The 264,255-nt window shown below is 47.4% G+C and overlaps 3 protein-coding genes, 1 long non-coding RNA gene, 1 other non-coding gene and 1 pseudogene across 10 annotated transcripts; 3 read left to right on the top strand and 3 right to left on the bottom strand.

The window, feature by feature from the left end:
• The first annotated feature begins 68,027 nt into the window (after window positions 1-68,027).
• On the top strand, window positions 68,028-69,012 carry LOC125117781 (40S ribosomal protein S6-like; annotated as a pseudogene).
• Window positions 69,013-69,050: 38 nt separating this feature from the next.
• On the bottom strand, window positions 69,051-74,722 carry LOC125117390 (uncharacterized). Its single transcript, XR_007132608.1, has 2 exons — window positions 74,040-74,722; window positions 69,051-69,672 (listed from the first exon to the last, which is right to left on the bottom strand). It is a non-coding gene; the product is annotated as an uncharacterized LOC125117390 (long non-coding RNA).
• A 15,274-nt stretch (window positions 74,723-89,996) lies between these two features.
• SLC37A3 (solute carrier family 37 member 3) lies at window positions 89,997-193,460 on the bottom strand. Of its 4 annotated transcripts, none has more exons than XM_047762964.1 (20): window positions 193,351-193,460; window positions 183,861-184,021; window positions 181,454-181,562; window positions 174,280-174,372; window positions 170,367-170,450; window positions 168,179-168,324; window positions 160,806-160,902; window positions 156,836-156,920; window positions 155,931-156,109; window positions 153,274-153,415; window positions 151,023-151,124; window positions 150,378-150,425; window positions 148,627-148,778; window positions 144,360-144,425; window positions 136,315-136,421; window positions 129,939-130,032; window positions 128,233-128,339; window positions 128,117-128,153; window positions 90,458-90,699; window positions 89,997-90,053 (listed from the first exon to the last, which is right to left on the bottom strand). In XM_047762964.1, the coding sequence occupies exons 2-17, from the start codon at window positions 183,947-183,949 to the stop codon at window positions 128,325-128,327; spliced, it is 1,608 nt and encodes a 535-aa protein (XP_047618920.1). In that variant the 5' UTR covers window positions 183,950-184,021; window positions 193,351-193,460; the 3' UTR covers window positions 89,997-90,053; window positions 90,458-90,699; window positions 128,117-128,153; window positions 128,233-128,324. The 4 variants fall into 4 exon arrangements, with proteins under 4 accessions (XP_047618920.1, XP_047618921.1, XP_047618922.1 ...); XM_047762965.1 differs by lacking the exon at window positions 193,351-193,460 and adding an exon at window positions 193,206-193,223; XM_047762966.1 differs by having other exon boundaries at window positions 90,008-90,053; window positions 128,233-128,336.
• Window positions 193,461-200,296: 6,836 nt separating this feature from the next.
• Window positions 200,297-217,526, top strand: RAB19 (RAB19, member RAS oncogene family). 3 transcript variants are annotated; one of them, XM_047763704.1, is made up of 4 exons: window positions 200,297-200,431; window positions 202,491-202,703; window positions 205,796-205,979; window positions 216,277-217,526. In XM_047763704.1, exons 2-4 carry the CDS (start codon window positions 202,503-202,505, stop codon window positions 216,540-216,542), a joined length of 651 nt encoding a protein of 216 aa, XP_047619660.1. In that variant the 5' UTR covers window positions 200,297-200,431; window positions 202,491-202,502; the 3' UTR covers window positions 216,543-217,526. The 3 variants fall into 3 exon arrangements, with proteins under 3 accessions (XP_047619660.1, XP_047619662.1, XP_047619661.1); XM_047763706.1 differs by having other exon boundaries at window positions 200,297-200,403; window positions 216,277-216,964; XM_047763705.1 differs by having other exon boundaries at window positions 200,297-200,420; window positions 216,277-216,964.
• LOC125117834 (U6 spliceosomal RNA) lies at window positions 214,711-214,817 on the top strand. Its single transcript, XR_007132741.1, has one exon. It is a non-coding gene; the product is annotated as a U6 spliceosomal RNA (small nuclear RNA).
• Window positions 217,527-225,684: 8,158 nt separating the features above from the next.
• On the bottom strand, window positions 225,685-250,333 carry MKRN1 (makorin ring finger protein 1). Its single transcript, XM_047763292.1, has 8 exons — window positions 249,944-250,333; window positions 241,060-241,188; window positions 232,790-233,019; window positions 231,859-232,085; window positions 229,275-229,489; window positions 228,400-228,510; window positions 227,705-227,843; window positions 225,685-227,350 (listed from the first exon to the last, which is right to left on the bottom strand). The coding sequence occupies exons 1-8, from the start codon at window positions 250,126-250,128 to the stop codon at window positions 227,138-227,140; spliced, it is 1,449 nt and encodes a 482-aa protein (XP_047619248.1). The 5' UTR covers window positions 250,129-250,333; the 3' UTR covers window positions 225,685-227,137.
• Window positions 250,334-264,255: the final 13,922 nt, after the last annotated feature.

The following is a 264,255-nucleotide window of genomic DNA, read 5'->3' as shown; positions in this document are numbered from 1 at the left end:
TTTCGCAGGCGTTTCTATCAATAGTAAAATCCCAATAGCTCCAGGTCTCACTCAGCCCCAGGCAGAAAATCACTGATTTATTCTAATATTTTTATAATTGAGGAAAGCAATTAAGTTGCCTCAAGTGTCAGATATGAGCTTAAGCTAAAGTTTTTAAGTTCGATTCTGTATCCAGTCCTCTCTCTACCGCTCTATTGCTTGTCACATATGTTTTGGGAAAAGAAAAACCTGGAAATCAGAGTTAATCGCAGAATGAATGAGTTTGAAACATTTCTACTAGTGAAAAGAGAATAGTTACTGTGATTTTGGCATATGTTTAGAGGCATCCTGGCTTGGTGGAGCGAAAAAAAAAGCCTTACATTCAGACCCTGTTTTATGGAAGCTGAGTGACCTTGGGCAAGTCACTCCCTTTCTCTTGAATTAAATCCTTGAGCATCTGTTCAAAGAAAAATTGTGGATAATATCTTCCTTAACTACTTCACAGAGGCTTTATAACAAGCAAGGGGATCATGTATCTTTTTTTGTGTGTCTTTTTTTTTTTTTTTTTTTAGGGCCGTACCTGTGGCATATGGAAGTTCCCAGGCTAGGGGTCCAACTGGAGCTGGAGCCGCCGGCCTACACAGCAGCCACAGCAACACCAGATGCAAGATGCTTATGCGAACTGGCACCACAGCTCATGGCAACGCTACATCCTTAACCCACTGATGGAGGCCAGGGATCGAACCCACAACGTCATGATTCCCAGTCGGATTCATTTCCACTGCACCACCACGGGAACTCCAGGATCGTGTACCTTTAAAAGTACACTGTAGAGATGGATAAACAAGGTCCTGTATAGCACAGGAAATTATATTCAATATCTTATAATAGACTGTAATGAAAAGACTATATATATATACATGCATATATGAATCACTGCAGAAATTAACATTGGAAATCAACTATACCTCAATAAGATGAATTTAAAAAAAAATTACACTGTAGAGGAGGTGTGTTGTTAGGGAAGGGGGCGCAGCCACAGCTCTCATGTTGGAGTGGGGGTGAGGAAGGCATCCACACAGGGATGTGGCCTGGTAAGGTGTGTTCTCGGTGCTGGCAGGGCCCCTTGGTTCTGCGATGTCAGCATGGATAGAATGAAGAGGGTAGCCAAGCAAAGGAGGGGGCAGCAGCGGTGCCAGGAGATGGGTTATGTACAAGAGGATCCAAAAGTTAATATAGTCAGGAAAATGGGAGCCAATTTCTCACTGCTGAAGAAGAGAGCTGCAAATATGGAAACAAAACTAGAATGAACCTTTTGGTAGTGGACTGATAATGGAGGTATCAATCTGTTTCTATTTATGGAGATGAATAGACATATTGTAGCTATGCTGTGAGCCACACGGGAAGCCCAACATATTGTAAATTCATGCACCTCTGTCCACTGAGAGCGAGGGTCTGGGACACAATATGATGAGAACATGTAACCCAGCTCTTGGCATCTAAATGGTATCCTCCTCTTCATATTTCTTCTTGGAAAAATGGCTAATTCCAGTCATGGAGAAGTACAGGATGAGGCTGGAGCCTCCAATTGTGCCAGGAAAAAAGGATACATTCAACGAATAGTGGGGCATGTCAAAACTTGTATCCCCAATCTGGTATGAAACAAAAGCTGATGATAATGTATTAATGTATTAAATACCCACTGTATAAAGAGGAAACCATACAGAAGTAAATAAACATAAATTGAAAGTTTGAAAAGGATTGGAATATTTACGTAGTATCAAAGTATCAAACTGAGAGAACATTGTCAATCAACTCTAATAAATAAATTTTAGGGAGTTCCCTTCGTGGCTCAGTGGTTAACAAACCCATGAGGATGTGGATTTGATCCCTGGCCTCACTGAGTGGGTTAAGGATCCGGTGTTGCTGCAAGCTTTGGTGTAGGACACAGGTGCAGCTCGGATCTGGCATTGCCTTGGCTGCAGCTGGCAGCTGCAGCTCTGATTCTACCCCTAGCCTGGGAACTTCCACATGCCAAGGGTGCAGCCCCAAAAAGACAAGTAATAATAATAATAATAATAGGACCAAAGAGCATCTACAAAGTTAGGAGGGAAGACTAGAAGTGTATTGCCCCAAAAACAAGGGGGAAGAGAATTTCAGAAAGAAAGTGTCCTGCGGAAAGACACCCAGCTCCATGCCAGCCTTGGATGGCAATGTCTGTGGGGTCCCTCTACTTTCCTCCTTTGTAGGTACTCTAGTACATCTTACTTAATGTTTTTTGTTTGTTTGTTTGTTTGTTTGTTTGTTTTTGGGTTTTTTTTGGCCTGCAGCATGTGGAGGTTCCCAGGCCAGGGACTGAACGTGTGCCACAGCAGTGACTGGAGCCACAGCCATGAAAACACCGGATCCTTAACCTGCTACGCCACCACGGAACTTCCTTAAGTCACTCTGTGGATTCTTTTTAACGTTCCACTTGTCCATAAACCCTCATTTCTCAAAAAAAAAAAAAAAAAAAAAAGTTTGCTCCAATCTAACAACTTGGCTTGCAGCTAGTACTGATACTGAGCTATCTCCATGGCTGTATCTGCTAATCTCGTCCTTACTGTCCACTCTCCTTCCTTTTTCTTCAAAACATGGTTCAAACCCCACCTGCCCAGGAGTTTCCATCATGGCGCAGCAGAAACGAATCCGATTAGGAACCATGAGGTTGCGGGTTCCTCAGTGGGTTAAGGATCCGGCGTTGCCGTGAGCTGTGTTGTAGGTCCAGATGTAGCTTGGATCTGCTGTTCCTGTGGCTATGGTGTAGGCCGGCAGCTGTAGCTGTGATTAGACCCCTAGCCTGGGAACCTCCATATGCCATGGGAGCAGCTCAAGAAATGGCAAAAAAAAAAAAAAAAGCCAAAAAAAAGGCAAAAACAGACAAAAAGACGAAACCCACCTGCCCCGTCCTCTGGCTCTACTGTGTCTTTTCTGTCCATAAATTTTAATTTGCATATTACTTGTGTGTTACTCAGGCTTTTTCAGTCAGTCCCTAGATTATTTTCCCCTAGAGGACGTTTACTTTTCTTCCCACTGATTCAGAAACTGAAGGAGCTTGTTTCCAAAAGGCTACAGAGGAGTTCCAAAGTGACTCAGGGGGTTAAGGATTTGGCCTTGTCACTGCTGTGGCTCAGGTCACTGCAATGGTGCAGGTTCAACCCCTGGCCCAGGAACTTCCATGTGCTGCTGGCAAAGCACCCCCCTCCCCCCGCCCCCCCCAAAAAAAGAGAGAGAACAAAAAGCTATCCATACTTGAAGGAAAAACAATACTTAGAAAAAATTTTAACGAAAGAAATGATAGAATATTTAGCATTCGTTCTGGGCATTTCTTTGTAGAAGAAGATTCTAGACTTTTAGCCCATGTAATGCAACTTGGGGATCCTGAAAGACACTACGCACTTCCAGTGGTTTTCTTCATCAGCCAGCCAGGGCGCATAATATTCCCCTTAGCGTGGGTTAGGTAGGGTTCCCTTGTCCTCCGAAGGCTCCTGAACAACTACAGATAGACCAAGTGCGCGCGGTAGCCCAGTGGTGGTGATTCTGCGGAACACTAAAGTGTGTTCTGAGGACTGGAGGGTTTTCATAGTCAAGTAAGTCCAGACAAGGCCACACACTGTTCCCTCTGCAGTTCAAACGCAAAAACAAATCTGGAGCCTGTGTGATTTCCTCTCGGCATCTCCCAAAGTCATTCAACCTCTCAACGTGTTGTAGTTTTCTTTTTCATACAAGCTATGAATGCCCCACGGAACCAACATATTCCAGAAACTCTACAGTGAACCATTGCCATGTATGAATGAGTGACTTGTCTTGCAGAGCACTTTACACAACTTGAGCCTCTCAATAGCCTGTTCATCGGATTACCGAGAGTTAGCAGGGAACAGATCACTCCAAGGTGTAAGGGAAGAGAGCGAACTTAATTTGACAGAACAGAGCTGAAGGGAAGAGGAAATAGATGGAAAACATCACCCAGGTAGCGTAGATCTTGGGGAGGGAGGGCAGGGCTGCTGCTGGGAAGACAGAGAGCAGGGCCCCAAGGAAAGAAGTCAGGGTCCCAACACGCAAAGGGGGACAACTGTTGATAGTCAGCCTGATTTTCTTTGCTTCTGCTCCAGGAGCTGAGGAAACGAATCCGACTAGGAACCATGAGGTTGCAGGTTCAATCCCTGGCCTTGCTCAGTGGGTTAAGGATCAGGCGTTGCCGTGAGCTGTGGTGTAGGTCGAAGACTCGGCTCAGGTCTCGTGCTGCTGTGCCTCTGGCGTAGGCCGGCGGCTACAGCTCTGATTAGATCCCTAGCCTGGAACCTCCAGGGAGCAGCCCTAGAAAAGGCAAAAAAAAGACCAAAAAAAAAAAAAGTGGCCTTTCCTGAGTCTGTTCAGAAGTTAAATGATATTTACGTAGTGGATAATATCTTCTAGAATTACACCTGTCTTTCAGAGATCAAAGTGCTATGGGACTATTATTTTATTTAAGCTTCACAACCCAAAGGGTTATGAAACAAGGAAGTAAAATTTGACAATTTGACCCTTCTTACCAGGAATAGGGAGTAGCTTTTTTCGTTGTTGTTTTCAGGCCACACCTGCAGCATAGGGAGCTTCCCAGGCTAGGGGTCAAATCGGAGCTACAGCTGCCAGCCTACGCCAGAGCCACAGCAATGTGAGATCTGAGCCGAGTCTGCGACCTACAACACAGCTCATGGCAACGCCGGATCCTTAACCCTCCGAGCGAGGCTAGGAATTGAACCTGCATCTTCATGGGTACTAGTCAGGTTCGTTAACCGCTGAGCCTCAAAGGGAACCCTGGAAGGGGCATTTTTGAAGGACGCTGTTTCCCAAACGCCCCTAGTGTTGTGCCCACACCCTCCGTTCCTTATCTAACAGGAGACGATGGTACTCAGGGGCGTGTGTGCCACACATGCGGGCAACGTGGAAGGAGAAAACAGTTGATAACCACCTCGTTAGACTATGTCTCTCTCCTTACAAAAAACTCCACCTGTGCCCCTGTCTAACCATGATAAAAACATCAGAGTCCAATGGAGTGGCATTCTACAAAGTCCCTGGCCAGGACTCCCCCAAACTGTCAAGGTCATGAAAAACAAAAAAAAAAAGCTTGAGAAACTGTCACAGCCAAGAGAAGTCTAAGGAGCCATGACAATTAAATGTAATGCCGTGTCCTAGATGGGATCCTGGAAAAGAAAAAGGACTTCGGGTTAAAATTAAGGAAACATGAATAAACCATGAGCTTTAGTTAATTCTGCTGTATCAATATCAGTGTGTTAATTCTAGCAAATGTATCAGGAATATGGCAGGTGTGAAGAACAGAGGAAGTCTGGCCCCTGCATTTGGGAACTCTATGCTGCCTTCTCAGTTTTTCTGTACATTTAAAACTGTCCTTTCAGAGGCCTAGAGCTTAGAGCTATCCCATAATCACAAAGCCTTTAGGTTTGTGTATTGCTTTGGTTTAAGGAAAAACTCTTGTGTCCATTACCTACAAACGCTCCAAGTTTCAAATACCAACCCATTTACGAAAAATATTGCTATGTAGGACACTCGATAGTGGCTTCCCATTCTGAGTTCTGCAGTACTTCGATCTGAGAAGCTAGGCCTGGTGAGGTGACAACATTTTATTAGTAATGATTAAGTCTGGAAAATTACACATGTCTGTGTGTGTGTGTACCTGTTATTATCCTGAAGTGTTGACAGCATTTAAAAGTACTTATTTGGGGTTCCCGTCATGGTTCAGCAGTCAAGAAGCTGACTAGTATCCATGAGGATGCAGGTTTGATCCCTGGCCTTGCTCAGTGGGTTAAAGATCCGGCGTTGCCAAGAGCTGGGCTGTAGGTCGCCGATGTGGCTCAGAGCCCGAGTTGCTGTGGCTGTGGTGCAGGCCGGCAGCTGTACCTCTGATTTGACCCCTAGCCTGGGACCTTCCATATGCCATGAAGGCAGGCCTAAAAAATAAATAAATGAATCAACAAACAAAGGAATAAGTCAATGTACTTGTTCATCCATTCCTTCATTATTGAGTGTCTCCTCCGTACATCTGGTGGTTGCTAAGAGCCCAAGGGTTAAAGGTACGTTGGCTGCCCTCAGGGGGCTCTCACCATAAAAGAGATAAATGAGTCCGTAGAAGACTGTAACACAACAGGCTGAGTGTTGCGATGGAGAAAGACGCAAAGAACTGTGGCGGCACATGGGAGAGACACCTCCTCCAGACTGGGGTGGATCAGGGAATGTTTAGTCCTAAAGAACAAACACTGAAAGAAATTCTATGTCCGTCACCATCCCTATTTGTGAAATAGTAAAAAATTTTACTTTCCCAGCAGGATAAAGAAGTTTTACTCCCTCCTCAAGTAGAGTTGCAATAGATAGACAGATAGACAGATAGAAATAGAGATTTGAGGTTTTTCAGGTTATAAAAAGTAAACCCGGAGTTCCCGTCGTGGAGCAGTGGTTGGCGAATCCGACTAGGAACCATGAGGTTGCGGGTTCGGTCCCTGCCCTTGCTCAGTGGGTTAGGATTCGGCGTTGCCGTGAGCTGTGGTGTAGGTTGCAGATGCAGCTCGGATCCCACGTTGCTGTGGCTCTGGCATAGGCCGGTGGCTGCAGCTCCGATTCAACCCCTAGCCTGGGAACCTCCATATGCCGCGGGAGCCGCCCAAGAAAGGGCAAAAAGACAAAAAAAAAAGTAAACCCAGTCATCAAGATAGTACTTACTAGTAACAAGGCTGGAGTGTATATTTTAAAGGGGACTGAATGGGAGGCAGTGGCAAAAATCTCTTGTGTAACAACAACAAACATTTATTATGCACTCGAGGTGGTGTGTTCAGCAATAACATAGGCGTATAGAAAAATGTGATAAACACTGTAAGAGAAAATTTTGGACAAGTTCTTAATTTTGTTTGCATTCTTATTTCAGGTGCGATACCTCCTTGTTTCTGACTGACAGCAATCAGTAATGACTTGTAATGACTGACCAAATTTTTTTTTTTTAGGGCCACACCTGCAGCATATGGAGGTTCCCAGGCTAGGGGTTGAATTGGAGCTACAGCTGTTGGCCTACACCACAGCCAAAGCAACACAGCATCTGAGCTGTGTCTGCAAGCTACACCACAGCTCACAGCAGTGCCGGATCCTTAACCCACTGAGTGAGGCTGGGGATTGAACCTACAAACTCATGATTCCTAGTCGGATTCGTTTCCACTGTGCCACAATGGGAACTCCCGTGACAGATCAATATTTTTAAAACACAAAGAATCTCTTTCAAATTGAACCCAAATGATAAGTAATTCTTTTATAACCTGAAAATAGCAGCATTGATATACATGTAATAAGTTGAGAGTTCCCAGTGGCCTAACTGTTAAGGACTCAGCCTTGTCACTTCAGGTTTGACTCCCTGGCCTGGGAATTTCCATATGCCCTGGGTGAAGCCAAAAAAAAAAAAACAACTTTGGATGTTGTTCAGTGTCTTTGAATTCCTTATATATGACTTATAAACCTTTTGTCTATGCAAAAATAACTTAAAACCTATCAGGACTGTAGATTTAATTGTGAGCCTTGCCTCTGAATTTTATTGCCTCACAGATTTATTCCTTTATAGGTCCTCATTAGAAATTAATATTAGAGGGAGGTCCCATCATGGCTCAGCAGAAACGAATCTGACTAGCATCCATGAGGTTCCAGGTTCGATCCCTGGCCACACTCAGTGGGTTAAGGATCCAGCATTGCCGTGAGCTACGTTGCGGTGTGGGTCGCAGATGTGGTTCAGATCTGGTGTTGCTGTGGCTGTGGCATAGGCTGGCAGCTGTAGTTCCGATGCAACCCCTAGCCTGGCACCTCCCTATGCTGTAGGTGCAGCCCTAAAAAGCAAATAAATAAGTAAATAAATAAACAAACAATCAAACAAACAAACTTTAATTACAGGAGTTAAAACACAGTGAGCAAAGAGTTAATCATGTGGTACACGGGGAGCCCTGAAAACCCAAGATCTTCCAAGGACTTGGAGAAAAGAACATTCAGTCAAGAACAAATCAGAATTGCAGCACAGATTTGTATAGAAGGTGTGAGGAAGACCAAAGTCTAGGATGAGCTGGGCCCTGCCAAAATAAATTAAGGACAACTAAAAGGACTCTTTAATCTATAATTAGAGTGAGAAAAAGAACAAGGAAGGTGTAGGCATGATGGTAGGGGCGGATGGTGTAATACTGACAGATGATAAAGCAAAATTCTTAACATCTATTTAGTTTTCATCTCTTATCAGAAGATGTCTTTTGAGCTAGAAAATTCTCTCTGCCAAAAAAAAATGATGGTATAGGAGAATAAGTATGGATTTGACACCGCCGCCCCCCCCCCCCTTTGTCTTTTTAAGGCCAAACCCTTGGTATATGGAAATTCCCAGGCTAGGGGTCGAAATGGAGCTGTCGCTGCCGGCCTGCACCACAGCCACAGCAGTGCTAGAACTGAGGCTTGTCTGTGACCTACACCACAGCTCACAGCAACACCGGATCCTTAACCCACTGAGCGAGGCCAGGGATAGAACCCGAGTCCTAATGGATACTAGTCATGTTTGTTACCACTGAGCTGTAATGGGAACTCATGACCCACTTATTTATAACAGCATTAGGAGGACTAGAAAGGTTCTCTGTTTGAAACAAGACTTAGGTTCTGGAGTGGACCAAAGGAAACCACAAGCAGGGGAGAGACAGGTCCAGGTACAGATGCACGAAGAATCAGTTTATCCAGCGAGTTCCCACTGAGGCTTAGCAGAAACAAATCTGGCCAGGATCCATGAAGATGCCGGTTCGATCGCTGGCCTCACTCAGTGGGTTAAGGATCCAGTGTTGCCATGAGCTGTGGTGTACTTCCAAGACGCAGCTCGGATCTGAAGTTGCTGTGGCTATGGCGTAGACCAGTGGCTACAGCTCTGATTCGACTCCTAGCCTGGGAACCTCCATATGCCTCAGGTGTGGCCCTAAAAAGACCAAAAAAAAAAAAAATCAGTTTATCCAAAGGAAAAAGTACAATCAGATGACAATGCAAAGAAAGCTGTTGGTGGTAGGGCCAGAGACACGGTAGTAGAGAATGGAAAATAGAGCTAGTGCATTGCAGGAACTCTCCTAGATGTTTGATGTATATCATCTCATTTAATACCTTTAACAATCTTAATAAGAGTAGTTTTTTGTTTTTCTTCGCCACAGTTGACCCTGCAGCATATGGAAGTCCCCAGGCCAGGGATCGAACCTACGTCCTCATAGAGACAATGGCGTGTCCTTAACCTGCTGAGCCACAATAGGAATGTTGAGAGTAGTGTTTTTATCCTCTGGCTTTTCTTTCTTTTCTTTCTTTCTTTCTTTTTGCTTTTTTAAGAGCTGCACCTGCAGCATGTGGAGGTTCCTGGGCTAGGGGTCGAATTGGAGCCACAGCTGCTGGCCTATACCACAGCCACAGCAACGCAGGATCCCAGCCACACCTGCCACCTACACTAGATCTCATGGCAATGCCGGATCCTTAACCCACTGAGCGAGGCCAGGGATCAAACCTGCATCCTCGTGGATACTAGTTGGAGTCGTTTCCACTGCTCTTTGGGCTTTTCTAAAGTGGAAGATGACTAAGGTTTCGCAGCCAGGAAGAGGGGCAGGTGAGATTTGACTCCAGGGCCGTATGACGTCCCGGTCTCTTTTGTCTGTATGCAGAAGACGGCTCAATAACATGGAGCGTAAAGGATCACAAATTCGAGGATCGGAGTCACCCGTTGGCACCAAGGAAGTCTGAACAGCTGTGGGGACTCCCATCTTGCAACTCAAATAAAGGGGTTGGGTGACCCCTGGGCAAAGGGCCTGGCAGGAATGAAGTTAGGAACTAGGCCTAAGGGGTCTTGGATATATCAAAAGAATGACCTGTCCCAGGGACTAGGACAGAGGCCAGGAATTAGAAGTACAATTCAAGGAAGGATGACATGATGCTGAGCCGCTTAAATACTTCCTGCTTAGATTCATGCAACCCAAGAGAATGGTAAAGGGGAATCCCGGGGTTGTAACTGAGCAGAAAGCCTGGAGAGCAATCTGTCAGATGCGAGAGGACGACAGAAGGACAGGAGGACAAGAGGGCGGTCTCCTTCTTAAAAAACAGCGCTACTGGGAGTTCCCGTCTTGGCACAAGGACAAAAACGAATCCGACTAGGAACCATGATGTTGTGGGTTCGATCCCTGGCCTTGCTCAGTGGGTTAAGGATCCAGTGTTGCTGTGAGCTGTGGTGAGGCAGACACGGCTCGGATCTGGCATGGCTGTGGCTGTGGTGTAGACTGGCAGCAACAGCTCTGATGAAACCCTTAGCCTAGGAACCTCCATATGCCTCCGGTGCGGCCCTAAAAAGACAAAAGACAAATAATAATAATATAATAATGAAACTGATAGATTGCTTGAAATGATATTTTTAACATTAGGAAAAAAAAACCCGATGACAGATATATTGGCATATGAGGGAAATTTTAATAAGCACTGAGAAAAATAAGCACATTTTTTAAAAAGTTGATTTTAACTTGAAGACAAACCAAAGTTGTAAGAGAAAAAAAACAATCAGAATACACTACAGGGCTCTATAGTGAATCCGATTTAAACACTAATGATTTTTTTATTGTAATATAATTACTTAGAAGATGGAAAGAGTAGATGGGTCGAAAGAACTAAATCCTCAGCAACAGTAACAGGAAGTCAATAGGCAATGTCCAAAATCAAGAAATAGTATTTTATTTAGAAACATGGAGTTCGGAGTTCCCATCGAGGCTCAGCTGCAAGGAACCCAAGTAGTATCGGTGAGAATGCTGGTGCTGATTCGATCCCTGGCCTTGCTCAGTGGGTTAAGGATCCGGCGTTGCTGTGAGCTGTGTGCAGTTGCAGACGCGGCTCACATCCCAATTTGCTGTGGCTGTGGTGTAGGCTGGCAGCTACAGTTCTGATTTAACCCCTAGCCTGGGAACCTCCATATGCCACAGGTGCAGCTCTAAAAAAGACCACACACACACACACACACACACACACACACACACACACACACACGTATCAGGTTATTAACAGAAAAATGGCTAAAAGGGTTTAAGGTAGTTGCCTGCAGACAATGGGTTTGGGTAGCATGGGGGGAGTGGGGGTGGGGGGAACAAAGGTGTAATGATGACAGCAGAAGACTCGTTTTTCATTGTAAGTAATTTCATACTATTTGATTTATTATTTAAATCCTTGTATTATTATGACAAAATTGCAAACTTTTTTTTTTGGCCACACCCAAGGCATGTGAAAGTTCCCAGGCCAGGGATCAAACCTCACCACAGCAGTAACCCTCGGAGCCTCTGCAGAGACAACACCAGATCCTTAACCGGCAGCACCACAAGAAAAACTCCAAAATTGCTAACTTTTTCAAAGCAGATGAGATTTGACTGATTGAGAAAGGGAGATCACACCAAAAGTAACTCTGGAATTCCCCAGGAGAGCTTCAGAGAAGCTTCAAGCGCCCGCGAATACATTTAAAGACAAGGAGCAAGGAGTTCCTATCATGGCTCAGCAGGTTAAGAACCTGACTGGTATCCATGAGGACGCAGGTTTGATCCCTGGCCCCGCTCAGTGGGTTAAGGATCTGGCATTGCTGTGACCCGTGGTGTAGGTGACAGATTCAGTTCAGACCCCAAGTTTCTGCGGCTGTGGTGTTGGCTGGCAGTTGCAGTTCCAATTTGACTCCCAGCCTGGAAACTTCCAGGTGCCTTGGGTGTGGCCCTAAAAAGACAAAAATAAATAAATTAATTAGAGACAGGGAGCCAGCCAGGAGACAGTCATCAGGGTAACTCATTAAAGAGCTTTGACCCACCCAGAACAGGTGTACCCTCCCCTCCTCAGAAAGAGTGGCTGGCAACAGCGGCTTTGCCCTATGCCAACAGTAATCAAACGAATGGCTTTGTTTTCTTTGGCTTGTTAAAACCCAGTTTGCTGAGCCCCACCCCAGAGGTTCAGCAGGTCCAGGGTGGGGCAGAAGATTTGCATTTCTAACAAGTTCCCAGGTGATGCTTAGGCTGCCGCTCGTCTGGGACCACACCGAGAGCCACTGATCTAGGAGGAAGCTCCAACTGCTTTCTGCAGAAAGTGGGCAGCATGCCTAAGAAGGGCTCCTAATAAGGATACTGCAAGCTGGGAGGAATATGCAGCAGAGTTTAAGGTCTCTTAAGTCCAGGGCTCTACAGCAGACATCAGGAAAAAGAAGGAAGAGAAGGAGCAAAAGGAAAGGGTCAAAATACACTGAGCAGAGTTCCCTTTGTGGCTCAGCAGGTTAAGAACCTGACCTAGTCTCCATGAAGATGAGGGTGTTGCCAAAAGCTGCGGTGTAGGTCCCAGATGCGGCTCAGATCTGGTGTTGCTGTGGCCGTGATGCAGGCCTGCAGCTGCAGCTCCAATTCGACGCTTAGCCTGGGAATTTCCATATGTGCAGGGGCAGCCATAAAGAGAAAAAAAAAATTCTAAATAAAAATAAACCTAGGCAGGCAGACTCTCGAATTTTTACCCTTATCCACCCTGCAAACTCTCCCAGCTGCTGGTCTTCAGGTGGCAAGTCAGACAGACAAGCCCCTCCAGGCGGAAGCCAGAAGAGTCCAGACTCCTAGGCTGGGAAACTCCATATGCTGCAGGGGCAGCCCTAACAAGAAAAACAAAACACCAAGCTGCTATTTTTCCAGAATAAAGCCTTCTTGTTTTGATAATTGAGAAATTAATTCCCCAGCCTGCTGACCTGCGACTCACCTACCTGACCGGAGAAATACCTGAAAACACTCCTTACTCATCGACCTAAAACTCAGAATGAGAACCCCGACTCAGGGGAGAACTGCAGAAAAAACCCACACCAGCGGCATACTAAAAAGAGAAGTGTATATTATAAATGAGAAAGGACAGAAAGGCATATGAGGAAAATCAGCCGCATAAAAGAGAAGGACTAATATACAAAACAAACACACAAAGAAACAACTCACCCTAGAAACAGCAAATCCAGGTACATAAGAGAAATACACCTTTTTCTTAGCTCTAATAAGTAGCCTCAGAGAAATTAGAGGGGAAATTTCCAGCCACAAGAGCAAGCTGCTATGAAAAGGGAGCCTGCACAGCTCTTTCAGAGTCCTTCACAGAGTCTGAGGAACCTAAAAAATACGGCTACTGGAGTTCCCGTTGTGGCGCAGCAGAAACAAATCCAACTAGGAACCAGGAGGTTGCAGGTTCGATCTCTGGCATTGCTCAGTGGGTTAAGGATTAGGCATTGCCATGAGCCGTGGTGTAAGTCACAGACGTGGCTTGGATCTGGCATTGCTGTGGCTGTGGTGTAGGCTGGCAGCTGTAGCTCTGATTAGACCCCTAGCCTGGGAACCTCCATATGCCACATATGTGGCCCTAAAAAGACAAAAAACTATATATATATTATATATACATATATAACCACTAAAGTAAAAGGAAAAAAAAGTGAATGAGTGAAACAATGAATGAACACAGCTAAAGGTCAAATTAGTGATTTGGAAGATAAACCTAAGGACAACTCCAGAACACAATATAAAAAGGCAAGGAAATAGAGGGTATATGAGGGAAAGTGAGACGTAGAAGATGAAGAAAGTCCAACATTTATCGAATGGAAGTTCTACAAGGAAAGAAACAGAAAAGGGGGAAAAATCAGATTAATAATAAAGAGAAAATTCCCGAGCTCAAAAAATGAAATGAATGATTTCAGCATAAAAGGGCCCACTGCATACCAAAGCAGAGCAGGATAATGAGACCCACAGGAAGGTGCATCATGGTGAAAATCCAGAATAAAATTCAGATTAAAACAAACATGCATATGCATATTGAAGGGTTCAGGAAAGAGGAGGGTCCATCTTTATTTGGCAAGTCAAGAATCGGACATGGTATCCTTGAGAATGTGGGTTTGATCCCTGGCCTTGCTCAGTGGGGTTAAGGATCTGGTTTTGTCGCAAGCTGCCTCACAGGTTGCAGATGGGGCTTGGATCCCGAGTTGCTGTGGCTGTGGTGTAGACAGGCAGCTGCCGCGCCAATTCAACCTGCAGCCTGGGAACTTCCACACGCTGCAGGTGCTGCCATAAAAAAGAAAAAAAGGAAAAGGAAAGAAGGAAGAAAAGAAGGGAAGGGAGGGAGGGAGGAAGGGAGGAAGTTAGTTTCCAGTAAGAGAAAGCGTGTTACCCGACAAAGAATAAAAATCAGTCTGACGTTAGACTTCACACAAAAACGTTAGATGCTTGAATGTTCTCTAAGTGGGGCCAACTCCATAATTTGCGGGGCTCAGGGAAAATGAAAATGTAGGACTCCATTAAAAATTATTAAGACTTTAAAGATGGGGAGTTCCCGTTGTAGCTCAGCAGAAACAAGTCCGACTAGTACCCATCATGATGTAGGTTTGATAGCTGCTTCCGCTCAGTAGGTTAAAGATCCGGCATTGCTATGAGCTGTGGTGTAGATCACAGAAGCAGCTCGGATCTGGCATTGCTGTGGCTCTGGCGTAGGCCAGCAGCTATAGCTCTGATAAGACCCCTAGCCTTGGAACCTCCATATGCCGCTAGTGTGGCCCTAAAAAGAAAAAAAAAAGAGAGGGAGAGAGAGAGAATTTCAAGACGGTGACAGCAGAAACTTAAACAAAATGAGGGTGCTTCCAAGCACCGGTCCTCATTAATCTGTACTTCCTTTATTTCCAGGAAAAGAAAGGCTGCTTCAGCTACCACTGCTTGAGTTTTGTTTTCCACGCCACATTCTTTCTTGGAGTGCAAGATCTCATGACAATAAAGGCAGCCCTCCTTCCAAGTTCTGAGAAGCAAAGACTTTGTACCTAAAATTCTTTTTTTTTTTTTGTCTTTTTGTCTTTTTGTCTTTGTAGGGCTGCACCTGCGGCATATGGAGGTTCCCAGGCTAGGAGTCCAATCGGAGCTATGGCTGCCGGCCTACACCACAGGCATAGCAACGCGGGATCCGAGCCTCGTCTGCGAACGACACCACAGCTCATGGCAACGCCGGATCCTTAACCCACTGAGCAAGGCCAGGGATCAAACCTGTAACCTCATGTGAACCTAAAATTCTGTACTCAGCCAAACTGTCAATTAACTAGAAGTGCAAACATATATTTTTGGACTTATAAGAATTTAGAAAATTTGTTTGACACCAACCCTACGTGAAAAAAGGATCTGAGTAGTTTTGAAAATCAAAATTAAAAAAAACCCTCCAGAGGAGTTTCCATTGTGGCTCAACAGGTTAAGAACCCTGCTAGTACCCATTAGGATGTGGGTTCAATCCCTGGCCTCACTCAGTGGATTAAGGATCTGGCGTTGCCACAAGCTGCGGCATAGGTCACAGATGGCACTCAAATTTGGCATTGCTGTGGCTCTGGCGTAGGCCAGAAGCTACAGCTCTGATCCAACCCCTAGCCTGGAAACTTCCATACACTGCAGGTAATGCCCCAAAAATAAAAAGAAAAAAAAAATCCAGAGCTTCTAGAAAAAAAAAAAAAAATCAAGGATTTTGAGAAATAAAGTAGCTTGAAATACCAGAAACAATTGTAGTTGAGAATGACCCAGAAGTAAAGGAAGATTTAAAAAAAAAAAAAAAAAAGGAATTGGGGGACAGAGTTTCCACCATGGTGAGGCAGGTTAAGGATCCAGCATTACCACAGTTGTGGCATAGGTTGAAGCTGTGGCTTGGATTCAAACCCTGGTTCAGGAACTTCCATCTGCTGCAGGTACAGCCAAAAAGGGGGGGGGGGATTAAAGGATACATTAGGTGTTGATGCATAAATGATTTTTCTTTAACTTTCAAATATTTAATGGCCTTGGATTACATGCCTTCCCTGTAGAACCAATCATTGTTGGCTCATTGGTGAATATTTAAATAATTACAATATTGTACTGGCATTTTAAATGATTTTAATTCTTAGAATCAAAACTCAGAAAATTCTACTTTGGGGAGTTCCCGTCGTGGCTCTGCAGAAATGAATCTGACCAGCATCCATAAGGACACAGGTTCGATCCCTGGCCTTGCTCAGTGGATTAAGGATCTGGTGTTGCTTTGAGCTGTGGTGTAGGTCACAGATGTGGCTCGGATCCCGCATTGCTGTGGCTGTGGCGTAGGCTGGTGGCTACAGCTCTGATTAGACCCCTAGCCTGGGAACCTCCATATGCCGCAGGTGCAGCCCTAAAAGAGACCAAAAAGAAAAAAGAAAATGAAAATTCTACTTGTGGTTACAGAGGAGCATGTGAATATTGTAAATCTTGATCATGTAAAAGATAAAAATGTCTAATAAAGAAGTGAGAGAGAGATGAGAAAAGAAAGTGTCATCTATCACTTTGAAGTGACACTCATCTATCAGCAGAGTCCACAGGCTCCCCCAAGTTCAAAATAATAAAGAAATACAGGTTTTAGGATTTCATGTGAAGTTGTGAAATATCCCATAGAAGAACTAAAGGACTAAAACAAGATGTCTAATAAAAACTGATTAGAGAAAGCAAGCGGCATTACAGATGGGTTAAATTCCTCCTTCACATAACCAGGAATTAGCAGATACTTCACACATGGATAAATCCAGAAACAAAGCCATAAACAAAGCATTTCAGGTTCTATAATAACCACCATAAAACTTAAAACAGAAAATCTTGACAATGATGTCTTCTGAGGAGTAAGACTGAGGGAGCAGTTTGGGAAAGGGAATGTGATGCTTATTTTCCATGTTATACTTTTATCCTTTCCTGTATCATTTTTATTTTTCTATGTGCACTCATGATTTCCACAATTAAACATCAGTTAAGAAGAAAGGAAGTGAGAGAGATGGGAATCAGTGAGAGCTATTATGACTTGATGAACTTGACTGTCCTGGTAACTAGACAAGGAGAACTTATTACCACCATGTCCAAAACCCTATTCTAGGAGCCAGGGGTGTGGCAATGAACTTCAAAAAGTAAAATAAGACAAGACACTGTCCCCGTGGTACTTGCATCCTAGTGTAGGCAGCTGATATCCTGGGTGATTATATCTAAAGAAACTTCAGTTAAGGAAAGGTTAAGGGGATACTGGGTGTAAGGGGTGATGGGTGGTAGTTTTAGATTGAGGGGAGCCTTCAAAAACATGCCAGCTGGAGTTCTCTAGTGGCACAGAGGGTTAAGGATCCAGTGTTGTCACTGCAGTATCTTGGGTCGACCCCTGGCCTGGGAACTTCCTTATACCATGGGGACGGCAAAACAAAAAAAAAAAAACCCCAAGACTGAGGAGTTCCTGACGTGGCTCTGCAGCAACGAATCTGACTAGCATCCATGAGAACACAGATTCGATCCCTGGCCTTGCTCAGTGGGTTAAGAATCCAACATTGCTTTGGCTGTGCTGTAGGCCGGCAGCTGTACCTCTGATTTGACCCCTAGCCTGGGAACTTCCATATGCCACAGGTGCGGCCCTAAAAAGACAAAAAAAAAAAAAAAAGAGAGAGAGAGAGAGAAAGAGATATTGAAGGAAGACCTCATGAGAAAGTAAGGAAATGACCGAGACATGAAAGTGGCAAGGGACTGGTCATATAACTACCTGGAGAAAGTATTCCAGACAGGAGAGCTTGTGCAAAGGCCCTGGGGCAGGAATGTACCCTGCAAATTCCAGAAGCAACAAGGAGGCCAAAGTGGCTGGAGTGGAGAAAGCAAAAGGGAGGGTTGTGGGGGCAGATATGAGAGAGGTAAGGGGGTGGAGCTAATATATCATCCAAATTTCCTTTTAACTTCATGGGGCCTTTATAATTCTGTGCACCGCATGATCACGTACATCCTCGATAACCAAGAACTACCATTTCAACTAGGCATTGATGAGAACCAAATCGTCTGTGGACAAATGTATATACCTGACGACTGAAAGAATTTTCTAGACTAGCTTCTGGCTCCCTACATTTAAAAACCTAGTTTCAAAAAAATTAATTAATTAATACATCTAGTTTCTCCTCCCTTATTCACGTTCCATATCAAATTACTAATTACTTCATGACATAAAACAGGGTGAATCAACAAAGTGTCCCTGGCGTACAACCATGTGGGGAAGCTGGCCCCTTCTGGCTCACAGGAGTCCACTGTTAGGTTTTCAGGAATTTGGAGATTCAATGCTTAAACACAGACATTATCAAAAATTAAATAATATAGGGGAGTTCCTGTCGTGGCGCAGTGGTTAACGAATCCGACTAGGAACCATGAGGTTGCGGGTTCGGTGCCTGCCCTTGCTCAGTGGGTTAACAATCCGGCATTGCTGTGAGCTGTGGTGTAGGTCGCAGACGCGGCTCAGGTCCTGCGTTGCTGTGGCTCTGGCGTAGGCTGGTGGCTACAGCTCCGATTCGACCCCTAGCCTGGGAACCTCCATATGCCGCGGGAGCCGCCCAGAAACGGCAAAAAGACAAAAAAAAATTAAATAATATAAAATTATATATCATTAAAGAAATAATACTAAAAGCAAAGATAATAAATACTCAACATTCATCATTTCCCAGGAGATCACTACATTTTGCACTTACTGTGCTCTTGAGGTTATTGACAGCCATTGAATCCACAGGATACAAATACCACATCACAGTCTAGACTCTTCCCACCTCTGCTGACAGTGATTTCACACTGACAGCTTGAAATGGACCAACATGGAAGTATTTACACCATAGAAATCGGCAAACACGACAAATCCAGTTGCTAAACATTTACTAAGATACTCCTACCTGGTAGCCATTCCTAGCCTTGGAGAGCAAGCCATAGCATGACCGTACATAGATCTAACTCTGACCCCTGTGACTATGTTCCCCCACAAACAAACAGAATGGACCCCTTAGCTGTGGACACTCTCCCGTCATTCAGCAGGAAGATACGTGTGATGGAGAAGCAGTTGGAGTGGGAAGAGGCAGCAGTTGTAACCAGTTGCAGTTAAAATACCTTTTGCACATTTTTACAAACAAGGTCACATGAACACTTTCCTAGGGCACCTCCTCAGACCTTAGAAGAAGTTCCAGCGAGTTGGGAATCCTGACACTCAAGCTTCATTAGCTTTGTGGTAAGTCTACCTTTGTTCCAGAACTTTTTTTTTTTTTTTTTTTAGGGCCACACCTGCAGCCTATGGAGGTTTCCAGGCTAGGGGTCCAATCGGAGCTACAGTTGCCGGCCTACACCACAGCCACAGCAACTCGGGATCCGAGCTGCGTCTGTGACCTACACCACAGCTCACAGCAACGCCAGACCCTTAACCCACTGAGTGAGGCCAGGGATCCAACCTGCATCCTCATGGATACTAGTCAAATTCGTTTCCGCTGAGCTATGATGGGAACTCTCCAGAACTTTCTACATGTTTCTACTGCCCCTCAATGGCTCCCACCCAGGGTTGACTCCAGTGTTGCGTGGGGATATGGGCATGGGAACAGCGAGAGCAGTGGCATCAGACCTGTTTCTCCATTCTCTGCTCTAGTGCTGGCCAGTGCCTCTCATGCAAATACTCTGGGAGGGCATTGCTTTCCTGAAAGCAACTGCCCCGGTGACGTTGCTTTCTTATTCTTAGTGGCAAAAACTATATTCACTTACTAGGACTGCTATGACAAAGCGACATGGGCTGGGAATCATAAACAACAGAAACCCATTTTCTCATGGTTCTGGAGGCTGGAAGTCCAAGATCAAGGTGCTGGCAGGATGGTTTTCTTCTGAGGAAGATAACCATTCTCTGGCAGCCTCTTCACGGGGCTGTCTCTCTGCACCCTCGTGCTCCTTGGATCTCTCTGTGTGACCAAAATCTCCTCTTATAAGGACACCAGTAAGAAAGCCCACTCTCAAGACCTCATTTTCACTTAATCATCTCTTTAAAGATCTTTTTTTTTTTAGGCTCACACCTGCGATATATGGAGGTTCCCAGGCTAGGGGTCCAATCGGAGCTACAGTTGCCGGCCTACACCACAGCCACAGCAACACAGGATCGGAGCCGTTTCTGTGACCTACACCACAGCTCAAGGCAACGCCGGATCCTTAACCCCATGAGCAAGGCCAGGGATGGAACCCTCAACCTCGTGGTTCCTAGTCGGATTCATTTCCACTGCGCCACCATGGGAACTCCATCTTTAAAGATCTTATTTTTTAAATACAGTCACATTCTGAGGTATTAGGGGCTAGGACTTCAACTTATGAATTAGGGCAGCGGGGGGGGGGGGGGCGCGTGCACGGGGAGGGGGGGTGTGCATCCCAGACACTATCCTCCCCAGAGACACGAAGCCTCACACTCTTATTCTGGCTTTAATAATAAAAAGATCAGGAATCCCCCTTTTGGCTCAGCAGTCATGAACTTGACCAGTGATCATGAGAACACAGGGTCGATCCCTATCCTCGCTCAGTGGGTTAAGGATCTGGCGTCGCCATGAACTGTGGTGTAGGTCGCAGACGTGGCTCAGATCCCATGTTGCTGTGGCTGTGGTGTAGGCCTGTGGTGTAGGCCGGCAGCTGCAACTCTGGTTTGACCCCTGGCCTGGGAACTTCCATGGGCCCACAGGTATGGCCGTAAAAAGAGAAATAAAATTCAGTTGTCAGGGAGTGGTACCCACGGAGAGGCTAGAAAACTGCCCTGAGGGTATTCACATGCCAGAAAAGGCTCTGAATTGGATGAGCTTCAACAATCTACTAACCCCAAGACGGCAAGCACATGACCGGATGTAGAAAAATCTTTTATTTTATAAATGTAGAATATTTATAATTTACTATGTACCTCATAACGTACAACCACGGCTAAGGAATGTTCCGTCATTTTCCTTTAACATCGTTTCTGAAAACGCTCTGAAATGATGGAAAAGCAAAACAAAAACAAAAATTTCCCAAGCTCCAAGATTTGAAATTCAAGAAAAGTGTTCCAGATCGCAGCATGACATGATCCAAAATAGGCAATATCATGTTCACATCGCTTGGAAAAATACTGACTCATATTGCCCACCCACATCTTACAAAAATAACAGAAAGCCAATGATTCAAGCAAGATACACGCTGCCATTGTCTGAAGCAAACATTTGAGTCATTCAGGAAAATGAGGAGCAAAGTCTCATTAGTGATAAAAGTTTTAAATTCCATGTCCCAGGGAAAACTTTGCAGGGAGGAATCCTTTCCCGTTTCCAACGTGTCTTTTCCTCACTCGGGGACACTTGTGGGCCAGGAACCGCCTTCTGCCATGGGAACAACACAGAGCACTTGCCAGTCAGGCAGGGCATGGCCAAGCGTCCAGGGAGCGGTGACTAGGACTCGATGAGTCCCCAGGGAGGAGGGCAAACATCCTGGAAGAAGGGGCAACAGGCTTGCTGGAGACCCTGACAACCCACAGGGCAGATGGAGGCCACGCCCCCTCCGGGCTCCCCCCTTCTCCCAGCCGGTCTCTGTCTTTTTCTAGACGCAGAAGCAGCAGCCTCACCCTCCACCCATGATTATGTAACCCCTGGCCTCCCTCTTGCCAAGCCTGTCTGTGCCTCATCCCCCTTCCTTGCTCGTGCGTCCTTTCTCTTCCTTAAGCCCGGTTTCTGTGCTCACGGCCCAGCAGAGGGTCTGATGGCAGTAACAGCTCGAGAAGGATCTGACCCAGAGAAAAGGACAACAAAGCCAGAAGGAACTCTAAACAAGCTGCTCCCAGGCCTGTCACTCCTCCAGGAACTGATTTAGTCATCCTTTTCTTCCACGAGGAGCTTGGGTACCACCATTTCCTCATTATCCATCACTCTTCCAACCCCTGGAATGCAGTTTGCACCACTGGGACTTTACTGAAATGCCTCCCTCACCCCCAGTCAAATGAATAAGAAAGAGTCTTTACCAGACCCTATAAATTCTTTCTTTAAAATTGGTTTTCTGCCGTTCCCATCGTGACTCAGCTGTAATGAATCCGACTAGTATCCATGAGGATGCAGGTTCGATCCCTGGCCTCGCTCAGTGGGGTAAGGATCCAGCATCGCCATGAGCTGTAGTGTAGGTCACAGACTCGGCTCGGATCTGGCATTGCTGTGGCTCTGACGTAGGCCAGCAGCTGGAGCCCCGATTTGACTCCTAGCCTGGGAACTTCCATATGCCAAGGGTGCAGCCCTAAAAAAAAGAAGCCCCCCAAAATTATTTTTCTTGTTGACCCCTTTCTTCCATTCCTTCCTGCCACACACCTGGATTCTTACAATCCTCAGTACCAGAATTTCTCCAAAGCTTTAGACTCTCATTCCTCCAGTTCAGCTCAGAGCATCTTCCTAAAACAACTCACTGATCCGCACTGACCTGCTCATGAAACTTTAGGGGGTCCCCATCATCCCCTGAATTGTGTGTGTGTGTGTGTGTGTGTGTGTGTGTGTGTGTGTATTTGGCTTTTGACAAAGCCAAAAATCTGCAAGGTAGGCTGATAGGCTGGAGACCCAGGGAAGAGTTGCTGTTGCAGCTCGAGCCTGAAGGCAGTCTGCTGGCAGATTTCCCTCTTCCTCAAAAGTGATTGGTCTTTTTCTTAAGGCCATCAACTGATTGTGTCAGGCCCACCCATATTATGGAGGGCAATCTGCTTTCTTAAAGTCCACCCTTTTTTTTCTTTTGCTTAGGGCTGCACACGCAGCATATGGAAGTTCCCAGTGTAGGGGTCAATCAGAGCTGCAGCTGCCAGCCTATGCCACAGCTCATAGCAATGCTGCATTTTTAACCCACCGAGTGAGGCCAGGAATTGAACCCACATCCTCATGGATACTAGCTGGGTTCACTACTGCTGAGCCACAACAGGAACTCCCAAGGTCCACCCATTTAAACATTTATCCCATCCAAATAATATTGCTTTGGTCAGCTTGTGCTGCTGTATCAAATGCTATAGACTGGGTGGATTATTTTTTTATTTTACTTTTTGTCTTTTTGCCTTTTCTAGGGCCACTTCTCGAGGCATATGGAGGTTCCCAGGCTAGGGGTCTAATCGGAGCTGTAGCCACCGGCTTATGTCACAGACACAGCAACACAGGATCTGAGCTTCGTCTGTGACCTACACCACAGCTCAGGGCGATGCGGGATCCTTAACTCACTGAGCAAGGCCAGAGATCAAACCCGCAACCTCATGGTTCCTAGTCGGATTCGTTAACCACTGCGCCACAACGGGAATTCCTAGACTGGGTGGATTAAACAACAGGTGTTCACTTGTCACAGTTCTGGAGGCTGGGAAGTCCAAGATCAAGGTTCTGACCAATTCAGTTTCCAGTGAAAGCCCACGTTCTGGTTTGCGGATGGATGCCTTACGGCTCCATGCTCATACGGCAGAGGGAAAGAAATCATCTCCCTTGTGTCTCTTCTTCTAAGGGCACTAACCGCATCATGAAGGTCCACCTTCGTGACTTAATTCCCTCCCAAAGGCTCCACCTCCAAGTACCAGCCCATATGAATCTGGAGGGACACACATATTCAATGCATAGCAAATGCCTTCATAGAGGCATTTACAAACATCTAGGTGTGGTGGCCTAGCAAAGTGGATACATAAAATTAACCATCATTAATCCTCTCCAAACTCTAGGTTGGCTCCCTCAACTCAGGACACCACTGGGCTCCAGGTGGGTCCTCCTCCCTTTACCGCAGATGGAGACTCTCCAGGTAGTGACTGGGGGGAATTTCGTGGTATCCCGCGTTGGTTTCTACCTTTCAGGTTGCATTGTCTTGCATTGCCTTTTGTACTCTGTCTGAAAAATATTCTTTCGTGTGTTTCATCTGGTTTCTAAATTGTTTCAGGTGGGAGGGGAAATCTGATCCCTGCTGCTCCATCACAGCTAGAAGCAGAAATCTCTCTCTGAGCCACACGATGAAACAATGCTTTGTTCTTCTACATGATCGATAATGGTACAAAACAGCACTCTTGTTTCCCGATTTTAAAGTTAATCTGTTTAGCACAGAAAACGCTGTCATGACAGAAAAATACAAAGAATAAAACCAGTTCTCAATAACCTCCCACCTTTCGCTGTATAACCCTCCTGCTTTTATGCATACGTTTTAATATTATTATTGCTGTGATTAACTTGGTAAACACTTTTTTTTTTCTTTTTATAGCCACACCTGAAGCACATGGAAGTTCCCAGGCTAGAGGTCAAACTGGAGCTGCAGGTGCCTGCCTACAACACACCCATTGCAATGCCAGATCCGAGGCACATCTTTAACCATCTTTAACGCTGGATCCTTAACCCATGGAGCAAGGACGGGGACTGAACCTGCATTTTCACAGAGACAGCATCTAGTCCTTAATCCGCTAAGCCACAAAGGGAACTCCTGGTAAACACTTTTTTTTTTTTCAAGATAATTTTTTCTTTTTTTGTCTTTTTGCCATTTCTTGGGCCGCTCACTCGGCATATGGAGGTTCCCAGGCTAGGGGTCGAATCGGAGCTGTAGCCACCACACCACAGCCAAAGCAATGTGGGATCCAAGCCGCGTCTGCAACCTACGCCACAGATCACGGCCACACCGGATCCTTAACCCGCTGAGCAAGGCCAGGGATCGAACCCGCAACCTCACGGTTCTTAGTCAGATTCGTTAACCACTGTGCCACGACGGGAACTCCTGGTAAACAGTGAATGGGCGCTAAAGGTCAGGGACCACACACACAAACCCTCAGAGAACCCTCTGACTCCTCAGTGGGAAGCAAAGCGCTGAAAGCAGGTGTTTGCAGCTGCTGAATGAGGAAGTCCCTTCTCCTGGAGGATACGAAAGGAGTTTGGATGACAAGGGTCTGAATATAGAGCTCAAACCCCATCTGCGTTTGAAGTGTGAATTGAAAGCAGAGAGGTTGGAGTTTCTGTTGTGGCACAGTGGAAACAAATTCGACTAGGAACCATGAGGTTGTGGGTTCAATCCCTGCCCTTGCTCAGTGGGTTAAGGATCCAGCGTTGCCGTGAGCTGTGGTGTAGGTCGCAGACACAGCTCAGATCCCATGTTGCTGTGGCTGTGGCACAGGCCAGCAGCTGGAGCTCCAATTCGACTTCTAGCCTAAGAACCTCCATATGCGTGGGTGTGCCCCCCTCAAAAAAAGCGAAATATGCACAAATGCCCTTTTAAAGGTTGAAACATTTTGATATTTGAGAACATTAAAATGCACTATGTATAACTTGCTCAGAGAATGCTTTCTATACTCACTGTAAGAGCATAGCTTCCCTAAGCATTAATTTGTAAATTTATCAGTTGACTTTCTTGCTCTATGTTTTGAATTCTTGTTATGAATGGAGCTACAAGATGTCAAAGGAAACAGACTTCTCAGTTTTTGCCTATTTACGAAAATCAGACAAAATCTAAGAACTGGGGGGTTGGGGATGGGGGGGCAGGGGGGGTCAGCCTTGCAGTAAAAACAAAGAAACTCATTATGTTCTCTGTACTTAGTGTCCCCCACTGTGTCCGAAAGATCCAGAAAGCCCTGGATTCCAGAAAAGGCGCTGAGAATAAAATGATCCCAGAGTCACAGAGAATATTGTTTTCTGTTTTCTCCCCACTGCTCTAATCAGTCCTGTTTTCTGTGTGGCCACGAATGTGAATTTCTGCTTTTTCTTAATGTTTCCTTTTTATCGCCTTCAAGGATTCAGAAAGAAGACAGTTTCATCCAAATTAAAATTAACTGCCTTGTCTTTCCCATGCTAGATTATTTCTGGAACAAATATATGTAGTTTGGTTGTTCCCGCAAGAAGTGTTTGTGAAGCACCCCCCTCCCCAGGGTGCCAGGCGCTGTGGTCATGGGTGTAAAGTCTGCATGTGGCTGCTGCCTGCGAGGCGCTCACAGGCTGGGTGGGAGAGAGGCTTGTCCAGAAGCGCATGAGGGGCAGAGTGACAGGAGCAGTGCCTGAGGCTCATAGGGGGCCTGGGGCATGGTGCCCAGGGGGAGAGGAGGCTGGGTCTGCCCACAGGTGGGAGGGGTAGAAAAGCTTTGAGGGGGGAATGCACTTGAGGACTTTTCAGATACACGTTCCACTTGGACTTCCTCTTTCACATCCTGTAGGACTGCTGGGGGTGGGGGATGGTCTCTGGAGCCTTTAGGAGCCACGACTTGCAAAGGTCTCCTGGAAGCTGGTGGGACTATTTTTTAGCGTCTCAACATTAGCAGATAGCAGTGTTGCCCGCCAAGGCACAATGACAGAGAGCTCAGCCCAGCCGATCATGTCCTCATCACTTGGTGCTTGCTGAAAGTCTGCTCTGTGCCGGGAGGTGAGTTTCCTGACTGTCTTTTCGGAGCTCCCCCAGCTGAACATAGAAGTCTTTTTTTTTTTTTTTAGAGCCGCACCCGAGGCATAGGAAAGTTCCCAGGCTAGGGGTCGAACTGGAGCTGCAGCGGCCAGCCATAGCCACAGCCACACAGGATCCAAGCCATGTCTGTGACCGACACCACAGCTCAGGGCAACGTTGGATCCTTAACCCACTGAGCGAGGCCAGAGATCAAACCCGCTTCCTCATGGATACTAGTCAGTTTCATTACCACTGAGCCACAACAGGAATTCCTACAAATCATCCTTATCAAGAACAGTGATCTTTATATCTATAAGTCCTTTGGACACCTCATGTTTAAACTTAAAGAGCTTCTTTGCTTTTTATTTTTTTGAATTTAATTTAATTTTTTTTTTAATTTTTAGGGCTGTACCTACAGCGTATGGAAATTCCCAGGCTAGTGGTTGAATCAGAGCTGTAGCTGCAGCCTACACCACAGCCATAGCAACACCAGATCTGAGTGGCATCTGCAACCTACACCACAGCTCACGGCAATGCCAGATCCTTAACACACTGAGTGAGGTCAGGGATCAAACCCCCATCCTTAGAGAGACAGTATTGGGTTCTTAACCCACTCAGCCACTATGGGAATTCCATTCTTTGCTTTTTTTTTTTTTTGGCTTTTTAGGGCCACACCTGCAGCATATGGAGGTTCCCAGGCTAGGGGTCGAATCAGAGCTGTAGCCACCAGCCTACGGCCAGAGCCACAACAACACTAGATCTGAGCCTTGTCTGCAACCTACACCACAGCTCACAGCAGCACCGGATCCTTAACCCACTGAGCGAGGCCAGGGATGGAACCCACAACCTCATGGGTCCTAGTCGGATTCGTTTCTGCTGCACCATAATGGGAACTCCATGCTTTGCTTTTTATAATGCTCACAGCACCTTCTCAGAGGACCCTTCCAAGATTCCCTGCAGAGTCTCAGTGTTGTTGCTTTTCTTCCAGATGTTCTTTTCTTTGTATCTCTTCTGGAAGACAGCATCTGCCTGAGTGGCCTTGGTAGGGATGACAAAAGGTTGTGGCTGAGAGAGGAGCATCTTCTCAGCAGTGGTATCTGAGGAGTTAGGAGAAGGGAGGGTGTGATGGGAACAGAAGTCCCGGTGGAAGAGGGCGAGCAGGTGGGCTGAGTCGAAGTCACAATGAGAGCGAGCTACAAACCTCATGGTGGGCTCCCAGGGTCTCAGAAGCAAGGCGCCCATGCAGAGAGGGTGGGGTAAGGCCACCAGGCCCCCTCACTGCCCACCTGCTGCCCCCTCCGTGTGAACACCAGGTCCTGAAGACAGCGCCCTCCTCTGGCTTCTAGAAGCATTCATCCTCTGGGCTACCTCCCCAGATTTAGGAACAAATAGATGTCTCAGCTTCCCAGGCCTGTAGACTCTGGGACAGACCCCGGCACACTGGGTCACCGTCCAGACCCTCAGGTTCCACGATGGGCAGGGAGTGAAGGAAGCGGGGGCTTAGGCAGAGGGAGGCGCTGAGCTGGGATGGGGTCACAGGGGAGGCCTCGGCTCCTCCAGGGAGCTCTGGAATCGGGATGGCCCTTCAGAGTGTCCAGAACCGGAGCATGGGGGCTGTACCCCAGCATCGACCACTCAGCAGATGTGGGCCACCCTGAGGGAGGAGGCGGCTTTGCACAAGGAGGACAATTCCTGGAAAGGGACTCGAAAGCCGTCAGCCACGGCTCTCAGCGGCAGCCGCAGAACCCGCTGCGGAGGGGTATGATTACGTAACGAGTGACCGAGTGACCGATCATTACCCATACTTCTCAGTTTGCGTCTACTCTGGAGAATGAGCACACTGGGCGAGACTGGCCCTTCTACCTCTCAGGGTCCCTCACCACACCATGTCCCCAAAGGCGCCCCCGGATGGGATTACCAGGTGGACCTGGAGCCACCACCCCTCAATCCTTTATGCTACAGGGATGCCAGGCACAGTAACAGGCACGCAGAGAACTGCCATCCAGGCTCAGGACCCTTCTGATCAGGAAGCTGAGGGTCAAGAGTGCCGCTCAGGGAGTTTCTGTCGTGGCTCAGTGGATCACAAACCTGACTAGTATGCATGAGGACACAGGTTCGATCCCTGGCCTGGCTCAGTGGGTTAAGGATCTGGCGTTGCCATGAGCTGTGGTGTAGGTCGCAGACACGGCTCAGATCCCACGTTGCTGTGGCTGTGGGGTAGGCCAGTAGCTGCAGCTCTTATCTGACCCCTAGTCTGGGAACCTCTATATGCCTCGTGTGCAGCCCTAAAAAGACCAAAAAAAAAAAGAGTGCCTCTCAGTTGTGATGGAACATGATGGAGGGTAATGTGAGAAAAAGAATGTATATATACAGATGTAACTGGATCACTTTGCCGTACAGCAGAAATAGACAAAACATTGTAAAACAATGATAATTTTAAAATTATTTAAAAATGATTGCATCCTATAAAAAATAAAATAAGAATGCCTCTCAGAAGCTCCACCTCCTAACACTGTAAACCAGCTACAGTGGAAAAAATTAAAATCATCCAAATGCAAAAAAAAAAAAAAAAAAAGCTCAACCTCCTGCCACCCAGTGGGTCTCAGAGCGCAGCCCTAGGCCACAGACTTAGCGTCACCTGGGAACTTGATAGAAATGCAATTTCTTGGCCCAGCGCTGACTTACGAATCTGAAATGCCAGGGGTGGGGCTGGCGACAAGTGTTCTAACAAGCCCTTGCGTGACTCAGGAGGGCCACTACGTGCGAGCAAGGCTTTAGTAACGCGGCCGGTGAACCGTGCCTCTACTAGGACACACTCTGGGACAGGAAAGACAAAGACAAGCACAGGAAGGACAAAAAATCGAGGGCGGGGTGTCCCTCCAAGGACTCGCCCTGGCCCAGGGAGCAGAGGAAGTAGCGGGGCGGGGGACCTGAGGCCACCTGAGATGAGGTGTGACAAAAGCGGATGAGCATCTTTGCTGCTGTCCCACCTCCCGTTGTTCTGAGGGTCTCCAGGCTGGGCTGTTGTTTCCTTATTGCAGCTGAAGGGAGGCGCCCTGCCCAGGGCACCACTTCCTCGACTGAGAACGCAAACTTCTGCCCACGCCCCTCCCCTCGGTGGGAACAAGAAGTGAAACGAGGCTGCAGATGGGAGGAAGGGGGCCAACGGGGGTCCTCTGGAGACACCCAGACTTTCTGGTTCACTCTGACGGCACAGCCCCAGCTGTTCCAGGAAAACAGAAGTGGTGCCCTCAGGAAGCTGGGTGAGTTTCTTTTTTTTTTTTGTCCTTTTGTCCTTTTAGGGCCACACCCCAGGCATGTGGAGATTCCCAGGCTAGAGTCTAATTGGAGCTGTAGTTGCCGGCCTACACCAGAGCCACAGCAACACCAGATCCAAGCCGCGTCTGCAACCTACACCACAGCTCATGGCAATGCTGGATCCTTAACCCACCGAGTGAGGCCAGGGACTGAACCCGAAACCTCATGGTTCCTGGTTGGAATCGTTTCCACTGTGCCATGACAAGAACTCCAGGAAGCTGGGTGCATTTCTGTAACCGTTCACAGAGCAAGAATTACCGAAACGTGTTCCAGGGGGAGAAGACAGCTCGGTCTGAGTGGTTCATGGAGCCCAGAGAACAGAAAGCAGAGTCACTCGCCTGAAAGAGCAGCAGATGGACTGGCCTGGATTAGCAGGAAGAACACATGTCAAGACCCCAGAGGAGGCTGGAAGGAAGGAAAGGCTGAAGGCTAGGAGGCCAGGAGGCCAGGAGCGGGTCAGGGCCATGAAAATGAAGGACCAGAAGCCAGGAAGCTGGGGGGCCAGGGAAGAAGCAAAAGCCCCACCAGAGCAGAGAGTCCTGCCAACCAAACTGGCCAAGGGGTCGAGTCAGCCTGGGAGCCTCCTCAATAGGGCTGCCAGGAAATATACAGGATGTTTGGTTCCATTTGACTTTCAGAGAAACAAAGAATAATTTTTAGTATACGTATGTCCCAAATACTGCAAGACCATTTTTTTTGGCCATGTCCCGGGGCAAGTAGAAGTTCCCTGTGTGCAGTTTCGCCCTGTACCACAGCTGCAGCAACGTCGGATCCTTAACCCACTGGGTCACAAGGGAACTTCCTCGTAAAACTTTTTGCTCTAAAATATCCTCCGTTATTGAGAGTTCCCATCGTGGTTCAGTGGTAATGAATCCGAGTAGGATCCATGAGGACACGTGTTCGATCCCTGGCCTTGCTCAGTGGGTTAAGGACCCGGCATTGCCCTGAGCTGTGGTGTAGGTCCCAAATGCAGCTCAAATCCCATGTTGCTGTGGCTGTGGTGTAAGCTGGCTGCTGCAGCTCCGATGCAACCCTTAGCCTGGGAAATTCCATATGTAGTGCTTCCCTAAAAAGCAAAAAAAACAAAAAAACAAAAAAAAAAGCCCAAAAAAAGTTTCTCCATAATTTAGGTCATATTTTATAGTTCCTCACTTGTTCCTCCGTAGGACCTTAGGAGGTAGTTCTAGAATCATCATCATTCCCATTTTACGGAGGACAAAACTGAATCACAGAGTCGCCCTTGGCCACACAACTAGCAAGCCTGTCTCCAGAGTCTATACTCCTAACTTCTAGGCTCCCTTACAGAGCTTGGAGTCCATCAGATTTTGGTGCAAAGACTCGCTCTGCTACTTAGTAGGTAAGGACCTAGGAACGCGGATCTCTGGCAAGTCCTGGAACCTCCCTGAGCCTCAGGCTCCTCCAACAGTCCCTGCCTCACAGTGTTTGGTGAGAATTAAGTGGGGTAAGTGCCCAAAAGGGAAGTGGTCAATAAATGGCACTTTGAGGAGGAGGAGGAGGAGGAGGATAAAGACGATGGTGGTGAGACTTAAAACCCACAAAGAGGGAGTTCCCATCACGGCGCAGTGGTTGACGAATCTGACCGGGAACCATGAGGTTGCAGGTTCAATCCCTGGCCTTGCTCAGTGGGTTAAGGATCTGGCATTGCCGTGAGCTGTAGGTTGCAGACGCGGCTCAGATCCAGCGTTGCTGTGGCTCTGGTGTAGGCTGGCGGCTGCAGCTCCGATTCGACCCCTAGCTTGGGAACCTCCATATGCCTCGGGAGCGGCCCAAGAAATGGCAAAAAGACTGAAAAAAACAACCCACAAAGAGGAGTCACTTAGGACACTACAGAAAATGAGGGACGGCAGCTCGGCGGTGGTAACACAACCTGCCATTTCTCCCACCGCATCCTCTCTGATACCCGGTCTGCTCGGTTCTCTCACTTGCGTCCCTGCTTCCAACCTATAGGCACTGAGCTGCCCCATCCACGTGTGTCAGAGGCTCCCTGCCCAGAGTTCCCAGGAGCCTCGGAGTCCAAAGTCCCTCGTTGCTGGTGACGAGGGTTCCCTGCCTGTGCTTCCAGCGCGCGATCCCGACGGCAAACGGCGCAGGCCTTTCCCGTTTGTTAGCTCCTCAAGTCTCTGTCCAGATGTGCCTCCATCCCAGCTCTTGCTGCCATCGGGGTGGGGGGTGGGGGGGAGTCCAACAGATGGAGCATTTTGCGCCCATCACCGACCGCCTCTGGCCAACGGTTTCCCCTCTCGGTTATGTAACGCCGCCGGCTTCCCACGGCCAGTGCGCATGCTCGGAACTTCTGGCCATCTCAACTGAGTCAGATGCAGATAGAAAATATCTGGTGATTAGGTTCAGTTTTAGTCATTTCCTGCCTTCTCAGGGCAAGTCAGGTCTAGAATTTTGCTCCTGGCCCCTCAGCTTCCCACGGAGGCCGCCTCCCTCCTCCAGGTCTGCTTAGCCATGGGGCTCCCCTGACAGGCTGCCCGGCCTTCTGACACCGCGGCCAGGCGTTGGAGCCACACCCCAGCCAAGGCTGCCTTCTGCCTGGGACCCTCACTGTTTCCGTGTTTATTCCTCATCCTTTTTTTTTTTTTTTTTTAACCGCCCGTGTTTCATGTAAGTATTAATCCTGGTAAATAAACTGGGGGGAAAAAAAAAGACCAGCCAGTTCTCTCGTTGGAACGCTCTGTCTCCCAGGACTGAAAAAGCCACAATCAGCCCTGTCCTTCAATAGCCCTGTCTGGCTCTCGGGCTGATCTGTGAGACTCTTTTGTTCCAGGTTGTTTTAGGCAGCGGCAGATGACAGCCCAGAAAAAGAGAGACAAAATTCTCTCTCTCATGGGGTCCATCCTGTTTTTGACCCAGATTCCAATCATGTGGCCCCTCTCCATCTCTGCTTAATTCATTTTCTTATCTTGACTTTTAGGACCAGGAGCCGCTGACTCCAGACTGCCCACCAGGCTCTGGGTCTGCATGCGCTTAACTGCCAGCTGGGACGGACAGCTCCAGTCCCCGTGTCCCTCACCCGCGTGGCCTTCATCAGACCTTCGCAGCCCTAGCACCAAGTTCTACCCCAAACCCTCAGCCGCCCACCCTGCAACACTGACCAAACCCTGAGTCCAGCCATCTGGCCCTCAGAAACTGTCCCCGGCTCCAGGCCAAGCTGCCTTACAGATGGGCCCTGGGTTCCCTAGGAAACTGCAGGCTGAACTGGCTGTCAGTGGAGGGTTTCGGCCGTGTGGTTGGCCACCTGGGCAGAAGCCTTGCAAACTGCCTTCTTACCTGGTACTTCCCCTTCCTGAGCTCCAAACTCAACCCTTTCTGAGTCACCTGGGCCTTGGACACCTGTCCCTTTGGAGTCATTTACATCTTAGAAACCCAAATCGCAGTCACCTTGGATATCAGATGAGTGCCCTGCCTCACTTCAGTCTTCTGGACTCTCAAATATTTCAGCTGGTTCTTGGTGTTCCTCCTGCATATCCTAGGCCTGTGAGGGCTGGACTCCAAGAACTGGCCACGCCGTTCCTAAAACCAAGTCTCTGAGTCGCCAGAGCCTTGGTTACTTGCCCAGATCAACAAAACCCAGAAGCAGGGTCAGCGTCCGGCCTTCACTCACCCCTCCGCTCATGCATCCACTTCTCCCGTCAACGAGGGTTCACGGAGCAGGTGCTTTGGAGCCACAGCACGTGCCAGTCGCCCAGCAAGGAATGGCAAAACATGCTTCCCGGACTGCAGATGCTCACAGCCCAGGGGAAGGTGTCCAAGGCGATCTAACCCATTTCAGCCCCGCTGAACCGTGTCACAGTGAGTTGGGCAAGTTCCACGTACCAGGTGAGCACTTGGGAAAGGCATCTAATGCGTGCAAGGACTGTCTTCCTCAGACAGTGAGTGATATGGAGTCTAGGCTGAATTCTGAATGCAGCAAGAGCGGGGGAAGGGGTTCCAGTGGGGACGGCACTCCGGATGTCCCGTGTAAAAACCCACAGAGAGCGTGACTCAGAAGGGGGAATGGAAAACATCGCTTGACGGGTGTCACGGGAGAGGGCTGCAGGGCCTGACCGTATCGAAGTTGGTTGCTACCCTGAGGGCGATGGGAAGCCACAGAGGGAGTCTGAGTGGCACCCACCCCACCTGCTCTGCTCTTCACGACCAAGAGCTTCACTTTGAGAATCTCACTTTGCCATCTGATGGAGGATGAGTTAGAGGGAAGGCGAGGTCTCGGGCAGGAAGAGGCGACTGTGGCAGGATTCCAAGAATGTGGTAAGGGCCTGCACCAAGGGACTGGTAAAAAGCACTGGGGATGTAACAGCCGTGGGACTTGGTGGTTGACTGGGCATGAAGAGGGTGCAGAAGGGAGGGGTCTCGAGTGATGCCCAGGTCACCAGGATGATGGATGCTGGATGATGGGAACGTGGTGCCGTGAAGTGTCATCAGCGGATAAAGGAGGAACGGGAGACAAGGTCCTCAACAGCAAGAGTAGTGCTGACTTCAAGGTGACCGCGGAACTTCATGTGTGGAGCTGCGTCGCCAGGAGCCGCCTTGGCCAAAGGCAGAGGTCTGAGAATGAGCAGCACGAGGAGGAAGTGAAGCCACGCGCACTGTCGAGTGAGAAGAGCAGAGGGCCGACGATGGAGCATGAAGAGGTGGACGTGTACATAGTCTCCAAGTGTCTTCCGTACCTGACACTTTTCCTACTTGTGACAGACAAGTAACTTTACAACGGAGAGACCTGCCAGATACCAGCCTAACCCAATGATCAAAATTAACATCTCCAGGAATGGGCGAAAGACCTCCTGATATGATGCCCTGAGAAGGACACCACCTCCCTTCTGTAATATTCCTCCCCCAGTGCATAATCTGAGTCTAATCAAGGGAACAGCAGACAAATGCGTGTTGAAGAACATCGTACAAAACAACGGGCCTGTGCTCTTCAAAACTGTTAAAGTTAAAAAAAAACAAAAAACAAAAAAAAAACAAAACCGAAAGGCTAAGAAACCATTCTAGATTAAGGGAGACGAAGGAACAAATACAATAACTAAAGAATTCACTGCATGATCCTAGATTAGATCCTGTAGCCAGATCTAAAAAATGGGAGGGGGCTTGCTTTCTTTTGCTTCAGTTGCTTTGTGGCAATTAGCGAAATTTGAAATAAAATTTATAGTGATTATAGACATTAGTCCTGCTTTTGTAATTTTGATCTGACTTTTAGCACCATGCTGTATAAGAGAAGGCCCTTTTTTGGAGTTCCTGTCATGGTGCAGTGGTTAACGAATCCAACTAGGAACCATGAGGTTGCAGGTTCGATCCCTGGCCTCGCTCAGTGGGTTAAGGATCCGGTGTTGCTGTGAGGTGTGGTATAGGTCACAGATACTCCTCAGATCCTGAGTTGCTGTGGCTCTGATGTAGGCCGGTGGCTACAGCTCCAGTTCAACTCCTAGCCTGGGAACCTCCATATGCCTCAGGAAGTGGCCCTAGAAAAGACAAAAAGAAAAAAAAAAAAGAGAGAGAAGAGAAGTCCCTTTTCAGGAAAGACCAACAGAACCATTCAGTGGTAAAGGAGAGTTATGTCCACAACTTTCTCTGTTTTGGGAAAAAAGCCATGTGGGTGGGGAAGGGGGGAGGAGGGCTGGAGGAAGGAAGGAAGGGAGAGAGAGAGAGAGAGAATGGAGAGATGACAGGTAGATAATGCGAAAGGGAATGTGATAAAATGTTAACATTTGGGGAACATGGGTATAGATATACTAGAATTCTTTGTGGCATTGTTTTTAACATTTCTGTATGTCTAAAATTATTTTGTGGTGGGTATTAAACGTGAAAGATTAAGTAGAATGGAAACTGACTTATGAATTGTTTCTCTAAAAATTTCCACTCCCATCTCTACCCTTTCCCTTCCTTTGTAACCATGCCTCCAAATAGCATTCCTTAAAAAAAAAAAAAAAATTGTGGTAGAGAAATATATAACATTAAATTTACCATCTTAACCATGTTTAAAGTAGTGTACAAGTCAGCAGTGTTATGTTTTATCTGTTTGTTTTTTGCTTTTTAGGGCCATACCTGAGGCATATGGAGGTTCCCAGGCTAGGGGTCGAATCGGAGCTGCAGCTGACCCACACTGCAGCTCACGGCAACACCAGATCCTTAACCTGCTGAGTGAGGCCGGGGATCGAACCTGCATCCTCATGGATCCTACTCGGGTTTGTTACTGCTGAGGTACAACCAGAACTCCTCTTGTGTTTATTTACACTGTATTTATGTTGTTATGCAACAGTTTTCTGTATGTCTGAAATTATTTTAAAATAAAAGTTAAAAAAGAAAGAAAGAAAAGAAAAGAAAAAGGCAGAAGAAGAGGAACCAAAGAAGACAGAACAGGGGGGTGATCGGGAAACAGGCGACTGTGACAGGGAATGACAGCCCTGGAGGAGAGCCGGGATTTGTGGCCTGAGGGGTCATCTCTGCAGAAAGACCACATAAATGGAAGGGGAGACAAGACAGATGAACCACAGCCCTGAGAGTCTGCTCTAGAAAAGGTCTCCAACTCTCCTTCCACAGGCGCTCCTGGTGGGAAGGGAAGCCTAGAAATACTCTTTGAAACCAGCGACTTCATGAGAGAAGAGGCGGCTTCAGAATTTCTGACAATGTTTCGTGCGGCTGAAGGTGGAGACCCCAGGGTGGACTGTGTTTGGGTCTGGAAGTTGTCTCGAAGACCTGGTAGATAAATCGAGGGGGGCTCACCTCCAGGTACCCACCCGCACCCTTGCTGGAAAGGGAACATCAACTCAAAAAGGAACTGAAATTGCCCAGCACGGAGAGTAAGAGTTATTTTCACGGGACTTTGGTGACCTCAGAGGCAGAATGCTGGGATGGGTCTTGTGACTAAAAGAAGCTAAACTGTGGGAGGAAGTTTCACGTGGGGAGCAAGGAGCCTCCACAACAATGTAGGAGAGAGTGGCCAAGAGGAGAGAGGCTGCTGCGGAGTTCCTGTCATGGCTCAGCAGTCACAAACCCGACTGGTATCCATGAGGATGTGGGTTCGGGTTCGATCCCCGGCCTTACTCAGCAGGTTAAGGATCTGGCGTTGCCGTGAGCTGCCGTGTGGGTCAGCTGCAGCTCCGATTCGATCGGGTTAAGGATCCGCTTAAGCTCACAGCATTGCCATGAGCTGTGGTGTAGGTCACAGACGTGGCTCCGTTCCTGAGTTGCTATGGCTGTGGCATAGGCCGGCAGCTACAGCTCCGAATGGACCCCTAGCCTAGGAACCTCCATATGCTGCAAGTGCAGCCCTAAAAAGACCAAAAAGAAAAAGAAAAAGAAAATTATGTCTGATAACCTACAGGGTCATAAGAACATGACCAGGGTATTTTTTTTCTCTGAGGCCTCCCTGGATTTTCAGAATTAGGGAACCATTTCCCTCTAAATCCTGAAACCCCCATAACCCGTCAGGCTTGCTCCTCATTGGACCCAGAGACCTTGCGCACCACACCTAAGTGGTCCCCCCGCCCGCCCTTAACAAAGCAGGTAAGCTAGGAGGTCACCGGCTCAGGCTCCTTTCTTGTCTCTGCTCTGCCCCGTTCCTGCCGAGGTGCCTCCGAGAAACCACAGGACTTCGTGGAACAGTTTGACAACCGTGGTGATTGGTCATAAGGTCTCACTTTTAAAATAAATAAATAAATAAAGATTCAGCAGCTTAAAGAAGTAAGGTGAACTGCCTAGGGTCACACAGAGAGCTACGGGAATTATCAATCCGCATAAGCAGTTTATTTCACAGCTTCGAAAGCCAGCTTTCTCTGACAGAGACATCTAGCTGCCTATTCAACCCAAGATCGGTGCTCTGTCTCCTCCTTGGGATAGCACAACCCCAAATTTATTCTGAGTAGCACGGCACCCCGCTAAAGGATGAATTTTCCCCATCTCCCTTCAACTTGGTTTGGCTGTTAAGTTCTTGCCAATGAGTTGCAAGAAAAAAATATAGTATGGTTCTCCTAGGAAGGCTCTATGGCCTGCTGCTTGGAAGGCAGATGTGGTGGCTGGAGCTCTTGCAGTCAATTTGGACCATGAAGATGAGACATACCATCTACAGAGGGCAGTTAGTGCTGGAAAGAGTCAGGGCCCCTGAAGATGGTGAAGCTGAAATAATGCAACTGGACTATGTACTGACGTATTAGTACATACTTCTGATGAAGTCATTTAATATATCTTAGGTAAGTTGCTTTTGTTGCAGCTAAATCTAAACTAATTGATACAAGAATTCTTACTCCGGTTCAGTGGGTTAAGAACAGGAGTAGTATCCATGAGGCTGCTGTTTCGATCCCGGGCCTCACTCAGTGGGTTAAGGATCCTGTGTTGCCGTGAGTTGTGGTGTAGTTCGAAGATGTGGCTCGGGTCTAGCTGTGGCTGTGGTGTAGGCTGGCAGCCACAGCTCTGATTCGACCCCTAGCCCGGGAACTTCCATAAGCTGTGAGTGCAGCCCTAAAAGGACAAAAACAAACAAGAGCAACAACAACAAACACCTAATTGATACAAATCAGGAACAGATTGAATGGTGTTCCCTAAGCCCTAACGACAATGCTCAACACTTTGGCCCGAATGCATATCTGGGGACCAATAAAGTATAACCAGCAGCTTTCTATTCACACTCAAAGGCCCTGTGTGCTGTGTTTCCCGAGGCAAGGGGCCAGCCTCACTGCATTACTCAGTCCTTGGAGGACCAGGTCATCTTAGCCACCAATACAGGCTCATCAAGAATTTTTAAGTCTACATCTGGGCTCTATTTCCAGAACTCCCAAAGCCCAACCACTTCCTGAGCCTTCAAGCTGCTGTTTTCCCTTAACCTCAGAAAACCCATGAGGTTGTGTGATTATGAAACCCAAACAGGAGTCAATGAAAATGACAAGAAGTCAGGAAAAGAGACGACTTAACCTTGTTCATAGCAACTTGGTAAAAATACACGTAGTAGCTGTGAGTCAGGCAAAATAAAACTGTAAGCATAAAGAGGTTAGAAGCCCACAGTGATAGAAATAGCTATAATGGGATCCTTGAGACTTCAGTAAAGTTTTCCATTAAACAAATTCCACCTTGTCTGAAGGGACCAGAACGTAGGAAATTTCCACCCACTTCCCACTGACGAGAAGCATCTTAGGAAACGCAGCCCTGAGTTTAGCAATCCCTCAGTCATTCATCCTTGGCGTTCTGGCCCCAGTACCCACGGGTGAAGTAGGGACTCACCCGCAGGGAGATACCTGCCAGGGATACACAGGAGCTGGGTGGTGCCTTAGCCCAGCTGTCAGGCAAGCCGGTCAGGGTGGGGGTCGGGGTGACTGTATTGGTCTCCATATTTAGGCAAATGAGGCCAAAGGAAAGTTATTTCCTGACAAGGGTGAAATAATCATGACATTTGCCGAGTTCCCATTGTGGCTCCGTAGTAATGAACCTGACTAGTATCCACGAGGACATGGGTTCAATTCCTGGCCTCGCTCACTGGGTTAAGGATCCGGCGTTGCTCTGAGCTGTGATAAAGGTCACAGACACGGCTTGGATCCTGCATTGCTGGGGCTGTGGTGTAGACCGGTGGCAGCAGCTCTGATGTGACCCCTAACCGGCAAACCTCCGTAGGCTGCATGTGCAGCCCTAAAAAGAAAAAATCATGACTTTTGCAATCATCTCATTGTTAAAAGCTGCAGCAGGAGGGTGGTACCTGCTGGTGGTGGAGACTGGCCACATGGAAAGTGGTCCAGAAGCAGGTGAGAGGCTCACTATGGTGGAACCCTCAGGTGGAGGATCTGGACAGGACTCTGCCTCCTGGTGCTGTGAGCGCTGATGGGAGAGGCCCCGAGAGACGCTGACTCCGTGGATGGATGGGACCTTGTGCTTCACACCTTCTTTCCACTCCAGCTCTTACTGCCTAAACCAGCTGCCTGGGAGCGTCGTGTAGCTCTTGCTTTCCGGCCCAGGTTTTCTCTGCCACTGTGTGCGGAATTACTAGCCTGCCAGATCCCACTCACTGTGGGAGGACGGCGACTCTCAGGAAACAAGACCCCGTGGACATCCTGCTCTCCCTCCCCTTGGGCAAGCGATCCTTCGGCAGAGTCTACACAGCCCCCAGTGGGACAGGGGTTTTAGGGCCGCACCCGAGGCATATGGAAGTTCCCAGGCTAGAGGTCAAATTGGAGCTATAGCCACCGGCCTACATCAGCAGCACAGCAACGCAGGATTCCCTGACCCACTGAGCGAGGCCAGGGTTCGAACCCGTATCCTCATGGATACTAGTCAGATTCGTTTCTGCCGAGCCACAACAGGAACTCCTTTTTAATTTTTTTATTGTAGTTGATATATCATGTTCTGTCAATTTCTGCTGTATAGCAAAGTGATCCAGTTATATATTTATATACATTCTTTTTAAAAAGATTTTTATTTTTTCTATTATAGTTGCTTTACAATGTTCTGTCAATTTCTGCTGTACAGCAAAGTGACCCAGTTACACATTCATATCCATGCTTTTTTCACACTATTCTCCATCATGTTCCATCACAAATGACTAGATAGAGTTCCCTGTGCTGTACAGCAGGACCTCACTGCTTATCCACTCCAAATGCAATAGTTTGCCTCTACTAACCCCAAACTCCGGTCCATCTCACTCCCTCTCCGTCCCCCTTGGCAACCACATGCAGTCAGATGCTGCGACACAGCGGGAACTCCAATAACATAGATTTTTTTCTTTTTTATGGCCACACCTGTAGTACAGGGAAGTTCCCAGGCCGGGGCGAGGTGGGGGGGCGGGAGGGGTGCACATCAGAGCTATAGCTGGGACCTACACCACAGCCATGGCAACACTGGATCCCTAACCCACCGAGCGAGGCCAGGGATCAAACTCACATCATCACGGAAACAACACTGAGTCTACGAGCTACAACTCGAACTCCCAATATATATTTTTTAAAAAGGGATGCACATTTTTTTAGACATCATGCTATTGCACACACAGTGAATTACAGCGTAGTGTAAACGACTTGAGGTGCACTGGGAAACCAAAGCGTTTTTGCAACTTGCCTTATTGCGATAGTCCCTTTACTCTCGTGGCCTCAAACTGAACCTGCAATATCCCTGAGGTCTGCCTGCAACTTGCATGCCAGTCCTCTTCCAGGCTCTGCTTTCAGGGAGAATCAGGTCAGGAAGATATGCACTAGCACAGGTGTTTCCTTTGGAAATGACCAGCCTCACGAGGTGAGAATGGAACAGCCGTCGCACGTAAGAAAATCCCTAAGGGCAAACTAGCAACTGAGAACACGCCCTGAAGCTGGAAGCCAGGGCCCCTGAGCTCTGGGTCTGTGTGGTTCTCCAGCTGCTCTTTGACTTCATGCTCTTTCTTCAGCTCTTTCCCTCAGAACTCACTGTCCACAACATTTCACCTTCCCACTTTACACTGAGGAGTTCCTGATGCTGCATCGATTCACAGCCGCACCCTCTCATCTGCCCTCTGGGCTCATTTCAAGGCCTTTCACCATCGGTGTCTCACTGACAACCTGCCTGCATCACGAACGTCTCTCCTTCCCAATTTCTTCTCTGGATGTACAACTCCCAGGCTTGAATTTCCCATTCAGGATTAGTTCGGCCTCCTGTCCTTCTCCCCCCACATCCAGTCAGCAGCAAGTCCGGTGCTTCCGCTGGAGACATGCGAAATGTCATCACTCCTTCTCCCACCCCCCCGGGCCTGGGGCTGGGGCCCCCTCCCCCCCCTCCCTCTTGGTTCCTGACAAGGCAGGTTCACTAGGCCATGGTCTTCAGCACCTTCCTCCGCTAACCTGTCCCTCAGACAATGGTTGGGGACCACTTACACAGCTGTTATTTCATCACTGGCCCTTTGCAGTAAGGACAGGCTCAGGGAGGGGGGGTCAAAGAGCCTCCATTCCTCCTGGGGGCAGACAGACAGAAGGGCCCACGCTGGCCACAGCAGCCCGTCTCCCAGGAGCGAGTGGGGAGATGGGCCCCTGTGCTCTCGGCACCAACTGGCTGTGCTGCTTCCTCCGTAGACTTGGCCTCGGGGCCACGACTCAACCTCCTCACCGCTGCGCCTTCACTCTTACAAAATGCCAGGGTCAATAGTCATTTGAAAGCATTCCTTTTTTTTTTTTTTTTGGTCTTTTTGTCTTTTTAGGGCCACACCTGTGGCATATGGAAGTTCCCAGGCTAGGGGTCCAATCGGAGCTACAGCTGCCAGCCTACACCACAGCCGTAGCCACAGCCACGCTGGACTCAAACCACGTCTGCAACCCATGCCACAGCTCACGGCAACACCAGATCCTTAACCCACTGAGCGAGGCCAGGGATCAAACCCGTGTCCTCATGGATGCTAGTCTGGTTCGCTAAACACTGAGCTGCGACAGGAACTGAACTTCTACGTTTTTGACAGTTTCGATTGTTGCAAAATTCTTTTGTTATTTTGAGCCCACATTGCTCTGACTCTAACTTTTGCCACCTGGCTCTTGTCCTGCCCCTGGGCTGTCTCTGCTTCGCTCTGGAGTTCCCCAAATCCAACGTCTCCTGCTTTCCCACTGTGGCTGTTCATACTTGAAGACCCTGCTCCTGTGCTTCCCTCCTGCCTCAGCGCCTTCAGCTCCTGCAGCTGCCTCCTAAAGGACTTGGTTTCTGGGTCTTTCATCACCTCCCAAATTCATTCATTTCTCTGATAAATAATTATCAGGCACCTACTTTGTGCCAGGTCTTGTTGGGTGATGGGAAATAACATTGAAAAGGACAGGCTTGATTTGTTTTCATGCAGCTGATTTCACTCCAGGGCGTGCTTGAGTTTATTCTTGTTCCTCTTAAAATATGATACCCATACTGAATGTCATAAATCCTTTGTTCTTAGGGCCAGTACCATGTACAATGGGGCTGTTATAGTCCGTGTTACCGTCCCACAACTTGAATTTCATATTCAATGGAAGTAGAAATGCACCGGACTTGGGGTCCAATTCCATCCCCGTCACTGAAGGATATGAGCCTTTTTGAAACTTTGATTTTTCCACCCATAAAACAGGGGTTAAAAAATAACCTGCCTATCTCCTTGTGTCATTCTGAAGAAAACATCCACATACAGCCCAGTTTTCAGCAGCCTGGAGTAGATGCCAGATTGCTTTTTTTTTTTTTTTGCCTCTTAGGGCCACACTCGTGGCATACGGAAGTTCCCAGGCTAGAGGTCGAATCGGAGCTGCAGCTGCCAGTCTACACCACAGCCATAGCAACGCCAGATCAGAGCTGAGTCTGCGACCTCCAGCACAGCTCATGGCAACACCAGATCCTTAACCCACTGAGTGAGGTCAGCGATCCAACCTGCCTCTTCATGGATCCTAGCTGGGATCATTATCCACTGAGCACGAAGGGAACTCCCCACCAGATCCCTGTTACTCCAGATCATCACAATTCTGAGGCCCCAGTGAATGCAGACCCTCAACCCCGCCCCTGCAAAGTCTCCCCTGGTTCTTTTAGGGAGTCCTCAAAAGGGTGCCCCAATGAGTCCCTGTCATTAGCATGTCCTTATTCTGCCCTGGTTTCTCTGGCTGAGGTTCACAGCCCCCAAACCACCAGTAGGAGCCTTGGGGCCACTAGTGCTAATGGCACAGCGCCCAGCGGGAGGCTACCAGGCTCCGGGGCGGGGGGGAGGGGGGAGACATTGCTGCCATGCCCTATTGCCTTGAGGACCCAGCAGTGCTGATTCTAGTCACAGGCTGGGAAAAAGCACCTTATGCTCATCCACTCCACATCTGCAGGTAACTTTCAGCAAATATACCCTCCCCCCCCCACAAAAATCCCAATTAACAAAAACACCAATTTCCATAGGAGTGGGTTGAGGAATCTCCAGTCATCTGCACCCCTGGCTTCAGATCTGGCCCAGCTTGATGAATGATTAACAGGCTCAAACGGATGTGTGCACCTCTGTATGCAGGTGACGTGAACGCTAGCTTGCCGGCTTTCCTCTAAGACAGCGAGGTGCACCTGCCCATCCAGGTGGCCTTCGTGAAACGAAAAGTGACCCTGCCCCAACGGTGCATTGAAACAACCACCTCAAAAGATCCAGAAAACTGCCAACCACTTTTCAAAGACAACGCCTCCTCCCTCACAGCACCTGGGCTGCCCTGCGGCCAAAACCACCTGTCCACACAGGAGCTGCAGGCCAGAGGCCACCACTGGGGAAAATGTGCAGGGCAGAGGGCCTGGAAAGGAATGTTGACAGCAGTGTGCCCCAAAGTGGCAGAGCATGTGGGGAGCATAGGGGTCCCCCAAAAATCAGGCAAATGAGAAAAACAAACCTGTAAGCAAGTCCAGAGGAAAACAAGAGTTGCAAGAGAAGGGGCATATAATCCAACAGCACTGCCTGGCTCAGAGGACAGCAGTCTCTGTCTGGCCCTAACCACGCGAATGCTGACCATTTCCTCAACTGTTGTGACGTAGGGACCTGGTGGGGGTGGATGACTCCTCAGCCAACCACAGCTGGAAGTCAACAGGTACTGTCCAAAGCTGAAACATCAAACAATAGGAGTTCCCGCTGTGGCTCAGCAGGTTAAGAACCTGATGCTGTCTCTCTGAGAATGTGGGTTTGATCCCTGGCCCCGCTCAGTGGGTTAAGGATTGCCGTGAGCCGTGCTGTAGGTCGCAGATACGGCTCGGATCCCACCTGGCTATGGCTATGGTGTAGGCCAGCAGGTGCAGCTCCGAGTCCACCCCCCTAGCCTGGGAACCTCCACGTGCTGCACGTACATGCGACCATAAAAAGAAAAAAAAATCAAGCAATAATAATAGAAGCATATTATTCAGAAGAATAGGGGTAAACACCAGGAAAGAGGCCATAGAGAGTGGCTGCCTCTACAGAGAACCTAGGGGCAAAGCATGAGGGTGGCTACTAGTTTTCATCACAATGTTAATATGTTAATGTATTTATTCCATTTCACCTTTTTTTTTTTTAAGCTGTGCCCACAGTAGTGGAAGTGCACGGGCCAGGGATCAAACCCATGCCATAGCAATGACAGTGCCAGATCCTTAACTACTAGCCCACCAGGGAACTCCTTTGCTTTTTAGACCAAGTATTTGTATCACTCTGTTAGAGGAAGAGATCGTTTAATATAAGACAGAGCCTCCCGGCTGCTACAAAGCCAGGTTTCAAAAATTTCAGGGCTCTATTGCAACTGGGCAGCCATCAGTTATGCAGCCGTGTGTACTACTTACCACGCTGCAGCAACAAAGTACCACAAACCAGCAACTTAACCAGCAGACACTTATGGTCTCACAGTCCTGGAGACCAGAGGGCGAGATCAAGGTGTCAGCAGGATTAGCTCCTTTTCTTTCTTTCTTTTTTTTTTTTTTTTTTTTTTCGGTTTTCTAGGGCCATACCTGCAGCATATGGAAGTTCCCAGGCTAGGGGCTGAATCAGAGCTATAGCGGCCGCCCATAGCCACATCTCCGACCGACACCACAGCTCATGGCAATGCTGGATCCCCGACTCACTGGGTGGGGTCAGGGATCGAGCCCACATCCTCATGGATACTAATTGGTTTGCTTCTGCTGAGCCACCATAGGAACTCGCAGGGTTGGCTCCTTCTGAGGCTGGGAGGGAGTATCTGCTCCTGGCCTGTCTCTCAGCTCTGGTGATTTGCTGGCTGTCTTTCCTAGACACAACCCGCCCATCTCTGTCTTCACAAGGCACACGTCCTCACATTCATGCCTGCGTGCGTATCTGTGTCCAGCTCTCCCCTTTTGTAAGGACACCAGTCATACTGGCTTGGGGCCTACCCTCCTCCAACATGACCTCATTCTAATTTAGCAAATTACACCTGCTATGAACCTATTCAATTTTTTTTTTTGCTTTTTTTAGGGCCTCACCCACCACATATGGAGGTTCGTAGGCTAGAGGTCTAATCAGAGCTACAGCTGCTGGCCTACACCATAGCTCATGGCAACACCGGATCCTTAGCCCACTGAGCAAGGCCAGGGATTGGACCTGCAACCCTATGGTTCCTAGTCGGATTCATTTCCTCTGTGCCACAACAGGAACTACTGAAAATTTTTTTATTATAGTTGATTTACAATGTTCTGTCAATTTCTGCTGTACAACAGAGTGACCAAGCTGTACATCCAGATACGCCCTTTTTCTCACGTTATCCTCCATGGCTCTGCATCACAGGTGACTAGATATAGTTCCCTGTGCTGTACAGCGGGATCTCATTGCGTCTTCACTCCAAAGGCAGGAGTTTGCATCTACTCACCCCAAACTCCCGGTCCACCCCTCCCTTCTCCATGTCCAAGAATGTGTTTCCTTTCTGTAGACAGGTTCCTTTGTGCCACATATGAGATTCCAGATAGAAGTGATATCATGTGGGATTTGTCTTTCTCTTTCCACCTTACTTCACTTTGTCTGAGAGTCTCAAGTTCCATCCTATTTGCAAATCGGGTTACTTTCTGCGGTAGTAGGGGTTAGGGTCTCATCATATGAAGGGGGGAGCCCAATTCACACCACAATTTTGGGTTAAAACTGAGAGGTATAATTGCAACACTTTGACATAAATTGGCCACCGTGCAGGCACATGACAAGCACCTTCTGTGGCACCTCTCTGCCTGCCATCCATTGCTCCTGACTCGACATTCCAAAGGCCTGTCCCTCTTCATTTCTCCCTGAACACGCACCTCTTCAAGGCACTCGTGCTTCCTGCCAACAATGACACCTATCAGCACGTTGTCCCACTGTGCCATCTGTCCCAATTTCCGTCACCCACCCCTGCTTAGCCACCGGATCCTCACCTGTTCTCCCCTCCCTCTACTCAGCCAGCTTCCTTTCTCCTCCCATGGACTCAGGCCACGAGGGCCCTAACTTCCCACAACAAGAACGTGTCAGCTGAATCCTCAGAACAAAAGGACGAAGTTTCCATCACCCAGTGTCGGAGTCACAGAGCCATGAGCAGGAGTCCTGACTGGCCACTTACTAGTTGGGTAACCGCTCCCTAGTCGGATAATGCTGGGCAACTGAACCTCCCTGCAGCTGCATCCATGTCAGCAAAACAGGAAAAATAATAGTAACCTACTTCCTAAGGTTCAATGATATAAAGCATGGAAAGCTGCTAGCAGAGGGTCTACAGCATAGGAGGTATTCAATAAATATCACGTCATTTTTTTAATTGCAACAGAGCTGATTTACAATGTTGTGGGTTTTTTGTTTTGTTTTGTTTTTTGTCTTTTCTAGGGCCGCTCCCACGGCACATGAAGGTTCTCAGGCTAGGGGTCGAATCAGAGCTGTAGCTGCGGGCCTACACCACAGCCACAGCAACATGGGATCCGAGCCTCGTCTGCGACCTACACCACAGGTCACGGCAAAGCCAGATCCTTAACCCACTGAGCAAGGTCAGGGATCGAACCCGCAACCTCAGGGTTCCTAGTCAGATTCATTAACCACTGCGCCACGACGGCAACTCCTACAATGCTATGTTAATTCTTGCTGTAGAGCAAAGTGATTCTGTTATACATACATATACATTCTTTTTTTCATATTCTTTTCCGTTATGGTTTATCACAGGATACTGACTCTAGTTCCCTGTGCTCTACAGTAGGACCCTGCTGTTTATTCTTTCTTTATATAACAGTTTGCATCTGCTGACTCCAAACCCCCACCCCATCCCTCCTTTAATATTTTCACTGTTACCACTTGTTACTCCTTTACACCTTCTTCCATCTTACCCCCTTAAGAGCAAAGCCCGGCTCCACCTCCCGCCAGCCTTTGATTAAAGAGAGGCCCTCACCGGCTCAGCCCCAGTTAGCAGTGCTTCGGCAGCTCCTTCCCCCTCCCCATCCTGTCCGGCAGACACCCAAGCGGGCATCTCAGCCTGACTGCTGTCCTCCTGGTGGCCCGGAGGCCCACTTGTTTGAAGGACAGCCCCTGCACGCTCTGCCTCGGGTTATTCCAAGGATCACTATTAACTCAGGGGCCTTCAAGGACACTCCCCAGCCCAAAGGCAGCACTTCTAAAACATTTAAAAAGCAAATGATTCCGGAGTGCCCATCGTGGCACAGCAGAAATGAATCCGACTAGGTGGCGGGTTCGATCCCCGGCCCCTCCCAGTGGGTTAAGGATCCGGCGTTGCTGTGAGCTGTGGTGTAGGTTGCAGACGCAGCTCGGATCTGGCGTTGGTGTGGCTCTGTCTTGGGCCGGCATCTGTAGCTCTGATTGGACCCCTAACCGGGGAACCTCCATATGCTGCAGGTGTGGCCCTAAAAAGGCAAGAGACAAAAAAAAAAAGCAAATGATTCTGTAAATAATAGTAAACAGTAAGTAATATTAAAACTCAGTAAATAGGAGTTCCCATTGTGGCGCAGTGGTTAACGAATCCGACTAGGAACCATGAGGTGCGGGTTCGGTCCCTGCCCTTGCTCAGTGGGTTAACGATCCGGTGTTGCCGTGAGCTGTGGTGTAGGTTGCAACCGCGGTTCGGATCCCACGTTGCTGTGGCTCTGGTGTAGGCCGGTGGCTACAGCTCCGATTCAACCCCTAGCCTGGGAAGCTCCCTATGCCGCGGGAGCGGCCCAAGAAATAGGTAAAAAGACAAAACAAACAACAAAACTCAGTAAATAATTTAAAGACAAAGGCAAATTATGTTATCATTAATGCACACACATTCCTTTTGCTTCTAAACTCAGGCATCAAAGCACCCAGCCGAGGGCTGGAGGGCACGTTTTGAGACCCTTCCCCAGTGGGGAAGGAAGGACAGGTAAGTCTGGGAGCAAATCTCTCTGCTCAGTTTGTCACGGAGCATCTTGCCCAAGAATTCCACCCCCAATACCATTTGGAGATGGCTTGAATCAGAAGACAGCCGAACCCTAAACATTTCTAAAAGAAGGCATCGAGGTCTGCTGCCTGTGACTCTTGTAGAACTTGCCACCGCAATAGAGGGAACGCCTACGTTTCTTATTTGCAATCACAACAGGGATGAGACCATCGGCTAACCTTCCAGGGGGTGCTGACTGTAATCCAGGCACTGTTGTGTTTGAGGTGGTTTGATTCATCGGACTCGCCCAATTAACTCTTAGTGAGGAGGTGATCAGGAAAGGGGGCACAGTCCCACCGTCCCTGAACTTCACGTTCTCCTTCTAAAGTGAGGACAATACCTATGCTGTCAGGATGAGGGAATGAAGGAATCTAGGGAGAGCACTTTAGCCCAGTTTTCCGTTGGTATTTCATAGATACAGAGAACTGAATGATACATTTGAAAACTATGTACTGCATTAATTAGACAGGAGCAGGAAATGGAACGTTTTGCGATCATTCTAGAGTATTTCAATCAGCCTGTCCTGGCGGAGGTGAACTTGGAGGGCTGTTTGATCTCTTGATCCCAGGAGCCAGTCTCTGCTAAGCCTGGCGTCACCCCCACATCAAAGGAGACAACGCGAAGTCAGAGGAGCCGAAATGCTGCCCACACTTCAAAGGGAGTTCCTCTTCCGGAAGTTGTTAGAGCCTTTCAAGGAGGGTAAACAGTAATAGACCTCGGGGGACTCCCAACGCAGTGGCTACATCCAACTGGCTTCCTCCCTGGGACTCAGACCTTTCCAGGACCAAGCAGTGCACCCGAGAAAGAAGGCGCCGCTCTGCACAGAGGATGTTGGCCCCACGCCTTCCTAGCTTCCCTGTACATCTACAAGCGGCCAGGCAATCCCACCAGAGTGGACCATCAGTAATGTTTGTTCCCGCGCCGGCCGCGCCCGGTTTTCCTTTCTGCCCGCTGTCGTGTCCACGCCGACGGCTCTGACTCCCGGGGCTTCCGTCCTTCGGCTTACACATTGGATGGTTCTGTGTTTAAACATCACAACCTAAAACACTTCTCTTTTGGCCCATGGTGGGTAGGCTACGGGGGATAGTGGTGGAGGAAGTGCCTAAAACCTTCTGCTTTCTCCTCAACAGGTACCCTGGATGCAGCATTTGAAGCCCCCCTCTCCGCCCTTCCCGCCCTGGGCCCCCGGCTAAGCCGGCAGGAGATACACACGCGGGACATCACACCAGTCCCCACCTGTCTGCGGCCAGGGGCAGACAGAGGCAGGCTGAGGCCGACTGGGGAGTGTCCTGGCGCTCCCTTTTACAACTAGGAAGGCGGCTGAGCGGCGGCGGCGGCGGCGGATACCCCAGTGGGCCCCTGGGTATGAGCTTAGCGCGCTTGCGCTCCTCCGGCCCTCTGCAAGACCCTGAGGCATCCCTTTTGACCCCTGCGCGTTCACACCCTCTTCACATCCTGTTCACCGCCACCCCCCACCGCCCGCCTGCCCGCACCCTCCAGACCCCTTAAGAACCTGCCATCCCCGCACACTCCCATCCCCCAGACTCCTGCAGAGCCCCTCAATCCCGCGCGTGCACACCCTCCTCGGCCCCTGCGCACAGCCGGGACCCCCAGCGCGCTCGCATCCCTAGACCCTGAGCCCACCCAGGACCCCCGGACCGTCACACCTCCCACCCCGCCGCACCTCCAGCGGGCGCACCCCCAGCCCAGCGGGCGCCGGAGCGGGGGGAGGGATGCGGAGACGTGCCGCACGTGCGCCGCACGGTGATTGGCAGCGCCGGCCCCGCCCGCGCCCCTGCCGAGTGCTCCGCGGAGCTGAGGATGGGGTGGCCGGGCCTGGCAGCTGCAGCTGGTCCGGAGGGCCGGGGCTGCCGAGGCGCGCAGGCCGGGCTGCGGGGTTTGCTGCCCGGGAAGGCCGGGAACAATGCACCCTGATGGGAAGTGCGTGGGGGTGGGGGGAGGCGCTAGAAAGCGCCGGTGACTGCACCCGTGTTCTTTAGCTTGGTAGTGCTAAAATAAGCGTGCTCTAGGATGCTGTTCCGGCCGGGTGAAAATACTTTCTGTAAGCGATGAAAAAATTTTCCACTTTATTCGGTTGTTGACTAGGGCCCCGTGCATTTAAACCCCAGCTCTCTTCAGTCCACTGAAGAAGGAAGGGGTTAGAAAGGAGCCTGGGCATTTTAATGCAGCCGGTGCGGGCCTGAGAAAGCGACAAAGGCCCAGCTCGCGTGGCCCTGAGAGTGATGCTCCGCCTATGAGTGGAGGACCAGAAAGAAGTCCTTTAAGGGACCAGCGATGGCTGGATTCAGCTGGGGAACGTTTCCCAAAGGAGGTGATTTGAGCGGAGGCTGTAGGTTCTGAGCCAAGGACTAGAATTGTGGCCTGGGACAGACAGAGCGCGCCGAAGAGGAGGGCGCTCCCAGGGACTGATGGGGACAGGGGGTGGCGAAGGCGCTAGCGGCCCTAAGTGGTGAGCCGCAGAGAAGCCGTCCCTCATCCCGGCAGCAGCCAGCCAATGAGAGAGAAGCGCAAAGGGGTCCCGAACCAATGGAAACCTGCGGCCGGAGGACGACTTGCCATTGGAAACATTTATGGAGATCTGGCCAAGCGCTTTCTTTGCGGGGCTACTGCCCCAGAAGCCCAGGACAGGTGTGTGTCAAGGGCCAAAACACCAGGAGCAAGTTCATTTATTCTTTCATTTGGATTAGAGCGCCTGCTGTTTGTAAGGGGCCGGTGGAGCGGACAGAGGAGGAAAGGGAGGAGAGCAGAGGGGCGGAAATGCGCTTCCGGACCTGAGCAGCTCAGAAGCGGATGAAGGGTTTCTCCTTTCTCTGTCCCGCGTCATTTTCCCTCCTGTAAACGTTAGCACCTTGCGTTTGTGTCGTGCTTTACGATTTCCAAATTGCTTTCAAATGCGTGATCTTTATTCAGTAATCACCATAACCTAACAGAAAGGTATTATTATTATTCATATTTTACCAGTGAGAGAAGGGAGGCTCAGATAAATTAAATCACATACCCGAAGTGACATAGCTGTTAGTGAGAGCGTGGAGACTAGAACTCAGGTGTCCGGACTGCGAATCCAGGGCTCTTTAAATTTTTCAGAGGCAGAAACCCAGGCCTGCTTCCTGATCCTGGTGCCTAGGGCACACCCAGCAGTTAAAATAAAATCCAGCAGGACGGGGTTAATTCTTTTTTTTTTTTTTTTTTTTTCCCTTAGTCATTGCTCTCTCAAATTGCCCCTTGAAACACAGGCTCGCTCTGCTATTATACCCCTTTGTGTGTACATGAGGTTCTGTTGACTCGCTGCCAAGAAAGGCAGTACCACAGGTAAAAGCAGAATGAGGGGGGAGGATGGGTTACCAGCTGTGGGCTTCCCCTTCACCCACACCCCTCAGGCCAACTGGAGACCCGGGGCCCTCTCTGTCTTCTCTCATGTTGGTCCCCAGTGGAGAAACTGCATCCTGCCCTGTGTGCTAGGCTCTGCCTGCCTAAAATAAGCTACACCCCTGGGGACCTCTGAGGCCTCCACCTCAGCCATTGCCATCAGGCCATCACAAAAACATCCCACCCCTCCTGTGGCCACAGTGACATGGTTAAAAGGAATTTTACTCCCAGAGGATCTGTCACTCCAGGACTCACTAAGTCTCTGCCACGGTGCCAGATGAGGTCTCTGGCCTGTTCAGCAAAGTGTATAAGCCTCCCTGGTGCCCAAGGCTGAATGCCCACCACAGGCATCTGCTGAGTTTTTTTTTTTTTTTTTTTTAGGGCCGCACATGCAGCATATGGAAGTTCCCAGGCTAGGGGTCGAATCAGTTACCGCTGCCAGCCTACACCACAGCCATAGCAATGCCAGATCTGAGGTGCATCTGTGACCTACACCATAGCTCATGGCAACGCCGGATCCTTAACCCACTGAGTGAGGCCAGGGATCGAAACAGCATCCTCATGGATACATGTCAAGTTCATTACCGCTGAGCCACCATGGGAACTCCTGCTGAGACTTTTAAAAAGGCACATCACTGAGCACACCTCTGGATTGTGATTCAGGAGGTCCTGGAAGGATGACATTTGTTTTAAATACTCAAGTGATTCAGATGACTAGCCGGATTGGGAACCCACAGATATAGAAAGACTTGTGTCAGAAAGTTTGGGTTAACTCAGGGGTGAAGTCGGCAGATTGTTGATCATATGAGGAACTTGTTACTCAGACGTTCACACTGCCTCAGAGTGTGCTGAATGGCAACTCCATTCATGAGCGAGCCCCAAGGGGAAGTAAAAGCCCTCAAGGTAGGAAACTTCTGTCTTGAGTCATCTAAGACCTTAGAGGAAGACAGGGTAGGGAACTGAAATTGGGAGGTAACTTACTTGTACCAAAATAAAAATTTCAAGTCAGTACTCTAGAGATTAGGTCAGTGACTCACATCTTAAATACCTTCTCTTCTGATCAATGGACACTGTTCGCTTTTTGTCCATGTATCACGCCTTCCCCTCTAGATGGGAGCTGTCCAAGACAGCAGCCACCCGTCACATGTGGCTGTGGAGCACTTGGCACTTGGACTATCAAACTGAGATGTGTAGTCAGCGCAAAATTCCCATTGGATTTCAAAGACTTCGTAAAGGGAAAAATGTAATAGCTCAGGAATACCTTCAACACTGGTTACATAGTATAATATTTTGGATCTGTTGAGTTAAATCAAATACATTATTAAAATTAATTGCACCTGGATTTTTTTGACCTTGTTTTAATGTGGCTACTAGAAAACTGTTAATTACAAATATGGCTTGTGGAGGCTGAAAACATTTTCTTTTCTTTCTTTCTTTTTTTTTTAAGGGCCACATCTCCAGCATATGGATGTTCTCAGGCAAGGGGCTGAATCAGAGCTGCAGCTGCACAGCCAAGCCAGATCCGAGCCACATCTGCAACATATGCCACCCCTTACAGCAACACTAGATCCTTAACCTACTGAGCAAGGCCAGAGATCGAATCCACCACCTCATGGATACTAGTCAGGTTATTAACTGAGCCACAACAGGAACTCCTGAACCACAACAGGAACTCCTGAACCACAACAGGAACTCCTGAAAACATTCTTGATCTAGGTGATAGAGACAGATGTATATGTATGTGAGTATTGAAATTCATCAGACTGTGCACTGACCTGCTATAGAGAAATAAAAATCAATTTAAAAAGTTGAAAAACAGGAGTTCCTGTCGTGGCGCAGTGGTTAACAAATCCGGCTAGGAATCGTGAGATTGCGGGTTCGGTCCCTGCCCTTGCTCAGTGGGTTAACGATCCGGCGTTGCCGTGAGCTGTGGTGTAGGTTGCAGACCCAGCTCAGACCCCAAGTTGCTGTGGCTCTGGCATAGGCCGGTGGCTGCAGCTCCGATTGGACCCCTAGCCTGGGAACCTCCATATGCCGTGGGAGCGGCCCAAGAAATAGCAAAAAGACAAAAAAAAAAAAAGTTGAAAAACAAACAAACAATGGCTTCCTGTTGTATTTAGAACAATATCTAAGCTCCTCCCCTTGGCCATCAAGAGGCACCTCATCGGCTATGATTCTCCCCGGGACTCAGTGACCATCCTGCTGTTCGCATGTGCCTGACTTATGGCGACTTCTCGGCATTGGTGTTTGCTTTTTCCTCTGCTTAGAAGATGCTCCCTCCAGATCTTTACAGTTATTCATGTCTCAGCTCAAACATCTCCTTTTTCCTTGAGCAGCTATATCAGCTGGAATGTTTTTGGTCAAAAGAAACAAGAAACCCAAATTCATTTAAACATCGAAGGGCATGTACTGGCTTGTGGAACCAAACAAGACCAGAAGCCAATCCGGCTGCGGTCAGGGCCCTGGATCCTCATCACCATGACCCTCTGGGTGCTCCCCTCTTCAGTGGGCCAGCTCTGTCCTCATGCTAACCTCCCATATGTTAACAAAATGGCTGCAGCCACCCCTGCCCTCACAGTTGTATCCCATCTCATCCAGAGACCTTCGTGGCCTTCAGCACTCAAAGTAAAGTACTAGGTTTCACCTAACCCATCACTTAGCCCAGGAGACTCCCACATGCTGATTGGCGTACCCCTGAATCCCTCACTGCTGAAAGAACCCTGATTAGACTTAGGCAGCGAAGGCCCCACCCCATCCAAATCTCCAGATGCCATGTACTCAGAAGATGCTGATGGGTACTGGGAGGCAGCCAGAAGTGTCCACTAGACCACCTCAGGCCCGGGCAAACTTTATCTACAAAGGGCCATACGGTAGAGAATTAGGTTTTATGTGCTTCCTACGTGTTTGTTTTGTTTTATGATCTTTGCAAAATATAAATCGTTCTTGGAGTTCCCATCACGGCTCGGCAGAAACAAATCTGACTAGCATCCATAAGGCCCCAGGTTCGATCCCTGGCCTCGCTCAGTGGGTTAAGGGTCTGGCATTGCTGTGAGCTGTGGTGTAGGTCGCAAAGGTGGCTCGGATCCCGAGTTGCTGAGGCTGTGATGTAGGCCGGCAGCTGCAGCTTTGACTGGACCCCTAGCCTGGGAACCTTCCTATGCCTCAAGTGTGGCCCTCAAAAGACAAAAAATGCATCTCATTCTTAGCTCATGGGTCTTAGAAAAACAGGCCAAGGGCTGGATTTCACCCAAGGCTTGTAGTTTGCCAACCCCCGCTCTAAAGCATCGTGATGCTTGTGGTGTCTTGATTTACCGTGGCAGTGTGCTTCCCCCTGACGAAACCACAGCTCTGTGAGAGCAGGGCTGTGTCTGTCTGCCTTACCACCCTCTTCTCGACACCTGACACCGTGCCGGGCGCAGAGCGGGCAGGTGCTCCGTGAATGTTCACTGGATGAATAATGAAGAAAACTTCATGGACAAGTATATCAGGACCCAGTGTCTAGTTCTGCTCTGGATTGGGTTTGTTTGTTTTTGGGGGCCTTCCCTGCCTTGGGGACGCAGCTGCCCCCATTCAGACCAAGGCAGGAATGATCAGGATGTTACTGGCTTACAAGGTGTCTTTATGCACATGAGGAAGAGGTAACCCCCCTTTGGGTGGCGCAGCCCCTCACCCAGGGTGAGTGGGTGAGGACTGACTCCAGCCCTACCTGCCCCCTTGCGGGGCGCCCTTGGGGAAGACACCTCTTGCACAGTTGTGTGAAGCGACTCTGGAGAGGAGTTTTGCGTCAGAGTTCTAAGATCTCACCTTTTGTGTGTGTGTGTCTTTTTGTCTTTTTAGGGCTGTACCTGCAGCATATGGAGGTTCCCAGGCTAGGGGTCGAATTGGAGCTACAGCTGCCGGCCACAGCCACAGCCACTAGGGCTCCAATCCAAGTTTGTGACCCACACCACAGCTCAGGGCAACGCCAGATCCTCATCCCACTGAGTGAGGCCAGGGATCAAACCAGTGTCCTCAAAGATACTAGTCAGGTTCATTAACCACTGAGCCACGACAGGAACTCACTTTTTTTTTTTTTTTTTGGCCACACCCACGGCACACAAAAGTTCCCAAGCCAGGGATCAACCCCACACCTCTGCAGCCACCCAAGCCACTGCAGAAAAAATGCCAGATCCTTAACCCCCTGCACCACAGGGGGAACTCCCTCACCTTTTATTGTTCTCACACCTTGACGGCAACACCTGTTGCTGGGCCTCTCTCTACTTTTCTTTCGCCAGCTCCCTAGCCTCTCTTTTTCCAGTTTTCTTCAACAAAATAACCACAGTTTGCATGTGTGGAATCACAATTCTCACTTGGTGCTTGGAAGCGTATCTGAGTGTAAGAGGATGTGGCGTGGGGGGCGGGGGGCGGGGGGGGAGGGATTTCTGTCCTCAGGAAAGACAGTGGGAAATGAGGAAAAGGACCAACCGAAGTTGCCAAGGAAACAGGGAAGCTGCCGTAAAAATGCAGAGTGATACCTTCAGGGTTCTTCCATCTGGAAACAGAAAGGCGAAGAAGAAATAATACCTCCTCGATGGTGGCACTTACAATTGGGGTGGCCATGAACTCATTCCCCCAATCCTGACCCTCAACCAGGGGGCTCTGCTCAAAGGTTGAGAGAATGACGTTTACGAAATGATAAAGACATTCCGACTTCACTCGGTGGCTGGTAAGCTCATGGATCTCACCCCAAGCAGGAGTCAGGCTGGAAATTAAAACGCCCAGTGTGCTGTGACTGACTCTGTTGCTGACAGACTGTAAGGACTCAGAAGGGGGATGAGGGAGTTCCCGCTGTGGCTGGAGTTCCTGTCGTGGCTCAGTGGTTAATGAACCTGACTAGCATCCACAAGGACTCGGAAGGATCCCCGGCCTCTTGCAGTGGCTTAAGGATCCTGAGTGGCTGTGGCTCTGGCATAGGCTGGCAGCTACAGCTCCGATTCAACCCCCAGCCTGGGAACCTCCATATGCGGCAAGCGCGGCTCTAAAAAGACAAGAAGAAGAAGAAGAAGAAAGGGAATGAGGGCACCTTAGGACCTTAGGACACTGGAATGTGCCCTTGGGGGTTGCAGACAGGGCTCATAACCGGCTGTGCACAGTGTCATGCCCTCGGCATGCCCACGCCCTGGGCAGTCTTGAAGACGGTCGTGCTGAAGGGAGGGAACCTTGTGGATGAAAGAGTGACCGTCCCCACTTGGGTTTCATCAGGCCATCTACAGTCTATTGCTGAGAAGCCGGGGGTCGCTGAGCCAATCAAGTGATGTTTGTGGACACTTCAACGTCTACTCCACCCGCTGAGAACTCAGCCACTGTTACTGTGAGAGCTCACACGCACGTGCTATGGGCTGTTACCAGGATGTAATCACTTAATCCTTATAACACCCCAGTAAGATGGGTACCATCCTGTCATCATCCTGTTTGACAGATGGGAAAACTGAGGCACAGGGAAGTAACTTTTCCAAAGTCTCATAGCTAAGAAGAGATCTGGGATTCAAACTCGGGCTGACGGACCCTGGGTGCATAAATACAACTTCCCCACTAAATGGGGTTAAGGCTGCTCCTACGCTTTTGCTGGGGAGGCACCTCTTAGCTCCCGTTAGGTGTTGCCGTGAAGCAATACAGACCTACTGTATCCATTTTTTTCCTAAGACAAGTCATGAGCGTCAGTACTGGGTTCTAGATCAAACAGATCCAGCTAAGTTCCCCTGAACTCACCTGGTTCCTGACTTCTACTCAACTCACGCCACCTCTTCGACAACATGTCTTAGGGATACGATGCTGTGGTCCACGTCCACGGACACAAGTCACGGCACATGGGCTCTGAGCAGAGCCGGGAAGACTGGCAGGACATGGATGTGGAAGACGCTCAGTGGGGGCAAGGCCACCAGGCTGGGATGCCTCTGTGTCGGGGGTCTGTCCCCAAGGGAACAGGCTTGCTGAGCCTCTCACCCAGCAGGGATCTCTCAGTCCCTTGCGGTTCCAGGACTCAATGAATGTCATCACAGACAGCAACATCTAAGGCCCTAAGGCAGAGAGAACTGTTTGATGTGTGGGAAGATAGACCCTGTGGCATATAAACTAATGGTCCGTCCTAAGCCTACAAACCACACAAGATGTGCAGAACCCCAGGCTGCAACTGTGCAGTGCGGGCTGAGAGAAGCGGCAGGCCAGAGGCAGGGCAGGGAGCCTATGGCGCTGCGGGGAGCTTTCCTACAGGGTTAACCCTGCAGGGTTGGGCAGGCTGTGCACTGCACCCTGAGTGCACAGGGAGGACCGGGGGCCTTGATCTAGTTGGCACAAAGGCACTGGTTCCTAAGCTGAGCACTCTGGGGGGGCGGGTGCCCGTCGCCAGAGGAGGGAACTTTTCTTTTCTTTCTTTTTTTTCTTTTTTTTTTGCCTTTTCTAGGGCCGCTCCCGTGGCACATGGAGGTTCCCAGGCTAGGGGTCTAATCAGAGTTGTAGCCACCAGCTTACGCCGGAGCCATAGCAACGTGGGATCCGAGCCACGTCTGTGACCTACACCACAGCTCACGGCAACGCCGGATCCTTAACCCACTGAGCAAAGCTAGGGATCAAACCCGCAACCTCATGGTTCCTAGTTGGATTCGTTAACCACTGAGCCACAACGGGAACTCCGAGGAGGGACCTTTTCTAATTCACATTGAGTCCCCGTGTACAGCAGGGAGATCCTGAAGAAATTTGGGGGTGCTGCTCTACTCTTCCACATGCCCCGTGATCCATCTTTTCTACTGTGGCGAGAGCGGGTGGGGTTTGGAGGACCCGGGAAGGCCGGGATTCTGCCCTGGTTCATCCACTCCTTCATTCCCGTGGGGCCCAGGGGATGGGTGCACACGCACGGGACTGGAGCATACAGCACAGAGCCAGACACACATCTCGAGGCAGGGACCCCAGGATCCAGTGCCCCTCCTGCACCCCTGCCCCCCAACCACCAGTTCTCGGGGGAGGAAGACGAGGGTGGGCCAGGCAACCAGGCTGCGAGGGACCTTGGTGGTTTGCTCATTCTGTCCCAAGTCGGAAAAGCCAGTGAGGAAAGCAAGGTCCCCCAGGCGCTGGGAGCAGGAAGTGGGAGAAGCCCTTCAGCTCGGGAGCCCCACCCCCTCATGAGTGCAGCCGAGCCTGCGCCCTGGATCCTGACCAAACAGATTACAGCAGCTCCCTGGAGGGGAGCCAGTCAGGCGGAGGCTCCCCGCTCTGCAGGAACAAGGTCTCCTAGAGCCCTTGCTGTTTCCCTTTTCACAGATGAGGAAACTGAAACACTTGCTAAATAAGGCTAAGGAATGTGGTCAAGGTCACATAACCAGTAAGCTGCAGAGCTGAGCTCTGAACCGAGGTGGATGCTGTGGCCTCTTGCCCAGGTTCCCCTCGGGGGGCCTGATGACAGCTCACAGCCAGTCCCCAGGGTGACCCTGTCTGAAGGGAGCTGCCTCGTCCAACGTCCAACAGGGGCCCCTTGCTGGGGGCAGCTCCAGTCCGGCTCACCTGTTTGGGAGTGGGGTACAAGAGCCTGGCCCCTGCCTGAGTTTGGGGTGACTCTGGGATGGAAGACGGAGCTTTTGATGCAGCCGCATGGCATGTGCCTGGTCCTTCTTCCCTTGCCCGCTCACGGCTGCTGCTGCTGCAAACACTCCCCAGGAAACGCTCTGCACGCAAGCCTCCCTCTTAGAGCGGGTTGTGGGGGTGCCCCAGCTAAGATGCCTCCACCCCCACCTCTCTGAAATGCTGCCTCCCCATCTCACGCTTTCCAGGATGGAAAAACCAGGACCCCAAATAGAGGAGGGGGAGGCAACCAGAGATGAACAATGAGAGGAAGCTGCCACCCCCTCAAGGCTGGAGGGACAGAAGTGGACCCTGCGCCCAAGGATCACCCAGAAGCTGGAAACAGAGGGTCCCAGTGGGTCTGTCTGGGAGAAAGGGAAGCCCCTACAGGAGGCAGCCCTGAAGGTGGGAGTGGATGGTTAAGACCCTGGCTCCTCCCTTCCCGCTTGACTTGTGTGAGTAGAGATTACCTAAGCACGGATGGAATTCATACCTAGGTTGAAATTCACACATATTTGGGTAATACAAAAAATTTAAAATTTTCAGTCTGTCCAGGGTCCATGGTAATTTTTTCTTTTCTTTTTAGGGCTGCACCCACAGCATATAGAAGTTCCCAGGTTAAGGGTTCAGTCAGAGCTACGGCTGCTGGCCTACGCCACAGCTACAGCAACTCAGGATCCAAGCTGTGGCTTCGACCTACACTACAGTTCATGGCAACGCCGGATCCTTCACCCACCGAGCGAGGCCCAGGATCGAACCCACATCCTCGTAGATACTAATCAGGTTCATTAGGGCTGAGTGGGGACATCTTTTAAATCTAGAGGAGTCACTGCACTGGGACTAGATTGTGACTAGATTTGATTGGTATTCTGATGGAGGGAAAGCTCCTCTGGCCTGTCCCCCAGGAAGGGAAACACGATCCCGTGGAGAGATGAGGATGGAGGAGCCAGGCCCGGCCCTGGAGACAGCTCTTATCAGTTGGCTGGGGACCTGGGCTAAAGGCACATCTGCTTCTGTTTGTTCTTCCTCTTTATCTTAATGGGTCCCCCACTATCGCTCCTGGAATATCCCTCCCCACCACTTGGATATTCCCTGCCTGCCCCCCTCCCCCGCCCCCCACCGCCCCAGCAGAGACCCAGGGATGGAGGCCGTGGAGGGGAGACGGGCCCGAGACTTGGTGTCCCCATTAAGGCTCCTCACTGAACACTGCCTCAGGCTTAACTGGACACTAAGGTCAAGGTTGAAACGGGGAGAAAGTGCAAAAGGCCAAAGACCTTCCTCTTGGGAAGGAAACGGGCAGGTTGCTAGGGGCAACCTTAGCTCTAAGAAAAACATAATTACATTTACATTTGGGGTTACACCTAAGCTAATAACTGCAACTGGAAATTCCTGTTGGGAGCAGGAAGTTTTCTCTCATCAAGAGATAATAGAGTCACTCGCCCTTGAACCCAGAACCGTCAGTTTCAAGCCGGCAGGACTGTACTCAGGTAGGGCCTCCACTAGCCAACAGGGTACCTTTGTGCAGATTAGAAAAAGGGGCCCTTTCCTTCAGGCCTCAGAGCCCTTGGCTGGGCAAGTCCTGCCATCCTCCCAGCAGCCGGGGACAATGAGAACCAGGCCACAGTTACACAATCACAGCAGCTCTCCCTTCCACGCCCAGCTATCCCTTTCATTAACCTGGACAGTTAAGGCTCTGAACACTCCAGAAACAGAGAAAAATGCTGTAGGTGTGAGAGGCTCGGAAAGCTTTAACACTACTTTGATCCAAAAGTCCAAAGTCCCTGCTCCAATTTATTCCACGACAAGCTCATCACATTCCAGGCCTGACCCCGGTGATCCTATACTGTGATTATTGGCAATTTAGAATTAATGAGAAAGTCACCAAATTTCTCAAGGATTTCTTTCTTTAAATTTTACATGACGCCTGACATCTTAAAGCAGGAGGTTTTTGTTTTGCTAAATTTTAGATATTATCAAGCTCTGTTCATTTAAGGTAGTTTCCTTTTTATTTATGTATGTATTTTTTCTGTAGCAAAATTAGCAATATTGCATGGTGGTCCCAAGGGGGTTTTGGAGTCAGAACGATCTGAGTTCCTCCACTTGCTAACTGCATGGCCCGAGGCACTGCACTTAACTTCTCCACACCCAGCTTTCCTCATCTGTAAAATGGGGACACGTAAGAGTAGCTACCACAAAGAATTAGTATGTCAATTAAATGAGATGATGCATAGAAAACACTTGCAGCGTGTCTGGCACATATTACCTGATAAATATTGGCTACCATTCAGCTTGAATTAAAAGGCAAGGAAAATGACGTCTTACTCGTGGGCAGCTGAGAAGGATGGTCATGGCTTCTGCCCCTTGAACAAATGGCCACCCAAGTCTCAGGCAGGAACAGTGAGCCTAAGGCATCAAGTGGCACCAGAAGACAAGAAAGAGTCAAAGACAATGGGAGTTAGCTGGAAAGGATTCTTACTTGCTAAATTTGAGACGACCGGAGCATCAGAATGAATGTGGCTACAACTGGTAACACAATGAATAAAACAAAATCCACGTGTTCACAGTGATATTCAAAACAAGAGGGAAAGGAAGGGAAATACCAGCCAATAAAAACGGAAAAAATGATAGAATTGGAAATCACTGTTTTGCAGTCCCCACTAAAATAAGTGATTTAGGCAAAGATTATCAGGGGAACCACTGGATGTGAGAGTAAGATACTCACATTGGGTTAAAGTAACACCCGCAGATGACTTAAAAATTACTGAGGGGAAATTTTCTCTTTACGAGAGAGAGATGTGGCCGTCACTACAAGCAATCGAAAAGAGCATCACTTATGGTGCAACAATTATGCACCTTCTGATGTGATATAGTCCAAAATAAACACCACCACCTACGAATCACTCCTGCCAGAGTGATTAACATACATCTAACCAAGGTTCGGGACCTCTATTCCAATTTGCAGGACTATGGGGATGGAGGAACAGTTATCCCAAGAGAAACCAAAACAGCAAACGCACAGTGTGGAACATACACTGACCTATGACAAAGGCTCTCTCCTTGACCAGACTCCAGTCAGGTTCCTTTGAACCCTCTTTCAACTGGGCCTTGACCTTGGTCCTCACTCTATCTTGGGCCTGCCCAACCCAATCTTAGCAGAGTGCTTCTTCTCTCTCTCTTTTTTTTTTCTTCCCATTTTTGGCTGCTCCACAGCATAAGAAGTTCTTGGGTCAGAGATCAGATCCTAGCAGTAATTGTGACTTAAGCCCCAGCTGCAGCAACACTGGATCCTTAACCCACCCTGCTGGGCCAGGGATTGAACTTTGGACCCAGTGCTCCCAAGATGCTGCCAATCCCACTGTGCCACAGCAGGAACTCCCAGGGTGCTTCGAAATCATCTCTCCACCCTTGCTATCTGATCACCCTTAATATCCGATCAAGTTCCTCATCTCCTACCCATAACCTCTCTTTATCGAGAATCCGGTTAGGTCAGTTTAGCAAGATTCCCCCTCCCCCCATGTCTCCTGAGTAGATTTCCATCCACTGACACCCTCACCTGGTGTCTGGCTGTAAATATCCACCTGTCCTTGCTGTACTTGGAGTGGAGCTCCCTCTCTCTCCTTTGTTACAATAACCTTGCATAAAGTCTTTCTTATGGTTTCAAAATATTTTTTTAACACTTGGATGCGTTAAAAAATTGATGTCAGTTTTTAAAAGGTGGATTACTTTAGAATAAAAGGAATTAGAGAGATATAACAACCAAAAGAATATAAGATACAGTTGGTTGTGTCCTGACCAAAAAATAAAAAAAAAAAAAAAAAGAAAGAACTGCAGAACGTATTTTGAGGACAATTGGATCCTTTCCTTTTTTTTTTTTTTTGTCTTTTTGCCTTTTCTAGGGCCACACCCGCGGCATATGGAGGTTCCCAGGCTAGGGGTCAAATTGGAGCTGCAGCCGCCGGCCTACACCAGAGCCACAGCAACGCGGGATCCGAGCCGAGACTGCAACCTACACCACAGCTCATGGCAAAGCCGGATTGCTAACCCACTGATCAAGGGCAGTTATCGAACCCGCAACCCCATGGTTCCTAGTCGGATTCGTTAACCACTGCGCCACGACGGGAACTCCCAATTGGATCCTTTTGATTATGGACTGGAAATTATAAAATTATTCTTAATTTTCTTAAGTGTCATAGTAGTATTGATCACGAGGAGAAGGTCCCTACTCCATGAAATACCTGCATTTGCAGCCCTAAAAAGACAAAAAAAAAAAAAAAAGGAGTTCCCTAGTGGCTCAGCTGGTTAAGGATCTGGCATTATCACTGCTGTGGCTCTGGTTCCCGACCTGGGAACTTCTGCATGCCAAGAGTGTGGCCAGGGGGAAAAAAAAAAAAAAAGTTCCTAGCAATTCCCCCCACCCACAATCCTGTTCTGTGTCATATATCTGGGTCAGGGCCCTGGAATATGAATTTTTAATAAGGATTTCCATTTTTAATAAGCACTTGAAGGTGATTCTAATGCACTGCTAGGGTTGAAAAGTCCTAGTTGCTGTTTTAAACTCACATGAATATATTTAAATCCCCTACCACCTTCTTTCTGCCAATATATTTTAAGACGTATTCTTTTGAGAACATAAATTTATGTAAAATTAAATCGACCAAGACAGCATACACATCCATTCCCACAAAGATGGTATTTCGGTGAGCACCAATCAATGTAACCATGCCTAACAATTTATTATTAGAAATACATCTCACAATAGGGAAATACAGCCAATGTAAATTTATTTCTCTTGAACATCAATAGGCATTAGCCAGGATTTTTTTTTTTTAATCCCTCTGTCTGCTCCTATCTCTCTTATGGATGTATGCCTTTTGGTTTAAGTCTCTCTACTCATATTTTAGTGGGGTTTGGGGAGGAAGCTAAAGCTTATGCACAAGTTCAATCTGCTGTAGGTAATGGGGAATCCTCAAAAGCCACTGTTTTCAAGCCCAGTTTTATGGATGTAGGTTTCCTCATGTTAACTCATCTCAGTCTCAAAATGGAAGTCAAGGAGACTTGCGACTTGATTCACAGAGTCTGAAGATCACTTTCCAAACATGGTCTTGGCCTGTGTGGTTAAGTCTGAAGGATCAGCGTGAGTATCACTGTCTGACCGTCATGTGTGGACTCTGCACACACAGCTCAAACCCAGAGCCCCAGCCTCGGCCCTTCTGATGAAACACCAGTGCCCACAAACAGAAGGTTCCTCTTCTCTCACTCTGGAATAAACAGGAAGGTCTCTTGGGACTGTGGTCTTGGGACTACAGCTCTGCCCCTAATTTATTCAGCTCCGCCCCTATCCTAAGAACTGAGTCATCGCAACATCACGCTCCGCCAGCTGTTTCAGCACAAGAAAAGCTTTGCTGTGGTATGAGGTTTTGTGGGCTGTAAACTCCATCTAGGTCAGCAAATTAAACTCCACGGTGTGGTTACCCAGTCCAGCTTCATCTAGCTAAAGGGCTGTCTGATTTTACCCTCTGGGCGTTGGCTCTTCTGTTGCCTGGGATACGAGGCCCCTCTGCGGGTCTTTAAGGTACCTCGCTACAGGCCTAAACACATGCCTGAACTCAGAATCTGATCTTCTCCACCAGGGCTCCGGGGTATGTGAGCATAACAATACTCCATCCCGGCAGATACTGAGATTTGTATTTGTGTGTGTGTGTGTGTGTGTATTTTGGGGACAAAGCAGGGACGTGGAGACTTTTTTTTTGTTCCTCAGTTTCTTTCCTGTCATGTTGACCCAAACATGAGCTTTTTTCCCCCCGGTTCCCTTTCAGATACTGAGATTTGTATTTGTGTGTGTGTGTGTGTGTGTGTGTGTGTGTGTGTGTGTGTGTGTGTGTGTGTGTGTGTGTGTGTGTATTTTGGGGACAAAGCAGGGACGTGGAGACTTTTTTTTTGTTCCTCAGTTTCTTTCCTGTCATGTTGACCCAAACATGAGTTTTTTCCCCCCCGGTTCCCTTTCATGGAAATTTTTCAGAATGATTTCACAAGAGATGGCCAACTGGTCTACCTAGATAGGGCTTTACAAAGAGCGCCGTCTCAACAGGGTGGGAGGGTCACCCTGGTTCAGGAACTGGGCCTCAGATTTATGGTGGATAAAGTCCTCAGAGATTAAATCATGTTAAAAATTCAAAGCAACTCAACAAATACTTATCTGAAGGCCTGACGCTGTCTGGGGCTCTGAAATGCAAACGAGAAAACCAGAGCTGCTGTTTTCCAGGAGCTCTTTAACTGCAGAGACCAACATTCCAGTGGAGGCTACACGTTTTACTACCTAGCACCCATTCTTGCTTTTCCTGGGACCAGCACCCCAAGTTCACTCTGGGGAGAACATCTCCTTCATCCTTAGTCTGTGTGCTTTCAATGCCTGATTCTAGAGCTGAAGTTAAATAGACTCCGGCCTGGCCACGATGACCCATTTAGACCGGGGCTTGTAGCCTAATCAAAGCCAATGATTATGCATGAGATGTTTGCTACTACTGTTCGGGAAGAGGTCTGAAATACTCTCTGCTGGGATTACTACCCACAAGGTGGATACTTTTTGCTGGGATTACTGGCGTTGCCAAAAGCCCCGTGATGGAACCTAAAAATGAGACCAACACAGCAAAAGACAGAACCGAATGAAAATGAGACACTGAGCTCCTTGGCCAAGCCATTTTTTTGTTTTGTTTTGTTTTGTTTTTAGGGCTACCCATGCCATACCCATGGCATATGGAGGTTCCCAGGCTAGGAGGCCAGTTGGAGCTGTAGCCTCTGGCCTACACCACAGCCATAGCAATGCAGGATCCGAGCCTCATCTCTGACCTACACCACAGTTCATGGCAACGCTGGATCCTTAACCCGCAGAGCGAGGCCAGGGATGGAGCCCATATCCTCCTGGATACATGTCAGATTCTTTACCTCTGAGCCACAACGGGAACTCCAGTCAAGCCATTTTTGATGCTGCATATATTCCTAGACTTTTCTGCAAATTGTCCCAGTAGATATTTTTTTGTCTTTTTTGTCTTTTTTGCCATTTCTTGGGCCGCTCCCGCAGCATGTGGAGGTTCCCAGGCTAGGGGTCGAATTGGAGCTGCAGCCACCAGCCTACACCAGAACCACACCAACGCAGGATCCGAGCCACGTCTGCAACCCACACCACAGCTCACAGCAACGCCAGATCCTCAACCCACTGAGCAAGGCCAGGGATTGAACCCGCAACCCCATGGTTCCTACTCGGATTCGTTAACCACTGAGCCATGATGGGAACTCCCAGTAGATATTTTTATTTGTTTAAGCTGCTTAATGGGGTTTCCTGTAAATCAAGGCTAAAAAAAACTGTGTTGTGACTAAACGTTTCAATAGTGTCCCCCCTTCCAATTCACATCCACCCAGAACAAATGTGACCTTATTTGAAAATAGGGTCATTGAAGATGCACTTAATTCAAGAGATTAAGGTGAAATCATCCTGGACATAAGAGGCTCCCCAAATCTAGTGACTGTGTCCTTATGGGGCAGGGACCAACAAACACCTAGAGGCACAGAGAAGAAAGCCACGTGAGGAGAGAAGCAGAGATGGGGGTTATGCCACCAAAAGCCAGGGAGAGGCGAAGAAGTGTCCCCCCACAGAGCATTCAGAGGGAGGCTGGTCCTTCTGGCTCCTTGACCTCCAACTCCTAGCCTCTAGAACTATAACATTTTCTGTTGTTTTAAGCCAAAATGGCAGCCCTAGGAAACAAAACATTTTAATACGTGAAATCGTTCAATAAAGGTTTGTTGGTACCTAATATGTATCCAAAGGGGTTTCATAAAATTCAGAGAAAGGGGACTGGAGAATGTAGAAAGAGGTTTTCTGGGACATTATGAAGCCTGAAGAACCGCCGGCCCCACCAACCTGCCCGCCCCTGGGTGCCTCTGGAAGACCCTGGGGAACCGATAGAGCTCACATTCTCTGGACACCGCCTTTCTGGACCTGTGACAGGCCATTCGCCTGGGCTTCTTTCTTCAGCAAGGAAATGAGCTGTTTGATATCACTGAAAATATTTTGCCTAGTTGGCTCTTTGTCTTTTGTCTTGGTTTGGAGTGATTTTTGCCCTGTAGACTTTTCATTTTTTACATAGTGAAATTTAGTAATTTCTTTATGGTGGTTATTTTTTTTTTTTCACATTTCCCTTGTTTTTAGCAGTGTGCTGTGCTATGGAGTAAGGTATGATTTTTTTCCAATTTTTTTCTTCTTATGGTAAAATACACATAACACACAATTTACTATCTTAATCATTTTAAAATATATAGTTCAGTGGTATTAAGTACATTCATACTGTTATGCATCCATTTCTAGAAGTCCTTTTTTTTTTTTTTTCTGCTCTTTAGGGCCGCACCCGAGGCCTATGGATGTTCCCAGGCTAGGGGTAGGATTGGAGCCACAGCCGCTGGCCTACACCACACCCATAGCCACGTGGGATCTGAGCCGCAGCTATGATCTACACCACAGCTCACGGCAATGCCAGATCCTTAACCCACTGAGCGAGGCCAGGGATTGAACCCATGTCTTCATGGATCCTGGTCAGATTCCTTAACCGCTGAGCCATGATGGGAACTCCCTGAAAAAAATATTTTTATCGCTCTTTTTCGTGGCACCTTGGAGGCAGTTGGCTGCTTCAGGATGAAGCTGAACATCTCTTTGCTGGCCACTGGCTGCCGGAGACTCATTGAAGTGGATCACGAACAAAAACTTGGTACCTTTCACGAGAAACGTGTGGCCACAGAAGTTGCTGCTGATGCTCTGGGTGAAGAATGGGAGGGTGACGGGGTCCGAATCGGGGGTGGGAACAACACACAAGGTTTCCCCATGAAGCAGGGTGTCTGGACCCATGGCCAAGTCCCCCTGCTACTGAGTTAGGGGTATTCCTGCTACGGACCAAGGAGAACTGAAGAATGAAAGCACACATCAGTGCGGGGTGGCATTGTGGATGCCCGTCTGAGCGTTCTCCACTTGGTCATCGTCCCAAGGGGGAGAAGGACATTCCCGGACTCACCGATACGACTGCGCCTCGCCACCTGGGGCCTAAAAGAGCGAGCGGAATCTGCAACCTTTCCAGTCTCTCAGGAAGATGAAGTCCTTCCGTATGTAGTAAGAAAGCCCCTAAACAAAGGAGTAAAGGTGTTCCCGTCGTGGTGCAGCGGAAACGAATCTGACTAGGAACCATGAGGCTGAGGGTTCGATCCCTGGCCTCGCTCAGTGGGTCAAGGACCTGGCGTTGCTGTGAGCTGTGGTGTAGATCGCAGATGCAGCTCGGATCTGGCGTTGCTGTGGCTGTGGTGTAGGCCAGAGGCTAGAGCTCCTATTCAACCCCTAGCCTGGGAACCTCCGTATGCAGCAGGTGCAGCCCTAAAAAGACAAAAAACAACAAACAACTAAGAAACCTAGAAACAAAGCACCCAAGATTCAGCGTCTTGTTCCTTCACATGTCCTGCGACACAGACGCCAGCGTGTGGCTCTGAAGAAACAACATACTAAGAAAAATAAGGAAGAGGCTGCTGAATATGCTAAACTTTTGGCCAAGAGAATGAAGGAGGCCGAAGAACAGTGTCAGGAACAGAGGCTGTCCTTTCGGAAAGCTTCTACCTCTAAGGCTGGGTCCCGTTGAAAATGAGATGTTTTAAGAGTAACAAAGAGCATGGAATCTTCAAAACAAATGCTTTTTATTATGGTTGATTTACAGTGTGTCCGTTTGTGCTGTCCCCGCTCTACGTGCGGCCCTCTCTCAGGCAGGTGGCCTCCAGCCACCACCCGGTCTCGTCTTAACCACCAGAAATCCCAGAAGAGGTGGAACTTTGCCCCACTTGAACCCTGCTTCCTGCCCGAGAGCAGCGCTTCATTTAAAGGAAGTGTGAACAATGGTGAATGATCCTCGCATGCTTGCCGGGGCCGCCCGAATGATGTGGCTTAAATGACACACTTTTGGAGACATGTAAGGTGAAGCTGTGAGCGGGCTGAGGCCTCTCTCCTTGGCTTGCAGGTAGCCGTCTTCGCCTGGTGGCTTCGTAGGAGTGTGTGCCTGCCGGAGGCTCCCCTAACAAAAGACCGGAGACCAGGCGGCTTCAACGAGAGAAACTTGTCTTCTCGCAGCTCTGGAGGCTGGTGTCCAAGATCAGGGTGCGGGCCTGGTCCGCGGGGCTGAAAGCGCCCTTCGTGGCTCAGAGGTGGCTGCCTTCCACTGTCCCCTCCCATGGGGAGAGGGTTCTGGCTCTGTTCCTCTTCTCATAAAAAGGTGCTAATCCATGAGGACCTGTCTCAGCTCGGTCTGCTATAACGAAATACCAACCACGGGGTGGCTTATAAACAACAGAAGTGTATTTCTCATCACTCTAGAGGCTGGAAGCCCAAGCTCAGGGGGCCAGCGTGGACCACGTTCTGTTAAATTCTTCCAAATTGCAGACTGCTGACTTCGTGCATCCCTATGCGGCGGAGAGCAGAGCCAAGGAAGCAAGCTCTCTAGTGACCCTTGTGAGGGCACTAATCTCATTTATGAGAGCTCCACCCTCATGACCTCATCCAATGCTAATCAACGCCCAGAAGCCCCACCTCCTAGTGCCATCGCACTGAGGGCTATGCAGTTTCAACAAACATATTTTGGAGGACACATCATTCAGTCCCTAAGAGGGCTCCACACTTATAACCTCATTTAAACCTCATCTCCCAAAGTCTCCATTTCTTTGACTGTTTTTCTTTTTTTCCTCTTTTTAGGGCGGCACCCGCAGCATATGGAGGTTCTCCGGCTAGGGGTCTAACTGGAGCTACAGCTGCCAGTCTACGCCAGAGCCTCAGCAACACCAGATCCGAGCTGTGTCTGCAATCTACTCCACAGCTCACGGCAATGCCGGATCCTTAACCCACCGAGCAGGGCCAGGGATGGAACGCTCAACCTCATGGTTCCTAGTTGGATTCGTTTCTGCTGTGCCACGACAGGAACCCCCAAAGTCTCCATTTCTAAATACCATCACCATTGGCGGGTTAGGGCTTCAACATACGACTCTGGGATGGAGGTGGGGACACAAACATTTAGGCCAGAGCACACCGTCTTTTCTAGCAGTCTGTGTCCAAATTTCCAGCTCTTACAAGGACACTGCTCCAACGAACTCATTTAACCTTAGTTACCTCGGAGGTCCCATTGTGGGCACAGCGAAAACGAATCCGACTAGGAACCATGAGGTTGGGGGTTCGATCCCTGGCCTCACTCAGTGGGTTAAGGATCCGACGTTGCCGTGAGCTATGATGTACATTGCAGACAAGGCAAGGATCTGGAGTGGCTGTGGTGGCTGTGGTGTAGGCTGGCAGTTGTAGCTCTGATTCAGCCTCTAGCCTTGGAACCTCCATATGCCGCGGGTGCAGCCCTAAAAAGACTAAAAGACAAATAATAACAACCACCTTAGGTACCTCTACAAAGGCCCTAGCTCTGAAGACAGTCACGTTCTGCAGTTTTGGAAGTCAGGACTCCTCTGATGACTCTTTGAGTCTATAGAAGAGACTTCTTCCAAGTCTGGCTTTAGTAAGCCCTCCCATGTCTATGGTTTACTCAAGGACTCTCAGACTCACCAGCTGTCCACTACCCCTACCTCACTCCCTTCAACTGATTATTACAGAAGTGTTCAAATATATAGAAAAGTTGAAAGAATAGCACAATGATCACCCATAGACCCACCACCCAGATTTTAAAATTGTTGGCATTATGCTATTTTTGCTTTATCTCTATGTGTGTGTCTATATGTATATTTTTTGCCGAATGCTTGAAAGTAAGTTTTGGAAATCATATTTCACCCCTAAATTCTTCCGTATGCACCCCCTAAAAATCAACGAAGGGCCATTATCATGCCTCAGAACATTTATAGTAATCTCCTAGTATCATCTAATATTCAGTTCATATTTAGATTTTCCCCATGGTCCCCCAAATATATGACATAGTGTTGTTGGTTTTTTTTAACAGAATCAGAAGCCAAACAAAGTACACAAGTTATATTCCAGAATAAAATGGTCTCTCTCACCATTTTTTTTTTTACATTGACTTTTTAAAGAAAACCAGGTTAGTTGTTTTGTAGAATAACTCACGTTCTGGATTTTCTCTCTTTGTAGTGCCATTTAACTCATCCCTCCATCCCTTTATTTTCTCTAAGTTGAGTTTTTCAACTGAGGTCCTTCATCTGAACCACAGAACATGGAAATATTGAATGACTAAAACCATTTTAGATTCATGGGTAAGAAGTTAATTCATTATATAACAAGGATGCCATGATGGTTAGTTTTTTGTTTTGTTTTATCTTTTGTCTTTTTTAGGGCTGCACCCATGGCATATGGAGGTGCCCAGGCTAGGGGTCTAATCAGAACTACAGCTGCTGACCTACACCACAGCCACAGCCACAGCCACAGCCACAGAGGATCCAAGCCACATCTGCGACCTACACCACAGCCACAGCAGCGCCAGATCCTTAATCCACTGAGCAAGGCCAGGGATCGAACCTGCAGCTTCATGGATCCTAGTCAGATTCGTTTCCACTGCGCCATAACAGGAACTCCAGTTTTTTGTTTGGGTTTTCTGCTTTTTTGTTTTTTCCTTGTCTTTTTAGGGCTGTGCCTGCAGCATATGGAAGTTCCCAAGCTAGAGGTCGAATTGGAGCTTCAGCTGCTGGCCTACACCATAGCCACAGCAACCCAGGATCCGAGTTGCGTCTGCAACCTACACAGCAGCTCACAGCAACGCGGGACCCTTAACCCACTGATGGAGGCCAGAGATGGAACCTGTGCCCTCATGGATACTGGCCGGGTTCATCACCCCTGAGCCATGACGGGAACTCTGTGATGGTTAAATTAATGTGTCACCTTGACTGGGCCACAGATTGCCCAGACATTTGGCCCAACGTTATTCTAGGTGTGTCTGTGAGAGAGTTTCTGGAGAGATTAACATTTGAATCTGTAGACTGAGGAAAGCAGACTGCCTCCCTAACCAGGCGGGCTTCACCCAATATTGTCAGGGAACCATTGACTGAAACCGCCCACCTTGGCCAGGCACGATAATGGCCACTGCCCGAGTTGTCCTACAACAGGAGCCCCTAATAAGGAACGGGGTGTTGCCCCAAGGACTAACCAGGAGGGTTTGGGAGGGGCCGATGAGGAGGAGACAACCAGCCTCCCAGGATCCTTGTTGCAGGAATCGCTCCTGGCTGAGAGGTGTGCACGCACACCACCGCCAAGAGGGGCCCCGAACCAGATCGAGTAGGGGCCGAGCAAGAAGATTGGCCAGAGACAAGCTGGAAGCGAATCCCGTTCCCATAAAACCGGAGATGGCCAGCCATGTGGGAGAGCTGTTCTCCCGGGTTCCCTCGCCCCGCTGCTCCTGCCAGGCGCCACTTCCCAAGAGTCTTTTGCTTTGTCAGCACGTGCGTCTCCTCAGACAATTCATTCCCAAGTGTCAGACAAGAGCCTGAGCTCGGGCACTGGAAGGGGCCCCCCTTCCTGCATGATGGGGGTCCCTTATCATGAAGGCCTGAATAGAACAAAGCAGCTGACCTTCAGGTCACACAGTGAACTTCTGTTCTCAGATCAGACACACCATCGGCTCTCCCAGCCTTCAGCGGTCCAACTGCAGGTCTTGGGAGGAATCCGCCTCCATAACTGCATGAGTCCATTCGTGATAGTAAATATCTCCCCTATGGGTTCTGTGTGTCTGGAAAATTCTCATACAGATGCCTTAGGTCATTAGGGCTTATTTCCCTCCCAGAATCCTGGTTGAGAAATTAAGGTGAATGGATTAAAGTTAACCATTTGGAATGGGAACATTTCCCATTGCATGACAGCAGGAGCCACACGATGTGTTGAGGCCCTCTATCAATGATGCTAAATCTGGTTGCTTGATCATAGATTTTTATTTTATAAAGTTATTTTTTCCCTTGTGATTAGCAAGTAATTCTCTGGGTGATTTTTTTTTTCTTTTTTCTTTTCTTTTTTTCTTTCTTTCTTTTTTTTTCTTTTTTTTTTTGCTATGTAGGGCCGCAGGTGCGGCATATGGAAATTCCCAGGCTAGAGGTCAAATAGGAGCGGCATCTATTGGCCTACACCACAGCCACAGCAACACAGGATCCCTAACCCACTGAGCGACACCAGGGATAGAACCCAAATCCTCATGGATAAAAGTTGGTTTCGTTACCACTGAGCCACTATGGGAACTCCCTATTCAGTGATGTTTTGACACCATGCAAAGATCCTGTTTCTAAACTATTTTCCCCTAATGGCTTTGGAATCAGTTATTTCATTGGTTGCCTTCCCAACAATTTAAACCTGAGAGGGTTTAAAAGAGCTCAAAAGGCCACAGTTTAACAGCCAATAATTAACACAGGTCGAAATATGAGGTGCAATCTCTTCCCCCTGCGAGCCTTTCTCTCTCCTGTGACTCCTCTAACTTAACTCCTCAGTCTGTGCTGACCAGACCTGCTGGCTGGTTCCCTGGTGCCCAGAAATGCACCCCCAGAAGAGCATTTTGTTACCTTTGGTTGTGGTTGCGGTGCCTAAAAACAAGAATCAGAACCATTTGTGGAGGTGGGGAGAGGGAGGGGACGTGCCAAGGGGAAATAAGACAAACCAAAGGTATCTGAAACTATGAGCAGGAAAAGCCAAAGACAGTACCTGATGCCGAGTGAAGACTGCAGCAGGGATGAGGAATTCTGGGAACACCGGGTGTCCAAAGCGTGTAGCGAAGGATTCTGGGAAGGCTTCCTGTGTAGGCCGGGGAGAAGGACCTGCCCCAGAGGCTCCCAGGTGGCTGGGGGAGCCTCGCTCTTCTGTCCCACCTCGCCCCCACCACCCACACCAACACCGGGAGCTGCCGGAGCTCCCAGAAGCGTTTGCGGAGCTCCTGAGAACTCAGGGCAGCAGGGCCTGGCTCTGCTTCTCCCCAGACTCCACGTTCTTCCTGCCCCCCACCAGTAAGTGCCTAGAAGCTTCCTGCTGTGTTTCCCTGTTACCTTAGAATTGCAGCACCTGGAAGAGATTAGTGTTGCAGGCAAACCTGGAGAGCTCATTGTGTGTTTCCTCCTCAACATGATTTGTAAAAAAGAAAAAAAAAAAAAAAGAACAGAATGAGATCAGTTCCAGAACTCTCCCTTGAGATCCATGCAAAATCTGCAGAGAAGTGTCCATTTATCACTACCCTGGGGTTTCCTGTTTTGAACCTGACCTGTGCTTGGCAGACCCTCCCCCCTGGTTTCATCACATGGAAAGACACGGGCAGACTTTTTTCTTTCGAGGGCCGCGCCCAGGGCACATGTAAATTTCCAGACTAGGGGTTGAATTGGAGCTGTAACCACCTGCCTACGACACAGCCACAGCACGTCTGCGGTCTATACCACAGCTCACGGGCAATGCCAGGTCCCAACCCACTGATCGAGGCCAGGGATCAAACCCGTGTCCTCATGGATGCTAGTCTGGTTCGTTACCGCTAAGCCACAACGAAATTCCCAGACCTGGGCAGACTGAACTCTTTTCTCTGGTCCCTGCCCTGCTCCTGACTCGGGCACTGGGCAGGGCTCTGGCCTCTGGAGGTGGCTAAGCCATTTTCTAGTCACATCCCCTTAGGGCTCTGAGTTACACTCACCCCTTTCTTTCCCAGGTAACATTTCAGGAAAGTTGGGAAACCACTCCCTTCATTTTTGGGGTGCAGAGGAAATGCACCCCATCTGCACAAAACTTCCCCTGATGGCCCCGGAGACAGCAATGCTCGGGGTGGGGTGTGGCTCACAAAGAGCCAACAGGTCAGTTCCAAAAGCAAACACCTGGCTGAGCCTGACTGTTGGGAAAAGCAATGGGCAATATTCGTGATTTGGGGAAGGTGAATGACAGCTCCAGCTAACTGCTACCTTAAGATGGTGGCTAAACCCCATGACTAAGTGGCAGCACCGCTGCTGCATTTTTCTACAGCGCCCCTCTTGTCCCAGACACAGACCCCACCCCTACTGTAGGGTATGCACGTGACCCAGGCCATCCAATCCCATGCCCCCGGCCCCGGCCCCTGCTGCCATGCAGCCCTACTGTGATTAAGTGATTGCAGTTAAAAAGCCAGTACAGGACTTCCCTTTGTGGCGCAGCAGAAATGAATCTGACTAGGAACCATGAGGTTGCAAGTTCGATCCCTGGCCTTGATCAGCAATTTAAGGATCTGGCGTTGTCGTGAGCTGTGGTGTTGGTCGCAGACTTGGCTCAGATCTGAAGTTGCTGTGGCTGTGGTGTAGGCTGGCAGCTGTAGCACTGATTGGACCCTTAGCCTGGGAACCTCCATATGCTGTGAGCAAAACAAAAATTGTGGTAAAATTCACACTTTTAAAGTGTGTAGTTCAGTATTGAGTACATTCGCAAGGCTGTGTAACCATCGCCACGGTCTAGTTCCAGAAGCTTTTCATCATCCATTGAATCTACTCAGGCGCCTGTGCTGTCAGTGCAAAGACTCATTGCTCAACTTCCCTTTCAGCAAGATGCGGCTTTCCGACCAGGTTTTAGCCAATGCAATGTGGGCGGAAGTGTGAGGGCTCCCGGAAGAGCACCTTTCTGTCCTTTCCTGTTCTTTCTCCTGCCGACCTTAACCATCGGCTGGTCAGCTAAGGGCTTGGGGGAGGAGCTGGCCCAGTTGCAGTGTTCACCCTCGCCGTGGTCAGTACAGGCCTTGGGAAAGAGCTCCCACTGCCCCACACCACTGATGAAAGCACGCAGGCCTAGCCCAGATCCCCACAAGGTGTGGACCAGCACCCATGGCTGCCAGCCCTGCCCATGGTCCTGTTTGTCTCGGCTGGGGATCCATCTCTGTTGCACGCCCGTTTGACTTTTCTTTCTCCCTCTCTCCCTTTCTTCCTTTCTCTTTGTCTTTTCTTCCTTTTTTCTTTTCTTTTTTCTGTCTTTCTTGCCATACCCATGCAATGCAGAAGTTCCTAGGCCCTTAAACCTGCATCACAACAGCAGCCTGAGCCATAACAGTGACACCACCAGATCCTCAACCCACTGAGCCACCAGGGAACTCCATGATTTGACTTTTCTGATATAACCTGTTTCCAAGCAGCTTGAACTGTGACGGCCAGAGCCCCTCTCCCACCCCCGATGAACACACACTCCCCCACCTGACATGGGGTACCCTGGACAGTAAGTTTATACAGTGCTGGCTCTATGCCAGGCTCTGATCTAAGCATCTTATGTGGATCAGCTCACATGATCCTCACCGTGACCTTAGGAGGGTGGAATCACCATCTCCTTTTCAGAGATGAGGAAACCAAGGCACAGAACAGATATTTCATGGTACAGCATTTTGTCCTAAGAACATAGGATGAAATGCCATACAGTGAAATAAAGGCAAATCCTCCCAATCCTGTCCGCCCCACAAGCCCACTGCACCTTCGCTTCACAACCCAGAGTGTTGTGTTAAATAAGCAGAAATTTATTTAATCAGTCCCCTATTGGTTGTTTCCAAACTTTTGCTTATATCAACAATATTACAGCAAATATCTTTGTGTGTGTGTATATATAACATATATATATTAGTCGATTTACTTATCAGTTAGATGAATTACTAGAAATGGGATTTCTGAGTCAAAGAGTATGTGCCTTTGCCATTTTGAGGGATATTGCTCTCTGTAGAGATTGAACCCATGTGCCCTCCCATCAACACTATTTGAGACCATCTTTGTTGCCATGGCTTTACCAGCACATCAACAAAATATTACCACATTTTGCCAAATTGATAGGCAAAAAAACCCCACCTTGATTGTACCTTAAATTGTCATTTGTATAGTATGAGGTAGCATCTTTTTGCGTGCTTCCGGGCTATCTATGCCTTCTGTTCTGTGTGGTGCTGCCATTCTCCTTTCATTGGATGTTTACAGCGCTGTCCTTTCTACCTTATAAACATGCTCTAGGAACATCCTTGGGGCGGGCTGCCCTGAGCACACGTGCGAGTGTTTCTCTGAGGATAAAGGCCACGCGTGGGAGTTCCCGTCATGGCTCAGAGGAAACGAATCTGACTGGCATCCATGAGGACCCAGCTTCCTGATCCCTGACCTTAACTCAGTGGGTTAAGGATCTGGCGTTGCCGTGAGCTGTGGTGTGGGTCACTGACGCAGCTCCAAGCTGGTGTTGCTGAGGCTGTGGCGTAGGCCGGCAGCAATAGCTCCAATTGGACCTCTAGCCTGGGAACCTCCATATGCCATGGGTGCAGCCCTCCAAAGACAAAAAAAAAAGAGAAGGCCAAATATGGCAGCTAGATCAGAGGGAGGGTACATGTAAAATTGCATTAGATGCTGCCAAGTGGCTCTTCCAAAAAGGCTGTGCCAATCTATACTTCACTAGCAGAGTTTGAGATTATACACATCTCACCAGCACTTAATAATATATGTCCTTTTAAGGCATCATCATGTTTTCTAATTTATTTTTAATAAATGTATGTATAGTTGTGTGTGTGTGTTTGTACACCTAAGCTGTTAATGAAAATCAGCACTTCCCTGCCCTATGCTTTCTCAACACCAGGATCCACTTGAGGCAGCCAATGGCAATCCGCCCAAGCTGTTTTCTCTGGTATTTATCTCCATATTTAAGACTACTCTGCTTCTACTGCTATTTTCTAGTTGGTCACTTTTAGGCATTCTCCACTGTCTTTGGTAGGCCAGTACCTAACTCTCCCGCAAGTACATCCATAGCTTCCTCTCCCCTATCATGCCAACATAGTTTCAGCACACTTTCTGGATAAACAAATAGTTGGTATTCACATTATAATGATGATTCAAGGAGTTCCTGTCATGGCTCAGCTGTAACGAACCCGACTAGGATCCATGGGGATGTGGGTTCAATCCCCTGCCTTGCTCAGTGGGTTAAGGATCTGGCATGGCTGTGGCTGTGGTGTAGGCCGGCAGCTGTAGCTCTGATTCAGCCCCTAGCCTGGGAACTTTCACATGCCATGAGTTCGGCCCTAAAAAGCAAAAAAAAGAAAGAAAGAAAGAAAAAATGATTCAGGTTCTTTCAATGCTGAGCCTAGTAAGCAATAGTTAGCTCCATTCTTGTACCACCTTCCAGCATTCCTAAAGTTAATGATGGCTTCATTTTTTATTCATTTTACTCGCTGTTACTTGTCATTAGTATTCTCTAAAAGCTTTAACATCTCTGCCAAAGGCCTTTCTATGACGTTTTCCACATGCTCAAGCACACCAGTTCTATTTCTTCTTTCCGGGAGCCCTCCTTCCTCCCGCACTCTGAGCTGACTGCTCTGCTGGTAGGCCTAGGTCCTCCTTTCACATCCCCAGCGTTGGGTACCCTTGTCCCTGTTTTGAGGATCCCACCTCTCTCTTTCTCTTTTTAAAAAATTTTAAGAGTTCCCATTATGGCTCAGCAGTTCTTAAACCCAACTGGTAGCCATGAGGATTCGGGTTTGATCCCTGGCCTCACTCAGTGGGTTGGGGATCTGGCACTGCCATGAGCTGTGGTGTAGGTCGCAGACACGGCTTAGATCCTGAGTTGCTGTGGCTGTGGCCGTCAGCTGTAGCTCCAATTTGTCCCCTAGCCTGAGAACTTCCATAGGTCACTAGTGCGGCAATAAAAAGCAAAAAGCAAAACAAACAAACAACAACAAAAAAAAACACACTGCTTAATCATTTCTTAGAGAAAGAGATTATCTTTGGGGTTAAACATAGCTCTGGTGCTTTTGAAATTAGGGCATGTCGACATCCAAAGTGTTTAAAGGCTGCAAAGTGTTTTGTTTCTTTGCTGGAGCAGGAGAACTTTTTAACTGCCTGTTTATAATTTATCTGAGAGAAGTACTGGTGATTAGGCATCTGATCACTCCTCTGATTCCCTCACTTCTTCCTTTTCCTGTGACAAAAACAGAGAGTCAGGAAAATAAGCACATTGCATCACGATACCAGTGGGCCATATAAAAAGGCCCCGAGATGTTATTTTTCCAATCGTTGGTTTCCTCGGCAGCCAGCGTTTAAATCATTCCAAGTGCCCCTCCCACCGATCTTCAGAAACGACCGTGCGATTGGTCTCCTTGCTAAGCTTTCTACAGCCCAGTTTTACAACTTGGTTTCAGCTGCAAGGGCAGCCCAGCTTTGGAAGGAATTATATCCTGTTCCCAGAATATCCATTAAACAGAACTTAACACAGTTTTAAGAGAGGTATCAAGTGACTTTCTCCCATCTCTCTCCACTTTTCAGACTGCGTTTTTACACTCAGAACCAGCATCTCTGCGTTTGGGACAGTTCCGTAAGGTATTCACCATTCACTTTCTCATCCTTTAACAATTTTTTTTTCCCAGCTAAAATAATATACACTTATGGAGAATTCCTGGGATGGCTGTTATCTCCTGTAATTATGAGGCTGGGAACCAAGCAGAGAAAAAAAAAATCATCAAGAAATCCCACAGCCCTGATACCTCTGGCTGAGCAAAAGGAAGAGGAGCCCTTCAGAGGGCAATTCTCGTGAAGCCAACGAGTGCTGAACGAGGCCTGTCGGAGGATGTTCCGTGACACCAGGGGTGGGTGGGGCTGCTCTCTGCCACCACTGGCTCCTCTATTTCCGTTTCTTGAGGGGGCTCCCTCTGGCCCATGAGGCTTTCCTCCTGGAAGCTCCAAGGGGCCATCAACAGAAAGTCAGGCAAGGCCTTGGGTTGTCATGAGCCTCCTGGAGGTGGTGGGGCTGCTCAGCCGCTCTGAGGTGGGTAGGGCTCAGCTACCTCGTCTACGACCCTCCTGAGTGCGGGCACAGCCTGCTGCTCCCGGGGCGGCGGGGGGGGGGGGTCATTGCATCTTCACGGTCACGTGGCACCCGCTGGGGTGATGTCTGGTCCGTGATCACATGAAATACATTCGCATATAAGATGAGAAGCTTCCACCGCCCCACTGCCTTGCACTGTATCCTATGAGCTATGACGTTCAAGCTCAACCCGAGAGTCCCCTCCTGCACCCCCCCACCACAGATCCGACATGATCCTGGCATGAACAGCAAACCCACGGCCATGTGTGCCCAGCCTGAATGCATCTTCAAGGCCCAGACCCTTGCTAGATGCTCCATTTTTGCTGTTAAATATTTTTATTTTTGTTAAAGTGAAATCACGTATCTACAATCTAAAAACAATACTAAAGCCAACCACTTAGTACCCATAACCAAAGTTAAGAAATATAACATTAAGGAGTTCCCGTTGTGGCTCAGTGGTAACAAACCAGACTAGTATCCACAAGGATGTGGGTTCGATTGATGGGCTCGCTCAGTGGGTTAAGGATTCACCGTTGCCGTGAGCTGTGGTGTAGGATGGTGGCTGCAGCTCTGATTTGACCCCTAGCCTGGGAACTGCCATATGCCACAGGTAGGGCCCCCCAAAAAAAAGAGAGAAAAAAAAGAAATATAACATTAGGGAGGGAGTGGGATAGACTAGGAGTTTGGGGTTGGTAGATGCAAATTTAGAATGGATAAGCAAAGAGGTCCTGCTGTACAGCGCAGGGAACTATATCTGGTCTCTTGGGATAGAACAGGATGGGAGAAAGTACGAGAAAAAGAATGTCCCTTTGCTGTACAGCAGAAAGTGGCACAATAGTGTAAATCAACTAACTTTAATAAAAAATAAAATAAAAAACACTAAAAAAAAGCAAAATATAACATGAATAAGACTTTGGGGCTTTATTAGTTTCCCCTGGCTGCTATAACAGATTAAGTGGTTCGGAATTCCCACTGTGGCTCCGTGGTAACAGCCCCAACTAGTATTCATAAGGACGCGGGTTCGATCCCTGGCCTTGCTCAGTGGGTTAAGGATCCAGCGTTGCCATGAGCTGTGGTGTAGGTCACAAATGCGGCTCGGATCCCGTGTTGCTGTGATTGTGGTGTAGACTGGCACTTGTAGCCCCGATTCAACCCCTAGCCTGGGAACTTCCATATGCTGCCAAAAAAAAAAAAAGCTAACAGATGAAGTGGCTCACACGAGGGAAATGCCTTCTCTCAATGCTGGGGGCTAGAAGTCTGAGATCAAGGTGTCCAAAGGCTCTTGAGCACAGTCTCTCGCCGCCTATTCCCAGCGCCTGGCAGCTCCCAGCAATCCCTGGCCTTCCTTGGCTCCTTGTAGCTGCCTCCCTCCCATCTCTGCTTCTGCGGTCATCGGCCTTCTTCCCTCTTTGTTCTCTTATCACTGGAGTTACCATCATGGCTCAGTGGAAACACATCCAACTAGGAACCAGGAGCTTGCAGGTTCCATCCCTGCCTTGCTCAGCGGGTTAAGGATCCGGCGTTGCCATGAGCTGGGGTGTAGGTCACGGACACGGCTTGGATCCCATATTGCTATCTATGGCTGTGGTGTAGGCTGGCAGCTAATTTAGTTCCGACTAGACCCCTAGGCTGGGAACCTCCATATGCTGCAGATGCAGCCCTAAAAAAAAAGACTGTCACTGGATTTAGGACCCACCCCACCCTAATCCAGTCAGTGTGACCCATCTTAACTTGATCAAGTCTGCAAAGACAGATTTCCAAATAAAGTCACCTTCACGAGCACAGGGGTGAAGACTGAATATTATCTTCTTCTTTTTTTTGTCTTTTTAGGGCCATACTCACGGCATATAACAGTCCACAGGCTAAGGGTTGAACAAGAGCTGTAGCAGCCAGCCTATACCACAGCCACAGAAATACCAGCTCTAAGCCTTGTCTGCGACCTATACCCCAGCTCATAGCAACGCCAGATCCTTAACCCGCTGAGCAAGGCCAGGGATCGAACCTGTGTCTTCGTGGTTACTAGCGGGATTCTTTTCCGCTGCACCGCAATGGGAACTCCAGGACTGAACATATCTTTCGGGGGGCGCACAACTCAACATGTGACCAAGACCTTGATACGTCCCTCCTCCATCATATCCCCTCCCCAAAGATGCTGATTTTTGCATTAATCATTTTTTACATTAATCATTTTTTAAAAATAGTTTACCACCTAAATCTGTATACCCAACAAAAAAAAAAACTGTTGAGTTTTGAAAATCTGGGTTTCAAGTACAGACCTAGCTGAATAAGGGACAGGCAATACTGCCACTTCCAGATGAAGGCTTCCACCATGAGATAGTCCAAACAGGATCTCCAGCTCAGAGGATGCTCGGATCCCCTCTGGAGGACAGTGGCTATGGCTCGGAAGACATGGGGCTCACCTGGATTGGGGCAGTTGTGGGGACCAGAGACTGGACGCCTGTCAGGAAGATGGCTGGGCAAGTGGGCTGCATCCTGAGTGCTTGCAAGCGTACCCAGGAGGGTAGGGAGCCTCTAGGAGGGCCCCCGTGACCCCTCCCGCATCTTCACCCCCACCTCCAGAGGGACTGGTGCTCCCTTTTCCTGTCCCTTCTGGGGATTCCATGCTTCCTCGATTTCCCACCAGCCATCGATGACTCAGTCTCTCAGCTCTGCCACTTCCTAGGGTCCGGCCTCTGGAAATTCCAATAGACTCTTGGCTAAATTTCATCACCAGATGGACTTTACACCCTGCCCCCTGGGTGCTCTGAGCAGGTCCAGGTGGGGGGCGGCATGGTGGGTCAACAGGGTAAGGGGCAGGGATGTAACCTGAGAGGCCCAGTGGACGTGGGACCTCGAGATGGGTCCAGCCACAGCACCTGGCTCTGGGGAGCAGCACAGAAAGATCTAGAGCTTGGTCCAGAGTCGCAGCCTCTAACAGAGTAAAACCATTAGAGCCAATGTGTAGACCCATGATGTGCCAGGCACCCTTCCAAGCCCTTTATATGTGTGCACGAACCCAGTGAGTTCTCACAGCCAACCTGTGAGGTCAGAACCACCATACACCCCACTTTTACTGATGCACAGGGAGGGGGGCTCTCTTTGCGGCCTCTGTTTGGAGCGTGAAAACCATTCTCAGCAATCAGAGAAGCAACAGTCCAGAAAATGGAGACATCGCTCAGAAGGGACACAGGAAGGGCGCCAGAGCAGCCCTGCAGAGGGGCTTCAATCACACCAGTGCAGAGCTCAGTCTCCTTGAAAGAAAAAGAAGAGGCTCTTGGAGTTCCCGCGTGGCGCAGTGGAAACAAATCCAACTAGGAACCATGAGGTTGCGGGTTCAACCCCTGGCCTCGCTCTGTGGGTTAAGGATCTGGCGTTGCTGTGAGCTGTGGTGTAGGCCGGCAGCTACAGCTCCAATTCCATCCCTAGCCTGGGAACCTCCTGCATCCCTTAAATGACAAAAGACAAAAAAAAAAAAAAAAAAAAAAGAAGAAGAAGAAGAAGAAGAAGAGGCTCTGGGTGGACAAATGGTGGCGAAACAGGAAGGAACTGGCTATGGTTTTCACTGTCTGTTGTCACATGTGGAATGTAAGGGAGGGTGTCACCCGGGCATCGGTTACAAGAGAGGTCTGGGTACTCACTTCCCCATCACCACTGCACTTCAGGAGGATGGGTCTCTGGGTGAAATGTGAAATTTCTTGGGTGAGAAATACATCAGCAGTGTTTGAATCCGGCACTGCTTGTTGAGAGCCCAAGCCCAGAAAGGTGAGGTAACTCTTACAAGACCTTGAACTTGTATCAAATTCAGGCTGTGACTTTGATTCTGCAAGCCACCACAGTTCACAGCACACTGGGACACTTTGGGACCATATCTAAGTCTCTGAAAAACGAACAGTTCGGTAGGTTGATGGTGATCTAAGAGTTGTCTGGCTATGGAAAAAACTACACGGCAGATCATTCTTAAGACCTATTTTTTTTTTTTGTCTTTTTGCCATTTTCTTGGGCCGCTCTCGCAGCATATGGAGGTTCCCAGGCTAGGGGTCCAATCAGAGCTGTAGCTGCCAGCCTACACCAGAGCCACAGCAACGCGGGATCCAAGCCACGTCTGCGACCTACACTGCGGCTGATGGCAACACTGGATCCTTAACCCACCAAGCAAGGCCAGGGATCAAACTCACAGCCTCACGGTTCCTAGTCAGATTCAATAACCACTGAGCCATGAAGGGAACTCCTCTAATATTTTAAAGATGCCATAAAGGCCATTGAAGGATTAAAGGACAGGATGATTAAAGTACCTGCCCAAGGTAACCCTGTGAGTGAGTGGCAGAGCCAGAGCTAAACCAGGCAGGCAGGAGTTCCCGTTGTGGCTCAGAGAGTTAAGAACCCGACATAGTCTCTGTGAGGATGAGGGCTTGATCCCAGGCCTCACTCAGTGAGTTAAGATCCAGTGTTGTTGCGGCTATGGCCTAGGCCCAAGCGGCAGCTCTGATTCGACACTTAGCCTGGGAACTTCCATATGCCACAGGTGCAGCCATAAAAACAAAAAGATTTTTTAAAAATAAAACTAAACCTGGGCAGGCAGACTCTCTTACCCACCCGGCAAACTCTCCCAGCTGCTAATCTTCGGGTGGCAAATTAGACAGACAGCCCTTCCATGGAGAAGCCAGAAGAGTCCAGAGCCCGGCTGGGGGGGAGTCATGATTCCAGATGAACCAATGGTGCAGAGCATGGCACGGCCTGCCCATGGATTGGGTTGTGGGTTGAGAGTTCCGAACCCAGAAGGGGCCCGGCTAGAGCTGGGCAGGGCACAGGGCAGGCTGCAGTCCCAGCAAAGGGCACCTGGGGCCCCTTGGCTCTGGGCCATTGCCCTCTTTCCAGGCTGGGGCCCCGACGGGCTGACCTGAGAACTACAAGAGCTGCAACACTAAGGCTATGACACAGACACCCCGAACTGCCCTGGGGCCCCTCATCCTGTCTCAGAGCAGCAACAGGCCACAGAGGCAACCTTGGCACCTGGTTTCAGGGTGGAGATGAGTGACTTAATGACAAGGCCTCATACCTGTGTTAATCCCAACAACCAGCTCCTGCTGTAGAGCACAGGAACTACCTTCGATATCCTGTGATGAACCATACGGAAAAGAAAAGAGAGAAGAATGTATGTATATACGTATAAACTCAATCACTTCGCTGTACAGCACAAACCAACACAACATTGTAAATCAACTATACTTCAATAAAAAATTAAATTAAAATTCTAAAAAATGACAAGGCCTCATGGGTTGATGGAAGTCAAGGAGAAAAAGGCAAGGCTGCTGGTGAGAGCACCACTGGGTCAGGACAGGAAAGCAAGGACACAGGGCCAGCGGGGGCAGAGGCACCAGAAGGGCTGAAGCAAAGGCTCCACCCATTTAAAAGCCTTCAGGCATCTACTGGGTTCCCAGGAGGAGACACTGCTTGAGTCTTCCAAGTGCTGGGCCCACAGCTCTCTTCCTACCGCTCCTCTGTTCCCCACCAAGCCAAGCACACTCCCGCCTCAGGGCCTTTGCACTTGCCATCCTCAGCCTAGAACTCTCTTCCCCAGACATCCTCAGTCCCCTTGAGCCTATGCTCAAAGGTGACCTTATCAGAGAGAACGTCCCTCCAAAGAGCACGTCTCTTTCCTGCTCGCGCATCACTGACTATGCCCTTGTTGCACCGACTGTGTTTTCCAAAGGTACCGCAGCCATCTCTCCGCGCCCAGGTCTACTTCCTCCAGCCCCTGAATGTGGGGTCCCCGGCCCTGCTCTAACCAACAGAGTAGGGCAGGAGGGGTGCTGATCCAGGCCCAGGCACTTAACTGTCCTGGGAGCCTCTGCTGCCTGCTTCTTGGAACACTTCCCCTTGGAGACCTCCTTCCAGAGCCGAGCTGCCAGACCGAGAAGCCCAGGCCATGCGGGGAGACCACAGGGAAGTGCGCTGAACTCCACCTGATATTATATAAGATATTTGCTTTTATTTTTGGTTTGTTTTGTCTTTTTAGGGCCGCACCCATGTCATATGGAAATTCCCAGGCTAGGGGTGGAATCAGAGCTGCAGCTGCCGGCCTACACCACAGCCCACAGCAATGCTGGATCCTTAACCCACTGAGCGAGGCCAGGGATTGAACCTGCCTGCTCACGGATATTGGTCAGGTTCATTACCACCAAGCCACAAAGGGAACTCCCATAAGCTATTTGTTGATTGCCTCTTTTTCCCTCTTGGTTTTGTTTCCTTCTATATTTGTACCACTGAGAGCAGTGCCTGGCATGTAGTAGGTGCTCAATAAATACTCTCTAAATAGATGAATGAGTCTAGACATTCTTTCCCCAAATGCACAAAGCCAGAGTCCAAGTAATTTCATTAGTTCTCAAAAGGCCTAACACCGGCTCGTTCTGAGAGTAGGCCAGGGATCAGAGGTGGTTGTATTTATTATTCACTCAATGGCCATTTGCTGAGCATCTAGTCTGTACTCTGTATAGAGCATGGCCCTAGAGATAAATTAATGAACTAAAGCAAAAATCCCTGTCCTCCTTCTAGTGGCGGGTGGGGGAGGGAAGATGATCAATAAAATAAATAAGAAAATTATACCATATACTAGCAGATAAGTTGCAAAGATGAAAAATAAAGCAACGAAGAGGGACAGAGAGTCCTGGGCTCTGGCTGGAGCGTTAAACAAGGTGGGCAGGTGTACTGGCTTGCTAGCGCTGCCACAGCAAAGTACCACAAACTGGCCGGCTCCACCACTACAAATGTACTGTCTCATGGTGCTGGAGGCTAGAACCCAAGTCAGAGAGACAGATTCTCGGCCAGTGTTTCGCATTTGAGAACAACGCATTGTGGTTTTAATTTAATAAAAGAAAAACTGAAAAATAAGACCATAAGGCAACAGAATGAGCTATTCAGTTAAAAAAAAAAAAACTGAAAACCAAAATACTCTGATTACGAGATATAATAAATAAATTAGGAAAGAAAATAACCAAATAAGCATGGCTGAAAATCAAATTAACATCATGAATTTAAGTGATGAAAGACTTGAGATAACAGATGTAGAGGGAAAAGACAGAGGCAGCAGCAATTAGAAAGAAATGTGACAGACACGGAAGTCAAAGATGCTCCAACTCAAGGACAACTGACGCTCTTGTGGCCAGATCTCAACAAAAGGGACTTAAAATTACACAGAGAGGCAATATAGGAACACTTCTCTGACTTGAATGAAAAACTCAATCTGAAGAATGAAAGTACTGGGTATATGCCAGGAAAAACTGTTTTAGTATAACCAACACTGACATATCCTGTTTAAGATTCTGAGCTTCAAGATTTAAAGAGGAAAAAAAAATATTCAGACATTCTCAGAAAAGGAAAAAAAATAAAAACAGAACACTTAAAGAAGGGGGAAAAATCAAGCTGGTCTCAGACTCTCCTTACAGCAACATTCAACATCAGAGGACAGAGAGGTGATTTAAAATAATACGAAAGGAGGGAGTTCCCTGGTGGCCTAGTGGTTAAGGATCCGGCATTGTCCCTGCTGTAGCTCGGGTTACTACTGTGGCTCAGGTTTGATCCCTGGCCCAGGAACTTCTGCATGCTATGGGTGAAGCAAAAAAAAAAAAAAAAAAAAAGTCTGAGAGGAAAAAGGGTGACCTAAGAATATCACATCCTGTCAAACCAACATAGAAGCAACAGGCAGTCACTTTCATCTCATGAAATAATTCAGAAACTATAGTCACCATAAGCCCTTCTTTAAAAATTAAAAGTGTCTCGGTCACCTTGCTGTACAGTAGAAAACTGATAGAACACTGTAAACCAGCTGTAATGGAAGAAAATTAAAATCACTAAATAAAAATAAGTAAATAAATTAAAATTAAACATGTCAATGATGAAATCTAGCCAAGAGAGAAGTCAAAATGAAGAATCCTAAAAAAGGGATGTCGTAGTGGAATAGATGGTAGGCGCTGATCCACTTAAATAGAGAAAAACCGCTAAAGAAAAACAGTATAGGCAAAAACTGGGGATGAGGAGACAGGGGACGGAAGACAACAAAACAGTATTAATCCCTTCATCTCCTAGAGTTTGGAGTAAATCAATTCTATCTAGAACTGAAGTATGATTTCAAAAACTACAGTGGATTCGTGGAGTTCCCATTGTGGCTCAGCGGGAACAAATCTGACTAGCATCCATGAGGATGCAGGTTCAATCCCTAGCCTCGCTCAGTGGGTTAAGGCTCTGGCGTTGCCATGTAGGTCGCAGCTGCGCAGCTTGGATCCCACACTGCTGTGGCTGTGGTGTAGGCCTGAAGCTCCGATTCGATCCCTAGCCTGAGAACTTCTGTATGCCACAGGTGCAGTCATAAAAAGCAAAAAAACAAAAACAAAAAATAAAAAGCTATACTGAATTAAACTGCTAATGGTCATCACAATTCATAATCTGTTTTTTAGACTTACAAGGATATTTTAGAAACTGATGTTTCTTGTGGTGACGAAATACTTAAGTTCATCAGTGCTTTCAGTTTCGCTTTCTTCTTTAAATTCAAATAAAATTAAATAGAGTATAGATTGAAACGAGTGTATATGGTAGAATGCATTTGTTTTGCTAACTCTTCAGCCCTCCCTGCATGCTGCCCTCTCCCGGTAACTTCAGAGTCCTTCTCAGAGGGGTGCAATATTTTCACCTGCCCTGTGGATGCCTGGGTTGGCCGTGTGTCTCAGGCAAGTTCCAATTAGAGAAGCATTCCTGGTATGAGTGGGGCATGGTGGTGGGGGAGGCAAATTTTCTCCTGTGCCAGATAATAAACACTCTAGACTTTGGGAGCCATATGGTCTCCGTCACCTCTACACAGGTTGGTTATTAAGCAGCCATAGATAACATGCACATGATAAGACCGTCTGTCCCAATTAAACACAAACAGGTGGCAGGCGGGATCTGACCCATGAGCCATAGCTGGCCAACTCCCGGGTTAATATGTAAGTGATTTACGATGGAATTAGACCTTACATTTGGGGAAGTGAAGGTCCCAGAGGGAAGCTGGAAGATCACAGATAAGTCACCAAACCGTCCATCTGAAACCCAAGCACATCCACCCCCCAAAGTGGAAGTGCGAAGGCAAAGTTCATGGGGATGTTATGCGTAGCTGTTGCCTCTCTGAGTCTGCTGCCCTGCAACTAGTGGTTCTTCTGAGGCCAGTACTGGTCAAGAGCAGCAGCAGTTGGGAAGAAGGGCAGAAAGAGGAGTGGAGGAGGCAAGGACAGGATGGAACCTACCAGCGCGTCTGTGTCTGTCATTGATCCAATGGTGAAGACCCTTCAGAGAGCAAGGTCTGCTGCTTCATTCCTGCCTTTCAAACCTCATGGAAATTCCCCTTGGGGCCAGCTCTACAGAGACAGGGATGCTGGGAAATGTAGTTCCAACCGAGCTCACAAACCAAACACCTGGCCCTCTTTCCAAAAGAATACAAGGCACATAGTCTCTTTACTTGTCTTTGGGTGATTTCACTCCTCTTCTAGCTCATTCTCTTTGAGAACGTGTAACTTCAATACTTAAATATACAGTTGCCTTATTTGGAGTTCCTGTTGTGGCTCAGCGGGTTAAGAACCCGATTAGTATCCATGAGGATTCGGGTTTGATCCCTGGCCTTGATCAGTGGGTTAAGGATCCGGCATTGCTGTGAATTGTGGTGCAGGTCGCAGACACAGCTCAGATCCCAGGTTGCTGTGGCTGTGGTGCAGGCCGGCAGCTACAGCTCCGATTCTACCCCTAGCCTGGAAACTTCCATAAGGCATGAGTGTGGCCCTTAAAAAAAAAAAAAGACAAATGACAAAAAAAACACAGAATTGATGCTGTGTGGAATACCTTGATGGTGGATAAGGCGTTCACTCTGTGAGTCCACAGATGGTAGTTTTGGCAGAAGCACTGTAGGCATGAAAGGCAGATCTATCACCCGAGTTAAGTGTCCTTGTAAGAACAAAACTCTGCCCCTTCTTTGGTAGACGTGGCCCAAGGAAATCAACCTATCACCAGGGAACTGTCTGACCACCCTGGGGAACAGTGCCGGATCAGGGCCTTGCTGTTGGTCTCTGGTGCTGGCAGCCTGAGCGCTTGGCCATGGCCACAGCCAGACGAGCCTTGGCAAGTGGAAGCCCATGTGGCTGATCTGTACATAACCTTTATCCCGGACACTGGGCAAGGGCTGGAGTGTCTGGGGAAGGAGGCTGACTGACAACCACAGGATGGTTCACTCTATCCACCTGGTTATTAAAACCCTTCTCTGCTGAGACCACCCTTTTATCTCTATTCAGAGAAATCTACCCGTCTACCCGTTCCCAGACCTCCTTGTCATCAACCTTCCAATCATGGTTCTTCTGAGTCCCTGATCCTCCGGCCAAACCATGAGCCACAGCCCGTGAATTGATGTAAAGCTGTACTGGGAGCCGTCACACCTTCCAGGCAAAATGAACAGCCAGCGGAACTGCTCCAGTTCTGTCCGCTGGGAGGAGACCTCCCCACAGTGGGACCGTAGTTCTGCATCTGTCCACGATGCGTGGGCAGGGCTATCAGCCTGCAAGAAACACAATAGTCAACAAAAAACGGCTTTAATGATAAGAGGCACGTTCTGAGAACAACTTTCAGCGACAGAAAATGCTCTGTTATAAAATGCTTTTTAAGAGTAAGCAAAACCCTGAAGTCCCTGCCGTGGCTCAGCAGTAACAAGCCCAACTAGTACCCATGAGGACACATGTCTGATCCCTTGTCTTGCTCAGTGGGTTAAAGATCTGGCTTTGCATGAGCTGTGGTGTAGGCTGCAGACAAGGCTCAGATCCCATGTGGCTGTGGCTGTGGCTGTGGCCTAGGCTGGCAGCTGTAGCTCCGATTTGTCTCCTAGCCTGGGAACCTTCATATACCATGGGTACAGCCCCAAAAAGACAAAAGAAAAAAAAAGAGAGAAAAAAAGGGCAAGCAAAACCTTCCCCAAAGCAGGGTCCCTTTCCTAAGCACATAGCACTTGGAGAGCCAATTGAAAGACCAAACTGGGTCTCAGCAAAAAAACAAGGTCGGAAGGCCATGAATGGATATGAACAGTGAACAGGGTCTGTTCCAGAAATGAGTTCAGCAGATGAGCTCCTCTTCTTTCTGGCTGGTTTGTTGTTTTCTCCTCTGTAATTGTCTATGTGGCTTGAAGCTCTTGTTTCATTACAGTAAAAAACACACCACATCATATTTACCACTTTAACAAGTTTTAAGTGTATGGTTCACTAGTATTTATGCACATTGTGGTTTAGTAGATCTCTAAAACATCTTTATCTCTCAAAAAGGAAATTCTATGCCCACGGAATGACTCCCTTTCCCCCTCCCCTGGCAGCCACCTTCTGTTTCTAAGAATTTGACTAATTTGGATACCTCGTAAAAGTGGAATCGAGAGTTCCCATTGGGGCACAGAGGAAACGAATCCAACTAGTATCCATGAGATGCAGTTCAATCCCTGGCCTCGCTCAGTGGGTTAAGGATCCGGCATTGCTGTGAGCTGTGGCACAGGTTGCAGATGCAGCTCAGATCCTATGTTGCTGTGGCTGTGGTGTAGGCTGGCAGCTGTAGCTCCAGTTCAACCCCTAGCCTGGAAACTTCACATGCCATGAGTGCAGCCCCAAAAAGACCAAAAAATAATGGAATAATGTGGCATTTGTCCTTTTGGGTCCAGCTATTTCACTTAGCATAAACTGAGGTTTATCCATGTTGTAGTATGTGACAGGATTTTTCTTTTCTTTCTTTCTTTTTCTTTTTTTTCTTTTTTTTGTTTTTAGAGCCATACCCACGGCATACGGAGGTTCCCAGGCTAGGGGTCGAATCCAAGCTACAGCTGCCAGCCTACGCACAGCCACAGCAACGCAGGATCTGAGCTGCATCTGCAACCTACACCACAGTTCACAGCAATGTCGGATCCTTAACCCACTGAGCGAGGCCAGGAATTTAACCTGCAACCTCATGGTTACTAATCAGATTCATCTGCACTGTACCACAATGGGAATTCCAGAGTTTCTTCCCTTTTTAAGGCTGAAGAATATTCCTCTGTGTGTGTGTTTATTAATCACATTCTCTTTATCCACTCATGTGTCAATGAACATTCACGGTTCTTCCACCTCTTGGCAATAGTGAATAATGCTGTAGTAAATTTGGGCGTGCAAATATTTCTTTGAGATCATGTTCTCACTTATGTTGGATATATGCCCGAAAGTAGTATTTCCGGATCATACAGTAATATTTTCAGTTTCCTGAGGCATCTCTATACTGTTTTCCACAGTGGGTGCACCATTCTACACACTTACTAACAGGGCGCCAGGTTACCGATTTTTCCACATCCTTATCAGCACTTGGAGGTTCTTTGGTGGGTTGGTTGGTTTTGATTGTGGCCATCCTAATGGTTGGGAGGTGGTTTGCTTTGCATTCCCCTGATTACGAATGACAGTGAGCATCTTTTCACGTACTTGTTGGCTATTTGCATGTCTTCTTTGGAGAAATGTCTATTCAAGGCCTTTGGCCATCTGTTAATCAGGTTATTTGGGATTTTGGTGGTGGTTGTAGGAGTTCTTTATGTTTTCTTTATCAAATATGTAGTTTGCAAATATTCTCTCCAATTCTGTAGACAGCCTTTTTGCTCTGTTGATTATTTCTTTCAGACTTGAAGTTTTTATAAGTGAATCTATCATACTAAGGGAAGACAAAGAAACTGTCAAAGATCAAAGGGAACGAAGGAGACGAGACAAAGAAAGATTATGTTTTGTCCTGGCTGGGTTCTAGAACAGGAAAAAGACATTAGTGGAAAACTGGTGAAATCAGAGTTCCTGTCGTGGCTCAGCGGAAATGAATCTGACTAGCATCCAGGAGGACGCAGGTTCAATCCCTAGCCTTGCTCAGTGGGTTAAGGATCTGGCATTGCTGTGAGCTGTGGTGTAGGTAGCAGATGCAGTTTGGAACCCATGTTGCTGTGGCTGTGGTGTAAGCCAGCAGCTACAGCTCCAATTTGACCCCTAGCCTGGGAACCTCCATATGCCATGGGTATGGCCCTAAAAAGATTTTTATAAAAGAAGAAGAAAAAATGAAAACTGGTGAAATCCTAATAAAATCTGCAATTGAGTTAACAGTATTAGATCAATATTAAACTCCCAGTTTTGATGAACCCGCCATGTAAACATTAGGGGAAGCTGGATTAAGGGCACATGAGAACTCTCTGTACTATCTTTGCAAATTCTCTATAAATCTAAAATCACCCACCCTAAAGATATATATATTTGTGTAAAATGATAAGTCCTCATATAAAATAAAATAAAACAGGATAAAGGCATAGGGAGCACCACCTTCAGGGCTCTGGTGGCATGGGCATCCATGAGCCTATCCTGGGCTGCCTACTCTAGGCCCACTCTTTCCACAGTCGGGTACAGAAACTGAGTAAACAGGATGCCTCTGAGCCCTTGTCCCTAAAGGGCCTGCCAAGGGCTGCCTGCCATCCTGGCTCCACCGACCCTGCATGACCAAATGATAGTTGGTGGGCTCTGCTACCCAGGCCCTCTGCTATCTCCCACGCTGCCACCTGGCAAGGAATGGGCCCTTTTCTATGAACTGACCTCCTGTGGAAAAGTTAGTGTGACCAATGAGTGTGAAACGTACGCTTAGCAAATCTTAGGTACCACATTTGAACCAATAAATGTGAATCCTTCTGCAAAAATAAAATTAAAAAATAAAATAAAAAGGGCTAAACCCTTACCCTTAAGGGTGGTGAGAGGATTAAATGAGCAGGTGTCAGTAAAGCCTTCACAAAGGGCACATAGTTAAAAGGTCAATAAATGTAGGTTATTATAATAGTTGTTCCTTTCTCCCCAAATTCTCTTCCACCTCTCAGATTCTGTGAACACTACGACGGCTTTAGTTTGAGGGAAAATACAATTACATCAAAGTTCCCCTTGCTGGTTTCCCACTAAATATGACATATAGCTGTTCTGGTTCCCCCACTCATTTCCTTCTTTTACGACCACAAGAAAGAGGGCCAAACCAACACACAAGGTATCTGAGAATGTGAAAAGCTCTTTGAAAAAAACTTTAGAAGGTGCGCCCACCCTTTTCGGCTTCTCCAGACATTATCCCTCCACCCGGGCCGCTTCTTAATTTTTCCTCCTTCCTTCCTCCCTCCCTCCTGTCCTCCCTTCCTTCCTTCTTCCTTCCTTCTTTCTTTCTTTCATTTTCAGACTCCTTAGAGCAATGTCTTCTTTTCCCAAAGAAAGGTTCTCTAAACCTGCAGTTCCCATCTTTTAAATGTCACAGATCAAATTAACTTTTTAAAAAAGGAAGGGGCTGGGGATGATTTACAGCTGTCAATTTGTTATTTAACTTATAAGGGAGATTGTGTTTTGTTTTTTTTTTTTTGTCTTTTGTTGTTGTTATTATTGTTGTTGTTGTTGTTGCTGCTATTTCTTGGGCCGCTCCCGCGGCATATGGAGGTTCCCAGGCTAGGGGTCCAATCGGAGCTGTAGCCACCGGCCTACGCCAGAGCCACAGCAACGCGGGATCCGAGCCGAGTCTGTGACCTACACCACAGCTCATGGCAACGCCGGATCGTTAACCCACTGAGCAAGGGCAGGGACCGAACCCGCAACCTCATGGTTCCTAGTCGGATTCGTTAACCACTGCGCCACGACGGGAACTCCAGGAGATTGTGTTTTTAAATCACTGTTTATACAGTGGTATAGCACAGGAAAATCTACTCAACAGTTTATGGTAATAATTTATATAGAAAAAAAATAATGGATATATTTATATGTGTGACTTATGTGCTTTGCAGTACACCTGAAACTAATACAACCTTGTAAAGTCAACTATACTCCAATAAAATTAAATTTTTAAAAATCACTATCCCATCCTGGCACAGCAAAAACAAATCCAACTAGGAACTGTGCTGTCATGGGTTCGATCCCTGGCCTCGCTCAGTGGATTAAGGATCTGGCGTTGCCGTGAGCTGTGGTGTAGGTCACAGATGCGGCTCAGATCCTGCATTGCTGTGGCTGTGGTGTAGGCTCGCGGTTACAGCTCTGATTCGACCCCTAGCCTGGGAACCTCCATATGCTGCAGATGTGGCCCTAAAAAGACAAAAGAAAAACGAAAAGAAAAGATCCTGAAGATACCAGTCTCTAGCAATGCAGAAGCTCATGCCCCACCCAAGACCAGAAGAATAGGAATTCTGCATCTTAATAAGTTCCTCGGGTGTCTTGTGCGCACATTCAAATGGTCTAGATCCATCATTGTGTGTGTATGTATTATTTTATTTTACTTTTTATTTTTTCTCTTTTTAGGACCCCACTCCTGCACACATGGAAGTTTCCAGGCTAGAGGTTCAAATCAGAGCTACAGCTGCTGGCCTACACCACAGCCACAGCAACACAGGATCTGAGCCGCATCCTGACCTACACCACAGCTCACGGCAATGCCAGATGCTCAACCCACTGAGCGAGGCCAGGGATGGAACCTGCATCCTCATGGATGCTAGTCAGATTCATTTCTGCAGAGCCATGGCGGGAACTCCGGAACCCCAACTTTCCACTGCGTGCTTAACCCATTGTATACTGGTCTCTCCCCAGCTTCCTGCATCTCTCACCTCCAGAAAACTGTAATAATATTAAATAAAGCCCCCTTTAGTTAAATAAATATTTATGAGCACCCAGACTGTGCCAGGGATTGTTTGGGAGGCTGAACCCCAAAGTATGTTGCCAAACTTGGATCTCTGTGTCATCGAGGAATCGTGCCTAAACAGCTTTTGGGGATGAGGAGGATTTACAGTGATGCGTGACTTCCACCTTGGAAAGGAATTGATTATCTGCCCTAAAAAGCTCTACTGCCTGCACTAGAGCTTAGCGCACAGCTACCAAGCAGCAGCAGGGCTTCTCACTTAGGTCTTTTGAATGCATCATAAAATCTATATCCTATACATTTCTGGCTAATTATTTCTATTTTTCTTCAAATGTGACTTGGCAAAATATTGGGATTCTTCCCTACTAAAAGTTCTAACTCTTTCAAAAAAAAAAACTCTTGGAGTTTCCGTCATGGCTTAGTGGGTTAAGAAATTGACTAGTATCCGTGAAGATGTGGATTTGATTCCCGGCCTCACTACATGGGTTAAGAATCGGGAGATGCTATGAGCTGTGGGGCAGGTCACAGACACAGATCAGATCTGGTGTTGCAGTGGCTGTGGTGTAGGCCGGCAGCTGTGGCTCGGATTGGACCCCTAGCCTGAGAGCTTCCGTGTATCTCGTGTGTGGCCCTAAAAAAGCAAACAAACAAACAAACAAACAAACTCTTGGCTTTTGTGCGTCTCGAGACTTCAGAAACAAATGACATACAGGTACTAACCCCTCACGTCCCCATGGACATGTGTGGTACTTAACGTCCTCCGTTTCATTAGCTCACCATCAGCACTGCAATGGGACCAACGGCCCGTCACCTTCTGTCTGGGCCTCAGTTTTCTCACCTACACAAGAAGGATGCGCACTGCATCAGAGGTGTTCCACCTGAAACTCACGGACTTCTAGAGATTTCCAATAACCTTGGGAAATGACACGGAAGATTGCGAAAAAATTTAAACACCATCCCATAGGTGATTCCCAAGCATTGTTTCAGCACTTCGCATTCTGCAATCGCGTGGCTCTTTGTGCCAACGGAAGGGTTTGATTTCTGCTTAGTGTTTGGCTCCAGCTGAATCTTGAAAAGATGGCCTTGCTTTTCAGCGTCTGTACATTTTTCTGCCTTAACAGAAAGGATCCTGTAAAGTCACAGGGCGTCTCGTTCTGATCTCCGCAGGTGCGATAACATCAAGGGCCCGTTCCTTTAAAGGAGCCTGGCCCTGAATCGAGGCCCTTTTTTTAACATGACCTCCATCTGGGTCTCATTGTACTGTCGCTGGTGTGTTTCCTAACTGCTGTACCTATTGTAACCCTCAGAACTCACCGCGGGGGTCTGGCTCTCACGAGCAAATAGACGTGAACCTACCAATATGTGCTGATCAGCTTGACAATCCCGTTTTCTCTACCCAGGGGAAGGGCTCTGCAGCAGCCCCACGTGGAGAAATGCAGCCTTGTTTGCCTAACCAGACTGCGGCTGGCCTGTCACCCGAGCAAGGGGCTGAAACAGAACCCTTCCTATCTCTAAGGCCAGAGCTCATTATTTCACACACAATAAGATGAGGTTACACGTTCCCTCGGTGTGGCTGGCTCCCCTGGCAGTGCCCTAGCGACAACTGGAGCCCAGAGTCTTCATTACAAACTGCCTTGGTCAGTATAAACACCTTGTATTCCTTACATAGAATAAGACCTGCCGGCTTGTAAGCAGTGTTCTTAATAATTATGTCAGTTTCACTGTATATGAAAGAGGTGCGTTTGGAACTCCTCTTCTTTCCACACATATTCTTTTCAGTTCTTTGTTATCTAAAGAAGTAGAGCCACATTTTCTTTCTTTCTTTTTTTTTTTTTTTTTTGTCTTTTTAGGGTCTCACCTGCAGCATATGGAGTTTCCCAGGCTAGGGGTCGAATCGGAGCTGTAGCCGCCGGTCTACACCACAGCCATAGCAATGCCAGATCCGAGCCGCATCTGCGACCTACACCACAGCTCACGGCAACACGGGATCCTTAACCAACTGAGTGATGCCAGGGATCAAATCCATGTCCTCGTGGATGCTAGCCAGGTTACTGCCGAGCCGCGACGGGAACTCTGAGCCACATTTTCAGTCCCTGCTACTCCAACTGTGGGCCACGGACCAGAAGTGTCGGCCTCACCTGAGAGCTTGTTAGACATACAGAAATCTCAGGCCACCCCAGACCTCCTGGACCAGGATCAGCATTTTTTTTTTGTCTTTTTGCTATTTCTTGGGCCGCTCCCGCGGCATATGGAGGTTCCTAGGCTAGGGGTCGAATCGGAGCTGTAGCCATTGGCCTATGCCAGAGCCACAGCAACGCTGGATCCGAGCCACGTCTGCAACCTACACCACAGCTCACGGCAACGCCGGATCGTTAACCCACTGAGCAAGGGCAGGGACCGAACCCACAACCTCATGGTTCCTAGTCGGATTCGTTAACCACTGCGCCACGACGGGAACGCCCAGGATCAGCATTTTTAACCAGCTCTCCAGATGATTCCTAATTACAGGCACATTCAAATGTGAGAAACACCTCATTTATGTCTGCGACCTTCCAGCAAATAACGAATGACCAATAAACATAAACTTTCTTCCTTCTCCCTCTTAAAAACCAGAGGACCACCGTGGGTGCTTTGGGGAAGGGCAGGGAGTAGGAACATGCCCAGAAGAGGAGAAACTCAGAGAGAGAAGAGAGGAGAAGGGGAAAAGAGGCAAAGCAAAGAAAGATGGGGTGAGGTGGGGGTGGCAGGCAGAGCGAGGGCCCAGGGTCCCTGTGCTCTCTCCAAGGGGGACTCCACACCTGAGGCCAGGATCCCACCCTACTGTCCCCTCCACTCGTGCGCTGCCTCCTGTGTTTACCTATTTAAAGTTTGTGGGGCTTTTTGCTTTTTAGGGCCACACCCACAGCATATGGAGGTTCCCAGGCTAGGGGTCTAATCTGAGTTGGAGCCGCTGGCCTACACCACAGCCACAGCAATGCAGGATCCAAGCTGCATCTGTGACCTACACCACAGCTCCTGGCAACGCCAGATCCTTAACCCACTGAGCGAGGCCAGGGATCAAACCCGCAATCTCATGTTTCCTAGTCGGATCCGTTTCCACTGTGCCTTGACAGGAACTCCCATTTAATAGTTTTCAAAGTTGGCTCACTTTTCCACTTCAATTACTTTTGAGAAAAAAGTTCGTATCTTGAGGTTTTTGTGCTTGTTGTATTTTTTTGTAATACATCTTACAATAGATTTGTGGCTATGAACATTCTGTTAAGTGTTGTTGGTAGGCCCTCTGGGAAGCCCTCGTGATGCTCCCTGGTGACAGGGGCCACACCTGGGACCCCTGCCCCAGGGAAAGGATCATCGCAATGGGTACAGGAGGTCGACTAGAGCTGACACAAAATGTCTGATGTTCGTGCTATATCCTCAAGGTTTTTCACCTCCACTGCAGGACACGAGGTGGGTCTAATAGATGTCACTGAGGCTGAAGCAGCAGATCCAACTCTTGCAGAGCCATGCACGTAGAACCTGCTAAAATCCTAAGGTACTGGCAAGAACGTGGGATGAAGACCACAGACAAGTAAATCTTCACTCTGTCCTCCAGGTAACTCAAGTTTCATTAGATTTACTAAACCCTCACGACTGGGCTTAGAACATGGGTCTGAAATAAACCAGAAGTCCTCACCAGCCTGTTGCTCAGATTGAAAAAGTCTGGGGATCTCTGGCCTCTTGTAAGTTATCACCATCCTGCTCCTGCATGCTTGTCTGCACAGAGAGCTCAACAATGCATAAAATTACCCTCTTCCCTGTGTCTTCTGGGGCTTTTGTATGTTTCTTTGTTTTTGGCAACACCCAAGGCATACACAAGTTTCTGGGCCAGGGATTGAACCCTTGCCACAACAGAAACTAGAGCCACAGCAGTGGCAACATTGGATCCTTAACCCACTGAGCCACCAGGGAACGCCTGCCCTGTGTCTTTTGAGAAAAGGGAGATGCAAAATGAGCCAAACAAATTACAGTGTGGGAGTTCCTGTTGTGGCTCAGTGGTTAACGAACCCAACTAGTAACCATGAGGTTGCAGGTTCAATCCCTGGCCTCACTCAGTGGGTTAAGGATCTGGCATTTCCCTGAGCTGTGGTGTAGGTCGCAGACGTGGCTCAGATCCCGTGTTGCTGTGGCTCTGGCATAGGCTGGCAGCTATAGCTCTGATTAGACCCCTAGTGTGGGAACCTCCATATGCTGCTGGAGCTAGAAAAGACAAAAAAAAAAAAAAAGAAAGAAATTACAGTGTGGAGAAACGGGATTAAGATGGTGGAGTAGAAGGCCTGGAGCTCACCTTCTCTCATAAAAGCAACAAAATGACAACCAGCTGCTGAACAACCTTCAAAATAGATTGCAAACCATCAAAAAAAACATCTTACCCAGAAGCCAAAGAGGATGCCACATCAAGATGGTAGGAGAGGTGATTACGTGATATAAGCAACCCATACCCACCAGGTGGGCAGCCCACAGATTGGAAAGTAACTGTATGCAGAGGATCACCCATGGGAGTGAGAATTATGATCCCCACTGGGGATCTGTCATTGGAAGGAGGAGCCCCCAGAGCATTTGGCATTGAGGGCCAGTGGGGCTTGTGCACAGGAGCTCCACAGAACTGGGGGAAATGGAGACTCCATTCTTGAAAGGTGCACACAGGTTTGCACATGCAATGGGTCCCAGGGCAAAGCAGAGACTCCACAGGAATCTGGGTCAGACCTGCCTGAAGTTCCTGGCGGATCTCCTGGGAAAATAGAGGGTGACTGTGGCTTGCTGTGGGGGAAGAACATTGGAGAAAAAGGTCTCGGGAACAATTATCAGTGTATGCTCCTCTAGAGGTGGCCTTTTTGGAAAAATCTGGCAGCACCCATCAGGGCTGAGAAGCCCCAGGCCAAAAAAACAAACTGGGTGGGAACACAGCCCCACCCTAAAGGCTGCCTAAAGAGCCCTGCCCAGGCACACAGCTGCCTATAATCACACCCAGAGACAAAGCCCCCCACACCAGAGGGATAGGAATCAGCCCCACCTACCAGTGGGCAGGCACCAGTCCCTCCCATCAGGAAGCCTGCAGCAAGCCCCTGAACTTCAGCCACAAGGGGGGGAGATATCAGAAGCGAGACAGGCTACAACATTATTATCTGCAGAAAAGGAGACCACACTAAAGATCTCTACAAAATTAAAAAGCAGAGGATTATAACTCAGATAAAGGAACAAGGAAAAAACCCAGAAAAACAGCTAAGTGATTTGGAGATTATCAACCTCCATGAAAAAGACTTTAGATTGGTAATAGTAAAGATGATTCAAGATCTCAGAAATAAACTGGAGGCAAAGACTGATAAGTTACAAAAAACACTGAGCAAAGAAATAGAAGATTTAAGGATTAAGCAAGCAGAGATGGAAAATACAACTGAAATAAAAAATTCTCTAGAAGCAACCAACAGCAGAATACAGGAGGCAGAAGAATGACTAAGTGAAGTGGAGGACAGACTAGTGGAAATCACTGATGTGCAATAAAAAGGGGAAAAAAGATTGAAAAGAAATGAAGACAGTCTAAGAGAACTCTGGGACAAGGTTAAACGCACCTAAATCCATATTATGAGGGGCCAGAAGGAGAAGCAAGAGAGAAAGGGCCAGAAAATATTTGAAGAGATAATAGCTAAAAACTTCCCTAACATGGGAAAGGAATCATTCATTCAAATCCAGGAGCACAAAGAGTACCATATAAAATAAATCCAAGGAGAAACAGCCCAAGACAACATATTCATCAAACTGAACAAAATTAAAGACAAAGAGAAAATACTGGAAGCAGCTACGGGAAAAGAAACAAATAACATACATGGGAACCCCGATAAGGTTATTGGCAGATTTTTCAGGAGAAACTCTGCAGGCCAAAAGGGAGTGCCACAATATACTTAAAGTGATGAAAGGAAAAAACCTCCAGCCAAGATTACTCTACACAGCAAGGTTTTTATTCAGATGTGAAGGAGAAATCAAAAGCTTTACATACAAGCAAAAGCTAAGAGAATTCAGCACCACTAAAGCAGCTTTACAACAAATACTAAACAACATCTCTAGGAAGAAAAGGCCACAACTAGAAACAAAACTATTACAAATGACAGGGCTCACCAGTAAAGGCATACATACAGTAAAGGTAGGAAATCATCCACACACAAATATGCTACCAAAACAAAAATCATGAGAAGAGGAGGCTACAAATGCAGGATACTGGAGATGCACTTGCAATGAAGGGACCAACAATTTCCACTGTGCCACAATGGGAACTCCTATACACACACACACACACACACACACACACACACACACGTACATGTATATTCCTGTATCAAAACTTCATGGTAACTGCAAACCAAAAATCTACAATAGATACACACACAAGCAAGAAAAAGCAATCCCAGAGTTCCTGTTTGGTGCAGCAGAAGCAAATCCAATTAGGAACCATGAAGTTTTGGGTTCAATTCCTGGCCTTGCTCAGTGGGTTAATGATCTGGCATTGCTGTGAGCTGTGGTGTAGGTCACAGATGCAGCTTGGATCCTGCTTTGCCATGGCTGTGGTGTAGGCCTTCAGCTGTATCTCTGATTGGACCCCTAGCTTGGGAACCTCTATATGCCATAGGTGCAGTCCTAAAAAGCAAAAAAAAAAAAAAAAGGCAATCCAAATACAACCGTAAAGATAATCATCAGAGCACAAGAGAAAAAGGGAAGAAAAAGACCAACAAAAACAAAATCCAAAACAGTTAATAAAATGACAATAACTACATACATGTCAATAATTATCTTAAATTTAAATGGACTAAATGCCCCAACCAAAAGACATAGACTGGCTAAAGGAATACAAAAACAAGACCCATATATATGCTGTCTTACATCAGTTCTATGGACACATACAAATTGCAAGTGAGAGCATGGAAGAAAATACTCAATGCAAATGGAAATGAAAAAAAAGCTAGAGTAGCAATACTCATACTAGAAAAAAATAGACCTTAAGATAAAGACTATTATAAGAGGAGTTCCCATCGTGGCTCAGTGGTTAACGAATCCAACTAGGAACCATGAGGCTGTGGGTTCGATCCCTGGCTTTGCTCAGTGGGTTAAGGATCCGGCGTTGCCGTGAGCTGTGGTGTAGGTCACAGACATGGATTGGATCCTGTGTTGCTGTGGCTCTGGCATAGGCCGGTGGCTACAGCTCTGATTAGACCCCTAGCCTGGGAATCTCCATATGCCATGGGAGCGGCCCAAGAAATGTCAAAAAAGACCAAAAAAAAAAAGAATATTATAAGAGACAAAGAATGACATTACATAATGATCAAAGGATCAATCCAAGAAGATATAACAATTGCAAATATATATGCACCCAACATAGGATCACCACAATATATAAAGCAATTGCTTACAACTTTAAAAGGAGAAATCAACAATAACACAATAATAGTGGAAGACTTTAACACCCCACTCACAGCAATGGACAGATCATCCAGACAGAAAATCAACAAGAAAACACAGGTCTTAAATGACGCATTAGACCAGATGGATTTAATAGATATTTATAGAATATTCCATCCAAAAGCAGCAGAATACACATTCATCTCAAGTGCACATGGAACATTCCCTAGGATAGATCACATTCTGGGCCACAAATCAAGCTTCAGTAACTTCAAGAAAACTGAAATTATATCAAGCGTCTTTTCCAACACAACGCTACATGACTGGAAATCAACAAGTAAAAAATAACTGTAAAAAACACCAAATGTGGAGACTAAACAATCAATGGATCACTGAAGAAATCAAAGAGGAAACTAAAAAATACTTAGAAGCAAATGACAACAAAGACACAACAATCCAAAACCTATGGGATGCAGCAAAAGCAATTATAAGAGGGAAGTTTACAGCAATACAATCCTACCTCAGAAAACAAGAAAAGCTCAAATAAACAACCTATCAACTAGAGAGAGAACAGACAAAAGCCAAAGTCAGCAGAGGAAAGAAATAATAAAGATCAGAGCAGAAATCAATAAAATAGAAACAAAGAAAACCGTAGAAAAGATCAATGAAACTAAAAGCTGGTTCTTTGAAAAGATCAACAAAATTGATAAACCCTTAGCCAGACTCATCAAGAAAAAAAAGAGAAAGGACTCAAATCAATGAAATTAGAAATGAAAAAGGAGATGTACAATGGATCACAGAAATACAAAGGATCATAAGACACTACCACAAGCAAATATATAAAATAAAATGGACAACCTAGAAGAAAAGGACAAATTCTTAGAAAACTAAAATCTTCCAAGACTAAACCAAGATGAAATAGAAAAGATGAGTGGACCGATCACAAACACTGAAATTGAAACTGTCATTAAAATACTTCCAACAAACCTAGAAACTATCATGCTAAGTTAAGTCAGCCATACAGTGAGACACCAACATCAAATGCTTTCACTGACATGTGGAATCTGAAAAAAGGACAGACTGAACTTCTTTGCAGATCAGATGCTGACTCACAGACATTGAAAAACTTATGGTCTCAGGAGGAGACAGTTTGGGGGGTGGGGGGATGTGCCTGGGCTGTGGGAAGGAAATCCTGTGAAATCAGATTGTTATGATCATTATACAACTACAGATGTGATAAATTCATTTGAGTAATTTAAAAAAGTATAAAAATATAAAATAAAATAAAGCATGAAACAAACAAACAAAAAAATACTTCCAACAAGCAAAAGTCCAAGACCAGATGGCTTCACAGTCAAATTCTATAATTAGGTATAGAGGGAACCTACCACAACATAATAACGGCCATATATGACAAACTACAGATAGCAACATTCTCAATGGTGAAAAGCTGAAAGAACTGCCACTAAAATCAGGAACAAGACAAGGATGTCCACTCTTACCACTACCATTCAACATAGTTTTGGAATGTTGTCTAGTCATGACAATCAGAGAAGGAAAAGAAATAAAAGGAATCCAAAATGGAAAGGAAGAAGTAAAATGATCACTTTTTGCAGATGACATGATACCATACGTAGAAAATCCTAAAGAGGCTACCAGAAATCTGTTAGAGCTCATCCATGAATTTGGTAAAGTTGCAGGATACAAAATTAATACACAGAAATTAACTGCATTTCTATATACTAACAATGAAAGATCAAAAAGAGAAATCCCACTTACCATTGCATCAAAAAGAAAAAAATGCCTAGGAAAAAAACCTACCTAAAGAGACAAAAGACCTGTACTCTAAAAACTATAAGCCACTGATGAAAGAAATCAAAGATGACATAAACAGATGGAAAGATATACCATGATCTTGTATTGGAAGAATCAATATTGTCAAAATGGCTATACTACCCAAGGCAAGCTATAGATTCAACGCAATACCTATCAAATTATCAATGGCATTTTCCACAGAACTAGAACAAAATATTTTAAAGTTGTTTGGAAACACAAAAGACTCAGAATAGCCAAAGTCATCCTGAGAAAGAGAAAATGGAGGTGGAGGAATTAGGCTCTCTGACTTCAGAAAATGCTACAAAACTACAATCATCAAAGCAGTATGGTAATGGTACAAACACAGAAATATAGATCAGTGAAACAGTGTAGAAAGCCCAGAATTAAACCCACATACCTACAGTCAACACATCTATGACAAAGGAGGCAAGAAAATACAATGGAGAAAAGAGTCCCTTCAATAAGTGGTGCTGGGAAAACTGGACAGCTACATGTAAAATAATGAAATTATAATACTCCCTAGCACCATACAAAAAAATAAATAAATAAACTCAAAATTGATTAAATATCTAAATATAAGATCAGATACCATAAAACTCTTTTTTTTTTTGTCTTTTTGCTATTTCTTGGGCTGCTCCCGCAGCATATGGAGGTTCCCAGGCTAGGGGTCAAATCAGAGCTGTAGCCACTGGCCAACACCAGAGCCACAGCAATGAGGGATCTGAGCCGCATCTGCGACCTACACCACAGCTCACGGCGACACCGGCTCATTAACCCATTGAGCAAGGGCAGGGACCGAACCCGCAACCTCATGGTTCCTAGTCGGATTCATTAACCACTGCGCCATGACGGGAACTCCAAAAACTATTAAACAAAAACATAGCCAGAACACTCTCTGACATAAATCACAGCAATATTTTCTCAGATCCACCTCCTAGAGTAATGACAGTAAAATCAAAAATAAACAAATGGGACCTAAATTAAACTTCAAAGTTTTTGCACAGCAAACAAAACCCTAAACAAGTCGAAAGACAATCCACGGAATGGGAGAAAAATGAAGCAAATGAAGTGACTGACAAGGGATTAATCTCCAAAATATATAAACACCTCCTGCAGCTCAATACCAAAAAAAAAAAAACATCCCCATCAAAAAAATGGGCAGGAGATTTAAACAGACAATTCTCCAAAGACATATAGATGGGCAAAAAACACATGAAAAGATGTTCAACATCACTCATTATTAGAGAAATGCAAATCAAAACTACTATGAAGTACCACCTTACACCAGCCAAAATAGCCATCATCAAAAAATCTACAAACAATCAGAGGTCCTGTCATGGCACAGCAGAAACTTATCTGACTAGGAACTATAAGGTTGAAGGTTCAATCCCCGGCCTCGCTCAGCCAGTTAAGGATCTGGCATTGCTGTGAACTATGGTGTAAGTTGCAGATGTGGCTCAGATCTGGCATTGCTGTGGCTGTGGCATAGGCCAGCAGCTGTAGCTCCAATTCGACCCCTAGCCTGGGAACCTCCATATGCTACAGGTGCAGTCCTAAAAAGCCAAAAAAAAAAAAATCTACAAATAATAAATGCTGGAGAGGGTATGGAGGAAAGGGAACACTCTTACACTGTTGGTAGGAACGTAAATTGGTGCAACATTATGGAAAACAGTACAGAGATGCCTCAAAAAGCTAAAAATAGAACTACCATTTGATCCAGCAATCCCACTCCTGGGCATCTATCCAGAGAAAACCACGACTCAAAAAGACATGTGTACACTGATGTTCATTGCAGCACTATATACAACAGCCAAGACATGGAAGCAACCTAAAAGTCCATTGACAAAGGAGTAGATAAAGAAGACATAGTACACATAAGGAATATTACTCAGCCATAAAGAGGAAAGAAATAATGGCATTTGAAGCAACATGGATGGACCTAGAAATTATCACACTAAGTGAAGTCAGACAATGAGATGCAAATGTCATATGCTGTCACTTACACGTGGAATCTAAAAAAAGGATACAATGGACATCTTTGCAGAACAGATTCCGACTCACAAGCTTTGAAAAATTTATGGTTACCGAAGGAGACGGGTTGTTGGGGGAGGGATGGGCTGGGGGTTTTGGATGGAAGTGTTGTAAAATTGGGTTGTGACGATGGCTGTACAACTACAAATATAATAAAATTCATTGAGTTTTAAAAAAAAAAAGAAATTACAGTGTAAACACACCAAGCTACTACCTTTTAAAAGAAATCTAGAGAAGCCAAAAAATACCAATAGAAAACAATAACCAAGAGGCCAGAAACCCATACTAGGAAAGAAGGTTAGCAATTATTTTAATGAGCAGGTTGGCAGCAGTTCCCAGGAATTTAGCAGGTACCCCTGTACACATCGGAAGGGGACAGTGTCTTTTCCATCTTCACTGAGAACATGACATAAAAGGAACAGACTCAAATCATAGCAAGAGCGCAAAGCAACTTTGACTTGTTGGGACTATTAGACCCTGATCCAAACTAACAAAGGAAATAATGGGCTCGCCTCGGAAGATCTTTTCTAATGAATAGTTAAAAAAAAAAAAATCCCCCGGCTCTATTGTGGATTAGGTGTGCTTCTGACTGGATGTCAGGGGTGAGTTTATGGATCCTTTCAATCCAGTTATAAAAAGCTCCCAGGACCTCAGTCCCAGGCCTTCCTAGCGGTTCAATTAATTCTGGTGCATTAAATATTGCTTGCGATAGGTCAACCATCAATGGACGCTGAGCCTCCCTGTTGTTCATGTTTCTGTGCTTTCAAGGGAAGGGGTCTTCCTACGGAGCCCTTTGTAAACAGACATTCAGCAAATTGTACCCCGTGTATTAATTGTGCCGCAGGAGGAGGGAGAAACCAGCTTTACTGTAAAACTGGGAATCTTTTGTCAATCTGGATTTTGAAAAGCAAGATGGAAGAGACCACCCAAGGTAAAAGGATGAATTAGTTGCATACACGGGACAGAAATTCAGGGCAGTGGGCAGGCACCCAGGGCACGCGAGGCTGGGGGCACTGTGCCTTGCCCAGAGGCCACAGGTGATGTGTGGAAGCTCTTAAAATACCACTGTTGGCTTTGTTTGCACACTGCTATTGGCTTCACTTCCGCTTGTACACTGGGGCCGGGGCAGCAAGGATGACTGTTTTATCCAGGGCTCCCCGCTCTCTTCCTCTCTGCCCAGGGGCCCACAGTAGTTCACACCTAAGTTCTCCAGACTGGAACCCAAGCGCCCTCTGGGTCAGGCCAACCTCCCCATCCTCCTTCTCCAAAAAACTTCAGATCTTTCCTGCCCAGGCCTTTCCCACTCTCCTGAGAGCAATCGGATGAAAACAAATGAGTTGAAAATCATTCCTTATCCATAGGAGCCAAAACATAGGCCAAAGGTGGCTGTGGGGGAAGTGAAAGAGCCCAAAGCCCAGCCCCTTCTCTGCTGCAAAGGAAGCCACAGTCCTTGGCCCAACAGTTCATGAGCACAGAGGAGCTTGCTCTGCCTCCACGAAACTCTTCAACTGAGTATATGAAACTCCACAGCAAGATCAGATATCTGGGTTACTGGCATAAAATTATATACAGAGGAGTTCCCATCGTGGCACAGCGGCAGCAAATCCGACTGGGAACCATGAGGTTGCGAGTTCGATCCCTGGCCTCACTCAGCAGGTTAAGGATCCAGTGTTGCCATGAGCTGTGGTGTAGGTCACAGACGCGGCTCGAATACTGCACTGCTGTGGCTGTGGTGTCGTCTAGCAGCCATAGCTCTGATTAGACCCCAGGCTTCGATTCGACCCCTAGCCTGGGAACCTCCATGTGCCAGGGCCTGAAACACACACACACACACACAAAAAAAAAAAAAAAAAAAAGTATGTATTCTAAGAGCCATTTAACATGGAGGTCTGAGTTCAAAGGCCAGAGTAAGATGACAGAGCCAGGGACAGCACAGTGTAACCCTGAGTCAGAGTTGGAGTGAATACCATTTCAGAGGAAGTTTCAAAGGAGGAATGATTTCTGGGTCAGTTTAGCTAGAGTCTAAAATAACTTCAGCAGCCAGCTCAAAAGATAAACTCGGAAAGTGCGTGCGGGTCTGTGCCAAAGAGGAGGAAATGGACATTTTCTCAAGTGCAGACTGGTGAGAATCCGCCCCAAGCACATTCTGATGAAAGGAGCTGACAGACGGGAAGAGTCTAGATGGGTCACTCATCAGTCAAGGCTGCCGAGTGGGAAATGGATCCCCAGAAAAGGCTTGGGTTTTCAGGTTGGGGAAGGTACAGTCGGCCGGAGAACGATGAGCTTCCCCCAGGTGCAGTCATTGTCAACGGTGTGTCTGCTGCGGCCTGCCCAGGGGGTGATTCAGTATAGATGTGCTTGCTAAGAACCTGTCCTCTTTTTTCTGCTAGTTCTGGGTTGAATCCTATCCCCCAACCCCCAAAAGACACATTGAAGTCCTAATCCCTCTTCCCTGGGACTGTGGCCTTATTTGGAAGTAGGGTCTTTGTGGAGTGCCTGTTGTGGCGCAGTGGAAAGGATGCGGGTTTGATCCCTGGCCTCCCTCAGTGGGTTAAGCATCCGGCGTTGCCATGAGCTGTGCTGTAGGTCACAGGCTCAGATCTGGCATGGCTGTGGCTGTGGTGCAGGCTGGCAGCTGGAGCTCTGATTCAACCCCTAGCCTGGGAACTTCCATATGCTTCAGGTGCAGCCCTAAAAAGCAAGAAAAAAAAAAAAAAGGGTCTTTGCAGCAGGGGTCAGCAAGTAAAGACAAGGTCACAGTCAACGAGGGGGTTGTCCTGCAAGTAGAGGAAGCAGAGCTGGAGACAGACCACAGAGGAAAGACTGTGAGAAGGTGGGGGGAGGGGGAGGCCTCTTGACAGAGGCCGAAACTGGAGTAGGGCGTCTACAAGCCAGGCACCCCAAGGACCGAGGCTAGAAGGGACAAAAAAGGACCTTCTCCCAGAGCCTCAGGGAGCCTGGCCCCTCAGACACCCTGGTTTCAAACTCCTAAGCCTTCCGAAGTGGGAGGCATACATCCTGCGGCTTAACCCCTTGGTCTGCATAACTGTACACAGCAGTCCTGGGAAACTAATACATCCACAAGGTGCTCAGGCCTCTCCTCAGGGAAACCCTCCACCCCCCCCCCCAATCCACACAGGGACACAGGCCTGCAGATGACCCCAACCGAGGCCACAGTCACAGCCCTCCACGGGGAGCTCCCCAAACACACACAGGCGTATTTAGTGCGTAACTACTGAACTGCAGCTGGTTTTGCTTTTTTTTTTTTAAATCATTATGGAAAAAAAAATGGTCACGTTCACAGAAATAGAGCAGTATAATAAACTCCACGTGCCCACCCTCCGGCCTCAACAATTATCCACGTGTTGTCCGTTGTATTTCTTCCATCCCCACCCAAGTTTACTTTGCATGGAAGGGCCTGGAGCATTTTAAAGCAAACTCAGCACATCGTTCCAGGTCATATGTAAATGTTTTAGTCACTTTTTTTTTTTGGTCATCTTTGAGTATTGTGTATTTGATCAGCGACATAAAAAGACTGAATAGCATTTTCAGTCTGGATCCTCTATCTCTTTTCTGTTATTTACAGTTTGGTGGTTTTTAATATAGTCACAGAACAACCATCACTACAATCTCATTCTAGAACATTTTTCCTCACCCCAATTAAGAATCCTTGTACCGGGAGTTCCCGTCGTGGCGCAGTGGTTAACGAATCCGACTAGGAACCATGAGGTTGCGGGTTCGATCCCTACCCTTGCTCAGTGGGTTAAGGATCCGGCGTTGCCGTGAGCTGTGGTGTAGGTTGCAGACGCGGCTCGGATCCCACGTTGCTGTGGCTCTGGCGTAGGCCGATAGCTACAGCTCCGATTCGACCCCTAGCCTGGGAACCTCCATATGCTGCAAGTGCGGCCCCAAAAAGACAAAAAAAAAAAGGAATCTGTACCAATGAGCACTCACTCTTCATACCCTCTCCCACCTCCCAGCCCCAGACAACTGCTAACTGCTACTGTGAACATTTCATATAAATGGAATCATCATATAATACGTAGTCTCTTGTGTCTGACTTATTTCACTTGGCCTAGCGTTTACAAGATAGATCTGTGTTATAGAACATGTACCCATGCTTCATTCCTGTTTCTGGCTGAATAATATTCCATTGCATGGATATACTACATTTTGTTTATCCATTCATTAGTTGATGGAAATTTGGGTTGCTTCCAATTTTTGGCTGTTATGAATAAAGTGCAAAGAACACATGTGTACAAGTTTTTGTGGGGACACGTTTTCTTTCTTTTCTTTTTTTTTTTCTTTTTGAGGCCGCACCTGTAGCGTGTGGAAGTTCCCAGGCTAGGGGATGAATTGGAGCCGCAGCTGCCAGCCTACACCACAGCCACAGCAACACCAGACTGTGTAGAGACCTATGCTGCAGCTTCTAACAATGCCACATCCTTAACCCACTGAGCAAGGCCAGGGATCAAATTTGCATCCTCATAGAAACGGCATTGGGTCCTTAACGTGCTACATATGGAAGTGCCCAGGGTAGGTGTTGAATCAGAGCTGGCTGCCGACCTACACCATAGCCAGAGCAACACCAGATCTGAGCCACATTGGAGACCTACACCACAGCTCACGGCCTTGCCAGATTCTTAACGCACTGAGCGAGGCCAGGGATCAAACCTGCATCCTCATGGATACTAGTTGAGTTTATTACCACTGAACCACAAGGGGAACTCCTCTTTACCTAACCTTTGAGCTATTTGTCTTTTTACTGTCAAGTTGTAAGAGTTCTTTATATATTCTAGGCGCAATTTCCTTATCAGATATGTGATTTGCAAATATGTTCTCCCATTCTGTGAGCGTTTTCATTTTCTTCATGGAATCCTCTGTAATACAAAGGTTTCCAATTTGATGAAGTTCAATTTTTTTTTCTTTTGTTGCTTCTGCTTTAACATTTAGGTGATGATTGGAGTTCCCATTGTGGCTCAGTGGTTAACGAGTCTAACTAGGAATCATGAGGTTGCACGTTCGATCCCTGGCCTTGCTCAGTGGGTTAAGGATCCGGCATGGCCATGAGCTGTGGTGTAGGTCACAGACGTGGCTCAGATCTGGCATTGCTGTGGCTCTGGCGTAGGCCGGTGGCTACAGCTCTGATTAGACCCCTAGCCTGGGAACCCCCATATGGTGTAGGAACAGCCTTAGAAAAGGCAAAAAGACAAATAATCAAAACAACAAAAAATTTAGGTGATGATCTGCTTTTTATCGAAATATAGTTGATTTCCAGTACTGTGTCAGTTTCAGGTGTACATCAAAATGATTCAGTTACATATATATTTTTCACATTATTTTCCACTGTAGGTTATGAAAACATATTGAACATAGTTCACTGCACTATATGGTAAATCCTTGCGGTTTATTTTACGTACATTAGTGTGTATCTGTTAATCCTACACTCCTAATTTATCCCTTCCTCCCTTTCCCCTTTTGGAACCGTAAGTTGTTTTTCTAGGTCGATTAGGGCCATATCACCCTGAACATGCCCAGTCTCATCTGTTTTCTACGTCTGAGTCTGTTTGTCATATAGATTCATTTGTATTATATATTTATATTCCACATATAAATGATATTATATAATATTTGTCTTTCTCTGTCTGACTTCACTTAGTATGATATTCTGTAGGTCCATCCATGTTGCTGCAAATGACATTATTTCATTCTTTTTTAGGGCCGAATAATATTCCATTGTACATATATCCCAGATCTTCTTAAATCAATCACCCTTTCATGGATCCTTGGGTTGTTTCTATGTCTTGGCTATAGTAAATAGTGTGTGCTTCTATGGGAGTTCCCTTGTGACAGAGCAGGTTAAGGATCCAACACTGTCACTGCAGCGACCTAGGTCACTGTTGTGGCGCAAGTTTAATCCCTGGTATGGGAACTTCCACGTGTTGCAGGTGTGTGTGGAGGGGAAAGCGCTGCTTTGAACACAGGGGTGCATGTATTTTTTTGAATTACAGTTTTCACCTTTTCCAGATATATGCCCAGGAGGGGGATTGCTGAATCGTATGGCAACTCTATTTTTAGGTTTTTAAGGAACCTCCAAACTATTTTCCATGGTGAGTGAGCCAATTTATGGTGATTATCTATTTTGGGTTATTTTTCATATAGAGGAGAGGCTGGGCTCCAAATTTATTCTCTTGCATGTGGATACAGATACTACATTTTAATTCTATTTCTTAATAACTTGTTCTATGATATTGTACTTCAGTTTTCCATAAACCATCTTTTAGATGATTTTCATCAGACTGAAGCCTAGAGTGATAAAAAAGAAAACCCTAGGGAAGAAACATCATAAATGAGGAAGTGGTTAGCCCTGTCCTGGTTGCCTGTAATCTATAATTCATTTCCCCAATTTTAGACTTTTCCCCTTTTTAATCCCATGATGCTGTCTAGACCTGCTTGATTCAGTCAGTCATGACCGTACAAATTAGTTCTGCTCTACACCTCAGCTGTTCAATTTAAAAATCCAGGGAGACCCTGTTGTGGCGCAGTGGAAATGAATCCAACTAGTATCCATGAGGATGCGGGTGTGATCCCTGGCCTCACTCGGTGGTTCAGGGATCCGGTGTTGCTGTGGCTGTGGTGTAGGCTGGCAGCTGCAGTTCCAATTTGACCCCTAGCCTAGGAACTTCTACATGCCACAGGTGCAGCCCTAAAACACAAAAAATAAATAAATAAAGACCAGTTCAGGAGTTCCCACAGTAGCTCAGCAGGTTAAGAATCTGACTAGAATCCATGAGGATATGGGTTCAATCCCTGGCCTTGCTCAGTGGGTTAAGGATCTGGTGTTGCCTCAAGCTGCAGTATAGGTTGCAGATGCAGCTCACATGCGGCACTGCTGTGGAGGAAGCCAGCAGCTCCGATTCCATCCCTAGACTGGGAACTTCGATATGCTGTAGGTATGGCCGTAAAAAGAATGAATGAGTGAATAAATAAAATTCGATATAATTAAGACTTTGGGTATAAACAATGTGTTCTGGTAGATCAGAGATAAAAAGACAGGTCCTCTGCTCTCAGACAGGTACAGCCTCAGTGGGAAGAGGAATGTAAGGACACAGATAATAACACAGGGCGAGTAGGAACACAGGAGGGAAACGGCGTCTGTAGGGCGGGGTTGGGAAGGCACAGCAAAGTCTTAGACCTTGGCCCAGGCAGGGAGCGCCCTCATCTGATGCCAGCCAGGTAAGGCCCTTGTGGAGCTGGGGACCAGACACCTCGTCTACAGGGAGTGCTCCCCATTCATCTCCAGAAGGTGGACCCAGGACAGCCAGACTTTCTGATTTTTTTTCAAAAGATGTTGGGAAAAAAAATCTGACTTCATGTGGACCCCTTCATTTTCTATCGTTGTTAAATAATCTGAATTTTAAAAACTCTCCAGGAGTTCCCGTCGTGGCGCAGTGGTTAACGAATCCGACTAGGAACCATGAGGTTGCGGGTTCGGTCCCTGGCCTTGCTCAGTGGGTTAACGATCCGGCGTTGCCGTGAGCTGTGGTGTAGGTTGCAGACGCGGCTCGGATCCTGCGTTGCTGTGGCTCTGGCGTAGGCTGGCGGCTACAGCTCCGATTCGACCCCTAGCCTGGGAATCTCCATATGCCGAGGGAGCAGCCCAAGAAATAGCAACAACAACAGACAAAAGACAAAAAAAAAAAAAACTCTCCAGTAGGTTCCTCAAAAAGCTAAACATAGAATGACCACAGGACTCAGCAATTCTACTACTAGGTGTATACCCAGAAGAACTGAAAACAGGGATTCGCACAGATATTTTTAGGCCAAGGTTCACTGCAGCAGAATTCACAACAGCTAAAAGGTGAAGACAACACAAGTGTCCATCAACAGATGAGGAGATAAATAAAATGTGGTGTAGCCACACCATGGGAGATATATATATATACATTTTTTTTTTTGGCCACACTCATGCCCATGCAGAAGTTCCCAGGCCAGGGATCGAACCCACGCACAGCAATGACCCAAGCCACAGCAATGACAACATCAGATCCTTATCCTGCTGAGCCACAAGGGAACCCCCCCCCCCCCCGCCCCGCTCACACCATGGATTATTACGCAGCCATAAAAAGGAATGAAGTGTTGATATGTACTACAACACGGATGAACCTTGAACATGTTATACTAAGTGAAATAAACCAGACACAAAAGCACAAATATCCTATGATTCCACTTACATGAATTATCCAGAAGAGGCGAATTCACAGACAGTAGGTAAGAGGTTAGCAGGGGCTGAGGAGTTATTGCTTCATGTCTACAGAGTTTCTGTTTGGCGTGATGAAAACCTTTCATAAATAGAGCGGTGACGGTTGCACCACACTGTGACAGTAATTAAGGCCACTTCAGTGTACACGTCCAATGGTTAAAATGACCAGTTGTATATTTTCTGCATTTTACCACCCACACACAACACAACAAACAAGTCACCTCCAGAATGGCTAAACAAAGCGTGTCCTAGATTACTCTGGGAGCTGTGGGTACCAGTTTGGGATCTTGGGTTCAGAGTGGTTATCACTGGACACCTCATGGGCACCAAGAAAGGACTCACTGTAAGGCAAACCTATACTAGACACTGGTGTTGGGGCTGAGCGAATGGGTGAGATTAAAAATACACATTCTTTGTCCTCAAGGATATTAAAGGCTAGAAATAGATCTAAGAGTAGCAATACAGCTGTGCTTTCAGGAGGTTCCAAAAATGTTCTTCAAGAGAGTCAGAGGGGGAAGTTCCTGTTGTGGCTCAGTGGTAGGGAACCTGACTAGTATCCATGAGGACTATGTGGGTTTGATCCATGTGGGTTTGATCCCTGGCCTCGCTCAGTGGGTTAAGGATCCAGCGTTGATGTGTGCTGCAGTGTAGGTGGAAGATGCGGCTCGGATCTGGCGTTGTGGCCCAGCAGCTGCATCTCCAGTTCGACCCTCAGCCTGGGAACTTCCATATGCTGTGAGTGCAGACCTAAAAAGAAAAAAAAAAAAAAAGAGAGAGAGAGAGATTCAGGATTCAGAGTGGGGGAAATCTCTGATGGACGCATGAAGGTGATGGAACTTGAACTGAGATTTGAGGGATAGGGAAGCAGGCGAGGCTACTCCAGACGACGGAGCACAGGTCAAGGTTCAGAGGAAGAACAAGAGAGGGTATATTTTATTTTAGTATGGGGTCCAGTTTGCCTGGGCAAAAATCCAGGCAGCCAGGTAGCTGGAAAGGTAGGAGGGGGCCAGGACCAGGAAGCCAGGCTTGCCAAATCAAGAATTTTCCACTTGATTTTGAGGAGAAGAATGAAGTTCTCAAAGTTGTCCCTGAGACTGATTAGCTAGGCATCCGTGTAGTAAATATATTGAAAAGTGGAGAGAGAGGCTCCTGAACAGCCAGCTGAGATGGGGATGGTCCAGACCCGACCAGTAGCCGTGGGACAGGAATGAAGGGGCAAGTGGGGGCGGGGCGGGGGGGGTGGTGCTCGGAGCAGGTAAGAGATAGAAGCTAATGGCCGCAAGGGGGGAGGAGGAAGGGTCAGAATGGGGCAGGGGGTGGTGGCTATGTTATTTAGGGTACAGACAATCTTTAATTCATTTCATAATGAAGATGAAGGAGTTCCCGTCGTGGCTCAGTGGTTAACGAGTACGACTAGGAACGATGAGGTTGCGGGTTCGGTCCCTGGCCTTGCTCAGAGGGTTAAGGATCTGGCGTTGCTGTGCGTGGGCTGTGGTGTAGGTCGCAGACGTGGCTCGGATCTGGCGTTGCTGTGGCTGTGGTGTAGGCCGGCGGCTACAGCTCCGATTGGACCCCTAGCCTGGGAACCTCCATGTGCCGCAGGAAGCAGCCCTGGAAAAGGCAAAAAGACAAAAAAAATAAAAAATAAATAATAATGAAGATGAAGAGAGAGAGTCGTATGCTGAGGGGAAAGGTTTGGGGGTGTCCTTTTAACTCGTGGTTTTCATCTGTTCTCGGGGTTAGGAGATCATGAAGGAGGAGAAGCACCAAGGCACAGGGGAGCCCAGAGACTGGGGAGAGAAAGGAGGATGAACAGACAGGCCTCAGAAGGCCTGAGAGGGAGCAGAGTGGACTGACCCGGGAACGAAAGCGAAGGGGGAATGGGCGGGAGAAAGCAGAGGCGATTTTCCAGTGGAGATGAAAGATGGCTTCACGTGCATCCCTAAGTTAAGAAATGAAGTCAGCTGCCTCAAAGGACAGGGCCAGGAGTGACTGGTGGCTCAAGAATGGCACGTCGACGGCAAAAGGTGACACACAGAGCCAAGAGGGGACGGATTCATGACTGGGGCCCAGACAAGGCTGGCGAGCAGGCACCACAGCAAATCCACCCCAAGGCCCAGCCATCAGTGCCTGGAACTCTAATGGGGAGACGGGAGAAAGCTACAGGCTTTGGTGGCGGGGGCAGAAGGGGGGTGTTTGCGTAATAAAAACCCAAGGAGTGAGGCATTCTTGGATTATCGAAAGCACATATTTGAACTGGTCAGCGTTCTGGGCTTTGCAGAGAAACAAGAGAGGGTAACTAGAGTGGGAGAATGAGCGCTCCAAGGCCTGAAGGTCATGGTGAGATGGAAGTTGGAAGGACAAAAAGAGGCTGGGGTCCCAAAATGTTTTGTTTTGTTTTTTGTCTTTTTGTCTTTTTGCCTTTTCTAGGGCTGTACCCGTGGCATATGGAGGTTCCCAGGCTAGGGGTCGAATTGGAGCTGTAGCCACTGGCCTACACCACAGCCACAGCAACATGGGATCTGAGCCTCATCTGTGACCTACACCACAGCTCATGGCAATGCCAGATCCTTAACCCACTAAGCAAGGCCAAAGATCGAACCCATAACTTCATGGTTCCTAGTCGGATTTGTTAACCACTGACCCACGACAGGAACTCCCCAAAATGTTTTGAAAATCACTGCAACCCCTTAAGCCAAACATGATAAGATGTAGTGGCTCTAGTGGTTCATGTTGAGAAGGACTTTCAAGCCTGTGTCCAGGCTCAGTTGGAGCAGTGCCCTGGCCATCAGTTGGTGATGTTGGTCAGAGGTGAGGGGAAGGAGAGGAGGCCGTCGATTAGCGACATCTGGCAAAGGCAAAGCCAGAAATGTCGCCTGTTAATCCTGTAAAACAAAAGTCAGATTTCAAGCTGAAGAGGTTGGAGGACAAGAGTCCCATGTGACTGGGAAGTCCAAGCAGCCTCATGCCCTCCTGGGTGACTGCAACATCCTGCCAAAGGGACGCCATAGTTAGGGAGGTCGAGACAGTGAGAAGGGCAGGATGTTTGGATGGTCAGTAGCAGGAACGTTCCATTCCTTGGCAGTGGTGGCCGTAAAGAGGGTAGGACACAAATGGTCTAGCACCAAACTCACTACGCAAAGAGGGAGAACTTGAAGTTGGTAGATGGACACGGTGAGGACAGGTGGAATAATCAGGGAACGCAGCACGGCAGGTGCTCTGTAGTTGTCTGCGGAATGAAGGGAAGCATCGCTAGGGAGCAAAGCGTATACCGGTCCCTTCTGCCACCCACAGGTCAGGGAGATGACAAGAAGGGGAGCCAATTGCTGAGAAGTGGCACCATCGGGAGATTGGCGGGTGGGCGCCAGCAGGAACAGGTCCCAGAAGGTGGGGACAGAGCCCGAGGAGCTGAGTCCTGGAGGCCTGCAGAGGGGAGGCTGCTCCCAGGACTTAGTATAAACTCCAGATGACACTCCAGGGAAGAGCATGTGGGTAACTCAGAGGGACCCATTCCTGCTTTAATGCAACAACTCAGAGCACAGGGAGTCCTCTCATCTCTTATGGGAAAGTGGTTTCCTGAAAAGGGAGCTGTGTGACAGAAATCAAACACAGCTCCGGGGTTGAACTCCAGCCGAGGAAGCATATCTGTGCTCCCGGGAATAAATGCCAAACCCCTTCATTCATTCATTCATTCATTCATTCAGGCACTCGCTGCAACTCAGTTTACCCACAGGCCTACGTCTGGGTCCTACCCACTCATGGCTTTGCTCTGCTGCTAAACACGGAAGCTGCTCCAAAACACTCCACATGTGACTGCCCCAGGTGACCTCACTGCGATGCATTTTAGAGTATCTATCCCTTGTGCTTTCAAATATCGTGTAATGTGTTGGACATACACGGGCGCTCGGCTGGCGCTTAGAAGTGGCTGTGATCCAGAGACCTGGCCACACGCATTCCAAGTGCGGACCCCCATACAAAGGGGAGGTGGTGTTCACACCTGACCACCCCCACTCCTCACACAGGGTATGACCTGTGGCTCCCAGTGCCTCAGCTGCTCCGGCTTTTTTTTTTTAATTACTCAAAAGAATTATCACATCTGTAGTTGTACAATGATCATAACCATCTCATCGCTCCAGCTCTTTTTGGAAACAGACGCACTTGGGTGTTTTGTTACTAAAGCTGCCCTCTCTTCAGATCATGGATGCTGCACAGCCGCAAAGAAGGGAAACAGAAAACCTCTGAGATGGTAAATTGCCATTCTCCTCTGGGCAGGGCTACAGCATGCCAGAGCAGCCACCGAACCGAGCTGTGCCTGGGTTTCCATAAAGTGTCCTGGAACCGATTCTGTTGACAGACACCTGCAGAGCTGGAAACAAGGAGCTCCCGCTGTGAAGGAGGTCCAGGGACACCTCGGCTTCAACCTGAGTGGATCCAAGAAAATCAGTGGTGGGAAAGTGGCGAAGAGGAAGGTGACTTGCTACGAAAGTGAAGTGGGACACGTGGCAAGAGGGGCAAGAGGCTGGCCCTGAGGAGAGGAGAGCTTGGCTGAAGGAGCCCCCCTCGAGACCCGGGTCGACCAGATGAAGAAGGATCCATTTTAAAGCGAAGCATGGCAGTGGAGCGATTTTTGAACTAATGATTTCAGAGCTCCTGTTGTGGCTCAGTGGTAACGAACCCAACTGGTATCCACGAGGATGTAGGCCTGATCCCTGGCCTCGCTCAGTAGGTTAAGGATCCGGCATTGCCGTGAGCTGTGGCATGAGTGGCAAACGCAGCTCGGATCTGGCATTGATGTGACTGGTATAGGCCGGCAGCTGCAGCTCCAGTTGGAACTTCCATATGCCCTGGGTGCAGCCTGAAATAAAATAAAATAATGATTTTGCTGCGGGTCAAAGGGGAACAAATGTGGTGAACTCTCAGCCTGGGTCCACACAGGGGGTCGATTGGTGTGGGGAACACTGGGGGTTGGCTGGTGGGGGGAACACTGGGGGTCGGCTAGTAGGGGAACACTAAGGGGTTGGTCCTGGGAACACTGGGCTGTCCTCTCTGTGAGGCGGGATAGAGGAGGACCAGCCAAGGGATGTGGACGCACCTGGTTGAAAAAACATCCTGAGAAGGAAAAATCCAACAGCCGTGACTTCATACATGCATACAATTCTTGCTGAGCAAGGGGACAGAGAAAAGAATGAAGAGACAAGAGGGGGACAAAGCAAGAGAACAGAACACCTGATTTGAGAGCATCAGGACATTGCAATGAGGCCACTGCAGGGACTGACGCAGGAACACTGTTCATCTCAATGGCTTATGTGACCTCAATTTTACTTTTTTTGTGTGTTTTGGTTCTTATTTTTTTTTATTTTTGGCTGCACTCGCAGCATGTGGAAGTTCCCGGGCCAGGAATCAAAGCCACACCACAGCAGTGACCTGAGCTGCTACAGTGACAATGCCGGATCCTCAGCCCACTTGCAAGTGGCTCCAGTTTTAGACAGGCCCCCAAAACTACCCGGTCTTCCAGATCTTCCTTGTCGGCTCCCAATTTCCCCAGGACTTCGTGCAGATGAGGGCAGGAAACCCTTGAGGAAGGAACGGACCAGAACAGGCGCCCTCTCCTCGCTGCCTGTCCTCCTGCATCGATGGCAGGTCCCCCCGCCCTGCTCCAGCCCAGAAAGCCTGGGGGAGGACATGGCGGGGTGGAGGGCACGGAGGAGGCCGCCGAGTTCTGACTCACCCCGTGCTCAGTGCTTGGCCCCGGGTGGGCAGGCCTGCGCGCGTGGTGAGTCACCGAGAGCCCGAATGCTCTTCTGAGCACCGCCAAGGACACGGATGCTCTTGCTGGCACCCTGGCACCTTCACACATTCTCTCCTTCCCTGTCGAGCTGCCAGGAGACGAAGGCGGTAGGAACTGAGGGTTTTTGGTTTTTTATAGCCCAAGATAGAAACTATCTAATGCTTTCTATTCTTCCTGCATCCCTTCTCAGTTCCTGGAAATCACTGACAGAGAGTAGGACAGAGAGCCCCCTCTGAGGCAGCCTCGCTGAGGAGCCATTCTAGGGAGGGGCAGGGGAGGGCCCGGGACACCTCGTGGAATTTCCCAAATGAATCACCTGGCTCTTTATTTTGACAGAAAATACCCAAGAAGTATGTAACTTTTTTATTTTTACTTTTTGGCTTTTTTAGGGCCACACCTGCAGCATATGGAAGTTCCCAGGCTAGGGGTCGATTTGGAGCTGCAGCTGCCGGCCTACACCACAGCCACAGCCACACGGGATCTGAGCCACATCTGTGACCTACGCTGCAGCTCGTGGCAATGCCGGATCCTTAACCCACTGAGCAAGGCCAGGGATCGAACCTGCATCCTCGGGGACATGATGTCGGGTTCTTAACCCACTGAGCCACAGTGGGAACTCCAGTTGCCAGGAATTTAAAGACGAATGAGCCTTTGTAATATCCTCACACTACTCTGTGTTAACTTACAAGACGGAAGTTAACTGCAGTAACACTACTCTGAATTAACTTCCCACAGGGGAAAGTCAGCTGCCCTTGAGCCTCTACTGTCTGTGCCACAGACCGTGGAGGATGGACATTTGGAAAAGCAAAGCTCCTGCTTTAGGAAGATGAGAAATGCAGTTTATTCCACCACCAAGTACTTATATGAGGAAGAGCACTGGGAAGTTACAGAGATGAGGAAGGCAGCTTCCAGGAGATTAAATCTAGTAGGAAAGATAAGATCCATACCTAAATCATAAGCGCAAAGTAACTAAAAACAGAGCTATCATATGATCCAGCAATCCCACTCCTGGGCATATATTTGGAAAACAGGAAAACCCTAATTCAAAATGATACGTGCACCCCACTGTTCATGGCAGCACTGTTTACAACAGCCAAGACATGGGAACAACCCATGTTTCAGCAACAGAGGAATGGATAAAGAAGATGCAGTACATACACACGGTGGAATACGAGTCACGAAAAGGGAATGAAATGATGCCACTTGCAGCAACACGGAGGGACCTAGAGACGATCATACTAAGTGAAGCCAGCCAGTCAGAGAAAGACAACTATCACCTGCTATCACGTATATGTGGAGTCTTAAAAAAATGATACACATGAACTTATTTACAAAACACAAACAGACTCACAGAGATAGAAAACAAACTTATGGGAGTTCCCACTGCGGCTCAGTGGTAACAAACCCAACTAGGAACCATGAGGTTGCAGGTTCGATCCCTGACCTTGCTCAGTGGGTTAAGGAGCCGGTGTTGCTGTGAGCTGTGGTGTAGGGCACAGACACGGCTCGGATCCCCCATTGCTGTGGCTCTGGCGTAGGCTGGCAGCAGTAGCTCCGACTGGACCCCTAGCCTGGGAACCTCCATATGCCAAGGGTGCAGCCCTAGAAAAAGCAAACCACCCCCCCCAAAAAAAGGAGGAGAGACATCAGCGAACCAGTGTTTCAGTTTAGGTGGGAGTAATGACCTGAAGGAGGGCGGTGACAGCGGGGACAGGAAAGGAGACGTGTGCACAACGTCACTGAGGTGACTAAACAGAGCCGGCATTTGTACTGGATGTGAGGAGGTGACAGAGAGAGAGAGGGACAGGTCAAAATGACTCTGGAAAACTGGGGACCACCAGAGATGGGAGAGTTTTGTCCACCACAGAAGACGGTTTTAAGCCAGAGTGATGGAGGAAATGACTTGGCATTAAACAGCCTATGGAGATGGGGGAGGGAGAGATTTAGCAGACGGCTCCCCTCCTGAAGGTTGAGAGGCCGTGGAGATGCCCAGAATACGGTCACAAATACTACAGGAGAGGTCGGGTGGAGAGAGAGATCTGAGATCAGCCACAGGGGGTGACAGTGGGAACCATGGGACCCAGCAAAGGAGAGCATTTTTTTTTTTTTTAGGGCTGCACCCATGGCACATGGAAGGTCCCAGGCCAGGGGTTGAATCGGAGCTGTAGCTGCCACCCTACACCACAGCCACAGCAGCCAGGGATCTGAGACGTGTCTGCAACCGACACCATAGCTCATGGCAACACCGGAACCTTAGCCCATTGAGCGAGGCCAGGGATCGAACCTATGTCCTCATGATTACTACGGGTTTCGTTACCGCTGAGCCACAACAGGAACTCTGAGGAGAGCATTCTGAAGGTTGGACCAACCAAAGACCTGCATTCAGAGGATGGAAGAAACAGAAACAAAACGGGGCAGAGCAGAAAGGATGAGTGTGGATTGAGTCCCCACCCCACGCTCTGCTCAGAGATTCGCGCACACTGTTATCCGTAAAGCATTTTCCCCATTTTACAGACGAGGAAACTGACTCAGGTTTGTCCACCAAACAACCCGGAGGCCACGTGAGAAACCCAAGATCAGGAGCTGCCACTGTGGTGCAATGCGATCAGCAGCATCTCTGAAGCACGGGGACACAGGTTCGATCCCTGGCCAGGGATCCAAGGATCCGGAGTTGCTGCAGCTGAGGCATAGGTTACAAGTGTGGCTTGGATCTGACCCTTGGCCAGGGAAATCCACATGCCATGGGGCAGCCAAAAAAGAAGAAGGAAAAAAAAAAAAACAAACCTGAGATCATTCGTTCCACATCCATCTCCAGCTCTCCCAGGCAACTGCAACACACCTGGTTCATGACCCCCGCTCATCTTCCTTGACTCTATTCTTCTGGTCCAACCCTCAGTTCTGACGCACTAAGTTCCTGCCTCCAGGCCTCCCTCTTCATGGTCTCTCCCGTCACCAGTCCATCTCTTTCCCTACCGCTCAACTGGTCGAACACACAGATCCAGTCCCCACAAAGCCTGCAAAAGCTTGCAAGGCCCTTGACGACACGGTTCTGCTAATTATAGGAGCACCTCAGGCCCCACCTGCAAGACTCCATCCCCGGCCCTGAAGACCTTCCTGTGGTTCACAGAATCCAGCCATCCTCCCACCTCTCGACACATTCCCTCTCTTCCAAGACTGCCTCCTACTGTTGTTCAAGAGCAATGCAGGCATCATATCCATCATATCCTCAGGGTGTCCTGGTCCTTCTGAGGGCCCATTTTCTGTACTCCTCACTGCCCTGGGCATCCCCCCCACACACAGCTCTTCACAGCACTCATCACACTGCAATATTCAACCCCCGCATACAAAAATGTAACCCACACGACAGTCCCTCTCACTGTATTAGCAGTAGTTTGGGGGCGGGGATTTGCTTTCACACACTGCTGTCTAGCACTCAACATTTCTGGGGAGAATTAATAAAACAATCAATTCAAATCCAAGTCTGATTCTGAGGTTCCCATTCCTTCCATTAAACTATCAAGTCAGAGAACAGAAAGAGAAACAGGATGGCATAGGGTGACAAAAAGGCAGAGGCTCTCTGTGAAAAAGCCACAGCTAACATCATACTTGTGGTGAAAGACTGGATGCTTTCCTCCTACGATTAGAAGCAAGATGAGAATAGCCGCTCTCACCGCTTCTCTGCACCATTGTACCGGATGTTCTAACCAGGGAAATTAGGCAAGAGAAAGAAATAAAAGGCATCCAAGATGAGAAAGGAAAAAGTAAAACTATCTCCATTCCCAGATGAGATCTTGTATATGAAAAATCCTAAAGAATTCACAAAAGATAATTAGAGTAGCAAACAAGTTTAGGTAGGATGGAGGATATACAATCAATATGCAAAAATCAGTTATATCCTGGAGTTCCCATTGTGGCTTAGCGGTTAATGAACCTGACTAGTATCCTTGAGGACTCGGGTTTCATTCCTGGTCTCACTCAGTGGATTAAGGTTTCAGAGTGGCTGTGAGCTGTGGTGTAGGTCAGCTATGCAGCTCAGAACCAGCATTGCTGTGGCTGTGGTGTAGGCTGGAAGCTGCAGCTCTGATCTGACCCCTAGCCTGGGAACCTCCCTATGCCGTAGGTATGGCCCTAAAAAGACAAAAAGACAAGAATAAAATAAAATAATAAAATGAATTTTTTAAAAAATCAATTATATTTCCATACACCAGCAATGAACAATGTGAAATGAAATCAAGCAAATAATTCCATCTATAATAGCACCAAAAATATTTAGGAACAGAAGTTCCTGTCATGGCTCAGCAGTTAATGAACGTGACTGGCATCCACGAGGACATGTGTTTGATCCCTGGCCTCGCTAAGTGGGTTAAGGATCCGGCGTGGCCATGAGCTGTGGTGTAGGTTGCAGATGCGGCTTGGATCCCACATTGCTGTGGCTCTGGCGTAGGCTGGCAGCTACAGCTCCAACTAGACCCCTAGCCTGGGAACCTCCACATGCCGTAGGAGCAGCCCAAGAAATGGCAAAAAGACAAATATATATATATATATATAAGACTTGTACACCGAAAACTATGAAACATCACTGAAAACTAACTAAGGAAGACTTACATAAATGGAAAGGCTTCCATATTCATGGATGGAAAGATTTAACATTATGAAGGTGGAAATACTCTCCAAACTGACCTACAGAGTCAACACAATCCCTTTCAAAATCCTAGCTACCTTTTTTTAAAAGAAATTGACAAATTCAGTGAGATCCTGCCGGGATCTATATCTAGTCACTGGGAACTATGTCTGGTCACTTATGATGGAACGTGATAATGTAAGAAAAAAGAATGTATCCATGTATGTATAACTGGGTCACCTTGCTGTCCAGTATAAAATTGACAGAACACTAAACCAACTATAATGGAAAAAACAAAAATCATTAATAAAAAAAATTAACAAACTAATTCTAAAATTCATGTGGAAATGCAGAATCACCAAATCAATAATGCAAAAGAAAAACAAAGTTGGAGGACTCACACTTTCTGATTTCAAAACTTACTACAGGAGTTGCCATCGTGGTGCAGCAGAAACGAATCTGACTAGGAACCATGAGGTTGCGGGTTCGATCCCTGGCCCCGCTCAGTGGTTAAGGATCCGGCGTTGCCGTGAGCTGTGGTGTAGGCAGGCAGCTGCAGCTCAGATTAAACCCCTAGCCTGGGAACCTCCATATGCCCACGGTGCAGCCCTAAAAAGACGAAAAAATAAACAAACACCTTACTATAGAACTATAATAATCAAGAATATGTGGTATTGGCACAAGGATAGACAGAGAGATCAATGCAGATCCCACAGATCATACAGACAACAGAGACGAATGGAACGGAATCAAGAATTCGGAAATGAACTCTTACGCTTAGTCAACTGATCTTTGACGAGGGTGTCAAGATGGTTCACTGGGGAAAGAAGAGTCTTTACAACAAATGATTCGGCAGCCAGAGATATCCACATGCACAAGAATGAACTTGGACTCTAGCAGATACCACATACAGAAATTGACTCAAAATGGATCATACAGCGAAAGCTAAAATAATAAAACTCTGGAGTTCCTGCTCTGGCACAAAGGGATCGGTGGCATCTCTGGAGTGCTGGGATGCAGGTTCGACCCCTATCCCAGCACAGTGGGCTAAGGATCCAGCTCAGATCTTATCCCTGGCCCGGGAACTCTATATGCTTTGAGGCAGTCAAAAAACAAAAAAAAAGAAATAATAATAATAAATACAATTATAAAAGTCCTAGAAGAAAACTTAGGAGTAAATCTTCATGACCTTGGACTAGGCAAAGGCAGCTATATACAAGACCAAAATCAAAAGCAAAAAAGAAGAAATAGGTAAACTGGACCTCATCAAAATTCTTAAAATTTTGGAGTTCCCTGGTGGCCTAGTGGTCAAGGATCCAGCACTGTCACTGCTGTGGCTCAGGGGCACTACTGTGGTGCAGGTTCAATCCCTGGCCCGGGAGCTTCCATATGCTCCCAAAGTGCGGCCAAAAAAAACCTTTTTTTTTTTTTTTTGTCTTCTTAGGGCCATACCTGCAACATAGGGAAGTTCCCAGGCTAGGGGTCAAATTGGAACTACAGCTGCCAGCCTAAACCACGGCCACAGCAATGCCAGATCCAAGCCAAGTCTGCCACCTACACCACAGCTCATGGCAACACCAGATCCTTAACCCACTGAACAAGGCCAGGGATCAAACCTGCGTCCTCATGGATGCCAGTCAGATTCGCTACCACTGAGACACATGGGAACTGCCCCCCAAAATGTTTTTTTCATTTGTGTTTCTAAGGATACCAGCAAGAATGTGAAAAAACAATCCACAGAATAGGCGAAAAATATTTTAAATCATGTAACTGATAAGGGACTTGTATCCAGAATATATAAAGAATTCTTACAACAATAAAAAACAAACAAAACCCCCAAATACCCCAAGTTTTAATTGGCCAAGGAGACTTTTCTCCAGGAAGATATACAAATGGCCAATACGCACAAGAAAAGAAACTCAATATGATTAGTCATTAGTGAACTGCAAATCAAAACCACAATAAGACACCACTTCAAATCTACTGGGATAACTGAATTTTTAAAAGACATTAACAAGTGCCACTGGGGACACGGAGAAATTAGAACTGCTGCAGTTTGCTGTCAGGACTATAAAATGGTGCAGGCACTTTAGAAAATAGTTTGGCAGTTCTATATGTTAAATGAAGTTACCATATGACCCAGCAATTCCACGCCCAGGTATATACCCGAGAGACCAGAAAATATATATCCATACAAAAACGAGGACAAAAATGCACCTACCAGCACATTCATAACAGCCAAAGAGTAGGAAGAGCCCAAATGTCCATCAACTGATGAATGAATGCACAAAATGTGGCATAGGCATAAAATTCAGTCATAAAAAGAAAGGAAGTACTGATACCTGCCACAGCACGCAGGAGCCTTTGTCTCAGCTGTACCTGTGGGATTTTAATTGATGGAGGTGAGTGCATGGCAAGGAGAGGGCAATGCCATTGAGAGAAGCTGAGTATTACTCACGTTCCTGAAAGGAGGGCACACCATGTGCACGGGGCCACGGGGGGAAGCTCCAGTTCGGGCCAGGAGGCAGGCATCTGGGGCAGCCAGAGCCTTTATTGTGTTTTCTGCTGGAACGGCAAGGCGGGACAGGGTCAACAGTTTAGGATTGCTTAGTCTGAGTAATTCTGGCCGGCTTTGGGGAGGGTCATCCTTAGTGGTCTGGTAGCAGGCCCTCAGTTAACTTAGGGCCAGGGAAATACTGGCTTGGCGTGTGAAAGTTTGATAAAGGGTATGGATGGTTTGGGGCGTGAACCCTGGACTGGGTCGTTGGCATATGAAAAGTGGGCTGCAGGGCGAGCCTATGGCTATCTCAAAGAGCTGGCTAGTCCTGGGAGAGGCGGGCTCTGCCCAGTCAGCAAGGCCACAAATGCCAGAGCATCAAGAATACAGAAAATAAGGAGTTCCCGTCGTGGTGCAGCGGAAACAAATCCGATTAGGAACCATGAGGTTACCGGTTCGATCCCTGGCCTCATTCGGTGGGTTAAGGATCTGGTGTTGCTGTGGCTGTGGTGTAGGCTGGCAGCTGTAGCTCCAGTTTGACCCCTAGCCTGGCCTGGGAGCCTCCATATGTTGAGGGTGTGGCCCTAAAAAGAAAAAAAAAAAAATACAGAAAATAAGAGAATGCAATGAATATAGGTGGCCTTCTGATAGATGGACGCCAAGTAGACAAACACATTGAAAACATTATGCCACGAAGCCAACCACAAAAGACTGAATAACCCGTCTCTATGAAATGTCCAGAACAGGCAAATCCATAGGCACAGAATGTAAATCGCTAGTTGCCAGGAGCTGAGGCGAGGAATGCAGAGTGGCTGCTGAGAGGTGCTGGGTCTTCCTGGGCGGGGGGTGACGACAATGTTCTAAAATTAGTGATAGAGGCAGAGCTCTGTGAACATCCCTAAAATCCACTGCACAGGTTTTTTTTTTCATTTTTTCTTTTTAGAGCCACATCTGTGGCATATGGAAGTTCCCAGGCTAGGGGCTGAATCAGAGCTGCAGCTGCTGGCCTACACCACAGCCACAGCGGTATAGGATCGGAGCCGAAGCACGTCTGTGACATCAGATCCTTAACATACTCAGCAAGGCCAGGGATCAAACCTGCATCCTCATGGATACTAGTCAGGTCTCAATCCGCTGGGCCACAATGGGAACTCCCACTGTACATTTTAAATGGGTGACTTGTATATGTGTAAATTATATCTCAATAAAGCTTTTAATTATGTATTTATTTATTTACTTTGCATTTTAGGGCCGCACCTAAGGCATATGCAAGTTCCCAGGCTAGGGGTCAAATCAGAGCTGTAGCCGCTGGCCTACACCACAGCCACAGCAATGCAGGATCCAAGCTACGTCTGCAACCCACACCACAGCTCAGGACAATGCCAGATCCCTAACCAACTGAGCGAGGCCAGGGATCGAACCCGAATCCTCATTGATCCTAGTTTTTTACTTTAATTCAGGAAGTTCCCGTGTGGAGTGGTGGGTTAATGATCTGGCGTTGCCACAGCTGTGGTGCAGGTTGCAAGTTCGATCCCTGGCCTGGGAACTTCCATATGCCACATGTGCAGCAAAAAAAAAAAAAAAAAAAAAAAGGAAGCGCGATGTTCAGATGTTCAGAACTTTCCCAAACGAGACATCTGTGGAGGGGAGGTGTCACTCCTACTTACCCTCAAGGTCTCTGGTCTCCCAGATTTTCTAGCTAGAGATGACGATTCATACAAGATCTCAACACTGACGCAGGAAACAAGACCCTTTTGATACCTGCGCAGGAGAATAACACAAAAATACTGAGTAACGAGATTATTCTAAGAGCTGAGCATGGAGCAAGCTGGAGCAGGGCTGACTAGACGGGGGAACGCCAAAAATAAGGCCTTTTGAGAGAGGAAAGTGGCTTAGAAAACATTGTGAAAGATGAGTGAGAAAAGTAAGCGAGAAAGAACAGAAGCAATCAGGGAAGCCTGGAGCCTGAAGAAAGGAGAGAGGAAAAGACGTGTCAAGAAGCATCCTTGGGAGTTCCCGTCATGGCTTGGTAGTAATGAACCTGACGAGTATCCATGAGGACGCAGGTTCAGTCCCTGGCCTCACTCAGTGGGTTAAGGAGCCGGCATTGCTGTGAGCTGTAGTGCAGATCCCCGACACAGCTTGGATCCCACGTGGCTGTGGTGGCTGTGGCGGCTGTGGCTGTGGCGTAGGACAGAAGCTGCCCGCTCGGATTCGACCCCTAGCTGGGAACTTCCATGTGCAGTGGGTGTGGGCCTAAAAAAAAAGACAAAAATAAATATCTTTAAGGCTGTGAGTCTGGGGAGGATGAGGTTGCCACTGACGGTTAAAGACAAAGCACAAAATGTGAGAATTAGGACACAGTGGAGACTCCCAGGCCAGTAATCAGAAAGAACCACTTAATGAATAAGGATCAAAATGTGTGCTGATGCCTAAGGTTACTCAGAAATGTTGCAAGCAGTGTATCAAAGAAAGACCACCAGGAAAGCTATGTGGGAAGTGGGTTTGCAGGGACTGGTGAGAAAATGAAATCTATTCCGCTGGGCTGCCAGCAGGGCATCGTGGTGATTGCCAGGCAATTGAAGATTGGAAAATGAGTAACAAATTGGGGCTAGAGAGAAAAATTTAGTAGACATCGGGATGTTTTAGAAACATATGAAAAAATGAACTTTGTAAAAGCAGAACTGGAGGAGTTCCCTGGTGGCTTAGTGCGTTAAGGATCCTGCGTTGTCATTGCTATGGCTCAGGTTCAATCCCTGGCTCTGTAACTTTCACATGCCATGGGTGTGGCCCAAAAATGAAAAAGAAAAAAAGAAGTAATGGAACTAGAACAGAGGAAATGAAACCTTCACTAAGTTCTACCTCCCACTTACCAGGACTTTATGAGAGGATTGTTCAAAATGATGAGAAGGTAGTTCTGACTTTCTTTCTTTTTTTTCCTTCTAGGTAAGAGCATCTTACAACAGTCCTGACTTCCTAGAGCTTCACAGATGGGAGATGACAAAGCTAAAAATAGAGTATGAACCAGAGTGTCTGGAACACAGAAGATGCTGCCTAGAGAGTTTTCTTAGAATTGAGGATTAGGAGGAAAAGGAGACGTCAGAATGGAGAGAAAAGTAGAATTCAAAGAGTAAGAAAGCAGTTAACAGCATCAAAAGTCAAGAATGGAGCCTGCCAGCTTTAATGAGAAAGCAATGGCTGGGAGTTCCCATCATGGCTCAGTGATAATGAGCCTGACTAGTATCCATGAGGACACGGGTTCGATCCCTGGCCTCACTCAGTGGGTTAAGGATCCAGCGTTGCCGTGAGCTGTGGTGTAGGTCACAGACAAGGCTCAGATATGGCATTGCTGTGGCTGTGGCATAGGCTGGCAGCTGCAGCTCTGATTCAACCCCTAGCTGGGAACTCCCATATGCTATGGATAGGGCCCTAAAAAGCAAGAAAGGAAGGAAGCAAGCAACCAATGCCTGGGGGAATAAGAGGAGTTCCTATTGGGGCGCAGCGGAAACGAACACGACTAGGAACCATGAGGTTGCGGGTTCGATCCCTGGCCTCGCTCAATGGGTTAAGAATCTGGCATTGCCATGAGCTGTGGTGTAGGTCACAGACACGGCTCGGATCCTTCATTGCTGTGGCTGTGGTGTAGGCTGGCAGCTGTACCTCTGATTCATTCCCTAGCCTGGAAACCTTAACATGTCACAGGGGCGGCCCTAAAAAAAAAAAAAAAAAAAAAAGGCAAAAAAAGTTAAAAATAAGAGTAAAAATTTAAGATAAGAAGCATAAAAAGCTGAAAATATTTAAAAAGCTAAAAAAAATAAAAAATAAAAGTAAAATTTAAGAAGCATAAAGAGCTGAAAGGGAAGGATGGATGTTGTCTGCAAATACATCAAGCAACAACAGCTGTCTGTGTTGCTCTGGAAGGAAGATTCAGGATCAGTGGCAGCAAGTGCAAGCTCGTCACCCAGGAGGACACATTTGGTAACACTTAGAGCCTCGCCAGGAGAGCACGGCCAGGTGTGCGGGCGTGGGCGCATGCGTGGGCGCGTGCGTGGGTAGACCATACGTTTGCAGACTTGATTACCATCCACTGGAGAAGGGATGGCTGAGGCTCGAAACCGAGAAGCCTGGAGAGAGAGCTGAAAGACCAGAGGGGGCAAAACGGTGGAGAGAAGCTAAAGGAGTGGAATTTATTTATTTTGGTCTTTTTGTCCTTTTAGGGCTGCACCCACGGTGTATGGAGGTTCCCCGGCTAGGGGTCTAATCAGAGCTGTAGCCATTGGCCTACGCCATAGCTCACGGCAATGCCAGATCCTTAACCCAGTGAGCGAGACCAGGGATCGAACCCAAAACCTCACAGATCCTAGTCGGATTCATTTCCACTGCGCCACGACAGGAACTCCCAAAAGGAGTGGAATTTAGAGTGAAGTGAAGGCATCGATTCCCATGCAAAGCAGAGAACGGCCCAGTGGACAAACTCCAGATAATCGTCATCTCTCAGTAAAACAGGTGGGGCCATCACCAGTGGTGACAGCAGCTGGGCAGCGGGGAGGGAGGAGGACGAGAACTTCCAAGGGAAAAACTGGCCAGGAGGTTTCAAGACCAACGGATCTAAAGGAACAACGAACCACAGCTGATGTGGAAGTCGCTGCGGCTGACAAGTGCAGCAGGCAGGGTCCCTGGAACTTTGTCTCCCCCTGCTGAGTCAGGCGCTCTGAGCAGCTAGGATGATGAAAGGGGCCCCACAGGAAAGAACTTGTTTCTTTGAGGGGGGCGAGGGGGTTGGGGGGAGGAGGAGGAAAACATAAACGATATAAAAATTGCCTTAGGAGCTCCCATTGCGGCTCAGCAGAAACGAATCTGACTAGCATCCATGAAGATGCAGGTTCAAGCCCTGACCTAGCTCAGTGGGTTAAGGATCCAGCGTTGCCATGAGCTGGGGTGTAGGTGACAGACGTTGCTCTGATCTGGCGTTGCTGTGGCTGTGGTGGTGCAGGCCGGCAGCTGCAGCTCCGATTCAAACCCTAGCCTGGGAACCTCCATGCACCACGGGGGCAGTCCTAAAATGACAAAATAAATAAATAAATAAATAAATAAATAAATAAATAAAAATTAAAATCGCCTTATAAGATAGATCCTGCAGCACTCAATGAGCTGCTGCGCCAAAGCCAAAGAGCAGCCGGATGTGAGACTGCTCACAGTCTCACAGGGGACAGCACCAGGCCACTCTCGCTAGTCTTTCGTCTGAAAGGCTCGTCTCTTGAGCGACCCACCCCTTTATCCAGGGACTGCTCTGACAGCCTCGGAGGGACTGCAGAGACCAGGAGTGGGGGCTTTGGTCTCTCTTAGGGAACTTACAACCAGGCGGGACACAGGCTTGTTGTGAATTTCAAACTTTCTCTTAAACGGGAGTGTCTGCTGTGGCTCAGCGGGTTCAGAACCCGACTAGTATCCATGAAGATCTGGGTTTGATCCCTGAGCCCACTCAATGGATTAAAGGATCCGGCCACGAGCTGCAGGATAGGTCATAGATGTGGCTTGGATCCCCAGATGCTGTGGCTGTGGTGTAGGCCGGCAGCTGTAGCTCTGATTTGACCCCTAGCCTGGGAACCTCCATATGTGATGGGTGCAGCCCTAAAAAGAAAGAAAAAAAAAAATGTTTTGTTAAACAGCTTATCTTCCCTCCAGAGGCCTGTTCACAGAATCACCTTTACGAGAACCCCTTGGTCTTGCAAACAAGGATGAAACCTACCTCAGGACCATAGGGGCATCTGGGAAAGGGTCTCTGTGCTGCCTCTGCTTTAGTCCCTCGCTGCTCCTGCTTCTCCCAGACCCACCCTCCTGGCTCCAGAACCATCTCTATTTTATAAGCCCCTTCACCTCGTCATTCCCTGCCGCAAAGGCAAGTTATGTATGTTATTCCTATGTTTCAATGGAAATCGACGGCCATAGTTAGGTTCCTGAAACTTTCAATGGTAATCCTAGGAAAACAAACAAAATGCTAAATAAATAAGTAAATGCACACATACACACACAGTCTAGGACTGCGGTGTTCTGATGTCACTCTTCAGGGCATGGGAATAACTATTAAGCAAGGTGAGGGCCTTTGAAGTTCTGAGATGAAAGGCTTTACCTAAATATAATGATCCCATTACAACCCACAGCAACATTCCCAGCCAACAGGCCTTTTTATCAGTATTTCACTGAGGATGAAGTTATGGCGACTTCCTTGCAATAAAGGGGATTTAACACGGTTTCAAATGATTTTGTTACTTTATGTTTTTTTGCTTTTTAGGGCTGCACTGGCAGCATATGGAGGTTCCCAAGCTAGGGGTCAAATCGGAGCTGTAGCCACTGGCCTATGCCACAGCCACAGCAATGCGGGATCTGAGCTGCGTCTGTGACCTACACCACAGCTCACAGCAATGCCAGATCCTTAACCCACTGAGCAAGGCCAGGGATCGAACCTGCATCCTCATGTATGAGTCAGGACAGGAAGTCTGATTTTGCTACTTGTGATGTCATTTCTGAAAGGGCAAAAAGGAAAAATAAGCGATTTCTTTAACCAGAGGGCAAGAACAGGCAATAAAAATCTGACTAGTGGCATTTTAGATGCAAGACGGTCACTCAAAGTTGATTAAACCTTCATTAGAAAGAAGGCTGAGAGCAGGGATATTGGTCAAGAGGAAAGGCGCAGAGCTGGCTCAGGCTGGCACGTGACACCATCACCTCCACTGACCCTCAGGGCCCGGAGGAGGGACAACGTCCCAGTGCAAGAGCCATCAGGGGGCAGATCCTCCCGAGCCTCGGACAGAAGCACCGGGATGGAGGGAAGAGGTGTTCTTTGAAGAGGCAAACCTGGAGCAGTGGGCCTGCAGAGTGGGCTCCGAGGGGCTCCGAGGGGGGCTCGGTCCAGCGGCAGGTGCAAGGCTGGAGGCGCTTTTAAGACAGAGCTTTGCAGCACCTGGGGCTTGCTCACCCGCAGGACTCTGATGCTCAGAAGATGGGGGCGCTTGTACAACTTCTACCTTGGAAGGAAGCCTAGGATAAGACTGAAGTCCAATGAGAAGAGGCGTGGCATGACGAAAGCAAACACAGTCAGAAGACCCGGGTTTTGATTTAACCCTGCTGTCCTTTACTTGATCGGCGACCCTGGACAACCTACTGAGCGTCTGAGCCTCAGTTCTCAAATGTGAGAACCAGAGCCATGGGTCCTCTGACCCCTCACATGCGATGGGGATGAAAGAGGGTAGTGGGGGAGTTCCCGTCGTGGCACAGTGGTTAACGAATCCGACTAGGAACCATGGGGTTGCGGGTTCGGTCCCTGCCCTTGCTCAGTGGGTTAACGATCCGGCGTTGCCGTGAGCTGTGGTGTAGGTTGCAGACGCGGCTCGGATCCTACGTTGCTGTGGCTCTGGCGTAGGCTGGCGGCCACAGCTCCGATTCGACCCCTAGCCTGGGAACCTCCATATGCCGCAGGAGCGGCCCAAGAAATGGCAAAAAAAAAAAAAAGAGGGTAGTGGGAGTTCCTGCTGTGGCTCACTGGCTTAAGAACCCAACTAGTATCCATGAGAATATGGGTTCAATCCGCAGTCTCGTCAGTGAGTTAAGGATCCAGCGTTGCCGTGAGCTGTGATGTAGGTCACAGATGTGGCTCAGATCCTGCACTGCTGTGGCTGTGGTGTAGGCTGGCAACTACAGCTCTGCTTTGACCCCTAGCCTGGGAACCTCCATATGCCACAGAAAGAGCCCTAAGAAGAAGGAGGAAAAAAAAAAAAAAAACAGGTAAGACAGAGGCAGCTAAGCACCAAACAAATAATATTACTATTGGTACAAAAAATAAATACATAAATAAAAAAGATGAGACAGTGGAGGGCTAGTGAGGCTGGCTGGGAAATGGTTTCCTGAACTAGATGGTGCTTGGCCAAGCCTTGAAGGAAAATTAAGATTCGGAAAGCAGAGAGTTAAAAAGGGTATTGCAGACAAGAAGTGTGAATCAACACAGGAAGACAGGAAGATAAGCTCTACAACATGAATATACTTAACATTCTGGAGTTCCCGCTGTGGTGCAGTGGGTTAGGGATCCAGTGTTGTCTCTGCATCGGCTCAGGTCTATGCTGAGGCACGGGTTCGACCAGGGAACTTCCACAGGCCTGCACAGGTGAGGCCAAAAAAACAAAGAAAAAAGAAATACTTAACACTATGTAATCATACACTTAAAATGGTTAGATGGTACATTTTATGTTATGTGTATTTTATCTCAATTAAACATTTTCTTTTTTTGTGTTTTGTCTTTTTAGGGCCGCACCTGCGGCATATGGAGGTTTGGAGGCTAGGAGTTGAATCAGAGCTGTAGCCACCGGCCTATATCAGAGCCACAGCAACGTCAAATCCAAGCCACGTCTGTGACCTACACCACAGCTCACGGCAATGCCAGATCCTTAACCCACTGAGCAAGGCCAGGGATAGAACCCACAACTTCATGGTTCCTAGTCGGATTTGTTTCTGCTGCGCCACAATGGGAACTCCTCAATTAGGCTTTTTTTTTTTTTAATTTAAAAAACAAACAAAAATCCTGGAGTGCCCGTCGTGGCACAGTGGTTAACGAATCCGACGAGGAACCGTGAGGTTGAGGGTTCTATCCCTGGCCTTGCTCAGTGGGTTAACGATCCGGCGTTGCCATGAGCTGTGGTGTAGGTTGCAGACGCGGCTCGGATCCCATGTTGCTGTGGCTCTGATGTAGGCCGGAGACTACAGCTCCAATTCGACCCCTAGCCTGGGAACCTCCATATGCCGCGGGAGCGGCCCAAGAAATAGCAAAAAGACCAAAAAAAAAAAAAAAAATCCTGATTCTTCCAAAAAAAAAAGAAGACAAAAAGATATGACTGCCCCTGGCTGTTTGTAGCAAGTCATCAGCTGACCAGTCTGATTTTGAAGAAGGTCTGTGTAGAGAGACAGTGGAAGATCCAGTAAAGAAACAGACTGAACATTCCCATCATGGCTCAGCAGTTAACGAATCTGACTAGTATCCATGAGGACGTGGGTTCAATCCCTGGCCTTGCTCTGTGAGTTAGGGATCCAGCATTAGTGTAGGTTGGTATAGGTTCAGATCCCACACTCAGATCCCATATTGCCATGGCTGTGGCATAGGCCTCCGGCTACAGCTCCAAACCCTGGCCTAGGAACCTCCATATGCCTCAGGCTTGGCCCTAAAATGATGAAAGACAGACGGAAAAAGAAAGAAAGACAGAGAAAGACAGACAGAAAGACAGAAAAAGACAGAAAGACAGAAAGAAAGACAGAAAGAAAGACAGAAAGAAAGACAGAAAGAAAGACAGAAAGAAAGAAAGAAAGAAAGAAAGAAAGAAAGAAAGAAAGAAAGAAAGAAAGAAAGACAGACAGACAGACAGACAGACAGACAGAAAGACAGAAAGAAACTCGACTGAAGCTGGATTGTAGGAAATCTCAAGCCAATCAGGGGCACTTAAGTCTCTCAACCAAGGTTTCTAACTTTGTGGCCCAAAGGACGGGCTTCAAGTTTGGGCCTCTGAATACCCTGTAGTTAATCTTGAAAGTTTGTTCTCATGTACATTTTGATCTAGGGAGAGGATAAATAGCTTTCAGGTTCTCAAAAAGGTTTTTGACTTGGAAAACTTGAGACGTTCCCATCATGGTTCAGTGGAAACGAATGTGACGAGTATCCATGTAGACGCAGGTTCGATCCCTGGCCTCGCTCAGTAGGTTAAGGATCCGGCGTTGCCATGAGCTGTGGTGTAGGTTGCAGATGCGGCTCAGATCCCGCGTGGCTGTGGCTGTGGTGTAGGCTGGTGGTTCTAGCTCCGATTCGACCCCTAGCCTGGGAACCTCCACATGCCCTTAAAAAAATAGAAAAGAAAACTTGAAAATCACACATGTAGGCTAATCGGCACAGGAGTCTGTGTGGGGAAGGGATGGGAGTTGAGGTTATGTAAGTTGATCTCGTTTCCCTTGAGGCTGCTGTTAACTAAACACCAGACAGTATTATATAAACTGATACCACAGCTCTCTTTAGTACCTAATAGAGCTATTGTTAGATTATAAGAACAGCTCATCTGGGAAGGCTGGTGACACCTATTGTAGAAAGGAAACTAAGAAAGGGTGAGCAAAAAGGAGAACCCAGTAAAAGAGAGGAGGTAAGAAGATTCGAGACATTTAAATGTCACAGAAGCTGACATTTGGCATCAAAGATAAGAGTAGGATTAAGAAAAAATGAGGGGAGTTCCCGTTGTGGTTCAGCAGGTTAAGAACCTGACTAGTATCCATGAGAATGTGGGTTCAATCCCTGGCCTCGCTCAGTGGGTGAAGGGTCTGGCGTTGCAGTGAGCTGTGGTGTAGGTCTCAGATGGAGGCCTGGATTTGGCGTTGCCGTGGTTGTGGTGTAGGCCTCAGCTGTAGCTCCAATTTGACCCCTCGCCTGGGAACTTCCATATGCTGCAGAAGCGGCCCTAAAAAGGAAGAAAAAAAAGATGAGGAGTTCCCTGGTGGCCTAGAAGATTAAGGATGCGGTGTTGTCACTGCTATAGCATGGGCTCAGTCCCTGGCCCAGGAACTTCTGCATTCTTTGGGCCTGCCCGGGGAGTGGGGGGCTGGGGGAGGGGGATAAGGAATGAGAAGAAAAGATCTCTAATTTCTATGACCACCTTCAACTGCAGGTTCCGTAGAGTGATGCAAAACAGGTCAGAAGTTAAGCCAGCCAAACGAGTCACCTGGCGAGCAAAGGGAGGTGCTAGAATTATGATATCAGAACATCAAAAGCATCAACCAGGATGAACAGATAGGCAGTTGGAGTCCTAGCTGAGGAGGAGGTTAGTAGCACGTCCAAGATTTGGTTGTGAAAAGAAAAATAGGACCCACGTCAGAAGGAGGGGGTGAAAATGTCCTATATCCTCCACCCCAGTGAATGTCAAGATGCACAGAGGGGGCCCTCAGACATCTCTTGTGTGACGGCTGACTGTGGGCCCCCAGGAAGCAGCACAGAATAGAGCAAGCAAGGAGTTCCGCTTGCAATGGAAATGAATCCAACTAGGAACCAGGAGGTTGTAGGTTCGATCCCTGGCCTCGCTCAGTGGGTTAAGGATCTGGCATTGCCATGAGCTGTGGTGTAGGTCACAAACGCAGATCTGACTTGCTGTGGCTGTGGTGTAGGCCGGTGGCTGCAGTTCCGATTCGACCCCTAGCCTGAGAACCTCCGTATGCCTTGAGTGTGGCCCCAAAAAGCCAAAAAAAAAAAAAAAAAAGAATAGAGCAAGCAGGAGTAGAGAGTGACCCTTCCCTAAGAAACTATATGGAAGGAGGACAGAAAACATGAGTGGTGAGAAAAGGCAGGCTGGAGCTCTGTATTCCAGCCCAGCAAGGATCAGATGGAGCTGCCGGAGGAGCGCTTTTCCACATTAGCCTTCACCAAGGCCTTTTCTTCGAGACAAGATTAAGAAATGAAGTTAACCCTTAGGAGTTTGGAGTTTTTTTTGGCCTTTTTAGGGCCCACCCGCGGCATGTGAAGGTTCCCAGGCTAGGGGTTGAATCAGAGCTGCAGCTGCCAGTCTACACCACAGTCCCAGCAATGCCAGATTTGAGCGCAGTCTGTGACCTGCACAACAGCTCACAGCAATGCCAGATCCTTAACCCACTGAGCAAGGCTAAGGATCAACGCTGTATCCTCATGGATGCTCGTCGGGTCCACTAATCACTGAGCCACACGACAGGAACGCCAAGCCTTAGGAGTTCTTTAAAGCTAATTTGCAAGGAGACAGTCAGAACCAGGACAATAGGAAATGTATTTTATTTACAATTTCATTTCAGGTCCAGCATGGGGGCTACAGAGAGGTCAGAGGAATACTCTGCCCAGCTAAGTTTAAACTGGACAAGAAAACAATAGCTGGAGTCAGGATATGAAGATGTGACCGTACTGATGACATGGTGGGGACGGAAACTCTCTCAGCCAAATGTCAGCAATAGGCTCAGTCATTAAAATGCGATTCGTTTTGATGATTCTTAAATTACAAGAGGGCAACTCATCCAAACTTAGCACCATCTTCCACAAGGGGAAAGGAAGGCCTTCACAGAATGTCACAGAAAAGGGGCCCTCTCAGCACCTGGAGGGGAAGATCTGCAAAATCTGGTGACACCGCAGGGTCAGTGAAGGGTCACCGGGCGACGCTCAGTAGCGGGAAACCATAAGACGTGAATCATGTTCCACAACGCGGAGCTCAGGGTATACATAAAATAACCAGATGGACAGGCATGTATTATAAAAGTCAGTTTATTTTCCTTTTCTGTGTTTCATATTTTCCCTTTTTGTCTGTAATCAACTGATTGGAAATCTGCTTGATTCAGTAATGAGTTCATAAACACACCGTGTTTCAGGGTATAAACCAAGAGGTTGAAAAATATTCCTGAACCCTTTGCAAATTAGGCAGTCCTCAGGATTGCACATTTTTCGCCTGTTCACTTATATAATTTAACATATATTTACAGAATGACCTTAAAATAATTAGTACAGAATTCACAGCCTTGAAGACATACATTCCACAAACTTCTAAAGAACAGACACCTAGATACCCTCTAGCCCTAGCAATCCATTTGTGGGATGTGGTACCGCATCCTTAATGCCTGAAGGGCCAAAAGGTCTTTCCTTTTTCTCTACTCCTACTCTTCTGCTGAAGTAACTCAAGGAACCCGGTTGGGACAGAGACCGATCCTCTGAAAACAGGGCTAAGCCGAGGCGCTGTCCAAGCACTGGCTCCTGAAGTTCCCCGAGAACAAATGGGAGGTGAGTACTTGGGTGGTCAATTCTGCACTGGCATGTTCCCAGTGATGCACCTTATGGTCCTTGAAAGGAAGACTAAATACTTGCAGGCGTCCAAGATAATTCTCAACGAAGGCGGAGGAGAACAAGTTGACAATCGTGTCAAGATATTTCTGTTTCTGGAGCTGAATGGCTTCAGAACAGATACAGAGGGACTGGGCCAATCCACATGTAGTGTGATTTTTCCCACTGCAGTTCACAGAGGGAGTCTCTGTCCAAGGCAGGCTTATGCTGGATCCAGCTGCACTATTTGATCAGGATCTGATGCTTCAAAGATGAGCCACGCTCTGCAAACTCATTACCGAAGCAAAATGCAATGATGCTCTCTAATCACGGAGCACGTCCTTGATATAAACTGTGCAAGACTGCCTCGTGGTCCCTCAGCTCTCCAGGCTGGAGAACAAGGATCCAGGTCCAGCACAGCATTTAAGGTTAAAGGGATAAACCTCCACAGGCCAACAAAGACCTGGCAGATTCATTTCATAGGCCATTCAGTACGTTCATGAAACACCACCACAAATCATTATCAATAGTTCCTGTAGTGTAGAAAAACAGCCCAGCCTTCCTGCTGGTTAGCATCTCAGGGGGCTGATACTGTTGAAAGAGGCTTGACAATCTGAGGTTATGTTGGAGCTCTTAAGACAACCCCAAAAGAGGGTGAATGAAAAGAAATAATAGTTTCGGATGTGTTTCCTACTATTCTCGTTCTTTTGTGGGCACCGGTCACTCTCTCAATAAGCGAGCTGGTCGTCTTCGCATGAGAGAGCATATTTCCCTCACTATTAATGGTGAAATAAATAGAATTGTACAACTTGTCTGTGAAGAGAAAGAAGGATTAACTATGCAGTGACAATTTAATTAATTCTGTTAGAGCATCATGTTTTGAACAGAATAATGCATTTGGACAATTAACATCCATTTTGACGTTGTATAAGGATAACTCAGTCTTTAATGAATTAGACAATGATTGTGAAAATTAGTTATTATTACAAAATACTTTACAGTCTCTAACAAAGAACTAAGGTACACAAATAATTCGCCAGAGGCAGAGCAGAAAACGGATAGGAACTTGGATTTAAAACAGTGTTTCTGGAGTTCCCGTCGTGGCGCAGTGGTTAACGAATCCGACTAGGAACCATGAGGGAGCGGGTTCGGTCCCTGCCCTTGCTCAGTGGGTTAAGGATCCAGCGTTGCCGTGAGCTGTGGTGTAGGTCACAGACGCGGCTCGGATCCTGCATTGCTGTGGCTCTGGCGTAGGCTGGCAGCTACAGCTCCAATTCGACCCCTAGCCTGAGAACCTCCATATGCCATGGGAGCGGCCCAAGAAATGGCAAAAAGACCAAAAAAAAAACAAAAAACAGTGTTTCTTCTGATAGATTTCAGTTTTCTATTACAATTTCCACTACGATCATACCAGCAGGATCCTCAGGAGACATCTTCCTCTACGTAGCATGGATGCCAGAAGCCGAACACAGAGTTAGAGGGCCCAGGCTTTAGAAGCCAGAAGGCGGTTAGGCAGAAGAAAGCATCCTTTGTGACTGCAGAGACCATAAGCCCTAAGTCAGCTCCAGGGAATTCTAGGTGCTGAGCTAACCCAAGGCTCCTTGGACAAGGCTGAAGGACAGCGTCTGGACTCAGGGTAGGGGTAGGGGTAGGGGTAGGGGTAGGGATGGAGATTGCCTCCAACTAGGATGCCCTAGAATTAGGCACAGGATACTGAATGCATTCCTGGAGGACGAAGCCCTCACCAGACTCTCAAGTAGATCTGTCTTGAGCACTGGCTCCATAATGTGATAAGAGGATGTCAGATGCTTATTCAACAGACAGCAATGGTTTAAAAGCACAAGGCCGTATTCTGTATCGGCTGTTTCCCGGAAAGTACAGAGCTCCAGCCAAGAACGTCTAAGACACAACAGAAAGTTTCTCAAGAGACTTACGGTTCGTTTTACATCTCATACAGCACATCTTGTTAATTATACCAATGCTTCTTTTTTAACCCTATGTGGCCTGGAGTTCACTGTGATTTCCTTCAGAATTCCCAAATTTTATGTGTGTGTGTGTGTGTATTTACATATATTTTTAGGCGTATATTTATACACACACACACACACTTTTTTTTTTTTTGGTCGTTTTAGGGCCGAACCCGCAACATATGGAGGTTCCAAGGCTAGAGGTGGAATCAGAGGGATAGCTGCTGGCCTACGCCACAGCCATGGCAACTCGGGATCTGAGATGCATCTGCAACCTGCACCACAGCTCAAGGCAATGCCAGATCCTTAATCCACTGAGCCAGGCCAGGGATCGGACCTGTGTCCTCATGTATGCTAGCTAAGATTTGTTTCTGCTGAGCCATGACAGGAACTCGCACAAATTATGTCTAGCAGAGTGTGCCCTGGAATAGTACCCTGATTAATGGTTGGGAATCTAAGTTTCTTATCATTTTTTCTGAAATTATAAATGATAATACTCTTTAGACTCAAGCCAAGGACAAACTAACAGGTCTTTTTACCTTTAAAAAAAAAAAAAAAAAAGATGTATCTCTTTTTTTTGGCCGTGCCCACGACGTGCGGAAGTTTCCAGGCCAGGAATCAAACCTGTGCCATAGCCGCGACTCAAGCCACTGCAGTGACAACACCAGATCCTTCACCTGCTGTTGCCACAAGAGAACTCCAAGAATGTGCCTTTTAGAATGACAAAATTTTACTTTTCACAAAAGAATCTTTAAAAACAGTCAGCAATTTTGCTGGTTTAAGAAGTGATTTAACTACAAAAAGAAATGATCTATTGATATGTGCAACAACAGGTATATATCTATTTGAATCTCAAAATAATTACGCCGACTGGAAAGAAACAGGTAAAAATAGGTAGGGTTCGATTCCATTTATACTAAACTCAAGAAAATACCAACTATAGCAACAGAAAATGGATCAGCATTTATTTAGCTGCAGAGCAGCAGTGGTGTGGTAGAGGGAGGCGGGAGACAAGGATGAAACAGTGCCCTGAGGACACTTTTGGGAGGGAGGGATCCGTTTACTGTCCTGATCATGACGAGGTTTCCCAGAAGTGTATGCATATAGGTTAAACCTCGCCGAATTTTACACGGTAAATATGTGCAATTTAAGTCAATTAGTCCTCAACAAAAAAGGACTATTTTGTATGTAAAAAGAAATAGATGATTTAAGTAAATGCTTTGAACGAATTTAATTTTAAAATGACTAGGTTAAAAAAAAAAAAAGCACACACTTACCATAAGAATGAAGAAGTAGAACACCCACATCCATCCCAGGTTGTCCTGGATCAAAGAGACTAAATACTAAGAAGGAGAAAAAGAAATCACAACATAACCCTTTACAAACTAATAACATGAAGTAGCTAAAGCGTAGATTAAACGGGGCTCTTCTAGAAAAGAAGAAGGGAGTTAGGATTTGTATGTTTCGCAGCTTATGGAGCTTTTTCAAATACAGGCTCCTATTCAAGCTTTGTGGACGACCTTCGTTTGGTAAGCTGGTGGAGTCCAAATACGAACACTGCACAGCAAAAGGCATATGCCCAGAAGGTTTACTCTTACTCACTTTGCTTTTAAGAGGAAAATGAATAGCCTGAGCCACTTCAATTTTAATCATTCCTTCTTCCAATAAAGGTACTCTCGGAGTTCCCGCTGTGGCTCCATGAAGACGCAGGTCTGATCCCTGGCCTCGTTCAGTGGATTAAGGATCCCAAGTTGCTATAGCTGTGGTGTAGGCCAGCAGCTACAGCTCTGATTCAACCCCTCGCCTGGGAACTTCCATATGCTGCAGGTGCAGCCCTAAAAGGGCAAAAAATAAAATAAAAAAATAAAGCATACCATTCATTTTCCAATTACGCTGTTTGCGCATAGGATTACTGTTCGACTTTGACACTCTACAGCAAACTCTTTTCCTTCATTTTCAATTACCAAAAAGTATCCAATAGCTTTTACCCCATTTTCTTTTTTTTTAATTACGGTAAAATACGTATAACACAAAACTTGCCATTTAAACCACCTTTCAGTGTGTAACTCAGCATCATCAAATACATTCGCGATATTACACAACTATCACCACTACCAATTTTCAAACAGAAACTCTCTATCCATTAAACCTCTGCAAGAACTCTCCATGGTCCCCTCTCCTCAGCCCCTGACAAACTCTTATCTGCTTGTGGTCTCTATCAAATTGCCTAAAGTTCACGTTAAATGGAATCACACAATATTTGTCCTTTTGCATCTGGCTTATTTCATTGAGCATAAGGTTGCAACATGGATCAGAATTCCATTCCTTTTTTTGTGGCTGAATAATACTCCACTGCAAGATACCACTTTTTGTTTAGCCATTCATCTATCGATGGACACTTGAGTTATTACCACCTTTCAGCTATTATACTGCTACAATGACCATGGACAAACCAATGCCTGAATCTTTGTTTTCAATTCTTCGTGTGCAGCACATGGAGGAGGAGAACTGCGAGGGCACATGGTAATTCTATGTTTAACTTTTTGAGGAACCACCATAGTGTTTTCTGTAACAGCTGCGTAATTTTGCATTCCCACCAGCACTGTGTGGGAATTTTCCCACATCCTCACCAATACTTGTTACTTTTATTTTAATTATAGCCATCCTAATTGGGTGTGAAGTGATGACAGCTCATGTTTTTATTTGCATTTCCCTAACAGACCAAGGAGAATGAGCATCTTTTCAAGTGTTCACTGACCACTGGTATAATCCGTCATGAGGATTTGTGCCTATGTCTTCTTATAAAGGTTTTATTTCTTTATTTTTATTTTTTGCTTTTTAGGGCGGCACCCACAGCATATGGAGGGTCCCCGGCTAGGGATGGAATCGGAGCTATTGCTGCTGGCCTACACCACAGCTCACAGCAACGCCAGATCCTTAACCCACTGAGCAAGGCCAGGGATCGAACCCACAACCTCATGGTTCCTAGTCGGATTCACTTCCACTGCGCCACAATGGGAAGTCCTTTCTAAAGGTTTATAGTTTTAGCTCCTTAGGTATTTGATCCATTTTGAGTGAATATGGAAAAGGTCCAAATTCACTATTTTGCACTGTGTATATCCAGTTTTTCCAGCACTGTTTGTTGGTGAAGAAACCACTTTTTCCCCATTGTATTGGTACCTTTGTCAAAAATCAATTGACCACAGATGTAAGAGTTTAACCCATGTTCACCTTACTAGTCAAAATTTTAAGTGGAAGAAATGAAGGAGCTCCCATTGTGGCTCAGTGGTTAACACACCAATCAATGTGACACACTGTGACAAGGGTTCTACTAGACGGAGGCACCAACCGCTATTGAAACCAGAGGGGAAAAAACAAGTTTTTTGGTGGAAAGTCAAGGAAAGGTTGGGGGAACAATGCTATTCAGTATGAGTTAGGGGAGTGCCTGGGGACAAGGCTGATGGCTTTTTTTTTTTTTTTTTGGTACTTTTAGGGCTGCATGAGCGGCATAAAGAAGTTCCCAGGCTAAGGACTGACTCGGAGCTGCAGCTGCCAGGCTACACCACAACCACAGCAACACGGGATCAGAGCCACATCTGCGAGCTACACCACAGCTCACGGCAACGCCAGATCCTTACCCCACTGGGCAAGGCCAGGGATCGAACCTGTGTCCTCATGAATGCTAGTCAGATTCGTCCAGCACTCTGAATTTTTAATATTAAGTCATGGAGTTTGGGGTTTCATACCTCAAGCAATGGGAAACCATTCAAAAATCAAAACGGCAGGGGGATGAATAAGGCTAACAACGACTTACTCTGGATCCTACTTCCCAAACCATGAACGTCAGTCTACTGCGGACCCGAGTTCAGTTAGGGATCTGAACACCGGCAGGCATTCTCAACAAGAAGAAGGTCCTTGAAGTGCTAATTAAAATCTATGCATTTGATTAGTGAAGACAACATTAGCTAGGAAGGAAAACTTCATACACAGTAATTTCAGAAAGGGATGCCCATATCCATGAGGACACAGGTTCGATCCCTGGCCTTGCTCAGTGGGTTAAGGATCCAGCGTTGCAGCGAGCTGTGGTGTAGGCCGGCAGCTACAGCTCCAGATTGACCCCTAGCCTGGGAACCTCCATATGCCATGGGTATAGCCCTAAAAAAGACAAAAAAAGAAAAGAAAACAAGTTTCTCCCATCTTTACCAAGTTATTTTTTTTTTCCTGTTAATCTCATAATCAAATGTGCTAACGCACTGATGCCATCAAGCGTTCATGCTATAACCATTCGGCAAATATCTGAATGTCTACTGCGTGCCAGGCACCATTCCCGACACTGGGGCTACAGCAGAACATAAAACAAATATAAAGCTGCCCTTGTGAAGCTCACGTTACGGGGAGAGAGACAGACACTGACAAATAAATATACAATATACGGCTCGGGGAGGTTTATCTTCCTCAATACTTGCTCTCGCATTAACCAGACATGCAGTGATCCACCCTCATTAGGCAAGCAAGGCAGCAATCTTCAAGGCCACTAATGATCTGCATGTCAAACCTACGAGCCTTGTTTCCCCCCTTCTTTCTTCTGGCCTCTCACGTCCATGATCTTAGTAACACGCCTCCCCAGGTTCTGACTTTCTGCTTCTTTGACCACTGAGCATTCTCTGCGGTTCTGCCTGTTTCCTTTCCCCACTGAACATCCCATCACTCCACGGCTTCAACTATTTTATCCACGCAGATGATGCTCAAATCCATATTCTGCACGATTAGCACTCAATGACCTAGAGCACCATACCCGAGGAGCGGCAGGACTCACGACCACCCCAGAGAAGAAATACCTTTCTACAGCTGGATTTAAGCAAAAAAAGACCCATAGCAATAGGTCTGACTACCGACAACAGGCCAGTCTCAGCCTCGACGATCTCAAACTTCAGAGCGCCTTAGAGTCACCGGGAGAGCCTGTGGAGGGACGAAGCCCCCGGCTCTCACTCAGCACGTCTCGAGTAAGCTTGGTGTCCTGTACCTGCGTGAAGAGCTCAGATGATTCTGACACAAGACTGCCTTTTGAGACACAGTGGCAGGAAGCAGAGAAAGCGACTCAGGGCAGCTGTGAGGTCCAGGGCATTTTCTGGTGGGGATGCACGTGCAGAACGGGTGTACGCGTGTGGGTTTGGTGGGGGAGAGGAGGCAGGGCCTGCCTGTCAGGTGGGGGATAAGGAGAAGCATGTGTCTCTTGGCCTCCGTGGAGTGCCAAGTTCAGGCTGCAAGAAGGCGGTGGTGGGCTGGGACTGAAGGATCTGATGAGGTGTTAGCATCTTTCTAGACAGGAAGAAAGTAGAGGAAGGAAGGAACTGAAACATGCGGAGGGACCTTCTACATCCGACGTCATCAGGCGGACCTCGGAGGAGACAAAAAACCCCAGGCTCTCGGCCCAGAGCGCTACAGCACAAGAGCGCCACCTACTGTGGTCCCGCGGGTAAACTCTTCACTGATGAATTCAGGACGACAGGACACCCCAAGTCAAGGTGTCAACTGCTCTCTCACCTGGCCCACCGCAGCTCCAATGCTCCCAGTTCCATCAACGATTCCTGTGACGGTCGCCAGAGCCTCATTGCTCCCTTGGATCAGTTCTTGACGACCCAGGTCCGCAGAAATAGCAGAGCTGATCATATTAGAAGGGCCCCCGATGAAAAACCCTGAATTTATAAATAGAATAGGGTCTTACTAAGACACTCTTTGTGACAATGCTAAGAATCTACTGAATAAGGCAAATCCTTATCCCAGCATCTTCATCCGTATGTTGGAGAAAAACAGAAAGAGGGAAAGAAAGAACTGGTAAAAATGGAAACTCCCCCAGAGAGGAGCATCTTCAACCTAGTTAGCATCCACTTTTCTGTAAAAAGAAAATATGGGAGCTCCCATCTTGGCTCAGTGGTGACGAACCCAACTAGCATCCATGCGGATGCAGGTTCGAGCCCAGGCCTCACTCAGTGAGTTAAGGATCTGGCACTGCCGTGAGCTGTGGTGGAGGTCGCAGACGCAGCTCTGATCTGTGGGTGTGGCTGTGGTGTAGGCCGGCAGCGACAGCTCTCACTAGACCCGTAGCCTGGGAACTTTCACATGCTGCAGGTACGGCCCTAAAGATACCAAAAAAAAACTTAAAAATTTAAAAAACATATATAGTGAACACGCACCTTTCTAATCCAGTGAATCGTGCATTCACGGACAACTAACTGCACTAGCTTGTCAAATTCTATGGGAGAGACACGTCACAGGGCGTCAGACTACCCCGATTCAGCCAAACAAACATACTGGAGGAAAAGGGGGAGAAGAGCAAAAGCGATCTAAACGGTGCAGGGCATTCCACCTGCCTCTGCTCTCAGGGAGGCCGTCCAAGGTCTGAGCAGCAGTCGGCCCACGTGACTCTGTCCAGCGCCTCGATCGGCTCCACGTGCCTCAGGCAGCAGGGCCCCCGCCCCGTCTCCCATGGTCTCAGGTTCACAATAAGAACTTGTCTCTAACATGGTCACTAACTGCCCTCAACTGTTTCATCCGGGACTCAAGCAAAAAATACTGACTGGAGATCCCGCTGTGGCTCAGTGCTTAACAAACCCGACCAGCATCCATGAGGACGCAGGTGCGATCCCTGCGTTCTTGTTCAGGGGGTTAAGGATCCAGCGTTGCCGCGAGCTATGGTATAGGTCGCAGATGAGGCTCGGATCCTGTGTTGCTGTGGCTGTGGGGTAGGCCAGTGGCTACAGCTCCGATTTGATCCCTAGCCTGGGAAGCTTCATATGCTGTGAGTGCGGCCCTAAAAAGACCAAAAAAAAAAAAAAAAAGAGAGAGAAAGAAAAGCTGACCAATTCCAGCATAAGGAGGAAGGACTAGCTATACTGGACTTGGGGAAAGCTGGTGAACTGGCATCCCCTGGGGCATCTTCCTAAGCCACTTCTGGAAGTAATTCGGTGGGGCAGGAATCAAAAATCGTAGAAAATCTCTGCTAAGAGGGATGCTTCTCAAGGAGTTTCCTTCTGGCACAGTGGGTTAAGGACAGACGTTGTCGCTGCTGTGGCTCGGGTTCGATCCCTGGCCTGGGAACATCCACATGCCATGGACGTGGCCAAACAAAGGGGGGACTGCGGCTATAACAGCAAGACTGAGGCATCTTTCTTTTAACTGTTTGAGTTCTCCACGATTAAGGTTTTAGCATTACTCAAACTGAGGGAGAAATCAGTTTCCTCCTTTCCTTTTTATTTATAGAGGGAGAAGGCAGTGCAACAGAGCCCTCGGCCTACCTGTGACAGCCATCAGAAGGGCATTGATGGACTTATCGTTTGGAGAACCTGTGAGGGAAGACAAGACACAGGACAAAGCTGTGAGGAGCGCGCATTACACGTGCCTCCACCGAACGGCACACACTGATCCGGCTCGCCGCGGCCTCACCCATCACACCGGCAGACGACAGGCGGATCCACTCCAGCACCGCCTCTCCCAACTTTTATTTGCAATGTCTGCCTCTCACTGGTGCTCAAGCTACTGCGACTTGTAAAAGCTACAGAAAAACTCTACTTCTATCTCAGCAGCATCTTAAGGAACATACACCAAACCTACTAATTACCATCTTTCCTCTTTTGAAACCTTGTCCCTTTTATTGTTTTATTGGCTCTAATGCTGTCCCTCTGGAGCCTACCCACAAACAAAGCATATGCACTCCCCAGCAAGCTTTTAAACAAACCAACAAAGCAGGAGAGATGCCAGTTTCCTCCCCAATACAAATAAAACTATGTGATGATACTCTCACCCGCTTTTACAGGACAACACAAAGTTCCCCTCTTACGCTGTTGCGGCTGCTCTCCCCCGGCTGATCACTGACTCAAGGCAAATAAATGCCTTGGACCCAAGGGATCAGGGAAATAATGTACTGGCAAGGGAATACTCACGGCTGTATCCAACGAGGGACCCGACAGCCAGCAGCAGGCTGAGGGCTAAAACGGGGGCTCTCTTCTGCAGCACATCGGAGACGAAGCCCTGCAGAGTGCCACCTTCAAGCACAAAGAGGGCAGCCCCATCAGAGTCATTTCCAAGTTAGCTCAGTTACCTCACTCTTGCTTACCACGTACCCTCCGCCCGCTATCAGGATCCTAACACGTGTCTCTGCAAAAAGAGAGCTGCCTCCCCTAAAAAGATTCCTCCGAGATTTCCTTTTAGAAAGGCTACCTGACTGTGAACCGCCATGCGGATGATGGGGACAGGACACCGCAATTCAGACACTAAAACAAGGGAAAAATCATCAGAACTACCCCCCATATTCCTTCTTGCTTTTCCTTCTCAAAGCAGCTGTGAAGGCTTTTCCTGATTTTTCTGCTTTTTATTTTAAAAGGTAATTAATCAAGGACTATGCCTCACAGGCTATTAGTAGTCGGGAACATAAATGCTCCCTAAAATTGAATGCAGCGATTATGGCTCAGTAATAACTAACAGGACAGGATGCTTAAAAAGAGGTCGTGTAGATCCTTGAAGCCTCTTAGTCACATTTAGACATAGTCCTGTTTGGAGGTCTGGGGCCACGGGGCACCTGCTACATCCTCATCAGAGACCCAGACGGATGTGCAGGTCTAAAGGCGTCAACCTCACCTTTGGCTCTGGAAGAAGAGCACACGGGTTCAAACACAGTATCGCCTAAGGATACACCACGCTTTCATGAGCTCAGAAAACACTTAGTCTTACCACACTTCTTTTTTTTGTTTTAGCCTTTTGAGGGCCACACTCTCGGCATATGGAGGTTCCCAGGCTGGGGGTCGCATTGGAGCTGTAGCCGCCAGCCTATGCCACAGCCACAGCCACGCCAGATCTGAGCCGCATCTGCGACCTACACCACAGCTCACAGCAATGCCAGATCCTTGACCCACTGAGCAAGGCCAGGGATTGAACCCGCAACCTCACACTTCCTAGTCGGATTCATTTCCACTGCACCACGACAGGAACTCCTCCTCTTACCACACTTCTAAATGTAAACATTATAGAAAGGATATTAGTGTTTCACCACACCCATAGAAGCAATATCCACCAAAATGCAGTCTTGTACATCCGTCTGATTTTAAAGTTTCCGACTTATTTATACTTCCAGCTATAGCAAAAAGTTATATTAAAATCTTCTTGTGTACAGGAGTTCCCACCGTGGCACAGTGGGTTAAGAATCTGACTGCAGGAGTTCCCGTCGTGGCGCAGTGGTTAACGAATCCGACTAGGAACCATGAGGTTGTGGGTTCGATCCCTGGCCTTGCTCAGTGGGTTAAGGATCCAGCATTGCTGTGAGCTGTGGCGTTAGGTCGCAGACGCGGCTTGGATCCTGAGTTGCTGTGCCTGTGTCGTAGGCCAGTGGCTACAGCTCTGATTCAACCCCTAGCCCAGGAACCTCCATATGCCATGAGAGCAGCCCTAGAAAAGCAAAAAGATTAAAAAAAAAAAAAAGAAAAGAACCTGACTGCAGCAGCCTGAGCTGCTACAAAAGTGGGTTCAATCCCTGGCCCAGCGCAGTGGGTAAAAGGATCTGGTGTTGCTGCGCCTGTGGCACAGGTCGCAGCTGTGGCTCAAGGGATTCGATCCCTGGCCAGGAACTTTCATGTCGTGGGTGCGACCATAAAATTAAAAAAAAAAAAAAAAAAAATCTGCTGCATACAGTGAAGTGATCGTAACATAAATCCCTACTATTACTCCCATCTTTATGATCTAACAGCCAATACACGCAACTTCTATCTTTCCCTTCTTTGGCTGCCAGCGGTAGGAAACGCGGGGGGTAAAGTGATCACGTCCACATTCTAACTTGGCTCCCTGGCGGACGATTAGCTTCGCAGCCGAGCTATCACTGAAATCGCACAAAGGGGTTACACTTCACGAGATCAGAGAGCAAAACATCCCTGCGCTTCCTGAGACAAAAGAACTGATCCATCCACACGGGACCGAGAAAAAAAGAGCCCTATAAATCACAAGACTGCCGCAGGCGAGGTCTCCTCTTCTGGCCTTTTTTTTTTTTTTTTTTTTTAAAAGTTTGGCTATTTTCTGGTAGGACAGTTTAGGAAATCTAGCTGTGGAATGAACAAAAAACTTTAAATGATGCCAGATTTCATAGCCCAGGAAAATATGACGAGGGATTAACTTTCGTTATAAAAAAAGATGCACTGCTGGCCTTACCTATAATTCCTCCGACATCGTACCAAATGGACAGCTTGTCGGCTTCGGCCTCCTTCCATCCAAAGTTGTTACTCAGATAAAAGGGCAACCAGAAGAAGAAGGAGTAATTCACTAACTTCAAGCAGGCAAAGGCCAGTGAATACTGTAAGAAAAACATCCAGATGTCAAAAAGGAACAAAGAGCCCAGCAGGACCACCGTTTTTAATGTAATTAAAAAGCAAAACAAGAGAGAGGAGTTGGGGGCAAACAGTACCTGATGTTACAATGAATTTGAAACGTTTCGACAAATTCCCATTTGCCTGACTTAACCTAGTCTCCCTCCTCTCCTCACGCCTGTTCGCATCTAGAAAGGCCTCTGGGATAAAAAGCACACAGGACTCTTCCTCGGTTGTCCCCGCTTTCGTCTCCTTTCAGTTCTCTGGTAGAGGCAAACCAGTGTTTTTAACCTCTGAGGCAGGGCACATACTCAGACTTCTTTATGCAGGTCAAGAGAAAGCCGGTCACGCCACTAACTAGCAGTACCCACCAGCAAGGGAATCCAGGAACCCTCACAGCTTTCACTGCAAGCAGCGAGGCTTTTCTGGCTCTTCTACGACCTGCCAAGTTTCTGTTATGATCAATGCAAAGTAATGGGGCTGGATTACAGTTTCAAGGTCTGAGAGAAGCATCAACGTGGAAAGTGCCTTCGCGTTGCAGTTTCCAAAAGCCTGATGTGCCCGCGTCGACAGGGGGAGTCAGAAAGGAAGGGTTGGGACGGTCATGGGTCCTGCGGCTCCATGCAGAGGCGTGCAAGTTGCAGTGGCCCGGAGATGGCCGTGGGGCTGAGAGGCTCGTGCTCGACACATTCTCACCAGGAAATCCTGACGTTTAGCATCAAAGGCAAAGGGGGGAGGAGCGGGGAGACTGACTTCAAAGGCTGTCTGGCTAGTATATTCGTCTCCCTGGAGCTGCCAGTTATTCCCTAGGTATCACTTGTTCTAAAACAGCCTCCCTGGCAGGGCAGCAGCCACCCCCTAGAGAGCCGAATCCCAATCATGAGGCCGTTTTGTCCAGACAGCCTGCCACCAAGACAAAGGAATTAAGTTAACTAGATTTCCTTTACACTCGGCCCAGGGCAGGGAACAATAGCTTGGGAAATATGAAGGAACAGCATGAGCAGGCCCTGTGGAGTCACGACCCCCCTAAGTTCTGTCTCAGCAATTAAACTACTACCAGCAGAGTGTTTTAATAACTACTTGAAAAAATACTAATTGTGAGCATAAGAACGGGCCCAAAGGAGCCTGCGTTTCCCTTGTATTTGACGTCATCTTCTGGTTGGAGAGTTGTGGGAACGTGCACTGCAAATTCCAGCTCCTGCTTAAACTCTCTGCACAGGTCCGTCCCTTTCGCTTGGGGGCACAGGTAGCAGGGACCTCCTGGGTGTGAAACAGGACAACCTGCGGACTCTGACTCTAACTGAGGGGCGGTGCTCAGGAAGCACCCCGAAACAAGAACGTTAAAAGGGTGCTTATTCACAGCACAATAACCCGATGTTACGACGCCAGGGAGGACTGACGGGTGGACCTCCTATTCCACAGACAGGGGAACTGAGACACAAGGACGGGCTGAGTGACTTAGCCCAGGCCTCACAGAGAGTTAGTGGGTAAGCTGGACACATAACCTAGGCCTCTTCTATCCTGAGCTAGCGCACCCAAAACACCAAGACAGAAAAACCGCAGCAGAAGGGATTCAGTTAAGACGTTAGGAAAAAACCTGACTGTTAAGGTTGTGGAAACACTGGAATGCATTACCAAGAAACACTGTGGAGTATTCTCCTCTGATTTTTTTCTTATTCGAAGGGCAAACTTTTTCCCCCTAGGATGGTAAGAATATAGGCAAAGGCAGACTTAACAATCCATTCAAAACCCCTCTTGGTAGTTCCCGTTCTGGCCTAGCAGAAACGAATCTGACTAGTATCCATGAGGATGCAGGTGTGATCCCTGGCCTTGCTCAGGGGGTCGGGGATCTGGGTTGCCGTGAGCTGTGGTGTAGGTCGCAGACACGGCTCGGATCCCGCGTTGCTGTGGCTGTGGTATAGGCCAACAGCTGCAGCTCTGATTCGACCCCTCACCTGGAAACTTTCATATGCCTTGGGTGTAGCCCTTTAAAAAAAAAAAAAAGAGCAAAACCCCTCTTGGTCTACTTATGATTCTCTTATACTTCACATAGGCCAAAAAGTATACATTTTTAAGATATCAATTTTGCCTTCTCACTCGAACACTAGATCAGGGTCAGTAAACTCGGGCTCACAGGCCAAATCTGGCCAGGTCCATTTGTTCCATACTGTCCGTGGCTTCTTCTGCTCTAGAGTTGAGCAGTTGGGGCAGAGACTGTCCAGCCCCCCCCCCCCCCCCAAAGCTAAAAACATTTACCATCTGGCTCTGCACAGAAAAAAAAAAAAGTCTGCCAACTCCTACATGAGATATCAGATAAAAATTTCAAGTGGTGCCAATTTAGAGACAAGCTGAGGGCCACTATACATATTCCTCTGAACAGACACTCCTAAAAAAAAGTCTCAAAGAGAAGCTAAATACTTCAAGATGCTTTAGCCCAGGCAGGGTTACTGTCCAGCAATAATACCTCAGCAGCTGTGCTGAGGAGACCCGAACAGTCCTTACCGGTATAACGCCAGGCAGGCAACAAGCCTGGTAAAAGCTTATTGCCTTGACATGGGTAACAGGATTGCCTTCTTGGATTGAATAATTAGACTCAGATTCATCTTCATTTTCAGCACCATTCATCAATGGCCTGTGTGAGTCGTCTTCAAACTTTTCTTCTGCCTCAATACCCGGGAGACCTACAAACAACAGTGACAGGCACGTTCAGAGGGCCGTCCAGGTGCCCAGCACTGTGCTAAGTGCTATGCAGACGTCACCACTTATGGGACCCATGTTACGTCTCATCTCCATTTCACAGAAGCAACCAGGACGGTTCAGAATCCAAGGTCAATTAAGGTCACAGAGCTCTTGAGCAACAAACCCAGGACTCTAATGCTCCTTTATCTGGCTTCAAGGCAATGCTTTTTCAACTACATCATACCCTCTTACATACAAAAAAAAAGTTAATTATATACCATTAAACGGACATGTCTCTTTAATAACACTCAAAAGATAGACGAAATGTACATATTTGCTTCTGCGGTTTTGCTTGTACACGTCCTGTATTTAACCACAGACCAGTACACGAGATGATTTCCATGATGGAAAAGAAATCTGTCTCAAGAAGTGAAATTCAAAATACATCCGCGCCCATATCTAGCCAGCGTCTCCATTACAAACCCATTTGCGACGGATGAGTTTTCCCCGAAGCCATAAAAACGTGGGCCTCCCTCCCTCCAACACCGTGGCCAGGCCAGGCAAGGCCTTGGCATCTGCAAGACACAAACAGCAATACTGCTCCTTTCATTCACTGCAAACAGCTCACGGTTCTCCTGGAAAGAAAGGGCTGGGCTGTCCTGGCCACGGATGTCTCTTCGCCCGTAACCATGAGACCTTCTGGACAGATGGGGACAGCTTCTCCTCACCGAGTTCCTCTGGGGACACCAGGAGTCCAAAGAAGATGACGACCCCACCAGCACACTGCACGGCCGCCGTCACCAGGAAGGCGTACTGGAGGGAGAAGCAAGGTGAGCTGACACATCTGGGACACGGGTTCGAGGCAGTCACTGGAGGCAGGGGTGGGGGCGGGAAGGACAGGGTGACCGGGAAGGAAAGGACAGCTGAGGTCCCGGCCTGCACCACGTGCCAGGCCCAGTGTTTTACCTGTGTTTTCTCACGAGTTCTTCCCAATGACTACACGGGCTTCAGAGAGGAAAATTAAGGTCTCTCGGACACTGAGTGCTACTAGGATGATTGTGAAACCAGAACCAGCTCCCCAAGTATCACTCTTTACACCACAAAGCCTCCCACGACAGACAGGAGCTGCCCTCCAAGGTATTGTTTAGCTGGGGGGAGGGACGAAACCATACACAGAAGAATAATAAAAGGCAGCATGCAGCCGAATAAATGAGACAGCCCAATCCCAACAGGAAAACATGCACAGGAATTCGGAAGGCAACAGCTAGGAGTTCCCTAGTGACTCCAAGGGCTAAGGAGCGGCCTTGTTACTGCAGCGGCTCATGTCACTGCTGGGGTGCAGGTTCAATCCCTGGCGCAGGAACTTGAATGTGCCAAAATCAAACAAGTAACAACAACAACAACAATAAAAAAAAAAAAAAAACGGAAGGAAACAGCTAAAGAGGTTGAAGGAGGATTTAGGGAAGAGCCGATAATCAGAGCAAGTGACCATCCTTCCCAGAACGACTACAGCAAAGGCACTGGGTGGGAGGGAGACGGAAAGCCTTCTGCACGGTGAGAGATGAGGGCTTCTGCTGGGGGTAACGGAAGAAAACCGATTTGGAAAGGTGCTATCAAGATGAAGGACTCAAGGGAGTTCCCGTCGTGGCTCACTGGCTAACGAATCCAACTAGGAACCATGAGGTTGCGGGTTCGATCCCTGGCTTCACTCAGTGGGTTGACGATCTGGCATTGCCGTGAGCTGTGGTGTAGGTTGCAGGCACGGCTCGGATCCCGCATTGCCGCGGCTCTGGCATCCGTGGGCCGCAACAGCTCTGATTCAACCCCTAGCCTGGGAACCTCCATATGCCACGAGTGTGGCCCTAAAAGGACAAAAGACAGAAAAAAAAAAAAAAAGATGAAGGACTCAAAAGCCAGGCCGAGTTGTTGAATTTTATTTAAGAGAGAATGGAGCCTGGCGTGGCTAGGCGAGTGACAAAATGAGCGTTTCCAGAAGTCAAATCTCAGAGCAACAGGAAAAGTGAAGCAAAATACCCATCGGAGCCAGTGAGTACATCCAGGTGGGAAGCTAAACCTAAAAACGTGACCCTAAATATAGGAAGGCCTTCCCACTGACCCTAACTAGACCGAAATTCTTCAGGGATCAAATGCTTTGTGAACTGCTTGAAAATTTATCTACTTTTGGAGCTCCCATCGTGGCAGAGCAGAAACGAAACTGACTAGTATCCATGAGGACACAGGTTTGATCCCTGGCCTCTCTCAGAGGGTAAAGGATCCGGTGTTGCCGTGAGCTGTGGGGTAGGTCACAGACACAGCTTGGATCTGGCGTGGCTGTGGCTGTGGCTGTGGCTGTGGTGTAGGCTGGCAGCTACAGCTCCAATTCAATCCCTAACCTGGGAACCTCCATATGCTGCGGGCGTGGCCCTAAAAACAAAACAAACCAAACAAACAAAAAAATTATCTACTTTTTAGAAGAGCTATTTACTTTTAATCATTAGGTTTTTGAACACGCAATACACTGACATGATTCCAATAACAAAACGTAGATGTGTAATTAAACCCTCCCTCCCATCTCTTCTCCCATCTTTCCAACATGTATCCACTGTTGTTTAATGTTCACTCTCCAGAGACTGTTTTGGAAACATATAAGCCAATAGAAATAATCTAATACTTCCTCCATTTCACACAAACAGCAGCATTCAGTGCAGATGGGTATGTAACATGGCCTTTTTTTTTTTTAATTTTTATTTTAAGGCTGCACCCGTAGCACATTAAAGTTCCCAGGCCAGGGACTGAAACCAAGCCACAGCTGCGACCTACACCACAACTTCAGCAACTCAGGATCCTTTAAGGCACTGCGTTGGGTGGGGGATTGAACTTACACCTCTGCAGCGACCCCCGCACCATGGCGGGAACTCCCAGCCTTGCTCTCTTCACTTAACACACCGTTGAGCTCTTTCCCTATCAGGACACGCACAGCTGCCTAACTCTATCTCACAGCTGCACAGAATTCCATTTAAGAGGGGTTCCACAGTTTGGAGTTCTCGTCATGGCTCAGTGGAAATAAATCTGACTAGTATCCCTGAGGACTCAGGTTTGATCCCTGGCCTCGCTCAGTGAGTTAAGGATCTGGTGTTGCCATGAGCTGTGGTGTAGGTCGCAGACAAGGCTTGGCCCTCACATGGCTGTGGCTGTGGTGTAGGCCAGCAGCTACAGCTCTGATATGACCCCTAGCCTGGGAACCTCCATATGCTGCAGGTGCAACCCTAAAAAAAAGGTATTCCACAGTTTATCTCCCTTTTGGGAGACATTTGTTATCAATCTCTTGCTATTACCAACAATGCTGAAGTAAATCACCCTGCAGATGCATCTCTTTGCACACGTTGAAGTATATTAGCCGGTGGGATTAATTCATGCAGGTGGAAGTGCTGGGTTACAGCACTGGTAATTAATTCCACATTGACCCCAAGAGGCCTTTTACTCTCACAGCCACAATGTTTTGTCACATCCTCATAAAAATACTATCAAATTTTGGGGGTTTTTACCAATTTAAGGAGTATACAATGTAGATTTTTCCTGTTTTTTAAAACAGTATAATTTTTGTTTTTTGGGGTTTTTTTTTTTACCACACCCCCAGCATGCAAAAGTTCCCAGGCCAACAACAGAACGACGCCACAGAAGTGACCCGAGCCATGGCGGTGACAACGCTAGATCCTTAACCCCTCTGAGCCACCAGGGAATTCTACAGAGTAGTCTGTTTGTTTGTTTGTCTTTTATTTGGCCATACCTGTGACCTGTGAAAGTTCCCGGGCCAGGGATCGAATCCGCATAACAGCAGCAGCCTAAACTGCTGGTGCAACAACACTGGATCCTTAACCCCGCTGCACCACCAGAGAACTCCTTCTACACAGAGTAGTTTTAATCTGCATTTCTCTGCCCACTAAACTTCATAAGGGCAGCGTTGTCTGGGGGGTTTTCTTTGCCTTTTTAGGGCCACACCTGTGGGATACAGAAGTTCCCAGGCTAGGGGTTGAATCAGAGCTGCAGTTGTCAGACCATACCACACCCATGGCAACGGGGGACCCTTAAGCCACTGAGTGAGGCCAGGAATCAAACCATGTCCTCATGGATACTAGTCAGGTTCGTTACCGCTGAGCCACAACAGGAACTCCAAGGGCAGAGATTTCTGTCTCCTGTGGTCAGGCTCTAATTCTCTACTGCCCAGGGGCACTTAGAGGAGCTTCAAAATACTCACTGAATGAAAAGTCCTGAGTGAAGTGGAGTATCCTGTCCTATGTCTATGGGCCATAACTATTTCCTTTTCACGAACTACACATTCCAGTCCTTTCCTTTCAGTGTGCTCTAGGTCTTTATCAATTCGTGGGCACTCTTTATACACTATTACACACACGGGAAATTAGTTCTTTATCTGTACCTTGAGTTGCACATACTTGTCCTCAATTGATTATAAGTTTTTAGACGTGGGTGTTCTTCCACGAGTAATTTTTTTAGCATGTTTGAATTTACCAAAAATTTGTCCACTCTTAACACAAACTGGCCTCCCCAGACATAGCTCTGGATTGTTCTCAATGGTCATAGGATTACTTCCTAAAAATAAAAATATGCTTACATACTCGAGAAAAAGCTGGAAAGAAATACCCACCTCAAAAAAAAAAAAAAAAAGAAAGAAATACCCACCTCATAACCATACTGTAGAACAGAAGAAGCCAGGCACGCTCCCAGAATATTGCCCACTGAAGCACAGGCACTCCACAGACCAAAAACCACCCCTCGGCTAAGGCGGGGACCGCGTAAAGAGAAGAAAACAGGATCAGAGTCAGTGCAAGCTCACATTACGAAGAAGCAACATTTCATTTGAAGGTTTTGGTTTTTTTTTTTAAATATACCCTAGAAAAGGCAAAAAGTCAAAAAAAATTAAAATTAAAAAAATAATATATTTATACCCAAATGGCACAACGTCAGGCTCCTCTAAGATTTTATACCACTAAAGGTTAATTTGGGGCTCACTGAAAGACACAGTTTTTTTGTTTGTCTGTTTGCTTTTTAGGGCACTTGTAATTAATTCCATATTGACCCCGAGAGGTCTTTTACTCTCACAAGTGCAGCATATGAAGTTCCCAGGCTAAGGGTTGAATAGGAGCTACAGCTGCCAGCCTACACCACAGCTCACAGCAACACCGGATCCTTAACCTACTGATCGAGGCCAGGGATCGAACCCACATCCTCAGGGATACTAGTCAGGTTCATTACAACTGAGCCACAACGGGAACTCCAGAAAGACACTGTTAAGACAATTTAAAAACACAAGACATGGACTGGGAGAAAGTATCTGCAGATCACTTATCTGACAAAAGACGTGAATGAAATAAAAAGAACACTCAAAACTCAATGATGTACAATAAAATGCTAAAGAGTATATAAATTTTAGCAATAAAATGCTAAAGAGTATATAAATCTACAATCATCTCAAATACAAAGTTTCTGAAAAGGGGGCAAAAGATTTTAACAACTACTTCACACACCTGTACACATACACACACAAATAAGATGCAAATAAGCACATGAAAAGCCACTCAACATTATCAGGCAAATAACATTACCAGTGAAATGCAAATCAAAACCACAAGAAGAGCCAAAAGCAACACACACCCAGCACACCAAGCGCTGACAAAGCCCTACAGCAACTAGAACCCAGACACTCTACCGGTGAGGATGTATGTGGTTCAACCCCTGGAAGAAACTGCTGGTTTCTTAAAAAGATAAACGCACACCTGCCATTTGATCCAGCCACTCTACTCCAAGGCTTTTATCCAAGGGAAACGAAAGCGTATGTCCTACAAGGATTCAGACCCCGGCGTTCGCAGCAGCTTTACTAAGAAAAGGCAAAAACTAAAAACAACCCAAATGTTCACCAACAGGGAAACAGATAGGTTGTCATACAACGGGGGACAGCTCAGCTATAAAAAGCAACAAAATACTGGTGCGCACGTGAATGCATGTCATCATTACTGTGCTGAGTGCAAGATGACAGATAAGAACATATACTGCATGGTTTCACTTCCATGAGATTTTAGAGAATTCAGATAACCTCAAATGACAGCAAAGAAAACAATGACTCGAAAAGACAATGCATCCCAATGTTCATTGCAGCACTATATACAACAGCCAAGACGTGGAAGGAACCTAAATGTCCATCAACAGAGGAGTGGATCAAGAAGATGTGGTACATACACACAACAGAATATTACTCAGCCATAAAAAGGAAAGAAATAATGGCAGTGGCAGCAACACGGACGGACCTAGAAATGATCATGCTAAGTGACGGCAGTCAGACAGTGAGACACCAACGTCATACGCTATCACTAACATGCAGAATCTAAAAAAAGGTTACAATGAACTTCTGAGCAGAACAGGTACTGACTCACAGACTTTGAAAAACTTATGGTTTCCAAAGGTTAGGGGGGTAGCAGGGGATGGGCTGGGGGTTTGGGATGGAAATGCTATGAAACTGGGTTGTGATGTTCAATGTACAACTACAAATGTAATAAAATTCACTGAGTTAAAGTTCTTTTTTCAATTTTAAAAAGACTTAAAAAGTAAATAAACTGCACATCTTATTCAAAAAAAACCTCAGACAGCCAATCAGCCGTTGCCTGGAAACGGCAGTGGGAGGGAGAAGGGAGGACGAGGTGGTGGGAACGGGAGAGGGAGGAATTACCAAGAGACACAAGGAATCCTTGCGGGGTGGTGGATTCTGTCATTCTCTTAATTGTGATGATACTTTTACAGGTGTACACATGCTCAGATTCACCAAATTTTACACCCGGAACATGTGTTGCTTATCGTATACCACAATAAAGTCCTTAAAAAAAAATGTTCCCGCTGAGGCACAGTGGGTTAAGAATCTGACTGCAGGGAACAGACACTGACTCACGGACTTTGAAAAACTTACGGTTTCCAAATGAGACGGGTGCGGGGTGGGGGGATACACTGAGGGTTTGGGATGGAAATGCTATAAAATTTGGTTGTGGTGATTGTTGTACAACTATAAATGTAATGAAATTCGGAGTTCCCGTCATGGCGCAGTGGTCGACGAATCCGACTAGGAACCATGGGGTTACGGGTTCGGTCCCTGCCCTTGCTCAGTGGGTTAACGATCCGGCGTTGCCGTGAGCTGTGGTGTAGGTTGCAGACGCGGCTCGGATCCCGAGTTGCTGTGGCTCTGGCGTAGGCTGGCGGCTACAGCTCTGATTCGACCCCTAGCCTGGGAACCTCCATATGCCGTGGGAACAGCCCAAGAAATAGTAAAAAGACAAAAAAATAAATAAAATAAAAATAAATGTAATGAAATTCACTGAGTAATTAAAAAAAGAAAAGAGGGAGTTCCCGTCGTGGCGCAGTGGTTAACGAATCCGACTAGAAATCATGAGGTTGTGGGTTCGGTCCCTGCCCTTGCTCAGTGGGTTAAGGATCCGGCGTTGCCGTGAGCTGGGGTGTAGGTTGCAGACGCGGCTCGGATCCCGCGTTGCTGTGGCTCTGGCGTAGGCCGGAGGCTACAGCTCCGATTGGACCCCTAGCCTGGGAACCCCCATACGCCACGGAAGCAACCCTAGAAAATACAAAAAGACCAAAAAAAAAAAAAAGAAATGAGAAAAAAAAAAGAAAAGAAAAAAGAAGCTGTCTGCAGGGTCTAGGGTAGCTGTGAAGGCAAGGGTTTGATCCCCGGCCTGGTGCAGTGGGCTGAAAAGGATCTGGTGTTGCCACAGCTGTAGTGTAGATTGCAGCTGTGGCTCAGATTCAATCCCTGGCCTGGGAACTTCCATATATTGCACTGCCATGTGGAAGTTCCAAGGCCATTTAAAAAAAAACAACAAAAAACAGATGGGTGAGCCAAGAGTTTGATGGAACGAAAACTAGCTAGTATGATAGTCCAGAAGAAAAGTGAGAAACTCCAGTCATAGGCAATGGCAGTGCAGCTGATGAAAAAAAACCAAAACAAGCAGTTAAGACAAGTTAAATTTTGGGCCACACCCATGGCATATGGATGTTCCCAGGGCCAGGGATCAAACTCATACCACAGCAGTGACAACGCTGGAACCTTAACCTTCGGAGCCACCAGGGAACTCCAAAAAGTTAAATTCTTTCAACACTTAAATTTGTATTTTATTCTACTTTATACATGTTTTAACACAGCGTTAGGTCCAGGTTTTTTAGCCCTTTCAATGTCTTTATAACCTCGGAGACAAAAGGAATCTGAGCCTTGGAACGGGTGAAGTTTCTGTTGTGGCTCAGCAGTAATGAACCCAACTAGTATCCATGATGACTCAGGTTCAATCCCTGGCCTCGATTAGTGGGTTAAGGATCCAGCGTTGCCGTGAGCTGTGGTGTAGGTCGCATATGCAGCTTGGATCCTGAGTTGCTGTGGGTGTGGTGTAGGCTAGCAGCTACAGCTTCAATTTGACCCCTAGCCTGGAAACCTCCATATGCCGTGGGTTCAGCCCTAAAAAGACACACACACACACGACGAAATGAACAGGAAGACAGCAACAGTACAGTGAAAAATAAAGTCTGCTCCAAAGTCCTAGCTTCCAGCCATGTGACCTCCATCAAGTTATGGTCAAGGCTCAGTGCTCTCATCTGGGAAGCACTGTGCCCCTCAAAGAGCTGAGTGCAGTGACACGGATGACAGCCTGGGTTTGCACAAGTGCACTATCACTGCCACTAGTGGATCACTTAATTACCCCCATTTTTTTTCACTTGGAAAACAAATGATGTGAACTAGATAACCTCTGTGTTTTCCATGGTGTGAAGCTGCCCCAAGCCTCTAAAACATACAACCTACCAAGAGGGTCCTGGAGGGAAGAGGGAAGGTCAGGGTCTCTCAATAACGCCGCTGACCAAAGACAGAATTTCACAAGCACCTGCCGAAAACAACTGTGATTTTAAGCTGTCCCACTTCTGCTGGTACTTTGTGCTTCACTGTCACGTTCAGGAAAGTCACTGTCTCCTAAGTGCATCATCAGCTTCACTTACTGGTGCTATCTGCTTAAAAACAAACAGTCTTGGCATTCCCATTGTGGCTCAGTGGGTTAAGAACCTTACTAGCATCCATAAAGATGTGAGTTCAATCCCTGGCCTCACTCAGTGGGTTAAGGATCTGGCGTTGCCGTGAGATGTGGTGTAGGTCGCAGACGCAGCTCGGATCCCACATTGCTGTGGCTGTGGTGTAGGCTGGCAGCTGCAGCTCCAATTCGACCCCTAGCTTGGGAACTTCCATATGCCACAAGTGCTGCCTAAAATGCAAAAAAAAAAAAAAAAAAAGCTTCCTTTCAAAAGTCAACTGTATCAGTGGAACAGGATAGAAAGCCCAGAATTAAACCCACGCACCTACAGCCAACTCAATTATGACAAAGGAGGCAAGAATATACAATGGAGAAAAGACAGCCCCTTCAATAAGTGGTGCTGGGAAAACTGGACAGCCACATGGAAAAGAATGAAATTAGAACACACCCTAACACCATACACAAAAATCAACTCAAAATGGATTAAAGACCTAGATAGAAGACCAGACACTATCAAACTCTTAGAGCAAAACAAAGGCCAATCACTCTCTGACATAAACGACAGCAACATCTTCTCAGATCCACCTCTTAGAGTATTGACAACAAAAACAAAAATAAACAAATGGGGCCTAATGAAACTTAAAAGTTCCTGCACAGCAAAGGAAACCCTAAACAAAACAAAAGGACAATCCACAGGAGAAAATCTTTGCAAATTAATCAACTGACAAGGGATTCATCTCCAAAATTTATAAACACCTTCCACAGCTCCACACCAAAAAAATGAACAACCCCATCAAAAGATGGGCAGAAGATCTAAACAGACAATTCTCCAAAGAAGACATACAAATGCCAAAAAACACATGAAAAGATGTTCAGCGTCACTCATTATTAGAGAAATGCAAATCAAAACCACGATGAGGTACCACCTTACACCAGCCAGAATGGCCAACAACAAAAAGTCTACAAACAATAAGTGCTGGAGAGGGTGTGGAGAAAAAGGAACCCTAGTACACTGTTGGTGGGATTGTAAATTGGTGCAACCACTGTGGAAAGCAGTATGGAGATGCCTCAGAAAACTCAAAATAGAACTACCATTTGATCCAGCAATCCTACTTCTGGGCATCTATCCAGAGAAAACCATGACTCGCAAAGACCCATGCACTCCAGTGTTCATTGCAGCACTATTTTCAATAGCCAAGACATGGAAACAACTTAAATGTCCATCGACTGAGGAGTGGATCAAGAAGATGTGGTACATATACATAATGGAATATTACTCAGCCATTAAAAGGAACGAAATAACAGCATTTTTAGCAACACTGATGGACCTAGAAATTATCATGCTAAGTGAAGTCGGTCAGACAATGAGACACCAACATCAAATGCTTTCACTGACATGTGGAATCTGAAAAAAGGACAAAATGAACTTCTTTGCAGAATAGATACTGACTCACAGACTGTGAAAAACTTATGGTTTCCAAAGGAGACAGTTTGCGGGGTGGGGGGATGCGCTGGGGTTGTGGGTTGGAAATGCTATAAAATTGGGTTGTGATGATCATTGCACAACTGTAAATGCAATAAATACATTGAGTAAAAACAGAAACAAAAACAAAAGTCAACTGTAATGGCTTTCTTGAATTTCGTTTTTGTGACTGAGCCAGAGAAATAATGAAGAGGTCAGCCTGTTCAGTCACTGCTACCAAACACTCAGTGTCATTCAATTTATAGACGTTCTGAGAAGGATTATCTGAAAACGATGCCTGGAAAAGTGATGATCTTTAAGTTACAGGACTTCAGGTGCTTTTGACTTTCTCTAGGTTTATTTATATTATCTGGTTTGTCTACAATAATCTAGTGGCCTTTGCGTAATTTTCAAAAATCATGAGTAGAAAGGTATCACCTTAAAAATCTTGATAAAAACTGGAGTTCCCTGGTGGCACAGCAGGTTAAGGACCTGAAGTTGTCACTACTAGTGGTGCAGGTTCAATTCCTGGCCTGGGAATTTCCGCATGCCGTAGGTATAGCCAAAAAAATTAAAAATAAACAGCATGCAAGAAGACAGCATCCAAAGAAAACTAAAATATCGTAGGGGAATGAGTACCTCCTAAAATCAAAAATTTTTTGTCTTTTCTAGGGCCACACCCACGGCATATGGAGGTTCCCAGGCCAGGGGTCGAGTCAGAGCTGTAGCTCCCAGCCTATGCCACAGCCAAGGCAACACGAGATCCAAGCCGCATCTGCAACCTACACCGCAGCTTATGGCAATACCGGATCCTTAATCTACTGAGTGAGGCCAGGGATGGAACCCGAATCCTCGTGGATACTAGTTGGGTTCTTAACCCCATGAGCCACAAATGAAACTCTAAGTCTGGCATTCTTCTGTGCAGCTTCTTGGAGCCTTTGCTATGGGACCCTAGACAAGTCACATGGCTAACTTTGGCCTTGGTTTCCTTACCTTTAATGTTAAGAAAGTTAAACTGGATCACTGAGTCTCAAAAAGAGGGAGAGTAAAACCCACAGGAAGATACTTCATGAGAGGGCACATGAGATTTCTATTATTTTGTATTAGTTATGTTCTCTAAAGGGAAGATTTTTTTAAAATTTAATTACTATCTTAGTCACACTGAAAATCTGAGCACAGCCAGGAGAGTGTGTCTCACAGGCCAGACCGGCTTTGCGGTCCATATCACCTCCAACGGAGTCGGAGAGGCAGCCTCTCCCTGCGACGCCAGTTTTCTGAAATAGAGGGAAGATGCGCGTGGTGTTGAATGGATCGAGTTAATCGACTCTGACAAGTCTGAACAATCGGATATTGATAAACCATAATGGGAAATAGGAAAAAGAAGGTACGTCTATAATGGAGTCTCTTTGCTATTACCGCAAAAATGAACACTACGTTGTAAATCAACTATACGTCCATAACATTAAAAAAAAAAAAAACCAAAAACTACTTAAATAGGGAAATGAACGAGGAAGGGAGTGGCATACCCAGCTTTCCCAAACCAGTTGCCCATAACAGCAACGACGCAGGGCCATCCCGTGGACTGCAAGAGGCCATTCACAATCCACAGGCAGCAGTACAGCCCCTTGTTGTAGAAATGCAGCCACTCCGTGAGGGTGCCAAACACAAACACCTTGGAGAAGAAGGAAGAAAAAGACACATGTGACATCTGCACGGACTCCCCAGGTGAAGACCCTCCGCGAAGCACCCACTCACAGCGGACTCTTCAGGCGGCCCTGCTCAGGGCAGCTCTTCGTCAGACGACCACCGAGCCGCCCCGAGCAGAGAGGCAGAGCCAGCGAGCAGCAGGAAACGCAGCGAGGGCCATGCCTCTCCCCTGCGTCTTCAACCCTAAGAGGTTCGACCTCGTTTCACGTCTATTTCCGCTTCCCCTGGTTCAGGGAGGACCACTCTGGGGACCGCCTGAGTGTCCGGCTGCAAACTCCGTCCAAACAGCCCGGACAGGCCATGAGCGCTGGGAAGGGCCGCTATGATTATCGCCGAGGCTACCAGGTGCAGCAGCCCAACCTGCAAGTGGCTCAAGAATTTGGTGGCCTTCATCAAGTGACTGCTTTTTTCCTAGGCGTTTCACTTGAGTGGGCGTTTTATTTGCCGTTGGTCTCCTTTGGGAATGTTGGACATGGGTCTAAAAATGGCATGTATAACAGTGTCTCAGTGCAGCTGCATGACATTCTGGAATAAGCAAAACTGTACGAACAGCAAAATGGTCAGTGGTTGCCAAAGGCTGGGGGCAGGAGGGGTGGTAGTTACGTAATGATACTCGTCCGTCAAAATTGAGGACTATACATTAAAAAGGTGACTGTGTACATCAATTTTTCAAAAGATATAAGGAAAAAAAGAATGGATACAGGTTTAAAAATAGCATGTGTATATGTGGGGGTGAGCAGCTTGTGAATAAAGTACTTCAATTCTAAAATAGAAAAAAAAATCCATTTTTCCCCATACACAAATGACAGATATTGAAAAAGTTGAAAAACAGCAATAGAGTCTAACTAAACTCCATGCTACCCATTCAAGTAACATTTTTTTTTTTTTTTGCTTTTTAGGGCTGCACCTGAGGCACATGGAGGGTCCCAGGCTTGGGGTCGAATCAGAGCTACAGCTGCTGGCCTACACCACAGCCACAGCAACACCAGATCCGAGGAGCATCTGTGACCCACACCACAGCTCACGGCAACGCCGGATCCTTAACCCACTGAGCGAGGCAAAGGATGGAATTTGGGTCCTCGTGGATACTAGTCAGGTTCACTTCCGCTGAGCCACAACGGGAACTCCAATCAACAAAAATGTATCACTAGACACTGCTAAGTAAATGAAGATGAAACAAATATAGAGCGTGCCCTCTTCAGCACTTAATGCACCAGGCACTGTTCCAAATGCCCTACACAGAACTCACAGAACCCTCACCACGACGCTGGGGGGAAGGATTCAAAGAGGGAGGCAGAAGCACAGAGAAAGCGCAGCTGGCACCTGCGGGAGAGGGACAGGAACCCGGGCAGCACAGGCCTTGGGAAGTCTGTGACCTTAACCACTATGCTACAGGGTCCTAGGGAAGCAAGACTGATGCAGCGATAAGCAGGCCAAGCAGCGGACCATGTAAGCACCTCCAAAGAAATCCAGGCCCAGGAGGGCAGGACAGGGAACCTCGCCTTCAGGGAGAGGGGTCAGCAGAGCAGGCGTAATGAAAGAAGTGTCATTCGGCCAATGACCTGAAGGACATGCTGAGGCAGACCAGGAAGCGCTGAATAGAAGGCTATTCAAGGCAGGAGCAAGAGCAGCGAGAGAGAGGGGCGCAAGGTGTGCTAGGGCCACAGAAGGCAGTCTGGCTGGGCAGAGCGGAATGGTGAGGCACAGCGACAGACACGACGGTCCAGGCGGGCTGGGACCGGCTCCTCCAGCGGCCGGTGCCAGGTTAGTTACAGACACCTTGACTTGGGTGGTGACTAAGAATCAAGAAAGGGGTGTGATTGAAATTGTAGCTGAAAGACATCCCCAACCAAAAAGGTGCACAACAGATTAAAAAACTGAAGAGTATTTCTACTATTCTACTCTACATACAGAAGGAGGGGGACAGCTTGGATATCTTAGTAAAAGAACAGTAAGAATAATAGCAAGAATAAGTAAAAGTAGTAATAACAACACCTTTCAACTTACCACTAATGCAGAAGAGCACATGCCAAAAGACAGAACCAACCGCAAATTAAGCCGATCCCCAATGATACCGCTGATGAAAAGGCCCTAAAAATAAAGCATTTCATTTTACAGCTCCGGATAACACCACAGCCTGGAAAAAGTAAGATGCGTTACGAAGCAAATGAGGCAAACAAAACAACACAAAACACAAACCAAAAATCTCATTCTCAGGCCTAGACTTGCCGTCCACATCCACTTCGCCAGTGTTTCGTGAAGTGATAACGGGCTTCTGCACACACACTACCATCAACACTTCATGTGCCAACACAGCACAATTCAGTGCAAAATTCTGTTCTACTTGAACCTTAACGGCCTTAAAGAGACCGGGAAAAAAAAGAAAAGAAGAAAAAAAAAATTCCACCCAAGAATAAGTCTAATAAAACAAGCACACAAATATATTTCATCTTCTAGAACAGAATGACTCTTAAACATCAGTTATCCACTTTCCCAAAGGGACTCCTCTTAGCCATGTGCATCCTGAATTAACACATGTTAAAACATGTCCTGCAGGACAGAAGCTTCGGGGCCACACACCCTGCCTATTTCATCTGACCCTTGGGTTCACCACGAGGCAAGGAGAGTAGAGACAACAGTTAGTTGAAGATAGGCACGAATGCCCTGCCTGCTGCCCCCTCCCACTGCGCGGCAGGAACTAGGATGCCGAGATGCTGGCAGCAAGGCTGACCAAAGAGTGACGGTTTCTCCCACAAAGATGTAAACTGATTAAATGCCTTGACTAAATATCTAAATTTGGATAAAGTGTTTCTAATAAATCAACTATATCATAATATACTATAGACGTATAACTAGAGCTCTGTTAGAGAAAATTTCAAGGATAAACATCTTAATATTCCCCCTCATCATCACTGTCAAGCTTTCACTATCTCAAAAGAGGCACCTGCCAGCGTAAGCGGAGATTAGGTTCCACAGCTCCAATTCACCTGGTCTTGGACTAAAAACAATTAAAGGAGTAACAAAAGTCTCTCAATTATGTTTCAGATTAGAGAACCGGTTTATTCTGTGTTGCTCCAAACACCTGCACAATGCCTGGAAGGTACAGAAGGAAATGCAGCTCGATATAAAAAGCTACGATCGGAGTTCCTGTCGTGGCTCAGTGGTTAAGGATCCGACTAGGAACCATGAGGTTGCGGGTTCCATCCCTGGCCTTGCTCAGTGGGTTAAGGATCGGTGTTGCCGTGAGCTGTGGTGTAGGTTGCAGACGCGGCTCGGATCCCGCGTTGCTGTGGCTGTGGGGTAGGCCGGTGGCTACAGCTCCGATTCGACCCCTAGCCTGGGAACCTCCATATGCTGTGGGTGTGGCCCTGGAAAAGACAAAAAGACAAAAAAACAAACAAAAAAAAGCTACGATCGCTGATCTTTCATGGCACTTATTTTTTTATCTCCTAAACCTATTTAATCCCATAGACAGGAATTATCATAACTCTGTATCATCACACCTCTGTAGATAAGGAAACTAAATACCAAAAAAAGGTTAAATCCCTTTTTCAAACCAAGTTTAAAGGAGCTGGCTGATGGCGGTAGATCTCCTCGGGGTGCTAGGCCCCACGGCGTCTTCTAGTCCTTCCTAAAAGGCTCAGAGAAGCATCACGGGAGCACTCCAGCCAAAGCCGAATGATCCTACATTGGGATTTTGTACAGACGATGCTGGGCTGAACAGCTAGGCTAAATCATCCAAGATCTGTTCCAAATGTGTCTCTAAGTTTCCTCTTCAAAGGTTCTCTAATAATTATCCAAATAAGCACTTAGAGATAACATTGGGACTTTCATCCAGTATGTCACATCCCCCACACATTTACACCTAAAAGGCGATTTTTTTTTTATTTTTAGGGCCACACCTGTGGCATATGGAAGTCCCCAGGCTAGGGGTTGAATCAGAGCTACAGCTGCCAGCCTACACCACAGCCACAGCCACGCCAGATCCAAGGAGCGTCTGTGACCTACACCACAGCTCACGGCAACACCGGGATTCACCGAGTGAGGCCAGGGATCAAACCCGCAACCTCATGGATACTAGTCGGATTCGTTTCTGCTGCACCACAGTGGGAACTCCCTAAAAGGCTTTTTTAAAACTGGACACTTTATTTATTTTGCTTATCAGGGCCACACCTGCAGCAAATGGAGGTTCCCAGGCTATGGGTTGAATTAGAGCTACAGCTGCCAGCCTAAGTCACAGCCACAGCCACACCAGATCCAAGCCATGTCTGCAACCTACAGCTCACAGCAATGCCAGATCCCCAACCCACTGAGCAAGGCCAGGGATCGAACTGGCATCCTCATGGATACTAGTCAGATTCACTCCCACTGCGCCACAAAAGGAGCTTCCAGAACTGGACATTTTAAAGGTAGGCAGCAAGACGCTGGGGAGAAAAGATCAGACTGCATACCCTGGTGCACAGCTCAGCTGTTGCCAGCACAGGCCCCACTGCTCTAACTCAGCAGCCACCACAGACATTCCCTAGGACCAGAGAGACTGGCTGCCCGACCCCAGGACACTCCCTCAGAGTTGGCCCGGCCTGGACGGCCTGGCTCGCAGGACGCCATCCTCTCCCCGCTCTGCTGCTCCCTCTCAGCATCCCTGCCCCACCCTCATCTTCCCCACCTCTAACTCCTAGAAGCCCACCCCCTACTCAGTCTTCCCGCCTCTCCTCTGTCCTCACCAACTCTCTGGATGATTTCATCCAGTCTCATAATTTAAAAAATCATCTACAATGCAAAGGGCTCTGAAGCCTGTACCTCCAGCCTGAACCTCTACTGGGAGCTCACTCAGCCACTTTAGGTCTCTGCTCCTGGCCAGGTCCTCCCCAGCCTAATGAAACAAGTCCCCCCAGAGCTACTGGAGCTCCTTTCGCTGAGGGACTCTTTTCCACGGCATTTACCGCCTTGAATACACTTGGCAATTTACTTATTTAGGCATTCCGCTAGTGCTTGTCTCTCCTTCAGCGCCCACTCAAGAGTATAAGCTTTATCAAGGAAGTGATCTTTCCTGTGTGGCTCACTGATCGAGTCTCACTGGCACATCCTAGGTGCTCAAAGAACATCTGACAAATAAGTGCATGGATGGATGGAGGGATGGATGGGAAGGCACAAAATACAGGAAAGTTTCTCCATGCTGCGTGGGTAGGGGTTTGCCAGTGTGGGATTTGAAGGGACAACAACGGACACGCAGAAGGACAGTCAACCCCAAAACAGCAGCCAGTGACATTTATCTGTGGAGAATGTCACACAGAAAACGAAGTAAAATCGAGGGATCCCATCCAATGCAGAGAATGTGGATAAAGAACTACGTACAAGAAAAGGACTAAAAGATGAGAGGTGGGTTTTTTTTTGGCTTTTGTCTTTTTTTTAGGGCTGCACCCGTGGCATATGGAGGCTCCCAGGCTAGGAGTCCAATCGGAGCTACAGCTGCCGGCCTGCACCACAGCCCACGGCAACGCCGGATCCTTAACCCACTGAGCGAGGCCAGGGATCAAACCCGCAACCTCATGGTTCCTAGTCGGAGTCCTTAACCACTGAGCCACGCCGGGAACTCCAAAGATGAGTGGTTTTTGATGCTCCATGAAACATGAAATTCAGCGGAACATCTTCACCTGTATTTGGATTTGCTGTTAATGTTGTACAGCTGTTGATTTGTGTACTTCAGGAATACAGCTATCTATCACGGTTTCATTTTTACAACCATATTGTATTTAGGTATCTATTAATAGTTTATATAAAGATATTTTTGGTTCCAATAAATAAATAAACTCCAGCGACACTGACCTCTTCTCGGCCAGCAAGTTCAAAGCCCTTTACCCACTTTAAAAGGTTTGGCGTCAATGTACGTTTTTGCTCGGCGTAAAAGCCTGGAACTTACCACAGCATACGAGAAGAGGAAGACGGTGTCCAGAGTCCCGAGGAACAGAGTGGCCTCCTCCGCACTGGGAAAAAGACGGTTTCTGCTCCAAATCTACAGCCACGAAAACGAGAACAAGTCAGTGCCCGAGGGTCCTGAGCCCCGTCAAGCACCACCTCCGCCCGTTCTCACAGAAGCCGGGTGACAGTGAAAACAGCAAACTGGCACGCTGTCCGTCAGGAAACACACATGCAAAAAGGTGCACAAGGCCACAACTACCTGTGTGATACGAAAATGCTATCTGCTTTTTCCCTTTAATTTTTCCACTGATGGTGCAAAAACAGCCGTGGGTAAAACTCCCGCGCCTTAGCATGGACCAAAGCAGTTACACCAAAGTGTACGATTAATCATTGTTTGGTTTGTTTGTCTTTTTGCTTTTTAGGGCTGCACCTGCAGCATATGGAAGTTGCCAGGCTAGGAGTCAAACTAGAGTTACAACCACCAGCCTACACCACAGCCACAGCAACCAACCGCCACATCCGAGCCGTCTGCAACCTACACCACAGCTCATGGCAACGCTGGATCCTTAACCCCCTGAGCGAGGCCAGGGATCGAACCCCCGTCCTCATGGATACTAGTTGGGCTCGTTACCACTGCGCCACAACAGGAACGTCCTCATCATTGTATTCTTTACGGCCACACTCAGTTTAAAAAAAAAAAAAAAAAAAGGCGATTTCACTTAAGAATGTCCTTGGCACATATCAGACACTCCATAAATACTTGTTGAACAGCAAAAATTATTAATCTTATTAAATCTGGCTCCTGAGTACACTTTCTTTTTTAAAAATAAGCTGTGATGAAGTAGCAAGTATGCATATGGCACGTAGCACAGCAAAGGAAGATGGCTGCGCTGAGGAAACGTGTGGGAGCCGCAAGCTGGGATGTCATTTTTACTTGAAAGAGTGAATGACAGACGAGCACTCATTATTCAGATTGGGGCATTTGGCAGATATTTCCTCAGAAAAGAATGAAATGAGCCTGTCACTTCAAGATCCATTCAAAGTACAAGACAGACAAATGGATCTGAGAGTAAGTGTATAAAAAAGTTAATTAATACAGTTTCAGATTCCACACCGCAACGAACCTTTAAGAAATTGCCACTTGTCAAAGTCTGGGGTGGAATCAAAGACAAATATCCACAATTAACTGAAAAGGCTATTAAAAGACTTCTCCCCTTTCCACTCCGGGGCTGTGCAAGCCCAGCTCTCTTCATGCACTTCAAAGGATCATGCTGCCATAGACTGAATTCAGAAGCAGCCATGAAAACCCAGTGTCTTCTGTTAAGCCAGACATAAAGAGACGTGCAAAAATGTAGATGAATGACACTCTTCATTAAGTAATTTTTTTTTTGTCTTGAAAAAAGCCTTTTTCGTAAGTTGTTACTTATGTTAATGTGTTATGGGTTGTTTGTTTCATTTAAAAATAAAACCAATGTATTTCTTTCAATTTCTTGGTTTTAATTTCTAATAACATTAAGTATGTATAAATATAAACCCATAGGTCTTTGGGGTTTCCTGAGATGTGCTATTATCAAAAAGAAAATTTGGGGGAGTTTCCATCGTGGCTCAGTGGTTAGTGAACCTGACTAGCATCCATGAGGACACGGGTTCGATCCCTGGCCTCGCTCAGTGGGTTAAGGATCTAGCGTTGCCATGAGATGTGGTGTAGGTCAGAGACGAGTCTCGGATCCCACATGGCAGTGGCTCTGGCGTAGGCCAGCGGCTACAGCTCAGATTGGACCCCTAGCCTGGGAACCTCCATATGCCACAGGTATGGGCCTAAAAAACAAAAAAGAAAAAGAAAATTTGGCACTTCCCACTGTGGCCCAGCAGGTTAAGAACCCGAATAGTAGCCATGAGGATATAGGTTCGATGCTTGGCTTCATTCAGTGGGTTAAGGATCTGGCACTGCTGCAAGCTGTGGCATAGGTCACAGATGCGGCTCGGATCCCGCGTTGCTGTGGCTGTGCTACAGGCCGGCAGCTGCAGCTTTGATTTGATCCCTAGCCTGGAAACCTCCATATGCAGGAGGTGCGGCCCTAAAAAGTAAAAAAAAATAAATTTTAAAAAAATTTAAAAAAAAGAAAATTTGACTTTAGAACATTACAGAGAAAAAAACCACGATCAGCAATTTTAAAAAACACATTATCTTTTACAGAAAGTAAAATCCCCAAATTGTACTGTGACTCATTTCTGTGTTGTTGATGGCATCAGTCTTGTCACTTTAACCCTCACATAACTGCTGTCACGAGTCAAGAAAGCAGCTCTCACGGCCAAGACCGATCAGTACTTCAGTGTGCCAACTCCAATCAGTTATCTCGCCACCTCCCCTTCTAACTACACTCTTTGAACCCTGATGCCATCTAGGCTCAATAGGTCCTGAGATTAAGTCTTGTTGGGCATAAACTAGTGTGAGCCAGAGACGGGTCTCCAAGCAGCTGCTCCAAGTTTCAGGGGCTTTTTCTATTTTCTTTTTTTCTTTTGTTGCTTTTTAGAGCCACACGTGCGGCATATGGAAGTTCCCAGGCTAGGGGTCAAATGGAGCTGTAGCCACCGGCCTGTGCCACAACAACAGCAACAGCAGGTACAGAGCTGCATCGGCGACCTATACCACAGCTCGCGGCAACGTCAGATCCTTAACCCACTGAGCGAGACCAGGGATCAAACCTACAACCTCATGGTTCCTAGTTGGATTTGCTTCTGCTGCACCACAACGGGAACTCCAAGACCTGACAGATTTTAAACAGCTTTTTTCCACCTGTCAGAATTCAGCTGAAATACATTGACTGCTTAGTTAACAAGCATAAATAAAAACCAAAAACTAAAAAAGCAGGACTAACAAAAAGATCCCCAAAAAATAGGATAAAAGAAAAAAGACTAGTGATAGAAGTTCATATCAATAACAGCGCTCCAATCAAGATGACTATTGGGCGGTGAGGAGTGGGCCGAGTATGGCGAAACTTCATTCAATGTTAATGCAAGTCAGAAAGACCTGAAGAGGCTCAAGGCCCACGAGCTGGCCTGCGGGGATGGACAGTTCCCAGGTGAATAACTGGCCTCTGCAGCCAGTGTGGACGGAGGCTTTTCTGTGTTGTGGGGGAGGGACTGCATCAAGCTAACCTGGCTTGCCACACGTTGGGGCAGTTCCTGGAAACGCGAAAGGTCGCGGTGTGGGTTTCCTAAGAAAGGATGTTTATCGCAGAGTTACAGCCGGGCCTGGGGTGGGGGTGGGGGAACTTCTGACACGAAAGAGCTTCCGGAAGTGATGCACCCAGGGGGACCCGAAGCTGACTTGTGTTCAGGGGTCTGTTCTCTGCCTGACTCGAGTGGGTATCGGTTAACGTGAGAACTGAGCAGCTGGGGCTGAGGTTGGGCTGGAATGTTGAGGCCCCTTGAATCCTGCAGCCCTTTCCTGGGGAGAAGGGGAGACTCTTACGCTCTTCTGTGCACTCTGGGAGGACTCTACTGTCTGGAGAGAGACAACTTTATAATTTAATAAATGTTTGTTGGAGTTCCTGTCGTGGCACAGTGGTTAACGAATCCGACTAGGAACCATGAGGTTGCGGGTTCGGTCCCTGCCCTGCTCAGTGGGTTAATGATCCGGCGTTGCCGTGAGCTGTGGTGTAGGTAGCAGACGCGGCTCGGATCCCGCGTTGCTGTGGCTCTGGCGTAGGCTGGGGGCTACAGCTCCAATTCGACCCCTAGCCTGGGAACCTCCATATGCCGCGGGAGTGGCCCAAGAAATAGCAAAGAGACAAAAAAATAAATAAATAAATGTTTGTTGACAATTTTCAGTCAAGTTGTCCTCAAATATTAGACTTAAGCATTTCCTTGCTAGTATCTATAAACATAGATGTTACGTTCTCTCACTCTTTCCAATGTGTGTCCAGGTCAGTGGGATCCACTATAAAGTCTTAAGGGACAGAGACTGTGTCTGCTTAATCATTTTTCTAAAGCACCTAAGCACCTGGCTATGCAATGAAAGCTGGAGGGTATCCCGGTCATGGCTGAGCAGTAACAAACCCAACTAACATCCGAGAGGATGAAGGCTCGATCCCCGGCCTTGCTTAGTGAGTTAAGGATCCTCTACTGCCATGAGCTGTGGTGTAGGTCACGGATGCAGCTAGGAACCCAAGTTGCTGTGGCTATGGCGTAGACCGGCAGCTACAACTCCGATTTGACTCCCAGCCTGGGAACCTCCATTTGCCTCAGGTGCAGCTTTAAAAAGCAAAAAAAAAAAAAAAAAAAAAAGAAAAAAAAAAAAAAAAGTAAAGCTGCGGTTCCTGCTGTGGCACATATGAATCAGAATCAGAGATATCTTGGGAGCACTGGGACGCAGGTTCCATCCCCAGCCTGGCACAATGGGTTAAGGATCCGGCACTACTGCAGCTGCAACCTAAGTGGCAACTGCAGCTTGTATCTGATCCCTGGTCAGGGAACTCCTATGCCAAGGAGCAGTCAAAAAAAAGAAAAAAACAAGCAAACAGAAATGAAAGCTATACATTTGTTTTGAGGATGCGATTTAGGACACTTAAGAAATGTTTAACATTTTATATATGTGTGTGTATGTGTATATATATATATGTATGTATATATAAACAAAACATTCCTTAGAATTCAGACTAATTCTACCTATACTTCTGGTTCTAAGAACCTTTCCACTTTGGACAAGAAAGTAAGTCCCTTACAGTTTCCACTGTGGCACAGTAGAAACGAATCTGACTATTATCCATGAGGATGCAGTTTCAATCCCTGGCCTTGCTCAGTGGGTTAAGGATCCAGCATTGCCATGACCTGTGGTGTAGGTTGCCGACTGGCTTGGATCTAGTGTGGCTGTGGCTGTAGTGTAGGCTGGAAGCTGTAGCTCCAATTCAACCCCAAGCCTGGAAACTTCCATAAGCCTCAGGTATGGCCCTAAAAAGCAAAAAAAGAAAGTTTCCAGAGGAAGCAAGAGTTAAGACAGTTTCAGACCTAGAAGTCCAGGAGAAGTGAAAGGTCCATACTGCCCTAGCCACTCCACTCCCCAGTGCCGGCTTTAGGAAAGAAAAACCTAGACTTTAAAGTCTAAAGATAGGGAATGGAAAGCTGACACTGCTCTCCGTGAGGACAGCTATGGAAACACCATGACCTTCAAGTCAGAACTTGACTTTATACAACCAATGGCTCCAAGCTATTGAACCTGTAGTTCAGAAAAAACAGAATGGCAAAACAACTTTAGCAGCACCTGGCATAAGTAAATAAATAAATATTTTATCAGTAAAGTTAATGCAAATTCAGTATTAGCCAATAAGGTGACATGGTTACTGGCAGCAAAGTTAACATATGGACCTAAGACGCTACCTTTAAAAAGAACTACTTGGGGGAGTTCCTGCTGCGGCCCAGCTGGTTAAGTAAAAGTTGTCTCTGGGCAGCACAGGTTTGATCCCCATCTCAGCGCAGTGGGTTAAGGATCTGGAATTGCCACAGCTGGGGCAGACGTCACAGCTGCAGCTCAGATTCGACCCCTGGCCCAGGAACGTCCACATGCTGTGCAAGCAGCCAAAAGACAAAAAGGAAGACCTACTTGCAAGGACGGTCCCTGGGAACCTGGATCTTGGGAGTGCTCCCGTCATTCCCTGCTAAGAGTGCCTCCCTGTCTGTCCAATGTGGTTTTGTGCTGAGCACCTGCTTTTCTTATGGGAAAGTGGAATTTTCGTTATATGCCAGGCAGAGGGCGCCCATATGACCAGCCCCGATAAAAACCCTGGCACCAAGTCTCTAAGGGGCTTCCCCAGTGGGCTACATCTCACCAGCACTGGCACAACTTGGTGCTGGAAGGATGAAGCACAGCTACATGACTCTACTGGAGTCATGGACTTGTGGGGTCCACGTGGTTTCCTCTAGACCTCACTCCTTCTGTTGATTTTGATCTGTACCGTTTCACCACAATAAACCACAGGTTTGAGTCATATGCTGAGTCCTATGAGTCCTCCTAGTGAATCATCAAACCTGCGGGTGGTCCTGGGGCTCCCCAACCCAGTTACCATAAAAAACAAAGGCAAGGAGTTCCCTTGTGGCACAGCGGGTTAAGGACCCTGCATTGTCACTGCAGTGGTGTGGGCTCCATTCCTGGCCTGGGAACTTCCTCATGCTGCAGGTACAGCGCAAAAAAAAAAAAAAAAAAAAAGGCAATATAACCAGAAACCCAGAAATATATTGCCTAGATCAAATCCTATGGGTCAGCCTGTCCCTGAAAAACCACACTTAGTGCTCAATATCATTATCACAGTCAAAAGAGCCAAGGATGTTCTGCCTAAACAGGAGAAATAGGTTTTCCTCAGCAATTCTCAGGCTATCCTGCAGCAGGAACTGATTAGCGTACATGACTCAGAATAAAACCCAAGATCAAAATTAAACAGCACAACACTCCTACCTCAGTATAAGAAAGAACTTGCCACGAGTTCCTGTTGTGGCTCAGGAGAAACAAACCCAACTAGTATCCATGAGGACTCAGTTTCGATCCCTGGCCTCGCTCAGTGGGTTAAGGATCCGGCATTGCCGTCAGCTGTGATGCAGGTCACAGACATGGCTCAGATCGTGCATGGCTGTGGCTGTGGCTGTGGCACAGGCCAACAGCTGCAGCTCCGATTCAACCCCTAGCCAGGGAACTTCTGTATGTCTCGGGTGCAGGCCTAAAAAGACCAAAGAAAAAAGCTAAGTATATTAATATGTACCTATAATTCCACCTAAGTAGAACTCAAATAACATAGCAAGGGTTGAGAGGTGTGGATCTGTGTACTGAGATGGGCATAGCATTTGTGAAACTCAATGAAAAAGCAGCCTCGCCAGAATTGTGTGATTTCAAAACAGTGAGAAATAAGTGGGCTGAAATGGTATAACAGCCCTGAATCAGGGCAAGCTAAGAAATCAGGCAGATTAGTTTAGATTTTATCCCAGAAAAAAACAGTAAGCCATCCTAAGGATAAAATGACACAAAACAGAACTTAAGAAGAATTTATGGGTAGCCCTGGCAACCCAAGCCACAGCAGCAACCCAAGGCCCAGCAGTGACAACGTCAGATCCTTAACCCACTCGGCACCTGGAGAACTCCCCCACGGTTCCCTCTAAAATCCAGCCCAGCACTTTGTTCTGCTTACCTCTACAGGCAGGTCAACTGACTTGTTAAAAGCACTTGGGGTCCACTGCTTAGAGATACTGACTTTGACGTTGCTAAATGTTTTTCTTGACGCGTGGAGCAACGAGTAACTGTAAGAGAGGAAAAACACTGTTGAAGGAATAGCAAAAAAAACACATTCAATAAAATCAGATATATTCCCATTTGTTCTATCCAATATCAGAATTCTTCTCTTTTAAAAAAGCAAGCAGGAGTTCCCGTTGTGGCTCAGTGGTTAACAAATCTGACTAGGAACCATAAGGTTGTGTGCTGGATCCAGCGTCGTCGTGAGCTGTGGTGTAGGTCGCAGACGCAGCTCAGATCCTGCGTCGCTGTAGCTATGGTGTAGGCCGCCGGCTACAGCTCTGATTTGACCCCTAGTAGCCTGGGAAGCGGAACTTTCATATGCCACAGGCGCAGCCCTAAACAAACAAAACAAAAAAAATTTAAAAAACAAGCAAGAAAAAGCACTGCTTTACAAAGAACTATCCATTCAAACACGACACCGTAAATCAACTATATCCAATAAAAAAATACATTAAAAAAAACTATCCATTCAGTCTCTGTTAAGCAAAAGAAACAACTAACTTGGAATTCCTGCCATGGCAAAGTGGGTTAAGAATCTAACTACAGCAGCTCGGGTTTGATCCGGGGCCCAGAACAGAGGGTTAAAGGATCCAGCGTTGCCCTGAGGCTCGGATTCAATCCCTGGCCCGGGAACTTCTATATACGGTGGGTGCAGCCATAAAGACAAAAATAAATTAAAAACTTAAGAAAGACAAAACTAGGAGTTCCTGCAGTGGCTCTGTGGTAACGAAGCCAACCAGTATCCATGAAGATGCAGGTTTGATCCCTGGCCTCGCTTAGTGGGTTAAGGATCCGACATTGCCATGAGCTGTGGTGTAGGCCAGCACCTGAAGCTCCAGTTCAACCCCTAGCCTGGGAACCTCCATGTGCTGCAGGTGTGGTCATAACACACACACACACACACACACACACACACACGTCTTTTTCAACATGACACACACACACACACACACACGTGTTTTTCAACATGAATCCCTAAGTTAACTCGTAACAGGTCCCTGGATCTAGAAGATGGAGATGTCACTGATCCCAACCCCTTTAAATCATGGCTGCAATTCTGCAAAGGATTTTAAGACTTTTTTTTTTTTGTCTTTTTAGTCACTGAAGTTCCTCCCAGATGTCTCCCATCACCATTACTGCTCAAGGAGGCACAGGGTATTCCCTGAACACGCACATCCTTTGCCCTAAGCTCTGGTTTTAACCATTAAAGGACTTTATATTAGACCAAGGTGTTTTTTTTTTTGTCTTTTGTCTTTTTGTTGTTGTTGTTGTTGTTGCTATTTCTTGGGCCGCTCCGCGGCATATGGAGGTTCCCAGGCTAGGGGTTGAATCGGAGCTGTAGCCATCGGCCTACGCCAGAGCCACAGCAACGCAGGATCCGAGCCGCGTCTGCCACCTACGCCACAGCTCATGGCAACGCCGGATCCTTAACCCACTGAGCAAGGGCAGGGACCGAACCCGCAACCTCATGGTTCCTAGTCGGATTCGTTAACCACTGCGCCACGACGGGAACTCCTAGACCAAGGTTTTTTAATCATGGCAGTACTGACATGTGGGGCCCTTCAAATTCTCTATTGCAGGGGGTTGCCCTGTGTATTGTAAGATGTTGAGCAGCATCCCCGGTCTCTCCCCACTAAATGCAAGTAGCACCCCCTCCCCCAGCATGACAACCAAAAATGTCTCCATGGGCAAAACACCCTCGAAGAACTACTGTATGAGAGCTACTGAAAAGTGGAGCAGGGAGTTCCCACGGGTGGCGCAGCAGAAATGAACCTGACTGGTATCCATGGAGATCTGGGTCCGATCCCTGGCCTCACCCAGTGGGTTAAGGATCCAGAACTGCCATGAGCTGTGGTGTAGGTTGCAGACGTGGCTTGGAACCCGGGTTGCTGTGGCTGTGGCTTAGGCCGGCAACTGCACCTCTGATGGGACCCCCAGCCCGGGAACTTCCATATGTGGCGGGTTCAGCCCTTAAAAAAAAAAAAAAAAACACTCCAATAAAATTTTAAAAAACATAAAAAATTAAAAAACAAAACAAAACAAAAGTAGAGAAGAGGCGTTCTCTTGCGGAACAGGAGGTTAAGGATCTGGCTTGGGGCACTGCTGTGATGCTCCATCCCTAGACAGGGGCCTTCCACATGCTGTGGGCACAGCAAGGAAAAACAAAACAGAGAAGAACAGAAGGACGAGCTAGTCTATTTCATGATAAGCCCACGTCAATCACTGCATTAAGCACATGCCATGCAATAAACAGCTCCTTCAAAAGGACAAGAAGAAGAGAGGGGGTTTAGCGGTCCGCTTACCTGAAGAAGGTGAGCAGGAACACGACCACATGATGGTGGCTGAAGCGGGACAGCAGGGTACCTCTCTGAAGGATATTTGGCCAGGCCATGTTCTTCCTGACCTTCCTTCTCACCTTGACCTTAGAGTCTGGATACTGAATGGGTTACGTCATTTCTTCTTTCTGTAAAGACAAAACACATTACTAAAATTACCCGTAACAGGCAAAGGAGCCAAAAATTGAATTAACTGGACCTATAACCAGGCAGCATAAAATCAAGTCTTGGGAAAAAAAAAACAACAAAAAAAACACATGGTTTAGCTGACACCAGAAAACGAGACTGATAACGATGTTTTATAGTCATTAGCGACTCCTTTAAAAAGAAATCCTCAACAAAAAGACAGCATGCTAATAGGAAAGTACTCTCACACTAACTGATAAGGAAACCACTAAATCTGACCGGAAGATAAGCAAAGGAAACGAAACAGCTATTGAACTTATCAAGGAAAGCTCCCCCATGGCACAGTGGGTTAAAAATCTGGCATTGCCACAGCTGTGACACGGGTCACAATTGCAGAACTGGTTCAACCCTTGGCCCAGGGACTTTCACATGCAGGTGTGGCCAAAAAAACAAACTTATCAAATAAAAGTTACAATCTGGAATTCCCATCGTGGCTCAGTGGTTAACGAACCCAACTAGTATCCATGAGGACGCAGGTTCGATTCCCAGCCTCCATCAGTGGGTTAAGGATCTGGCACTGCCATGAGCTGTGGTGTAGGTCACAGACACGACTCGGATCTGGCTGTGGCTGTCTAGGCCAGCAGCTGCAGCTCCAATTCCACCCCTAGCCTGGGAACCTCCATATGCCATAGGTGCAGCCCTAAAAAGACAAGACTCAGAGACAAAAAAAAAAGTTTCAATCTTACTAGAACATAAAAAATGCTAATTAAGGCAATAAAAAAGTTTGCATAGTTAAAGAAGAATATGCTTGGCAGAGTCTCCTTGCCTGCCCACTTGCATTGCTCACAAACATCCTAATAAATCTATTTCTTGGCTATCACTTGGTCTCTCGCTGAATTCCTTCTACGCTGAGAACCGGAACCTCCAGACACCGGAACTAAAACCCTCAACAAATGGAAGAGCTACTTGATGAAGCATCTTCATTCCAGGAAGAAGGAGGACCATCAGAACCAGTCATGGGGCCACTAAACACCAGCTATGAAAGACAATGCAGGAGTTCCTGTCAGTGGTTAAAGAACCCGACTAGCATCCACGAGGGCACAGGTTCGATCCCCGGCCTCACTCAGTAGGTTGAGGATCCAGCATTGCCCTGAGCTGTGGTGTAGGTCTCAGATGTGGCTCGGATGCAGGGTCGCTGTGGCATAAGCTGGCAGCTATAGCTAGCTAGACTATAGCTAGACTGGGAACCTCCATATGCCATAGATGCGGCCCTAAAAAGACATAAAGACCCCTCCCCGAAAAAAAAGAAAGAAAGCAAGACAATGGAAGCTTGACTCTACCTTGATCCCTATCTGCAGCCCTATTTTCCACTCCCCAAACTATAAAACCACCTCCTAAACCTTCCAAAGGGGGCACAGTCTTCAGGATATTAGCCTGCTGTGGCCCCCTCTGCCAAAGCTATCTTCTGCTCCTTCACCCCTCACCCCAAAAACAGACTATGCTCAATGCAGCTCAAGGTCTAATGATTCCTGAACTCTCATCCACTGCTGATGGAAGTGAAAATAACACAATTTCATAGGAAGACAATCTGGCTATGTTCATCAAGAGCCTTTGACACAAAAATGCAAGGAGTTCCCGTCATGGCTCAATGGTTAACGAATCCGACTAGGAACCATGAGGTTGCGGGTTCGGTCCCTGGCCTTGCTCAGTGGGTTAACGACCCGGCATTGCCGTGAGCCGTGGTGTAGGTTGCAGATGCGGCTCGGATCTTGCGTTGCTGTGGCTCTGATGTAGGCCGGTGGTTACAGCTCCGATTCGACCCCTAGCCTGGGAACCTCCATATGCCGAGGGAGCGGCCCAAGAAATGGCAAAAAGACAAAAAAAAAAAAATCTATTTCCAGGGATTTGTTTCTCAAGAAATACAAGATGCATTCAGTTCTACACACACAGGTAGTTTTCATAAAAAGTTGGGAAAGCTTTCTTGTCTTAAAGCAATGACCTTTGTGTCAGTCATAAGGGAAGAGAGAAAAGAAGGCTGGGCCACTCCTACGTTCTCTCTTTCCACCACCGCCTCTTCTCTGCCCTCTCTGATAGCCGCATCCATCCACGCTCTGACAGCCAAGATTAAGCCTAAAAAAACTAAACTTAATGTCAGCAGCTCTAAGTCTGCAGAAACAATATACAATAAAAGGGGAGGAGTTCCCGTCGTGGCGCAGTGGTTAACGAATTCGACTAGGAACCATGAGGTTGCGGGTTCGGTCCCAGCCCTTGCGCAGTGGGTTGACGATCTGGTGTTGCCGTGAGCTGTGGTGTAGGTCGCAGACGCGGCTCGGATCCCGAGTTGCTGTGGCTGTGGTGTAGGCGGGCGGCTGCAGCTCCGATTGGACCCCTAGCCTGGGAACCTCCATGTGCTGCGGGAGTGGCCCAAGAAATGGCAAAAAGACAAAAAAAAAAAAAAATTCCCCAAAACTGAATAATGAGAATTTCCACAATGCTAGAGGCCCCTAAGTGCCATCCCAATAGATGGAAAAAAAAAAAGGGGGGGGGGATGACTAAATAAATGATGGTGTATCCATGTGGCTGAGTATCTTAGCATTTAACATAATGAATCAAGGCTTTTTAATAAAATGAGAAAATATCAAGTGGAAAAAAGATATGACTTATAATCAACCAAACTCTAGGTTTACATAATATTTACAAATAAATAAGGAATATATAGTTCCCTCTGAGTAGTGGGATTACGGGTAATTTTGGTTTTCTATATACTTTTCTAAAAATTCTACAATAACCGTGAATAGTGCTTTTATAATCAGGAAGGAAAATATCCACAGCACTGGAAAAGTCCTATAGTTTATCTGCATATAAGGAAAAGAAATAAATTTACAAAATACCTTGAATGATAAACAACAACAATCAAGGTAGGAGACAAACTCAAGAGCTTCCAGCACTGTAATTAGTGCGTCACAGGGCTTTGCCCAAGGCTGCGTTCCCCGAATCTGCTACTTACACTCCTTTTCTCTACTACGGGGTGTTTTTGGGTTTTTTTTTTTTTTTTTTTGCTTTTTAGGGCCACACCCATGGCATAGTTAAATTCCCAGGCTAGGGCTCGAATTGGAGCTACAGGTGCCCCGCCTACTCCACCGACACAGCCACGCAAGAGCCGAGCCACGTCTGCAACCTACACCACAGCTCCCAGCAACTGATCCTTAACCCACTTAGCAAAGCCAGGGATCGAACCTGTGTCCTCGTGGATACTAGTCAGATTCATTTCCACTGCACCACAACAGGAACTCCCTCTCTACTATACTACAGTACTATACTACAGTTTGGTAGGGGGACCCAAATCTTAAATGCTGAGAGATCCAGCTGAAAGACCACTGTTGAAACGTTTGGATAAAAGGTGCAAAGTTGAGGTGGTTAAAATTATATAAACATTATGGCTGATTCACCTACTGGCTGTGAGCCCATGGACAGGTCATTCTCTCTGAGTCACAGACCATCATCCGTAAAATGGCCTGTCTCTTCTGAGAGTTATGAAACTAAAATCAACAATGTGCGTAAGGTATTAAGAGAATTATTTTAGCCACTGATTTGCCCAGGATTAATCCCACATCAGGAAAACTGTAGCTCATTTCATAGAATTGGTCTCCCTGAAAAATGTTAATGACATTATGAGCCAAGTAAGACTATAAACTTCCACTCACAAAATGTAAATAAACATTTCATCTCTCATTTCAGGAAGTTACAAACCCGAGAGCTATTAGCGTTACTGCTAAATTTACCTCCGTCCCCAAAATTAAACATGACACCCAAGTGAAATGACTCAAAAGTTTTAGCCATTCTTTATAAATCATAGTAGCTCTTTGAACTGAACACAAAACTCACAACACTGTACTGAATACTTCAGAAAAGAGTGTGGGTCGTGAAATTCTGTAATTTAATCAGGTAAAATAATAATTCCAAAACGGTATGTATGCTCCAACAGATTGGGACTATGCTGCTTCAGCAATAATAGCGTTCTGGGCTAAACAGCATTTTGACGACTACCAAGCTGTTTGAGATCATCTGGATTTGGTTTCTAAATAAACCACCTTTTCCTTAGCTGCAGTGACAGGGAAGAAAATGCTTAATACGTACAGGGGGAAAATAGTTTTAAACCGTCACCAGCTGTTGGCAGACTGCCCTTTAAAACGAATATATATTTATAATTCCTAGGTAATTATAATCATTAATAATAATAATAACCTTGCACTTTAGATCCCCTACATCAAAAAAGTGATCTCTAATCATCTATGAGCTCCGCGGCCCCAGTGAAGCGCAGAGTTTCTGCCAAGTCTGGTCTGCCAAACACATCCGACTTTCAGAAAATCATTCTTTCCAGACCTGAATATAGACTGAACGAGTATCTCACATTTTTGAACTGTATGTAAAGGCCGTTGTAATTAATAAAACTAAAATTCATTTTAAGTGTTTCTGAATTAATAGAAGCTTGTCATTTAGTTTTTTGGTTTTTTTGGTTTTTTTGTCTTTTTGCCTTTTCTAGGGCCACTCCCTTGGCATATGGAGGTTCCCAGACTAGGGGTCTAATCAGAGCTGTAGCCGCCGGCCTACATCACAGCCACAGCAACGCGGGACCTGAGCCCAGTCTGCAACCTACACCACATCTCACGGCAACGCCGGATCCTTAACCCACTGAGCAAGGGCAGGGATCAAACCCGCAACCTCATGGCTCCTAGTCGGATTCGTTAACCACTGCGCCACGATGGGAACTCCATTTAGTATTTTCTTAATCCATGGATGCTGAGTATCCAACTACCATGTGAGAACAAGACTCATCTTAAAAAAAAAAAAAAAACTTGTGAAAAATAAGACGCCGTCATGGTTCAGCGGTAACAAACTGACTAGTATCCATGAGGACTCAGGTTCAATCCGTGGTTTTGCTCAACTGGTTAAGGATCCAGCATTGCCAAGAGCTGCAGCGCAGGTCACAGACAAGGCTCGGATCCCGCACTGCTATGGCTGGCGTGTAAGCCAGCAGCTGTAGCTGTAATTCAACCCCTAGCCTGGGAACTTCCAGGTGCTGTGGGTGCTGCCCTAAAATATATATATGTATATATATATCCTTGCCATCGAAATGGATGCAGAACCACTGAGTCATGTTCTACTTTTCAAGAAACATTCATGATCACTAACTCATCTGATGTGTCTTGACGCTTCGTGGGGTCCTACAGGATCACCCACACAAGGTACTTCCCAGGATAAAACACTCCATGTTGTGTGATCAATGCTGAATACAAGACGGCTTCCCATGGAACACATCCAAGCAGAGGGCACTCTCCCCCTTATAGACACTGCCTTGGAATATAAAACATCCCCCAAATTTCACTTTCCCTATATATTTGGGTCCATTCCAACTCAAATATAAGATTTAAAGCTGTCTTGTAGGGAGTTCCTGTTGTGGTGCAGGGGAAACAAACCCGACTAGCAGCCATGAGGATGCGGGTTCGATCCCTGGCCTGGCTCAGTGGATCAGGGATCTGGCATTGCCATGAGCTGTGGTGTAGGTCACAGATGTGGCTTGGATTCCATGTGGCTGTGGCTGCAGCTCCAATTCCATCCCTAGCCTGGGAACCTCCATATGCCGCGGGTAAGGCCCTAGAAAGACAAAAAACAAACGAAGACCACTCCAAGGTCAAAACCCAGCCCCTGTCATCACCAGTAAGTGCACCACACCTCCCAAACTGGATTTCCAACATTCGACTTTCCTTCCAGAGAACTGCTTTCTGCATACTCCCCACTCTGACAGTCACGTTACCTCTGCAAGCTCTGAATTCGGAGCCACCTCGCCTTTTTTTTTCCCCATCACCCGGTACCCTCCTCCGGACCAAATCTCCTTCTTGACCAGCATAGAATCTGAGCTCTCTTTCCTATGGGTCTTTTCTTCTTGCTTGCCTCTGGCCTCCTCCCCTGGGCCCAAGTGGTTGCATTTTGCCAGAGAAAAATCACACAAGCAGGCTGATTTCGCTTGATAGATTCAAAACCACAAACCTCAGAGGGCATGTAACACTGCCCAGCAGGCCTTCACTTCCCTAATGACTGCTTTCTTAACCTCTCAGATAATCATTTCAAAGTTCCCTTCCAGCCTCTCTCTCTTCCACCTAGCACCACAGCCTTCTGCCAACCCAGAGCTCCAGCTCCGGCTCAGGCCCTCCAGGGTTCCCTGGGGCTCGGCCAACCGGCCACATGACACCCCTCCTCATGCCTAAAACACAATTCTTGGCTTCCTCCCTCCAAACCTATCCATCCCCAGGACTGCCCTCAGAAGCTAGTACCACCAAGGCAACTAGCACTGAGCCCTCAGTTTCTCAGTTTCCGCATGCAACCCGTTACTAAACCCACTGAGCGAGGTCAGGGATTGAACCCACATCCTCATGGATACTAGTCGGGTTTGTAACCCACCGAGCCATGATGGAAAGTCCGGGTTTCACTGTTTCGTATCTAGCCATCCTTCCCATCGCTCTTCACACATCAGCCAGAAATATATCTTAAAACATAAACCAGGGAGTTCCTGTCATGGCTCAGCAATAACAAACCTGACTAGTATCCATGAGAACTCGGGTTTGATCCCTGGTCTCGCTCAGTGGGTTAAGGACTTGGTGTTGCTATGAGCTGTGGTGTAGGTCACAGACTTGGCTTGGATCCCACGTTGCTGTGGCTGTGGCACACAGGGTGGCAGCTGCAGCTATGATTCGACTCCTAGCCTGGGAACTTCCATAAGCCACGAATGCAGCCCTAAAAGACAAAAAAAAGAAAAAAGAAAACATTAACCAGGAGTTCCCTGGTGGCCTGGCAGTTATGGACTCAGTGTTGTGGCTTGGGTTACTGCTGTGGCTCAGGTTTGATCCCTGGTCCCGGAACGTCCCACATACCATGGGCACAGCCAAAAAAAACCACAAAGAAGTATAAATCCAGGATGGGAAAAAAGCACCTTATTAGTAATGGTTCTCACACACACTGAAAATGAGAAGGGCATTATATGGGCAATCACCTTACTCCCTATACTTCCATCTTAATGTCTGCAAAGTAAAAAGATTAGGTGTACTCAGTATAAAGAGGTAGGGGGGATGGAGTTCCCACTGTGGCTCAGCAGATTAAGGATCTGACTAGTATCCATAAAGATGCAGGTTCAATTCCTGGCCTCACTCACTGGCTTAAGGATCCAACGTTGCTGTGAGCCTCAATGTAGGTCACAGAAGCAGCTCAGACCCTGCTTTGCTGTGGCTGTGGTACAGGGCTGCAACTGCAGCTCCAATTCAACTCTTAGCCTGGGAACTTCCATATGCTGCACCTGCGGCCCTAAAAAGCAAAAAAAAAAAAAAAAAAAGAGGTGGGGGGTAGTATTAAATGGATAATTGAGTCCACCTATTGCGAAAGCTGTGTATGTTGTAATTTCGCATCCTACCACTTAAACCTACACAAGTGTCTTTTATATCCCATATTATCCCCTTCCCTTGTACCACTTAAACGTTTTTATTCTTTTTTTTTGTCTTTTTGGAGCTGCACCCAAGGCACATGGAGGTTCTCAGGCTAGGGGTCTAATCGGAGATACAGCTGCCAGCCTACACCACAGCCACAGCCACGTGGGGTCTGAGCTGCGTCTGCAACCTACACCACAGCTCACGGCAACAACGCATCCTTAACCCCCTGGGCAAGGCCAGGGATCGAACCCGCAACCTCATGGTTCCTAGTCAGATTCGTTAACCACTGCGTCATGACAGAAACTCCCAAATGTTTTAATTCAAAACTCAAGTATTGGAGTTCTCATCGTGGCCCCGTGGAAAGGAATCCCAACAGGATGCGGGTTCGATCCCTGGCCTCACTCAGTGGGTAAAGGATCCAGTGTTGTTGCAAGCTGTGGTGTAGATCACAGATGTGGCTGGGATCTGGCGTTGCTGTGGCTGTAGGCTGGCTGCTGTAGCTGATTGGCCCCCTAGCCTGGGAATCTCCATATGGTGTGAGTGTGGCCCTAAAATGCAAAAAAAAAACACAAAAAACAAAAAAACCCTCACATCTTCCTGTAATTTTTCCCTTAAATTGTTTCATTACCACAGATGTAAAACACCTAGCACTTTCCTGTAAAGTTCTCTCATCTCATTCCAAGGTTCCCCAAACCACATTCTTCCTATTCTGAACATATTCCAAAGACAATAGTTTCCAAATAAAAATATTTCCTTCTCTTAGACAAAGGACTTATATTCAAGTTAATGGTCACTGCTGTGACATTTCCTTATCACTGATGAAACAAGACAAATCTGAACCTGAAACAAAGACGAATACATGGATCCTGACAGCTAGTGAACAAGACACTGCACTGACCTTGAGCTTACAAAAGTATCGTTTTGGGGTCATTTTCTAATGTAGAGACTGGATATCAAAGTTTAATAAAGACTGGCATTTGAAGCCATGTGTGGCCCAAACAAAAACTTTTATAAGTTCCAGCTGGAATCCAAGACCTTCTATGGAACTTCTTTGAGCCTTGATTTCCTCACTTAACGATTAAATGAAATAACTTACAGAATGTTCTACAGAGAGAACCTGGAATGCAGCAAATACTCAATAAACAGGAAAGGAAGAATTCAAGCATCAAGGCACTGAAGAAAAGAAGGTGGCCATTAAGAATCAGATTTTGCTCACCCCAGGAACTCCCTACAACCATTTCAGTAAGTTACCAGGAGATCACCTAATTTCTGGAAACACCGAAAATCCTGTGGACATCAAAAGTGAGAATAAACAGAACACATTCTGCAAATAAGAATACCGACGAAAAAGCAATCTCATCAAATTCTTGAGTGAGACCTGGGTAGTTACCAAAAAGCAAAATCCAGTTATTTCACTAAGACTCTTCTTCCTCTTTGGCCTCCGTACATCCTTTCCAAAAGCCTCTTCGTCCTACCTGTGAGGTATCCTTTCACCTGGCCTAGACCACAAGCCTTTTTCTTGCACAAGCGCCCCCGCCGCCGCCTCGCCGGCTGGGGACCAGGCCGCCGCCTCTCCCCGGAGGCCCTCCCGATCCTCCCGCTCTGCTCCCGCTGCGCTCCTCGCCCGCCCCGCCGGGTTCCGCGGCACAGAGGGGCTGGGGCGCCGAGGAGCCAGGCAGGCCCATCCAGCCCGCGGCGCCACACCCACCGTCCTCCACCATCTGCATCTCCGTCGGTCCTGCCGACCTGGAAGCCCCTCGGACCTGCCCTCGCCTGCGGCGCCCCCACCCCCGTCCCAAGCCGGGGCTCCAACCCCTGCTCAGCTCGGGCCCCGCGTGCCGCTTCTCGCGCACCCGAGACCCGCATTCGTCGCAGCGCTTCAGCCGACCGCTCCGCTCGCGCCGCCGCGCCCGCAACTCCGCCACTCCTGCCGCCACCTCACCCGCGCCGCCTAGACCTGGGTTTCCGGGCGCTCACGTGAGCCGCCGTCCCTGCGGCATGCTGGGAGTTGTAGTCCGACCTCGGGGCATCACCTGACGAGCGCAGGGGTGGGAGCAGGTGGGAAAGAGTGGGAGAAAGATGCTAATTTCAGCCTCCGCCGCTGGCCTGGGTGGACCCGCGCCCTCGCGGGGAAGGTGAGGAGTAAGGAAGGACGGATCCCGGCCAGGGCTGTTAGGAAAAAGGCAGTGAGGAGAGAGAAGATATAATCTGGGAAGAAATGATGTATAGATGATTTTTTTTTCCAAAAAACTTTTATTCTAGCAAAGGATTGGACAAAGGTCTGCAGAGGTTTCTAAGATCTTGAACCTTTACATAAAAGCCGACATTTAATTGTTGTTTCTGGTGTCTTTTCATCCGGTTTGCATTGAAAGACCTTTTCCACCGTGCCTCTAGGAGGACAAGACATTATGTATACTGGGTTTTTTTCCCCCTACATGCACTAATGGTTCTTTACTGTTAACTTATTGCTAGGCCTGGTTCATTCTAATATTTTAGCATTTTCGTTAGATTATATGGTGAAATGAATCGGTCTGTGCTTGAGCTCATTTTATTTTTCTGTTTAATCAATTTAATTTCTTGTTTTACTAACCTCACTATTTTTTCATTTTAATATTGGCTGCATGCTAGTTAAATATTTGTGTGTGTGTGTGTGTGTGTATATATATATATATATATAAACCAATCAAGTCTAGCCTAAAAAAAAACTTTTATTCTGCATTTTTTTTTGTCTTTTTGTCTCTTTAGGGCTGCACCTGTGGCATATGGAGGTTCCCAGGTTAGGGGTCAAATTGGAGCTGTAGCCACAGGCCTATGCCAGAGCCACAGCAACTTGGGATCCAAGCTGCTCTGTGACCTATACCAAGGCAGGATTCTTAAACATTGCGTGAGGCCAGGGATGGAGTCTGTGTCCTCATGGATTCTAGTTGGGTTGGCTAACTGCTGAGCCATGACAGGAACTCCTGCATTTTGTTTTTAGAGAAAGAAACGTGCTGTTAAGTGTGCTACTGACCTACCCTGAGGGCTAAGAACGGGGCTGTTCTACGTCCCCTCCCACTCAAACAAATAAATGAGTAAGGTCCTGGCAGCCTCACAAAACTCAACTCTGAACAAGGGTCCTCTGCCCTCCTGGGGTCTCTTTCAACTGCTCGGGAAATATAATTTAAAAAAAAAAAGTCTCCCACCTGGATAACTTCTCCGTAAAATTAGCAGATTCGAAAACAGTTTTATGGAGTTTCCGTCGTGGCTCAGTGATTAACTAATCTGACTAGGAACCATGAGGTTTCAGGTTTGATTCCAGGCCTTGCTCAGTGGGTTAAGGATCTGGAGTTGCCGTGAGGTGTGGTGTAGGTCGAAGACGCAGCTTGGATCCTGCGTTGCTGTGGCTCTGGCGTAGGCTGGCAGCTACAGCTCGAATTAGACCCCTGGCCTGGGAACCTCCATAGGTCGAGAGTGCGGGCCTACAAAAGACAAAAAAAGAAAAGAAAACTGTTGCTGAATAAGCTTTACACTAGGGTGAGATGCATATCACAGGAAATGCGCTGAGAGGTTGCAAAGGCAGAAAGGAACCTCCCTCTTGACACAGCCCAGCAGGCACAACCCACTCTGTACACATTCTCAAGGTATTCATGAGTCCTCAGGACTCGGACCTCCTGCACACGTGGTTCTAACTTTATCACAGTGCTTCAGTCCTCAGACCCTGTGCGTTGGCTTATCCAGAGAACAAACTTCTCACAGCTTTAGGACAGGAAATGGATTTGCAAATTGGAGCAGGGCCTTCCAGAAGTCAGGCTCTCGCTTTCCCACCAGAACTGGGAGTTAGGGGCAATATCTCCCTGGCTCCCTGGATGTTTGAACTTGAAAAGACGGCTCCCCGTCCTCTTACCTTATTTTCAACGAGGAAAAATTAAGCCTCTTTTTTTTTTTTTTTGTCTTTGTTGTTGTTGTTGTTGTTGCTATTTCTTGGGCCGCTCCCGCGGCATATGGAGGTTCCCAGGCTAGGGGTTGAATCGGAGCTGTAGCCACCGGCCTACGCCAGAGCCACAGCAGCTCGGGATCTAGAGCTGCGTCTGCAACCTACACCACAGCTCACGGCAATGCCGGATCGTTAACCCACTGAACAAGGGCAGGGATCGAACCCGCAACCTCATGGTTCCTAGTCGGATTCGTTAACCACTGCGCCACGACGGGAACTCCCTCTTTTTTTTTTTTAAGGGCCACACCTGCGGCATACGGAGGTTCCCAGGCTAGGGGTCAAATCAGAGCTACAGCCACAGCAACGCGGGATTGGAGCCACATCTGTGACCTACACCACAGCTCACGGCAGTGCCGGATCCCTAACCCGCTGAGTGAAGCCAGGGATAGAACCCGCATCCTCATGGGCCCTCGTCAGGTTTGTTAACCGCTGAGCCATGAAGGGAGCTCCCAAGCCTATTTTTAAAACCCTCTTCAGGAGTTCTTGGTCCAGGGATCAGATCCAAGCCCCAGTTGCACCAGATCCCACCCATTGTGCCTGGCTGAGGATCAAACGTGTCCCAGGCCTTCGGAGATGCTGCGGATCCTGTTGCACCACAGCGTGGACTCCTTAAGCCTCTTATTTCTGATTTGTATTTGCCTTTACGCAATTCGGGGGTAGTTTTGTTTCCAGTCATCTGAGGGTATGGCTGGGGAAATGTGTGATCACTGTGAGCAACCATAAATCAGCCAAACATTGTTTCACATTTATTGTGAAAAAACAAATTGTGGACAATTACTTAGGCTTTTTTTTTTTTCCGCTTTTTAGGGCCGCACCCACAGCATATGGAGGTTCCCAGGCTAGGGGTCCAATCGGAGCTGCATCTGCAATCTACACCACAGCCACAGCAACGCCGGATCCTTAACCCACTGAGCAAGGCCAGGGATCAAATCTGCGTCCTCATGGATCCTAGTCAGATTTGTTAACAGATTTGTTAACTGCTAAGCCATGACGGCTTTCTTTTTTTCTTTTTTTTAAATTTAGGCTTAAAAAGCAATGAAATTCTGACACATGCTGCACCATGGATGAGCCTTGAAATGATGATGCTAAGTGCAATAAGCCAGACACAAAAGGACAGATATTGTATGATTCCACTTCTGCGAGGTACCTAAGGTAATCAAAAAGAGAACAGTGGTTCCTGAGGGCTGGGGGCAGGGGGGAATTGGAGTTATTGTTTAATGGATGCAGGGTTTCAGCTGAGGATGATGAAGAAGTTCTGGAGATGGCTGCTGCTGATGAGAATATAACACTTTTGGACAATACACTTTAAAATGGTTAAAATGGGGGAGGGGGTTCCCCTCTGGTATAGTGGTTAAGATTCGGTGCTTTCACCCCTATGGCCCAGGTTCAGTCCCTGGTCTGGGAACTGAGATCCCCCACATCAAGCTGCTGCACACTATGGCCAAAAAAAAAACAGAACTGTGGAGTTCCCAACATGGCTCAGCAGTAATGAACCCGACTAGGAACCATGAGGAGGCAGGTTTGATCCCTGGCCTCGCAAAGTGGGTTAAGGATCCAGTGTTGCCGTGAGCTGTGGCAGAGGTCACAGACGAGACTCAGATCTGATGTTGCTGTGGCTGTGGTGTAGACCAGCAGCTATAGTTCCGATTAGACCCCTAGCCTGGGAACCATCATATGCCTCAAGTGTGGCCCTGGGAAGAAAAATAAAGAAAAAAAAATTGTGTAGTTCCCATTATGGCTCAGTGGTAACAAACCTGGCTAGGATCCATGAGGACACAAGTTCCCTCCCTGGTCTCACTTAGTGGGTTAAGGGTCCAGCATTGCAGTGAACTCAGGTGTAGGTCACAGATGCTACTCAGATCCCATGTTGCTGTGGCTATAGCTCCAATTCAGCCCCTGCCCTGGGAACTTCCATACGCTCCAGGTGCAGCCCTAAAAAAAAAAGAAATGTGAAATTTATATGTGTAACGTGTACAAGATGTATGTGTGTGTATAAAATAAGTATACAACCTGTGTCACCATCACCTAGATCAAGAATGCCTGGGGAGTTCCCATCATGCCTCAGTGGTTAACAAATCTGACTCAGAACCGTGAAGTTGCGGGTTTGATCCCTGGCCTCACTCAGTAGGTTAAGGAACCGGCGTTGCTGTGAGCTGTGGTGTAGGTTGCAGACGAGGCTCAGATCTGATGTTGCTGTGGCTGTGGTGTAGACTGGCAGCTCTAGCCTGGGAACCTCCATATGCCACGGGTAAGGCCCTAAAAAGACCAAAAAAAAAAAAAAAAAGAATGCCCTCTTCTCATAGCTCATAGCTCTGTGCTCTTTGCATTTGCAGTCTCGTCGGTAGAGAAGGTTGTGGTAAAAGAGGCAGCGCCTCTCCTTGACTTCCGTAAGCATCCAGGCATTTTACCATTTCCTTTCTACTTCTAGAAGCTCTCCAAGGGCTGGGTCTAAGTCAGCTGCGTTTACTTTTTCTTGATCAGTAATCATTACCAGAAGAAGAAAACATTTTGACACCTCACAGGTTTTATTTCCTGCCCCCTGCCCGTGTGTTTGTGGCAGATCTTGACCTACATTTCATTCTTTTCTTTTTTGTCTTTTTAGGGTTGAACTCAAGGCATATGGAGGTTCCCAGGCTAGGGGTCGAATTGGAGCTGCAACTGCCAGCCTCCACCACAGCCACAGCAACACCAGATCCATGCTGCATCTGAGACCTACAGCACAGCTCAGGGCAACGCTGGATCCCTGACCCACTGAGCAAGGCCAGGGATCGAACCTGGGTCCTCATGGATACTAGTCGGGTTCATTACCACTGAGCCACAGCAGGAACTCCATACATTTTCTATCTAAGCCACATACACATGACAGTGGCTCTCAAAGTGCAGTCTGCAGTATCTTTTGTTTTCTTGCTCTACCTACCTACATGGGGTCGACCCTCCCCCAGAGAGGTTCCTGGAGATGTCTTATGGTGCAGCCGGTTGGGGATCCAGTGTTGTCACTGCAGCGGCTCAGGTCACTGCTGGGGTGCAGGTTCAGTCCCTGATTCTGGGACTGCCGTATGCCATGGGCATGGCAAAAAAACTCAAAAACCAGAGAGGGTCCCTGAAAGTGATGTGTAAATGGAATTGTGGGTAAGTCAAATCATCATATACAGGTTTCCTGATGGAATCATGGAAATAAATATTCTTATAGAATGAATAAACTGTCATCTACTTACTTCAGTGCCAGACCCAACCCACAGGTAGAAACACATTTTCAGAGTTCCCTGGTGGTTCAGTGAGTTAAGGATCACTGATGTGGTTCCAGTCGCTGCTGTGACTAAGGTTCAATCCCTGGCCCTGGAACTTCTGCATCCCGTGGGTACAGCCAAAACAAACAACCAAAAAGTTGTTTGGAGTTTCCGCCGTGGCACAGCGGAAATGAATCCAACTAGTGTCCCTGAGGTTGTGGGTTCGATCCCTGACCTCGTTCAGTGAGTTAAGGAACCAGCATTGCCGTGAGCTGTGGTGTAGGTCGCAGACGCAGCTCTGGATCCCGTGTTGCTGTGGCTGTGGCGTAGGCTGGTGGCTACAGTTCCGATTAGACCCCTAGCCTGGGAACTTCCATATGCCGCAGATGCGGCCCTAAAAAGACAAAAACAAACAAACAAACAAACAAAAAAACTGTTTTACATCGTCGGCAGTACACAACTGGTCCAAGCAGCCCACAAAACAGTACTGGCCCTTACGACATGGACTGCCTTCTGAGTTCTGCTCCATCTCTTGAGTAAAAACACTGGTTACAACCCACATTTTCATCATGATTTCATGACTCGTTAATGGGTCTCGGCCACGGTTTGAAAACTCTATACCACTTTAAATATTGCATCAACCCGGACTCTCTGTTTTGCATATTGTGCCTATAGCTTAACTGCCTACTCAGTCCATTCCACATAGTGGGGAAAGTCTCGTCCCCAGGCTACGAGAAGCTGTCACTCTTCCAGACGCTGTGGGGGGGAAAAAATAGCAAGGAACATTCACCTCAGCTCTCTGCTTTTTCTGCCAGGATCAGGAACTGACAAACTCCAGATCGCCCTCGAAGTTAACCTTTATTCTGTGGTAGATTTGAGGCAAGGGGAGACGAAAAAACACATTCCTCAGTTCTTTGTTGCCCTGCAAATTCCAAGTTGTTTTAGTTTTTTAATCTTCTCTTTGGATCACCTCCTTTCCCTCAGTGGCTCCTCAGAGATTTTTTTTTTCCTTATTACTCAATGAATTTTATTATGTTTATACTTGTCCAACGATCGTCACAACCAAATTTTATAGTATTTCCATCCCAAACCTTCAGGGCATCTCCGCACCCCTAAACTTGTCTCCTTTGGAAACCATCAATTTTTCAAAGCCTCTGAGTCAGTATCTGCTCTGCAAAGTTCATTGTGTCCTTTTTTTAGATTCCACATGGAAGTGAGAGCATTTGATGTTGGTAAGAGTTATTTAAATCCACGAAGCAATTAAACGGCGGGAAGGCCAAATCGGTTTCCCTTAAGTCGCTGCCCGTCAACTAGCCACCGCAACCCCAGCCAAACAGGGGACCGCAGGAGAAGTTGGGGGTAAGGGCTGCCTCAGCGTAGAAAGAAGGAACAGCCGTTGGCTGAGGTAGCTGGCTACTCCTTTTCCTTTTGGCTTTGCTGGATGACTGCTCTGTGCTCGGAGGAAAACTGCCTTAGCCCAGCCGGAGCTGGCCAGCGCCTCAGCCCCTGCTCGGTGCCCAATGGCAGCTGCTCCGGATCCGAGGCGGGGCGGGGGTGGGGGTGGGGGGGGATACACTTTCCTTTCACTTTCTCGAGCCACCAAACCTGACACCTGGGGACAGAACTACAGTTCCCACCGAGCCTCGAGGCAGGAGGAAGAAGGGGCACGGAGGGCCAAAGGGAAAACCAGGAGAAAGCTGGCAGAGGTGAGAGAGGCAGACAGGTACGCAACAGGTGAGCCAGAAAGGTGCACGTTAGAGGATGCGGGAAGGAGGGCTCGGGGAGGGGTGGCCCTCGCTCGTCGCTCCGGGCAGGGCGTGGAGGCTGAGGTCCAGGGGGCTTTTGCGGAAACCCCGAGGACTTACCTGGAGGAGGTGGAAGGGCATGGGGGTAGGATTTCAGCTCAAATGACAGGGATAAGACACCGGAAGAGGAATGGCTTGCTTTCTTTGAAAAGTCCGAGGGGGAACGGAAAAAGGGTTTTGAGTGTGTCTGGGAGGCGCTCAGAAGAGATGTGGGATCCTCCTTCGTTCGTTTAAAGATCGGGGTTTTTACATACACCTTTTAATGTGTGTAATGACACAGACTTGTCTTCTTCTATGACTTCTGAGTAAAACCAAGTCATAAAACTGGGGGAAATGAAGAAGGGTGTCAGAGGCAAGAAAGAACCATTTGCAGCACAACGAATTCAATCACCAAATGGGATAATGTTTCAGGTATTTTTATGAGCCATTTGACGGCAAACCCATCACAATAGCATCTGAAGAACAGCTGAAGGGTCCCAGGATGTTTGCTTTGAGAGGACTGGCAGGGAGAAAGATTTCAGGCAAGTTAGAGCTGCGCGCACAAAAGAGATTTTTTTCAGCGGGTGGTGAGCTCCTTGCCAGCAGAGATGTTGAAGCATAGGTGGATGTTTAAGCAGAGAGGCTGAGGGTGGGGATAAAATGTCAGGTGGGTGATGGTGTCTGTGGCCACTTTCCAAACCCAGCTGGTCATCAGAATCACCTGGGAGTGTGCCTGTGAGAATGTTTTTAAATCTATTTAGCATATCTGGAGTTCCCGTCGTGATGCAGTGGTTAATGAATCCGACCAGGAACCATGAGGTTTCGGGTTCGATCCCTGGCCTCGTTCAGTGGGTTAAGGATCTGGCTTTGCCGTGAGCTGCGGTGTAGGTCGCAGACGCAGCTCTAGATCCCGAGCTGCTGTGGCTCTGGTGTAGGCCAGCGGCTACAGCTCCGATTCGACCCCTAGCCTGAGAAGTCCATATGCCGCTGGAGTGGCCCTCAAAAAGGCAAAAAGACAAAAAAATAAATAAATAAATCTATTTAGCATATCTAAGATGGGCTCCAGGAATATGTCTATATATACACACAGACACACACACATATATACACACACACACATATATACACACATATATATACACACACATATATATATATATGTGTTTTTTTTTTTCTTTTTAGGGCCACAGTGGTACCGTATGGAAGCTCCCAGGCTGGGAGAGCTATAGTTGCCGGCCTACGCCACAGCCACAGCAACGCCAGATCTGAACCACATCTGTGACCTACACCATAGCTCAGGGCAACACCACATCCTTAAGCCACTGAGCAGGGCCAGGGATCAAACCCACATCCAAATGTGGCCATGTCCTCCTCTGCCATTCTCCTGCTCTCTGTGCCCTCGCTGGAGCACAGGGCACCAGGTCTCAATGACTAGAATTTCAGCTGATGCTGTCACGTGATGGTGTGGGCTGTGTCCTGGGCCCAGCAGAGACTGGCAAGAGGACCTCTCCATTTTGAGGGCATCCCTAAAGCAGGGACACCCCACCTAGACAGGTGTGGCTTCGTGGAGGCTGCTTCCTCTTACCTGGCTGGTAATTAATGTCCTTCTCCCACGAGGACGTTAGTGCCATGAAAACAGGGACCTCACTTTGTCTTGTCCTGTCCTCAGTCAGAATAGTTCCGGCTCCTGATAGCTGTGCACTAAAGAGAGGCCGAGGGACTTCCTGTTGTGGTGCCATGGAAACGAATCCAACTGGCATCCACGAGGATGTGGTTTGATCCCTGGCCTTGCTCAGTGGGTTAAGGATCCGGCGTTGCCATGAGCTGTGGTGTAGGTTGCAGACATGGCTCGGATCCCGAGTTGTGTGGCTGTGGTATAGGCTGGCAGCTGCAGCTCTGATTCACCCCCTAGCCTGAGAATCTCCATATGCCTTGGGTGCAGCCCTGGGGGAAAAAAAAAGAGAGAGAGAGAGGTAGAATTCCTTCTTTTTCTCCTTGGTCTATTCTAGGCAGCCAGAGTCATGCAATTCTCCAGCTCAGCCAGGGCAGCAGATGACAACTTTGACTACTTGTTCAAGGTCATCCTCGTCGGGGATTCCAACGTGGGCAAGACGTGCGTGGTGCAGCATTTCAAGTCTGGGGTCTACACAGAGGCACAGCAGAATACGATTGGGGTGGACTTCACGGTGCGTGCCCTGGAGATCGACGGCAAGAAAGTGAAGGTCAGAGGGCACGGGGGTGGGGCCGCCTCTTCCGGCCCGAGTTCCTAACCCCAAACGCATGCCTGAGGAGTGAAAGATTTATTTTACTCTTTTTAAGTTTGTTTGAAGTATAACCTTGATTTACAAGGTTGTGATCGTTTCTGCTGTACCAAAGATCTAAATATAAAAGATGAAATCAGGAGTTCCCGTCGTGGCGCAGTGGTTAATGAATCCAACTGGGAACCATGAGGTTGCGGGTTCGGTCCCTGCCCTTGCTCAGTGGGTTAACCATCCGGCGTTGCCGTGAGCTGTGGTGTAGGTTGCAGACGCGGCTCGGATCCCACGTTGCTGTGGCCCTGGCGTAGGCCGGTGGCTACAGCTCCGATTCGACCCCTAGCCTGGGAACCTCCATATGCTGCGGGAGCAGCCCAAGAAATAGCAAAAAGACAAAAAAAAAAAAAAAAGAAAATGAAATCATGTAAGTACCAGGAAAAAAATACAATATAGAGTATTTCTTTTTATCATGGTGAAATGGGGAAATTGGGCTTTCAAGTAAGACAAGAACCCAGAAGCCATAAAGGATAACATTGTGCCATCTAACCACCTAAAGGTCAAATTTACATTCTTCTATGTAATCATATAAAGGTCAAATTTCTACATTCTCAAAGATACCATACAGAAAGTCAAAAGTTGAATGGCAAACTGGAAAGAAACATTTGCAAATATAGGGGGGACGAAGAGCTAGTTTCAGAGTTTCCATGTGGCACAGCAGAAATGAATCTGACTAGGAACCATGAGGTTGTGGGTTCAATCCCTGGCCTCACTCAGTGGGTTAAGGATCCCGCACTGCCATGAGCTATGGTATAGGTTGCAGATGCAGCTCGGATCCCACGTTGCTGTGGCTGTGGTGTAGGCTGGCAGCTCCCATTAGACCCCTAGCCTGGGAACCTCCATGTGCCGCGGAGTGGGGCCCTAAAAACACCAAAAAAAAAAAAAAGGGAAAAAAAAAGAGCTAACTTCTTTTTTTTTTTTTGTCTTTTTACCCATTTGTTGGGCCACTCCCGCGGCACATGGAGGTTCCCAGGCTAGGGGTCGAATCGGAGCTGTAGCCACCGGCCTACACCAGAGCCACAGCAACACAGGATCCAAGCCGCACCTGCAACCCACACCACAGCTCACGGCAACACCGGATCCGTAACCCACTGAGCAAGGCCAGGGATCGAACCCGTAACCTCATGGTTCCTAGTCGGATTTGTTAACCACTGAGCCACGATGGGAACTCCAGAGCTAACTTCTTTAACGTGAAAAGAGCGCTGGTAAATATCTAAGAAAAAGACCAACAACCAAATATAAAAAACAGGCAACTTACAGATTGGACAAAACTGCTACTTCACAAATTGTATATGAACTGGCTGATATATTTATGTAAAGATGTAAAAGTACCCATTATCATTAATAATTAAAGAAGTGAAATTAAAAATAATATCATTCACCCATTTGATGAAAAAAAGATCAAAAAGTATTGGTGAAAATGAAATAAATAGATCTTGATTGCGATTCTTATTAAACAGAAACAGGAATAAAAAGAAATTTTAGAGACGAAAATTTTAATATGGTCTGAGTATTAGATGATGCTAAGAAGTTACTGAAAAGTGTATTAGCAGTGATAATGGTGTTACAATGATGTAAGAAAATGTCCGTTTTTATTAGGGACATACCCTGAAATGAGAACAAATGAGATGGGAGGGAGCTCCCCTTGTGGCTCAGTGGTTAACGAATCTGACTAGGAACCATGAGGGTTCCATCACTGGCCTTGATCAGTGGGTTAAGCATCCGGCGTTGCCGTGAGCTGGGGTGTAGGTTGCAGATGCAGCTCAGATCCCGTGTTTCTGTGGCTCTGGCGTAGGCTGCAGCTACAGCTCTGATTCGACCCCCAGCCTGGGAACCTCCATATGCTGTGGGAGTGGCCCTAGAAAAGACAAAAAGACAAAAAAAAAAAAGATGAAATGACACGAAGTCTAGGATTCTCTTTAAAATAATACCTCGAAAAATAAAAATAAAAAATAAATAGGAGTTCCCATCATGGTGTAGCAGAAACAAATCTGACTAGGATCCGTAAGGATGTAGGTTCAATCCCTCCCCTTGCTCAGTGAATTAAGGATCCAGTATTGCTGAGAGCTGTGATGTGGGTCACAGTCACGGCTTGGATCGGGTGTGGCTATGGCTGTGTTGTAGGCTGGCGGCTATAGCTCCAATTCTACCCCTAGCCTAGGAACCCTCATATGCCTAAAAAGCAAAATAAATAAATAAACAAATAAATAAAATAATAGCTCTTCAAAAAAATAAATAAAAATTAAATAGCTCAAAGAGGGAGTTCCCTGGTGGCTCAGTGGGTTAAGGACCTAGAGTTGTAGTGGTGTCACTGCTGTGGCTCTGGTTCGGTCCCTGGCCTGGAAACTTTCCCCATGCCATAACCATGGCTCCCCCCCACAAAAAGATAGATAGAAAGGTGGGTAGATAGAATAGATAGATAAAATCAAAAAGTGAAGCCAGTGTTATTGCCTTTACTGGTATTAATACCAATGGGCAGGCTCAAAAGATAAACTCCAAAATTTAGAGAAGGGATGAGTATGGTGGCAAGGCAGAAGAACAAACACCAGACCCCAGGACACTGGATCCACCTCTCCAAATGATGGGTCCCTTAGATGATGGCTCCCAACATGAAAGCACATCCAGATTACCTGGGAAGTGACTGAGAAAAAAGACAGATTCCTGGGAGTTCCTGTTGTGGCTTAGCAGGTTAAGAACCCAACTAGTATCCATGAGAATGTAGGTTCAATCCCTGGCCTCACTGGGAAAGGATCCAGCATTGCCACAAGCTGGTGCAGCTCAGATCTGGCACTGCCTGGCTGTGGCAGAACCCCCTAGCCTGAGAACTTCCACGTGCCGTAGGTGCAGCCCTAAAAAGAGGAAAAAAGAAAAAAAGACAACACAGATTCCTGAACTGTCCTGAACTGGATCTCTAGAAGTGAGACCCAGGAAAGGATTCAGGTGAGCAGGTTCCCAGCAGGCATGGGAACGCCTGATGCAGACCCCTTCCCGCCCTCCTCCAGATGCAGGTGTGGGACACCGCAGGCCAGGAGCGCTTCCGGACCATCACCCAAAGCTACTACCGCAGTGCCCACGCGGCCATCATTGCCTACGACCTCACCCGGCGGTCCACGTTCGAGTCTGTTCCGCATTGGATTCACGAGATAGAGAAATACGGAGCGGCCAACTTGGTCATTATGCTGATCGGTATGTTCTTTCCAAAGCGTTTAACTTTTTTTTCCTCTCTCCCTCCTGCTGCTGCTGCTGCTCCTCAGGTTTTGCTGTGTTTCCAATGGCGGTAGAAAATGAAATCATAAACCTACACGTGGTGGACAGGACCTCAGAAAACATCTAGGCCAGGAGTTCCCTCGTGGCGCAGTGGAAACAAATCTGACTAGGAACCATGATGAGGTTGCCGGTTCGATCCCTCGATCATTGGGTTCAGGATGTGGCATTGCCGTGAGCGGTGGTGTAGGTTGCAGACGAGGCTCAGACCCCCAGCCTGGGAACTTCCATGTGCCGTGGGTTCAGCCCTAAAAAGCAAAAAAAAAAAAAAAAAAAAAAAAGAAAGAAAAAAGAAAGAAAATATCTGGGCCAGAAATTCCCTTGAGGTTCACTTGAATGTGAGAGTTGGGTGGTAGGAACTTGTTAAGGATACAGATGTCAAGGCCCCACGCTAGAGTTTCTCATTGCAAAGACCTGAGATGGGGCCTGAACATCTAGAGGCAGGTGCACCCCGGCCGATTTGAAACACATTTGTGCAGACCGCACAGGAAGTACTCTGTAGTTTGAGGTTCACAGCCCCCGATGGCTCTTAATCCCCAGGGTAACCACTCAGATGAATATAACGGACAAGACTCTTGAATGACTCCTCACACCTGCTAAGATCCTAAGTGAATCTTAACAACAAGCCAACATCAAAATTAACAGCAACCTCAACCACAGAGTGAACTACCAGCGTGAAATATGTGCAGCCCCGTTGCACATTCTGTCACTTCCCTAAAGTCAGTTTTGCAAGCAGAGCTCATTTTTCCATCCTCCTAAGGACTCTACTGTTCAAAAGGCGGCTGCTTAATGTTGGCGAGTTGGTTTAGGCTCTCGCTACTCAAAGTGTGGTCCTCGGACCAGCAGCATGAGCATCACTTCTTTTTTTTTTTTTTTGGCTGTGCCTACAGAATAAGGAAGTTCCTGGGCCGGGGATCAAACCCGCATCACAGCTAAACCCAAGCTGCGGCACTGTCAATGCCAGATCCGTAACCCGCAATGCCACAAAAGAACTCCAGGATCTTTTTTTTTTTTTTTTTTTTTAGTATTAACATGTTAATTTTTTGAGAGCAGCCTAAGGCTTCTAGCAAAATTGAGGGGAAGGTACAGAGATTCCCCATACACCCCCAACACTCCCAAATGCACAGCCTCTCCAATTATCAACATCTCCTACCAGTGTGGTATGTTTGTTACAAAGGATGAACCTGGAGTTCCCGTTGTGGCGCAGTGGTTAGCGAATCCGACTAGGAACCATGAGGTTGCGGGTTCGGTCCCTGCCCTTGCTCCGTGGGTTAACGATCCGGCGTTGCCGTGAGCTGTGGTGTAGGTTGCAGACGCGGCCCGGATCCCGCGTTGCTGTGGCTCTGGCGTAGGCCGGTGGCTACAGCTCCGATTAGACCCCTAGCCTGGGAACCTCCATATGCCGTGGGAGCGGCCCAAAGAGATAGCAAAAAGACAAACAAACAAACAAACAAAAAACAAAAAAAAGGATGAACCTACATTGATGCTTTTTTTTTTTTGCCTTTTTGCCTTTTCTAGGGCCACTCCCACGGCATATGGAGGTTCCCAGGCTAGGGGTCGAATCAGAGCTGTAGCTGCCAGCCTACACCAAAGCCACAGCAACACGGGATCCAAGCCGTGTCTGTGACCTACACCACAGCTCACGGCAACGCCGGATCGTTAACCCACTGAGCAAGGCCAGGGATCGAACCCACAACCTCATGGCTCCTAGTCGGATTCGTTAACCACTGCGCCACGACGGGAACTCCCAGAATCTTCATTTTAACAGGATCCTAGAGAGATTCATGTGCAATTAAAGTTTGCAAAGCGCAGGTCTAGACAGCTGCTGTGGAACTGAGAAAGAGCTAAACATACTGTGTTTAATGAATTATTTATCCACTGACAAGCATATCCTAGCTCTGGGTTAACTTACCCTGTGAGACCTAGTTTCCTAAACGTGCGACCAGTATTTGCTGAGGTAGTTGTAAAAATTTAATGAGACAACGTGTATACATTGCTCAACAGTGCCTGGCACATAATAAGTGCTTAATAAAGAGTGGAATTTATTCCTAGAAGGTTTGTTTGGGGAGTTCTCATTGTGGCTCAACAGTAACGAACCCAACTAGCATCCATGAGGACGCGGTCACTCAGTGGGTTAAAGATCCGGCATCGCCACGAGCTGTGGTGTAGGTCGCAGATGCAGGTCAGATCTGGCGTGGCTGTGGCTGTGGTGTAGGCCGCCAGCTGCGTCTCTGATTTCAACCCCTAGCCTGGGAACTTCCATACACCGTGGATGCAGCCCTAAACAGACACACACACACAGGCACACACGAAAGAAGTTTGTTTGAAGGAACTAACTCATCTATGTTAGTTCACTAACTCAAATAATGGGGGGTTTATGTTAAGGGTACAAGTCCTTGGGACCGAGGAGCCAAGCCAGGAGCCAAGCCCAGCCAGACTAGGAAGCAGCGTGGAGCCAGGCCATCGCCACCAGCAAGAAGTTGGGGCTGGGCTCTGTGAACCAGCTTCCTCACTGGTGCATCTATCTCCTTTCTCGGGGGCGCAATAGTGTGGGCCTGCCGCACTCTCTCAGCCCTGCACCCTCCCTCCTGGGTACCTCAGAACACCATCCCCCTCCCGCTCTGCATTCTCTCAGCCCCCACCCCCACCTTGGACCAAACAGTCACTGGAAGCCCTGCTGCGCTGCATAGCAGGGGGCCCTGGCCCATTTATCATTACCATCCTGATTCCAGAAAGGACTTGTTACTTATTCTAGAACCATTTCTTCCCTGTCTTTGCCCTTTAAGGCATCATTGAGCCCCTACTGTCTGCACAGCCTTGAAAAGAATGCTACCTTTGGAGTTCCCATAGTGGCTCAGCAGCAACGAATCTGACTGGTGTCTATGAGGACACAGGTTCAATCTCTGGCCTTGCTCAGTGGGTTAAGGCTCTAGCATTGCTGTGGCTGTGGTGTAGTCCGGTGGCTACAGCTCCAATTTGACGCCTAACCTGGGAACTTCCATATGTTGTGAGAGCATCCCTAAAAAAGCAAAAAAAAAAAAAAAAAAGAATGCTGCTTTGGAAATTCATTCTCTCTTGCAACTTAAAAATCCAAGTCAGAGCCTACACCAGGCTTGCCCCTCTCTGCTGTATCAGATCAAAAGCCCCAGATTCCACAGCCAGCTGCCAAAGAACATGCACCTCAAGTTTAGTCCCCTCCTTTTTTTTGGCGGGGGGGCATGGCTTTTCCCACAAGGTAGAAACTGGGAGAGATTTGTGAAGCCAGGCGTGACTTCCACAAGGGGGGCAACTGGAGTGGCCTCTTCTCTCCTTTTACTTCTCACCCCAAGGGCCCCTTTGGGACCAGGAAGTTTTTTTTTTTAAGGACCGCAACTGTGGCATATGGAAGTTCCCAGGTTGTGGGTCCAATCAGAGCTACAGCTGCCCGTCTACACCACAGCCACAGCAACAGTGGATCTGAGCAGCGTCTTCAACCCTACACCACTGCTCACGGAAATGCCAGATCCTTTAACCCACGGTTCGAGGCCAGGGATCGAACCCTTTCTGCTGTGCCACAACTGGAACTACCCCCGCCAAAAAATGTTCTACCTGCCTCAAAGGTATTGCTGAATTGAAAAGTGAGACCAGCTGTATGGCACAGGGAACTATATCTAATCACGTATGACGGCACATGATGGAGGATAATGTGAGAAGAGAATGTATATAGAACATTAATGTATATGATGTATGATTGGGTCCCGTTGCTGAATAGCAGAAATTGACAGGAAACTGTAAATCAACCATAATAAAAAGATGTACTGCTGTCTAGCACAGGCAACTATATCCAGTCACTTGTGATGGCACATGATGGAGGCTAATGTGAGAAAAAGAACGTATGTATGTATGCATGACTGGGTCACTTTGCTGCACAGCAGAAATTGACAGAATAGCTGTAAATCAACTATCAGCTTTTAAAAAGAAAAGATTAAGTGAGGTGACACAGAAAGGACACAGTGCTGAGACTCAGCCAAGGGAAGCTGTCCTGTCCGGATGAAGGGGCAGAACAGAGCAGGTAGGAAAGGACATCCATGCCCCCCCCCCAGCCAGAGGACACCCCACCAATGGTAGTTCCCAGAGAGATGTGAACACGGGCATGTCACTGATGGGAACCACACAGCTTGAATCTCACTAGAAGATGGGTGGGATCTCTCTTCCATGAAATTCACAGGCTTGGAGTTTCCGTCCTGGCTCAGCAGTAATGAACCCGTCTAGTATTCATGAGAACGCTGGTTCCTTCCCTGGCCTCGCTCAGTGGGTTAAGGATCTGGCGTTGCCGTGAGCTGTAGTGTAGGCCACAGATGCGGCTTGGATCCCTAGTTGCTGAGGCTGTGGTGGAGGCTGGCAGCTGCAGCTCCGATTCCACCCCTAGCCTGGGAACTTCCATTTGCCGTGGGTGCAGCCCCAAGAAGCAAAAAAAAAAAAATTAAAAAATAATAAATTCACAGACGTCCCAGGACACCTTGAAGCAAGAAGAACTTGGAAGGTGCCAGGCAAAGGCGCCTGCACGTCCTCTCTGTGCTATCTTTGGAAGGCCACGCACCCCATTCTCCACACCCTGGTCCCCTGTGCTGCTCCACCCCCCACCACCGCCCCCAACCTGACTGCCTCCAGCCAGCAACTCACTTCCTGCCCCAGAAACAGATGGGCCAGAGGAGGGTAACACAGGCCAAGAAGGGATTCCCAGGAATCTCACAACTTCTTCTGGGCATTTACACCCTCCTCTGTCTGTTGTAACAATCATCTCCGCCCACTTCTTTTTTTCTTTTTGTCTTTTGTCTTTTTAGGGCCGCACCTGAGGCATATGGAGGTTCCCAGGCTAGGGGTCTAATTGGAGCTGTAGCCACTGGCCTGCACCACAGCCACAGCCACGCCGGATCCTCAACCCACTGAGCGAGGCCAGGGATCGAACCCGAAACCTCATGGTTCCTAGATGGAATCTTTCCTGCTGTGCCACCAAGATGGGAACTCCTCCACCCCACTTCTTAATTGGTTCTAGAAATGGCCCCAAAGATAATCTGCAAAGCATCCCCAGTGTTCATGACGTTTCCAAGGCCGAGGGCTGACACAACAGCCCTTCCTCTTTTCTCTCAGTGGCCTCCTCACTTTAATCTAGAAGGGTCAGCTGGGTTGTTCCCTTTTAACTCATCTTCCATTCCATTTCCACGGTTCTTCACACAAACGTCTCTTTCTCTCTTGAAAGTTCACCCCAGGGAGTTCCCGTCATGGCTCGGCGGAAATAAATCTGACTAACATCCATGAGGATGCAGGTTCGATCCCTGGCCTCGCTCAGTGGATTAAGGATCCGGTGTTGCTGTGAGCTGTGGTGTAGATTGCAGACGCGGCTCGGATCCCGTGTTGCTGTGGCTCTGGCGTAGGCCGGTGGCTACAGCTCCGATTCAACCCCTAGCCTGGGAACCGCCATATGCCGCGGGAGCAGCCCTAAAGACCAAAAAAAAAAAAAAAAAGTACATCAACACTGATTTATCACCAAGGGAACACCTGTGTAAACACCTCCCTCTTCAAGTCAAAAAAGAGAGAATTGCCAGCACCCTCCCTTTATCGGCCTCCCAAGGAGGCCCTCTCCTCCCTCAAAGGTAAACACAACAGGCCTTTTACAGTGACCAACCACTCCCTTCCTTCCCACCTAACCCCACCGGCTCTCAATGCTGCAGTTTCCTTTTGTATCATTTTCGAACTTTATATAAATGGAATCATCCAAATATCTTTTTCGACTAAGCTTCTTTGCTTCAGCATGGAGTTTTATGAGTTTCACCCACATTGAGGCAGGTAACTGTAATTTATTCTTTGGCATAATTTGTGTAATATTCCTTTGCGAGAATATACTGCAGGAGTTCCTGTTAGAGCTCAGCAGTAATAAACCCAACTCGTATCCATGAGGATGGAGGTTTTTGATCCCTTGCTCAATGGGTTGGGGATCCGGCATTGCTGTGAGCTGTGGGGTAGGTCACAGACATGGCTCAGATCCCAAGTTGCTGTGGCTGTGGTGTACCCCTGTACCCTCCCTACTAGATTTCATGGCACCATGTGGCAATGAAGCCTGTATTGCATTAGCAACCAGCAATGGCTCTGGATATAATTCTAGCGGGGCTCTGTATATAATACATCTGCTGCATGTGGAAATTCCCAGGCTAGGGTCAAATCGGAGCTGCAGTTGCCACCCTGCACCACACTCATGGCAACTCCAGATCCTTAACCCACTGAGCGAGGCCAGGGATTGAACCTTCATCCTCATGGATATTAGTTGGATTTGTTTCCGCGGTGCCACAATGGGAACTCCCACAGCTCCATTTGTAACAAACAAAAACGAGAATCAACTCAGTTTCCTTCAGATGGGTGGACTGTAAACTGTGGCACATCCGTACCATGCAGCATGACTCAGCAATAAAAAAGAAGGTACTGATACATCCATCACCTGGAGGGATCCCGAGGGAATCCTGCTGACTTAGAAAAGCCCATCTCAAAAGATGACCTACTGTATGATTCCATTTATACAACACTCTTGAAATGACAAAGTCATACAAGACTTTGATGGAGACGGAGAACAGATGAGTGGTTACCAGCGGTTACCAAGGGGATTCGAGCTGGTGACAGGCGGTAAAGGGGAGCAGAAGGGAGCACTCTGTGGTGACGGAACTGTTCTGTACTTTGACGGCAGTGGTGGTTGTAGGAATCTACACGTGATCAAACTACACACACACACACACACAGGAGGGCATGCATAACTCGTCAATCTGAATAAGCTCTATGGGTGGTACCAGTGGCGATTTTCTGGTTTTGATATTGCACTGTAGTTATGCAAGAGGTCACCACTGGGGGGAACTGGGCAAAGGGCACAGTGGACTTCCCTGAAGATACAGATATAGGTATAGACACACACACATATATACATATATGTATTTGCGACTTCCTGTGACTCTGTATATGTGTTTCTAAATAAGATATTTTAAATGTTTTTCACGAGAGAAGGGGCTAATTCGGGAGAAAAATGAACTAAAGACTCTTTATGGGGACGATACGGGAACACTGGTCTAGCCCATCGTAATAACTGTAGCTTTGTAATAAATCTTGATGTCCGTTAAAACAAATCCGGTGAGAAAGTAATTTCACCTTTAGATTCCTGCCTCAGAGAGATCAAAGTCCAGTGACTAGAGGAATGTAGGGATTGAGGAGGAGAAGCAAAATAAATAGGGCACTTTTCCTCTTGCTGTCAACCCTGGGCTGTGCTGGCAGAACTGCTCATCGAGCTTTCTGGAAGAATTGCAAAAGTTCTATGATGGTTACGGAACACAGACCTTTGTCAAAAGTCATTGATTTTCCTGCTTCGAGTCTGTGCATTTTCTTTTTTCTTTTCTTTTTTTTTTTTTTAATTGTTGTTGTTGCTTTTTAGGGCTGTACCCGCGGCACATGGAGGTTCCCATAAGGGTCAAATCAGAGCTGTAGCTGCTGGCCTACACCACAGTCACAGCAGCAACCCAGGATCCGCGTCAGGTCTGCGGACCTACGCAGCGCGCAGCAACGCCAGACCCTTAACCCACTGAGCAAGATAAGGGATCAAACCTGCATCCTCATGGATGCTAGTCAGATCCGATAACCACTGAGCCACGACAGCAACTCCGAGTCTGTGCATTTTCTTGTATGAAAATTAGAGCTCGGAGTTCCCGTTGTGGCTCAGCAGTAACAAAACTAAGGCGTATCCATGAGGACGAGGCACATCCACACCATGGCACATGCCATCTTCGCCTCCTCTCACTGACTGACTCGGCTCAGTGGGTTAAGGATCCGGTGTTGGCAGTGAGCTGTGGTGTAGGTCGCAGATGCAGCTCCAATCGGACCCCTCGCCTGGGAACCTCCATGTTCCGAGGCTGTGGCCCTAAAAAGACAAGAAGAAAAGAAAATTAGAGCTCAGTCCTTCCCTATTTATTTACTCACACCGTCAGTCCCATCAAGCCTCATCACAGTCTCCTCAGCAAGACCAAGCCTGCCTCCCACCTCCTTCAGCACGTGGGGAAAAGGTGAAAAGAGAAACAAGTTGTGAAGGAAGAAGCAGGAAGACGGAGGGCGTCACTGGCACGGCTGTGACCTTGTCACACTTGGAAGAAATGCTGGTTCCCCCAAATAAAGGGGCTCCACCTGGATGGGCCAGTAAAACACACACCTCCAGCCCGTTCCCCGAACTCCTAAGGATCATACAGGACAGTGAATTAAGATAGCGGCTCCATGAAGGAGTTCCCGTCATGGTGCAGGGGAAACAAATCCGACTAGGAACCATGGGGTTTGGGTTCGATCCCTGGCCTCACTCCGTAGGTTAAGGATCCGGGGTTGCCATGAGCTGCGGTGTAGGTTGCAGACGTGGCTCGGATCTGGCATTGCTGTGGCTGTGGCGTAGGCCGGTGGCTACAGCTCTGATTAGACCCCTAGCCTGGGACCTCCATATGCTGCCAGTGCGGCCCTGAAAAGACAAAAAAAAGATAGTGGCTCCATGAAAAAAGATACATGCACCCTAATATTCCTAGCAGCACCATTAACTACAGCCAAGACGTGGAAATGACCTAAGGGTCAACTGCCAGAAGAATGGACAAAGAAATGTGGCACAGTGCTCGCTTCGGCAACACATACGCTAAAATTGCAAAGACACAGAAAACATTAGCATGGCCCTTGCACATGGATGACATGCAAATTCAAGAAGCCTTCCATTTTTTCCTGCTGTGTAGCACACAGAACTATATCTAATCACTTGTGATGGAACATGATGGAGGATAACAGGAGAAAAAGAACATATATGGGAGTTCCCGTGGTAGCGCAGTGATCAACGAATCCAACTAGGAACCATGAGGTTTCGGGTTCAATCCCTGGCCTTGCTCAGTGGGTTAAGGATCCAGTGTTGCCGTGAGCTATGGTGTAGGTCGCAGACACAGCTTGGATCCCGTGTTGCTGTGGCAGTGGCTGTGGCCGGTGTCTACAACTCCGATTAGCCCCCTAGCCTGGGAACCTCCATATGCCGCCAGTGTGGCCCTAGAAAAAGGCAGAAAGAAAAGAAAGAAAGAAAGAGAGAGAGAGAGAGAGGGAGGGAGGGAGGGAGGGAGAGAGAGAGAGAGAGAGAGAAAGAAGAAAGAGAAAGGAAGAAAGGAAGAAAGAAAGGAAGAAAGAAAAAACGTGTACATATATGTATAACTGGGTCACTTTGCTGTATGGCAAAAAGTGACAGAACATTGTAAATCACCTATAATAAAAAAATGTGGTACATATATATAATGAAATATTACTCAGCCATAAAAAGTGAAATGGGAGTTCCCGTTGTGGCGCAGTGGTTAACGAATCCGACTAGGAACCATGAGGTTGCAGGTTCGGTCCCTGCCCTTGCTCAGTGGGTTAACGATCCGGTGTTGCCGTGAGCTGTGGTGTAGGTTGCAGATGCGGCTCGGATCCCGCGTTGCTGTGGCTCTGGCGTAGGCCGGTGGCTACCGCTCCGATTCGACCCCTAGCCTGGGAACCTCCATATGCCGTGGGAGCGGCCCAAGAAATAGCAACAACAACAACAACAACAAAAAAGACAAAAAGACAAAAAAAAAAGTGAAATGATGCCATTTGCAGCAACATGGATGGACCTAGAGATGATCAGACCTAGTGAAGTCAGCCAGAGAAGGACAAATATCATGATATCACTTATATGTGGAATCTAAAAAAATGATACAAATGAACTTATTTACAAAACAGAAACAGACTCACAGATATAGAAAACAAATTTATGGATATCAAAGGGGAAAGGGGGAGGGATAAATTAGGAATTTGGGATTGACATATACACACTATGGAATATAAAATAGATAAACCATAAGGACCCTCCGGGGTAGCACAGGAAACTATAGTCAATATCTTGTAATAACCTGTAAAAGAAAAGGATCTGAGAAAGAAAATGTATAACTCAATTATTTCGTTGTACAACAGAAACTAACATAACATTGCAAATCAACTATGTATATATTTCAAAAGTGGTTCTATTTCATCTGTGAGTTCATTTTCAGTAAATCTGCCCTCAGTTGCTATTTGTGAATAAATGCATGTGTGCCTATTGCCGAGCTAATACATGTGTTTGAAAGTGTGCCTTAAGAAAATAAAATTAAGTTACTCACCGGGATGTCGGCTTCTCTCTCACTTCTAGGGAACAAATGCGACCTGTGGGAAAAACGGCACGTTCTGTTTGAGGATGCCTGCACACTGGCTGAGAAATACGGCCTCCTGGCTGTTTTGGAGACGTCCGCCAAGGAGTCTAAAAACATCGACGAGGTCTTCGTGCTGATGGCCAGGGAGCTGATTGCCCGCAACAGCCTGCCCTTGTACTCGGAGGGCGCCCTGAGCAGCCTGCCCCTGGATTCCAGTCCCGTTCTCACGGTCGGTCCGAGGGAGAAGACCCAGTGCACCTGCTGAGAATGGTCCCCAGGCTGCTTGCGACCATCAGGAGCCACCTGAAACCAAGGATGCGGGATGAGTAGACCTTGGTCTGCTGAGTAGACTTTGGACCCCAGCAGTGGACTCGCCGCATGTCCCTACTCCTTCTCGCCTTCGGGGGGCGCACCTTGGCCTCGACTCACACCAAAGGCCAGAGCGCTGACACACAACAGGGGCCCCACTGTTTTTCCGACTTTTCATAAGACTCCATCCCCCCCTCTCTCTCCCCAGCCCTTCAGCTGTTTTCTTCTGAACTTTGCTTTTCACTTGAAGAAGAGGGTAGTGGGAGTTCCCATTGTGGCACAGCAGTTTAAGAACCCAACTAGTGAGTTCCCGTTTCGGCTCAGAAGGTAACAAACCCGACTAATATGCATGAGGAGCCAGGTTCTATCCCTGGCCTCGCTCAGTGGGTTAAGGATCCAGCGTTGCCGTGAACTGTGGTGTAGGTCACAGACATGGCTTGGATCTGGCGAGGCTGTGACTATGGTATGGTCCAAAAAAAAAAAAAGGTGGGTGAAGGAAGAAAAGAGGACTGAGGGGAGGGAATGTTTGAAACATTCGGAGGGGTTTAAAGCAGCAGGGGCGTGGGAGGATGGGGGGAAAGCCTGCAGTGAGAAGTCAGAGGCTGTTAACTTGCTTCCCGATGTTCCCACTGTGGGCTTTAGTTTGGGAGCAAAGCCTTTGATCTAAATACTGTCTTGCCAAGTTGTCAGGAGCCATGTGATGGCAAGAGACTCGGATACACTTTATCCTAGTTGGGCTGATTTGACCACCCTCCCGGGATCTCCCCTCGGAGATGCCTACGCTTTCTTTCTAAGACACCCGGTTATCCACTGGATCAAGTCTTTTCTAAATTGAAACTAAGGTGGCTCAGAGATAAACCAATAGCGACCTGGCTGTGCGGCCACCACGTTCCGTGTTCCCTCTGGAACCTATGAGTAATAAACTTTGTTTTTTCAAAGATCCCTGATGGTTGCTCAGTGTCTTGCAATCCTAGTAGAGGCTACAGAGGTCCCACAAGAGGCCGGGAGTTCTCTTGAGACACAGCAGGTTAAGGATTCCCTTATTGTTACTGCAGCAGCTGGGGTAGCTGGTATAGCTTGGTCGAATCCCTGGCCCCAGATATTCCACATGCCAGCATGTGGCAAACAAAACAAAACAAATGAGTCCCCTCAGGCATTTCTAGCCTTAGCACCACTGTCAGTAGGCACAAAACAAATAGCCACTAGCCACCTGTGACTCCTGAGTACTTGAAACGTGGCTAATTCGAATTTGAGCTGAGTTCTAAGTGTAAAATACATACCGACTTTTTGAAGATTTAGTACCAAAAAAAAAAAATCTTCCTAATAATATTTTCTTTTTTGGCTGTACCCACGTCATGCGGAAGTTCTAGGAGCCAGGAATCAAACCCACTGCCACTGCAGTGACAATGCCACATCCTTAACCCACTGAGCCATGAGAGAAATCCCCTAATAATTTATATAGCAACTATACGCTGTTGGGTTTTAGGGGGGAGGGGCACCCAGGACACATGGAAACTCCTGAGCTAGGGATCAAACTCATGCAACAACAGTGAAAATGCCATATCCTCAGTCCACTAGGCCAGGGATTGATCCCGAAACCTCATGTTTCCTAGTCAGATCTGCTTCCACTGAGCCACCATGGGAACTCCATCGAAAACTTTAAATTAGGCGCTCCCTTCGAGGCTCAGCGGAAACGAATTGGAGCTGTGGTCGCCAGCCTACACCACAGCCACAGCAACGACAGATCTGAGCAGCGTCTGCAACCTATCACGGCAATGCCAGATCCTTAACCCACTGAGCGAGGCCAGGGATTGAACCTGCGTCCTCATGGATGCTAGTCGGATGCATTTCCGGTGCGCCACAACAGGGATGCCAGTAATTCCTATTTGTAAAATGAGATGAGACACGGAGATTAAGGTCACAAGGTACAAAGCGGCAGAGCCAGGACTCAAACCCAAACAATCTGGTTCCACTTTTTTTTTTTTTTGTCTTTGGCATAACCCTTGGCATATGGAGGTTCCCAGGCTAGGGGGTGAATCAGGGCTGAGCTGCCAGCTTATGCCGGTCACAGCAACTCGGGATTTGAGCTGCGTCTGTGACTTACACCACCGCTCATGCAACGCTGGATCCTTAACCCACTGAGCAAGGCCAGGGGTTGAACCCGCATCGTCATGGATCCTAGTCGGGTTTGCTACCACTGAGCCACATGCGAAACCCCCCAGAGCCCACTCATAACAATTATGCTCCACTCGCTCTCAGATAGAGACCAGTGTCAGCTTTGGGATCCACCACATTAGTTCCTCATCATCCTTTAAACACACACACAGACATACATACTCATTGCAAGAGAAACTCTCATACAGACATTTCAATACCCTTCAAAGGAAAGCTGTGCAGCTCTCTATGCAAGAAGCTGAGGGCAGCACTATTCACAATAGCCGAGACGTGGAGGCAACCTAAGCATCCGTCAGCAGGTGAGCGGATAAAGAAGACATAATGTGTACATATATATAATATTAACACATGGAATCTTAACCATTAAAGAATGAAATAATGCCATCTGCAGCAACATGGATAAACCCAGAGGTTATCATACTAAGTGCAGTAATGCAGAAAGACAAATACCATATGATGTCACTTATACGTAGAATCTAAAATAGAACAAGTGAACTTATTTAGGAAACAAAAACAGATTCACAGATATAAAGCCCTGTGGTTGCCAAAGGGGAGGGGGTCAGGAAGGGATGGATTTGGAATATGGGACTGGCAGATGATTCTATTGTATACAGGATGGGTGAACCACAAAGGTCCCACCTTACAGCACAGGGACCTATAGTCAATATCCTATAACAAGCGATAATGGAAAAGAATATGGAAAAATACACATGTATAACTGCATATGACTTTACACCAGAAACTAACCAAATACTTTAATAAAAAATAAATACATCCATAAATACATAAAAAGCTTCTGCTGAAGAGGAACTGTGCCTGAAATAAGCTTGGCCCAGGCTGAAGACACAGCCTTTTCAACAGGGATGATGTTGGAACTCCAGGTCCCTCATACATAGGGTGACATGAGTGATCCACGGGTGATCTGGGGCAAACCAGGCTGGCTTCTCCTACCCGCCCGAGGTTGAGTCATCACAACCCGAAGCTGCAGTCGAGAGGGCGGAGAAGAACTCAACCCGCAGCCCACATCACGCATCCTGCAGGTCTTTTGCAAACCACCAGGTGATTTCGAAGAGGTTCTGGGGATTCAAATTACCCAAGGCAGTGCCTGCCTCATTTTTTTCACTTTCAAAAATATCGGTGTAATCTGTGCAAGAGCCTGTGATCAGTTATTGAATGAACGTGCGTAAATATTCTCAGTTCACAAATGATTCATTTGGTCAGCTTACCAGTCAGCAAAAGGGGAACTGCTAAGGTATTTTTGACACCTTTCACTTTCATGGGTGTTTTTTCTTAACCTCAGGCTGTTTTTTATTTACTTATTCATTCATTCACTCTTTTTAGGGCTGCACCTGCAGCATATGGAGGTTCCCAGGCTAGGGATCCAACTGGAGTTTCAGCAGTCGGCCTGGGCCACGGCCACAGTAACACCAGATCCCAGCTGCGTCTGGGGCCCACACTGCAGCTCGTGGCAACGCAGGACATTTTAACCCGCTGAGCGAGGACAGGGATCAAACCAGCATCCTCATGATAGCTAGTCACCTTCTTAACCTGCTGAGCCACAGTGGAGACTCCTACAGTTTTATACCCAAAAATAATTGCCAAAGGCTGGGAGCACCAGCGATTGTGAAATTAAAGTGCAAGTTAAGAAGAAACACCGACTAGGTGATAAATCTTCAAAATCCTCCAAAGACTACTCTTCACCTGAATAGAAGTTGCTTTTACTTATCATTATGACTTTCATTTACTTATTCTTACATAATATATCAAGATGTCTCTAGAACTTGAAAGACCGACACTTAAAAGAGACTGCAGGAGTTCCCATCATGGCTCAGTGGAAATGAATCCGACTAGGAACCATGAGGAGGCAAGTTTGATCCCTGGCCTCACTCAGTGGGTTAAGGATCCGGCATTGCCGTGAGCTGTGGTACAGGTCAGATCCGGCTCAGATCGGCATTGCTGTGGCTGTGGCAGCTGCAGCTCCGATTTGACCCCCTAGCCTGGGAACTTCCATATGCCACGGGTGTGGCCCTGAAAAGACAAAACAAAAGAAGAGACTGTAGAGTGATGCTTATATTCGATTACTTTTTCGTTTTGGGGGAACAAAAATTATCCACATGTTAATTTTTAGAAAGTTGTTGGCAAATTGCAGCCTGAAACCTTCTCCTCTCATTTAGACACGAAACTCCAATGACAAAAATAAAGTTTATGACATTTGTTAGAAACACCAAACCAGTTATTTTTTTCACAAGCACAGAATACAGATATCCTGCATATAAGGCCTTGTGTGTGTGGCAGTTGCCTGTCAGTATTTTGTTGTCTCTTTCCAAACCAAAACATAGATTATTTTAAAATTCAGCATTATTTTAACATAAATAAAAGTAACTTCAAGAACACCATTTTAGTGGGAAAGAATCACTGTATCTGAACACAGATAAAGAATTGCACTCCTAGTGACAGGTGCACAGTATTGTAAATGGAATGAATGCCACTGGCTGAATTGTATGCTTAAAAAATGGTTCAGTTGGGAGTTCCCTTCATGGCTCATTGGTCAATGAACCCGACTAAGATCCATGAGGTTGCAAGATCGATCCCTGGCCTCAATCAGTGGGTTAAGGACTTGGCATTGCCTTGAGCTGTGGTGTAGGTCACAGACATAGCTTAGATCCTGAGTTGCTGTGGCTATGGCCGTCAGCTGTAGCTCCAATTTGTCCCCTAGCCTGAGAACTTCCATAGGTCACTAGTACGGCAATAAAAAGCAAAAAGCGAAAAAAAAAAAGGGTTGAGACGACAAATTTTGTTATGAATATTTTACTACAATTTTAAAAATTAATAATGCATAGAGAGTCCCCTGGTGGCCTAGCAGTTAACAATTTGGCATTGACACTGCTGTAAGCCCTGGGCATGGCCAAAAGAAAAAAAAATGTATCACACCAAAACCCAATGAACTGTGCACCTCAAACGTGTGAATTATTGTGGTATGTGCGTTCTATCTCACTAAAGCTGCTAAAAAGTGCTTTTAGGAGTTCTGGGTGCGGTGCAGCAGAAACGAATCTGACTAGGAACCATGAGGTTACAGGTTCGATACCTGGCCTCGATCAGCAGGTGAAGGATCCAGCGTGGTGGTGAGCTGTGGTATAGGTCGCAGATGCAGCTCGGATCCTGAGTTGCTTGTGGCTGTGGTGTAGGTTGGCAGCTGTAGCTTGGGTTTGATCCCTAGCCTGGGAACCGCCACATGCCGCTGGTGCAGCCCTAAAAAGTGGGGGGAAAAAAGTGCTTTTAATGAGCTCAAAAAGGTCTTCAGTTTGCTCTGCTCCCCCGTTGCTATGGCTCTGGCATTGCTGGCAGCTACAGCTCCGATTGGACCCCTAGCCTGGGAACCTCCATATGCAGAAGGTGCAGACCTAAGGACAATAAATAAACAAAAACATTACCCATTACCACGATTTTAACACGGAAGGCAAGGGTAGGGAAGAAAGTGAGTTAGCAAGTAAAAACAATGTAAGCCCTTTTCAAAAGGGCAAATATATCATCAGTCTTCCTTTAAGCAAATCATTTTTTCCTACAAATTCACCATTTTACATTTTAGACTATGATCACTGTTGTTCAATTCAGTAGGTACACGCCCTCTGGAAGTCAGTCTCTAAGTATTTACTGAGTGGAACAAGATTTTGATTAAAAGGAAGCAAAATCCCATCACTTGAACCTAAAAACACTTATTTGTTGAAGTACCACAACGTGTATCTCTTCTAAACGCACTGATAAGGGAGCTGCATTAAGACCTGGCTAGTCCTGGGGAAGATGGACCCTAGGTATTTTCAGTTGTCAGCAATGAATCTCTTCCTATCATTCAATTAAAAGAAAACAGCACTGGCTTATTAATGATTTACTACAGAGCACTTCTTCTGAGATGTGAGCCTGTTCAAATGTTTGTGAAATAAGTCCTGGACACTGTGGAAAGTAACAAAACATGGCCACTGCACAAGAGTGACACATTAATCACTTCAGCTATAGCTTACAGAGGATTTCCTAAGTTTTTAAAGATTATTTTCCCAATTAGAGGTGAAGCCCTTTCTTGTGCAAGCCTATGCAACCTCAGAAACAACTTCTCATCTAGCTACCTGATTTAAAACAATTTAACTAGGGAGTTCCCACTATGGCACAGCAGAAACAATCCCACTAGTATCCATGAGGATGTGGGTCTCAATCCCTGACCTCGCTCAGTAAGTTAGGGATCTGAGCTGTGGTGTGGGTCACAGACACTGCTCAGATCCCAAATTGCCGTAGCTGTGGTGGAGGTTGGCAGCTGTAGCTCCGATTCGACCCCTAGCCTGGGAACTTCCATATGCCAAGGGTGCAGCTCTAAAAAGCAAAAAACAACAACAAAAACCCAAAACAAGCCTCAGGTGCTTCGACATACTTAACAACTACAGGAGAAAACCACACTCCTCCATTCACCCCGGAAGCTGGCGTCCTATGTCGCTCAGAAGTCAGCCGAGCACCCCGGACCTTCTCCCTCCTCACACTGTGACCGGGGCCAGTGGAACGTCCACCTTCTGAGACATCATCAACTGCCATAAAAAGGGTGAGAAGTGAGGAAAACCATGCACTGGTTCTTCAAACTTAAAACACATCACTTCTGGAGTTCCCATCGTGGCACAGGAGAAACGATTCTGACTAGGAACCATGAGGTTTCGGGTTCAATCCCTGGCCTTTCTCAGTGGGATAAGGATCCAGCATTGCTGGGAGCTGTGGTGCAGGTTGCAGATGAGGCTCAGATCTGGTGTGGCTGTGGCTCTGGCGTAGGCGGGCAGCAACAGCTCCGATTCGACCCCTAGCCTGGGAACCTCCATATGCCTCAGGTTCGGCCCTAAAAGGACCAAAAAATAAACAAGTAAATAAATAAATAAATAAAACACATCACTTCTGCTCCCACATCAGCCCATGAAAGTTAGATGTGCTTTCTCTCAACTGTGCAGCCGGAATAGACCTGGAAGTTCGAACCAGTACAAATATTTTCGCCAATGACGTTGTACCTCCTCCCTCCCCCAAGGCAGCATTTGCTTCCCTTTCCCCTCAACTGTTTTAAAAAAAAAGAATCTCTTGTTTCGTCCACGGGAGCTCATCGCAGATGAAAACATCACTTACTGCATGTGCGGCAGCAGGAAAGAGCCTGAGGTCACAGTTTCGTGCAGGTGAGGAGGCGACGGGGGAAAGGACCATTGCCAGCGGTCCACCCCCCCCCCCCCCCCCCCCCCCGGCCCCGTCAGTGAGCTGCTGCAAGAGCTCCGTCTCGTGCAGGCAGTGATGGGGTAACGGCGCCCATGGAGGACGGGCTGACCCCTGAGCGCCACAACCCTGAGACACAAGAGAGCTGCTCCTACATCCACCGACCTCAGCTCCAGCAGGAGCCTCCACCACAAACTCACCAGCGGGGAAGCTAAGCTGCTGATGGGCCTCTTCCCGCTCTCTGGACACCAAAAGGCAGAGGCTTTCGTGCGCCCACCCCCAGATCCCCAACACGTCTTCCTCGCATCGAAAGCGCTCCAGCAACTCTCTGGGAGGACGTGTGGTCCCCAGCATCAAAGTGAGCCTCGGGCACTTCTGGGAGGGAGCAGCTTCGGCTCAAGATCCCCTGGAAGGAGTTCACTGAAACGGACTCCTCAGCCGACCTTTAGCTGCCACAGCTACAAGTCACATAATTCCCAGGGGCACAAACATTTTCAATTTTACCAATTCTTAATAGTTTTAATAACTATTACTTCAGAAAGACAAATATCATTCGGTATCATAATATATCACTTACATCTAGAATCTAATAGACAGCACAAATGAATCCGTCTATAGGAAAGAAACTCGGACATGAAGAAGGGAGAAGGGCAGTGTTGGGACAGACTGGGAGCTTGGTTAGTAGATGCAATGAGGTCTTTTTTTTTCCTTTGCTTTTTAGGGCCACACCTGTGGCAGATGGAGGCTCCCAGGCTAGGGGTCGAATCGGAGCTACAGCTGCCAGCCTACACCACAGCCACAGCCACGCCAGATCCAAGCCATGTCAGTGACCTACACCATAGCTCACAGCGATGCCAGATTCTTAACCCAGGTCAGGGATCGAACCCGCAACCTCATAGTTCCTAGTCGGGTTGTTTCTGCTGTGCCATGACGGGAACTCCAATGAGATCCTGCTGTACAGCACAGGGAACGATATCCAGTCACTTGTGATGGAACATGATGGAGGATAATGTGAGAAAAAGAATGTAAGTGTATGTCTGACTGGGTCCCTTTGCTGTACAGCAGAAATTGACAGAACATTGTAAAGCAACTGTAACAGAAAAAAAGTCTTAATAAAGCCAATACTTCTTGGGAGTTCCTGTCGTGGGTCAGTGGGTTAAGAACCCGACTAGTATCCATGAGGATATGGGTTCATCCCCTGGCCTCACTCACTGATTAAGGATCCGGTGTTGCCGTGAGCTGTGGTGTAGGTCACAGACGCGGCGTGGATCCTGAGTTGCAGTGGCTGTGGTGCAGACCAGCAGCTGCAGCTCCAATTCGACCCTTAGCCTGGGAACCTCCTTGTGCCGAAGGTGCGGCCCTAAAAAGACAAAAACCAAAACCAAAACACACACACATTAATACCTGTTATTTTGGGGTATTAAGCAGGTTCAACTACAAGTGTGTGGCAGTACAAACTGGCTGTGCCTGTGGCCAATAAAGGAGGCCTAAGGGTTAGTCCTGCAAATTCTAAACCATAAATAATGATGATCCCAGCTGGTAAGGCTTCCCTCTATCTCGCGGCAGGCTTGGTGTCCTAGGAAAGGCGCCAACTTACAGCCACAGAAACATGACTAATCCAACGGAGGATCCAGGAGGCGATGAAACCTCTGACAGCACATTTCAAAGCCGCTCGTTACACAACACAGAAAACCAGCTTACGGGTTTTTGACATTGTTTTATTTGGGAAAAGTGCGTCTTACAAAAGGGCACCTGCAAAATACAGAGACCTCTGAAACAATTACTTGTTTTTCCCTAAGGTGAAAGAATGGCGGGCGGTCTAGGGGGTCAAAGCAGTAGGTGGACAAAGCGGGAGCATCTCCAAGTTCCTGGACTTTCCAACCAAGGAATTCTACCAATGAGACTTTAAGCTCGTCTCGTGGGTGACCACCCCTCCCCTTGCAGTGGAAAAGGGTGACTTCTTCCCGCACACCCATCACTCCACTACAGGGAATGCCTCAGAATGGTAGTGTCGAATCACAGCCGTCCAGCTGCACAGCTCAGGGATGGAATGAGGCAAATACCCACAAGAGCAAACACAAAAACCCAACAACAAAACCCGTCCAATGAGGACAGAGGTTTGTCCAAAAGTGCCTGGCCTGGAAAGGCCGAGGGGATCGTAACACATGAACTGCGACTGTGTATCGAGACCCAGCTGGTGCTGGACCCAGCTGGTGCTGGTACGCGGGATGGCACGGGGGAGGGCCAGGCAGCGGAACCGCCTGCGGCCGGGCCCACCCTCTACTTCAACCGGGCAGACAGAGCCAGCGCTGCTCTACGACAGCTACCCATGCGCTGCTTTGTCCTATTGCCGCACGAGGCTGAAACCACTAAAGCAGGTCTTATCACTAAGGCTACAAACACTGCAACCAGGCAGGGATGAGAGGCTTGTGACACACTCACACTCGCGCACTCCATCAGCGCAGGGGGAGTCAACCTCCCGCTTGGCGGGGACATGCGGCGCTGTGCCTTTTACGTGTGTTCTTTCACCATCTCCCTAGCGTGCTACACAGAGTAAAAAAATCTCAACACATTCACACCTGGTTCTGGCTACCCAACAGTAGTATTACTTGTGTGCAATTAAACAAGAGACCAAAACCACAGAACAAGTACGCGGGGTAGGGATCACAGGGCAAGGCAAACACAGTTGTGCAGATTTTACCAGAAACCTCCTAAGGCTAGAGCAGAAGGCTACTTGCCAGAGTTCAGATCCGTCCCCCATCACCCCCGGAGCAGGGCCAGTGCTGCTACCTTCGAACCTGGGTTCCTCCAAGTGAGTGTGTCAAGTCCAGAAACGCTAGCCTAGAGCCGCGTGGACCTGGTTGGAAACAGATGACGCAACAAACCTACGCTGTCTGACGGTTCAATTCGCGTTACCAAAAAAAAAAAAAAACTAACTTGAAGATTTATTTTTGTAACTTTTTTTAAACAGAGAAAACACACTCCCTGGGGAAAGGTGAGGGGTTGAGAAGACAGGCCCTGGGTAAAAGTTACGACGACAGCACCTGGAGTTGAGAGGCCTGCCTGGGAGAGAACCACGGGCACTGCCACCCCACCGCAGGGGACAGCTGCTGAGGCTCGGCAGACCAGTTCACGCGCTGCGCGAGGCTGCTATAGATCCAAGTCATAAAAGTCTTCCAGCTCATCGTGAAACAAGTCCCACTCGTCTTCAGAGTCTGTCAGGTCGTCGTCCCCACCTGCGGCCAAAAGCATAAGCAACATCTCGCCCAGCTCAAAGGTGACCACCTCTTCTTCGTCGTGGTCAAAGGGGCTGCCGTTCTGTCTTTCCTCAATGAGCTCCCAGAAGTGGTTCCTTCGTTGGGCCTGTAAAAAACAAGGCCGTGATAGGGATGGCACTGCCCAGCGGCTTCTTCTATCCTGTGGTTTCTAAGGCAAACCGTCCAGCACACACCAGAGGGCATGACGAACCAGACTTGGCATTTAGGGTTGGCGTTACCAATTCCTCCCCTCCGGTTACACGAGGCCGGCGCGCTAGGCGCTCTGGTTCTCCTCTCAGAGCCCGCCCAGCTGGCTGTGCTTGGTCTCCGCCGTCTCTACCCTAGCCTGGCTCCCGGGCCTGGCTGTTGGGTCTCCTGCGCCTGTCCCCTACCCCAATCTGTGCGGGACTCAACAGACAGTGTGGCATTTCCCCGCCTTTAAGAAAACAGTGAGAGTTACCCGGTATCTGCTTGATGTTCCCACTTTCTGTCTCTGTGGCTCCTCTCTACGGCCATCGGGGTACGCGTGCTTGTAAAAACAGTTGCCTCCAAATGGGCAGCTCCCACGTCCTTCATCAAAATACCTGCACGCCTTGTTGCTGGAAAGGAAAATATCGCAACCCTTATTCACAGTGGATTTCAGGTCCGTACTTGACTATCATCCGGGGTTTCTCTACAAAGGGAGGGAAAGAACCAGCAGGTCTGCTACGGCCCTCCCCAAGGTGTGCTCTTAATCATGTGTGTGCTGCTGCATGAAACACTGGCGAGAAACACAACTGGCTTTTAGCTGCTTTAACAGCTCTGGTACCGCAGATCCAGCAGAGAGGACATTTTCGCGACAGCCCCCCCGACAAGAATACAGGACAACGAACACACGGACCCAGGAGGAGGCAGAAGCCCGCGAGGGGGCTTCGGCTACTGGCAGGAGAACAGACTTCATCATAACACAGGCCCCTGGCGCGCACGCCAAGGACCTGTGTTACAGCAAGATACGTAATGGGTTAAGCGGTATCAGGGGTGACAAAATAAACTGTACTGGCAGGTAAAAAAGAGAGGGTAGGAAGGAGGTAGGAGTGTATAATGCAGCGCTGTTCTTTTCAAAGTGAGCCCAAGCAGGTTGGGATCTTGGCTGAGAAAAGGCTGCAGTGCTCATACCTCATTGCCTCCTTGTATTTCTGAATGAGTTTCTGCTTCTCTTCTTTCTCCTCCACCCAGTACTCACTTGGAATGACAAAGTTAGATGTGATCCGGCATTCTGGGCAGGACCTGAAACAATGAACAGGCTGCAGTGCAAGCTCCCCTTTACAGGCCCACTCTCCTTCAAGACACACCCTGGTGTGTCACCTCCAGATTTACAGACTTAAAAGAAAGGCAAAGGGGCATCTCCTGAAAGGGTCCCATACACTGTCACACTTCTGTGGCAAGACAAGCTCCTTTACAAATTCAACTCAATGGCTAGCCAGGTCATTAAACAAAATAACTTAGGTTAAAAAAAAAAAGAAAGAAAGAAAGAAAAAAAAAAACCCAACAAAAGAAGACATTTCACACAGACTCCTTTTTTCTTTCGTTTAAATAAATTTATTTCTTGTAACTTTGCTCTGTTTAGATTATGTGGTTTTTGTTCAGTTATGAGAACAATCTTTAAGGATGGTGGATTATTGGCTAGCTTCATGGATGGAATAGGAAAAGTGGAAAATGGAAAATGTCAGGAAACGTACGTACATTCAGAGCTGGGTAAGTTTGTTCTCTGAGCCTAACTTGGCTAATCCGTTAAACACAATCTCCTTGGAAAAAGCACGAAGATTCTACTGACTGATACATAGGGTTTCCTCATTCCAATAAAAGTAGATAGACCAACTAATCTAGAAGCTAGCTGAAATACAAAGAAGAAATCCCGACTAGAAGAACACCCCAGTTTCAAGGTAAAATGCATGCATTTAAATGCGGTCCGTCTGGTTGAAAGGTGGCACAAGATACTAAATTCTTCCCCAAAAGAGAAAGCACAAACGAAGACTGGGGAGGAGTCTCACTTTATGATCTTGCTCTCAAACTGCTTAGCACTCCTCCACTTGCGAATACACTTGAGACAGTAGGTGTGGTTGCAGTTGGAGAGGATCCCGAAGCGGCGCTCGCTGGGGTTGGCCTTCTCGTACACCACCTCCATGCAGATCCCACACACCATGTCCTTGCTGCGCTGCACGGCAAACGAGAGCTCCATGTCCTTCTCATGGGCCTCGATGCACGACTGGAAGAGACGGAGACAGAGGTGCCGTCAAGTCAGGGGATCCCGGCAGACTTCGACCTGACAGCTCAGGACTCCCGCTCAGGGGACCAGAGTCAACTGAAAAGGTAAGGCTCCCCCTGTGACATTAAAAAACAGCTCCGTCCACAGGCGAGTACAGGTGCAGCACTCACACGGTGGGCCTATTCACCAGGGGACAGTTAATCACGTGCCCGTCCCATAAGCTTCACATGCAAAACAGAACCGCTTTATTGAGATAGAGTTTATATACCATCTAATGCATACATTCAAAGGGCTGACGTTTTGGTGTATGCACTGAGCTGTCACCACAGTCAATATTAACCTATTTTCATTACCCCAAAGAGAATCCCCCACCCAGAGCTGACACTCATTCCTCCCTCGACACCCTTAGTCCTAAGAAACAACGCATCTGGGGGCATGCCTACTCGGGACATTTCATATACATGTGTAGCCCCCTGTTACTGGCTTTGTTCATTGCAGACATTTTCAAGGTTATCCATGCTGGAGAATATGCGATCATTTTGTTCCTTTTTGCTGCTGAATAATATTTCCATTGTATGGACCGCCCACCCTTTCTTTATCCGCTTATCAGGTGATGGACATTTGGGTGGTTTTCACTTTGGGGCTATGAGGAAACTGCCATGAACACTCATGTACAAGTTTTTGTGTGGTCATCACATACGTTTTATTTTAAATGAGATGTTACTGACGTAACATTAGAGCCCTCTGTAAGAAACATGCTAATTATAGGAAATGCAAAATAAATCACCCATAGTCCCACGGAACACTATTTCAGTATATTATATATATATTAAAATATATACATTTATATATACACACACACTGTATATATACACACATACATATGTTACTTTCCCTTGCCCTTATTTTCTGATGAATTGAAAATTAAGCACATATATATGTGTGTATGTATTTGGCTCCACCTGCGGCATGTGGAAGTTTCCAGGCCAGGGACTGAATCCATGCCATGAATGCAGCCTGTGCTGCATATGGGACAACACTAGATCCTTAACCCACTGTGCTACAAGGGAACTTCCTATTTCAGTATATATTTTTATCTTTTTCCTAAAACTTTTCTTAAAGAAAAATCCTCTGGAAGTTCCCATTGTGGTGCAATGGTTAACTAATCCAACTAGGAACCATGAGGTTGCGGGTTCGATCCCTGGCCCCGCTCAGTGGGTTAAGGATCCAGTGTTGCTGTGTGCTGTGGCGTATGTTGCAGACTCAGCTTGGATCCTGTGTTGCTGTGGCTGTGGCGAAGGCCAGCAGCTATAGCTCTGATTAGACCCCTAGCCTGGGAAACTCCATGTGCCTCGGGAGCAGCCCTAGAAAAGGCAAAAAGACAACAAAACAAAACAAAACAAAACCCTCTGAATGAATGAAGTAGGCACTACTACCCCCAGTAAACATTTGGAAGACTTACAAAGGATTTAACCTGCCGAAATGCACAAGCCAACAGGCTGTGAAGTAGGATTTAAACTCTTACACGGTGTTTCACCCAACAACCAAATTAAATTTTCTTTTTTCTTTTTAGGGCTACACTTTCTAGGTATAGAGATTGCCAGACTAGGGGTTGAATCAGAGCTGCAGCTGTTGGCCTAGGCCATAGCCACAGCCAAGCAGGATCCAAGCCACATCTGCAACCTTTCACCACAGCTCACAGCAACACCAGATCTTTAATCTATTAAGTGAGGCCAGGGATTGAACCTGCATCCTCATGGACACTAGTCAGGTTTGTTACTGCTGAGCCACAACGGTAACTCCCACAGATTAATAGAGATGGTGATTATTAGAAGCAAAATTTATTCTAATAAATATAAGGCTTGTAATACAATGTCTTCTCAAACAAAAACATTCATTCTGCAAATGGGCTTAAAACCGTACCATGAAACAAACCTTCATCCACTGCTGCAGCTCAGATCCCGTGTGGCTGTGGCTGTGGTGTAGCTGGCAGCTGCAGCTCCGATTCGACCCCTAGCCTGGGAACCTCCATATGCCGTGGGTGCAGCCCTAGAAAGCAGAAAGAAGGAAGGAAGGAAGAAAACGGCTTAAAATTAGAGAGAATAGTGGCAATGGTGGCTCTGTACATACGTTAAAAATGAATGAAATGTGCATTTTAGAAAAGCAAACTGTGTGGAATGTCTATCTCAGGAAAAGCTCTTATTTTTGTAAAAAGGGAAACATAAGCCCAAGGTTCTCAACGCACCATTTCTTGATAAACCAGTCAAAGCCCAGAAGGGACACACTCCTCCTCACAGGTAACACCCAGTTCACCCAATGTTTCTCTGAAAGGGAAGCTCCCGTCCACATCCCCCGAATGCAGGACTCACTTTGATGTGCTGTGATCTCTGGGCAGCGTCCACGGGATGGAGGACCTGCAGCCCACACATGTCACAGGGGTCTCCGTGGAGATACACACAGTTCTCCCCGTAGCGGCACTCCCCCACCGCAGCATAGGGACAGAGCTGCTTCTTCGTCTCCACTGCAGTTTGCTCTTTCTCGGACTCTTCCTTGGTCACCGAGCTCTGCAGGGGTGCTTCAGTGCAGGAAGGAGCAGCTGCAAATGTTTGAGAGGGCGGTAAAGGTCCCAGACAGTAAGGCAGATAGATATTGGAAGGATAACTGAGATGCTAACTGAATACACAGCAAAAAGAACTTCAGTTAAACCCCCAAACGAAGCTCATCTAACGAAATGAGTCTACGAAACGAATACCCCTGCTCTTGAAAGAATCTGTTTCTAAAAGCTGATGTTTCAAGGGGGAGGGAGGGGGACAGACTGGGAGTTCGGGGTTAGTAGTGGATAAACAATGAGGTCCTGCTGTATAGCGCAGAGAACTATATCCAATCACTTGGGATGGAACATGATGGAATATGAGAAAAAGAACATATACTTATATATAACTGGGTCGATTTGCTGTACAGCAGAAACTGACAGAACACTGTAAGTCAACTATGATTAAAAAAAACTTTAATGCTGATGTTTCTAGGATTTGGCTTATTTTTTAAAAATTTTTATATATTTCCTGGCAACTCTCCTTAAAAGAGAGAGGCTTCAGTTTTTCGAATCATTCTAAATTCATTACTAGTGGGACTAAAAAAGCTTTTTTTTATTCCATGGGTTAAATCTTAGGTAAACAAATCTTAGAGTCTTAAGATTAGGCCAAACATCAAGACTGGGAGCAGAAAGGCTGTAAAAATTCAGCTAATAAATGACCTACTCTCCCTAGCCCTCAACTTGTTTTTATTCTTCAAAATACTCACTACGGCCACAGTAGGGCTGCCCAGGAACAAACTCGATGGCATTCACCCAGTCTTCTGAACCTGCTCCTACAGTTGCAAAGTTTGAATTTCTTGACTCCGCTTCACCCATATTCATTTCAACAATTGGTCCAACTACTGCTGAGAGACTTGAGGAAGCAGCAAGGGATGACTCTGCAGTTAGATCTGTAGCAGTTGTTTCCTCCTGTTTCAGTGGCTTGCTATGTTCATACCTTAAAAATAAATGAGATAAAAAAGTCAGCAGTCACTCCCTAACCACAAGCCTCTATATGGAACATTATGTTCCCAGAGCCTACGTTTAGGTTCTTTTCAAACTACTGTGCATATGAATTTTGTGCAAAACTTAAAAGGCAGATACCTAATTTCTAAGTCTGGAGTGCAGCCCGTAATTTTGCACACCTAAACAAACCCCCGCATGATGCCTAATACTGCTGGTCCAGGGACCAGTGAGTAGCAGGGCCACAGACCAGGGGTCAATACTTTTTTTTTGGTCTTTTGTCTTTTTTTTCCCGCTGTACTGCACGGGGACCAAGTTCACATACATGTAGATGTTCTTTTTCCTCCCATTGTTCTGCTGTGATGTAAGTATCTGGACAGAGTTCTCAATGGGTCTTTCGTCTTTTTAGAGCTGCACCCGGGGCATATGCAGGTTCCCAGGCCAGGGGTCGAATCAGAGCTGCAGCTGCCATCCTACGCCACAGCAACTCGGGATCCGAGCCGCATCTGCAACCTACACCACAAGTCATGACCACGCTGGATCCTTAAGTCGCTAAGCGAGGGCAGGGAATCGAATCTGCAACCTCATGGTTAACTCCTCGCTATACTTTAAAGAGTCAAGTATATACAGATTTTTGACTCTGCGGGTCATATTGTCAAAGTCACAACTATTTGGCTCTGCAGCTGTTCAAAAGCAGTTCGAAAGGATTTCCCTTAGTGGCTCCGTGGTTAACAAACCCAACTAGGATCCATGAGGATGCGGGTTTGATCCCTGGCCTTGCTCATCGGGTTAAGGGTCCAGCATTGCCATGAGCTGTGGTGTAGGTCACAGACATGGCTCTGATCCTGAGCTGCTGTGGCCGTGGTAGGGGCTGGCAGCTATAGCTTCGATGAGTCCCCTAGCCTGGGAACTTCCATATTCCACAGCTGCTCACTTTAAAAAAAAAAAAAAAAAAAAAGGCAGCCAGAGTTCCCATCATGGTGCAGCAGAAACAAATCCGACTAGGAACCATGAGGTTGCGGGTTCAATCCCCAGCCTTGCTCGGTGGGTTAAGGATCCGGTGTTGCCGTGAGCTGTGGTATAGGTCGAAAACTCAGCTCAGATCCCACGTTGGATGTGGCCAGCAGCTGTAACCTGGATTAGACCTCTAGCCTGGAAACTTCCATGTGTCACAGGTGCGGCCCTTAAAAAAAAAAAAAAAAGCAGCTTATCTAAATGACCATGCATGACTGCGTGTCCCAGTAAAACTTTACAAAACCAGCCTTTGGCCAGGTTGGCTCTACAGGCTGTTGTTTGCCCAGCCCTTTTAGTATTTACATTTTTTGCACAAAGTTCCACTGAAAGGCACTGCTCTTTTTGTGTCTTAGGGAGCCTTAGAAATCCAGCCCCAGGTCCTCACTTCTTTGGCTTTTTTTTTTTTTTTTTAAGGGCCACACCCTCGACATACGGAGGTTCCCAGGCTAGGGGTCACATCGGAGCTGTAGCTGCCGGCCTACGCCACAGCCACAGCCACAGCAATGGAGGACCTGAGCCGTTTTGCAACCTACAGCAAACAGCCTGCAGCAATGCCAGATCCTTAACCCACTGAGTGAGGCAAGGGATCGAACCCACAACCTCACGGACGTTGGTCGGGTTCGTTTCCACTGTACCACAAAGGGAACTCCTCTTCTCAGATTTAGTAAGACTCTGGTTTGAAAGGGAATCCCAGAAAAATATTTTAATTATTTTCACAGCCTTTAAGTTTGAGATTCCAGGCTTTAGAAGTAAGCTAGGCTCAAATTTACAATGCCAGCTTCAGAGTTTCCATTTTGGCTCAGAGGAAACAAACCCAACGGGGATGCGGGTTTGATCCCTTGCCTCGCTCAGTGGGTTAAAGGCTCCAGTGTTGCCGTGAGCTGTGGTGTAGATCACAGATGTGGCTCAGATCTGACGTGGCTGTGGCTGTGGTGTAGGCTGGCAGCTGTAGCTCCGATTCAATCCCCAGCCTGGGAATTTCCACATGCCATAGGTGTGGCCCTAAAAAAAAAACAAAGCCAGCTTCACCAAAATAGAAAGCCATCAGGGCTTTAGGGACGTTATAAAGGATTAAATAAAAACTAAATGTCAAGATGCATAGAGTCTAAGAAATAGGCATGACACTTTCTCCTTCGCCATATTCACTTCAAGGACTTCAGGGTAAATGATTCACACTTAAAAGACAGGGCGAAAGTGCTCATCACCATCCACGAAACTGAAAATACAACCAACTTTCTGAAAGAAGTGCGTTTGGGTTTTAAGGTAAAGGAATCAACAAGGTATAATGAAATGTTTCAAAGCATAGATTAGCAAGAAAAGTTCACATTTGTAAATAGTACAAAATAGATCTCTATAACATGCTTCTGAGGTAAAAATTGCTACGTACTAGGAAAGATAGAGTACAAAGAAGTGATCAAGCAAGAAAGACACAAACAAAGCAAAAGCTACTCCATTTTGAAAGTAGCAAACTAAAAATAGTAATGGTCCAGTGAGGCAGAGCCCCTTAAGAGCAGAGATTGGCCAACTAGGGCCTCAGGCCAAACCCAGCTGTAGCTAGGAATGGTTTTGGCACAGCGCCACTCATAAATAAAATTAAAATTTCAGTGTCCCCAAATAAAGTTTCATTGGAACACAGCCACATCTATTAGCTTGTGTATTATCTACGGCTGCTTTGTCCTACAAGAGACTCTACAGTTTGGCCTAGTAGTTTGGCCTAGCCAAAACTATTTATTCTCTGGTCCTGTCCTGAGAGTCTGCCAACCTCTGCTAAGGAGGATTCTCACGTCTGCCAACCTCTGCTAAGGAGGATTCTCTGCTAAGGAGGATTCTCACGTCAGTCCACGACAGCAGCTTTTTTACGCTTAAGTTAATTCTTTAATGTATTATCACAGAATAGTTGGTCCTTTTACCCAAAGTATTAAGTGGTGAGTTAAAATGTTGAGACTAATACTAGGGGCCGGGGGTAGGGGAGGGGAGAGTTTCTGTTCTGTTTTTGGCCACACTCTCGGCATGTGAAGCTCTGGCACCACTCTAGTGACCTGAGCCAGAGCAGTGACAATGCTGGGATCCTTAACTCACTGAGCCACCAGGGAACTCCCTAATACAGAGTTTTTCCTTTACAAAGAATACTGATATACTTAGTTTCTACATCATTTTTCTTCTACCTCTACACAAAAGACAGACACTTTAGTTGGTGTGAAACTCTCTACCCCAATCACTCCAAAGTTTGATTTCTGCCTTTAAAGATTTTGAGATTCAGTAAGTCTATAGGGGAAAGAAAAAAAAAACAAACCAAAAAAAAACCCTCCAAAGGAAACAAGATACCAGAACAATGGTTGTCAACCAAGAAGACACTTCCCCTTTGGCAAGTGGCATGTTCAGAAACAATGAGCCTCCCGTTGGCATTTATTCAGCAGGGACAAAGGACACCAGATCGTCTCCAACACGTACAGCAGTCCTGGGCGACAGACAGGGAACCTGGTGCACTAAGCAGCCGCACCCCTTATGCAACACTGAGGCACCAACACTTCTGAACTGTTGGAACCAGGATATCATCTTTCATTATAAACTATTCCCTGCACGAGGAGTGAGACTGTTTGAGATCCCTGATCACTGGCCAAGTTGTATAAAAAGATCCCTACTTCCTGGTAAGAGTGAAAAGCAGTCCCAAGTCCAGTTTTAACAAGGAAACAAGAGGTCTTGGAACCAGCCCCCGCCCCCTTCCTTCTTTAGCTCATCTCTAGTCAAGCACTTCTATCAGCCCACCCCAAATAATTATCACTCCACTTCCCCACCTTCCTTCTAGGCAGACAACTAACAAGGAAGGATGTTTCCCTCCTTTCACTTTATCTTAAGAGCTCTCAATTCAGCTCATACCGGGACCATTTCCCTAAACTGGGACGTGTATATCCTTATTACAAAAAGGAAAAAGTAGCTGATTAGGTGACTCACACCCCCAAAACATCAGAGCCTCACCAAAACAGGGCGCCCACCTCACTCCCTGGCTTTCAACCTGTCTCCTGCAAGGAAGCCCACTCAATACAGGTTATGCTCAGAAGGGCTTCTGTACTCACTCCCAAGGAGAACATGGAACGCCACTGGGGCTGGCAAAGCTACCTGAAAAACAAGCTAACACACGAAGCCTAGGCCTTAAGCTCAGATTTCTTCAATTTAACCTTAACCATTCATTTTACCTCTCGGGTCCAAGCAGGTGAGTTACCTCTTCTCTCTCTTTTTGTCTTTTTTGCCTTTTCCAGGGCTGCTCCCCCTCCCCCCGCACACGGAGGTTCCCAGGCCAGGGGTCAAATCAGAGCTGTAGCCACCGGCCTACACCAGAGCCGGGGGATCCGAGCCACATCTGCAACCTACACCACAGCTCATGGCAACACTGGATCCTTAACCCACTGAGCAAGGCCAGGGATCAAACCCGAAACCTCACGGTTCCTAGTTGGATTCGGTAACCACTGAACCACAACGGAACTCTGAGTTATCTCTTCTGAAATAAGACACTTATCTGTTAAGAGCCACCTCTGCATTCTGTCACATGGTATGTTCACCTTTGAGCCCATCTCCTCGCACACATTCAATTCCTCTCTTCCTATAGTTTACAGGTTTCAACTGACTACCTAATCAAGCAACTCATCTCCCCTAACAATTAAGTTGGTCTTAAAAATCTGCGGTGGCGTTCCCATCATGGCTCAGCAGTAATGAACCCGACTAGTATCCATGAGGACATGGTTCAATTCCTGGCCTTGCTCAGCAGGTTAAGGATCCGGCGCTGTTATGAGCTGTGGTGTGTGCAGATCACAGACGTGACTCAAATCCTGTGTTGCTGTGGCTCTGGAGTAGGCCGGCAGCGATTGGACCGCTGGTCCGGAACTTCCATATGCTGAGGGTGCGGCCCTAAAAAACAATAACAACAAAGTAAAAAAATCTGCAGAGACCATCCTACTACAAAGAATTGATCTTTCAGCGTTCTTGTCGTGGCACAGTGGTTAATGAATCCAACTAGGAGCCATGAGGTTGTGGGTTCGATCCCTGGCCTTGCTCAGTGGATTAAGGATCCAGCGTTGCCATGAGCTGTGGTGTAGGTTGCAGACTCAGCTCAGATCTGGCATGGCTGTGGCTCTGGTGTAGGCCGGTGGCCACAGCTCCGATTAGACCCCTAGTCTGGGAATCTCCATGTGCTGCGGGAGTGGCCCTAGAAAAGGCAAAGACAAAAAAAAAAAAAAAAAGGACTCGATCTTTCATGGTAGGATGAATTTCTAACACCTTTTGCTCCCTTCAATGCTGTGACTACAAAAGACCTACCTGAGGAAGCTCCCATGTGGTGCAGCGGGTTCAGGACCTGGCAATTACAGTGCCCAAACCTGGGCCCGGGAACTTCCACATGCCTCAGGCTCAGTCCAAAAAAAGAGAGAGGGAGAGAGAAAAAGAAAGACCTACCTGGGGTTTTTCTAGTCTCTAAAGGAGTGGCATTTTTCTCCTTTCCAGAAATAATGCAATGAAAAAATTAACAGAGGGCAAAACGACTGGACCACTAAACTCAAATACCAGGGGCTCCATTTCTGGGTTCCTTCCTACAGCTTTTTCCTGATTTTCTAGTAAAACAGGTGTGTGAGAACCTAACATCAATACCCACCCATCAACAATTTCTTAGTCTTTTCAACTCTAAGCATTTGTACCAACATCTGACAGAATTCTTTTCTGGTAATAGGACGCTTAAACTGGCTATGACATTGTCAATATCTTACCTACTGTGACAGTTTAAAATATGTCCAAGTTCTTTGATACTCCTCCCTTCACAAGGTGGAGCCCAATTTACTTCCCCTTGAACGTGGGCTGGACTTAGTGACTCACTTATAAAAAACAGAATATAGTGGACGTGACAGTGTGTGACACTGAGACTAGGTCATAAAAAGGCATTATGGCTTCACCCTTGCTGTCTCTTGAATCACTTCCTCTGGGGACGGGTAACTGCCAAGTGCAGAGACACTGAAGCAGCCCTGGGGAAAGGTCCCTGTGGCGAGGAAATTAAGACTCCCTTCCACAGATGTGGGAGTGAGCCAGGTTAAAAAGTGATCCCTGAGGGGCTGTGGCTCAGCAGGTTAAGAATCTGACTGGTGAGGATGCAGGTTAGAGCCCTGGCTTTGCCCACTGGGTTAAAGGATCCAGTGGGCTGTGGTGTAGGTTCCAGACAAGGCTCAGATCTGGTGTTGCTGTGGCTGTGGTGTAGGCCAGCATCAGCAGATCCAATTCTACCCCTAGACCAAGAAGTTTCATGTGCCACAGGTGCAGCCCTTTAAAAAAAGAAAGTGATCTCCAGAGTCACTGCTGTGGCTCCGGTTACTGCTACGGCACTGGTTTGACCCCTGGCTCTGGAACTTCTGTGGCCAAAAGAGTGATGGCCCAGCCCCCACCAAGACTTCAGGTAATGGTAGCCCTGGCTGAAATCTTGACTACAATCTTTTTTTTTTTTTTTTTTTTGGTCTTTTTAGGCCCACACCTGAGGCATATGGAGGTTCCCAGGCCAGGGGTAGAACTGGAGCTGTAGCTGCCGGCCTACACCACAGCCACAGCAACGCAGGGTCTGAGCTCTGTCTGTGACCTACACCACGGCTAACAGCAACACAGGATTCTTAACTTACTGAGTGAGGGCAGGGATTGAACCTGCATATGCATGGATCTTAGTCGGGTTCGTTAAGCACTGAGCTACAAGGGGAATTCCTTGACTGCTCATCTCTTAAAGAGTCTTTCTGAACTAGAATCTCCCAGCTAAGGCACCCCCAGAGGCCAGACCCTCAGAAACTATGAGATAATAAACTTTGTGTGATTTTTTTTTTGGTGTTTTTTTTTGGTCTTTTTCTGGGCCGCACCTGTGGCATATGGAGGTTCCCAGGCTAGGGGGTCTAATCAGAGCTGTAGCTGCAGGCCTACACCACAGCCACAGCAATGCAGGATCCGAGCCACGTCTGCAACCTACACCACAGCTCATGGCAATGCCGGATCCTCAACCCACTGAGCAAGGGCAGGGATTGAACCCGCAACCTCATGGTTCCTAGTCAGTTTCGTTAACCACTGAGCTTTAACCACTGAGCCATGACAGGAACTCCAAATGTTGTTTTTAAACTGCTCACTTTCACATTAATTTGTTTAACATCAATAGGTAATAAGACCCCTAGGTCTTAGTTAGGGGAAGATAGAGATTACTTAATAACGAATCGCTCTTGGTTCTCCAATACTCTGAGAGATACTAGAGATATTTCTAAAGTATTTCCACTAAATTTTAGCATATAATTATTCTTGTGAGCTCAGGTAGTTTAGGAAAGTTTAACTGGAAGGACAAACCCTCTTAACTAGTAACCTAGTACACTATTCCAAATGCCCATGATCCCACTTTTCTCACCATAATTCATACTAATAGAGAATAACTGAAACTAGTCCCAATTGGTCAAATATGCACCTCATTCCGGTCTTGAAAGGAAAAGCCATTTACAAATATACCATCACCACACCCTGTCCCTAGGTTTGCAGAAACTGTTCCTTAGGCACTAATCAAACTTAGGACTGTATTAATACACTTTTTTTTTTGCTTTTGCTTTTTAGGATCACACCTGCAGCATATGGAAGTTCCCGGACCAGGGGTCAAATGAGAGCTGCACCTGCCGGCCTGCACCACAGCCAGAGCCACACCAGATCTGAGACCTATCCCACAGCTCACGGCAATGCCGGGTCCCCGCCCCACTGAGTGAGGCCAGGGATCAAACCTGCATCCTCACCATGGATACTAGTCAGGTTCCTTCCCACTGAGCCCCGGTGGGAACTCCTTTTTTAATGTAATACATTCCCTGCAAGGGAGAGATTTGTTGATGTGCTAACTTTCCTAGGGAGCACTTTGCCAAGTACTGTTTTAAATCTATCATTTACGACGCTGTCAGAATTACGTATTTGACTCTCATTTTTTTTCTCCCAGTGTCTCCCTCCACCCCGGAACAAAAGTGATTTACAAACAAATTCTTACCTGCAGCGGTCTCCGTAAATACAGTACCCTCGCTGAAAATACTTGCACACTACACCGTATGGACTGTCAGAGAGGTCGTGTGAATAGCGACAGTTATCTCCTTCCTTACAAACCCCGTGCATGAAATACCTGCGAGACAAAGAACCACAAGTCGGGTTACGAAAGACTAAAGGCAGCACCCAAAGGAGTCATGATCAACATATTCCAGCAGTAACAAAGGAGCACTTTAGACTAGCAGTGTATTCTGCTATTCTACTCCATCTACGCGAACACGAAGGAAGCAGACCTAGCCTGTATGACCATAAAATTATCCAGGGTGGTACCACAAGAAGGCTGCCTATTACAGTCCCCAACTGAAACTCTCAGATGGTCTTTTATCTTGTCTGCAGGTTAAATGTGACCACCCTTCTCATTTCACAGTCCCACACAGGTAGCTGCTCGTTTTCTACTAACTTACGTCTTCTGTCAAAGAATCAAAGAAGCAAGAAACAACATAAACTGGAACAGGTCAGACTACTCTGTTTCACTTCTTCGAGAAACCATTTTAATTCTTTAAAAGCCACACATGAAAATACAAGTGAAATGGGAAGTCTCACCATGGCTCGGCAGTCACCCAACCCATCTAGCATCGGTGAGGATGCGGGCTCAGTCTCTGTCCTCACTCAGTGGCTTAAGGATCTGGCATTACCATGAGCTGTGGTGTGGGTCACAGACACGGCTGGGATTCCCACGCTGCTGTGGCTGTGGTGGAGGCTGGCGGCTACAGCTCTGATTCAACCCCTAGTCTGGGAACTTCCATATGCCTTGGGGGCGGCCCTAAAAAGACAAAAAAAATGAAAAAAAGTAAAATATATTGCAAAGGCAGACGCAAGAGAAATCACTTTATTATATCCTTCACATGTATCCCTAACTAGAAGTTTCTGGAAAACCAAGCATGGACTAGGAATTTGCTAGAAATGTAAAATTTCAGATCTTACCTCAAACCTATTAAACTGGAAAGAGGGAGGAACCAAGCAGTACTATAATTCTCTAAGAACCAGGTGGGGATCAGGGGTAGGGTATTTTCTTTCTTTTTTTTTTTTTGTCTTTTTGCTATTTCTTGGGCCGCTCCCATGGCATATGGAGGTTCCCAGGCCAGGGGTCGAATCGGAGCTGTACCCACTGGGCTATGCCAGAGCCACAGCAACTCGGGATCCGAGCCGCGTCTGCAACCTACACCACAGCTCACGGCAACGCCGGATCGTTAACCCACTGAGCAAGGGCAGGGACCGAACCTGCAACCTCATGGTTCCTAGTCGGATTCGTTAATCACTGCGCCACAACGGGAACTCCAGGTAGGGTATTTTCTATAGATAACTCTCATCTTGTAAAGTAGGCAGAACCAGCCCCCGCAAATCATTGACTTCGTTCGTCGGAGGTCACTTTATTCTTTGGCCCTCTATCAGTCTCTTTCTCTTGAGCAAAGTTAAGAAGATTTAATTTTGGCAGGCCACCATTCCCCCAAATATCCATCTATGTACAACTAGTACCGAGTAAGAAAAACAGTGTCTATTTCCTTGGTCTAAATGTCACAGTTATCTAGACATAGTAGATACAATGGCGGTAGGTAGAATCCACTTGTTGACTGAATTGAATGATACATAGAAAACAGATTCATGTAGTCACCTAAGGAGCCTGGAAGAAGGCTGCCTCAAATTGAAATGTGACATTACTAGCAAGTAGGTAACATAGAAAAAAAAAATGTAACATCCTAATGGGAACAGTTATAATTATCAAGATCCTAGAGTGCCCTAGGGTTTCAGTCCATAACAAGACAACACAGTAGGCAGTTCAGTTTGCGGCTCGGTGGAAACAAATCTGAGTAGCATGCATGAGGATGCAGGTTCGATCCCTAGCCTCGATCAATGGGTTAAGGACCCCACGCTGCTGTGAGCTATGGTGTAAGTTGCACACACAGCTCAGATCTGGCATGGCTGTGGCTGTGGCTGTGGCTGTGGCATAGGCAACGGCGGCTCAGCGGCAATTCGACCCCTGGCCTGGGAACCTCCATATGCTGAGGATACAGTCCTAAAAAGACCACAAACAAACAAACCAGTAGGAAGTCAAATTCTAACTATAATTAACCTAATTTCAGCTGTTATCAAACTAACAGTCTAACTTTGGTCTGAACTTTTGCTCAACTCCAGGACAACTTGATGAAAGCTATGAAGCTGTCTGAGCATCATGTAACGAAATTTTTAGTTAAACCGCTTGTGCCAATAGGTAATTTGACTGCATAAAGAGATTAATACTTAAAAAAAAAAAAAAAACACAACCACCAAACAAGTCACTGATAATTTCACTGTATTTACCACTAGTATAATCATGCTTCAAAGTATCTCTAATATTATCCACAGTTAAATGTTATTCCTCTGAAACAGTCTCACTGAATACAGTTGCTTATGGCCCCATCCGCAGTGGGAATGTTCAGGCTCACAATTCTAAACACAAAACAAAGCTGTCTGTGCATATCTTCAATGTTTCTTTGGGGTCAGTCTGAAGTCAGAGATGCATACACTGCTACAGTTTTCAAGCTTGATGAAATATCTACCCAGAGATCTCCAACTGGGTAGGTTTAAGTCCTCAATCTCAGGCACAAATCTCAGCATTTTAGATTGTTCTTAAATCTCATTTTGCCATGCTTGCAATCATTTGGCGCACTTAAGCTTAGTACGCTCTTCGTTATGTCACTATCTCCCATGAATAAGGACCTGACAGCTGCTGACATTAACATTTTTTCTTTTCTGTTCCAGCTGCACCAGAGGCACATGGAAGTTGCCAGGCTAGGGACTCGAATCCAAGCTGCAGTTGCTGCGACACCAGATCCTTTAACCCATTGCACCAAGCCTCCACAGCAACTGGAGCTGCTGCAGTTGGACTCAAACCACTGTGCCATAGTGGAAACTCCTCAACACTGCTTCTTCAGGGAGCTTAATTCCCTCACACCTGCACTTTACTGTTCAACACCTACACCACTTTTTTTTCATGATGGTAAAAACTGCTCCTGAGAATCCAAAATGAAAGAGTAAAAATCAGAGTCAAGAAATAGACTGGCTTGGAATTCCCATTGTGGCTCAGTGGTGAACGAATCTAACTAGGTAGGAACTCTGAGGTTGCGGGTTCCATCCCTGGCCTCACTCAGTGGGTTAAGGGTCCGGCGTTGCTGTGGTGTAGGTCGCAGATGTGGCTCGATCTGGTGTTGCTGTGGCTCTAGCGATTCAACCCCTAGCCTGGGAACCTCCATATGACGTGGGTGCAGCCCAAAAAAGACAAAAAAACAAAACATACAAAACAAATAGACTGGCTAACCTAGGACAGTGTAGTATGGCCTATGAGTACCTTTTGACCAAGAGCATAATACAGCAATGAGCAAGAATGAAGAGAACAGGGAACCCTTGTGGGGAAATAGGTCTAGAAAGCCAGGCAACAGATTTCTGCAGGGCCTTTTAACCCAAGTTATTATTTTTTGGCCGCTCCTGTAGCATACAGAAGTTCCTGGGCCAGGGATCGAACCTATACACCACAGCAGTGACCTGCACCACTACAGTGACAACGCCAGGTTCTTAACCCACTGGGCCACCAGGCAACTCCTAAGCCAAGTTATCTTAAAGCAGCCAAGAAATCACCAAAAGATCTGAAACAGGGAGTTCCTGTCGTGGTGCAGTGGTTAACGAATCTGACTAGGAACCATGAGGTTGTGGGTTCGGTCCCTGCCCTTGCTCAGTGGGTTAACGATCCGGCGTTGCCGTGAGCTGTGGTGTAGGTTGCAGACGCGGCTCAGATCCCGCGTTGCTGTGGCTCTGGCGTAGGCCGGTGGCTACAGCTCCGATTCGACCCCTAGTCTGGGAACCTCCATATGCCGTGGGAGCGGCCCAAAGAAATAGCAAAAAGACAAAAAAAAAAAAAAAGATCTGAAACAAGGAAACATCATGGTTAGTCTTAAACTTTAAAACACTACACGAGGCTGCCTTCTTCCAGGTGCCCATCCTTGGCCAACTGACTATAGACATTTACCTCCAGGGACTTTAGTGCATCTCAAGTTTCAAGAGCCAGCAGTGGCTGCAGCTACCAGAACAGTTACTACAATCAGGCTGCATCCATTGTTTGTTTATCTAAGTAGTAATAAAAAGTACAGAATTGGGAAGGCTGTTTAAATTCCAGCCTTGTCACTAGCTGTGTGACCCTCAGTAAGTTATTTCATCTTAGTTTCAACACTCTTAATTTCTGACCACACCCACGGCATGCACAAATTCCCAGGCCAGAGACTGAACCTGTACCACAGCACTGGCAATGACAGATGCTTGTCACCTAGGCCACCAGGAAACTCCTCACCACTCATTTTAGATATAAGAACTTTAAAGTCAGCATGTACACAGTACAGCTGTGTGTCTCTGCTGGTACTCAGGTTCATTCCACATCCCCTGACTACACTTGCTTCCAACCACACACTGTAAGAGGTACACATTAACAAAGGAGTTAAGAGGAGTTCCCGTCGTGGCGCAGCAGAAATGAATCAAAACCAGGAACCATGAGGTTTCGGGTTTGATCTCTGCCCTTGCTCAGCGGGTTAAGGATCTGGCATTGCTGTGAGCTGTGCTGTAGTGACAGATGTGGCTCCGATCTGGTGGTGTTGTGGCTGTGGCGGAGGCCAGCAGCTGTAGCTCGGATTAGACCCCTAGCCTGGGAACCTCCAATAAGCTGCCCGCGTGTGGCTCTAAAAAGCAAAAAATAAAAGTTTTCCAAAAAATCTGCACTTTAAAAAAAAAAAAAAAGTTAAGAAACAGTAAGGCAACCAACAGGGCAAGAGGTCTAGATGCCATGCCATTAGTTGATTTTGGCTAACTGAAGTAGTTTAACCACAAGACAAAGGAATAACCTTTTCCAACACTAATCCTGACAAAAAGCGAATATATGCAGGAAGATACATCATAAATCTGGCTCAACATAAAGACTCTCCAGCAATGAAAGAAGCTCCTGAGGTCCATAAACTAGCATCGCTGAAGGAATTCAAGCAGACACCAAATCATCTGATACTGTGGAATCCACAGAAACACTGGTATACACGCCCTAATTAGCTACTGCCATGAACTAAGCATTATTTTACACGGTTGTTTGGTATGAATGGTCTGGGTTTCTGGTTTATTTTACTTGTCTTTTGTCTCTCAGTGATACCATTAGTACACCCAGAATTACACATACCCTCGCTGTGAAATCCCCTCATGCCAACCCATCTCTAGGTCTAAGAGATCATGACGCGGAGAGTGTAAGCTGTAACAGAAAAGGGGAAAAGGGCAACTCTCTCAAGAACTTCTCCCCATTATAAAACCAATGAGGCACTTAAAAAAAGAAAATAAAATGCCACCACCAAAAAGGCACCATCCACTTTCACCTTGATGCCACTGCCCAGGCTGAGCTTTCCTTCAGTTAAAGGCTGGGGTGAATGATTTCTATGGTTCCTTCCGCCCAGAAGATTCTATGGCTCCAAGAGGGCATTGTCCAGTAATAGACAAACACAACTTATTAGAATCCCCAATTGTCTACCTCTTAGAAACCTAAGCAAAGTCGCCAAGATACATTAGAGAAACCCCAACAGTAGCTTGAGAGGGTAGGAGAACTACAGTAGCCTCAGTACTTCTAGGCATGATAACCACTGCCTGAGGATTTATAGAAATTACAGAATATTGGGAGTTTTCATCGTGGCGCAGCGGAAAGGATTCGGACTAGGAACCATGAGGTTTGAGGTTTCGGGTTCAATCCCCCGCCTCACCTCGCTCAGTGGGTTAAGGATCCGGCATTGCCGTGAGCAGCTGTAGCTCTGATTAGACCCCTAGCCTGGGAACCTCCATATGCTGCCAGAACAGCCCTAGAAAGAAAAAGACCAAAAAACCCCCCCCAAAAAACCTAAATTCTGAAAGTAATAAATTTCGCTATGGATTATCACAGCACTTGGATAAAAACTTTCTGGAAAAATTCCCTTCATTTTCAAGCTCTATTAACCACACTTAAAGTTTTTGAAAAAATAAATAAAAATAAAAACACTTGTTCTTTGCATATTATTTCAACTGCCCATACTCTCGTCTACCATTGTAGAAGCACTCTAATAAAGCAGTGTCTGAATTCAAAAGAACTTGCAAGTTACAACTTTGCTTTACCCGACAGCATTTCTACTTTACAGTATTCCTGATACCAAAAATGGCCGCATGAGGGCAGCAGAACACAGTCCTTTGGGAAAGGTATACCTAGGTTCTTCTTAGGCTGTGAAAATTAAACACAATGAAACAGAATTTCAAGAGAAATATTTAGAAAATACTAACCAACAGGAAAATACAGATGATTCTGAGCAATCAAAAACAAACTTAATATCCAAACAATTTCTAAGACTGAATAAAAGAGTCTTAGTCAAATCCTGAGACAGGGGAAAAAGGCACAAACTAGAATACATTTCTATCCTGAATTCTCTTCAAAGGAGATTTTGCTATCAAACACAATGAAAATATTAATTTATAAGACAGTGCAGCTCTGCAGTTCCTTCGACATCTAGCTCTATGTTTCTTGTTACAGGCACTAAAATGGCTATTTACTGAATAACTGAGTGAGGTAGTCCCAGAACGATGCACACATGTTCTATTAGGTCCTTTGTCTCTGTTAAGAGGGTTTTTCTTTCTTCTTTTTGAACAAAACTAAAGGAATCTTGCAAGCATAAATCAAAGTAGCAATTGTAGGTATGGATTTATCAACATCAATTCAAGCACTTACTGGGTACACCAGATACTACTTGAGTAAAAGCCCTACAGATACAGTAACAAAACAGGACCCTTGCTCTCAAGAGATCTCGGAGTTTACACAGTAAATAATTCAAGATAATCGGGTACTCTCCTATTTAAAGGAGAAAGGTTTTATTTTGTTTTTTTTACATGGGAGATTGTGCTAGTACTTAGAACTGGAAGCAGTGTCAAATACTAAAACCCAAGACTAGCCTGTACTTTTTTGGGACAACTGTCTCAAGCAAGAGCCAGAGACAGCTTTATATGAAAAACAAAAACATAGCACATCCAAGCCTGCATCTGATACACAAAGCTTCTTAGAAATGATTATTCAGCTAAGTACATTCCTTAAATGCATAAGTCTATTGGTTCATGGGCAAGGAATTCCCACTGGTCCAGGAATGATCTAGGATAGTTCATTAATTCAAAGACCCTAAAGGGTGGCAAGGAGGAATGATGTGTGTGGTGAGCTCTGTCTTGAATTCTGATGATATATACTGGTGAGCAACTAGAAAAGGGGAAGCGGACCAGGTAAAAGTGCCTAACAGGGGAAAGTAAAATGTAGAAGTGTCAACAAATTCCGTTTAACAGTGAGACAAGTGAAATATGGTAATGTCAAGTCAGGGATTGGTATTCAAGGCTAAACTATATTGAGGTTGGAGATGGGGGGTAAGAATCAAGGCATTGTATGGAGTTCTTAAAGAACCCACATATTAAAAGATTATTTTCAGTCTATGAAGGGAGATTGGAACTGCAAGGGTGAATGACTACAAAGTTCGGGAATATAAACCATGCATTAATTCCTTTAAGAGATTCACCTAGCACATATAAATCAACTGCAGCACTGCAGAGAAAAGAACAGACTCAAATACATGGCTCTACGAATAGGAATTCTCATTCTTGGGGATACTGCAAAATATCTAGTATTCTTAGGATCTGATAAGAGAAGCTACAGAATACAGAAAACAGTTTTTATGCTTTCTCCAACCCGGTACTGAACATAAACTTAATCTTTTCCTTCATGCCTTAAACGTATCATATTGAGCATTGGGAACGCTTCACTCTCGCTAATACCAGGACTGTGAGTTCTGTATACTAAGTATTTGGACATCAATTACCGCACCTAGGTGAAAACTGGCGTTTCAAAGATTTTCTTTCAACCAGTAGAAAAAAAACAAAGCTTCCAGTCGCTACTGATCGCATTTTTAAAAATCCAACTACGACATCCAATTAAATGCCCTAATTTTGTACGTACAGCTCCATAACTGTTTACATGTTTACACACATCCGTACAGCCCTCCTCCTCTAATCACTTTGTTTTTTCAAATATTGTCATCTGACATCCCAACCAAATCTCTCTCCTTGGGGAGGGACGAGCTCCCTAGGCTCCCTTAAGAAGATGCGTGGATTTCAAAAGAAAAACCCTTCCCCGGGGGACGGGAATGGCAGCACGTAAATCCTAAAGCGGAGGAGAGGACACGGCGCGGCACTCGGTTCTGAGACAAAGATCAGAACCACCAACCTCAATAAACATACAAAGAAGAAATAACAAAAGCTACCGCTCCAGGGGGTGGGGGGCGAGGGCACCCGAGAAAGACGTTAGAAACGGATGACACGGCGGCGGAGCCGGCAGCAAGGCCACCTAGCCGGGACACGCGGCGACTTTCCCCGGCCTCGCAAGGTTGCAGGGAGGCGGGCTCCAAGCGACACCGCCAAGCCCCTTTCCGAACCTGCAAGCTGGGGATAGGGAGCGGCGGATCCGGCGACAATAAAAAGGAGGGAGGAGTCACCCTACCTCTGCCTGTGCGCGCCGCTCCGCCGAGCGCTGGGAGGCGGCGGGCGGTGCGGGGACCCGCAGCGACGCCGCGCGCGCCCTGACCGCGGCGCCCTGCGGGGGTTGACGCAGCGCGGGCAGGGAGGCCGCGGCGGCGGCGGCGGCGACAGCAACGCCGGCAGCCGCGGCGAGAGCAACGCCGGCACCGCAGTAGCGGCTGCGAAACGCCGGCTCCCCTCCCACCTCCGCCCGCCCCTTCCTCCGCAGTCTCGGCCCCCTCCCCGCGCCCGGCAGCGCTGCGTCTCACCTGCAGGTGACCTGTTTAGTCCAGCCGCCGCCGCCGCTGTCGCTGCCGCCTCCCCCGCCCCCCGCCCCCGGGGACGGGGAGGTGACTGCGGGGATAGAGGTGGGGGAGGCCGCTGCCACCGCCGCTGCTGCCGCTCCTGCTCCTGGTGTTGTGGCTGTTGTTCCGGGAGCTGCAGCCTCCGCCATTACTGTTTATCCCACACAGCAATGGCGCCGGAACTTCCGGGATCACATAGTTCCGGTCCGGCTGCGGGGAGAAGGCGGCGAGGCCAGGGGTAGGGAGGGGAAGGACACTGAGGCGGCCGCTCGCTCCCCGCGGCCCCGCGTCGCGTCTCGGAGCTTTCTCGCAGCTCGAAGTGCGGGCCAGAGCCGGAGAGCCCCCCGGGCACGCCCCCCCAGCGCTCTGATTGGTGGGCGAGGCAGCTCCGCCTGAGAGGGGCGGGGCGGGGGCGGGCTTCCCCAGGCTGCCCCTCCCCTCCCCTACCCACTACTGCCCCCAGGCTTCAAGTCTGGGGAACCAAAGTCCTCACTTTGCAGGGCTCTGACCCAGAAGAACACTTCCCACGGGTGCCTGATGCAGTGGAGAGGGGGAGTGGGACTGGGGTTCTGGGTTTGAATCCAGACTTTCCAGGCTCTACACTGTGAACTTGGACTAGATACCAATTTTCTCCCGGCCTCAGGTTCCTTATATCAAATGGGGATGAGTAGGTCCTACCACATAGGGTTGCTATGTGGTAGGTATGTATCGCAGTCACTGAACATAGCGCCTGGGGGGACTGAACACATGTCTTCTCCTTTCAACCAAAGTTGTTAATAATGTTCTCTCCGTGGAGTTCCCTCGTCATCCAGCAGGTTAAGGATCTATTGTTGTCACTGCACTGCCCAGGTTGCTGCTGTGGATAGGGTTTGATCCCTGGCCCAGGAACGTCCACGTGCCTGGGGCACACACATAAAAAGTGTTATCCCTTAAGCCCAAGAGAATAGCAAGATGGCTAAGCAAAGTCTCTGGAGTCAGCTGTCTGTCACTTCTAGGCTTCTGCCCAGACCCAGCAACGTGTTTTGGAGCAAGCCAACTTACCTTAATGCTCCTGCTTTCCATCTGTAAAAGAAGTGATGATGCAGAAACTCTGTCCACTGGTGCCGAATAGAAATGTGGAGGTGGGGAGATAGGGAAAAAAAATCTTTATTACTTTGCCAGGCAAAGGAGACTACAGCAGGTTAAAGGTCTAAAGTTTGGAAGAGAATTGGAGGTAGTTTTATAGTTGGGGAGTGGAAAATAAGGCTACATATAAGGATCAGTGTAAATGCAAGCTTATATTCTCCTTCAAAGCTGGTGTTTAGTGGCCTCAGGACTGGTTCTGACGGTCCTCCTTTCTGGAACAGGAATGCTTCATCAAGTAGTTAACATCTTTCACTTATTGGGGGTTTTAGTTCAGCAGAAGAGCTCAAAGATATTGTTATGTATATTCCTGGAGGAGGAACCAAGACTCTGCCCCAAGGCTACACTATTGTTTCTTGACTGCTCCTCCCTGGTCTCTGCATCCCCTCTCTTCCCTAATTAGCAACTTTTGAACCTGCCCTTCAGGGATTCAGGGAAGGTCCTGGAGGCTGAATCAGACCTATTTTCTAAAAACAAGAAGTTAGGGACACTGAAAGGCTTTTCTGCCCAGGAGCCCCACAGAGTCCTGCTCAGTTTCAACAACATTAAAATAAGAATAGCTGTACCTACCCAGAGATGGTTGTGAAAATTAAATGAGAGTCCATGTAAAACCCTTAGAATGGTGCTTCACACTGCAGTTTTAACTTAATAGACAAGAACAAAAGCTGTCTGACACATCCCAGCTTCTAAGAGTTATTTCTAAAACAAGGAAAAATAGGAATTCCTGTTGTGGCTCAGTGCTTAATGAACTCAACTAGCAATGGACCGGGGTTCAATCCCTGGCCTCACTTAGTGGGTTAAAGATCCAGGAATAACGTGAGCTGTGGTGTAGTTTGCAGACACTATGCAGTTTGGATCTGGCATTGCTGTGGCTGTGGTGTAGGCCAACAGCTGAAGCTCGGATTTGACCCCAGCCTGGGAACTTCCATATACCACAGGGGCAGACCTAAAAAATATTAAAAAACAAGGACAATTAAAACATATTTACCCCTACTTCCCTGTTAATGCCCACCGTCTACTCAGATGCTGCAGTATTAAATCCTGAGCAGTTTTTCATAAGCACTTAAATTTGCTTTTCAAGAGTCTCTGTGCTTTGAGGAGTTCCCTTTGTGGCTCTGCAGTAATGAACTCGACCAGCATCCATGAGGATGGGGGCTGGATCCCTGGCCTCCCTCAGTGGGTCAAGGATCCGGTGTTGCAGTGGCTGTGGTGTAGGCCAGCAGCTACAGCTCCGATTCGACCCCTACCCTGAAAGTTTCCATCTGCTGTGCATAAGGCCCTAAAAAGACAAAAAAATAAAATAAAAAAGTGTCTCTCTACTTTGAGAAAGTGAAAATCCTCCCCACCGATAATCAGACCACAGTGTACTCAACAGACACAAATGAGGACAGTGGCAAAGCCAACAGAAAACACTGTTTCTCCCAAGGTCACACCATGGCTGCAAAAGGACTAACAATCCCCCTTTTGAGTAATTACACCTCTTTTTTACTAATGATCGCCCCGGCCCCACTTCTTTCCTCTCCCTGAGCTTCCAAAGAAGACTTTTGAGACATCTAGTTCCTAAAGTGCCCCACCTCATGACAGCATCCAACCCAGACCTGGTCTCTATGCTGGTACCGTTACCCAAAAAGAGCTCCAGCCTCTGCTACTCCCCCTCTCCTGTGCGGCCTCTCGGGCTGCAGTAAATTAGCACATCTTTGCTGGACTACAGGTGTGTTCCTGGTGGTCTCTCTCTGTTAAGGTTTATCTGTTGTTATAAAATAACAAAATGCCAACCAAGTGCATTTTAAGATCTAATTGGCTTTATTGAACTGATTTACGGATTGAGCAGCATCCCATCTGGCATGAGAAAGAAGTTCCACTGAGCAGTGGAAAAGGAAAGGTTTTCTTTCTTTTTTTTTTTTTTGTCTTTTTGCCTTTTCTAGGGCCGCTCCCGAGGCATATGGAGGTTCCCAGGCTACGGGTCCAATCGTAGCTGGAGCTGCTGGCCTACACCACAGCCACAGCAACGCCAGATCCAAGCCGTGTCTGCGACCTACACCACAGCTCACGGCAACACCGGATCCTTAACCCACCGAGCGAGACCAGGGATCAAACCCGCAACTTCATGGTTCCTTGTTGGATTGGATTCATTAACCACTGCGCCACGACGAGAACTCCAGGAAAGGTTTTCAAAGGCTAAAAGAGACCAGAAAAAGGAAATGATTCTCAAGGCATGCATTGTTTGAAGGGGAATGGAAGGGTCAGAGCACCTCACTTAGTGCTGACCCTGGTAATTCCAGGTTGCTTTCTTGGGGTGGGATTAGACTGCAGTTGGTTTGGTGACCAGGGCCTTAACACAAGTGACTCCATTAATTTACTGCGCCACAGAGACTTGAGCCACTGCAGTTGGAATCTTAATCTGCTGGGCCATAGCAGGAACCCCCTATCTCCCTTTGAACACAGTCAAGTAATAAATTGTTTTTATTTATTTACTTAATTATTTTTTGTCTTTTTGCCATTTCTTGGGCCGCTCTCGTGGCATATGGAGGTTCCCAGGCTAGGGGTCTAATCAGAGCTGTAGCTGCCAGCCTAAGCCAAAGCCACAGCCATGCGGGATCCAAGCCGCGTCTGTGACCTACACCACAGCTCACGGCAATGCTGGATCCTTAACCCACTGAACAAAGCCAGGGATCGAACCCGCAACCTCATGGTTCCTCGTCGGATTCGTTAACCACTGCTCCACAAAAGGAACTCCAATAAATTCTGTTTTTAAAACATGAGAGTGGGAAAGGAAATACTTAAACTTTCTTATGTTAAGAATAAGGGTAGTTTAAAACAATTCTTTGGGAGTTGCCGTTGTGACACAGAGGAAATGAATCCAACTAGTATCTATGAGGATGCGGGTTCAATCCCTGGCCCCGTTCAGTGGGTCAAGGATCCAGCACTGCTATGAGCTGTGGTGTAGGTTGCAGACAAGGTTCGGATCCCACAGCTACAGCTCTGATTCGACCCTTAGCCTGAGAACTTCCATAGGCCATGAGTGCGGCCCTAAAAAGCCCCCCAAAACTTCTATTTTACAAAAAAATCCTCTCCTGAATTAATCTTCTCACTGTTACCCTCACCTGGGAGCAGTACACCTGGGAGGGTATCTGGCTTAGGGTCAGAGCCCTGAGTGCAGTCCTGTGAGATGGTGAAAGCTCTCTGAGTCACAGGGACACGTCTGGAAAGGCCCTGGGCCTGAACTTTAAGATGGAAGAGGCTGCAACCCGGGCTGACCCTGAGGCCCCACCTGACTAGCCAAGCTTTATTTAATTTAATTTCTTTATTTATTTGTCTTTTTTTTTTTTTTCTGCTTTTTAGGGCCTCACCCCAGCCAAATGGAAGTTCCCAGGCTAGGGCTCAAATCAGAGCTGCAGCTGGCAGCCTACACCACAGCCATAGCAACGTGGGATCCGAGCTGGTCTTCAACCTACACCACAGCTCATGGCAACACCGGATCCATAACCCACTGAGAAAGGCCAGGGATCAACCTGAGTCCTCATGGATATCAGTCAGGTTCATTACCCACTGACCCACCGACGACTGGAACTCCTAGCTTACTATAGAATTTACTTGGGTTTTCGTTTGTTGGTTTTTTGGTCTGTCTCACCTAGCTAGACTACAAACTCTCTGGGTGTTCCCGTCGTGGCTCAGCGGTTAGCAAAACCCATCTAGGATCCATGAGGACTCAGGTTCGATCCCTGGCCTTTCTCAGTGGACTAAGGATCCGGTGTTGCTGCAAGTTTTGGCACAGGTAGCAGATGCAGCTCAGATCCCAAATTGCTATGGCTGTGGCATAGAGCACAACTGTTGCCCTAGCCGGGGAACTTCTATGTGCTGCAGGTGCAGCCCTAAAAAAATAAAATAAAATAAAGTAAAGAAAGAAATCTGAGAAGATGAACATGGAGAGACAGGCAGTGATGCTCTGTAGGATCTCACAGCCCATGAGGGACCGAGCAGAGCTTGCAGCTTGAGGGGTTTTAGCCGTGTGTCCAGTGTTCCTTCTCCTGCTGGTGCTGGAAGTCAGGCTCTACGCTAGGGGAGCTTTTATCTTATCTTATTTTATTTTATTTTTGTCTTTTTGCCATTTTGGGTGCCGCTCCCACGGCATATGCAGATTCCCAGGCTAGGGGTCCAATTGGAGCTATAGCCGCTGGCCTACACCAGAGCCACAGCAACACAGGATCCGAACCTCGTCTGCAACCTACACCCCAGCTCACGGCAACGCCAGATTCCCTAACCCACTGAGCAAGGCCAGGGAATGAACCCGCAACCTCATGGTTCTTAGTTGGATTCGTTAACCACTGCGCCACGACGGGAACTCCGGGGAGCTTTTAATTTAAAAGAGAAAACTAGAGACCGGAGGCATTCCCACTCATCTGTCTGTGCTGAATGCTACAAAACTAAAGAAAGTGTAAGAGATATGGCTGGCATGCTGCCAGGCCACTGTGGCTTCTACTGCTGTGAGTAGATCTGCTTTATACTGTGTTGCACACGCCTCAATGTGTACACTGCAGTCTACATAATAAACGCCAAGATTAATCTGTTATTTTCTTTCCAAATGGGGGTTTAAATAATGATTTGGTCCTTTTAAAGACACTTTGTGGAGTTCCCATTGTTGCTCAGTGGTTAACATAGACACAGCAATGCAGGATCCAGGCTGCATCTATGACCTACACTGCAGCTCAGGGCAATGCTGGATCCTTAACCCACCGAGCAGGGCCTGAGATTGAACCTGCATCCTTCTGTTTCAGTCAGGTTTGTTTCCTAAAAAAACCAAAGGGGAAAAAAAAAAAAAAAAGCACGACAAAATTTCCTTAATGAAATTCTACTCCTCTCTACTTTTTTTTTTTTTTTTTGGTTTTTAGGCCCACAGCAGTGGCATATGGAAGTTCCCAGGCTAAGGGTCAAATTGGAGCTGCAGCTGCTGGCCTGTGTCAGATCTGAGCTACATCTGTGACCTACACCACAGAACAAGGCAACACCGGATCTGTAACCAATGAGCAAGGCCAGGGATCGACCCCGAATCCTCCTGGATAGTAGTTGATTTGTTTCCACTGGGCCACAACGGTAACTCCTCCCCTAAACTTTTTAACGAGCCCTCAAGTTTCGGACTTTGGTGTTCATCCAATGCGTTGTCTGATTTTTGCAAGAATCCTATTAAATTGGTCTAGCTAGAATCCTCCATCGTCTATATCTGATGACCCTCCGTATCTGACTGGGTCATCTACTGTCTCCCGGTGATGTCTGATCGCCCTGATCTGCCTCAACCAAGCATCCCGATAGGTCGGTTCCATCAGAATCCCCCTCACCCCAGACAGTCCCTCTTAGCATTTTCCATCCATTTAACCCCTCAACCCTCCTTCTGCTCCTTGGCTATAAATTCCCACTTGCCCAAGTCATATACGAAGTTGAGTCCAATCTCTTTCCCTCACTCCAAGACCCCACTGCAGCCACTGCAGGGGTCCCCATACCCATCTTTTGTGTGTGTGTGTGTGTGTGTGTGTGCGCGCTTTTTAGGGCTGCACCTGTGGCCTATGGAGGTTCCCAGGCTAGGGGTAGAATCAGAGCCACAGGTGCTGGCCTACACCACAGCCACAGCAATGCTGGATCCGAGCTTCGTCTGTGACCTACACCCACAGCTCACGGCAACGCCGGACCCTTAACCCTCTGAGCAGAGCCAGGGATAGAACCCGAAACCTCCTGGTTGCTAGAGGGATTCGTTTCCGCTGCACCCACGACAGGAACTCCCCCATACTCATCTTGATGGCTCCCCTTAAATCAAGCCTGTCTTGCTGTACTTTCACAAATATCACTGCATGGTTTTTTTCTCTAACAGAATTTTTGGTCTTTTTTAGGGCTGCACCCGAGGCATATGGAGGGTCTCAGGCTAGGGGTTGAACTGGAGCTGGAGCTGCCATTCTACAGCACAGCCACAGCAACGCAGGATCCAAGCCTTGTCTGCGACCTACACTACAGATCACAAGCAGTACCGGAGCCTCAACCCACTGAACAAGGCCAGGGATCGAACCCGAGTCGTCATGGGTACAAGTAGGGTTCATTAACCTCTGAGCCACGATGGGAACTTCAAGAACATTTTCATTCTTTTCTACAGTTGTGTAGTTCTCCAATGGATGGATGTACCACATTTTATATGACCAGTCCCCCCTCTTTTTTTTTTTTTTTGGCTGCACTAGAAGCATGTGGAAGTTCCCAGGCCAGAGATTGAATCTGCACCGCAGTTTCGACCTATCCCACAGCTGTGGCAACGCTGGATCCTTTAACCCACTGTGTGGGGCCAGGGGACTGAACCTGCATCTTGGTGCTACAGAGACACCACCGATCCTATTGAGCCAGGGCAGGAACTCCTTATTGTTTACTTTTAAAAATTCCATTATTTTTATTTTTATATTAAACATTTTGCTCTCCCCCTCAATATGCGCAAAATGCTGAGAGATGTTTCTCCCCAGCATGTAGCTCAGTGCCTGGCTCAATATATTTGTAAGCAAATGAATAGATCACCCAATGGAGGGATGTAGGGCTGAATGCAGATTGAGATTTGTGGAGTCAAAGTTCCCCTCCCCCACGCAAAAGGACAAGAGCTAAGGTGCTAGGAAAAGAATTAGGAAACATTGAAAGAAACTCAGTGCCTTTTCTTTAGGAAAGACCAATAGGATTTTAGGAGAACAGACAAGAGATAAGAAAGTTTGTGACAATGCTTGTCTGCACAGGTATGTGTGGTATTTCTGCCTTCTTAGGGGCCATTAAGGAGATTTATGGTATCCTCATTTCCTAGAAGTTGTTGCTTTTAGTCAGATAAGGAAAGTTCTGCAAAGGGGATCACCAACACCCCCACTCCCCACCCCGGATCCGCTGAATCTCAACTGTCTTCAGCTTAAAATCATCTTGATATTGGAGTTTCCTTTGGGGCTCAGTGGTTAACGAACCTGACTAAGATCCATGAAGATGCAGGTTCAATCTCTGGCCTCGCTCAGTGGGTTAAGGATCTGGCGTTGCAGTGAGCTGTGGTGCAGGTCGCAAATGTGGCTCGGATCCCACATTGCTGTGGCTGTGGCTGTGGGGTAGGCAGCTGCAGCTCTGAATTGACCCCTAGGCTGGGAACTTCCACATAGCTTCGGGTGCGGCCCTAAAAAGCAAAAAAAAAAAAAATCATCTTGATATTAACTCCGGGGTTCTGAGTGGGTGCCCATGTTATCTAAAGTATATCTCATAGCACCTTGCACCTATTGTCCGAAAAATAAAATCCATATGTATTGACATGTAATGCTTGTCTCCTTGTTTGTTTGTTTTTTCTTTTTTCTTTTTTTTGAGGGCTGAACCTGCAGCCTATGATGGGGGTTCCTAGGCTAGGGGTCTAATCTGAGCTACAGCTACAGGCCTGCACAACAGCCACAGCAACACCAGATCCAAGCCCTAGAGCTCCAGGACAGGACAGTGTAGGAGGGAAGCTGGAAAGTTCTGCATTCACTGTTGAAGCCTCAAGTCCTAGGCAGAAAAAGGCAGGCTGCAGCCAGCTCTGGGGCAGGTGGGGAAGACAGAAGGGGCTGGACTAGGTCCTGCAGCCAGTGGGCAGCCCCCAGAAGGTCTTGGACAGGAGCCTGACCAGGTGGGTCATCACAGCGTAGCAGCAGAAGAGAGGGGCTCTGAGTCCTGAAGCTGCCAGCCTTGCCATGGTTCCCTACCCTTCTAACGGGGATGTTTCCAAGTTCTAGGCAAGGTTTCTCCAAACAAGCTGTTCTGAAGCACAAATTAACCCTGTTAACTAAGGAAACAGGTCCTGATCACCCATCAAGGACCCAGAGGCCCCACGGTCTCTCTATCCCAAACCAGACCATAAAGCCGAGTGTGTTCAAAATCCACAGGACCACTCTGACCTCTGGTTTTCCACACATTCACCCTCAGGGGCCTTTTCCTACCTTTAAAAAAAAAAAAAAAATCTAGATACTTCTCTAGTGTTTATACCCAGGCCTGGAGTTCCTGTCATGTCTCAGTGGTTAACGAATCCAACTGGGAACCATGAGGTTGAGGGTTCGATCCCCGGCCTCACTCAGTGGGTTAAGGATCCAGTATCACAATGAGCTGTGGTGTAGGTTGCAGACGCAGCTTGGATCCTGTGGCTCTGGTGTAGGCTGGCAGCAACAGCTCCGATGGGACCCCTAGCCTGGGAACCTCCATATGCTCCGAGTGTGGCCCTGGAAAGACAAAAAACAAAACAAAACAAAACACACACACACCCAGACACACCCAGGCCTTTCCAGCTACCACAATTCTATCTCCAGCCACTGCCCTTAGAGCTCGTTCTCTGACCACAACCCTCATCTCTTCTTCAGAATTCTCAGTCTGGAAGGGGTTTCAGGGACCATCATCCTGTGAGCCCAGGTTCCCCAAGAAAATGCCATTTGTCACAAAATTTTCTTTCTAGGTCACCAGATCCTTCCCTGAAACAACAGGCTTTAAATAGAAAGCTGACCGTTTCCATGCGATGATCTCTGGCAGTGGGGATTCTGGGTCCAACACTGTACTGGAAATGTCAAAAAATAATGTGTGGCGTGCCAAAGGTCCACTGAAAAATGAATGGATAAAACAAAACGTAGTATATACAAACAATGGAAGGACTATTATTCAGCCTTAAAACAGAATGACATTCTGACACGTCTCCAACATGGATGGATCTCAAAGACATTATGCTACATGAATAAATCCGTCATAATAGGGCAAATACTACACGATTCCACTTCTATGAGGTACTCGGATGCGTCACATTCTTAAGGAAAGGCAGGAGAATAGAGGTTGTCAGGTCGGGGGGGGGGGGGGTGAGGGGGAGAGAACGGGGGAATTGGGAGCATGGGTACCAGATGGGGAGGGTGAGCAAGCTCGCAGATGAAGGATGGTAATGGCTATACCGCAGTGTGAACGTACTCATCACTGTGAACCGTACACTAAGGAATGGTTAGGATGGCAAAGTTGGGTATGGAGGTTCCCAGGCTAGGAGTCTAATCAGAGCTACAGCTGCCAGCCTACACCAGAGCCACAACAACACGGGACCCGAGCCTTGTCTGTGACCTGCACCACAGCTCACAGCAACACCAGATCCAGCAACATCACAGCCAGGAATCGAACCTGTGTCCTCATGGATCCTCGTCTGGCTCGTTACTGCTGAGGCACAATGGGAACTTAAAGAGGGCCGTTTATATGTTACGCGTAATTGAACAGAACGAGACATTTTAAACCTGTGAACGGGTTGAGGCGCCCTTGAAGAGAGTGCCTGTTGTGTGTGACGCCCCATGTGAATCAGAGCTGCACCAGGAGCCCAGGAAGTGCTCCTGAAGAAGGCAGACATCACCGCAGAGACCATCCAGCACAGGCACTGTCATAGGAGTCATAGGAGCTATAAATAGCTGTGAAGACGGCCGAGGCATGCCCTGACTTCAAGATCAGCTCAGCTGTTAGCTGCCTGGGCAATGCGGAGCTGGAGCACACGCTGTGTCCTCCCTGCTCACACCCCATCCATCCTGCCAAGGCCACCGGCTCCTCCCTTTCTCTTGCATCTGCCCAGGGTTCCCATCCCAGCGGAAGGCCCTGGGATCCCGCCCAGACGGGGCTTCCAGGCCACGCTTCGTGGTTGTAGCCACAGGGGCTCCAGCAGTCAAGCCCAGGGTCAGAGGGACCTCGTCTCCGGTTTTACGGATGGGGAAACAGGATGGTTGGGGTGAGATGTGCCCCAAGTTTCATAGTCACTGGGAGGCAGAGCTGGGAGCGGGATGCTCCCTGTCTCACTCTGTCCCAAACCTCACTGTCCCTTTGGTGCCAGGGCCTCCCTGTGGGACAGGTAAGAACCTAGAGTGGGGGCTGAAATGCATCCCTTTCTCCCCCCCAGGTCAGGCCAGGACATTATCAGTTTGCTGGCAAGATGTCCGTCTGGGCCTACACCAAACACTCGGGAGGTAATGACAGTCTTTTTTCTTTCTTTTTTTTTTTTGATTTTTAGGGCCATACCCGTGGCATACGGAGGTTCCCAGGCTTGGGGTCGAGTTGGAGCTACAATTGCCAGCCTATGCCAGAGCCACAGCAAAGCATCTTCGACCTACACCACAGCTCACAGCAACACCAGATCTCTGACCCACGGAGCAAGGCCAGCGATCAAACCTGCATCCTCATGGATAGTAGTCGGATTAGTTTCTGCTGCACCACAATGGGAACTCATCTTTTCTCTTCGCTAGTTGTGTGTGCTTGTGCAAACATAAGAGTGTGTAAAACCAATGTGCACAGCCCAAACTAAAGGAGAACAATCTATGCCACCCCACAATGTGCCATTTTGGTGTAAACATGATTTTCAGGAGTTCCTGTCATGGCTCAGTGGAAACGAATCTGGCTAGTATCCATGAGGACACAGGATCAATCCCTGGCCTCACTTAGTGGGTGAAGGATCTGGCGTTGCCATGAGCTGTGGTGTAGGTGGCAGACAAGGCTCTGGTCCTCCACTGCTGTGGCTGTGGCGTGGGCTGGTGGCTACAGCTCCTATTCAATTCCTAGCCTGGGAACCTCCATATGCCTTGGGTATGGACCTCAAAAAAAAAAAAAAAGATTATTTTCAGCTGAAGGCAATTGAGAATCAATGGCTATAGGAAGGGTTCTCTGCCTTTCTGCTCCTTCTCTTCCTAAAAGCAGGGCATAAATTTCCCCTGTGAAGGTGTCCCTTCCTCCCATGTACCAGGAAGGGGAGCACAACTCATTACAGAGATGGAGGCGTCAGCATTAAGATGAGTTTGCACAACCAAATCTTATGACATAACCCTTATCTGTCAGTAGCTTCCCTTGTCCATTTCCTAGTCACTTCACAATTTATCGTCCCTTGAAGCCCAAGCCATGTTTCCTCTTCTTTGGCACAGAGGGTGGGGGTGAGAGGGCAGTGCACCCGTGGCATATGAAAGTTCCTAAGCCTGGGATCAAACAATCCAAGTGGCAGCCGCAACCTACACCACAGCTGCTGTAATGTCAGATCCTTAACCCACTGTACCACAGTGGGAACTCTATGTTTCCTTTTTTAAAACCCACATCGGAGTTCCCATTGTGGCACAGCGGTAACAAATCCGACTAGGAATCATGAGGTTGTGGGTTTGATCCCTGGGCTCGCTCAGCGCGTCAAGGATCTGGCGTTGACCTGAGCTGTGTGTAGATCACAGATGCAGCTCAGATCTGGCATTGCTGTAGCTGTGGTGTAGATCGGTGGTTATAGCTCTGATTAGACCCCTAGGCCTGGGAACCTCAATATGTCATGGGTGCGGCCCGAAAAAGAAAAAAGGACAATTCCCCCCCCCCCAAAAAAAAACCCCACATTATCTCCAGAATCTATGCTCTTTAACAGTTGATATATTTTGTTGGGTATCTGTAATTACTGATACACATGGTCTGAGGCAGGGGACCAGTTTTCTGATTTTTTCACATAGAAAATCACTATCGCCAGTACCAGAGGACAGTGTGATTCATGGATACTTTGAAGCAGCTTCAGAACAAATCACGCACAAAAATGTTTAAAAAGAAAGAGAGACAGAGTTCCTGTTGTGGTGCAGCAGAAACAAATAGCAACCATAAGGTTGTGGGTTCGATGCCTGCCCTCGCTCAGTGGGTTAAGGATCCAGCGTTGCCATGAGTGCGGTATAGGTTGCAGACATGGCTCAGATCTGGCGTTACTGTGGCTGTGGCCTGGGCTGTAGCTGTAGCTCCAATTTGACCCCTAGCCTGGGAACCTCCATGCCCTGCGGGTACGGCCCTAAAAAGCAAAAAGAAAAGAGAGAGAAAGAAAAAAAAAAACCAAGTGCATGTGTGCATGTATCCTCCTTAGGCATCCTGTCTTCCCTACCCTTAGCCCTGCAGGTCTTCAAAGGTGGTAGGAACTTTCTCTCCTGTCTTGGGCCCTGAACTTCCCTTTCCAACACAGGGTGAAAGCACCAGCCATGCCCTTCCCCATAATGTCCTTCCCCAGGTAAACTGGTACAGCCACTATGGAAAACAATATTGAGGCCCCACAAAAAACTTAATGATTCAGCAATCCCTCTCCTGGGCGTCTATCCAGAGACATTTTTTTTTTTTTGGTCTTTTTTTTGTTATTTCTTGGGCCGCTTCCGTAGCATATGGAGGTTCCCAGGCTAGGGGTCAAATTGGAGCTGTAGCCACTGGCCTACGCTACAGCCATGGCAACGTGGGATCTGAGTTGCATCTGCAACATACACCACAGTTCACGGCAACGCCAGATCCTTAACCCACTGAGCAAGGCCAGGGATCGAACCCGCAACCTCATGGTTCCTAGTTGGATTCGTTAACCACTGAGCCACGACGGGAACGCCTATCCAGAGAAAACTCTAAGTTGAAAAGCTACCTTCACCCCTACGTTCATTGCAGTACTGTTCACAATAGCCAAGACATGAACACGACCTAAATGTCTATCAGACAGAGGAGTGGATAAAGAAGACATGGTACCTGTATACAATGGAATACGATTCAGCCATTAAAAAACAATGAAATAATGCCATTTTTAGCAACACGGATTGACCTAGAGATTATCAGGTAAATCAGAAAGAGCAAGACAAATACCACATGCTGTCCCTTACATATGGAATCTAAAATAGGACACAAATGAACCTCTCTACCAAACAAAAACAGACCTACAGACATAGAGAACAGATCCCAAGGTGCGGTGGGGGAGGGATGGATTGGGACTTTGGGATTAATGGATGCAAATCACTAGATATAGAACGGATAAACAACAGGGTCCTACTGTAGGGCACAGATATTCAATATCCTGTGACAAACCACCATGGACAAGAATATGGACAAGAATATACATGTATAGCTAAGTCACTCTGCTGTTCAGGAGAAATTAACATAGCATTGTAATTCAACTGTACTTCAATCAAACAATATTTTTTCTTTTCTTTTTGCTTTTTAAGGCCATACTCACAGCATCCAGGGGTTCCCAGGCTACGGGTTGAATTGGAGCTACAGCCACGGCAACACGGGATCTGATCCCCATCTGCGACCTACACCACAGCAATGCAGGATCAGATCCATGTCTGCGACCTACACCACAGCTCACAGCAACACCAGATTCTTAA

Source organism: Phacochoerus africanus, chromosome 16 (genome assembly GCF_016906955.1).
Source record: "Phacochoerus africanus isolate WHEZ1 chromosome 16, ROS_Pafr_v1, whole genome shotgun sequence".
In the NCBI taxonomy this organism is placed as follows: Eukaryota; Metazoa; Chordata; class Mammalia; order Artiodactyla; family Suidae; genus Phacochoerus; species Phacochoerus africanus.
This window is presented reverse-complemented; position numbering and strand designations above follow the sequence as displayed.

What these genes read in the sequence shown, in the direction of transcription:
- SLC37A3 (XM_047762964.1), bottom strand. Translation starts at nt 183,949, where the DNA reads ATGGCCTGGCCAAATATCCTTCAGAGAGGTACCCTGCTGTCCCGCTTC. An exon ending in TCCTCTTCTCGTATGCTGTG is followed by an intron (nt 170,451 to 174,279) that starts GTAAGTTCCAGG and finishes CTTTATTTTTAG; the next exon opens with GGCCTTTTCATCAGCGGTAT. An exon ending in CCTTCTGATGGCTGTCACAG is followed by an intron (nt 148,779 to 150,377) that starts GTAGGCCGAGGG and finishes TTATAAATTCAG; the next exon opens with GGTTTTTCATCGGGGGCCCT.
- MKRN1 (XM_047763292.1), bottom strand. Translation starts at nt 250,128, where the DNA reads ATGGCGGAGGCTGCAGCTCCCGGAACAACAGCCACAACACCAGGAGCA. An exon ending in ACTAAACAGGTCACCTGCAG is followed by an intron (nt 241,189 to 249,943) that starts GTGAGACGCAGC and finishes TTTGTCTCGCAG; the next exon opens with GTATTTCATGCACGGGGTTT. An exon ending in GCAGCCCTACTGTGGCCGTA is followed by an intron (nt 232,086 to 232,789) that starts GTGAGTATTTTG and finishes AAACATTTGCAG; the next exon opens with CTGCTCCTTCCTGCACTGAA.
- RAB19 (XM_047763704.1), top strand. Translation starts at nt 202,503, where the DNA reads ATGCAATTCTCCAGCTCAGCCAGGGCAGCAGATGACAACTTTGACTAC. An exon ending in TCGACGGCAAGAAAGTGAAG is followed by an intron (nt 202,704 to 205,795) that starts GTCAGAGGGCAC and finishes GCCCTCCTCCAG; the next exon opens with ATGCAGGTGTGGGACACCGC. An exon ending in CTTGGTCATTATGCTGATCG is followed by an intron (nt 205,980 to 216,276) that starts GTATGTTCTTTC and finishes TCTCACTTCTAG; the next exon opens with GGAACAAATGCGACCTGTGG.